General features: G+C 39.2%; 10 protein-coding genes and 2 long non-coding RNA genes across 13 annotated transcripts; 6 read left to right on the top strand and 6 right to left on the bottom strand.

Moving 5' to 3' along the window:
* Nucleotides 1-7,614: 7,614 nt before the first annotated feature.
* On the bottom strand, nt 7,615-11,142 carry LOC122670010. Its single transcript, XM_043866939.1, has 2 exons — nt 10,992-11,142; nt 7,615-8,362 (listed from the first exon to the last, which is right to left on the bottom strand). The coding sequence occupies exons 1-2, from the start codon at nt 11,059-11,061 to the stop codon at nt 7,776-7,778; spliced, it is 657 nt and encodes a 218-aa protein (XP_043722874.1). The 5' UTR covers nt 11,062-11,142; the 3' UTR covers nt 7,615-7,775.
* A 5,124-nt stretch (nt 11,143-16,266) lies between these two features.
* LOC122670067 lies at nt 16,267-29,295 on the top strand. The gene is made up of 3 exons (XR_006334124.1): nt 16,267-16,381; nt 18,212-18,217; nt 29,284-29,295. It is a non-coding gene; the product is annotated as an uncharacterized LOC122670067 (long non-coding RNA).
* Nucleotides 29,296-44,941: 15,646 nt separating this feature from the next.
* Nucleotides 44,942-53,780, top strand: LOC122668882 (O-fucosyltransferase 35). Its single transcript, XM_043865447.1, has 9 exons — nt 44,942-45,546; nt 48,723-48,851; nt 48,951-49,023; nt 49,127-49,197; nt 49,291-49,379; nt 49,959-50,091; nt 50,535-50,767; nt 51,745-52,221; nt 53,140-53,780. The coding sequence occupies exons 1-9, from the start codon at nt 45,067-45,069 to the stop codon at nt 53,342-53,344; spliced, it is 1,890 nt and encodes a 629-aa protein (XP_043721382.1). The 5' UTR covers nt 44,942-45,066; the 3' UTR covers nt 53,345-53,780.
* A 2,708-nt stretch (nt 53,781-56,488) lies between these two features.
* Nucleotides 56,489-71,520, bottom strand: LOC122670054 (MOB kinase activator-like 1A). Its single transcript, XM_043867004.1, has 7 exons — nt 71,365-71,520; nt 62,614-62,662; nt 62,263-62,371; nt 61,770-61,863; nt 60,907-61,040; nt 60,659-60,822; nt 56,489-56,731 (listed from the first exon to the last, which is right to left on the bottom strand). The coding sequence occupies exons 1-7, from the start codon at nt 71,388-71,390 to the stop codon at nt 56,660-56,662; spliced, it is 648 nt and encodes a 215-aa protein (XP_043722939.1). The 5' UTR covers nt 71,391-71,520; the 3' UTR covers nt 56,489-56,659.
* Nucleotides 71,521-80,327: 8,807 nt separating this feature from the next.
* On the top strand, nt 80,328-101,356 carry LOC122667428 (protein WEAK CHLOROPLAST MOVEMENT UNDER BLUE LIGHT 1-like). 2 transcript variants are annotated; one of them, XM_043863695.1, is made up of 5 exons: nt 80,328-80,534; nt 83,602-83,654; nt 97,439-97,935; nt 98,041-98,444; nt 99,097-101,356. In XM_043863695.1, exons 3-5 carry the CDS (start codon nt 97,479-97,481, stop codon nt 100,975-100,977), a joined length of 2,742 nt encoding a protein of 913 aa, XP_043719630.1. In that variant the 5' UTR covers nt 80,328-80,534; nt 83,602-83,654; nt 97,439-97,478; the 3' UTR covers nt 100,978-101,356. The 2 variants fall into 2 exon arrangements, with proteins under 2 accessions (XP_043719630.1, XP_043719631.1); XM_043863696.1 differs by having other exon boundaries at nt 80,331-80,470.
* Nucleotides 101,357-105,380: 4,024 nt separating this feature from the next.
* On the bottom strand, nt 105,381-106,144 carry LOC122667429 (auxin-binding protein ABP19a-like). The gene has a single exon (XM_043863697.1). The coding sequence runs from the start codon at nt 106,074-106,076 to the stop codon at nt 105,438-105,440; it is 639 nt and encodes a 212-aa protein (XP_043719632.1). The 5' UTR covers nt 106,077-106,144; the 3' UTR covers nt 105,381-105,437.
* A 3,596-nt stretch (nt 106,145-109,740) lies between these two features.
* On the bottom strand, nt 109,741-110,665 carry LOC122666758 (auxin-binding protein ABP19a-like). The gene has a single exon (XM_043862822.1). The coding sequence runs from the start codon at nt 110,609-110,611 to the stop codon at nt 109,967-109,969; it is 645 nt and encodes a 214-aa protein (XP_043718757.1). The 5' UTR covers nt 110,612-110,665; the 3' UTR covers nt 109,741-109,966.
* A 3,310-nt stretch (nt 110,666-113,975) lies between these two features.
* Nucleotides 113,976-127,433, bottom strand: LOC122668036 (F-box/LRR-repeat protein 15-like). The gene is made up of 17 exons (XM_043864569.1): nt 126,668-127,433; nt 123,469-123,730; nt 123,245-123,377; nt 122,825-122,924; nt 122,484-122,684; nt 122,135-122,405; nt 121,932-122,030; nt 121,736-121,824; nt 121,514-121,613; nt 121,256-121,426; nt 117,544-117,696; nt 117,068-117,228; nt 116,791-116,989; nt 115,386-115,852; nt 115,211-115,274; nt 114,419-114,505; nt 113,976-114,336 (listed from the first exon to the last, which is right to left on the bottom strand). Exons 1-17 carry the CDS (start codon nt 127,102-127,104, stop codon nt 114,256-114,258), a joined length of 3,075 nt encoding a protein of 1,024 aa, XP_043720504.1. The 5' UTR covers nt 127,105-127,433; the 3' UTR covers nt 113,976-114,255.
* A 4,250-nt stretch (nt 127,434-131,683) lies between these two features.
* LOC122669172 (GPN-loop GTPase 3-like) lies at nt 131,684-157,694 on the top strand. The gene is made up of 9 exons (XM_043865857.1): nt 131,684-131,910; nt 132,146-132,254; nt 132,344-132,425; nt 132,733-132,818; nt 150,076-150,179; nt 150,301-150,431; nt 150,521-150,614; nt 150,892-150,947; nt 157,474-157,694. The coding sequence occupies exons 1-9, from the start codon at nt 131,866-131,868 to the stop codon at nt 157,568-157,570; spliced, it is 804 nt and encodes a 267-aa protein (XP_043721792.1). The 5' UTR covers nt 131,684-131,865; the 3' UTR covers nt 157,571-157,694.
* Nucleotides 157,005-161,923, bottom strand: LOC122669171 (12-oxophytodienoate reductase 3). Its single transcript, XM_043865856.1, has 5 exons — nt 161,821-161,923; nt 161,291-161,431; nt 161,027-161,157; nt 160,014-160,859; nt 157,005-157,019 (listed from the first exon to the last, which is right to left on the bottom strand). The coding sequence occupies exons 1-4, from the start codon at nt 161,895-161,897 to the stop codon at nt 160,015-160,017; spliced, it is 1,194 nt and encodes a 397-aa protein (XP_043721791.1). The 5' UTR covers nt 161,898-161,923; the 3' UTR covers nt 157,005-157,019; nt 160,014.
* A 12,741-nt stretch (nt 161,924-174,664) lies between these two features.
* Nucleotides 174,665-260,851, top strand: LOC122668844. The gene is made up of 19 exons (XM_043865394.1): nt 174,665-174,789; nt 177,971-178,296; nt 178,608-178,796; nt 178,886-178,969; nt 179,856-179,915; nt 180,775-180,819; nt 195,493-195,692; nt 204,398-204,856; nt 205,038-205,164; nt 205,268-205,465; nt 205,625-205,714; nt 224,614-224,676; nt 238,626-238,700; nt 238,851-238,901; nt 241,619-241,696; nt 246,885-247,019; nt 252,109-252,216; nt 259,553-259,618; nt 260,557-260,851. Exons 2-19 carry the CDS (start codon nt 177,991-177,993, stop codon nt 260,623-260,625), a joined length of 2,403 nt encoding a protein of 800 aa, XP_043721329.1. The 5' UTR covers nt 174,665-174,789; nt 177,971-177,990; the 3' UTR covers nt 260,626-260,851.
* Nucleotides 214,962-221,220, top strand: LOC122668845. The gene is made up of 3 exons (XR_006333921.1): nt 214,962-215,044; nt 220,453-220,457; nt 220,986-221,220. It is a non-coding gene; the product is annotated as an uncharacterized LOC122668845 (long non-coding RNA).
* Nucleotides 260,852-262,480: the final 1,629 nt, after the last annotated feature.

Here is a 262,480-nt window from a genome sequence, read left to right as displayed (position 1 = left end):
ATCTCTCTCTCTTCCCCGCAGACGGCAGCCCACTTCCTGTAGTCCCCTTCCCCCTTCCCCCTTCCCCCTTCCCTCTCTCTCTCGTTTCTTATCGGGAACATCCAGGAAGCATTATGACTCTTCGATGACATGAAAAGGAAGCAAATATCTTCTTCTACCTATATCTATAGATTGTTGATTTGTAATTTAAGAGAGTTAGGAAGTTGGACTTGGCACAAACTTCTTCGCATTTGCCAAGTTTCTTAGCTTGAGGGAACCAAGAACAGATTGATTTCATCAGAAATGATGCAAACACAAGACGATTTCTCATGACATCAATCTTTTGTGGCGACCTTCTCGTTGCTACTCCTCCAAAAAAGTGACGTGAGATTTTGAGCTTGTGCTACGAAGCAAAGGTAGGTGGGTGAACTGAAATATGGCTGATTTCAGAGACTACTAGCTCCTATCCGCCCCATCCTGCTAACTTACTGTTAATTTTTTTCCCTTCAACTCCATTAACGTGTGAGATCTTCAAGAAGACAATAAATTAAAACTAGATTATCTTGCTTGAACTTTACGATTGTGAAGTCGAAACCAATTTTCTTGATGGTCATGTAGGGAATTGCTAAGAAAATAGAAATTTCCATTGTTTTAGTAGATTAGTTGTCTCCTACTATCAATCCATTAGTTATCTTTGGTTCGATTGAGAGTACAAAGACATCTTCTCCTTCACCCTTTTTTGAGCGGCCCCAAGGCATACATCTATGAATCACAAACATTAATTTCATCAAATTTGATTGAATTATTAAATTATTTTATTTGAAGGCTCTCTCGGAGCTCATCTGCCTCTTATTAGACCACCCCCTTGTTAATGAGAAAGGCAAATCAATCACTAGCTGTTGCTTTGTTGTCTAGCAAATAGCCATTAACATCTTCCCCTGTTTTCTCCTTTTCATCTATAACAAATCCTTACCCGGCCTGGTTAGAACATTTCACGACATTACCGTGAAATGTTTTGTGTTTCTTTGTTCGGTTTGGTTGTTCGACTTGGTTTCAGGAACTCCGAACTCGTGACGCTACCATCTATTGCAAATCGATCAGTCGCTTGGATTTGCATGAGAGAGATGCAAATAAGTGGGGTGGGAGGGGATGCAGAGGCACAGAGCGGGCAGGGAGGGGGTTTTGCAGGGTTCGTGGTGAAGGTAAGAGAGGGAGATGTAGAGAGTTGGGGCTAGGAATGGGGAGAGACAAAGAGAGAAGGGCGGGAGGAAGATGTAAATAGGTCGGCGGGGAGGGGAAGGATTGCAGAAGCAGAGAGAGAGAGAGGCTCTCACGGTAAGAGCCAAGAGCCGGTCATTGAGTAAACTTCATGAACGATTGAGATCAACTTCATACCTAATCTATGATTACAGTATAAGGACGTAAGAATTAGTTGGCAGAGCGTACGTCTTGCCACCACTCACCCTTTACAAAATTATCTACTCAATCTTTATATTAATAATGACCAAATGTTCTCTATGTCGAGGAGCAGGTTGTGCCGAGACACATGGGATGGAAGAAATGACTATCCTGCCCCCTTAAATGGCAGGCCCATGTGTCTAGGCATAGGCTGTGTTCGGCACATAAAACATCAGCCCATTAATAATTGTTATGGGTAAAAGGTTTGCACAATGCCAGATTAATTTCAAAATTACATGTTGATGACACCCCTTATAAGACTCGGATTACTTTAGCATAGCTCCAATAAAGTGTCTCATATGCCCCTTTATTTTTATTATTTTCTTATAATGCCCCTCTTCCAAGGCATGAAACTGCACATTGTCAGTGTAAGAAACCCTCTCCCATTAATTAAAGTATCCAAATTGAGTTTGGGTATTACAAAACTACCCAAGACAATACTCCTCGCTCACTAAGTCACTACCTACGTTTTCTTAACATTTCACCCCCTCTCCATCTTCCTCAACCTCTTCTTTCTCTACCATGGTTTTAGTAATCGGTATCAACCCTGATCATATAGATTTACCCCTATTTCCTTTGAAAAAATGAAATCTTTTTACATTTTTACCCATCTCCGTACCAATTCACCGATATGGGATTAATCAGAAGACTGATACTGATACAAATCGGCTTATCCGACTGATCAGATACTAATTCCTCAAATCATGTTCTCTCATCTATTTTACATTAATTTTTTGCAGTTACAATAGCATCGTGGCAACAGCAAAACGCTGCAACCTTCACCAATTGTCTTCTACGGCACGAATGTTCACACACACACACAAGTTGTTTCAGGGATGAGAGAGAGAGAGAGAGAAGAGAGATTTGGGTAGTACCTATTGATATACCAAGAATAATTCAGTGTATAGATGACCAACATGTGGCGAAGATAAGGCAATTAGTGATTTACGACCCTCACCCCTTTTTTGTCATCTTCACTCCCAAGCCAATCTCATCATTATAAGGCTATTATCCTAAGTGATACAGACTTACGCCTATAAAATAAAGCCTATGTTAGACCAGCATATGTTTTTATGGCAAATAACTTAGGGCCAAACCACATTGTTCACATCGAATACCGCATCTGTGTCCCATCTATTTGAAGGTAGGACCGAATTGTACGTCTCGATGTGATGACGTACAGCACAAGCCCATACCTGGCTGATTCTGCACCTGCCGAAAGTTGTAGGCACACGACTGACGGGCCATGCCCAACATTTACTGCGGACATCCCCATTGACGGATCTATCTAACATTTAATGTTGATTCGACGGGCCATCCTTGCCTATGTCGGGGCATTTTAGCACCTCCACCGCCATGCCAAGCCAAATCTTTTCTCGAATCCTTCTATAAATAGAGGACAAGGACCTGATAAAGGATCGGATGCTATTTGATCCAAACCACTATCACCCTCTCATTTTCACTTGGTTTCTTACTTTTGACTTGCTTTGAGAACTGGTTTTGGCATCGGAGGTTCTCCCCCCCCCCTCGAAGTCTACTTTGGCTCCCTCTTAAGCCTTTCTTGGTCTGTACAGGTCCATCAATCTGAACGGCCAAGATTTTCTATAGTTTTCACCCGCATTAGTTTGGTGCCCACTGTGTGGCCAGTCTCCATAACCACCTTTTATTACTTTTAAGAGACCTAATAAAATGAGAAAAAAAAACCATGGCCGGAAAGAGGGGACAACACGTTAGCTTCCAGCAAACCAACAACAAACCAGTGGAAGAAACCACCACGCTATCAGCCAAAACACTACCAACATCCAGGAAAACAACAATCACTTCTCGAAAACCTCTAGGAGAGTCAGAGTTCATCATAGAATGAGAAGGTTTGTGGGCTTGCTAGGAGTTGAAGGTTGGATTTTGATGATTCAGTTCTTTAGGGTTTTAAAGAGGGGGGGAATTCTTAGAGATTACCTCTGGAAGCGTCATGAACCAAAACTTAATTGCATGTCAAAATGGCATGGAATGAACGTAGCTATGGACTGTTCAAAAAGAAAACGATGGAAAAATGACGGATGCTTTAGAAGGGGAGCGGCAGAAAGAGATACTGCCCCAAAATATTGTCTCTCTCTCTCTCTCTTTATTATCACTATCAATCACGCAATTTTCACTCTCAGTCAGAAGCACTCTTTAAAAAGGATAATTCCTAACACATGTGGGCTATGCTTTACACTTTCTTGTGCAAAAATGAACGCACCGTAAGGATATTGTAGTGTTAATATAAATCAGCCTTTAGGCTTCTTATTTTATTCTAACGATCAAATCTAGTTCAATCTTGGACATTCGGTTTGGGTGGAGGAAGCCCATAAGAATAATATCTAAAAAAATATCATTACTGAAAATGGTAAGAAATTTTAGTAATTTATACAATCATATTAGATAATGATTACCAAAATTATGGTTTTAGTTACTTCCCTTCAAGAAAGGGAAAGTAAATGGAAATTGGGCAAAAATATGTCAACAAAGGTAAGTGGGTGAGGTAGTAGCAGTATTTTGGGTAGTTTTGTATTACCAATCTATATTTTTGGGTAATTAGTTAAACAAAATATTGGATGGTTATTTTTGGTAAATTGAAACTCAATTTTGAGTAAACTTGTAATTTGTCCTTTAGAAATTGGATTGTATGAGAGGAAATCTTGCAATAACGTCTAGTTCCACCAAAAAACAACTTGGCGAGAATAATTAGGATAAGGCCAAGCTTGATACGTTTCTCAATCAAAGGAGTGCTGATAAAGATACCAGCTGCAGTAGAAATATGGTTTCCTTACATAAATGATAAGTTATGATTGATTGAAGGAATGGATCCTTTAATTAAGGAAACCATATTTCTATTACAGCTAATATCCTTATCAGCACTCCTTTGATTGAGCAACGTATCAAGGTTGGCTTTATCCCAAATCTTCTCGACAAGCTGTTCCTTAGTGGAACTAGCAATTATTGCAAGATTTCCTCTTATGGTAAGCCAACACATCAGAAGTTGATCTTGCCGAACCCATTGAAGATACGCCAGATTGGGAATGGTTGTTGCGGCAGAACCGGTAACATCAGTAGTGGTTGGGCTACTTGTTGTTGGAAGTGGATACAGGGAGGTACCATCGATGATACCATATAGGTCATAGCTCTTCAATAGTGGAACCAGTTGAGATCGCCATAGTAAATAGTTCGAATCTGATAGTTTAATGGAGAGAAAGATATTAAGAGAGGGGGAATTGTTATAATGCTACCACCAGTGGCAGTAGAAGGTAGCAAAGGGGAGGGGATTCCAAGAGTAGCCTGGTTCTCTGATACCATGTAAGAATGTATAGAAGAGAGAAAGAGAAAGAATCCAATGTTTACGTGGTTCAATTGTTCAATTTAACCTATGTCCATGGTGGGATATTCTTCACTATGTTATATTGTAAGAATGCAATCCTTAAATAATGACAATCTATGATTGATTGAAGGAATGAATCCTTTATTTAAGGAAACCGTATTTATACTACAGATAGTATCCTTGTCATCATACCTTTGATTGAGCAACGTATCAAGCTTGACCTTATACCAAATCTTCTCCCCAAGTTGTTCCTTGGTGGAACTAGCCGTTATTGCAAGATTTCCTCTTATAGATCAGAAGGCCATTGATTTCGGGTTTTTAAACATTTTCTTGGTTTAGGAGGGGCCAATGTTTTAAAACAAAGAATCTATATTTGAATCGGGCTCATTTGATCATGATCCAATAATGTTCTAGATCGGTGAGAATTGGTCTAGAATCGATCAGAATCGACTATATTCTATTTGAACCCTAGAATATATGAATCGCCCGCTTCATAATGGCTAGAATGGGGATCAGGCTCCCCTATTCGAATCCACCGATGCGCCTGGTTCAATTTTGACTTTTAAATCCATGCATGGAACTTAAGGGTGTTAATTTGGAACCGAAACCGAATACCAAAACTGAAATCAACTATATAAAACGTACAAAATCATACCAGTACAAATTCAGTACGGGTTCAATATGGGAAAATTGAAGCTCTCAATACGTATTGGTTTATAAGACAAAATCTTTAGGATGTATTGGTAACATACCGAATTCCCTATACCATATCAAATTTGTACTAAACCGAGGCTAATGTGTATTATCAAAGTACCAAACCTGAAAAATCAAAAACCTAAGTTTTCATTCCTAATTTTGTTTCAAAACATGAAAGATATATTTTAAAATTTACATTGAAATTCTTGCTAATCCTTCTCATTTCCTACCTCAACCTACAATTCTTGACATTAGTGACTCTTCTTCTCACTGTTGATATCCTTTAAGAAAAACTTGGTTAAATTAGAACCATAGGACTATGGTGATCATTCTTCTATTGTATCATCTTCTTCATTATCGTAGGTTATGGATGAAAGTGGGATGTTGGAATGGCTCAATCAAATTAAACCCCCCAAGAATTAATGGATTGTTTGATTTGATTAAGATGTGCCAATATTTTTCGATACGGAATAAAAATCGTTTTTGATATCGAATAAAAACTATTTTTAATACCGAATACAAGTCGTATCGAGACCGTACTGAATCGGTTCAATATTGGTATTGGAAACACAATTTGTATTCAATAAGGTATGTTTTCACTATCTTTTTCTATCTTCTCTATTGTACCGGATTCTTGATACTGAACTGTCTGACACCCTTACTGGAACTCCTGTTCCTTCTCACTTAAGAAAAGAATATTTTGCTTTTAAGAACAAAATAATGTGCTCCATGTGGGGATAATATTGTAGATCCACTTCCACACGCGACAATTGGATCAGAGACTAGAGAGGTTCATTTCATCTCTTTCATTGTTGACACCTTTTTTTAATTTTTGTTTACACTTGTTGCGCTCTAAGGAGACTGAGTAGGTTTGATTGAATCTAATTGGCTGCTTATAACCCATCCACACAAAAGAGTGTCAGAGTTTGGTGACTCTGCTCACTGGAAAAAAAATCCTCTACAATGCCTTGCAGTTCGGGCCTGAGAGCTTGGCATGTGGAAGATGCGACATCCAATGGTGCCGAGCTCGAGAAGAAAGAGAAAAAAACTGGGACAATCGAGCTCGCACCGTTGGATGAAGCATCTTCCACGTGTCGAGCACTTAGGCCCAAACTGCAAGACACCGCAAGATGAAGGAATTGTAGAGGATTTTAATCCCCTGGTCACCATAGTCGGTACTCTGTAAGAACATGTACGAAGGAGATACCTTATGCAGTGTGTTAGATTTGGCTAAAAAAAAAAGAGAGAGAGAGAAAGACACTGAATTCATAATTATGAGGGAGGATCGATTCTGCCGATTTTGATTTTGATTGGATTGGAATCAACCAAAATCAGCAAATCGACTAGCGTTGGTTGAAACCCTAGAAATTAAAATCTAGGAGAAGAGATAAAGATTTTCTAAAATCTATGATTTTTTCGGAGTTTTTATTTAACAAGTTTAAGAATCTTGCTATTGAAGTAAAATTCATTGACGTCTGAAACAAAAACAATAACAAAAAAATAAAAGAGAAGTTTTCCTTCACATAAGGGTTCAGCAACCATGTTAGGGCCTAAAACTTCCCCCCTGTTGGAAGAAGTCGATAGCACCCTCCCCCTATTGCGTAATGCCCTCTCTCATCCATCCGAAAGCCGCTGTGAAGGGATTCCCCTTCACCTCGACTTAAGGAAACTTGGTCCAAAAATGAATTGCAGTAACGTCGATTCCAATTCCTAAAACTACGCCTTTATTAGGATTATCCCTCCGTGGATAGAAGAGGAGGAGGAGGAGGCTATGTAAATCATTTGGTTGAATGGAGTGTAAAGCACAATCCAAATACTGGGATTTGTCCCACCACCTACATTTGATACATCTTTGCTCAGAGACTCCTAGATCAAGATACATTTTTTTATCTTTCCACAGCTTACATTTGACAGCTAAAATGTTCATTTGAGATAACTATGCTGGGGTTCGTTTGGATGGTGAGAACTAAGAAATACTCCCACCTCATCTAGTAGATTATTACCCAAAAGCTTACAGCCACATGCCCACAGCTGTACCAGATTACCCACCACTTACAACCACAGCTCCCACTGAAGTACCAGTCTTAATCCAGGCAGAGATAGGGAGCTGAGTTTTTAAAAAAAAATGAGGAAAGGCATCTAAAAGAAGTGGTACAGATACGTACAATTCAGGTAATCTCACACTTAACACAAAAAGAATTACCTAAGAAACAAAAAACCAACTAATACAAAACAGGTGATGCAGCTAGCAATCAAGCCTATGCAACCCAATCGAGCGATCAAGTGATCATAATCCCAATGCGTAAAACAGTGTGATCAACACTCCAATGGCAAGTGACAAGGTAGAGCTATGCCATGCATTAGCGCCACTGCAGTCATCATTGTTGCCACTAAAGCAACCAGGATGCTGTATCTTTGCCACCCCATCCTGCAAAACAAAGCTGCTGTTCGCTGTGCCATTACTGAAGAGCACACACCAGAAATATGGAGCTCCACCATCAGAGCCACTCACGCCAGCCCCCACTTCTGTGTGATTTTTACTGTACACCATATCCAAACTCCTGCTGTTGTTAATCAGGATGTTTGAGAATGCTTCAGAAGGACTGACATATTTGGACTGACAACCAAGTAAACGGCCCGTGATAGGGCCAAGGGTTGAAACTTCAACTCCGCAATTGGGTGCAAATGTCTGTGCAAAGTCGGCATCAGCGGGCTTTTTGGCATTGGCTCCTCCCACTTCATCACAATTGCCCTGATATGCTTTAATATACTGCAATGCAATGCAGCCTAGGCCTAGATTATCAGCAAGTGCAGAGGATTTATGTGCTGTTCTGTTGCTGTTAAGCACTGCCACAAGTTCGTCTGCTGGGTTATCTGTTTTTCATTTCAAGGAAAATAAAAGTGGGATTTTGTCAGAGTTAAAGCATAAATAGGCGAAGATAAGAAAAACTACACAGGATTGAACCCTCAACTCAAATTCCAGAGCTTGACATGCACACAGCATGTATATGAAGACTCTAGGATGGAATTTAGTATGTGGCTAAGGAGCTCTCTCTCTATATATAGAGGGTGTCCCAACTCCCAAGTAATGACTTAAAGTTTTTAGTATCCTAGATAACTTAGTCACTATAATATGCATATGGATGACAAAGTCTATGCTTGGTTTCAGTAATAACAGTTTACTAGTACCCTAAGGCAACTGAGCTCCCTGATAACAAATTCAATACTAAAACCTCATGTGTGGGAAACATGATAAATTCCACCAAATTGCTATCCTTCATCTTATCTTTTCCACCATACCCTCCACCCCCTCCCTAAAAAAAATAATTTGGGGCTGCATTGCTTCTGGTAGTGGTTGATCATTTTGTAGCTCTGTTTACTAACACAATGTGCATATATTGAACAAATAGCTCCAACAATCAAAACTTAGCAAATCAGTCCCTCCTTTCCCCCTATTTAGTAAGTTCTACAAAAAGATTCTGAAAAACAAATAGCAAGTTGCGTCATCGAAATCATATAGGACATGGCAAATGGAAGTATCCACTTAATCATCAACAAAAACATCAGAACACCTATAATCTTGATTTTTTGCAAGAAAATGCTAAAATCTTTTCAAAGTCCATCAAATCTAACTCCTTGAGAACCCTTCATTGCCTGGACATGCTTCTAGCAGCCTTTCAAGGACAATTTGTTAGCATGATGGTCAAACATCAAGAAGGCCAGATGTATGGTGATAGATATCAAGACCTTTTCGTAATTATGATGTAGGTAAGAGTGATGGCATCAACCTTAGCATGACTTGGTTGCATATGTGGAAGATAAAAAGACGGGAAAAAAAGGAAAAACTGATTTAGGATTCCAATCTCTCTGAGCTTAGAGCCTAAGATATTACATTTGGTTGTTTATTGCCCACTTTTACTCATAGTTGTCAAGGTGTCAACTAGGCATCCAAGCGCCTTGGTCGCCTAGGCACCTTGTTGGTGTCACCTTGCATGCAGCCCCCCCCCCCCTCCTCTAAAAGCTTGGGTTGCCTTGCATCCAGACACTGCGACAACTATGCTTTTACTTATCCAAGAGAAGAAATAGATAACCTCTCCAGAGGGCATACCCGTCCACCTCTGGGGTATTGTTAGGAGCCTTTTGCTATCCTTTTTCCTATTAAGGCTTTCCTCATAGTATCCTAGCTGAAGAGGCATAAAATGAAAGAGAACGGAAGTTTTTTTTTTTTAAGATCTTTTGTTGACAAGGAAGCAAAACAATAAAGTGCAGTAAAATTAAGAGAAAATGTGTTGTTTATGGGCTTTTGGTTTGTTGGACTGAAAATTCTTTGGTATAAATGAAACAAGAGAAAGAATTAATAAGACAATGAACAATGAACACTCGATAAGACTATAGGAATGAAAATGGGAGAAAAAGAAGGGTCCTGCTCTTGATATCAGATCAAAGCAGAATGAAAACTACAAAACATAAAAAGAAGCATTCGGATTCTCTGCTCCCTTCCCCTCTTTTTTGTTTCAGTGGTCTACTCCCCCAAGATTTAATTCATTCCAACATGCTTTGATTTTTTAGGTTTTTAATACAGATTATAACGTAGGGGCCATCTGAAGAATTCACTCTTAACAAAGAATTACGGATCCCGTCACATGGCATTGCTAGTTCCCGTTACGAAGCTCTTGATTGGAATACATCGTAAGAAATACTGTTGAGACAGACCCCGAGGTGTGGGAAAATTAAAAAAGAAAGAAAAGAATCTGGAAGAATCGGAATCGAATACCTATCGAAACCACATAAAGGTAAGAAATAACAACTACAATCTCAGGCAGGTACTTCACTAGAACAATGTCCTTAGCAAATCTGCAGAAACGATCGATTAAAAGGAGACAATGTAGGACTCAAAATCGAAGATCTGTGAAGAATGACGTCATCAATGGCCATATTTTGAAGTAATGAAAGGAGAAAACTATTCAGCACGTAAAGCTGTAGTGTTGTTGATAAGATCTACATAAAGAAAGAGTAATAAACCACCATTAAAGGCCACATTTGGAAGTAATCTGCATAAAGATCGATTAAAAGGACAATGCAGGATTCAAATTGAAGATCTACGAAGAATTACGTCATCAACGGCCACATTTTAAAGTAATGGAAGGAGAAATTAATTCAGCAAACAAAGTTGTAGTGTTGTTGAGAAGATCTGCAGAAAGAAACAGTATAAAACCGCCATTAATGGCCACATTCGGAAGTAATCTACAGAAATAATCGATTAAAAGGAGACAATGTAGGACTCAAAATCGAAGATCCATGAAGTATTAACCATATCAACGACCAAATTTGGAAGTAATGAAAGAAGAAATCTATTCAACACCTTAAATTGTAGTTGTTGTTGAGAAGATCTATGGAAAGAAATAGCAGAAAACCACCAGAGATGCGAAAAGATCTTTGTTCTGTTTCAGTTCTTACCGACATTAAAAATATATGGAGGTAAAGATTAAAGTGTTTGACTTACTTTTACTATCGGCTTGAGCAGAAACGAACAGTAATGAGAAGGCAACGAGAATCCACGTAATGGCCGTCATTGCCGCCTCTGGTTCGTCTAGAAGAGAGATCAGCGGCTGAGGAGCTGGTGATTCGCCGGAGGAGTCGGGTTCGGAAACTGTTCTCACTTCTTCCTTATCCAAGTATTTATCGTTTTATTGTAGGGGAAGAAGGCTTGTTCCGACCCCAAAAAATTAGGCGTGTAAACGGATCGGATGTAATCGAATTCGGATATTTTCTGGTCGAATACGGATACCTTTAAACGGATTCGGATGGATTCGAATGCGGATCGAATTTGAATTTTTTACCATCCATTTACACCTCTGCTTTGTGTAACCCGAACCTTCCTCCCCTTAGTGGATACAATTTACTCTCAATCCATAGTTTTAGATCATGATTTTCTTTTCCTCATATTCTAGAACCTGTCGAATCTTCAAAAACCCTCAAGATCGTTATTTACTTAATTTTTTATAATTAAGTATTCGGATTTGGATTTTTATCGGAGTATTTGGATTTTTTTTCGGATATCTCTAATCGAATACGGATGCCCCTAAACGGATACGGATACGGATGCGGATTGAATTCGGATTTTCGGTTATCCATTTACAACCCTACAAAAAATACGGCCTTAGGCTTTTCGGAAATGAGGCTTCTTTTTGTTGAGAATTACGAAAATGCGTCTCAATTTTCCTACACTTTCGTAAATATGTTATTTCAATTAAATTTTGCTTTTTTTCGACTCTGTTTGTTTCTTAGTAAAATAAAGGAAAAATTACATGATTAGCTACTTTTGGGTTTTCATTTACAAAACTGTCCACCTTATGTTTGAGTTAACAAAAATAGACAAAAACAAGTTAAGGTTTACAAAACTGGACAAAATAGTGTCTCTCCCTCCCACACTTACTTTTTTAGACATTTTTACCCCTGTCATTGCCTTCTCGCCCAGGCATCCTTCGTTCCCTGCAACCCTACCCTTGTCCCAGCTACCTCCATTCTCCGCTACCCCAAGTAACAAAAGTAAAAAAGAGAGGTTTTTTCAGGGGGGGAACTACCAAGGAAGGAAGGAGAGTCACTCTTTTGCCTAGTTTTGTTCAACTAAACTTGTTTTTGTCTATTTTTGTTAACTCAAACATAGGGTGGACAGTTTTGTAAATGAAAACCCAAAAGTAGCTAATCATGTAATTTTCCCTAAAATAATTGGAAGAAAAACACAACTTTTATTGTAAAATTATTTTTTTTCATTGTTTCAATCTAGGTTTTCGATTGGACTCACCTCGCTCAAAACGTGGTGACCAGGGAGAGTCAAATCTAGTCAGACGAAGTTGTGTTTATTATTAATTTTTTAATTATGAAAATGCATATGCATATGCCTCTCAAAATAAAACTATATTTCATTATATGGGTAATATAGTAATTAAATTCAATACCCTTGGAGAAGTTCAAATACATTAATGTTGTCTTATTCGACTTACTAGGGGTGCAAGTTTGGCCTTGATGGCTCGAACCTGCCCTGGCCCTCCCTGAGCCCGAACAGGGCCGAGATTGAGATACCTTGATCCTGAGGGTGAGTTAGGGTCAGGAATTTTTGACCCTGAGTCAGGGACAGGCCGGGTTAGGGTTGAGGCCTCGGCTGAGCCCGGCCCAGCCCAACCCAACCCTGTCTTCTATTTTTTGTTTTTGTTCTTGTTCTTTCTTCTTCTTCCCAGCCTGGCAAGCCCATGCATCTTCCTTTCCCAGTCTAACCAGCCCATTTATCTCCCTTTCCCAGCTTGGCCAACCCATACATCTAACTTTTTCAGCTTGGCCAGCCCATGCATCTCCCCCCATGGCTAGGGCCAATCAGGGTCAGCCTGGCCCGACCTTGAGGGCGGGTCAGGGTTGGATTTTTCTAGTCCTGAGTCAGGGCCAGGTCGGGCTTGGGCCCAGCTAAGGGAACTCAGGGTTGGGCTAGGGTTTTAATAGGCCCGGCCCAACTTGACCCTGTTGCAGCCCTACTACTTACACAGATATGACTGTTTCTGGTTTTTGTCCTCTCTCTCCCCATTCCAACTCTTTTTTCTTTTTTTTGGGTGCAATTCAAGGGCCGACCGGCCATGACTCCATTAGGGCCCCACAATGAGGCAAGGAGAGGACCCACAAGGGGTCAAATATGGTACCCAAAGGCTTCACTTCTTGGAAAGCAAATAAATGTGGACTAGGTGTCGCTAAGGAGACTTGAACCACCGATCAAGCTCCTGACACAGATCTCCCAAAGGAGTAGCGAACCACCAGGGCAAGCCCTGGATCGACCCATGTGTAGGGTCCAGAGGCCCAACAACGTTCTCTTGCCCTTCCTAATATTTGTGTAAGTGGAATAAGACAACATTATAGCAACGAGCTCCTCTCTAGGGACCCCAATGCCCAATGAGGCATCTAACAATGCCGTTGGGCTTGCGGGGATGTGATTCTGACAAGCATCTTGAGTTAAATGCCTCCCTGGAGAGGAGCTACATCCAAATATTATACATGTGGAAAGACGCACAAGTGATAGGGCTGCAACAGGGTCAGGTTGGGTTGAGCTTTATAGAACCCTAGTGCAACTCTAAGTCCCCTTAGTTGGGCCCAGGCCTAACCCGATCTTGACTCATGGCCAGAAAAATCCAATCCTGACCCGCCCTTAAGGTTGGGCCAGACTGACTCTGATTGGCCCTGATCATGGGGAGGGGGAAGGAAATGCATGGGCTGGAATGGGCCGGGGAGAAAAGTATCAACTTTACGTAAAATAACACTATAATAAAATGTATTATATCACTTACTGTCTTCATATATAATATATTATACAACAAAATGTGGGTGACGTTTAAAGTTTATAATTTATATATTATATCAATATATATTTTATAGTATAACTTAAAATAGGGTTGGGCCGGGCCGGGGCCAGGCTTAGCCTAAGGCCTCAACCCTAGCCCAACCCGTCCTTGACTCAGGGCCAGAAATTTCCAACCCTGACCCGCCCTCAGGGCCAAATATCTCAGCCAAGACCCTGTTCGAGCTCAAAGCCGGCCAGGGCGGGTTTGGGCCGACAGGGCCAAACTTGCACCCCTCAAGTGATGTGTAAGTGAAATATCTAGACAGGTGAAAAGACATACGAAACTCTAAAAATCATATTAACCTAGAAGCTCAAATTATTAGATACGGTCCTACTTGATATAAATACACGAACCTAACCAAAATTGAGATTATTCCTAACGTTTGTTGCATTCTTTTTTTAAACATTGGAGTATGAAAGTTTCAAAAAACAAAAACCAAAAAAGAATATGAAAGTTGCCACCCTACCTAACCTGATGTATTTTATTGGACAAAGTTGCAGGATAAAAAGGGAAAAGAATTTAAAGCTTCGCCCTAGTTAGGCGGCAAATTATGGAATTGTAAATGAGGCTCTCAAATAGCAGTTATGTTGTCAATTTAATGGGACTTGCGAGCTGTGTCTTGATCTGACGTTTCTTCTTCTTCCAGTAGCTTTGGAGAAAAAAAATTGGGACATTTGTCTTTAAACCCTAGACAGATTACGACCATTCACCCAATAGACAGCACATTGATATGGATATCTCACCCAATCAACTAATCAATCCACCGACTTCTTTCTCAATTTTGTCTAAACCGAATCGGTGGAGCAGCTGATACAATTTGTGAGCGAGCCAAGACATTCCTTGCGACTAGCTGGTAGGATCGTAATAATCTCTCTCTCTCTCTCTCTGTGTTTATGTGAAGTTTGTACTCTGAAGTGATTATCAGGGGGACATGGAAGAGCGGAATTCCGGCTCAGTCGGAGGAGCTCAAGTGAAATTTAGTGCAGGAATGGTGGCGGTAAGACAAAATTGAGAAAGAGGTCTTGTTACCTGGGCGACGACGTGCTCTTAGTACATCCCTTCCCACCAAGTGTCCAGCAAAGCAGACGAACCGTCTCCATCGCTCTCATTTACCTCATCAATGGCTCTGCCTTTCTCCTCCTAAATGTACGTTTCTCTCTTTCTCTTTCTCCATCTTGTTTTCTAATTCAATACACCTTAGGTACTCCTAGTGCGCGTGAATGCGCACCATCAAACTACTAAATTCAGTCTCTAACGGTTAGCTTCGCTTCTTCATTTTGCAGACGCTAACGCTGCCAGATTTTTGGAGAAGTATCTCAAGAGGTCAGTACCTGTTATTGTATCTCTCCTCTACCATCCTTGCTTTCCACATTCCTTCTATTATTCTGAAATACTACTGTCCCTGGAAATAATGATTGAACAACATGGAAATGGTGGGTTTTGTATTTCGCATGGAACCGATACAACCCTCCAAAATTAGATTTTTGAACTTGTACCTTGAAAACTGAAACTTTACTTTATCATTCCATGTGTTTCATCTGTAAATCAGAGTGTTAGGCTAAACCCAGAATGTATTGTGATTTTTGGATCTCTTGACGGTGGTTGCAGCTCAACAGGCTATCCTTGAGAGAAACATAGCTTAGAGAATTCAATCTCATCTCTCCAACAGATCTGCGTGATATGGCAGAGACAATGGACCTTCCTCTGTAACTCGAGGATGAAAAAATCTTTTGGGGAACATGTCAGTTCCCAATATGCTCCCGCGTGGAAGGGGATATTATTGGGGTTCCACCAGAAAGCAATAATTCCACATCGGATGTGAGTAGCCTGATGTGAAGGTTGATAAGGACTTGGACACCCTCTCCTTACCGACTAGTTTTAAGGCTGAGTTCTACTTGAGTCCCATCACTCTCCAATAGGTACACTTAACTAACTCCTTACACTTCACCAAAGATACTAAATATCACCAAGCATAGTTAAGACTAAAGTCTTAACAATCCATATTAGGAGTTAGCTGTCCATACAAATTGAAGCATGGGTGCTATTATGATACATCTTACTTTTTGCTCTTGCTGTTCATCATCTGTTGATAATCCAGTAGCTTTCTGTTAATGACATGAATTCCTTCATTCCATTTGACCTTCTCTTTTGACTCCCTTTCTTTTTTATTCGGAAAACTTCAGGGTTTGTTGAAATCCTCACCCCTGATTTTCAGTAATCATTACTGAAGCCTATTATATCTTCGTTGTTTTTATTTTTTCTTTTCCCTCTTAATGGACGATTTCATCGTCCTTGTTATAGTATATTATTATAATTGTAAGCACCATGTGATTGGAGTCATCAAATTCACACACTTATACCCTTCATACTCCCATCAATTGGCTCCATGGCAGTAGTTATGTAGTTGAGTTCCTATAGGTTTTAAAAATTCTTTGGAATTATATGTGGCACACTATGCATCAGAAGCTGGCAATGGTAAAGCTGCTTTTAATGATGTTGACCAATGCCTCAGGTACTGCTACTATATTCAGAATCAAGTCCTCATCGATGTAGATCAAAGCATGAAGAACAGGACAAAACAGATTTAAAAAACGAAGTTACTGTTCACACGAACAGTACCCAAGGTATTGTTAACGTGAACAGTGTTGTGGGTCCTAGCTTAGATCATGTGTGCTTCTATTCTAGAAGCCTTGGACAGCAGGATATTCCAGGATCGATGGGACAACTTCTGGAAGACTTGAAGACTCTAATTAGTTTCTATTTTTGAAACCTTGACAAAGTTAGAGTTTCTATTTTAGTTGCTTAGCTTTTATTTTAGAAGTTTCAATTTTATGGATTTTATGAATTAGTTTCCTTTTTTAGGACTCTTTAGTTTCTTAATTAGATTGGGATTGAGTTGCTTTGTTATTGGGTTTATTATAAATAGATGTATGTGGTTGAGTAGAAGAGGACAAGGATTGAAGAGAAAAGAGTTATGGTTGAAACTGAGACTTGGCAATGGTGAGAGACCATGGGTGAGAAGATGATGGGCTGAGAGAGCTGATCTTATCCCCCCTTCTATATCCCTTTCTTCTTCTTTCCCTTATCAATGTAAGACTAAATTAGGGCAGATTTAGTCCCAAGTAATCCCACAATAATCAGTTAACAAACCCTAGTAGAAGGGTATGGACCAGCACAAGTTCAGAATTAAGGTCTGTGCTGGAACACAGGTTTCAGCCAGTAGAAGGGGCTGATATTAGGGTCAAATTCAAGTCTGGCCCTGCACAAGTGACTCCCAAAATTTGAGCCAATTCAGATGGCTAGAGACACCCAAAGAGAAAGGTCACCAAAATAGAAAGTAGGGGAGTTGGGTGTAGAAACCAAACCAAGCAGCAGTTTGGATCCACACTTGGATTGAGTGTAGATAATACTGAGCGGATGCTTGACTCCAGATTTGATTCAGTTCTGATGGTCTGATGTGGAGATATCAGTGAAGGTAGTAGTGTGAAACCCCAAAATAGAAGGTTAAGAGAAACCCTCCAAAACAGTGCTGTTCTATGACTCCAGCAGTAGCCGAGTGTTGGACTTGGTGATTGAAGATTGGCCTGCTATTTTGGGTCAATTCTGATGGATAAAAGTGGAGATGGAAGAAAGAGGATTTTGGATGTTTCAGGCTGTGGAATGAGGTGGATGACAATCGAGTGGAGGGATTGGTACGGGAAAACTGAGTTCCAAAAACCCAGTGGGGTTGGTGAAGGTTTGGGGGTGTTATGGAATTAGAAAGTCTCAGCCAGAGGAATTGCAGAGGTGCAGCAGCAGCTACAGTCGATGGTACTCTCAGCAGCGGCAACCACAATGAGAAAAGATGTCTTCAGCCTTGAGAGAGGATCTTCAGCAACAGTAGCAGTCACAGGCAGTAGCAGTTGAAGACTCGCAGCAGCAGTTCAACAGCGATTGAGCAGGGTAATAAAGAGGAGAAGGAGAAGATAGAAGAAGGGGGTAGGGGAATGGCTATCCCAGCCTGTGTCTCTCACCCACAACTATCTCAGCTGTTGAAACAAGGAGGATCTCCCATAATTTGATGGCTAAATTGGACAGAAAATTCTATTCTCAATTCTGATTCAAGTACAACTGATGGGGCCTATTTATAGCTTGGCCTAAGCTTCACAAAATAGAAAGTCTTAAAAATAGAAACCAAACGAAAATAGAAACTAAATCTAACTAAAAGGAAACAAAGGATTGAAATAGAAACTTAACAAAATAGAGATTTCTAAATAAAAGTTAAGCAACGAAAATAGAAACTCTAACTTTGACGAGGCTTAAAAAATAGAAACTATAAAATATTCTCAAAAATAGAAACTAGATCCTTGTCAAAAAAGGAAGCTAACTTGGTCTTCAATCTTTTAGAAGGTGTTCCATCGATCCTGGAGTGTCTTGCTGTCCAAGGCTTCTAGAATAGAAGAAAACTGATCTAAGTCGGGACCCACAACACTGTTCACCTCGGGTAATATTCATGTGAACAATAACTTTGTTTTTGAAATCTGTTTTTGTCCTATTCTTCATGCTTTGATTTGTATCAACTCTCTCCATTTTGAAAGAAAACTCGTCCTCGAGTTTGGTAGAGTTGTCGAATCAGATTTGCACAATCAACCTTCAATAGGAAGAAGGATTCAACAACTATCAACGCCGTCTGCCGTCCTTCAATGGCTCTGATCCCAAATAATGCAAAAGTCGACCTCGAACCAGGGAAAACCAGCGGGGGATCGATTGCAGCCAGGATGAACACGATAAGGAACAAATTAAATAACTAAAACTCTTTGTTTTATTGCTGCTCTTTTCTATTACATAATGGAGAACATAAAGGATAAGAAGAAAGGAGAAGAAGATAAAGGGGGTAGGGGGTGGGCCATCTCAGCCCTGGGTCTCTCACCTACAGCTATCCCAACTGTTGAATAGGGAATATTCTCCCATAACTGATGACACGCATGGCCTCAAAATTCTATTCTCCAATTCTTATACAAGTGCAACTGATGGAGCCTATTTATAGCTTGGCTTGCTTTCCAAGGCTTCTAGAATAGAGGCACACATGATCTAAGCTGGGACCCACAACACTGTTCATACAAACAGTAACTTTGTTTTTGAAATCTGTTTTTGTCCTGTTCTTCATGCTTTGATTTGCATCACTTATCCTTTATGTTCTCTTTCATATGTAAAAAGAAAAATAGTAATAAAAAAAGAGTTTTAGTTATTTAATTTTGTTTCTTTTATTGTATTGATCTTGCTGCAACCGATCTCCCGCTGGTTTCCCTGGTTCAAGGTCGATTTTGCATTAGGATCAAGAACTCCTGGATGCGAAAAAGAGCCACGAGTGTGCTCACGAGCACCACAACCACGACCATAGTTGGTATCGCGAGCTTAACTACAATGACTTTAAGACTATTATGACCACCACGGTAGAAGCCACGACCAGCAGAAAGCGCAGTATTGTTTGAGGTGGTAGATAATAAGGCTGTAATGGAAGTTGAGTCGGTTGGTGGAGTGGAATGAAATTGTTGCAAGTGTTGTTCATGATTAAGCAAATAGGAAAGTAGAGAATTGTAATTGCAAAGATCAAGGAGAGTGGTTAATGAGGTCACAAAGGACTCATAATCAAAGCCTAGACCACCAAGAGCATAAAGAACCAAATCATTGTCAGAGATAGGCTGCTGAATAGTGGCTAAGGCATCACTAAAAGACTTGATTTTATTGAGATAATCAGAAGAAGATAGAGAACCTTTCTTCATAGTTTGAAGTTGAAACTTCAAGTGCATTGTGAGCTCGAGAATTCTGTTTAGAGGTGGTTTTTAATGAAGTCTAGACTTCATGAGCAGTAGAGAGACCAACCACCTGAGTCATAATACTCGGTGATGGTAGCATGGATCCATCTGACAACAAGTTGATCCAAATGCTAGGAGAGGTAAGCAAGATCGATAACCATGGGAGCCATAAGAGAAGCCGAAGAAGATAGGATCGATTCCGGTGTGGGAGAAGACATACCATCAACAAATGAGAGTATAAATCATGAGTGATAAGAATAGTCTCAAGTTGGGATCGCCACATGAGGTAGTTGAGACCGCCTAGACAGATGGTCATAATATCGGTGATGCTTGTGTTGAAGTATGTCGAGCATAGGAGAAGGGAATCTCGATTACCTTCTCCTATGCTCGATATACTTCGATAGCTTGGAATGGAGGGGAGTGAAACAGAGGAAGAACAAAGAGTGGAAACCATTGTAGTTGCAGAGAACGAAATCTTAGAAGAGATGACAACTGAACCAAAGCAACTGATACCTTAAAATAATTAGAAATCCTGTAGATGAGTTCTACTTGAATCATGGGGTGTGAATCGGTATCCGTTATATAGAGAAGATTTTATAGTGTATGATTGTGTTACAAAGTTATATAAAGAAAGAGAATCACAGGTAATCATGGTAATATAGGAAAATAATACTTGTGAAAGTGATTCACTGCTGATTGAAGTGTATCATGTTAATACTTATCTTCAAAAGGGAGATAAAAATTCTAATTTTTTTTCATTCCATAGCTAATCATCATCTTCGTAAACAATTTATATCTTACATTGTTGATCATAATGGTATTACTGTGTTTGTTGTTCCTTTTATGGCTATTGGAGAGGAAGTAAAAGAGGTTGTCTTTGGTGCCTATAAGGTTGCAGGTCATGATGGTAATCCGACAATTTTTATCAAAACTGTTGAGATACTATTAATACTGATGTTCTATGTTGATGAGTAATAGCCTTTATTCTTTGTACAGTAGCTTATAAAATCATTGCAAAATTACTATCTAGTATCCTTAAGCCTTTTCTTAATAGGTTTCTCTCTCCTTTTTCAGGCTGTTTTTGTTAAGGGTAGACAAATTTCTTATAATGTTATAGCTCATGAAATCTTTTATTATTTGATATGTCTAAAGCTTATGATAGATTAAAATGAGAAAATGAGATTATTTACGAGCTATCTTTGAAATTCTAGGTTTTAGTCAAACATTGGTGCGATATGATTAGTTATCTTGTCTCTCTTGTACATATTCTAGAAAACTTGAGGGTAGCTGTTTTGATTTTATTGAACCATTTAAAGGTCTTCGCTAGGGGTGTCCTCTTAGTCCTTATTTATTATTGCTATGGAAGGTTTATCCATGGTTTAAAGTATCGCACTGTATCGTTTTGTCTCGGCCGATACGTATCGGTATCGCAAAGTATCAATATGATACAATGAGATACATCTTTTTTTTGGGGGGGGGGGGGGGAAATGGTACCGATCATTATCGTATTGTATCAGCCGTGGCTGATACAACGTAATACGATACTCTCGATACGATTGATTTAGGGGTTAAAAAAAATTAAAGTATTGGTACGTATCACATCGTGTCAATCGATACGATGCAATACAATACGATACATTGCGATACGCATAGTAAAAGGTACATGGGACTTCAGAATCGTGATTCTAGAAACCAGAAAGCACCAACAACACTTGGACACGTTGTCACCCAAAACTTCAATTTTGTGACATCTTCTTTCAAATTTCATGCTTGAGGCTTTGATTCCTTGCTGAAAAATGAATCAAATCAAGGAACAAACTGCAATATTGCTTATTTATATAGTTTTATTGCTCCAAAAGTGTATTTCTATGTGTATCTTGACCATTTCCATGCGTATCTATAGCTTGCAATACATATCTCTAATATGATACGATATGATACGTCTCTTAAAATCACCCCACCGATACGATACGCGATATCGATACTTTAAATCTTGGGTTTATCTCAATTATTAAATATTTATAGGGACTTGAATCTTTTCTGTGGTCTTAAGATGGGTCGACATGCTCTGGAGATATCACATCTCTTTGCTGTTCACAATTTTATTTTTGTAGAGCTACTAAGAATGATATCTCTACTCTGCATGGTATACTTAGCTATTTTTTAGACCTGTCAAGACAACATATCAATTTTGATAAGAGTAAAGTTCTTTTTAGTACATCACCTTTTGGAGGTTAGAAATATGGTTTACCACAGTCTGGGGGGTTAAGGTCAGCCGTGAAGGAGCTATTTATCTTGGCACACCCATTTTTCTTCAGTGAAATGAATCAAACATCTGGAGTCAGGTTGGTATTAGTGTTAAAGCTAAATCAGGTCAGTGAAAAATTCCTCTTCTCTCTCAAGCTTGGTAGATTAGTATTAATTAGGTTATTCTAAAGTTCATTCCCACATATTAGATGTTTTGCTTTCTTTTCCAGTACCAAAATTTGTAATCTCCTAGATTTCAATAATTTTGCTTTTGGAAGGGAATCGATAATGTGAAGAAAAATTTGTCCTGTGTTTCTTGGCTCTTTATTTGTCAACCCAAATCTTTAGGGGGACTTGGTTTTAGTGGCAACCTTATTTACAATAATACTTTAGTCTTATTACTAACCCCTCTGTTTTATGGATAAAACTTTAAAAAACTCGATATTTCCATCATTTAGAGTTATTTGACGGAACTATATTGATTAAAAAGGGTTATATGGTTTGTAATACTCTTACAAATGTTTTGCCTTTATTGAAGCAAATGGTTTGTTGGACGGTAGGGGATGGGTGTAATATTTCTATTTGGCATGACCCTTGAACTCCATATCTTGAGAATTATTGTATTCCTATGTAATGTCACCCAACACCTTATTCTCTATGATGAGTAAATTGATTCTTAATGTTGAGTGGAATTATAATATTGTGTTCTCTTTTTCCTACTCGTAATGCGAATACTATATTGCAAATCTCTTAATGTAGAAAGTAACATCAAGATTTTTGGATATATCCACTTACAGAAACAGGTTCATTCACTATTAGGGCATCTAACAGTAAGATTTGGAATTTTGTTTGGAGATTTAAGATTCACCCTAAATTTAAATTGTTTTTATGGAAAATTCTAGTAGGTGGCCTTATACTAGGAAGAAACTATTTCATTTCTTACAAGTGAACCCTATGTGTGTGTTTGTCACAAAGAAATGGAATCTGATTGGCATCTTTTTCTTTCTTGTGAGTATACTAAGAGAATTTGGGTTGCAGGGCCATTAGGCTTGCGTATTGAATCTATTAAAGCTTTGTCTATTTTCAATTTAATCGAATCCTTTAATGTCTAAAACTAGTAAGATTGTGACTTTGTCAGTATTTGTCATTACATTCTACTATATATGGTTGTTTCATAACATGTATTTTCCATCATCTTAACCCCAATCCCCTATCTATAGTCCATATTATTTCTAAATAGATATATGAGTTAAGGATTTTAAGCCTTGTTATTCTTGCACCACTATCTCTTGACAATCAATTTTTTAACTTTGGCTGATAACGAAAAGATTATCATCTATGGATCAACATTTTTTTATATCTATGATGACAGCTTTAACCCTCTAACAGGTGAGGCAAGATGATCCTCAGTTTTATTGTTTTGACTCTCAATTTGTTATGTCATATATGGACTATGTTTTTAGGATGTGGTAAAAAACCAGAAGCCAAGGGATTACATTAAGGGTTGTAAGGGTAAAAGAGCAGGGATAGAAAATCATAGAAGTTTGGACTGATTGTCAAGATTTGGTGAAATCGATCCTGTTGGCTGTGGGAGTTGTTCTTGCTCTTATATTATATTTCAATGCTATCTTCATTGTTGTTTTTGTATATTATATTTTGAAGAATAATAGATAGCTTCTTTGGTGCATTGTTTGGCTAATAGGGCTAATTCTTTTAAATTTAATGACAAAATTACTATAGATGTACATTTAGCTTTGTTTCTTAATTGTATTATTTTCTTTCTCATAAAATAAAAAAGAGGTGGGACTTTTTTTTTTTTTTGACGAGAAAAGAAAATATTAACATTAAGAGAACGATATGTGTACATTTATCATTATTTTGCCCTTAAGCTCTTTAAAACCTAGCCTTTTTAGCCAACCTATATGCTACCGAAATTTTTCTTGTAATAATGAAATAACTCCTAAGGCCATCTTTGTATGGTTCCCTTGAGTCAACCAGGTCACCAACTCTTGACAGTCAGTTCATACTTCTATGATTTTCCATCCCTTTTCCTGTGTCATTTGCAATCTCTGTAGAATTCACATCGCTTCTGGATCTTGAGCACATCTTGAAAAACCATAGCTTATATATGCAACAGTAATCTGAGAGTTAAATAACATTATTAAAATCCATCCTGCCTCTTTGTAATATGATCAAAGCTGCCATCACAGATAATAATTGGTTGATCTATAGATGATAGTCTTTGGTAATCATCCAAAGTTAGGAGTTTATCATCTAGAGATGTCAGTTCATGCATAACAAGAGTTAAGATTTTTTATATCATAAATTCGTTTAGAAATGATATGGATAATAGAGAGAGGGTTGTGACTAGTATAATGGAAAACACATTGATTACAAAACAACCAAATATAGTAGAATGTGATAGTCAATACTAAAAAAATCACTTTTCTTTTTCAGATTTTGACATAGATGAGTTGAACAGAAAACAATCCATCAAATTGAAAGAGATGAAGCTTGGAGAGATTGTGTACGTAGCTCTAATGGTTCTGTAGCCCAAATCCTTTTAGAAAAATCACAAGATAGAAATAGATGCCAATCCGATTCTAGTTTCCTGTGACAAAAAACACATATGGATTTAGTTTTAAGAAATGGACCACCCTCTCAGGTATTAAGACCCCCTATTAAAGTTTTCCAAAGAAACATTTAAAATTTTGGGTGAATCTTAAAATTCCACGCAACATTCTAAATCATGCTATTTTTTTTATGCAAAGGGGATGGGGGGGGGGACTAGGTGAGGTATAGGAGGCTCGAAATCGAGACCTCCTAGGAGCCAAGTGCTCTACCACACGAGGCTCATTCTAGCTGCTAATAGCTGTCCTCATTCCAAACCTTGCTATTAGATGATCTATGAACGGCCACTCTTTGAAAATTGATAAAAAAATTTGCTGCCACCCTAGTTGTGAGAGATCCATCTTAGTAAGGAGACAAATCCAAAAATCATGGTAAGGCATTCTACTTGAAGGAATTCTGAAGATATAATTTGCAACATAAGCAAGAAAGAGAAACAATAAGGATGGATAGAATTCCATTCACCATTATTAATCAATTCAATAACTTTAGAAAATAAAGTATTACAAGGAGCCTGCATTGGAACATGGAAATTATCAAAATATTGTATCCATGGGTAATGCCAAATAGATATATTGTTTCCATCACCTATCTTTGAACAAACCATTGTTTCTGTAAAACCAGAAGTTTGACCAGGCTATTCCACACCAAAGATACTTTATTTAGGCTCTCTTTGGTATAATTTAAATTTTTGTTTATCTAGCACATAAACATAAATAGATGTGTTTGATATAATTTATGATCTCTATTTCTCATTAAAATAAATCAATATAAGCATAAATTCATGATTTATCACCATAAACTGTTAACATTTGTGTATGTGGGTACCATTAATGAACATGTGCATAATTGCTACTTAAGTGAGGGTAAATTGGTAAAATTAACGAAAATTAGAACAAAGCGTCTCTTTTGCCCCCTCTCTCTGTCTCTCCAACCCCACCCGCCCCCACCATAATACATAACATATTCTTCAATTAAGCATACCAAATATATTTTTCATTATATAATCTGTTATGTCTAGTAGTAACCAAATGATTATTGTTTATAGCCCATAACCTATTAACATAACTGATTATTCATAAATAGGTCATAAATATAAATATAAACTATGCCAAAGAGAGCCTTAGCAAAGCCTTATTATGATTTATGAACAAGGTTGCTATGAAAGCCAATACCTCCTAAGGATTTAGGACAACAAATTGAAGCCCAATGAACCAAGGGCCTTTTTTTTCTTCTACATTATTAGAACCTTCTAAAAACCAGAATTAATAATCTAGAAGGTTAAAAATTTTAGTAGGAAACAAAAAGAATATCCAATAGGTAGGAATAGAGTTAAGAATAGATTTTATTAATATTGATCGGCCAGCCTGAGAAAGAAGAAGAATAGCATGCATAGTAGATATATCATTCTTAATTGCATTATAGATAATGAAAGTACGATTTGCAAAGAGAATATGAGAAACCTCAGGTGTAGATCTCTATTTTGACCCTCAAAAAAAGATTTTAATCCCTATATACATTTAATAAACGAGATAATCCTTCCATAGCAGTGATAAATAAGTAGGACTAAGAGGGCATTCCTAATGAAGGCTTCTAGTTGGTTTAATGAAGTAAAACAATTACCTTCAATCTTTATAGAGTATATATAAGAGGAAATAAAATAACTAATCATGTCACACAATTGGTGACTAAATCCTAAAAATTCAAATATAGCACATAAATAATCTCATTCTAACTTTTCATGTGCTTTAGACATGTCAAGGCTAACCAACCACATTTACTCTTATGATGCGTTAAGTAATGAAAAGTTTCATGAGCTATATCACAAAATCAATAATTTGTCTATCTTTAACAAAAACTACCTGAATGGAGATATAAATCTATGGAAAAGATTTAAGTCTATTGGCTAATAACTTAGCTATAATTTTATAAGTCATTGTTCAACGACTAATTGGTCGATATCATCCACCAGCAAGGTTTTCTCTTTATTAGGCACTAGAGATAACAAAGTATGGATGGTTCCAAAAAGTAAAGAGTTAGAGGTAAATAAATCATGCACAAAATGAACATCTGTTTTGATAGTGTCCCAAATTTTGATAAAAAAATTGCAGGAATACCATCATGACCTGGAACCTTATAAGCATAGTCCGAAATCTCGCCGAGATTCTTGGTTTTCCAATTTCCCGAGTCGAAATGGCCTACGAAACTTAAAATGTCAATATCTGTCCGAGATCTCGCCAAGATCTCGAGGCGGATCTCGGCGAGATCTCTCGGAGATCTCAGTTTGACATAGGAAAATGCCCATCTAGGTCCTTTATATTAGTGCTAGATCTCGAGATCTTGCTGGAAATTCTTGGTATACAGACACCTATCTATACAAACACCTATCTATGCCAGGAAGCAAGACAGAGAAGACAAACACTTATTTATGCCTAATATCATTTAAGTAAATGCTTTTGTATTTGTTATTTCATTTATTTAAGATATTATTCATAAATAAGCAAATACCCTCCCATTTGAGTCCAATAAAAATAGTTAAAAAATCAAATTCCAAAAGGAAAAAAAGTCAACCCCCCAGTTCAAGAACAAAAACTGGATTTTCGGCGATAGGTGTAATTTTCAACTTTCTAATGTTGGGGTTTTTCTCAAATCTAAAAATTCCATAAATCTTATTATGGTAAAACATTATTAAAAACCAAAAGTGCGGTAAAATAGTCATTTGTTTTGATGTCTAAAAAATTATTTTCATTTAGAGCGATTTTGACAGCATTCGCGCACACCGAATTAAGTTTGACCGTTACATAACTCTTTCAATATAAATCAGATTTTAGCAATCTTGGACTTGTTGGAAAGCTATGTTTTGAAAGCTTTCCAAAAGTCCAAGATTGCTTAAATCGATTTATATTGAAGGAGTTATTTACATCAAACTTATTCGTGTCGCTAATCTCCAAAATCGCTCAATGAAAATATATTTTTGGACATCAAAACAAATGAATATTTTACGCACTTTTGGTTTTTAGCAATGTTTTACCATATTAAGATTTATGGAATTTTAGATTTGAGAAAACCCCAAGATTAGAAAGTTGAAAATTGCACCTATCGAAAATCCATTTTGTTTCTTGAACTGGGGTTGACTTTTTTCCTTTTGGAATTTGATTTTTTAACTATTTTTATTGGATTCAAATAGGGGGGTATTTGCTTATTTATGAATAATATCTTAAGTAAATGAAATAACATTTACTTAAATGATATTTGGCATAAATAAGATTGTTTGTCCTGTGTCTGTCCTGGTTTCTAGAATAAGTAAGTGTCTGTCCTACTTTCTAACTAACTGAAACTCCTATTTGGACTTTGTTTTTGCAAAATCTAATAATGCCATTGTGTTTAAATGGCCTAAAATAGGCTGCATACCGATTTTCAGACCCAAAAGAGGTCTAAAACAACCCGAGATGGGCTTCCGAGTCGGAAAAAAAAAAATGCACGAACTCGTCGAGATCTCGGCCCAACTCGGTTTTTTGCTGGGCCGAGATGGCTCCGAGACCCGAGTTTTCGAACCTTGCTTATAAGCTCCAATCCCAAAAATGATAGCTTTAAGTTCCCCTCCACAGCTTGCAAGGAAACTAAGGCCAAATTTTCTTCTTCTAATATTATAGGATAAAAAAGGCTTTCAATGAAAGAGGGATCCAACAGGTTAGATGTAGTATATATACTTCCTAAATGATTAGCAAATAGCTTAGCTATGGATGGAGAATCAAACACTTTATTACCATTACTATCTAATATCTATAATATATGCTATAGATTGCATACGTAGATAATGATTAGCTATAGAATGGAAAATTTTGGTATCCTTATCTCCTTCTTGAATACAAGTAACTCTAGATTTTTGTAACCGATAAATTTCTTCAGTCTCTAACAACCAATTAAGATTATTAGTCAACTCAAAAAGTTGAGACAAAGTCTGAGGGGTTGGGTCCAGAGATTCCAAATATTGATATTGGTAAAAAAGAAAATGCTTCATTTGATGTAAATCTCAAAGTAAGTTTATAGATCCAAGAAAATCCCATTTGGCCTTGAAAAAAAAAATGGAAGAATTGGGGATGCTTAACCAAGCTGCTTTAAAATGAAAAAAGTTTTTTTATAAGCATGTTCCGTAGGATTAGTATGAAATCATAATTGGGTTATGGACGGACCTAAATGAAGGTAATGAAGTAAGAGTGGCATGGCTCCAAATAGAGAACCACATGGGGTTAGCCATAGCCCCCATCTAACACTTCCTTGACAAGGCAGGGTGGTTTTTTTTTATTGACCATGTAAACCGAGATCTCTTAGGGGAATATCTTTTAAACCAAAACTAGAAATTAAATTAGCCAGTTCCTGGGATATAGGGCCATTAATAGATGGAGCCTTCCCTCCCAAGTCCCAATTTTCAAAAGGAAAAATAATTTGATTAAAATCACCTAGGATAACTACATGAATGATAGCGAAGAAACAAAGACATGGAGCTCTGTCCAAAAAGGAATTTTTTAAACAAAGATGGGGGAGCATAATCAGCATATATTCCAATTAGACAACAATGACTCGGTCTGTGGAGCAACTAAAGTAATAGCAATAAAGCGCAAACCCATATACACTGAAATTTCTTAAATAACAAAACAAGCAAAACACCATATTCCTTCACTGCAACCTTTAGAACCAGTGCTAAGAGGAAACCCTAAAGAAGAGCAAGATAGAAGAGATTAAGGGAGTACCTTAACATTTAGTGTCTGGCACTGAGTTTCAAGAAGAAAAATTATATCAGGTCTAAATTTGATGCAATGACAAGCTCGCTTAGAACATAAAGAGTGGACCCCTTGAATATTCCAACAAAAAACCTTCGTATTAAAAACCAAACAGAATATAGAAGCAACAAGCTAAGAATCAAGTTCAGTAATAGAATATCAAACCCAGAAAAGAAGCAAAATTTTAGATCTACTAACAAAACACAAGAAAAAGGGAGCACAGAGGCAAACTTATACTCACGTAGCAAGGCACGCTGATTCAAGGAGAGAAGCTGGTACGAAACAGCTAAGAAAAATAGTAAAAAAATACCAAGAAAAAATTGTGAACTAAAAAGTGATCAAAGGAAGAGTTGAATTGAGATGTCGATGGAGGAGTTTCCTTGTCCTTCAAAACATGGCCATCCTCTTCACTGGTCCTAACAGTTTTCTTCTTGAGTGAAGAATGATGATACTCCGTTTCTATCATCATTTCACAGACTAGGGCTCGCATTTCTCAGACATGGACTTGGGATTAGAAGAGTGGGTCAATAACTCTATAGAGAACCTCCTAAAAACATCTATCTCAGCTGCAACAGCAGTAGAACCTTCAAAATTTCCGCTTCTTGCTTTCCAACGTATCCTCCATTTGTTATGTACAAGGCTCTGAGCCAGAGCCTAGAGAAGCTGGGCTTTAGGTGAGGTAGACATACCCCTCCTGCTTGGTTCTTAACCACAAAAGGATCTGCTACACACCCAAGGGGATGGGGGGAAACTGTGACGTGAGAGGAAGAGGAGGCCTCATAGAGCCCTTGGGTTAGGGATGATTGTTGGGGTTCCACGTGGAAGGCGGAAAAAATAGTCCCACATCGAATATGAAAGGGGAATGTGGGGGGTTTATAGGTGCTTGGTCACCCTCTCCTTAACGGATTGCTTTTGAGGATGAGTTCTACCCAAGTCCCTAACAATTGTTATCAGAACCAAGGTTGTAGCAGGGCCAAACTTGGGAAGCCAGGGCATGGGAACCCGGTGTGATCTCGGATGCTCCTGTGTGGAGGGGGAGATGGGGAAGATCTCGGTAGTTCCCGCGTGGAGGGGGAGATTGTTGGGGTTCTATGCAGAAGGTGGAAAAAATTGTCCTACATTGGATATGGATGGGGATGTGGGGGGTTTATAGGTATTTGGGCACCCTCTCCTTAACGGCTAGCTTTTGAAGATGAGTTCTACCCAAGTCCCTAACAATGAAAGTAGAAACAAAGCTATGAACAAACGGTAGGGAACCCCAAATGAAGAACTACTGATTACCAATCTGCAAAACACACAGGAACCAAAGAAGAAACCCACAGAAGAAATTACAGAGAAAAGACGAAGGAGGAAGGGAAGAAGGAAAGAGAAGGCCAGCCAAGAAAACCAGAGAAGGGCTCTATTTCCTAGATTCAGAACCTGCTGCAATATCTCCTCCGGTCTTTGCTCATACTCTTTGGGCTTATAGTCATCTCCAACAGCTTCATCAATGGCACTATCGTTTAGGACATCCCTCTTTTCCTATTTTAAACCGCGTGTTTCCTGATTTAATAAAACATTGTCCTCAGGGACACTTTTCTTGTGACGTGTATGAACTTGCCAAATACACCTATTCTTCATATTACCCTAATGATAATAAAAGTATTGTTCCATTTCCAATTATTCACTATGATTTATGGGGCCCTTCTCGTATTGTTGCTAGGGGTGGGTATTGTTGGTTTATCACCTTTATTAATAACTGCACTCACCTTAGGGTTTATCTCCTTCGCACTAAATCTGAAGTTTTTTCTTGTTTTCAATCATTTCATAAGATGGTTCGGACCCAGTTTGGTGCTCAGGTTCGGAGTGATAATGGAACTGAATATCTCGATGGTCCTTTCCTCAAGTATCTTGATGACCATGGTATTCTTTCCCAAACTTCCTATGTTCATTCCCCTGAACAAAATGGTATTCCATAGAGGAAAAACCTCACCTCCTCAATGTTGCCCGGTCTCTTATGTTTACCTCTAATGTTCCCAAATTTTACTGGGGAGATGCTGTTCTTACCGCTGCCTTATTAATAGGGTACCCTCTGTTGTTCTGAACTTTAAAACTCCAGTTAGCCAGCTCCCAACCCTACTTATTGCCGCTCACCTCCCTCCCAGAGTTTTTGGGTGTGCTTGCTTTGCCCACAACTCCTCTCCTCACCGTTCTAAACTGGTTCCTCGAGCTTTTCGGTGTATTTTTCTAGTTTACTCCACCTCTCAGAAGGGGTACCATTGTTATCACCCTCCTACTCGGAAGCTGTTTGTCACAATGGATGTTTCTTTCCATGAGGATGAACCCTTTTATCTGGCATCTCTTCAGGGGGAGAATTATTTTGAGGAAGAAATGGCTCCAGATACAGGTTTTCCAACTCTTATTATTGATACCACTGTTCTTCAGGGACCGTTGACGGGTGGGAAAGAGCTCTTAACTTATTCTCATCTTCAAGAGAAAGCTGCTTCTACCTTACCATGTCCACTAGTGCCTGCTGAACCAGCTCCAGCTCCTGAGCACACAGAAGGTAACAATGCTCCTTCCTCTTCCTCTCATGATGATCGTCCTATTGCTATTAGGAAAGGAACTAGATCTTGGACCCAACACCCCATTTCTAATTTGTTTCCTATAAATCTTTGTCTCCTACCTATTGTGCCTTTGTTTCCTCTTTATTTTCTATGTCTATCCCACAGGGCTGGAAAGAAGCAATAATTGACCCTAAATGGAAGGTTGCTATGATGGAGGAAATGCAACTTGGGAACTAGTTCCTTGTCCTGAAGGAAAGAAACTAGTGGGATACAAGTGGGTGTTCACGGTAAAACATAATGTAGATGAAACCATTTCACGCTATAAGGCAAGGCTGGTTGCCAAAGGTTTTACTCAAACCTATGGCATCGAGTGCCAAGAAACCTTTGCCCCAGTTGTTAAGATGAATTCTGTTCGAGCTTTGTTATCATGTGCAACGAACCTTGGGTGGAACCTTCAGCAGTTAGATATGTAAAGAACACTTTTTTGAATGGTGACCTTGAGGAGGAGGTCTACTTGGATGGTCCTCTTGGCTTTGACTCATCCACCACTACTGGCAAATGGCAAGGTGTGCAGACCCCGGAAATCACTTTGTGGTTTGAAACAGTCTCCTTGTGCCTAGTTTGGCAAGTTTCAGAGAGCTATGCTTAAGTTTGGGTTCAAACAAAGTAATGCAGATTACACCCTATTTGTCAAACATAGGGAAGGCAAGATCACAGTCTTGATTGTCCATGTGGATGATATAGTGATTACCGGTGATGATGAGGTAGAAATCTCTCTCCTAAAAATTCAGTTGGCAAGTGAATTTGAGACTTAAGGATATAGGACACCTAAAATATTTCTTGGGAATTGAAGTGGCCTGATCCAACAAAGGGATCTTCATCTCTCAGAAAAAGTATGTCCTAGACCTTTTAGAAGAAACGTGGATGCTTGGTTGTAAATTGGCTGAATCTCCCATTGAAGTTAACCATCAACTAAGTAGCACTAAGGGTGACTTTGTAGAGAAGGAACGATATCAACATCTTGTAGGGAGACTCGTACCATTTAACACCAGGCCTGATATTGCTTATGCGGTGGGGGTAGTCACTCGTTTCCTTCATGACCTAAGGACTGCTCATCTTGAAGCAGTATACAGAATTCTACGGTACCTACCTAAAATCAGCACCAGGGAAAGGTATCTTGTTCTCAAACAATGGTAGCCTAAAGTTAGAATCTTTTACTGATGTAGACTGGCCTGGTTCCATCGATGATAGGCGTTTTATCTCTGGTTACTGTACTTTTCTTGGGGGGAAACTTGTTACTTGGAGAAGCAAGAAACAACCTGTAGTCTCCAGATCCAGTGCCGAGCCTAAATACATATCCATGGCGCAAGGAGTGTGTGAACTCATTTGGCTAGAAAAGCTTCTCAATGATTTGAAGACTCTTGAGGGACCTATGAGGCTCTATTGCGGCAACAAGGCTGCAGTCAGTATAGCTAATAACCCTGTTCAACATGACAGGACCAAGCATGTTGAAATTGATTGACACTTCATCAAAGAGAAGATCGAAGATGGCCTAATCTGCACTCCTTTCGTTACTATAGATAACTAGCTAGCAAATGTCTTTACCATGGGCTTATGCTAAGACCTTACATCCTATCATTTCCAAGTTGGGTATGTGTGATATCTATGCACTAATTTAAGAGGAAGTGTTGAATAATGGTCCAGTCCGATTCTTTGTAACTAGATACATTGTAGTGTCTAGGTTCATTTTGCACATGTTAATTGTGTTAATTGTGTTGAGTTAATTACTCCATATTTGTAATGATCCCATATTATAAATAAAGTGGTGGCCTCTGTCATCAAGACAAGCCATTCTATTCTATCAACTCTCCTCTTCTTCCCCAAAGCTCTTTGAATCCATAAAACTTCCAAGACTGAATTTGTATGATGAGGAATATCAAGGGAGAGAGGGAGAAGATGGTTAGCAAACCACCACGGAGCAGCTTCCAATACAAAGTCTCAATCATCTATAGTCACAAAATCAATGGTAAACGAGCCACTTTCAATAATAAAAACATTCTTAGCACCCCGAGATTTCTAAGAAGAAACTAAAAATTCTTGCAGTGAATATGAAGGAGGCTTTGGCCAACCCACACAAAAACCATAAAGTTTTGTTGATTTCCCTTTCAGCAACTTAAATCACCACGAGTTGTCGATGGTGCAGGCTTTGAATGCCTTGAATGCGTAAAAGTCCCTTGATTAACCTTCTGATTGCCACTAGATAAGCATTTGTCACTGTTCGATGAAGCTTTTGGTTTGCATTGCACAAAATGCCTTCTAGCACGAGAATAATGAAACCCTAACTTAGGGTTCCGTTGGGTGACTTTCTTGAGTCGGCCGACGGTTATTTTGAAGATTAGATTTCCCTTCAAACGGTGATGGACCAACCTCTGCATCTACACCAACCACAGGATGATTATCTGTAGCTTTGGATGAAGCCATCTTCAAATCAGAGAGTGAGATGAGCATTGCATGTCGCTCAAAGAATGGGAACTTAAACAACTGTTGTGAGCTCTACGAGCTTCAGCTGGAAAACCCCTTTGTGCATTATACAACCATTCTTAAGGAAACCCCTGCCACCGAGAGACAGAGCCCCTAGATTAGGGATGATTGTTGGGGTTCTACGAGGAAGGTGGAAAAAATAGTCCCACATTGGATATGAAAGGGGAATGTGGGGGGGGGGGGTTTATAGGTACTTGGGCACCCTCTCCTTAACGGCTAGCTTTTGATGATGAGTTCTACCCAAGTCCCTAACAATTACAGCAGAACAAAGCTACAAACAAATGTTATCAGAACCAAGGTTGTGGCAGGGCTAGGGTGTGACAGGCCCAAACTTGGGAAGCCAGGGCATGGAAACTTGGTGTGATCTCGGATGCTCCTGTCTGGAGGGGGAGATGGGGAAGATCTCGGTAGTTCCCGCATGGAGGGGGAGATTGTTGGGGTTCCACGCGGAAAGCGGAAAAAATAGTCCCACATCGGATATGAATGGGGATGTAGGGGGGGTTTATAGGTATTTGGGCACCCTCTCCTTAACGGCTAGCTTTTGATGATGAGTTCTACCCAAGTCCCTAACAATTACAGCAGAACAAAGCTACAAACAAAGGATAGGGAACCCCAAATGAAGAGTTACTGATAACCAACATGCAAAACACATAGGAACCAAAGAAGAAACCCACAGGCGAAGGAGGAAGGGAAGAAGGAAAGAGGAGGACAGGCGAGAAAACCAGAGAAGAAAGGCATATTCAAGACGCTTCTATCGCCGAGTAAGAGGATAAAAGAGTATAATGATTATACTCCTTTACAGGTGCTGGTCCCAAGGCGTTTCAAGTGGAGTCTTTTGGTAATCTGAGATCCAGTGTTCAATACATACAGAGAAGCAACCTTTTTCTCTCAAGTTCTTCTTGTGATAACCCAGGTGGGCCTTTTTCTTTTCTTCCTTTCTTATTGTACTATTATGTAATATCTTTTAATGAAATTCAGTCTGTGCATTAAGAATCTTTTTGCCAATATTATATTGGTTTTCCTACTTGAATCCATCTACATTCATGAAACTGGGTTTATCTTAGGTGGATCAATGTTATGAAGGAACACAACTGATAGTCCTACAGGTGGTGTGGAGTGTGTGTGTGTGTGTTGTGATTGATGATGTGATTCGTGTTTTGGTTTTGTCCCATGATTGTCATACTTATCATGCACTGCAATCATGGAAAGGTAAGCATTGCTCTCCAATCGTGGGATGAACTTGAAATGTGGCTGGTGTTTGTTACCCCAAGATAATATCGACACTTAACTACTTATATTGTTATGGGCTTCTCTGTACTACATTCTCTTGATGCTTGATGTATTCATGATTTGAGGAATTGGAATTGGTGTGTTTACTGATTCGTTTTTGATTTTTAGGGCTCAGGACAATTTCAGCCAATTTGGGCCTGTTTGGTAACTTTCTTTTGAAGTATTTCTGTCGTTTTTTTGTTCCTCTGGAACAATCAGAAACATGTTCTGTAACATCAGTTTTTTTTTTTTCGTAATGAACCGGGAAACATGAACACAATTGTTGAGAAACAAATAGAGGTAAGGATATGTTTCTCATTCTCATTCTCTCTCTCTCTTCCTTTGGCCATCTCCCATCTCAATTCCATTTTGCAGAATGAATTTTGGTTGGTTGACTACGTGAATTGGTGTTTGCATTTTAGTAGGGGTAAGTCGTACTCACCTAGTCTCTGTCACTGACTCAGTCTCTCTGTGTGTGCGTGTGTGTTAGAAGTATATAGGTTGCTAGGGTTTGTGGGGATCAATCACTTCCTTGCTTCTTTAATCATTTCTCTGCTTCCTCAAACCCTAATTACCTCTAATTTAATGAACAAAAAATAATAAACAAAACAAGACCGGAGAAAGATAGAACAAGCAGAGAGCTGGAGAATGGGAGCAGGATAGGGGAGAGAGAGGAAAGGGGGGAATTGATGTTTTCGATGGACAAAGAAACAGATTAGAGAACTGAAAAGATATGGAATTATGTTGCAATTGTTCCCCCTTCCCTGTAGGTGTAGGAAAGAATTCCACTACTGAAGGGGATGATCACAGTGAGCAAGACTAAGCTCCAACAGGTCACCTGGCCTCATATAATGACATCATCGGTTTTAACATAGAACTCAAAATCAAAAAATTAAAAAAATCTAGAAGCAGCTTTGAAGAAAAGTATACTGTAAGAGGGAGACTAGATGAGAGTATGAGAGTGAGCTGTGACAAAAGCAAACATTAAGGACAACCAAAGAACAATGTACTTTGCGAAGCTGATCATCAGAGTAAGGATAAAAATAAATGGAAATGCAATTAATTACATGAAATCCACTCAGAGACTACTAATCAACAATATCCCCGCAGCTGAAATCCCAAAACCATGTTTTGGGCACCCCAAAGAATCAATATATCCATTGCCCAGTTCATGAGAGAAAAAAATCCCAGAATTTGATCTCAATGCTCAGTAAACTAGGTCAACGAGCAGATCCAAACATCACCACAGATATTAAAATGGAAACCGGAAAAATTTTCTTATGTCTAATTTTTTTTGAATGTTTACAAGATGAGTGTAAATGATAATTTTCATGTTGGTTTAATATGTACAAACCATAGAACTGAAAAAAGGGACAAAAGTGTCGAAATGACCTCACTTCCCACTTATAGAAAAGATGGACAAAAATTTCTTATTGCCATTATTTGGTTAATGTGTACATTAAAAATGACTATTGCTAAAGGATGGCATATTTGTAATTATTGAATGTTATGAATTTGCCACATGAATAGTGTAATTGGAGTAACAATAATTTTATGATGCACATGGAAATTCTACTTAGATTCCACGTGGGCAGTATAGTTGGTGTAATGTGTACGAGAAAAATGAATGTTGGTGAAGGATGGTAGTTTTATAATTATTTTTTTGATGAAAGGAAGTTCTATAATTATTTAATGTTATGAACTTGTCACATAATTGGTATAGAATACTTGGGGATTCCACATGAACACACACACACACACACACAAAAGAGACATTTTTTAGAATAGAAACATTACCTGAGAGACCTGTTGGTTCTGGCTGAATCGAAATCGGAATCCATGAAGGCTGATTCCGTTGCTGTTTCCGCTTTAGCATCCCACAATTCAGTGTATCATTTTTGTGATGAGAAACATACAATAAATGTTGATTTCAGTTGGTAGATGTTCTTCCATAAAGAAGCTCTGCTTTCCTGTGCAGCCCATCTAGAAATGACATTCTGCCCTGCCCAAATATTTGCCACAGCAGTTTAGTTGGGCACTAAACATGGTTTTAGGTACTGGTATTGGATTGGCTGACACCAATACTGATACTTAACCGATACTAGATCGGTGATATGGTACAGACAAAGGGTAAAATGGTTACATAATGGTACTGTATCAATATCTTTGAGGGGGAAATCTTCCGATACGGTTGATATGGACTTGAATATGGTAGCAGTTTTGACACTGGTTGGTATCAGTTCGGATATACATCCGAGTACCCTATTGACATCAAATTTTCAGCCCAAATAGAGTTCCTCAACTTCTGAAAAATCTGAACAAGGAGAGACTCAGTTACCTTAGCAGGTTTTAACTTTCACAATGATCCATTGATTGTTAGGTAGGTAGTCGTTGACTAGTCCTTTTTATTCCTCATGACACATTTTTGGTAGCAAGTGCCAACCTTGCAAGCTAGTCACTGGCACTCAAGTAAGTGAAATCGGCAGTGGAATTGGCCTTCATGGATTTTGATACTTTTGATAATCAAAATCGGTGAGAAACTGTCTACTTGAGACTGTCCTTGGCCTGTAGGTCTTGATACGAGGTTAGAACTTAGAATTTTAGCTCTTCTAGAGTGGTTTCTCACTGATGGCTCTCCCGGTGGAAGGCGTCGTCAAGAACCCTAAAAAAAAGGTGATTACTTGGATCAGAAATCAGAGGGAATTAAGAATCAGGTTCAGCCGATTCCTATTAATGTACTAACCTTACTTCACTCATTCATTGCAGTGGCTCCACCAAGAGGCATATATATGTTACTCCTCACAAGTATTTAGTTCACGGTATTGGAGCTGCCAATATCAGTATCAATACGTATTGGCTGTCTGAGTCATTAAAAAATCATGTTCGTATAGTATTGGTTGATCCATATAGGTATCAGCCAGGGGTTTCAAAATTGGCCTACACTGGTAGATCCGACCTAAACCAACTGGTTGAAACCTGAGACCAACGTGATCAATTACTAGAAGCGTCGGGCTTAAGCATCGAACGATTAATAATCGGGCGTTCCAAGTGCTTGGTAGTGGCCTGATGATCACCCAACTGAGACTGTCCAAATACTGTGATCAACTGATAACCGATAGTTTAAAGCCTGATAAGCGACCATTTAAGGACCATTTATAACCTGAAACCTGATTAATTAATTAGCCTGATTATAGGCCAATAACCTTGAGTTGAATATGATAACTCGAATAAAAATGTATCCTTCTATCAAAAAAATAAAAAATAAAAATGTATCAATGCCCTGAGTCCCTGACCTACAAGGCCTGATTACCTAAACAGACAAAATGGTGCGAGACTTTAAATTATGGGGGGTCAGTTAGGCCCGATTGAAACCTACCCAGCCCAATCAAATGACCCATTCGAATCGACCAATACCGTTTCTTAAAAGATTGTCTTTTAACTGGGTCAGTTAGGCCCGATTGAAACCTACCCAGCCCAATTAATTGACCCATTCGAATCGACCAATACGGCCGATCCAATACCGTTTCCTAAAAGATTGTCTTTTAACTCTTTACCTATGCCTTTACGCTAGTTGCCGGCAATTGGTGGTGGTGGCGTAGGTCATCATAGCCTCATAGGTGGGGAGACGCAAGAGGCGGTGGAAGAGGGTGGAGGCTCCACAACTCTGGCCCCCACCCAACCGAGACATTCGCTGTACCTGTTTAATACAAAATAAGATAATGGTTGTTGATATTATTGATATGTTGAATATCCAGACAGCCTAGCTGTGTGATAATAAAGTGTTTTAACTAACTGATAGGCTGCTGCCTAGTTTTTCATTCTTACAAGAAAAAGATTCAGATGCCTTCCCTTTCAACTTCCAAGTCAGAGTTGTGTATACGTATACCCCGAGTATCTCGGGGGTGGGATGGTGCCTCCCGGCAGATGCGATATTCAACGGTTCAAGTTCAATTCAGTCAGTTTTTTTTTCTTTTCGGGTTTGGACTGTTGAATATTGCACCTATCAGATTTGCATTTTGGGTCGATTTCATATTCTCAGATGATAAAAATAAATCGTCTAAGAATATATAATCGGTCCAAAATACATACCAGCTACGGCTTTAGAGTATTGTCCAATTCTGATCAATTTTCGATTTGACTAAATCAAAATTGAAATTGAGTAAACCTAATCTGAATCTGATTCCAACTTTACTAAATTTGGACCGGGAGGAAAATTGGAGAGTGGGGACTCTAAGACATCTATCTATACATGTCAGCTGTACGGCATTTCCCACCAACCATAAACAGTGAGTCATCGTATTTTCCATGTGCTCTCAACCTTTAGAAAAATTAAAAAAAAAAAAAGGTCAAGCGGAAACCAAAAAGTGGATGCTCATATGATGAGATCATATCCATGGAAACTCTGTCGGTTTATGAATGGAAATAAAATACTAATACTATCACTTCTTCTGATAATCACATGCACGTGGACTGCTTTAACCCATGACTTGACGAAAATTTTTTTAATTTTGCCTAGCGCAGTTGGTGATCTGTGGTGCGTTTCATGCCCATGCTCTAAGGTCTCGAGCTTGAATCTTCTAACCGGTATCTTTCCTTCTCCCCGGTTCGATTCCCCCTCTATACAAAAATATATATATAAAGTTCCCAATTTCCAAAAAAACATTTTAAATTCTAAAATGATAAGAACTTTATGATAAAATTTAAAAAAGAATCTTTTAATGACACCTTCTTAAGTGTATTTAATATTTATAAATTTTTTTTAAAGAGACAGAGATCGCTATCTGGGCCTCTAGAGCTTGTGTTAATGGGAGAGTTTGCGCAAATATCATCTTGGGTAGAATTTTTGCCTTTTCATGAGGGTTGGGGTTCTAGAGCCTATGTTGATGGGAGAGTGTGCACAAGCATCGTTTTGAACCAATTGACACCCCTAGTTTTAAGTATCGGTATTGCACCTTGTTGATCATGATACTGTATCGATGACACAGTATGAACAAGAGGTAAATCGGTCAATAAACCTATTTTTAAAGGAGGATCATGGGCAAATTTGTTTGACATGATTGATCCTTGTTGATACCATTACAATACCAACCTGTTACCATATCGATTTCCAAATTGACCGATACCATATATACCCGTTATCATACCGTACACTAAAATCGTGTTATCATAACAAACTATCATCCTAAATCCCAATGAAGAAAAGATTGGGATTGAGCTCCTCTCCAGGGAGCCCAGCACACCTAGGGACCATCCAGCCATTGGGCTGTGTTGCACACATCCCTAGGCGTGCACCGAGATATGTGCGACACAACCCAACCCTTGGATGTCCCCTGGGCATGCCCGGAGTGCTGTACTCCGTGGAGACGAACCGGATCCAAAAGATTGGCCAGAACTGACTCAGACTTGGCTGGTCTTGGACAGGAAGAAACAGTGTGACTCCTTTTGTGGGTCAATATAAGTAGGCGTTACGCGTCCACCAATATTCAGAAAAAAAAAAAACAAAGGAATTTATTTCTTTTATACCAACAATAGGAATTCATATTATATTGGTGTCTGTCACGATCGATACCAATATGTATCAATCGATACGACTGATTTAAGATTGATACTTACATAATGGTTCACAATTATGCAATAGGCCGGTTTCAATCGGATCAGTTTTGGTTTGATTTATAATATAGAGCTTATAAATCGAAATTGAATCGAAATTAAGGGTGTTAAACGGTTTGGTTCAGTTCAAATTGTTTAATTAATCGGTCTCCATTTTGAAACCATAATCGAACCATTTATTAAACAGTTCGGTTTGATTTGGTAAATGGTTTATGTTTGATTTTGGCACATTTAAGTGTGTTAAATGGTTTGGTTCAGTTCAAATCATTTAACTAAACAGCTTCACTTTTGAAAGTATAACCAAACCATTTATTAAACGATTTTACGATTTCAATTTAAATGATTCGATTCAGTTTCGATTTGATTTTGACACCCTTAATTGAAATTGAATAATTTTAAAATAAAAATCAAGTTGAATTGGAGATTAAAAACTTTTGAAGATAATGTCACATCAGATGCCTTCCAACTTTTTTTACACTAATGTAGAGAAACCATAATAGGTAATCATACAACTCAACACTGAGTGGCGATTGCAAGTCAGTGAGGCAACCATCTCATTGGTTTGATTTTGATTTTGGAAAATGAAATTTTATTTGTTGGATTTTGGATGTGATTTTAACTTGAAAACCATTTATTGAATTGAATCAAATGGAAAAATGTGTAAACTATATAAATTGAACATATATTATACAAAACCCTAATCCAACATTAATCATGTATCTTTGTTGGCTTGAATGAAATTACCTATTGGCCAAATGTTCTCTGTGCTGCAGTGCAGCCTACGCCTAGACACATGAGCCTGCCATTCAGGGGGAGCAAGGTGGTCATTTTGCCTACCCCCATGTGTCTAGGCGTAGCTTGCGCCCCAGACACAGAGAACATTTGGCCAATAGGTAATTTCATTCAAGCCAACAAAGATACATGATTAATGTTGGATTAGGGTTTTGTATAATATATGTTCAATTTATATAGTTTACACATTTTTCCATTTGATTCAATTCAATAAATGGTTTTCAAGTTAAAATCACATCCAAAATCCAACAAATAAAATTTCATTTTCCAAAATCAAAATCAAACCAATGAGATGGTTGCCTCACTGACTTGCAATCGCCACTCGGTGTTGAGTTGTATGACATTTCTTTCTTTTACACATGAATAATAATTTAGCCCCATTTGTTTGACGAGGACTTGGGCGGGGTGGGAGAATTTATAGAGTTTACACATTATTCCATTTGATTCAATTTAGTAAATGGTTTTTAAGTTAAAATCACATCCAAAATTCAACAAATAAAATTTCATTTTCCAAAATCAAAACCAAACCAATGAGATGGTTGCCTCACTGACCTGCAATCACCTCTCGGTGTTGAGTTGTATGACATTCCTTTCTTTTACACATGAATAATAATTTGGCCCCATTTGTTTGACGAGGACTTAGGCGGGGTGGGAGAATTTATATAGTTTACACATTATTCCATTTGATTCAATTCAATAAATGGTTTTTAAGTTAAAATCACATCCAAAATCCAACAAATAAAATTTTCATTTTCCAAAATCAAAACCAAACCAATGAGATTGTTGCCTCACTGACCTGCAATCACCACTCGGTGTTGAGATGTATGACATTTCTTTCTTTTACACATGAATAATAATTTGGCCCCATTTGTTTGACACAGATTACACGGGGTGGGAGAATTTATGTAGTTTACACATTATTCCATTTGATTCAATTCAATAAATGGTTTTTAAGTTAAAATCACATCCAAAATCCAACAAATAAAATTTTATTTTCCAAAATCAAAATCAAACCAATGAGATGGTTGCCTCACTGACCTGCAATCGCCACTCGGTGTTGAGTTGTATGACATTTCTTTCTTTTACACATGAATAATAATTTGGCCCTATTTGTTTGACGAGAACTTAGGTGGGGTGGGAGAATTGAGGTGGAAAAATGTTGATGCGGCACTTCAAATCCCACCCCAACGTTGATTATTTAATCAGGGGTACATGGTGAACTTACAATAGCTCAAGGAACAATATTAAATGCTTTGTCTGTTGATATGACACTTGAAAATCCCACCTCTATATTATCCAAAGTCTCATAAATAACAAAGGACTTTGGTTACTGATATACGTGTGGCAAACTAACATGAAAGCTCTGATAGTTACGTTGGACCCTGTGGGTCTCATGTCACTTAATGCACTTGAGATATTAAGTCTTTTATTCGCTTCCAATCAGGCGAGTCACACTGACCGACCCAATCCTCAGGGACTGTAACAACTCACTATCCACCCAAGTGGGTTGTAGCACAACCTGACCCGAAGTATAAAAGGAACAGTGATCGACAAGGATAAGTATTCATATTTATTACTCTTACCGTATTTCACTCACTATCTACCCAAGTGGGTTGTAGCACAAACTGACCTGAAGTATAAAAAAAACAGTGATCGACAAGGATAAGTATTCATATTTATTACTCTTACCGTATTTCACTCACTATCCACCCAAGTGGGTTGTAGCACAAATTGACCCGAAGTATAAAAGGAACAGTGATCGACAAGGATAAGTATTCATATTTATTACTCTTACCGTATTTCACTCTTACTTCACTATTGTCCGGTTCTGACATATCATCGAAGATTAACCCATAGTTAACCTTGGGTTCATCCGACCATTGTTTATTCATCTTGCGGGTCATCCACCTCAACTCGGTTGGAATCTAGCGGCAACAGTTACCATTCATGAGAAAAGTAAAAATCTCACCTCTTTTCCAAACCGCTACACTGTGGGACCCATTTCCGCAACAATCTCACCCATCCTCCCCCGTCAAACAAACGGGGATAGAGTCATTGGATGCGTGGAGTGTAGGGATGTAAACGGATCGGATTCGACTCGGTTAGTGTTATATTTGCATCCGTATCCGATTAGCTTTCGGACGGATTCAATTAGTGCTAAACAGAGACGGACACGGATACGGATTGGATATTTTATCCGTTTACATGTAAAAATAGCTTTTCAGATAGCTATAGCCTATCCGTATTTGCATCTGTTTAGCTTTCGGATAGATTCGGATAGTGCCTAACGAATACGGATACGGATACGAAACGAATTTCGGCTATTCATTTACATCCTTAGTACTGGAGTGTTGACCCAGTGGGGCATTAAATCGAGCAGCTCCGATCCAAGATCCTTAAAACTACATTTTTTTTAATGCTGTCTTATGCAAATTGGAAAACGAGTAGACAACCTCTGTTTTAGATCTTGGTCAGACCTGGTTGGGTTATGAGTCATGGATTTATGAACTTTGTTTTTTTTAATCTGGAAAGATGATGGGAAGATGGCATAGTTTGAGCAATTATTAGGTTCTTAAGCACATGTGAAGTAGAAAACAGAGGCTCCGTATATCATAAATTACGGAGAGTTATGATTGCGCAAGCAATAATAGCATTTGACAAGATTACAGCAAGACTTTCACAACAAAATCCCACTTGATCTTAGGATCAGATGAAGACTGGAGCCGAGTCGTACACAGACAATTTGCAGAAAATTGGAAATTGGGTTTACGCGGAAAGGTAATTTCGACGAAGGGTCAATTTTTAACAGTGGAATCTCCCATTTTTCATAGCTTTTGAGTTTTGAAGTTCATAGTTTTGGTTGTTTTTCCTTCTTTCAAAGTTGTTCAGACCAATATAAAAGGCAAAACGCTTGGAAGCGGGTCTGTTCTGGTGACCTCAACAAATCACCTCGTTCGCCATTAACACTCTGTCCGACCTTCTCACGATATGGAATTCCACCAACAACACGGTAACAGCGATGGTGTTTCTCAGAGAATCAACAGCCCAAGATTTGCAGGATCCATGACGCGAAGAGCTCATTCATTCAAGAGAAAGAATAGCAACAGCAGTAGCGGTAACAGCCACAGTAGCCAACACGAGATAGATGTCCAAATCAACTCCCCAAGATCTGAAAACCCAGTTTATCCTGCTTTACATGAAGAGTTGGATTCACCGTCTGGCAGGAAGCAGACCCACAATCAGAATCACCGAGTTCATGCAGGTGTTGCTCCTCTTTTCGGAAAGAATTGTAATCTTCTGAAGAAACCACTTGGATCTGTTATTGCTGATTTGGTATTACGGCAGAGGAGGCGGCTGAGAGGGTGGATGTTCTTTCTCTTCTGCGGCTTCTGCTTGTTCTTGGGTATTCTGAAGATATGCGCCAACGGGTGGTTTGGAGCTTCTGTTGAACCAGCAGGGCCGTATGTGGTTAGTCACTCAACAACAGTCAAAATTCTACTTTCTGCTTATTTCTTCTTCTCCCCCTTCCCCGAAGCCATTGGTTTGCTTCTATTACTTTATCACTACTACTGTTATTATTATTATTATTATTATAGTTGTTGGATGGGTTACTTATAATTAATTGATAAGAAATTGGATTGCTTGGTACTGATTTTGTGATCCTAGTAAAATCAAGAAGTTAGTTGGATATTGATTGCTATTGATTTTATGAACCTACTGAAATCAAGAGGTTAGTTTAATATGAACTGGCAAAATTGAATTTTGTAGGTGGGAGCACCCCATTCAAACTTAATTATTCGATGGTGATCATTAGCAAAAAAGTTTTGAAATACGGAAACATGTTCCTCCTAGAACTTGTAAATAAATAAAAACACATTGATAGGTTTATCTGCATGGTTGTCGAATGTGGGTAACTTCGTAGTTTGATTGACAAAGCGCTGTGTGTGTGTGTATGCAATTCAAACCTTGTTTTTGTTTTTTTAGGGCCAGGGGGAAGTGGTATCCAGTTTCACTTTTTTTTTTCTTCAAATGATAAATATCATTAATCAGGACTGAAGTCCTCAATACAGTCAGAATTGAGCATAAGAGGCCAACATGACCAATCATCTGAGACCGCATTACAAACAGGAAACTATGCTAGTTGATGAGCAGCCTCATTTTTGGATCAAGGAGGAGCATACAGAACATCTGATAGCTCAAAACCTTGAAGAAGCTTACTACAGTTTTCATTGAGATGAAAAATTCTCCAATGAGGGGGATGATAGGAGGAAAGGCAGCTAGTCACCTCTAAAGCATCATCCTTGAACAAAGCATGTTGAATGTGAAGTTCCAGACAAAATAAATTTGCTTCTCGAAGTCACAGGGCTTCTAAAGTTATAAGAATGGATATTGAAATAGCTGGTTTTAGGATAAAGAACATGACAATCATAGCCTCGAATCACAATCCCAATTCATCCACAACCATTGTGCATTGCAGCATCAAAATTTAACTTCACAAATGAGGGTGGAGGCGGAACCCGTCTTGGAATGGAGTAAAAAACTGCTGGAACTGAAACTTTGTCATCAACACGGGAATTGATATTAACATGGTATGCTCGCTGATGAGAATCAGCCAACCTGATAATATTGAATGGGCATTGCTTCCTACTTAACAATTTCTAGTTTCAATTTTTTAATGCTTAGCCCAACAATCATTGCTCTAGGTATCTTATTTCTCTGTCAATGATTAAATAGGTTTCATTTTTATTTTCACCCTTTTACTCTCAGTAGGTTGATTATTCTTTTATCTCCTAAAATTGAGGTTGGGAGGTGGGATGGGTAGGTAGAGGTCTATGAAAATATGTTGTGCATTAGATCGGTTCTATTGAATTATTTCAATTGGAGAAGCCTTCTTTTTGTTCATTGTCCTTGTCCTCTACTTGTAGAAGTTCTGTGAAGCTTGGAAGGTATGGGAAAATGAGTGCTTTCATGTGGCTTTACGCAGAATAATATGCAATAGTTGGGGTTTATTTTCTTCATTTAATAGAAGTTACTGACTTTATTTGGAAACGCATTGTTGAAACCTTCCTGCAACTATGGAGTGGAGACGAGTGGATTAAAATAGTGACTATCTTCTTCCTTTTTTTTGGGGGGGGGGGGGGGATGTTCTTCTCCCTTCTAATCAAATTTTCTTTATTTACCAATTCTCTCACCTCCCAAAACAAAACAAAAAAAAAAAAAAAGGGAAAGGGAGAAAATTTGATGGTTATGACTTATATATACAGAAAAACTGGAACAGTTGAGAGCAACGATTCAGCTGTGCTTCAAGAGTTCCAATCCTCAAATTCTTTCTGAAGAGCTGTCTTGCTTCCATTGCAAAGAGAGTATATATTCAAGCTTCAAACCGAATGTCTTACAAGTCCAGGTCCAGATACAGACTAGATTCCGGTTTGCTCATGTGACACTAAGACCAGTGGCTGCACTGAAGTCTAACAACAACAATAACAACAAACTCAGGCTACTCAGCCTTATCCCAACTTAATGGGGTCGGCTACATGGATCCAAACAAAACGAAGTAGTGAAAATAGAGTTCTAACCAAGAAAGGGAAAAAAAAAGGATAGGATAAGAGGGTTGGGGAAAGAGATGAGAAATGAAAAATAGAAATGACAAATGAAAGATGAGAAATAAATAGACAAATGAAAGATGAAAAATAGTAAGAGGACAGCGTCACAGCCCAGCGCGTCACTGATCGTGGCAATTCTCAAGTCCGCTCTAATACGTTCATTCCGTGCTTTATCCTTCCTTGTTTTTCCACAAATTCATCTTAGTATCCTCATCTTTGCTACACATAGCTTATCAACATGACACTTCCTAACGGCCCAACATTCTGCCCCATACATCATTGCCGGTTGTACAACAGTCCTATAGAACTTTCCTTTAAGCTTTAAAGGAATACGTCTGTCACACAGAACTCTGGACGCACCTCTCCACTTCATCCTTCCCACTTTGACTCTCCGGCTGCACTGAAGTCTAAAAGGACAGAAAATGAAGAACAGGGATCGATATTTTGAGGGAGGACCTGATAGCTTACTTTTGAAAGAAGATAAAGCCCTAGATAGTGGAATCGCAGAACAGTATCTGTGAGGCTGTAGTTGTGATTCTTGGGACTTGGGATTAGTTTACTTTTTATGTGATCTACTTTTGTCTTGTACTCTGCTGTTCTTCTTTATATTTTGATATGCTTGTTGTTATTATTTATTGGGATAGTCATATTTTATTTGTTCCTGTATTTAATTGGATTGATACTCTAAAAACATTGGGCTTGATAATTAATTTTCCAATGATTTGGTTGTATTGTCAAGTTCCAGTGACCAAGGGTGTACCGACGATGAGTTGAGTCAAGCATGTTGGTCCCCATGAGTCAGTTCAGGAAAGCAGTTTCCAAACAATGGCTCTGCCTCTATCTTTATCAGAAAGAAGCATGTTTCTACTTTGTTCTGTTCAATTAAGTATTCATCATGTCTACCTCTATCCTTTCTTTGTGTTCATCTTATCTTCATGCTTTGTTTCATGTTTTTTTTTTTCTCTTTTTTTTTGGGAGGGGGAACTGGGACAAATTATCTTCATCTTTTGCTTTACCTAATTCTTTAAGCTCTATGTTCAGGATTTGTCTGACACCCACATCATTGGTCATACTCAGCAACATGTACATAAGGAGGGTGAAAGTGATATTGAACGACCCCTAATGAAGGTAGCATCAAGAGTAGTTGACAACCAAAACAGAATACTTGAAGTAAGTCTTAGACCTAGATTTTACAACACATTCACTGTTTCACTGGTCATGTGGAAAGTACATCTGTTGCTTGATTCATTAAGTGCCTTCTTCTTTCAGTACTCAGATATTTGGTCCAAGCCCGACAGTGAGAATTTCACTGAGTGCATTGACCAGTCGAAGGGTCACAAAAGTAAGCAACCATAAATTAGATCTTTATTAATCCTTTACGCATCCATTTCAATACGATTCTAAGGTTCTCTGTTTCTCTTCGTTTGCCCTTTTCTTTTTTACAGAGCTGGATGCTAAGACAAACGGTTACCTTCTTGTAAATGCAAATGGAGGCTTGAATCAGATGAGATTTGGGGTCTGTGTTTCTTTATTCTGATGGTTCAGATCGGATACTCTTACAATGTTAATAGCAACTATTTACTGATCAATAAATATTTTTCAAGTGCAGATATGTGATATGGTTGCTGTTGCTAAGATTATGAAGGCAACACTTGTCCTACCTTCACTTGATCACACCTCCTTCTGGGCTGATGAAAGGTGTTCCTTTTTGACTTCTGTTGGGTTTGATTAAGTCATTAAATCTATTTGTGTGAAGAACAGTTTCCTTTTTTTTGATTAAGTTGTTTCAGTCAATATCATCTCCAGCTAATTTAAAATCTTGCCATCATTTAGGAAAATCTAGAGGCATCCGAAACAAAATCTAATCCATGTTTTGTGCAAGTCAATAAATCAAGTTTTAATGACTCATGTTGTTCCATTTTGCATATTGACAGGGTTGGTTTTTTGTAGCTTATTTGGTTTGTGTTAGTAATGATAATTTTTTAGTGGGATGGATTTATTCTGCTGGGTTATGTTTTCATATTAAAGAAAACTATATTTGTATGGTGATCCCCTCCTATAGTTAATTTAAAGAAAATTATATTTGTATGGTGATTCCCTCCTATATTTATTCTGCTGGGATATGTTATTATTGATACACAACTTCACTGAAAGTGGAAGTTTTCCAGGTTCATATTTCTTGTCTTGTGTTTATGCTGATCCTATAGATTGTTGAGACATTACCACCTGATTATGCTGGAATTGAACCTAATAGACTTTTCATTCTTTTATATACAGTGGCTTCAAAGACCTTTTTGACTGGAAGCACTTCATAGAGACTCTGAAAGATGATGTCCACATTGTTGAGACATTACCACCTGACTATGCTGGAATTGAACCTTTCACAAAGACCCCAATATCCTGGTCCAAGGTAAACTCCATTTATTGGAATTTATATTATTAATTTTAAGATTTTCTTTCCCTCTCTGTCTACAATTTCTCGACACAATTAATCAACAGATCAGCACTTTGAGGGGCTTTCCTGAAATTTCTTAAATGACAATCCTATATTTTTCTTTGGGATGGGGGAGGGGAATTCTGTTGGACGCCCAATGAAAGTATGTGCAATATTCTGAAAAAGTTCATTATGCAGATGGTTTTGACCATCTGGTTGATGTGATTCTAGGGTACCACCATGGAGGAGGTTGGCAATCAACCTCAATCCATGATCACATACACTGATGAAACATTTGGTGTAGAGAGGTGATGCATTGACATTCGTTGCATTCGGTGCCACCACTCCATCCTGTATTTTTCATCTTCTTGTTATGTTCTCTGAGAGACAACATAATTAGGTGAGTTGCTTTTGTTCAGGTCAGTTATTATAAATCGGAGATCCTCCCACTTCTGAAGCAGCACAAAGTTTTGTACTTCACGCATACTGATTCCCGACTTGCCAATAATGGACTACCGAATTCCATACAAAAGCTGAGGTGCCGTGTGGACTATAGGGCATTGAAATATTCAGGCCCAATTGAAGAACTTGGGAACACCTTTGTTTCGAGGATGCAAGAGAGTGGAAACCCTTATGTAGCTCTCCATTTAAGGTAAGCTATGATAGGTCACTCCCCTTAGAGCCCTTTGAGGTTATAATACATGTTTACATGTGTAATTTATTAGTCACACGGCCAGTTGGTCCGACTCAAACCTGAATAGGAGTGATCCACCAGACGTTTACTTTATTTTAGGACCTCAGGTTGAGCCGCAGACCTGGTCTGATGTTGAGTTGATTGTCTCAGTTAATACAATCAAATTTTTTTGAATTGTTATTAAGCAGGCATTTGGTTGTGAAGTCAAATTCGTAAGGTTTTCTCCTTTTCTTTTTCTCTTTCCTTTTGCAAATGTCATGTTTAGAACTATTTAATATTTGCAGAATTAGTTAGATAAGACATAACAGACCCAGTGAAATATTGTCAAAAAACACAGGCCCAGTGAAATGTTTTGAAGGGTAAGTTACATCATAGTTACCTGTCACATATAAATACTCCCAGGTTGGTTTTTCATTTAGGAAAACTCCTAAATATTTGAATCAACAATCCAAGATTAAGATTGGCCTTGTGAGTGATGTAGTTCCCCAAGTCAAGAAATCGGTGAAAGTACATGGGAAAAATCATATAAACTAATGAAAATGTTGTGAAGATCGTAACTTTTTGGGAAGAATGTAGAAGTAGCCTGTACCAACCTCTGATCTACTGTTTAAGGATTCAAGGGACAAAAACCTACCAATGATTTGTCAACAAATGGCTCCAAAATCATGGAAGGCCAGTTTCTGATGACTAGTGTTTCTAAAACGTTGATGACTTTATGGAAAATATACATGGATTGAATTGTTTTGCTCTTGACAATGAGTTTTAAATGGAGTCTAGCGCTCCCTAACATTCAATGCATCTCTGCATATGTTCATCATATTCATTAATTACTTGTCTTTCTCTCGGTTTGGACTTGAATATGACCAAAAACTATAATCTTGTAAGATGGAGAAGATCTTATGCTAATCTCTGACCTCTTTGCTTTTCTATTTAAGGTATGAGAAGGATATGCTGGCATTTACTGGCTGCAGTCATAATTTGACAGCAGAGGAAGATGAGGAGCTCCGGAGAATGCGTTATGAAGTTAGTCATTGGAAGGAGAAGGAGATTGATGGGTCTGAGAGAAGGAGGCTTGGGGGTTGCCCAATGACTCCTAGGGAGACTTCCCTTCTGCTCAGAGGTTTGGGTTTCCCATCGAATACCAGGATTTATTTGGTGGCTGGGGAAGCTTATGGGGATGGAAGCATGGAATATCTTACGGATGATTTCCCAAACATCTTCTCCCATTCTACTCTTTCTACGGAAGAAGAGTTGAATCCTTTCAGAAATCACCAGAACATGCTCGCTGGTTTGGACTATGTTGTTGCTCTTCAGAGTGATGTTTTTGTTTACACCTATGATGGGAATATGGCAAAGGCTGTGCAGGGTCATAGACGCTTTGAGGGCTTCAAGAAAACCATCAGCCCAGACAGGTATACTTCTTTTCAACCTTTTCCTTTCCCCTTTATTCTATTCACATTTTTCTTGAATTGAATAACTGTATAATAATGTGATAGTATTCATCTATGATGTTAGAGCTGCAAACATACATCTAATTTGGGATAATTAAAATTTGTATATATCATAGTTGTCAAGGCATCGCCTAGGTGTCCAGGTGCCTTGGTTGCCTTGGACGTAGCTTCTTGCGTCCAGGGTTCCTCCAATGCCTTGGGTCGCCTAGGCGCTGTGACAACTATGATTGAAAATGGTTCAGCCTATTTATAAGCAGATGTTCGCTTTGGAAATAATTATTGTGTCAATGTTTACCAAAAAAGAAATTGAAATTTGTCAAAAATAGTAGCTTAGGTTCATCTATGATTGTTTGCTGAGTTGCAGTGAAATTACCCTTTGGAAACTGGTGGGGAGGTCCTTTTGAGAAATCATTTGTTAACTCAGATGTGCATGAGGCTGAGAGGGAGAAGGGAATTTTAGTTAGCAACTTTTGGTTTGTCATTGGAAAGGTTATTTCAGGATCACAGGGTTTGTGAAGGAAAGATGAGATTTTCAAGATTAAATGCAAATATGCAATAAAGTAGGTGGAGACATTTTTTGTGACAAGTGAGATTTTCGATTCAGGGCTGTGAATCTGCAGCATACCACTTACCGGTATTGTTAAGGTATAGCTAGAAATCGCCACTTAATGAGTGGTTACCATTTTGGAGATCATATATTTATTCTGAGTAATGTTAAGCTGCTATTCAAGAATGAGAGCGTATTAGAAACTAAATTATGTGTATTCACATATATTGTCAATTTTCAAACGAGTACAGTTTGGTTTTTCTTGGTGTTTTTCTCATTTCCTCATTGTCTGGTAGGCTTTTGTACATTGCTAACTTCTGTAACCAATGCAGGCAGAATTTTGTGAAACTTGTTGATGAACTTGATGAAGGAAAGATCTCTTGGAAGAAATTCAGTTCAAAAGTGAAAAAGCTTCACAAAGATCGAATTGGGGGTCCATATCTCAGGGAGCCTGGAGAGTTTCCAAAGCTGGAGGAGAGCTTCTATGCAAACCCTCTTCCAGGATGCATATGTGGAAAATCACCTAACAAGAAGTAAGATTTAATGATTATGGACTGCAGTCTTCTTTCATGACAGGAACCACATCAAAGCCAAGCAAAGGCAGAAGAAGGGTTCCTGGCATGGTTGCGGATATATTTTTTTAGAGAGAGGTGAGCTTAAAAGGCCATCCAGAAGGAAATATCGCCTTGTGTGGGAAATCATCTAAAAGGAAGCTGAATGGAACCAAGAGATGGATGTGTTCATTACTTCCAAGAGGATGAACAGAATACATTTACTAAAGTTGAAGCTCCAGAAACTGCAGATCAACATTGCAGTAATCACATGGAGTAGGGTGCATTGTGTAATCCTGTTAATGTAGCTTGGATAATTTGATTGGGGATACAAAGGGATGGCTGGGCTGTGTTTCATTTTATCTTCATGTAATGAGAAGAAGATAAAGTGGAAAATGATCATTCTTGCGCTGCCTTACAAATGAAGTGCTCTCAGTTTCTTCTGGTTTTATTTTATAAAGAAATATGATCCCAGCACCCAAACATGTGGAGAAATGAAATATAAGAGGTTTAAGTAGTGTGATGAAATAGGTTATGGAGGTCTCTGCTCATTTTGTACTGGAAACTACTTGGAGCTGCCTACACCATACTCCAGAAGCCAATACCTCGCAAGTGCTGAAGCCCGTTGAAGAGATGGGAGGGGGAATGGATTAGTTGAATGTATGTGGTTTTTATATTTAAATAAGGGAGAACGAATCCTCTCTCTCTTCTTCCCATAATTAAAAAGTTTTTTTTTTTTCATTTACAAATTGATTAATGATTTAATTGAATTAGTCTTTTTTTATTCCCTTAATTTAATTAAGGGTCTTAAATGAGTTGTCCTAATTCAATAGTTAGAAAGATGCTTGCGTGGAAAATGCACCCCCTACAAGACCAAGTAGAGTTGTGTCTCCCTAAAGATTATTACCACCCTTGTCCATCGAAACGTCATACATAGAAATTCTGAACAACTAAGGGTTTGTTTGTTAACATTTTTTTGAAATATTTCTGTTGTCCTTCTGTTCATTTGGAATAACAAAAGAATAGAATCTTGTTTAGTAACAACACCAGTTCATTTTTATGTTCAACTTGAACAAAACTGTTGAGAAATAAATAAACAAATTTAAATTTGTTCAACAATTTATAAACAAAAGTGAATGAACAAATTTAATGAACCTACTCTTGAACAAAACTGTTGAGAAATAAATAAACAAATTTAAGTTTGTTCAACAATTTATAAACAAAAGTGAATGAACAAATTTAATGAACCTACTCAACCCTCCACACCCGTAACCTCTCTCTCTCTCTCTTGTATGTGCACGTTCTCTCTTTGATGCTGGTTTTGATTGTTGGGTAATGATTACAACATTTTCTTTATTAGGCTTAAAAATTTTCACTTCCCTTCTTTTCCCTTGAATTCCCCTTGCAACCAAATGGAACCTTAGAGATTTAGATGTAAAGCAAAGTGAAATTTAATAATCAAATATGGGATGATTTGGAGTTAATCACACGGATGATTAACCAGAGACATTCAAGATGAGGTTCCTTGGTGTAAGTTTTTCACTAATGATATTGTTTTGGTGAATGAGACAAAAACATGAATTAATGCCAAGTTGAAGTTATGGAAATCAACCTTGGAATCAAAAGGTTTTAAGGTAAGTAGACTGAAGAGAGAGTATATAGTGTGTGTAACCCAACTTGGCATGAGTTACATAGAGGATGATGAGGTGGTGAAAATTGATGAGAGAGAGAGATTCCGCAGAGCGATTATTTTAAGTATTTGAACTCAGTCATAAATTAAAGAGATAATATAAATGATGATGTTTTATAGAGAATCAAAATAAGATGGATGAAATAGAGAGGTGCGTCTGGAATGTTGTGTGATCAATGTATTCCTTTAAAACCTAAAAGGAAAATCTTTTAGAACAATCATATGACCGACTATGATATATGATACAGAATGTTGGGCTATAAACAAGCATCATATACTCAATGTAGTGGAGATGAAAATATTAAGATGAATGAGTGACAAAACTAAGAAGGATAAAGTAATGAATGATCATATTAGAGTTGATTTGGGAGTAACTCTGAAACATGATAAGCTACAAGAAAGTCGTTTGAGGTGGCATAACAACCAACATAGGTCTTTTTGTTTTCTTTTTATTTTTTTGGTAAAAAGCAACAACGGTCTTTGGATGCTCTAATACAAAAGAATGATTTGATTCATATTGAAAGAACTAAAAGAGCCGAGGGCGGACCTAAAATAACCTTAGGAGAAGTGGCGAGGAAAAACATGTATAGCTTGGGCCTTGTATCAAGTATAGCCTTTAATAGAGCTGATTGGAGGATAAGGATCCATGTAGCAAACTCCATTTAGCTGGGATAAGATTGAGTTGTTATATCAGCCGATGTGATCGATACGATCAATCCAATAAAAAAGTGCGTACCTAGTGCTCAAGGCTCCCACCACTGCGAGGTCTGAGGGTTATAGTGTACGCAACCTCCACTACAGGGTCTGAGGAGAGTCATTATGTACGCAGCCCCCAACTTCATAGAGAGGTTGTTTTCAGATACTTGAACCCATGACCGCTTGGTCACAATGGAACAACCTTACTGTTGCACCAAGGTCCACCATATACCTAAATCCATATGTAAGAAACCCACTTCCATGTGTTTTTTCCTCCCTTTTTGGTTAAACTTTTTTCTTTTGTCAAAAAAGAGTCCCCACCCCCCCCCCTCCCCCTCCCCCTCCCCCTCTAAGTGGTGTTTTTTATTTTTTTGGTAAGACTCTAAGTGGTATTAATGAATGTTTTTATTAATACATTAGTGGTCTAAGCATAGATTTTTAACTAGGGAAAAAAATAGCTGCCTAGTTGCACAACCCCCGCACCCAGACACAGGAGCACATGAAATTACCACTCCAACTCCGGTGAAATAAAAAATCCCATCCATGTTGATGCTCTTGTGTGTGCTTTCGTTGACTTCCGTGCTGGTGCAAGGGCCACGCAACCAGGCAGCAATCTCTTGCCCAATTAAGTAATACACGGTTACGTCGTTTGAAATACCTATCAGCACTTCCTAAATCACTTTTGTACCCAGGTCCCTCCCCCCCAAACCCAGATACACAGAGAGAGAGAGAGAGAGAGAGAGAGAGAGAGAGAGAGATTTTATTACCAATCAATGGCCAAACAAGATGTTCTCAAAAGATTTGTACCCCAAACAACCAAATAAATCAATACAATCACCTGGCACATCAAACACTGCCCAGACATTATTCACATCATCAAGTTCAGCCATCATGATTTCTATCAATAAGAATCTCTCAAAATGAAATGATCGACTCAATCAGATCATAGAGTGGTGCAAGCTCTCCCTTGTCGATCAAACGAAATTCCTGTATCACAATAGAAAACAATCAAAGCTTGAAGCATCAGATTTTTAAATGTTTTTCGGCCAAAAATAAAGCAAAAGGATAAGAGGAAGAGGGGAAAAAAGAGAATATTTTAGGCCAAGGTAGGAAGTGCAGTAAATCAAGACTCAAGGGCCAATAAGATTGCTACAAGCTATTTTATGATTAGATCCATGGGATTCAGGGTTTTTATAGAAGATAAGCTACCATGCTTTGAAGCATAACCATTCCACAAAATGTATCAAAAATTAAAAGACATATATGATTCATCAAGTGAAGAATAAGATTGCTCCATTGTGACCAAGTAGTCATGGGCTCGAGTCTGGAAACAGCCTCTCTGCGAAAGCAGGGGTAAGGCTGCATACATTATGACCCTCCCTAGACCCCGCAATGGAGGGAGCCTCATGCACTGGGTATGCCCTTTTTTTTTATATGATTCATAAAGTGAAGAATAGATAACCGTGTCCACTTCAAAATATCAAACTTTTTTCTTGAGGAAAACAAAACATCACAGTAAGAGAAAAGAAAACTATAAAGGCTGAATATCCTCCAAGGATGATAAAAATCCTACCATACAAAGTCACACTCCCTATCAAAAGCACACATAGCTAAAAGATGGGTAGGATGAACAAGCATTTTGAAAAGCCCACACAGAGAAACTTTGGTAGAGTACAGTTTTCTACACACAAACTTTTATGTTATCAGTTCCTAAAATGTGTACCATATCCTAAAATGCTGAAGCTTGTCATTTACCAAGAAAATGGAGCACATTGCCATCTGTGTTTTTTTTTTTTTTTGAACTTCGCCCATCAATTACCAGGGCTCAATGGTCCTACTTTCTTTTTCTTTTTCACCCCCAAAGCTTTCAGGTTGGACCTTGTAGATGAGATGAGTGGACCATTGATACTGCCCACCACTCGGCTGGAACAGTCTGATGTCCCCCCCATTTTTGACAACACTGATTTACATTCTTTAGCAACCACTAAATTTCAGCACTATGTGAAATTTTGATATATATTATTGCTAAAAAGTAATATGGAAAATGAGAACAAAAAAAAGTATGTCTGCACATTCAAAATTTGTATTATGCTTTATAATCATTCAAAAAATCAAGCAATGTATTGACATACAAACATGTATCAGATTACTACAGTTAAAAAAGGAATTCTTTATTTGTTTACCAATCATTGAGTTAATGTAAATCAACTCAAATAAAATTAACATGGTTCATATCCACATGGAGGATAGTCTTATACCTCCCTACTACAATAGTTCCTATTTGCTAATATATCCATAGAATATTGGAAATGCATGAGTTCGAGATTTGACATTAAAAGTAAGAAATCAATATATAAGTAAATTGGAATTCTAAACTTTTTTTCACCTAATACATCTAAATCGAAACCATACATCTAGTACAAATGCATTGTGGGTTCATGGCCTTCTAAAGTAAATATTAAAAAAAGCAAAAGAAAAAGGAAACAGAAATGCAAAAGTGACCCAAGAGCATAGTTGTCACGGCGTCTAGGCAACCCAAGACGTTGGAGGGCACTTGGACGCAAGACGACACTAGTTGTCAAGGCGCTTGGATGCCAAGGTTGTCACCTAGGTGACGCCTCGACAACTATGACCTATAGTGCAGCCACAGGACAAGCGGAACAAGTCAACACCTGAGGAAGACCGCTCAGATGTGGGACAACAAGTTACAAACAAGGGAGACGATACGGTTATTATGGTTGAGGCAACTGCAGCAATAGATGTTCATATTGAGTTTGTTATCTCCCACATATTTCAAGATACAAATGCAGCATTGAAGCTTCATGTTTTAGATTTCATTCGAGTTACAGCCAAGGAACAACCCCTCCCCCCCCCCCCCCCCGGTTCAAGTATTTTTATTCATGTCTTTCTACAAAACTAGAGGGCGAGTTTTTCTCAACATGGGTGAATTGATGCAGCTAAGATTGTCCAATTGGGTCAGTCGAGCTTCAGAAGGCTTTATTTTGGCCCATAGTTGGGTTCTATGGACCTTGGGCTTCTTATTTTGAGTTTATTGATATAATGAGACTAATTTATAAATAAGGGCGTACCCAGTGCACGAGGCTCCCGCCACTGCGGGGTCTGAGGAGGGTCATAATATATGCAGCCTTACCCCTGCTTTCGCAGAGAGGCTGTTTCCAGACTCGAACCCGTGATCACTTGGTCACAATGGAGCAACTTTACCGTTGCACCAAGGCCCGCACTCTATTGAGACTAATTTATAAGCCCATAAAATGGGGATAGAGTTAGCACATGGGATTAGTAGTTAAATTGAGTGTTTGAGTTAGATTAGGATACTTAATAGCTATAGAGTTTTGTTTTGATTTTATTTACTTTATTGAGTGTATTAGAGTGATTAGGAGTCCTTTTATGAGTCAAATTAGGAATTTTAGAAGGTCTATAAATACATTCCCCATAAATTAGAGATGATTTGAGTAAAGGATATGAGTTTTTTCTAAGAGTTTTGATATCGTTGAGCAGTGCATACAGGATTGGTATCCCAAACCTGATTTCTTTCCTTCTCTTCTGTTCTCTTCTCTCTTTTTCCTCCCAAGAAGATCGATTTCATCTCTCTTCCCTCCCCTTTCATCGATCTTATTTCTTCCCTTAACAACGCAATCGCTTCCTTTATCTCAGATCTGATCATAAATTTTATTATTGGGCCTGCTTGCATAAAGGGCGTACCCAGTGCACGAAGCTCCCGCCACTGCAGGGTCTGGGGAGAGTCATAATGTACGCAGCCTTACCCCTACTTTCACAAAGAGGCTGTTTCCAGACTCAAACCCGTGACCACTTGGTCACAATGAAGCCTGCTTGCATCTGAAATCCAAATCTGGATTTTTCAGATTGCATTACAAGGACTCCCCAATATATAGCCAATTCATAATAGTCAAAAAAGGGCAAAACTATACATTTTTTGACTGTTGGAGTCCCTTCATTATTAAGTAGCTATCTATTAAGCTACTTAATAGATAAAACCTAGCCATTTAGTTATCACACCTCCATTTTTTTACTGTTGGAGTCTTAGCTAAGTAGCCCAAATCTACTTCCAGATAAAACCCACGTTCATGAGTGTCTAGCAATCACCATATTATTACTATGTATATCAGGGGTATTCTACTGAGACTAGGAGTTGGTGTTTCTAGTCAATCTAGGGAATGATATGAACAAGCTTTAATTCTTGAATTAAAAATTAAAAAGAACAAAACTAATTTTTGTGCTGATATGAATCAATATAAAACCCTGAAAAATGCCATTTTTTTTTCATTTAGGGCTGAACTATGCTGAAGTTACCTGGAAGTAAAGAGGGTCATGTGGTTATCAGGCCCGTATGTGCATGTGGGTTTCAAACTTAGGTCTAGCTATCGACATTCACTGATTTTAATACTTAAGCAAAGGACTGATATTGATCACATTAGTTCTCAAGAGTTATGTGATAAAAAAAAAACAAAAAAAAAACTGCTCACATCAAGGGGAAGGGGGAGAAATCAATGCTGCCAACACTTTGTCAGGGTGCTACATCTGCCAAAGAGATTTTGTTCAGCAGTTTTGAGGTACTTAATAGACGGGGAAAAATCATTTGGGCCAAAAAAGACAAGCTTTAGAAGGTCCAACAACTGAAGCTACAAGCAAAATTTTCCAACAGTTTTGAAATGAAATAAAAGGTCAAGGAAACAGCCTCCCAAAAAGACATGTGTGTCAGTACAAGCAATGTGTTTGTGCGCCTGTTTTTGTGTGTGACTGTGTACCATCATAAGTTATAACAGAAAAAGAAATAGACAAGTAACTACCAACATTTTGTTTTAGCTATTGAATGAAAGAAATAGTAGAAGTATCATTTATAATATTTAAAACTTGAAAAAGATAAGATCTTACCCATGTGAATAAAATAAAATGTTTGAAGCAAGTATTCAAATGAGCTTCTTCCTTGAGACTCACGATCTTCTGAAAATGTGAATGATAGATATGGGCATATACCCGGAACAAACGTTTGAAGATAGTTTTAACAACCTCCTGGAAATTGGAAGGAAAGGGTGTCCCTGTTGTAAAGCAAATAAATCATGACTGAAATTCCTTTTCTTTTATTGAAAAAATCTTGGAAAACATAAAACAAGTTAACATACCCAACTTCTGAGGAAATAGTGATTCATCATCAAGCTGAACTTCTATCCAGTCCATCAAATACTCAACATATTTTGGTGCAGAAACCTCTATGGGTTTCTTTATTTGAACTCCATCAGCCCATCTATACTCGTACCTACAAGGATTTTCAGTTGCTTTAGAAGACCCTTTTTTTTTTGGGGGGGGGGGGGGGCATAACTCCCAAATCAGTGCATTAGAACACAGAATTGTGAATACATAAGATGTACAAATACTTGTGGCTGTGAAAGAACATAATTTGCAATTACTTATTCCAATCAAAATCAAATCAACCACGTTTGCAAAGAAAAACCCCTCGGAAATCTTTTCTTATTCTCCTTATGATCCCGAACCTTAACCCCTCCCCCCCCCCCCCACCCCAACCTTATGACCCTCTTTTTGGGCCCTAATCTACCCACAATCTCCATAAGGCTGGTCAGAGAACCACAGAGTGATCCTAGAGCTAGCTGACTGAACCCCATTCACCTAGAGGTTAAGCCTTTAGGTTTCTGATGGTATGTTGGGGGTGAGCAGGAAAAGATGAACACTAAACTGCCAGACCAGATACCTTATAAAACTAGCAGTGCTAGGGACACTGCCTCTCATTCCTGGACTAGCTTTTGACCACCCTGAATTCACAATCAGGGAAACACTTTGTAGACCCTAGAGCTGCCCCAGGATTGGCCTGACTCTATGCATAAGCAGGTTTAAGAGGTGGCAAGAGATGAAGTGATCCACAAAAAATGTCTAATCAAGAACAAAATCTTTGTTATAGAACAACCTGCACCTTATTATATATCATTATAATCAGAAAGAGAATTTAGGCTAGGGACTGATAGAAAGATACTTTGGTCCTGCAGTCATTGTTGGACAGTTGGATGGTGTGCAGAATTCAGTAAGAGTGCCAAACAGAAGGTTCACCTGATTGAAGAAGTCTACAGCTGTAAAAGAGAAATCCAATAGAAATCAAAACATCAATGACGTAATAGATAAATTTGAATGCCACTCATGGAAACAAAGTGCCAAACATAACAAAGGTAGAACACCAGAGAAACTAGCATGCCCCTTCGGTAATATAATGACACTGACAGATGAAACAACACATAAACAGTTGTTTCATGAAAGCATCAAATGTAAGGAGAACATGTACATAATAGTGGTAGTATAAATTATGACGGAAAGCAGTAAAAACAATTGACTAAAGCTGTTCTTCAAACGTGGCACTGTTGTAACTCGTAACAGTCATCAGCTATGATAGTGTCATAGACAGTGTTACCAGATTTTATTAATCAGCAACACAAATGCACTTCAGTTAACAAATAATAAGGCTGAGATCGTACTGTTTACAGCCAGCCACTCATTAGGATCTTCTCCAGGAGGTAGTCGTACCGCTTCCCTCAAGTTCCCACTACCCAAGGTAGCATCAATGTGTCTTTGGAGCTGTGCACCCTGCATGTTTTACATTAACGTAGTGAACAAAATATAATAATGAAACAGAGGATGTTGCACCCACCACTACAGTCCAGATGAGAAAAGAAAGCGGCTCAAAATTCGATCCAAAGTTTAGTATACAAAAAATGTCATTTTTTTTAAAAATCTAACGGAATTTTGTAATTTGTTCATTTTGTACCCACTTTGGAGAGAGTGATATATGTGCAATAAACAATAAATCAGTAAGAAGAATGACCAACCTTACTTCCTGACGGAGTACTCTTTTTGGGACGAAATGTCTTCTGATTCCTGTTTCATTTGATTGAAACATCAAATTTTTTACAATAAACTATGCATTAGGATGAACATAACAACAATGAAAAACTAAAACCTCGATATTCCCACCAGGGGGGATATCTCATCTCCATATAATACATCACTTCATCAATGTGCAACACAAGTGAGTATCATCAACATCAACACCATCTCATTATCTAACAATCTTGGTAATTTCAAAATAACAGTTTCAATACCGGCCATAGAAAGAAGTGTACAGTCCTCTTAGTGATGTAGATCCAAGCCTCCTCGAGTTGAAGAAGCCACCCTAGGCATAGGGTCATAGTAGGAGCCTTAGATTAGTTCTATACTTAGTTTTATTTTTATGTTTTTGATTGAACCGGTTCAAATTGGTTGCATCCAATTGGTTCAATTTAAGTTGGTCTAGTCTAAGTGAAGTGTTCCTATTGGCTAGTAGGATCTTATATCCTATTGGTTAATTAGGAATCTCAGCTATTTAAAATGTTTTAAGTTACCACTTACCACTGAGGATGGAAGGCATCGAAGCACACCCCACTTACCACTGAGGATCGACGAATCCTCGACCTGTTTCCTGAAAACCCTGCCACTCAGGAGGCTCATGTTCTCTCCCCTCCCATCAAGCAAATTGTTGTCCCCACGCCAGTGGCTGTGACCCTGACCTCTACCACACCGGTGCCTACTTCCGAGGAGACTCTACAGGCCTCCAGGACTGTTACCTGTACCACGACTTCTTGCTCTCCCCCAGGGTTACCTATCCCTGGGCCGGACGTTTTCTCTGAATTGCCACCCATAGTACACTCCCTGCCCAATATCTCTGTGGACCCTACTGTACCACGTTGGACACCTGAGATTGGCCACTTGGATGAGGAAACCACCTCATCCGTTGAACCCTTACTTGACTTTGGTTCCCCAACCCCTCTCTCTTCCTTGCTTTTGGACCTGAAGCCTCCTTCACTTGCGGACCTGTTCATATCCAGCCCTCCTGTCTGCACCCAAAACCAACTGTTTGGCACCCACGCCTCCTCCACTCTGCCTTCCCCTCTTCAATCTACACCTGGGCCTTCCCCCTTTATTCATAACTTATATCCAAACAACTCCCCAATCGGCCCTATTGCTCCTTCAAACCCTACCCTGATTTCAAATCCTTTCTCTTTCACAAATCTCCTCTTCCACACCCACGACCATCTCCGAAGTCTGGGGAACCTTGCCTCTTCCTCCTCTAACCCGACTCCAGATCCTACTTCCCCACCTTCTTCTTTTCCTCCCCAGCTTGACACCCCGATCACTACCTCCCCCCCCCCCCCCCTCTCCTTCTTTCCTCTCCCCTCAGCCTATTGTTGTTAAAATATTTAAATGCTGCCACTCATGCTGTAAGAGATACAAAGGAGGCCGTGGTCAGCCCCCCAAGGTAACTGTGGCCTTTAACCACTCATTGAGGAAATTTTCCAAAGTATCCCCTGGATCTGAAGGGGGATCTTCCCCGCTGCATCCCCCCTCTCCGAAAGAACCTGGTCAGCTTACCTCATCTTCCAATATGCCTTCTTCCACCTCCACTTCATCAGGTTCAAGCTGTTCTAAGTATAGGAGGAGCAAATCACAGGGAAAAGATAAAGGGAAGAGGCCTGCCAAGGAGAAACACACAAGTTTTAAGAGAAAAAGGGCTGATGCTGGGCTTGAGGGGCTAGATTCGGAAGACCAGGCAGAATTAAATATCCTGCAGGATTTTTCATCAGATATTATCAAACTTGTGGATTCCCCAGCTGAACTTACTTCGAAGCTGAAGTCATGGCTTTGTGAGTTAAAGTCAGATAAAGAGTTCCATGTGTCGTCACAGAAGAAGAGATCTATTCTTATCTTGGAGAATATTGATGGGCACAAGACGGTACACAGCCAGACCAGTGGAGATCCAGACATTCCATTGACTTCGGTATTGCTCTTTAATCCTTATAAATCTCTTTCCTATTTTTTAAATATTTTTACAACTGTTCTGTTGTGCTGCTGTTTTTTTCTTAATAATTTTGCTTTCAAAACTGCACCTCGATGAAGCTATATAGCTGGAATGTGAGGGGTTTGAAATCTAAATCAACCCGGAATTATCTTAGACATGTTGTGTTGAAATATAAGCCTGATATAGTTTTTCTCTGTGAAACCAAACTTTTGAGTCCTGATGAACTGGTACTCCCGAAAGCCCTACGACATTTTAAATCCATTTCTTTTCAATGTAGTACTGGTTCTCGGGGCTTTGGGGGGGGCCTTTGGGTGCTGGGGCGCCATGATATTATGATTACTCAGGTTCTTGATCTAGACAGAATGGTTGCTATGTTTTTTTCTGATATGTCTAGAGGATGCTCTTGGTGTGTGGTGTGCTTATATGCCCCCCCCCCCACCCCCACCTTCGTACCACCTTTTGGAACAACCTCAACTCCTTCCTGGGATCAATCACATGTCCATTTGCACTTATTGGGGATTTTAATGAAATTCTCACCCCTGAGGATAAATTTGGTGGTCTACCCTTCACCTCTCCATCCCAGTCAGCTGTTATGCTGAATTCTATTCTTTTTTATCATTGTTTTGAGGAAGTAAGACCGATGTCTAAATGGTTCACTTGGCACAATAACCGTAAGCCCCCTAACTGTATCTTGGAGCACCTGGACAGATGCCTCATACATAAAACCTGGACGACCATCTACCCATTCACAACTCTTCATATTTTGCCGGCTTTGGGGTCTGATCATAATCCAATTCTGATAGACACTAACCCCCCTTGTCACTCTTTTAAAAAACTCTTTCACTTTCAGGCAGCATGGATCTCGCACCCTCATTTTTATCAATTTATTTCAAAGACTTGGGATTCCCGTTCTTCCCCCAATTTAATGATCAAACTAAATGCTATGACACACTTTTTGAGAAAATGGAACACGGATGTGTTTGGCCGACTTGAAAACCTGAAATCAGATTTTACTACCAAAATTTCTGTTCTTGAAGCTCTTTCACCTTCTGCTGAGACCTTATAGCAGCTCAATGAAGCTTATTCCAACCTTGCGAGACTCCTCAATGCGGAGGAAGTCTTTTAGTTCCAAAAGTCTAGGGAAAATTATGTGTTACAGGGTGATAGGAATACAAAATTTTTCCATGCTGTGGCAAATCATAATCTTCGTTCTAATCGGATCACTTCTATCATTGACTCTGCCGGCCACACTATTACCAACCCACCAGCCATGGCACGGGTTTTTGCTTCCCATTTCCAATCCATTATGACTACCTCTGACCCCCTTGATCCCTCGTTTGTTGAATGTCTTTTTGCACCACTCCCGCAATCACCTACACTTATTCCCCTAACTGCAATTCCCACACTTGATGAAATAAAGATGGCTGTTTTCAGTATTGGAGCTTTCAAGGCGCCTGGTTTTGATGGCTTATCGGCCGGGTTCTATCATGCCTGTTGGGATATCATTAAGACTGATTTACTTCACTTTGTCCACCGGTTTTTCAGTGAAGGAACCCTTCCACATGGAATTAACCACACTCTCATTGCTTTAATTCCCAAAAGTGGATCCAGTAACAAAGTTGAGGAGTATCGTCCAATTAGTCTCTGCAATGTATCCTACAAGGTTATTACTAAAATACTTGCCACCAGGCTGCGAGCTATTCTTCCACTCTTTATCTCCCCTACCCAATCTGCCTTTGTTAAAGGCCACCAAATCACTGACAATTTTATCATTGCCCAGGAAATATTCCATTTTCTACGGCAGAAACGTACAGGCAAGACTGGGTTTCTAGCTTTAAAGCTTGATATGTCTAAGGCATATGATAGGGTTGAATGGAGTTTTCTTTTGGCACTTTTTTCGATTCTTGGGGTTTGAGCCACATTGGAATCACCTGTTGTCTGCTCTCTTGCATTGTTCCTTTTCTATTAAACTCCATGGTAGCGCCTTTGATTTCTTTGAACCAACGCGTGGACTGCGACAGGGATGCCCGCTTAGCCCCTACCTTTTTATTCTGACCATGGAATGCCTATCACGCTTACTGCATACTTATAGAGACCTAAATCTATTCAAAGGCATCAAAATATCTAGGGGTGGGCCTGAAATCACTCATCTGTTCTTCGCTGATGACACCATGCTTTTCTGTCGGGCAACTTTGTCTGACGTTCATACTACTAAAGCTGTGTTAAATCTCTTTGAATCCCTGTCTGGCCAGGAACTCAACTTAAATAAGAGCAGTGTCATGTTTAGCAAAAACACACACCCTAATCTCAGGAAGAAGATTTGTAAGGCCCTTGATATAAAGGAAATGGGACTGGATTCTAAATACTTGGGCACCTCATTGTTTCCGGGCCGCTCTAAGACAATTGCTCTATCCCCCATTATCACAAGAATCCACAATAAATTATCCACCTGGAAAGGGAAGTTTCTCTCCCAAGCTGGACGGTTAACTCTTATCAAATCAGTGCTCCACTCCATTCCAACCTATCACATGTCATGTTTCCTCTTCCCTAAATCTGTTTGCACCAAGTTGGATTCTTTCAGTTCAAAAATTTTCCATTCTGGGGCTTCTACAGGTAAACCCTTGTCACTCATTTCCTGGAATTCGATTTGTAAACCAAAGGAATCGGGTGGGCTTGGGATCCGAACTCATTGGAACCATAACCAGGCTTTGATTCTTAAGTTGGGATGGCGTCTCTTCACTGAACCACAGTCCTTATGGGCTCGTCTGCTTAAAGGTAAATATTTTGCTAAGGTTTCCCTCCTCGATCCTTTGACACCACTTAAACGTGGTTCTTGGACATGGAACAGCATACGTTCGGTTGTTCCAATCTTACGAGGGTGTGTACGATGGAGGGTTGGTACCGGTTCCTCAATTAACCTCTGGGAGGAACCCTGGATCCCAATTGGGGGCATTAATTCTCAACGATTCACCTCTCTAAACCAATTGATGCCTGTAAACCCATCATTTGGTACAGTGCATGACCTCCTAATTAATAGGGAATGGAATAGACCCTTATTTGCTTCTATTTTTCCACCATCTATATGTGCTTCCATTCTCTCCATTAAACTTTCGGTTAACCCATTTAGGGATCATTTGTTCTCTCCCCTCACAAAATCGGGCTCCTTGACCACCAAAAAAATGGCTGCTATGCTAGCATACCAATCAAACCACACCACACCTAGCTTACCCAAAAAAATTTGGACGAAACTATGGGGGCTAAAGATTCCCCCCAAATTCACTCTATTTGCTTGGAGGGTGATTCACGATGGGATCCCTACTCTGTCCAATTTAGCTTGGAATGATAAACTGCCCAATTGGTGTCCATTCTGCTCTTCTGAATCTGAAACATTGTGGCATCTTTTCTTTTCATGTGCCATTACCAAACGAATCTGGGATGTGGGGCCTCTTGGCTTCCGAACTGAGGGTTTCACTGGTACTACCACAACTGATGCTATACAAAGTTTTTTCAATAACTGTATTGAGTCTTGGCCTCCTGACTCACATATTCTGAGCATCATATGCATTACCCTGTATTTTGTGTGGATCCATAGGAATCAAGTTCATTTCTCTAAGCAACCTCTAAACCCACAACAGGTTCTGCAAAATATATTGCGTTGGACCAATGAGTTGGCTCTTTATCCCTCCCCCCTCCAACAATCCCATTTCCACTCTCCTAATTCGCCACAGGATTCTTCCATCAGTTTCTCACAATCCGATTATCTACATTTGGGTTCGGAGGAGACATGTATTATCATTTCCGATGGCAGCTTTTGTCAGTCAACTGCATATGGGGGATGGGGTTTCTTAATATGTTATAACAACACCTTCTATGCTTCTGCTATGAATTGTGGTAATGTAGGGTCAGGACAGGAGGCGGAGCTGCGAGGACTCCAAGCAGGGCTCCAAAGGTCACTTTCACTGGAATGCAAAGAAGTAGTTGTCTGGACGGATTCACAGGAGATGAAAGACTGGCTGGAGCATTCGACTACATGTGACTGGCCATATCATCTTTTTACTTTGTTGTTTGATATCTCCCACCTTATTTCATCCCTCCGTTCTGTAAGTATTATTAAACAACATAGATCTTTTATCACACCGGTAGATAGACTAGCCAGACATGCGCGTATTACTAAGTCCTCATCAGACGATATAGCTGAGACTGTAAGTTTTATGTTTACTTAAGTTAGTAAAGTTTTTGTTTTTCCACCAAAAAAAAAAAAATTGTTTTAAGTTGTTAGGGTAAATAGGTCTTTTTATTTTAAGTGTTTTATTAGTCTCACACTCCTTCCACGATTTTGGAAGAGAGAAAGAATTTAGTTTGTATTAGGATTTGGCCCTTAGGCCTTTATTAATAGAAAACGTGGGAGGCTCCCCCACAGAATTCAGTTTTAAAAAAATATCGTTTATGCTGCTGCTGTTGGTTATCTCTTTTGAGAGTGAGTCTTGTGAGTCATATCAAGACAACCTTGTGAGTCATATCAAGGTGAAGGGTAGGTGGATCTCCTACGACTCCTTGCATCTGTTCATGATCGGGAGGTCTTATTCAATCAACTTTCAAGCTACTGCTGATCCTCATCCCAGTAAGTTATTTACTGTTTCAGCATTCTCCTTCTTCTTCTTAATCCTCCAACCTAACCCTAATCGATATCCATTAAACCTTAGGTCATCTAGAATCTGCCCAGTCCAATTCCACCAACCAAATTCAATTAGATTCCAACCACAGCCCCTTCTTATCTCCTCCTCCACTCGACCTAGCTTGCAGCCCCATCCTAACACCCAAAACCCTAATTCCCCCTCATCTCTGTAAAACCCCAAAACCCTAGAATTTCATCCAGCCATATCCAACCATCAGAACCCCACCCAACCTTGGCCGAATCTTCTCCTTAACCCTTGGAATACTCAATCCAAAGCCCTGGTCCTAAATCCCCATCTAAACCCTAAAACTCATCACTCTCCTATTTCCCAAAACCCGAAACCCTTTTCTAGGTTTTCTGAATTTTAAATTTTTAGTTAAACATCATTCAAACCTACATATTTAGCTTCCCCCAAACCTGCCTTTTAATACCATATAGGATCCATCTCCAAATTCATAACCTAACCCTAGAATTGCCCTAATTTACATTATTTCTGCCCCATCGAGTTAGCCATTCAGCAGGTCCTGGATACTTGGCTCCTAGTGGATCTATCCTCCATTTAGGACTACATTACTTAGTCATCACCATGCTGATATTTCAAGCTTAATGATTCTAGCTTTGGCTTCAAAATTTAACTATGATAATCCATCATCCATCAAGGCAAGGAATCCGATTGTTGAAATCCACTTGCCTTAATGTACAATCTCAAAATTGTGGGACCCTTCCTTGTTCATTTCAATGTTTACCAAGTCAATTAAGCCAACTAACAGAACTGCAAAGTAACATTCACACCATCATGGTTTAAAACCCCAATCCAGAAAGTAAAAGTCCCAAAGTTAACGGAATCAAATCAATTGTCAAAGTAAGCTGGCAAATAACCTCCACACTTCAAAGTAAAAAATGCCATTTGTCCTTTCAGAACCAGATATCCGATCCATGGATGATTTTACAAATAGATAACTATGTCTCACAGGACACTTCCCTGCCAACCTCCAGCAATAAGGCCATTTCAGAAACTTTACTTGTGGCCTCTACCGCTTCCTCCAAAGTTTTGATCCCAATAGAACCAAAAACATTTAAAAGGCATGTTCATCCCAAAACCAAAGTGCTACATAATCTAGACTTGTCGATACAAACCAAGATCTGGACTCTTTAAAAGAAGAGCAGACAGGTTTAGTCTTCTCACAACATCAGAGCCAGAAATCCTTGTTAGTCCCAATTGAGGCCACAATCTTTAACAGAAAATATCAACAACGAAAACGACTTCTCCTAAGACACCACATCAGCCTTTGCAAAGGGTTTCCTAGAACCACCTTTTTTCAATACAAATCCTACTATCAACTCACTACCTGGCTAAGTACCTAATGCAGAAAGCCAAACCTTGAAATTTTGTATTCGTTATCACCTTGGTGATCAGGAAACCAATACTTTCATTTCAAACAGGAAAAACAAGAAGCGGAGTGCCATACTCCACAGCAAATTGGGGTATGAAAAAATTCCAGACCTTACTCCAACATCAAAAGCTTGAAGAAGATAAAAATAACGAATTGTAATTTTTTTTTGCAGATGAACCAATAGGAATTTTGAATGTTAAATGAAATAAATGTATACAAAATTTATCAAGCAAAAGATTTTGGAAGAAGCATGAATGATCATGAAAATTTTCAACCAGATCAATTAAAATTGTGTGTTTTTTTTTTTAATTATTATTGTTATTTATGGATTGGTATATTCACCTATCAAGCGCTCACCCAAAACTCTAGAATTTCAAACAGACGAAGCACTGGAAAGCCCTCACCTTCCACCGCAATTCATGAAAACGTATGGAAAGGAACAAAGAATATGTAAATTGGAGTTCCAGATCCTCATTAGAAAATAATGTTTCAGGATCAGCGTGAGACAAACAGAACCATCCATTAAAAGGGGAAAAAAAACTCCCCAATCATCAACATGTGAGGAAGGCAAAAAAATTTTAAGGGCGTAAACATAGAAAGAAAGGGAAAACCAATCAAAAAACAAAAAAAAAAAAAAACAAGAAAAGAGAGAAAGAGAGAGAGAGAGCTGTGGTACCTGCTGCCGAGGCCGAATAAGCTCATCTTGCTTCGAGAGTCGAATAGAATGTTTTCTGTTGTTGCTCCCCAGGTTCTGGGGCTTCTGCCACTACTGCTGCTGCACCCTGCAGCTCCTTCTCCTTCTTCGTCTCCTCTCTCTCTCGCTCTCTCCGAGACAACAACGTAGCCGAGAGGAGAAACGAAAGAAACGTATATATCATTTAGGTGGTGAGAGTGGACGTTGGAGGGAAAAAGCCAGGCTGGCATGAGTGAGAGAGAGAGAGAATAGTCTAGGACCCAGACCACAGCCAGATGTTCTCTCTATGACAGCCAGCAAAACTACCAAAGTAGGAGAATTTTTTCTTATTATCTGAATAGGGCAAAAGTTATTCAAAACGGCTTGTTCAATATCTTGTCATCTTCGCACATCAGATGGGATCGAGTTTTGTGAATGTGGTGGATGCAACTTGCCTACAAGTCAAAGTTTTGACTCTTTATTTCATGGGGATAAGGTAGTACTTTTGCGTGCTTCTATGCTTAGGCGCAAGAGCAATGCAATCAGGCACGTGATCAAGTAGTATTCTTTTTTTTCTAAAGTTAAAAAAAAAAGTGAAAAGTTCTTTGTGGAGGGGTGTACCACCCATATCCAAGCATAGATAGGGGTGAAATGACCGTCCAACCCCCCTCCCCAATGAAAGGCAGAAAATTCACCCCATAATGCCAATAGACGTGTTCTCATTGGCCCCCCACATATGCAAGGGCTACACTCCCCGCAAAAAACGTCTACATAATAAAAAATCCAAATAACTTTAAGATAGTGGCTTGGACATATGTGGACCAATAAACGATATAAGAGATATAAGGATACATTCGAAAAAGCTAAAGTTTTCTTTCTACCTTAGAGAAGGAAGAATTCATTTACCATAGCTAAGTGACCTCATGATTAGATTCTTGGATCATCATTACAATCTCACCTCTATCTACAAAGTGGAAACTACCTTTTTTGTGGTCATGTGATAGTATCAATTCCCATGGGGAAGGAATTCCTCCTACGCCATGGGCAGGGTCCAAGGTATTGGTATCAGATCAGTTGTATTGGTCAATATGCATCGATATTGTCGATATTCGATACCGATACGATACCAATATTGTAGTAGCGGTATCAATACAAGGGAGGGTAAAATGGTCCCAAAAAAATCAAGTTATCGGTGTTGTTTTAGGGGTAAAATGGTCCAATCTAGCCCGATAGAACCGATCTACATTGGTATCGTTATCAATATCAACCAAGAATGATATGAGTACCAATAGCTAAAACCTTGGCCATGGGTTAAAGGGAAACTCTGTCCCATACATATATGGGAGAGAATATGATTAAGGGGAAAAGGATCTTTACAACGTCGGAGTGGGAAGGAATCTGTCTAACCTCTCGTATAATGACCCATATGGGACATACAGACATTCTCTCTCCTCAATCAATATATGGATCGCTATAGAACAAATATCATTTGCTTGTCCCCATTGATTAGGTGTCCTTACTGTTTATTAAATATGAGTCTGAAATTTGGTGAAATTTTTTGGTTTATGGGGAATTCGTTACATGTATAACTAATCCAATGGTCAATTGATCAAACCAACTTATCCACATGACTAGAAATGAAGGACTCTCTGTTGAGAAGGTTATCAAGACTAATAGTCTAAAAGAATCTTTGCCCAAATATGATATAAACATTTCTATTAAAAAATTATTACAAAAAAAAAAAAAAAGAAAGAAAAACTTTTCTTGGATGATACAATTAAGAAGCCTTTCAACATGATCCATTTATATGCCATGTGGTAGGTCTAATGCCGCCCCAATTTAAAAATTTTTGTAGGTAGGTAGACCCCAAGGTCCTTTATTCAAATGTTAAATTTCACTTAATTAATTTGATCCAAAAAAAGAAAAGCTCTTGGTTCTTGGATGATACAACTAAGAAGCATTTCATCATGATCTAAATATATGCTATGTGGGAGATCAAATGGGGCCCTGATTTTTTAAATTTTGTGGGCAGGTAGACCCTAAGGTCCTCTATTCAAATGTCAAATTTCAGCCCAAATAGGTTTGTCAAATGGCAAAATTGAGTTTTAAAAAATTCAGGACTACGGGAGAATGCACAAGAATGAGAGGAGTATCATAGATGTGCATAGGAATGCATGTCAATATATATGAGTGTATTTTATTGAATTTGAGCATGAAATTTTTTGCGAGGCTAATCTAGATTATGTCTTCTCTATCAAACAGTCAAAATTGCCACATCATTTGTCTACATAAAAATAAAAATAAAAAAATAGTAAAGTCGTGCAAGGAATCCTTCCTTAGGGGTAGCTTGATTTAAAGTCCTCTATCCTTAAAAAATAGAATCATATGTTATTATAAATAATGACATAAAGAATACATGGGCAATTAGCATGGTGTTAGAAATCGAATCATATGGAATTGGCCAATTCAAACTGAAATCGATCGACCTCTACTCCAATTACGTCCGACTTCCTGCAAGCATCTCTTGAATCAACTAGTGCACTTGGATCTTTATTTTTTGCCATTTTCCCCCTTCTTTGAGTAAGAAAGATAGTATTAAATATATATATATATATACCTCTTTTAGCCAGTAAAATCACACGTCTATGAAAGTCTTTGTTTCTTCTTCCCAATTCCAATTTCTAGGGTTCCAATTGATTCCTATCTAATTTGAATCAAAATCGATGAAAATCAATCCCATGTCCAAAGACTTTAAGAAGGTGCATAGACATACATGGAACCACTAAAAGATATAAGGATACATTGACATATGGGATAAAATTTGATTAATGGGAAAAAGAACCCATGATGTGGAGTGGGAAGGAATCTACACGTCATCTCACCTAATGACCTATGGGATCTACATTAACACTCTTTCTCATCAATCAATATCTGGACTCCTTACTAAACGAATTTTATCTCCTTGCCCTTTTATTGGTGTGGTTTCCACTCTGACGCCATGGGAAACATTTTCCCTTTATTACATATGAGTATGAAATTCGACATATGGCAAATTCATAATATGCACATAGTCATGGAATGTGGCGTACTATTTTAATTTCACAAACTCCTCCAATAGGTTTTATCAAGGTCAACATCGATGGATCGTGTTTGGGATCTCCAGGATTGGTGGGAGTCGGTGGTATTTTTTGTGATCATTTGAGTACCTTCATCTCTAGATTCGTTGAGTTTGTGGGAGTCAAATTTGCTTTTGTAGCTGAAGCTTTAGTAGTAAGTCAAGCACTCAATATTGTTGTGGAGAAAGGTTATCAATATATCAATTTTGAAGGTGATTGTTCCCTAATTATCAATATCAAAAGACACCATTTTCATGAGATCCAATGTGGATCAGACATAATTTTGGATTGTTTTCAGCTGCCCTCTAGAATCCCTATTGTGGAGTTTAGGCACACTTACAAACAAAGAAATCAAACTCGGGCTCTTTAACAGTTAAATTTTGTTGCAAATTGGGCAGTAGGTATTTTCTTGTTGCCCGTACATGGTCCAATCCTAGCTTGTCACGTGTACTGGACAATTTATTGTAACATATGAATACTCACCACGTGTATAGCTCCATTTGTTGCTTTTAGGCATTCATATGTTGCAATAAATTTCCCAATACATGTGGTGGGCTGGGATTGGACCAAGTACGGACGACAAGAAAATTCCTACTACTTGGATTTCAGCAAAATTTTAATCCCTCTTTGGTCTCCTCTAATATTGGACACTGTTTCTTTATCATTTGGGAGTTTATACCTCCTCCTTTTCTATTTACTTATATGGGAAAAAGTTTTCTGTCCAGGAGTGTGGCCTACACCAGTACTCCCATGAGTCTATCTCTCTCCTCCCCCATGTGAAAAGACACCTCTGCCCCCTTGTTTTAAGGAAGAGAGAGATAGACACATGAGAGTGCTGGCGTAGGCCACACTCCCGTACAGAAAATTGTTTCCCTACTTATATATATGTAATGATGTTTAAGGCAGTATTCTACCTCGAACTGATTCTCTTAGCCCTTCTATATCTTCTCTTTATTAATCTCATGCTCCAATTATTTAGCAAAAATAAATAAATAAAAGAAAAGGCTCTCTGAGCCTAGATACACTGCACTCCTCACATGTTGTTATTATTTAGAAAAAAAAAAAAACAATGATTTAAAAACACAATGTGAGGAGGTGTAGTGTACTTTGCTTGCTCAGAGAACCATCTCCCATAAATAAATAAATAAATAAATAAAGGGAGAGTGTTTTTTGTGGGCGAATGCAGGGGCCACATGCGCATGGCAGTTAATGAGAGCACATGTGTTGACATCTCGGGGGCGGGATTTCCGCCTTTCATGGGGGGCGGAGTGGTCACTTCACCCTCCACTATGTCTGGGCGTTGCCTGCGCCCCCACCCCCATTGAAAAACATTTTCACATAAATAAATAAAGAAAAAAAATGTTGTATACACTAGCGTGATATAATGCTATCATACGCCTTAGCATCTTATTTATCATTGGATCCTCTTCTTCGCATCTCAACCCTTTAGCGTTTTCATTGTTGATCCCCCATAAGGATTTACATCATTTCCAACTCCAATCAGGGAAAAAGGTCCAAATCATATATATTCATTTTTCACCAGAGTTTCCAAACATGTGAAAACACTCAATGAGGTCCAAACAATCCTCATCGGTGAATCAAATGGGGCTCAAATATATAACTTGTCCAAGGGTTCAAATATACCCTCAACTGAAATCTCGGCTGAGATATAGAATTAACCCCCAAATGACATCTCAGATGGGATCCAAATCCCATCATCGAACAGATGGGTCCAAATATACCCACAACCGACATCTTGGTTGGGGTCTAGACAAACCCTCACTGATCAGATGAGGTTCAAATCCCATTGCCAAACAAATGGTTCTAAATATACCCACAACTGATGTCTCGGCTGGGGTCCAAATACCCTCATTGATGTCTTAGCGAGCTCTAAATCCCACTGGCCGTATACTCTCAGCTGACGTATGGATTGAAGTTCCAAATAAATCCTCATTGAGCTTTTCCATAATTATACCAATCAAATTCTTGATTCCAAACAATTGCAATGTACATATTCATGATTCCAACAAATACAAAGTACAAATTTGTGATAACACAAACCACAACACAAATCATTCTCTTAATTTTGTTTTCCAAACATATGATCAACCAATTTCCATAATCTCAAAACTTATATTTAACACATAGATTAACCCCTTTTTTTTTGGGGGGGGGGGGGGGAGGGGTAGAACATAGATTAGATTTTGACAAACAACCTTATGGAAAGTGGATTAACTACTCATCGTCATCAGGCAATCTCAAAGTTTCTAATTAGATCTCAACTGCAAATATAATAACAAATCCACTGATAAATCCTTTAAATCAACTTTGGAACTTGTACACACTGAATTCTAAAGAACCAAATCCTAGCTCTTCTTGCTGTTGGGGGACGAAGGAGATCTTTTTCAGTGCTTTGAATGGAGAATAGTAGGGCATAGATTCAGAAGAATCGAGAGGAAATGAAGAAGGAAGAAGAGGAGAATGAGAGTTTTGTTTCTTTCCTTCAGTACGACGCAATGAGATATTTATCCGATATTAGTGCAAAATATCAAAATGGTCTCTTACTTCTCAATAATTCTAGAAGTATCCCTTATCTATGCTAAACATCATTCTTTTTTTCGGTAGAAAATGGATTTATTGATGAGAAAAGCATGAGCCACCCAGTGCTTCACCCTCGCAAAGGATAAGCAACCAGGGAGTGGAAATAGGCCATACTGTCATACATGCTACTGACAGAGCCTTCCTAGCTAAGGTATCAGCTATAGAGTTGATTTGCTTTGGAATACAGATAAAAGAGCTTACATCAAAAGATAAGCAAAGATTCCTAATATCATTTAGGATTGGAACTGCAAGAATAGACATAACTCGACTCTCATCCTGTAGGCATCTGATAATTTCAGAGTTATCCGATTCAACATGAATCCTCCTATAACCGGCTGATATAGCCTGAGATAGACCCATATGAACTCCAATAACTTCACCTAGGAACGGAATATTGAAAAAAACTTTATCACAAGCAGCTAATAAAGGGAAACCCTTTTCATCGCGAATCAGGAAACCAATGCCTCCAAAAGTAGCATCTCCAGAGAGCGATGCATCTGAATTTAATTTGACAAATCTCAGGAGGGCGGTTGTCATGAGGGAAACATTAAATGATGTTAGTTAAATGGGAATGCTTCAGCTTAACATCATTTAAGTATATGATTTCATTTGCTTAAGATATTTTTCTTAAATAAACAAATTACCCCTTATTTTTTTATATTTAAAAATTATTTTCATTCAGAACGATTTGAACAACATTCACATACACCAAATAAAGTTTGATCATAACATAACTCTGTCAGTGTAAATCAGATTTGAGCAATCTTAGAGTTGTTGGAAAGATGGTTTTATGTTCTACCTAATATAAAAATTATCATGTAAGAATACAATCACTTGACCAATCAAACTTATTATATAACAAGTGTGGTTTTTTTTTCTAACTTGAGAGCAGTTTAATTTTCCAAGAACAATATAGATCAATTATGAAACTAAATATAGCAGAACAATGATCATTATTATGCAAATCTTCTAATATAAGTTGGATCACATGTGTTAGGTCCTCTCTCTCTCTCTCTCTCTCTCTCTCTTTCCAACCCTATTGCCGGGCTACTCTACATACAGCCCCCACCTCTCGCTGTCCCGACGAGGGGTGTAAATGGCCGAAATCCGTTTTCCGTATCCGTGTCCGTATCTGTTTAGCACTATCTGAATCTATCCAAAAGCTAAACGGATGCAGATATGGATAGGCTATAGCTATCCGAAAAGCTATATGTACATGTAAATGGATAAAATATCCGATCCGTATCCGTGTCCGTATCCATTTAGTACTATCCGAATCCGTCCGATAGCTAATAGGATGCGGATGCGAATATGGATATAGCACTATCCGAGCCGAATCTGATCCGTTTACAGCCCTATGTCCTGTTCTGTCTTTGTTTCTACACCCCCACCATTATAAAAGACAACATTTCTTCTCTGCTATTAATTCATAAGCAAGAAAAAAATAAAAACACATAAACCTAATGAATAAAATGGAAACAAAAGGAAGGGCTATAATCCATTACTCGTTGGATTCCCTCTTTCGCTTTTAAAAATCTTTCCCTTTTCATGATCAAATCTTAAGCTTTGGATAAAATTGATAAATTTTTAAACTACTATTAGACTGGTTACTTGATTTCTATGATGACTCAACGACTGCTGGGAGAGAGATCTACACATAGATGGTGGTGCTCGATGGCTACTTCATTATTGAGATATTTCTCAAAATTTTCTATGGAAAACTTCTATTTAGCTTCATAAATAGGGTACCTTCTTGCCCATGGAGATTCAAGGGGCGGGGGGTTAGAGAGAGAGAGAGAGGTCATAAATAAATAAGAAAAAAAAAAGATGATACTTTGGTCGCGTTTGGTAACGTTCCTGTTTCTTGTTTTTGATGTTTTTTTTGTGCTACTAGCATTCAAAAAAGGGAATATTGTGTTTGGATTCACCGATCTATTTTTATGTGCCAATGAAACAAAACGAATAAAAAACATATAAAACACGATTTTACGAAACAAGGTTTACCTTGTGTCTTTAATTTTAAAACGTTTCAATTGAAACAAAAGAAAGAGATACATGAGCGGTTAGCATGATTTTAGAATTGGATCGGATGAGAATCGGCCATGCAAATTGGAATTGATCGACCGTGATTCCGATTACGTTTGACTTCCTGCAATCCTCTCTTGAATCGGCTAATGCACTTGAATCTTCATTTTTGTCGATTTTTTCGTCTTTTTTATTCCAACTTCTAGGTTTCAACTGATTCCAATCTGATTTGAATCAGAATCAATAAAGACCGATCCCATATCTAATTATGGGTTGTTAAACCTTGGCAATTATGGATGAGATTTCAGCTGGAATCTACTCTTGATGCCCATCTACTTATCCTATCAAGAAGCACTAACTGGAATTACTCTTTATTCTCATCTGCTTATCCTTTTATGAAGTACTTGAGGAAAGAGATTCTTAAAAATAGAATTGGCATCAAAACACAATGGTACGAAACGTGAGCCACAAGGCAAACAACATGTACTCCTACTCCTCCTTACGTGCTCCCTTTGGCATATTAACTATGGGTTTCAATCCGTTGGTTCGGTCTGATTTTAGTTGAGTTGAACCAATTTTAGATCCAAATACGAGCCAAATCGAAACAAAGCGTTAAACTGAAGTTTGGTTTTGTTTATTTCGGTTTCATCGATTTTTTCTTATTGACCTATTATCTATCAGTTACTGGTTTTAGTTTGACTATGGGTTTCAGTGTGTGGTTTTGGTTTTGGTCAGGCTATTCATTTGTCTTATTTCATCTTTTATGAGTCTCCAAATACCCTAATCGAAAACACCCGATAAGGGTTTGATTTTGGTTCGGTCAGCTGCGATCGATCCAGCCGGTTCGGGTTGGATTTTAACACCCCTATCATAGAACTATAGGAGGAGCGTAGTCTCTACAGCATACACACGTGGATCAGGTTGAGCCCAGTAAATTCACCTGGTCCTCGTGGGCTGGTTTTAACGATCCATACTTCACAAGGGAAGGTGGGAGTGGGCCCATACCCCATAAGACTCACTGCGCTCCTCTCTTCGCTCAACGACTCAAAGTCAAACCTCTCAAACGGTTTTTCTTCCTATTTTTAGAAGAAAAAAAAAAGAAAACTAAAAAGATACCAACACCCAATCCCAGCTGTTCTTATAGGATTTCTAGAATTATTTGGTTCTTTTTTCTTAATTTTCCAGTTTTCAATTTATCGTTCTTCGCTCAAGCCTCTCTCGTTCATTCGTCTTTCCCTCTTCAGACTGGGAGAACGTTCTTACCGTCCATTCCACTTTGGCGTTCACTTCTCCGGTGAATTTTGGATCGGTAACTTCGCCGGAATCTAATCCCCACTCCGGAGAGTGACACGTATTCTTTGTTGAGGTGAGTTCCGGTCGCCATCGTTGTCGGAATCTGCTGTTTCCATCTCGGAGCTCGACCTGTGAAGGTCTGTCTCCATTAGAGCCCGCCCCTAATTTAGTATTCTCTGTTCTTCTTACAAGTCTCATGGTAATTGTTTTGTTCTTTTTGTTTTCATGCTTCATGTATGAGGATTGGGGGTTCTGATGCTTCGTTTTTGGAACATGCGTATCCGTGAACATTGGCTTCTGTATCTAATGAGTCCTTTGAGAATTCTCTTTTGCATCTCTCTGCATGTAATTTTCATGAAATATCTGTGTCTCTTTGTGTTGATTTTGGCTGGGTGTATCGATTTTTGTTTTTGTTGGTTTTCTATGTGCTTTGATTTCAGCTGCTATATGGTTTCATTTATTCTGTATTTACATTCTTTTCACTTTTCTTCCGAATGCTTTTTAATTTGCTAGCTCCAATGCTAATAGTCCGGGTTTGGATTTTTTTTTTTTTTTGAGGGGCGAGGAGGGGGGGGGGGGGGGGCGGAGATAGGCCTTAGTTGACTCAGATCCAGAATTGTTGCTGTTGTTATTGTCTTTCTGCCAAAATTGTTTTATGGATGAAGAAACTTCTGTTGGATTGTAAAAAGTCATCTGTCCATCTGGCGGAAGGCCAAAATATATGATAAAAAAAGCTGCAATGTTGCGGCATATTTCAATTCCCTTTGTCTATTGATAAAGGATTTTTGGTTTTTTGCATCGTGCGCTAAGCTTGTTTTGAGTTCCGGTAACGCTTTTTGGGCATCAATGGCATTCTGTATATAGATTATTATGATTGGAGGAAACAACAATGTTTTGAGATCAGAGTCAAGTAAAAATTGCTAGAACTTCATGTTTATCCAATCCTGCATCCTGATTCGGGATTTTTTTTATTTGCTCAGCAATTTTATCTATAGTATTGAGAAAATTTGTGTCGGTCAGCAATTTTATCTATAGTATTGAGAAAATTTGTGAGTTTCTGGTTGATTCCAACTTTGAGAGTTTGAGTCCTGTTGTATGAGATTTTGATTTTGCTTCATTATATAACGTCAAAGTGGAATTTATTTAGTAATTCTATCTGATGGAATCTTACCACTGAGCTCCTTAGAACCCTGATAATGTTTCTGATGTCCAAAATGAAAAACTAAATATTGGTGGTGTATGCGTCAGGATCCTTGCTGTCCTTGTCGTAGCCCAGAATTTTCAAAAGCATTAGTTTGTCTAGAGCTATTAACCAAGTACATTTAACCTAGGTCATAATACAGGTGGGAATCAGATCAACGCACACAATAGTTGTAACTTGGAAAAAAACACATTGTGAATTTAGTGGATTTATTGTGCAGTATTTGAGACTTCAGATGACAGTGGTAACACATAGTAATTCTGAACTTATAAAACTTTGGAATAGGGATATGATAGAAAAGAATTAGGTTCTAAATAGTAAATCCAGTGTAAAAAACAATGGGCTGCTTTCTCTCTTGGGCATTGACTGGATAAAAATAAGATTCACTAGCTCAGGTGGGGAAAAGGTAAGCGGCGAAACCCCACCCTGAAATATATTAGTTAGCAGATAGATAAGCATGTTTATCCAGAGATATGCACTACCTCTAACGTCCTGTACAAGAATATTGTGCATCTCACTATACAAAGCATCAGGAGTAAGGGCAAAACCTTCAATTGAAGAAATGATGCCAAAAGGCCTTGCCTTTTTACAGCCACACTGTATTGACTGAAGCTCCACATTCCCAAATCCAGACAGCAGGTAATCAATAGAAAGAAGAAGTTTTCAACATTTCCAAGGCTGAGTCTTTCTCTTGCTAATGCATTTCAGTGCATACATATACATAGAGCCATATGCCACCACTGAATTATCCAAGCCAAGCGCATTATCTAGGAGGAGACCATGCTGAATTCCTTGAAGCTCTTGCAGAAGAGTACTGTGAGATGAATCTGTTGCAGCTATTAGCCTATTACCAATTAATCAACTATAGGATATCCACGCCCCCCTCCCCCCCCCTCCCCCCCAAAAAAAAAAGAAAAGAAAAGAAGGGTATGAGATAATACCCCATCCGAATTCAAGACATAGCATCCCCTTCTCAGAGGAACCCACTTACAAGCTTTAGGGATCTTCAACTTGAAATCCACTCTAATATGCTAGCTACTAAAGAAGTCTCTATCTTGAGGATAGCTGATTCCAGCTTCAAGTTGGCATCAGAATACAACAACAACTCAGCCTTATCCCAACTAAATGGATCGGTTACATGGATCCTTACCTTCCAATCAGCTCTATTCAAGGTCATACTTGATATAAGGGCTAAACTATGGATGTCTTTCCTCACCACTTCTCCTAGGTTCATCTTCTCAAGAGGGTTGAAGAAGGTTTCTTAAACATTGGCCATTTTTCTGTGCCACATATGGGAGCAGAAGCTTGGAAGGAAACTTTTCGTTAATAACTGAAGTCTGATAATTTCCTTTCCAATTGTCCAATAACCTTTTGGATTCTGAATTCTCAGACACAAATAAACATTAAATCTTCGACATGCTCAATATGTGCTTTGTGATTCAACTGTGTAGCTCATGCAGAAAAGACATCTGAAACTTTGCTGGATCATTCCAAGCTGAAGCAACCTTTCCTGTGTTTTGAGCATTTCCTTTGGGAAAAAAAGAGCCATGAAAAGAAGCTATCTGAGGGACATAATGAGATTATCTAACCATCAAGCCCGTTGAACTCAATCCTTTGGTGAACCAAGGGCTTTCTTCGTTGCCCCTTAAGAGAAAACTTACCTTTAATAGAAGAGGACCTGAAAAGATTTAAATGCACCAATGCTAAAAACTATATCCAATTTTCCTCCCCAATATAGCTCTGTTCTTTTGGCTGGTTTATCCTATAAATTTTCAATAATAATATCACAAATCATGTGTTTTTGCTTGGGTCGACTGTAGTCGATTCCTTTTTCAGAAAATAGCATTAAGTAGAAACATGAAATGATAATTACAAGCTTTAATATTGAAAGGAATAAAATGAATATACATTAAAATTTATTGGTACTGCCTTTTTTTAAATCACATTTCTCCTTTTCTTTATTTGACAGTTCTTGAGGTCTTATTATTTCTGTGAATTTCAGGCAATAATAAAGACTATTGGATTCAATTGCCTATCTTTTTCTCTGGCAAATCCTGGTAAGTTCTTGATCATTTTTATTCTTCCTTCATTTTCACTTCAGTTTATTTTTAGTTCTCGGTTTTTTTAAATTTGCTACAATCAGCTTATCAAAGAAGAAATATCTTTGAAGATATGCTACTGATAATCTTTAGGTTAGCTGAAAATCTTATTTCCTTTAAATAAAGTTGAATGGTATAAGAGGATTCAAGTAGGTGACCAACCCCATTTGTTGGAAGAAGACTTGGTTGAGTTGAACTGATAATTTTGACTTCCATTTATCTGTGATTCAAAAGCTTGAGATTTGAGATTTCAGAGACCCACAATTTATGGGAAGAGGATGTCATTGTTGTTTTTTGTATGGACTGCAAAAAGATTACTGCGTATCACAAATTCCTAAGTTAATCAAAGATATCAGTTGAGGAGGATTTTGGTTCTGGTTAGATGGTTTTTTGGTATAATCAAATAAGAAATCTAATTTTCACATCTAAATAGGTTACTACGGCTTCCAAATGTTCCCAAAGATTCCATGATATTTTTGTTAATCTGCAGCCATTAAGCATAATTAGCGTTAAGACTTTACTTCACAATGTGCTAACAAGTATGAATTGATAAGTTTGATCTAATCGACTATGTAGAACTTTAATTAAGTAATTTACCATAATGTATTGCTGAACAGAGATAGGACTAGATCACCAATGTGCAGGGAGAAAAACTCAGCATTCAGTTTCATTGTCTAACTCAGGACAGGTTTTGGTCTTTGAAATGACTTTTTTTTTGGGTGAATAAAAAATTCATTACCAAAGAGAGAAAGCTACAACAGCTCCCTTAGGGAGCGAAAGAGGAAACAGAAAAGAAGGGCCAAAACCTCAAACAGAGTCTCTGAAAGTACTTACCTACCAGAATCATGATGATGAGTTAGAAAACTTTCAGTATATGATGATTAAGTGAAAACACATTACACGTAGCTCAGTATTTCTTCCTCAATCTCTTAAAGTATGAGTTGATGTTTTTCTCTTCTGTCTTTTAGATTATTTACGAATTTTATTTTCAATCTACTTACAATTTTTGTGAAGAAGAAACTTTAGAGAGCTTATGGATCTCTTCAGAATCTCCTTTCTAACCCTTTAATTTCGTGTTATTTCCATTAATGTTTGTCACTCTAAAAATTAGACTCAATTGGATAATGAGTAAATGATTACTTGCTTGTTTATTTCTTCCTGCATCCCTTTATTTATTGTTTTGTAAAATATAGAATTTTGACTACTTTTTTTTCCCCTTCCCCTTATGAAGACAAGTGAAAAGGTTCCTCTTTGAAGACCCTTAATGTAGTCCTAGATTGGTAGATGGCCAACTAGGAGCCAGAAAACCAGGATCTGTTATGAACATGTGAATCAGCTAGGTCAAAAATAGGGTTTTGGTGAAATTAGGGTTAGGGTTTGGTGTTAGGGTTATGTCAAGTCAAGGTAGGGGAGTCTAATAGTGATGGTCCTGTGATGTTTTAATGGAGGGAAGTATGCTGATTTGAAATAACAGCAAAATAGGGTTAGGGTTTCGGGTTTTTGAAAAGAGTAAAATAGGGGAATCTAGGGTTTAGAGTGAGAGGATGGGGCTAGGGTTTGGATCGAGTGCTATAGGGGCAGGGATGGAGAGTTTGATCTTAAAAAGGAGGGATTTTGCTGGCTGGTTTGGTTTGGGCAGAATTTAGGTTATGAGAATGTTGTTCAGTGATGGAAGGGATATTAGGGTTTAGTGGTTTAGAGGATTAGAAGAAGAAGGATGGGGATGGGGATGGGGATGCTTCCAACTCACTTGTAGTTGCAGAAAGCTATTGACAGCAGCTTGTTGTTGAAGTAGCTTGAATAAAATTTGGATCTTTGACTAAACTTCAAAGAAAACTTGTAGAAGAACCACCCGGGCTTCACACCGCAAGGTGTCGATTGGATCAGACACCAAACCCACCAGCTTGGGTCACACACAAAGCAATCTTCACAGTAGAAGAGAAGCAGCAGCAGCTAGCTAATGTAGTCCTAGGTGGCAGGGATACCAGCTAGGAGCCAAGCAACAGTATCTGCTATGAACAGGCAGTCCGATTGGGGTAAAATATGGATTTAGGTCAAAATTAGGGTTAGGGTTTGAAGGGTTGGTTTTGATAGGCAGGTGTAGGGGAGTCTATCAGTATTGGTCCATTGATGTTTCGATGGGCGGAAGTGTGAAAAGTAAAAAACAGCAAGTTAGGGTTTTGGGTTTCGGGTTTTTGAAAAGATGAAAGTGAGGGAATCTAGGGTTTAGAGATAGATTTAGGGCAGGGGGTTAAATTCAAGTTCTCCAGGGGTTGGGAGAGTCACTCGGCCAGGGTATGGTAGATTAATGATGGCTGAATGTGGCTGGGTAGGATTTTAGGGTTTTTGGGTTTAATGAAGGTTAAGGGAAATTAGGGTTTTATTAGTGAGATGGGGCAGAGGTTAAGATCGAGTGGAAGGGTCCTTGTAAGGGTGTTGTGGTTAAAATTTGGTTGAATTCTGATGATGGGTTAAGGCTGTGAGTGAATTAGGTTTAGGGAAATTTAGGGTTGAGCTGTAGAGGAAGAAGAAGAATAAGCTGCTGTCCAAGTAGTATACAGTAGTGTTAGTGGTGGATATTTAGTTTTTTTTTATAAGTGCTTTTTATGTTTTTAAATTGAACCGGCCCAAACTGGTTGAACCAGTGGCCCAATTTAAGTGACTTGAGTCACCTTTATTTTATTATGTAATTTTCCGTTTTTTTGGGTCCACACCACACTCCCACGGTTTAGAAAGGAGTGTGGGTTTAGTTAAGTCGGCTAGGGGTCCTTTAGACTCCTAGGCTGAGTAGGAGTAAAGGCTTTTCAGCCTATTTAAATTAATGAAATTCGTGGAGCTTATTCATTCTCCACTTTATGAAATTAAAAACTGTTGTTTGCAAGCTGCTGCTTCTCTTCTCCTTGTGAGACTGCTTTGTGTTTGATCAAGGCAAGGTGGGATTGGCGTGTGATCCAATCAACACCTTGCGGTGTGAAGCCCGGGTGATTCGAACAAGCTTTTTCCCAAGTGTTCTTCTTCAAGACTCTATTTTTCTTCAAGTTTCTGCTGCTGCCATCATCCCCCCTGCATCTCCAAGTAAGTTTGAAGCTCCCAATGTAAGGCTGTAGCTCTGCATCAGCTCTCCCTGGCTTGAAAACATTCGTCTCTGACGAATGGATGAAGGACATATATCGATCATATAACTCTGGGTCGAGCTTTTTGAAGTCATCTGCATGACTTCATGTGTCTTGGCGGGGACGACCTTTCCACTTGACAAGGAAAGCAGGGTAACCGCTGCCATGTCGCGTGATCTTGTGCATGTCGTCCAGGACCTCTTCAATGACGTCTTTTGTAGTTCTGCATCACTAGCAAGAACAATTTAATTTTCAAAAGTGGAGTGTGAGGGTGCTTCACGGTTTCTATTGCTTAAATAATGGCCCAAGGGCCGTACTCCTATTCAGCCTAGAAGTATGAATACTCCTAGCTGGCTACACTATTCCACCTCCTTTTCTAAATTTGTGGGAGGGTGGACCCAAAAGAAAAAAAGAAAAAGAAAAATACATTAAATAAAAGTGGTGACTTAAGTCACGTAATAGTGGTTCAATTTAGAAACATAAAAACACTGTAAAAAAAAACTTTAGTATGGAACTAGTACTACTACTACTACTACTACTACTACTACTACTACTACTACTACTTCTACTTGGGCAGCATCTTATTGTCCCTCTTCTTCTTGCGGATGTAGTGCTTCAGCTCTGCATCAACCTTTACTGTGGTCAGCCTTAAGGAAGACTGTTGTGGTCCATCTTTAGTATTTTGTGTGGAAAGCTTATTCTGGGTAACTGGATTTCAAGTTCAATGATGTCTATCTGTGCAAAAGGAATTTTGCATTTCGAGAAAGGGCCATATTTTATTGGGGAAATTGCTCAGATCTACTAGTTAAGGAAATTAATTACAAGTTTAGTTGGTTTCAAATTTGTTTTACATTCACAAGTTTCAAATTTGAAAAGATTTACTTAATCCCCCAAAGGTAGTTAATTGCTTATGAGTCCTAAGAAAAAATAAAACTGATCTTCTGAAAATACCCCCAACGTCAATTCTCCAACCGTTCCATTATGTCAAAAAAAAAAAAAAAAAAAAAAAAAAAGAGTAAAAAACAAATAAATTTATCTCCATATTTGATTGTTGAGCAGGAGTAAGGAAGTGCAAAGAAGCGGGAAAGTGGGAAGCAGGGTAAGGGCGCACAACTTTCTCCTAAAATAAAGGAGTTTCTTAGGATTTATCTCACTTCTTTTTCTATTGTTTCTTGTGTCCGTTCCATTATGGAAAAAAAAAAAAAAAAAACAAATGAATTTGTTTTAGGAGAAAAAAACGCTAAGAACACTCCTCCCACCCCTCCAACAAAAAAAAAATCTGAAACAAGGGTTTTTTAACCCACGCAATGGAGATTGGAGTATGTGCCTGAACTGAAACCGGGCCACACTGGATTACCATATGTGCCTAAGCCTTCTTCCCACTTTCCCGCTTCTTAGTCCAGCTCAGCAGTCAATAGGAAATAAATTCATTTGTTTTTTTTTTTTTTTTTTCATAATGGAACGGACAAGAAACAATAGAAAAAGAAGTGAGATAAAATCCTAAGAAACTCCTTTATTTTAGGAGAAAGTTGTGCGCCCTTACCCTTCTTCCCACTTTCCCGCTTCTTTGCACTTCCATACTCCAGCTCAACAGTCAAATATGGAGATAAATTCATTTGTTTTTTACTTTTTCTTTTCCATAATGGAACGTTGGGAGAATTGATGTTGGGGGTATTTTCAGAAGATCGGTTTTATTTCTTCTTGGGACTCATAAGCAATAACTACCTTTGGGGGATTAAGTAAATCTTTTCAAATTTGAAACTTGTGAATGTAAAACAAATTTGAAACCAACTAAACTTGTAATTAATTTCCTTAACTAGTAGATCTGAACAATTTCCCCTATTTTATTTGCACTGTTTTACTAGTTTTCTCCTTCTAAAGACACATAGTTTTGGGTTCCGAGAGGGGCATATTTTATTTGCATTGGTTACTAGTTTTGTCCTTCCAAAGACGCATTTTGCTCTTCTTGAAAATTATATGTTGCAAATGGACTCTACTGATTCCCTTTCCTTCCATTAGCTAAAGTTTGGGCTAATGATATCTTAGGGGAGAGGTGCTGCCATAGGACAAGACTGCTTGTTTGGAGGAATGAGGATTTGTGATTAGTGAGAATAAGATTCTTATGTGATGGAGACATGCATGAAGGGGATCTAAATTCCTCAATTTAATAGAAAAAAAAAAAGTCTTCTGAAAGTAAGTATTTCCACAGTTCAAAACAAACATGCATCTGAAGATCCTGAAAAATACAATAAGAGGGATAGAAAGTGATAGAACAGTTTAGAGATTTTGTAAGTTGACTTACTGATAAAAAAATTTAAAGGTAATTGTGGCACATGAAGAACAAAAGACAGAGTCACTTGGGTAGAAGACCCATTAGCAATAATTACAAGTGAAGGATTGTGAATTTTATACAAAGAAGAAAACAAATCTGGCTTATCAGTCATATGAGCGGAAGCACCAGAATCAATTATCCAAGGGGTAGAAGATATGGTTGTAAGAAGGGTTGATATACCTGTGTGTGCAAGAGTAGCTGGGGATGACTCAATATTTTGGAGACATTTAAGTATTTGATAATTTTCCCGAGATATAGATCCTGATGGAAAGGCTCCAGATGAGGTAGCAAGTTTGGTGTCGCTGAACGACACCTCATCAGTATAACCATCTAACACTATTGTATTAGCTAATTGTTGAGCCCATTCTGGTTTACCATGTTTAGCCCAACATGTCCCAATTGTATGATTAGACTTGTCATAGAAAGTACTTTCTGAAAGGCCAGTTTTTCTGCTGTCCACCATGACCACTTGCACCATGGCCATGGCCTCCCTCTGAGCCACAACCTCTCCTAGGAAAACTAGATCCACGGCCACAATCAGAAACAGAAGCAGACTTTCCTTAGAAGAGGAAGATTTGTCAGCTCTGGAGGGAGAAACAATGCTCTGAAGACAAGAGAAGATTTCATTCAGGGAAGGCACCTTCTCCCCAGTAAGCAACTGGCTCTTAACTGTCTGAAAACATAATTTAATCTTGCCAAGAACCTTGCAACCTAAACACATCCTGTTGAATCTTCAACTGCTCAGGATCAATAGTGAGAAGCTGATGAACATTGAGCTCCTCCCACATCCCTTTAAAAGCACTGTAGTATTCATTCAAAAACTTGTCCCCTTGCTTGAAGTCAAAGATATTGTCATAAAGATCATAAATATGAGACAAGTTCTTTTCCTAAGAGAAACTTTCCTTCAACTCATCCCAAACACCCTTGGCAGTGGTGTGGAACATACCATTCGCTGCAATGGCTGGTTCGATACTGTTCCACAACCATATAAGAACAGTGTCGTTCTCACACATCCACTCCTCATAGTCCTTGGAATCAGAAGAAGGCAGGTCTGATTTGAGATACTTCATCTTCCCTTTAGCATTGATATAAACCTTAACTGCCTATGCCCATAACAAGTAATTAGATACTCCATTGAGTTTGATAGATTTTATCTGGACAGTAACATGGTCCATGTGAAGATACAAGCATGAGTTTGAACTCTTGCATACCCATCATGATTGGGCTGCACTTTGTATTTAAATATTTGTGTTTTACATGTTGCTGTTACATGTAGATAACCACAGGTTGTTACATGGAGATAAACCCAAATGGTTGGAAAATATTGTTACAACCAATGATAAGGTATGACCTAGTCAATCAGAGGTTCAAAATTTTGAATTTGAATTTCTGTTCCTTAACAGCCCCCCTCAAGATGAAGAGGGGCTATCGCAGATCTTCAGCTTGGATCTCAATAAATCAAACCGTTGATGTGATCATAGTTGTCATGGCGTCGCCATGGCGTCTTGGCGCTGGAGAAGCCTGCATGGCGACCTACGCCATGGCATCCTTTGATTTCTTCTTCCTATCTCTCTTTCCCTCTTCGATTTCTGCCTTCCCTCGTCGATTTCTTTTTTATTTCTTCTTTCCCTCTTCGATTTCTTCTTTATTTCTTCTTTCCCTCTTTGATTTCTTCTTCTTGTCTCTCTTTCCCTCTTCGATTTCTTCTTCCTGTCTCTCTGTCTCTGTTTTGCAACTAAGAAGTCGCCAGATCTGATTCCAGGAATTAAATACTCCTTGCTTAGTTGATTTCTGTGATGAGCTCTTGCTGGAATTGATAGAACATGATGTGGCGATGCTTTGCTTGAAGGTTTAGACTGGACCGAGAAGAGTTGAAGGAGTTATCTCCTTCATACTTTGCCTTTTTCCGTCCCAGGTTGAAGATAACCATAAATCCGATCGTGGGTTATTACAAACCCTTATTTTTTCCTTTTTCCTGAAGTACCCTTCTCTTCTTTTATTCCCCTTTGTCCATACTTTACACATCCCTCCAAGTTTACCCTTAGTCATTAAATCAAAACCCTTTCCATCCTTAAAACTTGAGAAACAATAGAGAAAAAATAAAACATGGCTTGAGTATACATCTATTAAACCATTAAAAATAGAGAAAATAAAAAATAAAACATGGTCGACATGCTCGCCATGGCAACGACATGCTCGCCATGGCAACGCCATGGCGGGCGACATGTCGATATATCGACGTGACACCCCTCCACCGACTTGGATCGCCATGACGCCGTAACAACTATGGGTGTGATAGCAGCTTGGTAAAAAAATCTGCTAGCTGATCTGTTGTAGATAGGAACCGCACCTCCAGCTTCTTCTGTGCGACCATTTGGCGCACGAAGTGAAAATCCACGTCGATATGCTTTGTTCTAGCATGAAACAATGGATTTGCAGTGAGATATGTAGCACCCAAATTGTCACACCATAGGACTTGTGGGTCTTTAATCATTACTCCCAATTCTTGTAGCAGGGAGTTTAGCCAAATTATCTTTGCGGTTGCATTCGCGATGGCACGATATTTTGACTTGGTGGACGAGCGTGCTATCGTAGTTTGTTTACATGCAGTCCATAATACTAGATTGTCACCAAGAAAAACAGCATATCCTCCCATTGATTTTCGATCATCTGGACACCCCGCCCAATCAGCATCATTGTATGCAATTATGTTGTGATTGGAAGACTTGGAAATGAGAAGGCCATGTGTAACTATCTCTTTAAGATACCGAAGTATTCGTTTTACGGCCTGCCAGTGTGAATCTGTAGGAGCCTTTAAAAATTGACAAACTTTGTTAACAGAGTAGGCAATATCTGGTCTTGTCAGTGTGGCATACTGGAGTGCACCGATTGTCCTTTGGTATAGGGTTGCAATGTTGCATCTGATAGAATGTTACCCGTGTTGAGAGATAGGCGTGTACCAGTGGCCATTGGCATATGAACAGGTTTAAGTGTTTAACACTTTAACGCCATCCATTCCAGTTCGCTTGAGTAGATCCGTAACATACTTTTGTTGACAAAGTAGTAAGCCTTGAGGATGAGACTGGACTTTAGTGTAGGCCTCCTAGATCACAAATTCCAAATTCCTTTTGTAAGGCTTCAATTGTTTGTTGAACTGCAACGGAATTTGATTCAGTGATGATAATATCATCAATGTAGACGAGAATGTAGATACATTGATTCCCCCGTTTTAAAATGAATAATGATGTGTCTGTTTTTTATCCTTCAAAACCCAAAGAGACCAACAAGGTGCTGAGGCGCTGAAACCAAGCACGTGGTGCTTGTTTTAAACCGTATAGAGACTTGTCGAGCTTGCAGACATGAGTTGGGTTTGATGGATCTATGAAACCCGTTGGTTGGGTCATGTAGACTGTCTCGTTGAGCACACCATGTAAAATGCATTATTTACATCAAGTTGACAGAGATCCCATTTGTTAGTCACAGCCAGTGACAAGATGATGCGGATAGTGGTAGGCTTCACTACCGGGCTGAAAGTTTGTGTGTAGTCAATGCCTTCTTGTTGATTGTATCCTTTGATGACCAAGCGTGCCTTGTACCGCTCCATCGTACCATCTACTTTTCGCTTGATGCGGAAAACCCATTTGCATCCTACTACATGCTGGCTTGGTGTAGATGGAACAAGGGACCACGTCCCATTTTTTAATAATGCATTTAATTCCTGTTGCATTGCCTCTCTCCAGTGTGTGTGTTTGTTAGCCTCAATATCACATGTGGGCTCAATTTCTGTCTGGCACTCTGATAAGTGGGCCGAGGGTAATGGGTATCTAGTAGAAGACCTTGGATGTGGCCTGAGCTGCATAGTATGTGTTCTCTGTGGCTGAACCGGTATTGCATTCTCCAACGCAGGCTGAGATTGTGAGTTACTTGATGGTGCAATACCTGCAGGAAACAATAGCAGAGTTATGAGGAGGGGTGACATCACAGCCGCAGGTTTCAAGCTGGTGAAGTGGTTGCAACTGATCGAATAAGAGATGGTGGTGGAGGTTGTTGTTGTTGACCAGATTGGTTTCTTGGCACTTCTTCCATGCCAGGTTGGGATGTACCAGATGTCGATAGCGTTAACCAAGGATCAACGTTTGGTTGCTGTTGTGGTGAGTGGTTAGATAATGCAGCAAAGTGAATTGGGTTTCTATGAAGTTACAGTGCCGTGCTATATAAATGCAGCCTATTTTTGGATCGAAACACCTATAGCTATGATGCATTGGTGAATATTCAAGGAACACACAAGTGGCAGACCTTAAAGCAAATTTGTGAGAATTGTAAGGTCGTAATAGGGGATACACAGCACATCCAAACACCTTGGCAAAAGAGTAATCTGGTTTGGTTTTGAAAAGACGGTGAAATCTGGAGAGGTTTTGTACTAGTGGAGTAGGCGTTCTATTTATGGAGTATACGGCAGTTTCAAAATTATAGGACCAGTATTTTAATGGCAAGGAAGCGTGAGCAAGTAAGGTCAAACCCGTATCAACTATGTGACGGATTTTCCTTTCGGCAGCACCGTTTTGCTCGTGAGTATGTAGGCAGGCCACCCAATGTGTAATCCCATATTTTAGGAGAGACTGATTCAGTTTTTGGTATTCCCCACCCCAGTCCAATTGAAAAGCTTTAATGGGTAATGAAAATTGTTTTTCAACCATTAATTTAAATTGCTCAAAAAAGGCTGGAACTGAAGAACGGTTAGACATTGGATAAAACCATGTAAATTTTGAATAGTCATCAATAAATATTAAAAAATACTAGTGGCCAGTAGTAGAAGACATAGGAGATGGTCCCCATACATCACTGAAGATTAACTGTAAAGGTGAGTCGCTGATGCTGCCTGGTATTGGTAGAGAAATGCATTGTGATTTGCCTAAGAAGCATGAAGGGCATTTATGCACTGTGAATGACTGGCTGGGCAGTGGATGGTTGTGGAACAATGTTCGCATAGTTCTAGGGTGTGGATGTCCTAGGCGGGCATGCCACAGATCTGCAGTAGAAGTAGAGTCGAGTTGGACATTGTTGGCGGTTGGAGGAGTATGGTTGTAGAAGCCCTTCATCTGGTACAGCCCGTCCTTAAGCATGCCTTGGAGCACCGGTAGTTTGGTCACCTGGTCCTTCACAATAAAATGGAAGGAGTGAAATACAAAGAAACAGTTATTTTCCTTTGTGAATTGATGCACAGACAATAAGTTTTTAGTTATATCTGGCACATGCAATATATTGGAGAGTTGGAAAGGAGATTGAGATGGAGAAAGAAATTTGGAAGAACCAATACGGCTGATTTGTAACCCAACACCATTACCAACACGAAGTTTCTCATTACCATTGTAGTTGCTCGACACCTGCAGGTTGGAGACATCAGGTGTTATGTGATGGATTGCGGCAGTGTCTTGGAACCAGTCAACCATCGGTAGGGTTGGAGTTGGAAGGATGCCAGCCATATTTGCAGATGGAGAAGAGGTTGCATTGGCGGAGCTGTTGTATCTGAAACAGCATTTGTTTGTAGTATGGTTGAATTTACTGCAAATCTGGCAGCATTCCCATCTCTTGTTTCCTTGGTTATTGCCTCGTTTGTAGGTGGGTGGGGCAGCAGGGGCTTGATTAGTTGATTGTTGCTGATTCGGTGGTGGTGTAACTGATGATGCAGCAGAGGATGGTAATTGAGTCAAGTTTGCCTCAATCGCTACCTGAGCAGATTTCATCCATAGCTCGTGACTAATTAAAAGTCGATGGAGCTCATGGAATGGAACTGGATCAGCACGAGTGGCAAAGGCAGCCACGATATCATTGAAGTCGTTGCCGAGATTGCGAAAAATGATAGCATTGAGCTGCTCAAGTGCAAGGGGTCGGTTGGCAGCGACCAACTGATCAGATATGTACTTGACTTCTCGGAGATAAGCAGAGATGGACTTGTCCCCTTTTGAGGTATTTTGAAGGTGCATATGAAGTTGTAGCACACTGGTATGAGAAAGGGTGCCAAATGCAGTTTGGAGAGCTTGTCAAACCTCAGAAGCTGTAGTGAGTCCAACCACATAGGGCAAGACATCAGAGGATAGAGATGCAATTATCCAGCTTAACACCAATTGATCTTTCCATATCCGATCGGCATATTCTGGGTTTGGAACAGCGTCTGTAGCACCAGGGGGAATGTATGTTCTAGATGGGCAAGCATGACTACCATCTATAAAACCGATCAGGTCTTGGCTGCGAAGGAGGGGTAGCAGCTGGGTTTTCCTAAGAAGAAAGTTATCGGTGGTCAGTTTAAGGGTGAGATGGTGTTGCACAGTAGAAGAATTTACGGAAGCAGTGGTCATCGTGGAAGGTAGAGTAGAGGAAACAGAGGATGATGAAGTTGACATTAGGATACCCGGATTGTATTACTGTCGAATGATACCATGTGAAGATACAAGAATGAGTTTGAACTCTTGCATACCCATCATGATTGGGCTGCACTTTGTATTTAAATATTTGTGTTTTACACGTTGCTGTTACATGTAGATAACCACAGGCTGTTACATGGAGATAAACACGAACAGTTGGAAAATATTGTTACAACCAATGATAAGGTATGACCTAGTCAATCGGAGGTTCAAAATTTTGAATTTGAATTTCTGTTAACAGTCCACAGTAGGTTTGGGATCAGCCATCATGCACAACGGCAACTCTTCACTGAGAAATCGATAATGCCAGGAAAGAACATCTCTGACCAGCAAGTAATAGTTCGCCAAAAATCAATAGGAGTCAATTCCATGCGTGGAGATATATAGCACGGAAATTGGGGATACAAACCCCACAATTTCACACTTACATGATGAAGGTTCAAAATCTATCAACAAAAGGAGTCAATTCTGAAAACTGAAAACCCAGAATTTGGGTGATTGTTGATAACAGTATATCCAGGTGTCAGATTGACACCAAATCAAGGTCCAAGGACCTTACAAAGAGGGCCGACAATGCCCTAAAATCTTGAGGTAATCTGAAGGTCAGATGCAAATTAAAACTAGAAGTCGATTCTGTCAAAAAACCCAAAACAGAGTATCGCATGAGTGATTTCCTGCAGTGTACATTGTAGTTAATAGGAGAGAGGCTTGGATCAGCCATAAATTTGGATCGAAGAACCTTACCAGTCCCATTAATCCCCTAAAAACTCAGATAAATTAATGGCCAGATAAAAACTCAGATAACTCCATGAAATCTATTTTGCAGTAAATCTCTGTCATGTAGATAGCATAAACAAAGGAAATCCTAGTTTTTCATTGATATAAACTAGGTCTTCATAATAGAAAGTTGCAGTAATAGGTGCCTGCACACCACAAGAGGAAAATCTAAATAGATTCTTTCAGAACAGAGAAAGAATAATGCAAGCAATGATTAAACCTGGCTCTGATACCATGAAACAATATCAGAAACAGGAAACCAGAACTAAGAGTGAAGAAGAGAGAAAAGAGACTGCTGCAAGAGAGAAAGACAGTACATGTCCTGCGGCAGTCCTTTCAACATATTATATCAGGGTAAAAAGGATTACAAGATTGCGAGGAAAATATTTCCCTTCAGTCCTTGCGATAGATAGAAACTGAACAATAAAAACAACTAAAACAGATTACTACTGTGAATAACAAGTATACCCCTGCAGTACTATACGCACATCTTAACAATGTGCTCTCTATATTGTGCATATTTATCTCAATCTAACTTGCTTTGCTCTGTTTGGAGTCACTTCCATCCTTTATTCATTTTTTTGTTGTTTAAAATTCTTAACAAATTCTTTTCTTCATTCAAAGCAGATATGATTGAAATGCCAATGGGAAGAAAAGGAAAATAAAGTAAATGAACCACAATTATGTGAAAAATTATCCTTTGGGAAATGCGGCTATAACTTCTTAAATTTGTTCTAATGTCAACATGTTTTCTGTAAAATCAAACAAAAAGAAATGTAACGAAAATAATTGTCTTTTAATTTTCTCTACGAGAAATCTCCTTAGAATTTCTTTCAAGTCAATGAGCATAATGATATGATAGTTCCCAGTACTATCTTCCATTATTTTTCCCTTTTATTTTCCATTTCTTTTTATTTAACTTCTGATTAGAGATCTATCGCCCTATTAAGTTTCTGTGGTTTTGGTTAAGATGCTTCAATGGATGTTTTCCTCATCTCAAATAAATGCACTAGAATCTTAAACCTGTTGTTTCTGGGGAGATGGGTGGAGAATCCTGTGATCGCTATCTACTAACATAGTTTTGTTTACTTTTAGTAGATTTAAAGTACTCACAGGGGACTACTTAGCACCAAAGTCTATGGAGGAAACAAATACTGTGAGGGAAAATTTTCCTCCTGAATCTTCTACATCACAGCCATTAGCTTCGCAAGACGGTGAACACAGTGAACTGAAAGTTCCGATAACCCAAGTTGCTAATGAACAAGTAGAGCCTGATCATCTGAGCAATGTGGTAGAAGATTCTGAAATAGCAGTTATACAAGATGGGTCTGATTCTCGAGCTCCGAGCCAGGATTCACTTCTTCCAGAAGGGAATCTAGGAACATTAGAGCCTAAAGTTCAGGAAACTGCAGCGGCGACCTCAGAAGCTATTCCATTTTGTTCTTTGTCAGATACCCCCAAAACAGAACCTAACCATCAAAGCACTGAGACAAAAGATTCTGCTATAGCAATGGTGCTGGATGCTTCTGATCACCCAGTACCTTCCCAGGTTTCACTTAGTCCAGAAGAGAATCCACAAACAGAATGCTCAAAAGGTAAGCAAACTGTAACAGGTTGCTTAGAAGCACAGTATAGCCACTAGCTCTCTGTGAAAGAATATTCTAACATGGGATTTCTGCAAAATACTTCTGATTGTTCAGCAACAGGTCCAGAAACGATAGAGTCCAAAGAAGATGAGGTGGTACCTGAACCCTCAGAAGCACAACCTGGTGATGCTTCAAAGCAATCTGCAGACTGCAGTTCTGTTAGCATTGCTGATCAGGATAACAATGTATCAATACCTTATATTTCCTCTGGTGAAGGAAAGGACTCTCAAAATGATCATCATGTTGGGCCATCTCATGAGCTCAGTCGGCCACTGGCAAAGGATGCAAACATTGGTAATAAAGGACCAGAGCATCTTGATGCTTCTCCGCATGTAAAACGGGTTGATGTATACAGAGGCCTTGTTGATACTGCAGCACCTTTTGAATCTGTCAAACAAGCTGTTTCAAAATTCGGAGGAATTGTTGATTGGAAAGCCCATAAAATCCAGACTGTTGAGGTATAAGATCTCTCTTGGATGGGGTTACTTTCTTCTTTTCAGATACCTAATACATTTTAATTTTATCTTCATTAATTTAGATTGGTCTCTAAGAAAGCAAACCATGTAGGTGATCCCAATGGAATTATGATTCATTAAGTGTTTTTTAAATTTATAAAAATATTGGTGGAAATAATACTAGATATTTCACTTTTATCTTAAGAATAAAAAGGGAGAAAAAAAAAAGAAGTATCACCTACTCTTTCCTCTTCTGGACCCAAATTGTATCATGCACCATCAACATAAGACTCTTATGTCATGTTTTGCAGATTCAAATCCAGGCAATCGGACTAGGGATTTGATTTCCTATCCTGTAGCTACTTAATATAGCTTAGACTATATGCTTTCACCTGTTATGATAACTTCAGGACATTGATATGGAAAACTCCCTGCTTTTGATAATGAGGTGACTTTTTCAATGAGAAGACTGATGTGTTACCATAACAATCGTATGAGGGGTACTTCTGATTTTGCATGGTCACTAGCCTTTTAGTTAGGAGTTTGTGCCCAAATTATCAAAACAAAAGTTTCCAAATCAATGCCCACATTTTCAGTGGGTTCCACTATCTCTATTTAATAGAGAGAATCTTAAATTTTATCTTTGGCTTTGCAGAGGCACAAGCATGTAGAAGAAGAACTTGAGAGTGCAAAAGAAGAGATTCCTGAATACAGGAAACAGTCTGAGGCTGCTGAAGATGCAAAAACCCAAGTACTAAAGGAGCTCGATAGCATGAAGAGGCTCATAGAACAACTGAAGCTTAACCTAGAAAGGGCACAAACTGAAGAGCACCAAGCAAAACAGGACTCTGAACTTGCCAGGCTCAGGTTTGAAGAAATGGAGCAAGGAATTGCTGATGACGCGAGTGTTGCTGCCAAGGCACAACTTGAGGTTGCCAAAGAAAGGTATGCAGCTGCAGTTGCAGAGCTGAAATCTGTGAAAGATGAGTTGGAATCATTGAAGGGGGAGTATGCTTCTTTAGTTACTGAGAAGGATGTGGCTGTAAAGAGAGCTGAGGAGGCTGTTTCTGCCTCCAAGGAAGTTGAGAAGACAGTAGAGGATCTGACACTAGATTTGATTGCAGCAAAAGAAGCTTTGGAATCTGCCCATGCTGCACATTTAGAGGCAGAGGAGCACAGAATTGGAGCAGCCATGGCCACAGAGCAAGATTATCTCAATTGGGAGAAGGAACAGAAAGAGGCAGAAGAGGAGCTACGGAGACTGAACCAGCAAATGCTGTCAGCGAAGGATCTCAAATCAAAACTAGATACTGCATCTACCTTGCTGCTCAGTCTAAAAGTTGAATTAGCAGCTTATATGGAAGCCAACTTGAACCAGGAAGCTTGTGAGGAAAAAGGAAATTCGCCAGGTGAGTTAGGAGACTCGATGAAGACAACTCATTCAGATGCAGAATTGGCAGTAGCTTCGGCAAAGAAAGAGCTTGAGGATATGAAGATCAACATTGAAAAAGCAACTGCAGAAGTAAATTGTTTGAGGGTTGCAGCATTGTCTCTCAAGTCAGAACTTGAAAGGGAAAAGTCAGCTCTTGCCGCCATTAAGCAGAGAGAAGGAATGGCATCAATTGCTGTTGCCTCTTTTGAGGCAGAGGTGAATAGAACTCAATCTGAATTGGCTCTTGTTCAAATGAAGGAGAAGGAAGCCAGGGAGAAGATGGTGGAGCTGCCCAAACAGCTACAGCAAGCAGCTCAAGAAGCAGATCAGGCCAAATCTCTCGCTCAATCTGCCCTTGAAGAACTGAGAAAGGCCAAGGAGGAAGCTGAGCTAGCCAAGGCTGGCATAACTACCACAGAGATCAGATTACATGCAGCAAGGAAGGAGATCGAAGCTGCCAGGGCATCAGAGAGGTTGGCACTTGCAGCAGTCAAAGCATTGCAGGAGAGTGAATCAACCAGAAGTAATGACGGTGAAGATGTCAGTGCTGGAGTGACACTTTCTTTAGAGGACTATTATGCCCTTAGCAAGAAGGCGCATGAGGCTGAGGAGCAGGCCAACGTGAGGGTAGCAGCAGCTATTTCCCACATAGAAGTGGCCAAGGAGTCTGAGTTTAGGAGCTTGGAAAAATTGGAAGAAGTGAACAAGGAGATGGCGGTGAGGAAGGAAGCATTGAAAAATGCAACAGAGAGGGCTGAGAAGGCCAAGGAAGGGAAGCTGGGAGTAGAGCAACAGTTGAGGAAGTGGAGAGCTGATCATGAACAGCGGCGTAAAGCTGGTGGCACTGGTGAAGGGGTTGTAAACCCTGCAAGGAGTCCAAGGATGAGCTTTGAGGATTTGAGAGAACAAAAGAGTTTCATCAGAGAGGCAGAGGCTGCTGCGCCTTTGCATCATGTACCAATCCCAAAGGCCTTTGTACCCAGAAATGACTTGGACACTGATTCTACTCAAGAAGTTAAGATTGTGAAGAAGAAGAGGAGATCACTGTTTCCACGGATCATCATGTTTCTGTCCAAGACGAAGCAACGATCATCAAAGTCATAACCTCCTCGTGTCACATGTTGTTGTTGTTGTTGTTGTTGTTGTTGTGTCTAATATTTTTCTGTTTTAAGCCCAAAGTGGGACCCAAACTGCTGGAGTTGATCCACCGGATTTGTCTGTATAGTGTAGGCTGGTGAGGATCCTGTATGATTAGTTGATCTGTTCAGAGATTTGCTTCACACTGGTTTTATGGTTGATGGTTGGGATGGAGATAATAAGTTGTGCAAATTCTTACGTTTTTTTTTGTTAGGAAGGGGGTCTTTAAGCTTGTACTGTAATGTAGTAAGCTTAATAAGTTTGCTGAAAGGAAAATGGATGACTGTACTGGATTTTCTGTTATGTCTTGCTAAATAATAACCCTGATTCTTAATTCTCACCTTAACCCTTTTCAACCCCCCCCCCCCCAACCCCCCTTTTCTTCCCATTGCTTATTATGCATCGATTTCGGTTGTTCCTAGTTTATTTCTATTTAGAGTTCACTCAATGATATATACACTAATTGCATTCTTCTTTGTCATCACAGGACCAGCTTAACCCTGAAGAACAGTTTATGATCCTTTCAGCAACGATATGGCTGGTTGCAATCAGAAACTAACCAGGTTAGATTACAGTGTGAGATGTTAAAATTCAATTAAAATGGTATTATATTTTACAGTACCAACATTATTTAGTTAATATCAGCTGATTGGTTTAGAGCCAAAGTCAATACATTGAAAAACTATAGTTGTTACCAATGCCCAATAGAATGATTCGATATTTTGAATGAAGCAAGGAATGAGAATGGCTGTTATGAGTTTTGGTAAGACGAGTTGGAGAAAGAAAAAGGAGATGATGTGAAAAAAGAAAGATGGATATCCTCCTTTCATTGCAAAGAGTAACTATTTTAATGAACAAATGATTTTAGATTAAAAACAAGTGTAAGGGTTTCTTGGTATGCACAGACTTTCTTCTACATGGCAGGTCAAATGAGGCTGAAGTTTTGTAGATAAAGCGTCAAGGTTCTTTGTTCAAATATCAAATTTCAGCATAGACGGAGTTTACCAAGTGGCAAAATAAAGCATTGAGAAATTCACGATTATGGAGACCTACATGTGGGGATGTAAATGGATTGGATTCGGCTCGGATACGGATCGGATGTGATCGGATCCGGATATTCCCTGGCCGAATCTGGATACCTCTAAATGGATTTGGATGGATTCGGATACTGATTGAATTCGGATTTCCAACCATCTGTTTACATCTCTGCCATGTATAACCTGGACCTTCCTCCCCCTGGTGGATACTATTCACTCTCAATCCATCTCTCTTAGATCATGATTCTCTTCTCCTCATATTCTAGAACTTGTTGAATCTTCAAAAACCCTCAAGATCATTATTTACTTAATTTTTTATTATTAAGTATTTGGATTTTTTTTCAGACGGATTTTTATCGGAGTATTCAGATTTTTTTTCCGGATATCTCTCAACGAATATGGATTTCCCTAAATGGATACAGATTCAGATTTGGATTTTCGGATATCCATTTACATCCCTACCTACATAGATTGATGGACATACATGGAAGGAAGTATAATCGAATTTAAATCTGAAATCTGAGAAATGACCAATAAAGGCAATTGCCTAGATATCCAAATGATTGAAATTTCCAAATTACCCTTCCACATGGCACAATATATTGAAGAGTTCTTTTTTTTTTTTTGTGGAGAATGTTCTCTGTGCCGCAACACAGGCTACGCCCAGGCACATGGGCAGCCTGTGCAAGGGGCAGGGTGGTCACTGCGCCCACCCCATGTGCCTGGGCACAGTCTGCACTGTGGCACAGAGAACAACATCAACAACATCCCTTTTTTTTTTTGAATGAAAACATTGTAGGGTATCCAACAAACTTCCACATATGAAGATTGATGCTCATTCGCTCCTTGCTCATGGAGCGGCGTACTGGAAAAACAAAAAAGGAAGAAGAAGAAGCCCATCCCAAAACTAAACCGATGACTTGTGGTCTTGTGCCTTAGCTTTAGCTTTAGGGGCGTGACTCTTGTCATTAAAGAGTTGAATTACTTAAGAGACTCATTTAAGAAAAAGAGTGTTCCACAGATTTCAATCAATCTTCGGTCTTTCAGTGCTGGCTGTGCTGCTATTGATACGGTAAGCATTGTACAAGATTTTTAATGAAATTTTGTGAAATTAATCGAAATGTTTTGGTTTCACAAGCTGTCGAAATGAAACAGACTACAATACTAAAGAATTACAATGTTTCAACAGAAATTTCGTTATTTCGATGAAATTTTGACCATGTTTTGGATTTTGGTATTGCTTTGGATAAACCCTTTGTATAAAATGCATGGCATTCGAAATTTCACAGTTTCGTTGAAATTTTGACCATGTTTCGAGTTTCAATATCGTTTTGTTTGTTTCGACTCCAAAGAGGAAAACTTCCTGGAAAATCATAGTTTTTGTGATTTTTCATTAAATCTCTTCTATATTTTTATATTGAACCATGAATAACATTTGATAATTATGAAATGGTTTCTAATTTTATGTTTATTCATTCTTAAAGCATATTTTAGTTGATATAATTGAATTATGTGTGTCTCAATACTAAATTTTATGTATACAATATCATACAACGTTTCGCGTACACTACCAACTTAGGGTTCAAAGTCAAACCATCATGTTGTATGTGTGTTTTTTTTTTTTTTTAAATCAATCCAAGGGCTCTATTGTGTTTAAAATGCCTAAAATATGATTTCCTAGAAGTTTTGAGAACTATTAATTATTTGAGCCTCAAAACCACTATTAGCAAAAAAGCGTTTAAAACTCCATTTTAAACACGTTCCCGTTTTTTACCGTTTTAAATACGTTTTGCCATATACTTTCCAAACATACAGGAAAAAAGGTAAACGGCAAGCATTTCCGTTTTAAACATGTTTAAAACACGTTTTCCTTTTTTTTTTTGCCTTTTTTTAATACCTTGGACTTAACTGACCATATCTCTCACTCCCGAACTCTGATTGGCCAGATTCTTTCACCGATGTAAAGATGACTCGAAGGGCTACATTTTTCATGATATCACCTTCAATTAAAAGTCAATGCATGGATACCGAAAATAGAAGCATGTATTTCAAATAAAAATTCCTCAATTTATATGAGAATAGTGCCATTTTCTGGTTTCGTTTTTTTGAAATATAAATGTTTAAAACCCGTACCATCCGTTTTCCATTTTTTTACCGTTCTCCGATTTTTTTTTTGACCGTTTTATTTGATTGTCCATTTGCAGTTTTTTACCATTTAAAACCCGAACCGTAAGATTTCATTTTTTTGCTGTTCGCATTTTTTCTAACTATGCTCGAAACCATCAACCGAAACCTGATGACCGAAATTTTGCAATTTTGTAAAATATTTCAGTTTCGAGCCTGACTCAAAACCTTGAACCTTGACAATAAGGGCCACATCATGATTCATGAGTGACAATCATCTTAACCATTGCATGAATGTAAGCATGGCGTTCAAGAACACCAAAAGCTACTTGCACTATTTGGTTTTAATCAATAGCCATGAGTTTGTGCTCTAGTTTACCACGGTTGGTTTACACTGAACTTGTCACCATACCAAATTTGCTCTTGTGAACAGTCATTTTTGTCCCGTATACAACATAAATAGTAATACAAAAATTCTTGTGCCATACAGAACCGTCGGATTTCATAATGTCTCAGATCTTATATGGTGACATCTCAATGTAACCTAATCAAAATTAAACTTTTGATTCAAAATGTATAATAAACTATTACAAGGATTAGATGGGGATCACCGCGGAGGGCATTTATGTCCATTCCCCTCTCCATTTATTTGACGTATATGCAACATGTGATCCCTATTCTAACCCCATGTAGGGGTCAGACAAAATTTAGAGAACCAACAGTTAAATGCCAAGTGGCTTATTTGTTGTAGTGTAGAAAGCCAAAGACCATAAACCTGTTGATAACATTATCTGTTGTGATATCCCTTTTTATCTTCACCCTTTTCTGTGTCCAATTATTGAAAATTGATTTTGAAGAATTATTGGCTCTTTGACATCAACCACAAGAATCCTTAATTTTCTATCACCAGGATACTTCTTAAGTGGACAATTTTGGTCTTTTATTAATTAAATATTTAGGCTGTGTTTGGTATGCATTTTAGGTCGATTTTGCATTCTCAAATGATAATGCGAAATCGACCTAGAATGCATTCCAATCCAGGAATACATACCAAACGCTGAACAATGAACCATAAATTTAAATGATTTTCTCAATTTAGAGAAGCAAAGGAAGAACTCAATCTAAATTTATTGAGAAGAAGATCAATAACACAAGGATCCTTAGTAGCTTAGCTTTAGCAGAAAGAAAGTAAACTAACAAGAGGAGAAGAAGAAGAAGAAGAATCTGCATTCTCCACAGAGAGAGAGAGAGAGAGAGAGAGATTAATTAGCCAGTACCACCAAGGACAGCCTTGAGCTTCTTCACCTGAGCATCATCAAGGAATGTTGTTTTCTCCACAAGTTCAGAAGGCAAGTCATTGGCAAACAATGCAAAATCCAATATTTGGAGACCAGGGATGGGGCTACTGAAGCTAACAAAAGCAATGGCTGTAAGCCCGCCTGCATTCACCTGGAAATGAAGCAACCCTTTTGGGAAAACCATGATATCACCCACTTTGAGTACCTTCAAGTAAACAGTATTAGCAGAAGAAGAGATGAATCCAGCAAGGATGGAGCCCTGAATCACCACTAGCACCTCTGATCCACCTGGATGAGTATGAAATGGGACAACACCACCAGGTGCAATGTCTAAACGTGCCATGGAAATCCCAAGCCCATTTACTCCTGGGAATTGGGTTGCAAAAGCTGGAGTCACTGCAGCTTTGATGATGTTAGAGGTGTTACCAGCCACGCCGAGGCCGGTAAACACGAAGTCATCGACGGTGACTTTCGCAGGCATCTTGCAGGAATAGCCTGCAGGGCCTTCTGGGGCCATGAAATCTGCTACACAGAAGTCTTGGACTGCACCATGAGAAAGGGAAGAGGTAGAAAAGAAGAAGAGAGCAAGAAGGAAAATGTGAAACATTTTTCACTGAGACTTGCTTGTGTGTTTGTTTGGGGTTGAAGGACTCAGTCTTGTATGGGTCAGGTTCCCCTTATATAGAGACTAAAATAGAATAAGGATGAGACCATCAGCTTGGAAACTACCCTAGATATTCTCACCTTGGTTAATGTTTAGTTCAATTTTGATGTGAGGCAGTGAAGGAGAGTGAATTAGAGTGAGAGAGTAACGATGGAAACTGAGCTGTGAAGCATGTGACAACTGGGAGGCAAATGATCTTTCCCTTTTTCAACCAAAAAAAAAACAAACAGATCTTTCTCTTCTTATAAAACGAGAACTCTCTTTTTGTCCTAGAATGGATATTACTGTTCCTTTTTTGTTTTTGTTTTTGGGATTGGTGTGTGATTTGTGTGATTACACCTTCATAAAAAAAAAAAGAAGGGGTGTGTGGGTATAGTTTTACATCGGGTGTGTAAGTGTGGTGTGTGTTATGTATATCCGCCATTCTACGATCCTAAAAGTCGATTAACCTTTTGGGATTGGTGTGTGGTTTGTGTGATTACACTTTCATCAAAAAAAAAAAAAAGAGAAAGTGTAGGTGTGATGTGTGGTGTGTGGTGTGTATATCCGCCATTCCACGGTCCTAAAAGTCAGTTAACCTTTTGGGATTGGTGTGTAGTTTGTGTGATTATACTTTCATAAAAAAAAAAAGAAGGGGTGTGTGGGTTTAATCCCACACCGGGTGTGCGAGTGTGGTGTGTGTTATATATATCCGCCATTCCACGGTCCTAAAAGTCGATTAACCTTTTGGGATTGGTGTGTGTGGTTTGTGTGATTACACTTTCATCAAAAACAAGAAGGGGTGTGAGAGTATGGTATTTGTTGTGTATATCCTCCATTCCAAGGTCCTAAAAGTCGGTTAACCTTTTGGGATTGATGTGTGGTTTGTGTCATTACACTTTCATTAAAAAAAAAGAAGGGGTGTGTGAGTGTGGTGTGTGTTGTGTATATTCGCAATTCCACGATCCTAAAAGTTGGTTAACTTTTTGGGATTGGTGTGTAGTTTGTGTGATCACAGAACGGGTGTGTAAGTGTGGTGTGTGTTGTGTATATCTACCATTCCACGGTCCTAAAAGTCGGTTAACTTTTTGGGATTGGTGTGTGGTTTGTGTGATTACACTTTCATCAAAAAAAAGAAGGGGTGTGTGAGTATGGTGTGTGTTGTGTATATCCATCATTCCACGGTCCTAAAAGTCGATTAATCTTTTGGGATTGATGTATGGTTTGTGTGATTGCACTTTCGTCAAAAACAAGAAGCGGTGTGTGGGGTTAGTCCCACATCAGGTGTGTGAGTATGGTGTGTGTTGTGTATATTCGTCATTCCATGGTCCTAAAAGTTGGTTAACCTTTTGGGGTTCGTGAGTGGTTTGTGTGATTACACTTTCATTAAAAAAAAAAAAAAAAAAACAATCTACTTCACTGGTTATGGGGAAAAAAATCTCTACTTGGTGGTGTCTTCTATGCCCTCTCACAAAGCACTGTGAGATGACGCCTCTGCCTCTGGGTAGATGCCCAGGCATGCTCACCCATTGGCCCAGATGCTTGTGTAGAGACCATGCGACCAAGTACAGATCTCTTACCCATATATATATATATATGGGAGAATGTTCTTTGTGCCGCAGCGCAGGCTGCGCCCAGGCACATGGGCAGCCTATGCAGGGGGCAAGGTGGTCATTGCGCCCACCCCCATGTGCCTGGGCGCTGCCTGCCTAAAACTGATGTTTTCCTTTTGGGATCTCTTGCTTTCTAGATGGGTTCAAACACTAACCGATTTGGGGAAAAAATTTTCAGTTTCAAACCCTAAACGACTTGGGGAAGATGAGGGCAATTTGGTCATTTTATTCTTTAATTTTAATGGGTTTTTATCAGAGGGGCATTTTGGTCATTAGATTTCCTGAAACTAACGTCTAACATTCTAAATTAACGGACTGGACCAAAGTGCTACAATATTTTGAAAGTAAAGGGAAGTTTACAATTAGAAAAGTTATAGGGAAGCATTTAGACAAATGGGCATTTTCGGGGGGCATTTGTTAAAAACCCTATATATATATATGCACAATAACATGGTCATCACCATAATCAGTGTCATCTAACATTCTTATGTGGCAATTAACTAATTTGCAAAATCTTGATTTTTTTAACCAAATTTTCAAAATCTTGTTAATATTGTAATGAAGCTCCTCCTGAGTTCAAGCCAATAATACTCCCAATTCAATTCACTTTTTGTATTACTGTCTAATATAAAACATTTACTTAGTACTCTTATTTCAGTTGTAGTTACTAAAGTTAGCATGCGGCATGTGGACCTCGCTCATGACTATGCTATATCAGTTAGGAGCCTAGGACTTCTATTGAATATTTTCTTCACAAAAAAAAGAAAGGGTAAATTACATGTCACTCCCTGGTTTTCAAACGAAACTTAGATCATCCCTTGATTTTTGAAAAAACTCAAATCACCCCCTTTACAATAACGGTGTTAGTTTGCTATTAGTTATTGGTGTGAAAGGACTTTTTTACCCTTGTACTAAAACATTAGAATTAAATTTACAATACTACCCTTCTTTCATCTTCAACATTGGTCAAGGGTAGTTTAGGGATTTAAATTTATTTAACTGGTTGACATCATCACTTAACAGCATAAACTAACGGTAGCGACTAATTTGTCATATTGGGGTCTAAACTAGGGGTGATTTGAGTTTTTTCAAAAACCAAGGGGTGATCTAAGTTTCATTTGAAAACTAGGGGGTGAGGTGTAATTTACCCAAAAAGAAAAAGAGACAGATTAGTGAAGTCTTGAGATTGTTGTACCTAGTGAAGTCTTTACTAGAGAGGACTAATTTTATTGTTTTAGATTTGTGTAAAATTGAATTTGCATTATTTGGTGAATCAATTCACTTGAGAGTAATTACCCATTTAAGCCTTATGGTCTATATCAGATAGTGACATCTCAATGCAACCTTACCATAAGAGGCTACTAGCTGTGTGGAGAGGATTAATAAACATTTTCAGGGAGACTTTTGATTAAAAATGTATGTGGAACTCATTTGCTATGGACTCTTACAAGGGTTAGCTGGGGCTCATGGAGGGCATTTATACCCCCACCCCTGAAATCCCAATTCTAACGAATAATTATCACCTCCAATTCCTCTAATAGGGGGGAGTGGACCCCACCTTGGGCAGTGTTTTCACGTAGGGGGTAGGGTGGTCATTTTCAACCCCATGTGAGGAATTGGAGGAAATGAAGGGGACAGCAAATTGGAGGGGATAACGATTCAGTTCTAACCCATGTAGGGGTCAGAAAAAAATTTAGAGAACCAAGTGGCTTATTTTTTAACCTGTAGAAAGCCATAGACCATAAACGAATTGATAACATTATCTGTTTGGGGGGGGGGGGGGGGGGATATTCCCATTTGTCCAATCATTGAAAATTGATTAGAAAAATCATTGTCCCTTTGACGTCAATATTAAGAATCCTTAGAGCTGGACCTTTATCCGCTGCTGTAACTGGAGCGCTGCTGTGCGCCAGTTACAGCAGCGGATAAAAATTCCTTAGAGCTCTCTACAACCAGGAGGAAAAAGGACAGTTCTTATGTGGACAATTCTAGTTTCTGATATATTAGAGATTTATAGAACAATGAACCACAAACTTTAATTGATTTTCTCAATTAGAGAAACAAAGGAAGAACTCAATCTACATTTACAATTGAGCAGAAGATTAATGCTTAGCTCTTACAATATCAATAACAAGGATCCTTAGTAGCTTAGCTTTTGGTAGAAAGAAGGAAACTAAGAAGAAGAAGAAAAGGAAGGATTTGCACTCTCCAGAGAAAGAGAGAGAGAGAGAGAGAGACTAATTAGCCAGTACCACCAAGGACAGCCTTGAGCTTCTTCACTTGGGCATCATCAAGGAATGTTGTCTTCTCCACGAGAGCAGAAGGCAAGTTATTGGCAAACAATGCAAAATCCAGTATCTGGAGACCAGGGCTGGGGCTACTGAAGCTAACAAAAGCGATGGCCGTAATCCCACGTGCATTCACCTGGAAATGAAGCAACCCTTTTGGGAAGACCATGATTTCACCTCTCTTGAGTGTCTTCATGTAAACAGTATTAGCAGAAGAAGAGATGAATCCAGCAAGGATGGAGCCCTGTACCACTACTAGCACCTCTGATCCACCTGGATGAGTGTGCAGTGGAACAACACCACCAGGTGCAAGGTCCAAACGTGCCATGGAAATCCCAAGCCCATTAACCCCTGGGAATTGGGCCGCAAAAGCTGGAGTCACTGCTGCCTTGATGATGTTAGAGGTGTTACCACCCTTGACAAGGCCGGTGAACACAAAGTCATCAACCGTGACATTTGCAGGCATCTTGCAGGAATAGCCTGCAGGGCCTTCTGGGGCCATGAAGTCTGCTACACAGAAGTCTTGGACGGCACCATGAGAAGGAAAAGGGGAGGAGAAGAAGAAGAAGAGGACAGCAAGGATGAAGATTTGGAACATTTTTCACTGAGACTTGCTTGTGTGTTTGTTTGGGGTTCTAGTACTCAAGTCTTGTAGGGGTCAGGTTCTCCTTATATAGAAACTACAAATAGAATAAGGATGAGACCATCAGCTTGGAACCTACCATAGACATTTTCACTTGGTTAATGTGTAATTCAATTTTGAAGTGAGACAGTGAAGGAGAGTGAGTTGGAGTGAAAGAGAAACATTGGAACCTGAGCTGTGAAGCATGTGACAACTTGGGGGCATAGGATCCTTCTCTTCAAAGAAAACAAGAACTCTCTTTTTTGTCCCAGAATGGATATTTGTACTCAGGAAAACAACAAATAGGAAAGAACATTACCTGTCTTTTAGCTTTAACAGAATAAGCATTAATTGAATGATATATTTATGAACATGTAAAAAGGGAGATATGCATCCACAAAAACCAAGGTCATCACCACAATCAATGCCATCTAACATTCTTGTGTGGCAAAAAACTTGTTTTCAAAATCTTATTACTATTATAATGAACAGTTAAGTGTATGAACTGTGAAGCTCCTCCTAATTTCAAGCCAATAATCCAATCCCAAGTCAGTTCATGCACAACTGGCATGTTCATACCTTCATATTGGTAACTTAGTGAATACGTAATTTGTGTCTTTGATTAGTGAAGTCTTTATTGTTTCTACCCCAAAAAACAAAAGGAAGATTAGTGAAGTCCCGGGATTGACGCAGATGATTAGTGAAGTTTTTGCCTCAAGAGGATTAATTTTACTGTTTTAGATTTCTGTAAAATTGGTGAATCAATTCACAAAAGAATCAACAAGTTTTGGTGAATCAGTACCTAAGATACCCAAGATTTTACATTTGCGGTCCATGGACACATGGAAAGACTGAAGAGTGAGCTAGGAGAAGTTCATAAGAAGACATATGACAGCTAAAAGATGCCTCTGCTAAGTCTTCTTCTCGCCATCACTTCAAAAGATGACCACACAAAATCTTGTGGATCATAAAAATTCCTTGCCTGTGGGTCTTTTTAGGAGTCTGGAAACAAAACTACAAATGTTTTACTTGTACCAACAAAGAATATATCTTGTATTGTGTTGTATTAGTATATCCCATATTAATATGGAAAACTATTGATGTAATCCCATGTCTACAGCTCAATTGTCTTGTTTTTCCTGCTGACTTTAGTTGCATAATATGAACGAATACATGAAAGCCTTACAAACATATTAACCTTACTAGGCAGCTTCTTCTGGCACAACCAAACCCAGAATTCTCGGAAGGCTTTTTGGGCACCATCAAGGATTGCCAGTACGAGGGAAAAACACGTAAACAAGTTATACGAACTCTATAAACCACCCCACCCCAGCAATGAAAATCTGTGGAGAAACCTTGTTTTCCAATGATTAACCTTTGGGACACCCATCCCAAGTCTTACTGGAAATTGTTTTCCACAAGGGTGAAACTTGAAACTTGAAAGTAGGCATGGATAGAACTTTCACTTTCATACTAACTTGAAATCCAAGCTAGATGATTTTAGTTGGATAACAGCTTTTCTAGAATCCAATGACTATGCAGAAAATGCTAGTTAAGTCTGCAATTCTTTCAAAATGGCTGGCTCAAGCTCAGCATCGATGGGGCCTTTGAGATTTCATTTCCAACTAAGGGAGGCTATATCGGTTGGATTTTTTCTTGATAAAATGGTAAATGTATGGTGACAGCAGTTGGATATCAATGCACAGAAGAATGGATGCATAACAAATAGTTGTTTAGGTTCAATGCTACAAATTTTATGCCTGGCTATGAAGAACTTGGCTATGGCGCATCCTAATAATAGTAACTCTATGTACTAGGCAGTTTCAGATTGTCTGGAGAAAATGTCATTAGATATGGTCATGAACACACTGAGCTCTTACCTTATGGTAAAACTAGGGCTAGAAATGGGCTTGGCAGAATACCCTGAATGGTGATATCAACTGATCTTGTGTCGCCGGACATGTATAAGAAGCCAATGTACATACCCAAGATCTAGAACCTCTATCCTGTAAAGATTCAAAGCCAATTAGAGGAAGAAAACAAAAAAAAGGTAGAGATGCACCTTGAGGACACCATTATTATCAGCAGCTGAGCTTGGTGGATCCCGGCAAAGTCTGTGAAGAAACAGGGGTAAATAGACCTGGCCAGCCGGTTTTTTCGGAGCGATCCTCCTCCAATCCCGAATTGACGTGACCAAGTTACCCGATCTAATCTCCAATACTTGAAACCATGGTTTCATTGGGTTTACAATTTTATGGAGATTCCATCCCAATACTAACCCTTTTTTGTTGCTAAATTAACACACATATTTGTCAAGGTGTCACCTTAGCAATGTAATCACCCCTTATTGTTTGCACCAAGGAGAATCTCAGCTAAATGGGGGTCTGGCACATGGATCCCTATCCTCCAATAGGCTCTCTCCGAAATCATACTCAATACAAGACCTAGACTATGCATGTCCTTCCCCACAACTTCTCCTATGATCATTTTAGGCCTATCCCTAATTCTTTTAGCTCCTTCAATCGGGATCATATCACTCCTCTTTACTAAGGTGTCACTAGGCCTCCGTTGAACATGACCATACCACTTCATAGGCTCAAACGACTCTCTCAGAGCAACTCCCAAGTAAGCTCTAATACGATCAGTCCTTACTTTATCCTTCCTAGTTTTTCCGCACATCCATCTTAACATCTCCATCTCTACTACACAAAGCTTCTCAATATGACACTTCTTAACTATCCAACATTTGCCCCATACATCATAATGTTGTACTATAAAACTTTCCTTTAAAGTAATCATACATTTAAGCAAAAAAAAAGGTAGAGGGGAGAAAGAGAATCTGAAAGAAGTTCTGCTTAGCCGAGACTTTGGAGCTGGACTGAGGAACCCCTCTATGCTTGGCTGCTTGCCCCAAGATCTGCAACGGCCGAAGTACTATTACTTCTTGAATTCCAATTCTTGGTTTTTTTCTTCTTTTTAACTTCACTGTTCCAACACTTCAGTTTTTTTTTTTTAATATATTTTTCTTCTTGTTCTACTTCCTCTTCTCTTCTGCATGTCTGCTTATTTTGCCTTATTATTCTTCTTTTTTTTCTTTCCTTCTTCCTCAGAGTTGTTCTGCTGCTTTCTTTTTCTTTTATCTTCTTCTCTGTTTTGACACACTCTTTTGAAACGAATGGAGCATACTTACATAGTATGCACTCTCCATGTTAAGGTTGCCTGGCCACCACCTTGGGTCGTCTTGTCGTTGTTAACAACTATGTTAACACGATTAATGGTAGTACAAAAGAAATTCAGCAATCCAAATAAAGTTAAAAACCAGAACATATCTCTAAGAAACAAACAACAATAGGTATTCATAAAACTATATTAATACATGGTTTATTTTATCGTTTACAATGGCCAGGGCAGATCCGTCTCTCAGCAAACACCAACAGTCACCAACCTCCCCCCCCCCCCCCTTCAAAAAAACCAAAACATACAGAACAAGGGAAAATTGGCTATGTACAACAGTCAAGCATTTGATGATAAATTACTAAGCTAACTGGGCAGGCCAGGACTGCGAACATACAGTAGACATTGATAATGGCATACGATTTTAACTGCAATTCGAGGTTGTACTACGGTACACAGAGGCTGCTGAAGATGCGTTTTAGACTGGGACATACCACACGTAACCTTCCCATGTATACTGAGTAGATCTGTTAACCAGAAAAAATAAAACAATAAACAGAGATAAAGATATAAGAAAAATAGACCCAGCGAAGTGATCTAGTAAGTTACCTTTGGACAAAAACGGACATCAAGTGTTTCCAGCACATTACAATGTGATATTGCAGCTTCCACAACTTCTTCAGATACGCTACATGACTACCAAACACAACACCCGATGTTAGCAGCAAAGAATCGAATTAGAAATCAGAGCAAAAAGTAAAAAGGCAAGCGGTCGGTTGTAATCATATATAAACTAAAACAAAAGTGGGTATAAACCCTGTGAAAATATAAAGGGGGAAAATCAGCCATGAACGGCCTCAAAAGGCAATTAGCAGAAACAATTGGCTGAATAAAACTTTCTTTTTAGGGACATTGGTTAGGTAAAACTTGAGATGTGCCTTTCCGGCCTAATAGCACATCCTGACAAGCAAGGTTATAAACACGAATTAGAACACAAGTTAAAAGACAAGAAGCATTGAAGACATGAAGTTGACATTTAGGTCCAACCATAGCATTCTCAATGCAAGTAGAACTTTAAAAGATTTGCATATGCAGATTGTGAATCATTAAGAGAAATCTTACCGGCATCTGAATGAAGTAAACAAATTCGATGCTACGGAGCATCCAATTATTTAGAAATTTTTGCCATGGAAAATCTTACCCATGGCATGTATATCAATTGCCAAGCATCTTGGTATTGAGAAATTTTTCCTTCACAATAAGTATATCATTGGTAAAACCCAGACTCGAGAAAGTCAACCAATAAGAAGAATTTTTCATAATTAAATATTTTATAGCAGAATAAGAACCAGGTTACTAAACGTCATCAATGGATTTGGCTGAGTTTTGAGGAATGCATACCTGAAGGAAGAGGCTAGTCAACTTTGGACAATCAAGCTTCAAAATTTCCAGGGAGTAACAATTGCTGAGAAGATAAAAGCAATGGTGAAAAAATTTAGCAGATGAAATCAATGCATAGAGTATAAACCGAAGTTACCAAAAGACAAGCTTGCCAAGGAGGTTAGTAAAAAAGCACCTCAAATTAAGAAAGCTCAGATTGAAACAAGTGACATCTACTTCCTTCAGATTTGCAGATAAAGAAAGGTTTAACGATGACAGATGGAAACAACGGGCCCTTGGAGGAATGACAACTTTCTTAATGTTTGAACACCCAACACAGTTCAGATTCTGCAGCAAACGGTCAGGGTGCATAATTGGCTCCTGGACGATCTCTAGAGAACAGATTGCATATGAACCATCAATGCTAGACAACTCAGAAAGCTGCCCACCACTATAACTCCAGTTAAGGTCATGCATATTCACACATCCATTCAGGCTCACATGCGTCAGATGTGTACAGCAAGCAAGAAGCTCCTCTATTGCAGACTGGCACAGGCTCCCATAAGACAAGTCTAGCTCACGAAGGGCTGGGAGAGCACCTTCTTTATAAAGAGCCTCCAAAGAAGAATCAGTCAGATACTTGCATGCTTGCAATTTCAATACCTGTCGAAAATGAAAATACACAAACAAGATTATCAATCATTACATACAGTTCAAACCACAAAAGAGACGAAGTATAAAAAGTGGGGGTGTGGGAAATCTTCTACACCTTATATATATCCTATTCATCTGCTCCTATAGGTCCCAAAGTGTCAAGGAAAAGGTGGCAAACCCACTATTAAGCTAGGCCTAGCAAAATGGGCACCTGATTTTGAGATACGAGGAGGGAGGATATGAACATTCTAAACCATTGAACAGCTAAGGTGAACCCTAGAACAAAACATGTAAAATTTGGTGGACAGACTCAACCATATGGCCCACCTTGTATGGGAGTTGTTGTCCTGTAATTTCAGCATTAAACCACCTTGTCCGCTTGTTGACTTTTCAACCATTTTTTGAACCTCAGTTTGCCATGTGGAAAACTACATTCAAAATTAAATTTGACAGGTGGACAGAAGACAAGGCCTAATTGTACACCAAATTTGGGTGTCAGGCAAGCTTCCATGTGGCAATCATAACTGCTGGTTCTGCTACACCTGCCATGACATACAACGGCCATTCTGCCTCCACCATCCCTTTGACTGATAAAAGGAACTCAAAAAACTCATAACTGGGAGTGGCGACAGGTAAAATTTGACTTCACTATCGTTTTGACAGGCTGAATTACTCTTATGAAAATTCAATTCTACCTTCTCACCACATGCAGACAAGGGAAACACGATCACCTATATCTAAGTAGATCATTAAGATTAGTTTCCGATGTTCAAGTTTGGAATCTGCTCTGTGCCAACGGTTTGCCCCCCCCCCCCCCCAAAAAAAAAAAAAAAAAACCCATTCATAAGGCAAAACAGAAGCCCTGAGATTTAGCTAAAAGAGGGGGGAGGGGGGGAAAGCATTCAAAAACTACACAAAAAAAAAGGATAACTTTCTGTTAGTATTACCTTCAACTGCAAACAGGACTCAAAAACTGGCTGTAAGTTCACCAGGAAAGTGTATGATAAATCCAGCAAGGTTAAACAAGAAAGCCGACGCAAAGAAGAGAGCCCATCTGTACCAATGGATGGGCACGACATCAATACTAACAACTCAATGAAAGGGCATGAAGCAGTTGTTGCAGACAAGCAATCATCCTTAAGTTGGCTGTGTAGGGAAAATATGTCAGCAAAAGCAATTAAAGCAAGATATTTGAGAATTACATGACAAAGAACATGTGAACACCTGCAAAAGGAAGCGTCCAGAGAAATTAGGCGAGGGCAGTTGATGGATGCTTCAGATAAAACACCACATCCCTTCAACTCCAAAACAATCATATGTGGAGCTTCAATTCGAAGTACATTCAATTTGGGGCATATACCGAGATTAAGGGACCGAAGTCCAACCTGCAGCAAACATTTTTCTTTCAGGTTTATGTTTTATCAATAGTTTCTACTAGCACCTATCATACACATAAACATGTTAGTAACCCCTTGTTGCTACATGTTCAAGGAATTAAAAGATCTATAGATACGTAACACAGCACAAACAATGCATACAGCAGTAGATTCAGAATTTACAAGCCAAAATTCCATGCAACACAGTGCAGACTGGTTACCATTTTGACAGACTCATCAGCAACAACCACCTTAAGAGTTTATAAAAGCATATCAAACCCACCCCCCCCCCCCCCCCAAAAAAAAAAATTTGCTTCCACTTACAGGACAAAATGATGCTCTCTCAAGATGATCACAATTATCCAGAAAGACTTGCTCAAGATTAGGGCATCTGAGTTCCAAAGTAGTCATGGCACGGCAACCAACAAGGGACAGACTGACTAAGGAGGAACTATTGAATTCCACTGCTGTCAGACTCTGTAAAATTGAAATAGGCACTTTCACTTAAAGAAGGAAAAAAGAGGACTGGGTAAGAAGGATAGAAAAAATCAACATGCTTAAAACGGCATCCAAAAAGCAATCAAATAACAAATCAAATAGCCAATTATTCTAAAATACAGCACCACGAAGATCTGAACACTGCAACCTTTTTAGATTTCTCACCAGATTAAATGGCAGCATAGGGCTCCAAAATTTAAAGAAGCAAATGAACAATACATGTATCCAGCATCAAACTTTTATTTATATAGTTTTTCCAACAAAATTATATTTCAAATAACACCAAGATATTTTCATGCTTCAATTTTTTATCCAACTTCATCAACTCCCCAACTCCAAACCCCTATAGAAATTTACACCTCTGGCCTAAAACTGAAAGTGACCATTGCAGGATTCCACTTCAGAAATACTCTTAAGGCCTGCACTTCTGCCTGATAACATCTAAGGGAGCCAACTAATATGGTGGTGGCACTTCCCACTACAAGCAAATTTCTATGTTGTTTTAGTTAAATCTTTATTGACTCATATCATATTTCTGAAAATAACTCTGTATCAAGAACATGTAATGGCACTGTTATTTCCATTGTACCCAGGCAGACCCAGGCATACTGAACTTAACAAAGATCTAAATGGCTGTGTGTATAAGTTCTGTCTAACTCGGCAAAATTTTCCTTCAAATTTATCTTATAAACTCACCTCAACTGAACTAAGCCTTATCCCATTGAAATGCAGTTAGCTACACAAAATCTGTTTTGCCTTTACATTTATCTCATCAAATCCATAATTCAAAAATATGAAAATTCTATACAGGAAATCATATTTTAAAATCAAAATCAGCTAGATTGGTCCCTAGCAATTGAACGCAAAAGAGCAAAAGAATGTTATTTCCATTCTTGTAATGCTATATGAGAAGAATGAAAAAACTGTTCCAACCATATGGAAGCACAGTTATGAAAGCATCAAGTCTTGAAACATGGAACTGAACTCCAAAACCAATGAAGTCATAATATTAGAGGTTCTCTGAACAAAGCCTGCAGAACAAATGATGCTTTAAACTATCATCTTTCCTCAAATCAAAAGATTTGGCAGCTATCTTCTCTGATTAATTGCACTATTTTTAAGCTAAAAATATTATTAAAAATTTTCCCCATAAAAATCAAGTGTTATTCATCTAACAGTACAGGTGAGATTGGTCCAGCTAAGCTGGCTTTTTTTGAAAACCAAGGCCCAGCCTTAGCTCACTAATCCCCATCCACAGCCCAGCCTGAGAAAACAACTTCAGGTCAGGCTGAGCATGAATTATAAAATGAATCACAAGTACACAAAACACAACAGATTGGCCTTCCCATCACGGACAAGTTTTTCTCAGGTCAAAACTGCAAATGCAGCGCCTTAGCCAACGCTTGACCAAGGCCAGCCTAACACCACCCAAACTATCTTAGCATTCACCCAAATAGCCTCCACAATAATCAACAGGACACCATCCAAACTATCTTAGCATTTACCCAAATAGCCTCCACAATAATCAACAGGATGGGGCTTAAGTACAAGCAACAACACTAAGCTGAGGTTTGCTCGACCTAGCCCACACTGTCACTTCATTGTATCACCACTGAGATACTCGCCAAACGACTAGGGCCACTTGACAAAGCAACTCCAACAACCTATAAAGTCGCTTCCCTGGATCTAAGCATAGACGCTCGTCCAACAACACAGAACTCACGTCGTTGCAATCCTTCACCAGTGCCACATTGCCATAGCCATGCCAAACCAACTCAAAGATACAACTGAGCTGACTACCATGCTTGCACCCAAGGTGCCATTATCGCCCCAACTTGAATGGCCCACAAAGCATGCAGTAGGTTTGCCAGACCTACGGCACACTCGCCCATGTTGGCCATCACCGCCGCACGTTATGTGCTAGTATCGACGCCTACACAGACATGTCTAAGGAACGCCGAACCCAAGCCATGCCTAAGACAGGCACACCAGTACCACAGGACACAAGATAGCCCATTCACCCAAGATCATGTGCCATTGTCACACGTTGCATATTTGGTGCTAGTGTCATCCACAACCCCAAGCTTCCGGTTGCCAGGTGTTGCACCATGCTAACGCCTTCTGCTGAACATGGTCCGTGTCAGTAACCAAACCTAGAAAAGGAAACACCCACAGCGCACTTCGACTAGTGAGTGCCCACCCATGGAATACTTGTGCTCTAATGCATGCGCGGCCAAGCTAACCTCACACACAATGCCTTGCCTGTGACAGCCACGATGCCCACCAAGCCTTGCTTGTGGAATCCCACAATGCCATAGTAGGAGGCTAGGAGCCATGGCACCGAGGGTGAGGCACACTACCCTTCCTCAAGGTAGCTCTTATGACTTTCACATTTTTCCAGAAGTAGACATGGACCCCCTCATTTTGTCATACTATCGTATTATGGAACATCACTAAGTGACTTCACCTCCTTGCACTCCCATGCCCTACCTCCTTAAGCACAAAAGCCATCATCACGCCACCTCAAGTGTCACGGCCTTGCCAAGACTTTGGCTGTGACATTCCCATGGTTCAAGATTTCACGAAATATCGCCGATATATCGGGATATTTCGGAAATCTCGACAGTACCGAGATGAAATGGCAAGGCGAAATGGAAAAAGTTCATATTTCGATGATATTTCGTGATATTTCGGCGATATTTTGAGATATTTCTTCTGAGTCTTGCACTCTTGTGAGTTGTGAACTCGTGACTTTGTGTATTGACTATTGAGTAATGAGTATTGACTATTGAGTATTGAACTATTGACTATTATGGAGTTTATGACTTATGACTTATTTTTGTTTCATTACTTTGTTTAAATTTCTTATGTCTTTTAGTACCTAATCAATGTGTATTTAACTATTTATACATCAGGGTCGACGACCGTATACTGTCAATCAAGGGTGCAAACCCAAAACACCACTTTGAGTTCATTTTTTTTGCAATATGAAGGTTTAATTGTTTAAATGTGTTTATTTAGCTTAAATAAGGGTGTACATGAAGTATTAGGCCTTAATATTGCCAAAAACCCACCGAGATGGAGTGTCAAAATTTGGCAGAAAAAATATCATATTTCGGTGATATTTCGGCCATCTCGACCAGCCTGAGATACTGAGATATCGTGAGATTTTAAACTATGGACATTCCGCCCCAATTTGACAAAAAAAGGAGGGACAGGTTATCTTAAGCAAGAATGATTGTGTACCAAAATTATTTTAGCTCGACGACTCGATACTTCTATTCATGCTAAATTTGGTACATAAACTATAACACACACACACACACACATGTGAAAACAATGCTTCAACCCTAACCTAACCAAGCCTGACCTTGCGTTGGGATTTCCATCCCTACCATGGCTTATGGGCTGAAAATCTCAGCCCAGGCCAGGCCAAAATAGGAGTGGCCCAGCCCAAGATACAGCCATAATGCCAAGCAAAGATGACTTCAACTAACAACATTAGATAGCCAAGCGTACAGACCAGTATATCACAAACCTCACAGTTGTCAAGAACAAGGGATCGAAGCATTGGGCAGCCCCCACCATCGCTAAAAACCTCGCAAATAGAATTTGTCAAAGATTCACATTCAGTGAGGTCCAATTCTTGCAAAGACTGGCACTGCAATGACAAGGTGCTCAAACTTTCCTGCTTCTGCAACATTAGTTTCTGCATTAACAGGAAACACTCTATCAAAACCCAATTTTCCAAAAGCAAACAGTGGGGAAAAAAGAAGGTGACTACTTTGACGCAAACCTGAAGTAAATTTGAGGTGATATTGATACGATGGAGTGCAGGGCAATTAGAAACTGTAATAGATGAAAGCATAGGGCTTCGCAAATTCAAATCGACAAATCTACCAAGAAGCAGCAAAAGGATATATGGTTCAGGACAGACCCCAAAACAAATTAATACCAAAGAAGCAATAAGAGAGAGGGAGGAAGACACAAATAAAAAGATAAGGGCAACAATAAGTACTTGCGGCAATGCACTAGTCTGATATTCTGCAAGCGAGGAATATCCAAGGAGACTGATGTCAATAAGCTGCAATTATCAAGCTCTAGAACCTGGAATAGAATGGATATTTCAACTTAGAGAGTGAAAAGTTGTTAATCAAAACCTGTAACAAAAAAATCAGGAAACATCAATAATTGAGGCAATAGTAAGACCAAACCTCAAGCATATAACTGTGAGATATTGCGGCCATTGATGCAGAAGTTATTCCCTCACAACTACAAAGCTTCAGAACTGCCAACATAGGCAGTCTTACAGACTTCCATCAGCAAAAGCATTACATGATCATGTCAGATAAGGGTAATTCGAACACCACATCACATAATCTGGACAAAATTGAAGTCAAAGACTCAGAAAACTTACCTCAAGTGATATGTTGGGACAGTATGATGCATTGAGAACACGAAGACTAGGACACATAAGTGCTATTTCACGCAATGTTTCATCACTAACACAGGAACAATTTGACATATCCAATGAAGCCAACAAAGGGCACGATGTTGCTGCTGAACGAATTCCAGCATCTGAGAGCTTGTGGCATGAAGCTATATCTAATTCATGTAATTGAGGGCAATTGAGCAAGGCATGAGCCATGTTAGTACGCTTTAAGGAAAGGGTTTCCAGTTGGGGGCACCTGCAGAGTACAATGTACCAGCTTAGAAGTTCCTACAACATGCATTATACACTCATACAGCATCAAAAATATTTTCACCTCACAGAAATGCGAAGCACACGACATTTCGTAATTTGAAGATGACGCAATCTATCATGGAACACTGGTATCTCTTGAACACCATTACCGAGAATTGCATCATTAACATTCAAAGTTCTCAACATAGAACAATCTGCTAGAGCATGGAAAAAGCCATCCTCGAGCTGCCCCTTCCCTCCCACTATCAAAGTCTCGATATACCTGAGAATCAACCTCCAATATAAGCAACATGCACTAGAAGTTAAAAGTAAAAACTATTTGGCGGGGGAGGGGTGGAGTGAGGGGTAAGGGTAAAATATCTAAAATGGGGGGAAACTAAACAAGAAGGCGGCAAATTATACTTTAAGGAGGTGATTGCTTTCATAACAAGTATGTCAATAACAAGAGCACCAAAGATATTCACTTCTGTGATGTTTGGATACCGGCGACACATGTCAGCAACTGCAAATGAATAGATACAATATGAATTAAGGCCCCTCATTTGGTCTCCAAAAGTATAGGGGGGAAAAAAAAGGTTAGACTTAAGGCATTTAAGGAGAGAATACAAACTTCATAAGATGACCACACCTAGTGAAAGCATTGATATTTGGTAATGTCTGATGTAGAAAGTTTTACAAACTCATCAAAAGTTTCAATGTCATATGGCCAATGAAATATGATGTTTTGCCTCTTTCATCTAATCTAACTCATTATGAAAATATGTGAATTTGAGTAGAAATAACTAAAGAGCATTAGTAACACAAGGTGGATAAAAGCCTCACATTGTATTGGAGAGATATTCCGATTTTCGAAATTCAGACGCCTCCAGAAGTCTTCATGAGCAGTAGCGGCACGCCACTGCCTGCAGACTCTAGCAGCTCGGCAGAGATTAATGTGATCCAAGAAAGAGAAAACCTTAAACAAAGTTGAAAATTGTTAGGATACGGTAACTCAAGATTCAAAACAAATATCAACAAAATCTTGCTGTCAGACAGTCCAAGAATACCATATGCAATAAGTCATCTGTAAGATCCATCTTCACTTCCAAATCTTCTATCTTAGAAGTATTGCTCCCACCTCCATCATCATCTCCTCCACCATTAGAATCCATAGGATTTCTATTACCCCCACCATTTGGTGCCAAACTAAGATAAAGGACCATCTCATTGCCAGAAGGAACAGAACCCTGAGATATATTTTGAGCCCCATCAGCTGGTGAAGTGGATGTATCAGGACATGGTGACAGTGCAGTTGCATAATGGAATTCCCTGGTAAAAGATATGCAAGAGAGCAAGGGAGAGAGAGATTAGTCATCAAGTCAAAAAGGATTACCATCAACGTGTTTTTTTCTTTTATTACTTATCTTTTCTTGAAATGCATTTATTTTTTTACTAAGGAGTAAATATACAGATCTTGGGGTGTTATGTTGATAGTTAGTATCAATTGGCATTTGATACCTGTTCCCGATATTGCTACTGTTAAGTTGCTATACACAGCGACTTTTCTACTGCAGCAGGTTATCGATGTATGATATGTGTTTAATATGCAAAATGTTTGCCATATCAATCTATTATTCATCACACGAGACAAATATGTAATCAGTTCTTGGCTTTTTTCAAGATTCAGTACAAAATACAATATATGTTTGCTGATCATATGCCTTAGTCCAGTTTATATTTTATTAGTTTTCACATCTGCTTCCATTCCTTGATTAAATCTGAACATGTGGCACACATTTCTTCAAGTTCCAAGATATACTTCTCAGTCTTCTTCATCAAAGCCTTCTTCATTAATTCTGTTTCAATCTTCCTTATTGCACTGCAACAATTGGTGCATATTCTCCCGTCTTGCTGGCTGATTATCTCTACTGTTGATAAGATGTCTATGCCCTGAAAACAAAACCCTATTTTTGGCTAGGCTCATTAATCCTGGGAATTTCTAGGTCATTTTACCCTTCTGCATCAAGTGTTTAAAGCAGCTATTTCAGAAAAGTGAGAGTACAAAGCATCCAATTATACAAACGTAATATGGACCATGCAGCAACTAGTAAATTTCCAAAGTACAGAACATTAAAGATTGCAGATTTACACAAGATGGTCATACAGCATTCATCAGGGGTTACCAACCATCAGAAAACTAATGCTAATACAATAAAAAGTAAATTTCATGAAGGGCATGCCCTTCACTATTAACTAGACCCTTTGTGGAGTAAGACATAATGATCTCAAAGAACATGCGAGGTAGGAAGGTTTTTCTTGGGCATGAGACTTCTCAAACTCTAAGTTTTGTGTATTCTCATGCAAGTCAAAGATCTTCACCATTCCAACTTCCAAGTTGGCATGTACATGTCACCTTTTGGTCATGCTTGTATTTTATATATCTTCAATTTCTCCCCTTGAATTTATTGCCGTCTTAAAAACCTTTGTATAAGTACTTTGACAGTTTTCGTGTAGATTGGGACAACTGAATCAAAAAATTTCTTATATATTTCTTCTTTCTTCAACAAAATTATTTTCTATCACAATGGCCCAAAAAAAAGGTCCTAACATCTGATGCTCACTTTTTCTTTAAGCAGCATTTTAGTACAGATACAATTAACATTCAAAACAGCATAATACCTTTACCCACAAAACAAAAAGATACTGTGGTACTAAATCCAGAGTTCTGAAATCCAGATCAGCCCAGTAGGATGAACTAGATGACCTGCTACCCAGCCTTCAAAATTGGATGATAATAAATTTTATAAAATCACTCCAATTCAGTTAGTTCTAACTGGTAGAACCAGATGAACCACCGACACAACCTTCAAAATAGGTCAATGGGTGTGTGCTGGGTCTCAAAAGTCAAAACATTGTTTACTTCAATGTGCAGAGTTAGCCGTAACACCTGCATCACTTATATTACATTGTGGTTTTACAGAAAACCAGATTGTTGCTTGGTTGTTTACTTAAAAATCAAATATTGTAATTTGATGCAGTTTGCATAAAAAATAGATAACAATCAGACTCAAATTCTGCAAATGTGCAGTTGCATACTGGAGCAGAAAGAAAGAGAGAGAGAGAGAGGGGGTTTGGGTATAGAAATATATAATAGCACATTAATGTGGTCAGCATCTAATGTTCTTTCCACCAGTTGAATAGTGCCTACAACCCCCTCCTCCAAAATGTTCAGTTGAATAGCACCTACAGCCCTCTCCTCCAAAATGTTCAGTTTCATATCACTATAGCATGAATTGGATCAACCTGAGGCAATGGCGACCATCTTAAATGAGATGAGAATGAGCCCATTATTTTTGAAAAAATTTGGCATATCAAAGTATCAGTCTTAAGAAGTAACTCAACGGATATTCTGAAGATTTTTTGGCATATCAGAGTACCAGTCTTAAGAAGTAATGCAATGAACATTCTTTAACATCATTACGTCATAGAGAAGGTTACAGTCTTAAGAAGTAATGCAATGAACATTCTCTAACATCATTACGTCATGGAGAAGGTTAATATGAGGTCAGAGTTGTCAAAAACACCGCTAGGCAATAAGGTACCGCTCGAGTTCCAAGGCAACCTGTCACTTTATGTGTCCTGGCACCTAGGTTCAAAATGCGATGATCTTGCCCTCCATGCATTATAAATTTAATCAGTTCTCATTTTTATCCTTATATGAGATAACAATCAGTCTTTAAAATAAAACCTTTTAACAGCTTTAAATTTTGTACATCAATAAACATTTGCTGTTGCTGATCAGTTAATTGGATCAAATATCTACACAATATCACTGATATAGCGTTCATTTTATAGTGTTCATTTTGAGGTGAAGGCTCAAAAAAGGACAAAGGGCAAGGCCAGAAACGATAGGGTCCAAAGTGAGAAAAATATTTAAACATTTAGGCTTATAAGGCCCTCAATAACCCGAACAGAGGCATCATTCAAGTAATCACCCAAAAAAGTTGCAACAAGGACTGATAAACGTAGAGATGAAAATATACATGAACTGCATTAAATCACATAAAATGATAAAACGCAAAGCGACTACCCAAAAGCTCATTTTTCCTTCAAATATGTAAGCCTAGGGGAGAGGGGACTAAAGATATCATCCATGAGGAAAATAAGAAAACCGTCATCGTCGGTATAACATATTCAAGTTTCAGCATATATTTTAAAGGGAGAAAGAACGGAAATTGACAAGAGAAAAAGAGAAAAATAACTCACAGAGACTCGGAGAGAACTTTAGCTCGTTTGTACTGGAAATCACGATCGCAATTCCCTCTCCCAAACCCCAAGGAAGTTTCTTCATCGTAGCCCAACTCGTCAATCTCCCTCGGATCCTGACCACGGGCGCTGGCATACCGTTCATAATAACTAGAATTTCCAATCACAAGCTCCCATGGGGTGGAACCATCCCCGGTGATCTCGTTCCCTCTTCGATCCCTGGCAACTTCCATATTCAAAAACAAATCTTCCTCCACGTCGTCCCCAATTGAGAACCCCATTCGAGAAGACCCAGGTTGGTCATTTTCCATAGCCGCAGACGATAATTCTTCAGACTTACCTTCAGCCTCAGTAGAAAGCAACCCTTGTTTCATGTCACCTCTGGTGTTTGCTTCTTCTTTTTCTTCCCAAACGCCAGAACAACACCAAAGCCTCATACACCCGTGGGAGATCAAAGCCAAAACCCTAACTGGAACGCCCTATCCAAATCCAAGGTGTGACCTTCACAAACCCTAGATCAAGATCTCATTTTTCGGCCCCAAAATCCTAACTCGCATAAAGTAGTGAACGCATTTCGACATTTTCGAAGATCCACAAGGCCAGAATGAAATGGGCTCGTTAAAAAATTGAATTTTTCTGGGAGAAAGGGAAAAACAAAAGTTTTTCTGCAACTATTCGATGAATGTGAGACGATGATCAATAATTCAAGAAATCACTGGCTATTACCCATGAAATCGAACCAAGATACGATGATTTACAGAAAATAAGTTAAAGATCTGGGCTGATCCGGCTATCAACTTCGCCTTCTCTCTTGTCTCTCCCCCAAATGCTCGCTCTCAATATAGACCGGCGCATGGTGATCCGTGACAGTATACTTATACGGACAATTTCTGGGCAACACAAAACAAAATAATTAACACTCGCACGGACTGGAAAGTAAATTTCTGAACTATTTTCATTTTTCTCTTCATTTCTCTCTCTTCTCTGTGTCTGTCTCAGCTGTCTGTCTCTGTACAAATATATATAATATCAACAGATATTAGCATGGTCTCTACTGAGGACGCATGATCATGGACGGAGCAGCCATGAATAGATATGCGATATTTTATTAGTTGGAAATCACTTTCAATTTTCAGTTTCAACCCAAAGATTTTAAAATCTAATTGAATATCAAATTGGTCCCAAAAAAATACTTGGAATCAAACCTCTCAAAAATGAAACTCAGCAATCTGGTCCCAAAAACTTAAGACTCCATTTGTTTGACGAAGGGGTGAAAACTTGTGAGGGTGGATCCCACATATTGTAAGTTGGGTTGACAATGATAGAAAATGAAATAATGGAATATGCATTTTGTAGATCGGTATGATTTTCTGCAAGAGAGAGAATAAATGGCCAGGGGGGTGGGATTTCATGGGAAAACAAGGAAATAGAAAAATAAGAGATATAGACTCGAAAGTAACTTTTCCATGACAGTCTTTGGTAGGGTTTTGAAAGTAAAAATGATGAAAAATAGGGGCATTAAATTTCCATGATAGGAATTTAAAAGTGCATAAGGTGACAAAAGAGGGGTGTTAAATTTCCATGAAAGTCTTTGGTAGGACTTTGAAACTGAATGGGGTGTGAAAAGAGGGGAATCACCTTAGTTTGTCAGGAAGTTTTCCACCCCATCTAACTAAACAATTACATTTGTGGTAGTTTACGAAAAATAAGTACACGTTTTCTATCCTTTTTTACCTTCTTCACTTTTCTTCGTAGTCATATTTGTTTGATTGGAACTTACGTGGGATGGGAAAGTACTGATGTGGTACTTTAAAATCCTATCTCAACCTTATTTGTTTAATTTGGGGTGCTTTGTCCGCTGAAGTGGCTCTTGAAAACCCCACTCCTATTTATCCGAAGTCCTACAAAAAACAAAAGACTTTGATTACTGATCTTGGTAAAAGTTAAAAATCTAACCCTTGTTCTCCACCCTACTACAATGTAAGATCCAATCCCACAACATCCCCACTCCATTCTCCTTGTTAAACAAATGGGTTTTAGAATTTATCACTCCAAACAGTTGGATTGGTTGTGGAACCCAAATTAGTTAATCAATTCTAATCCGACCATTCCAATCCTGATTAGTTCAAATTTCAACTTTCAACCTTCATTACAAGATAATTATAAGGGGACAATTCTCGTAAATGGTTGTGCATGGTGCACGATTGTATCTGCAATCGTTGGATGGGGATGAGACGTTGTGAATTATACACGATCATGCTCATCTAACGGTTGAAAGCATGACCGAGCACCATGCATAGTCATGTACGAAACCTTTTGCCTAACTATAATAGCTAAATTGTAATAGTCAGTCCATCTTCTTTTGTCACTGTTTCATATATATGTATATCCAATTTGGATGATTTGGAACACACACTCAAATTCGTTACAAGAATGTTAGACCTTGGACTTGGTTTGGTTCAATTTTGTTCCGTCAATTTGATTTTGATCGGATTTTCTATTTCTTTATATGTTGGTTTATTTTAGTTTAGAATCGATAAGGAGTTCAATTTACAAAATCCCAACTTGAAATTGATAACTATATGTCTGTTATAGGCTTCTTTTGATGATCCCTTATCAATTTGTTATATGGCCGGTTGTGAACAACTGTTAACTTGATTGGCTGGAGGCATTGCCAATTGAGTGCATGCCCTCCACGAGGTCAAGGGATTGACTCTCCTAGATCGCATATTGTGCCAAAAAGGCACCTCCCCCTCCCTTTCCCCCCTCCCTTAATTGTGGATTGTGGGCTTGTCTTAGCCTTCCCCCTTAGCTTGTAGTTGGCTGGCCTATGGGCCTATGGACGCACATATACTTTTGTTAATTTACTGTGATATGATCAATAAGATAAAGATGGTCTATCAAACTTGATGCAATAAAAGTGATTAGTGGTTGGGCCGTTGAGCCAACTTATAGGGATTTTAGTACCGGTTCACATTAACTCATGCCTTGTACGTAGTTTAAAAGTCTATGAAACGGTTTAAGTCGCATGTTCCTACGAATGAATGGATTCATTAACCCTAATTATTATGGGGTACAATCAAAATTAAAAGCAAATATTGGAATAAATAAGAAACATGAATAATGGGTGATTCAAAGGATTCATTAACCCCTTTACCAAAAAAAAGAAAAAGAAAAAGGATTCATTAACCCTAATTATTTGGCCAAAAGTGAATGTGAAAGTGTGAAACATTAATAATGAGTGATTCAAAGGATTGCAGGAATAAATTGGAACTAAGTCGGATCGGCCAATTCCGATTTGAATTGGACAACTCACCCAATATGATTCCAATTACGTAAACCATGGGTCTTAGTAATTGCAACAATTAATGTGATTATCAATGGCTTTGTATTGATTCTTGAGTATTAGTGGGAATATGGGCTCCGAAATGTCCTAGAAAATCCTACAATCTAAACATTAAAATACATTTCAAACTTGATTGATACAAATTTAGAGACTCGCTTGCATAAAATATATGGAACATTGGTTTGTGAGTATTGTTATTTGATACATTTACAGGCTTACATTGATAACTTGAGATTTTGTCTAAAATTTGTGATCCTTTAAGTTCTCTAGAAAAGCTTTTAATATTAAAAAATGGTTAATTTATGAGTAATTCTTCACTTATTAAATTACCGAAAAAAATATCTTCACTTTTTATAATAAGGTTAGTTTGGATCTGTATGGTAACGTTTCTGTTCCAAAATACTGTTTTGAGTCAAAATCTTTTTTTTGTGTGTTTTTGGAGTAATTCTGTATCAACAAATGTTGTATGGTAAAAAATAGAGAAAAAAAAAAGAAAAAGAAACATGTATGGATTGCACAGTAAGAGAAGAATTTCATCTATTTGTGGTGGTGGTGGCGGCGGCGGCGGCAATGGAGGTGCTAGAGCCAATGGTGGAGTTGATGGTGGTGGCGGTGGTGGCAGTGGAGGTGATGGAGGCAATGGCGATGATGATGATTCGTGAATATTGAGTCTATACAGTGCACATTTTGGCTTTTAGTTTGTGTTTCATTTTTTTTTCTGAGCTTCTTTTTGGTGTTTTTCAAAACCGTGCCAAAACTATTTTTATTACCCGATTCATTTAAAAAAAAAACACAAAACTGAACCGAGCAATACTCACAGGATTTGTTTCAATTCTGCCCCCATAAACGTTTTTTTGGAAGGTTATCATACAGACCCTTTGTAACTATATATATTTTTTGGATCGATATTCTCTGTGGGGGAGCGTGGCCCTTGCGTGCACGGGCCAATGAGAACTGATTTTTGCATGGGCTCGGGCTTAGATTTTCAGTCCATGGTTTGGGCTCCCTAATTGGACTTTTGGGCTAGGCTAAACTTACACGGTCTGGCCTAGGAATGAGATTTCTCAATCGTAGTTGGGCCGTTCTTGGACTTCGTCTTGGAATAGTTAATACCCGAAACCAAGCCCAGCCCGACCAAAGCATAAAAGCTTCAGACTATATTACGTTGGAGTTCGAAGCTTCCAAGTTCCCAAGGACAGAAACTCTTTCTTCTAGTCGTTGGACTCTTGCGAAAACCAGAGAGACTCGACATAGCGACGGAAAAGGAGAAGAAGTAGGACTCTTGACAGGTATCCCTTCCCCCTCCCTCTCTCTCTCTCTGTCTCCAAGTGTTACGACTTTCCGTCATGTCTCTTCTGCTAGCACTAGGGTTTTCTGTAATGGTGTGGGAGGTGTCGTCGACAATTTCATTTCGAACACTCTGTATGTCGTACACTTACTGGCAGATTTCCCAGTAATATAGGTTACTTCAAAAGCTTCGAGATTATGGATATGTCGAACAATCTGTTCTACTCGGCTTTGCCCTTATTGATTCCTCGACAGATGTCCTTCGAGATTACCTTCTTCATGGTCATCTTTCCATGGGGAGGAGAAATAGTTTCTACTATTAGGGATTGCTTATATTTCTTAGATTTTGAATGTAACTTAGAATGTTTCTCTGTTTGATTCAGGCACGTCTATTATGTTCATCTCTTACTGATGTACATGGCGTATTCTGCTTTCCTGAAGTTATTGTTTGCAGCTACTGTTTGGTGTATTGCATACGCAGCTGTGGCAGTTGTAGGGTTACTTTGATTTTTCAATTTTGCCCATATTTCTACAGTGAACTATTAAAGCAAATTGGATAGCTACCATGGGTTATGCACAGCTGGTTATTGGTCCTGCGGGCAGTGGAAAGGTGAATTTTCTTGTGTGGAAGTATAATTGTTCTTTATTCTACAGTCTGTATTTTTTTTTATTTGAATCTATTTCGTTACTGTACTCTTACTGCAAATGGTTTTTGACCAGCCCCTTTTCTTTTTGGTTCACAAGCTGGTACTTTCTTAAGAAAAATGTGATATCTATGTATGTTTGTTACATGGCATATTTATGTATTGATGAGATTATTTGTTCCTTTTTATCTTTTCAACCAGTCGACTTACTGTTCTAGCTTATTCAAACATTGTGAAACTGTTGGACGGAGAATCCATGTTGTGAACCTAGATCCAGCAGCAGAAAATTTTGACTATCCTGTGGCCATGGGTAATTGAGCAGTTTGTGTTGTTATTGTTTTTATATCCAAATTGTATTATCCTTTAATTTCATCGTGATGAATTAATATTTTCTTGCAGATGTAAGGGAGCTCATTTCTTTGGACGATGTTATGGAAGAACTTGGTTTAGGTCCAAATGGTGGCCTTATTTACTGCATGGAGTATCCTTTTCTCGTTTGGGTTTATTGTAATTAAATGCAATTTTATTTGGTAGTTTGTTGCCAATTATTGTTGTTTTTCAAGAACAACCTGAGGGATTTTGTAATACCCACATCTAGCTTCATGGATATGTAGGGACTGTTTGCCTGCACAATATCATATATGTGTTGCTGTTTACTCTGACACATGCCTTGGTTAATGTTCTCATGTCAGAGCTACAATGAAACTTAATCTTTTCAGCCATTCCTTGACCTCTATAATATTTCACTCTCTTGTATCAATTTGTTTGCCTTAAACCACTATCTTCAGACACCTTGAAGAAAATTTGGATGACTGGTTTGAAGAAGAATTGGACAATTACACGGATGATGACTATCTGGTTTTTGACTGCCCAGGTATTGTAGTAAGTTGGTAGCTAGTCAAACTATACCCCAACAGAATGGTACTATGGTAGATTATTAGTTTATTATGGACCAAGCTTCTACATATTAAGTAGGATTATTGTGAAATGGAGATTGCTGGGATGGTATCTCTCCATTCTTTGCCACATGCCTTGGTTATTGTAAAGGTTTCGAGCTTGTGGCTGTAAATATGTCTATTTACTTGCTGGTTCCCCTCATGCAAGAACTGTGGATTAAAAATTCGTAGCGGTTTTGAAGTTTTGAACTCTAGAAGTGTCTTAAGCCATAAGTCTTAACTTGTACAAACTGTTAAAGCCAAGTTGGTTTCTGTTTTATGGAACCCGGGTTCCTCCTTTTTGTGTGTAAATGTTGGTGGGTGGATATTGCCTTTGTTCAATGAGCTACAAACATGGACATGGGTGTCATGTCAACATGGGCAAAAGGTGCAAACACAGCAACCTCCTGAAATCAATAAATAGGACATGGCTATAGCGGATGAATCTATGAAAGGTTAGAGTGTGGAAATGAGAAAATAAAAAATAAAATTTTAAAGGCATAACTTAAATATCAATCCATGGTTTAGTAATAAAGCAATATGATAAGTTTAGCTGAAATTTTCAATAAACACTCTATTACGGTCTAACACTTACATGTATTACATGAACGGGGGTGGGGGGGAAGAAAAAGGGCGAAGAGGGATCATAGGAGAGTGAAGGAAACATTTAAAGAACTAGCCATGATTTGCCACATCAACCATGTAGAGAGAAACCATTTTTGTGGGTGATTTATGTTGGAAGGATTAGAGGGATTCTAGGAATGACTCTTGTCAAAGTGGTGCGCTAAGAAATTGCAACCTTCTTTTAACTGCCCCTTGTCTTGCTCCCAAAAGTTATTTATTGTAGGGTAAGAAAGGGTTTTCAAAAGTTAAAACTTATTTAATGCAGTACTATGTGAAATGACTGGATTTACCCTCATTGGAAAAAAATGTGTAAATACTAAAAGGGCAAAAAAAGTACAGTTATGACTTTTTTTTCGCCTACCTTGGTTATAGCAAGATTTTCCCAAAGAAAAAAGAGAACATGGTAAGATATGGGAGGTTGATTTGTTTCTTGATGGAAAAGTTAGTTTCCTTATAATTGTTGTCATTTTTTTTTTATAATTGAAATTGATTATAATATTGGAGAAAGATTAGTTCTTTGATAAGATTAAATTTTTATTTATTTCAAGGAAAAGAACCTCAAACAGTGTTCAAAATCTTCTAGTTTTATTTAAAAAAACCCTAAGAAAAGTGTTCCAAGCACAACACTTGTTCCTTTATTGTATAGTTATAGATTTGGCATATACATGAAAGATTCCAAGTTCATCCTCAAAGGGAAAAGGATCCCTTATTTTGGGACTGTTTGGCTTATTAAATGGAGGAGTACTTGTGCTCTTGCCCATTCGTTGCGATGTATTTTATTATACAATTTCAAAACCAAGTCAATGAGAAAGCAATGCTGAGGGTATTAAAGGGCATACCCAGTGCATGAGACTCCCGCCACTGCGGGGTCTGAAGAGGGTCATGTTAACAAAACAGCTTTGTGGAATAATGCTTGAATGATCAATGAGATCAGTCAAGCTCTCTATTTATAATAATAATAACAGAGATTACAAGGGAAAACACTGTTCACGACACTGTTCACGTGAACAGTGTCACAGCCATAATTACATTTCTACTCTTGCTCATAAATACATAAATAAAAAATAAATAAAACACCCAAAAGACCAGAATACCCTCATGGTATTCTGGTGTACATAATTTAACACTCCCCCTCAAGTTGGTGCAAATATATCAATCATGCCCAACTTAACTAGAATGGGACGGAACAATTTCCCAGATAATCCCTTAGTGAATATATCAGCAACCTGATCAGCAGACTTCACAAAGGGAACACAAATCAACCCTTCTTCCAGCTTTTCCTTGATGAAATGTCTGTCCACTTCAACATGTTTAGTGCGATCATGCTGTACCGGGTTGTGTGCAATGCTAATTGCAGCTTTGTTATCACAGTACAACATAATGGGAAGATGAACAGGAACACCAAGATCGTGTAGCAAGCCTTTCAACCAAAGTAACTCACAAATGCCTTGTGCCATAGCCCGAAACTCGGCTTCAGTACTAGAACGAGCCACCACATTCTGCTTCTTGCTACGCCAAGTGACCAAATTGCCACCTACAAAAGAACAGTACCCAGAGATAGACTTCCGATTTGCAGAACCAGCCCAGTCAGCATCGGTATACGTCTCTACGTGTAGGTTACCATTAGGAGACAGAAGAATGCCTTTTCCAGGAGCTGACTTCAAGTAGTGGAGAATCCGAAGAACAGCCTCCATGTGAGAAGAATAGGGATCATGCATGAACTGACTCACAGTACACACAGCAACAACAATATCTAGACGAGTGTGTGAGAGATAAATCAGCTTTCCCACTAGGCGTTGGTACCGGCCTTTATCAACAGGTTCACCCTCCTTTTCTTTAAGACGAACAGTAGCCTCCATAGGAGTATCTGAAGGGTGACATCCTAACAGACCAGTTTCAGCCAACAAATCTAGGACATACTTCCTTTGGGAGAGAAAGATGCTTTTAGAAGATCTGGCAACCTCAATCCCAAGAAAGTACCGTAGCGGCCCTAGATCTTTAATCTCGAGCTCCTGCCCAAGAAACCTCTTCAACCGGCTGATCTCATCCCCATCATTGCCTGTAACCACAATGTCATCCACATACACTATAAGAATAGTGAGCTTCTCACCAGCCCTCTTTATAAAGAGAGTATGATCAGCATTACTTTGCTTGTAGCCAACAGATGTCATTGCCTTGTGGGACAGACCAAACCATGCTCGAGGTGACTGCTTCAGCCTAAACAATGCTCGCTTCAATTTGCACACCTTGCCTTCATTATTGTCAGAAGAAAAACCTGGTGGAATATCCATGTACACCTCCTCACAAAGTTCCCCATTTAGGAAGGCATTCTTCACATCCGACTGTTGGAGATCCCATCCAAGATTAACTGCACACGATAGTAAAACCCGAACTGTCTTCAATTTTGCAACAGGGGCAAAAGTCTCCTGATAGTCAATCCCATATGTTTGGGTGAAGCCCTTTGCAACCAAACGTGCCTTATACCGATCCACAGACCCATCAATCTTTTGTTTGACCACAAACACCCACTTACATCCCACTAGTTTTTTTCCTGGAGGGAGGGTTACAACTTACAAGATCCTAAGTGTAGTTTTTTTCTAAAGCTCTCATTTCTTCCAACATAGCTGCCTTCCACTTTCCATCTGTATATGCTTCCTGCCAGTTTTTAGGAATAGGAACAGAAGAAAGAGAGGACACAAATGCACGAAAAGATGGAGAAAGAGAACTATAAGAAACAAAACGAGAAATGGGATGCAGGGTGCAAGTCCTAGTACCTTTTCGATGAGCAATAGGTAGATCGGAAGGAGAGGTCTCACCACAAGGAGGAGGAGGATCTGACTCCTGGGTTGGCAATTGGATAGGTATTGGTGCCACAGTGGATTGATGCTGCCCTCTGTTGGAGTGTCTCTTGTAGGTGATGATATTAGAGTTGTCAATTTTCTTCTGAAATTCACCGATGGTTCTCTGGACTGGAGTCAATTCCCCCTGACAATGATCATTACTACCATTATTTCCTACATACTCCCCCTGTAAAGGAGTCCCTACAGATGAAGGGACAGCAACCAAAGGAGGCTGGGAAGCAGCCAAAGAAGGCTGGGTAGCAGCCAAAGGAGGCTGGACAGCAGCGGTAGGAGGCTGGGCAGCAGCTAAAGGAGGAATTTCAAGGGGAGGAAACACAAGCACATCTTCACTGGAACCAGAATTCTCCCCCTGAAGATGTGAAGACTGATAATAGGCAAGACTTGCATGAAAGACCACATCCATACTGACCAAACTACGAGGAGGAGGGTGGTAACACTTATAACCTTTCTGGGTTGGAGAATAACCCAAAAAAATACACCTTAACCCACGAGGATCAAATATGCCATGAGGTTTAGTGTCTCTGGCATAACACACACAACCGAAAACTTTGGGAGGAACCACAAAGGTGGAATTCCCATGTAAAATATCGGCCGGACTGCGGGAGTCAAGAACACGGGAAGGCAACCAATTAATAAGATAAGTTGCAGTAAGAATAGCATCCCCCCAATATTGGGAGGGAACATGGCGCGAAAACATCAACGCCCTGGCCACTTCCAACAAGTGTCGGTTCTTCCTTTCAGCCACACCATTTTGGGCTGGGGTATCAACACAACTTGTCTGATGAACAATCCCATTATCAGCAAGGTATTTCTGAAATTGAGTCTCTGTATACTCAGTCCCATTATCACTTCTCAAGAATTTGAGAGTAGCATTGAACTGAGTGATAGGCCAGTGTCAGTAGTAGGGGCTGCAGAGACAGACTCAGAGTGATTGGCCTTGGTTTTTGGTTTTCGCTTGGCAGCCCGTTTAGCCTCAAAGTCAGCAGGCTTCCAATGAAGTTTCCAACATTTGTCCTTGGTGTGATAAGGCTTATGACAATGCTCACAAGTAATAGTGCCGATAGTAGTACCACCCACAGAGAGAGTGCCAACTGGTGTAGAAGGAGCCGGTACAGTAGTCTGAAGGGCTGATCTGTCAGGGACAGCAGGGTGCAACATAGCAGCTCGGCGATTTTCTTCAGAGGAGACCAAGGCATAAGACTGCTCAAGTTTGGGAAAAGGGGAATGGCCCGACACTTGAACATAGACCCTGATTTTATCCACATGTTTCTTATAGGCAGCTAGATTAGTAGCATTATCAGGTTGGTAATCAGAGAAGTGGTCCAACTGTTGCCAAAGGTTGCGCAGAGTAGTATAATATTTAGAGACTGTTAAGTCCCCTTGAGTAGTATGAAGAACCTTCTTCCTGAGTTCATAGACCTTTGCATTATTACCAAGCTGTCCGTACGTTTCCTTACAGGCTGACCAAACCTGAGAAGCTGTATCAAAAAGGAGGAACCCATGTGCAATGTCCGAAGTCATAGAACCAATCAAATAAGACATGAGAACACCATTGTTGGCAAGCCAGCGAGTCAGGGCAGCACCTGGGGCAGCAGGCATGGGAACAGTGCCGTCAATGTGGCCAGTGAGACCACGGCCAGCAATAGCAAAAGAGGCTGACCGAGACCACAATAGGTAGTTGCTGCCATCAAGTTTGATGGGATTGGGCTGAAAAGTATGATAATCTGATTTTTCATGTCCAGGTTGATTAGAAGTTGCAGTGGAATCAGCAGAGTCACTCATAGTTGCAACAAGGCTGTGGAGAATGAAAAACCAGCAATTACACCAAACCAAGAGCTGAAGTCAAGGTCGAGTGGGCCAATATGAAGGGCAAAACAGCTCCCAAAAAATCAGCAGCAGCAGAGAGATCCCTTCCACAGAGATCAACAATGTCAGGGTTTTGGAAGAGAACCCGAAATTGGAGATCGATGTGGTGATGGGGATCCAAAAAAAATTGACGAAGAAGCTTGATCGAATCTGTCCAGGAACCTGTTGAGGATGTCCGTGATGAAGAGAAGAAGCTCCAATAAAAAAACAGCAGCAAACAGCCCAATTCCCAAAAATCGATAATGATCAGGGTTTTAGAAAACCCTAAAAAAGAGGAATCGATTGGGGAGAAGGGGACAACCAAAAAAGGCTTGAGGGCAGCTGGTCCAGATCGCAGATGAGTGTCCAATATGCAGAAAACCAGCCTTGATCAATGGTAGTGGCTAGGGCTTCAAAATTCTGGAAACTCCAAAAATCGCAGACAGGAACCAGCAGCAATCAAACCAAATAAATTATCTCATAATGGGGAAAAACAGAGGTGGGAATAGGGCAGCGACTAGATCATATGATCACCTCTGTAGTGCTGCCCTTAGGAAGGGAGGAGAAGCAAAGGGGAAAAAAGGAGAGAAAAGAAATCGAGAGAAGGGGAGGAAAGATAAAACGATAGGAAGGGCGTGGGCGTTGAAAACTTAGATCAGAGAAATTTTGGCTCTAATACCATGTTAACAAAACAGGTTTGTGGAATAATGCTTGAATGATCAATGAGATCAGTCAAGCTCTTTATTTATAATAATAATAAAAGAGATTACAAGGGGAAACACTGTTCACGTGAACAGTGTCACAACCCTAATTACATTTCTACCCTTGCTCTTAAATACATAAATAAAAAATAAATAAAACACCCAAAAGACCAGAATACCATGGAGGTATTCTGGTGTACATAATTTAACAGGTCATAATGTACGCAGCCTTATCCCCGCTTCACTGAGGGTATTATGCAACTAAAATATATGTCCTTGTCATGACTAATTGAGTGATTGATGAATGGATGAATTTGTCAATAATATACAATATTACGTTAGTGTTACCTAGCCATTCTCAATATACTTCTGGTCTACCTTTTTGCTTGAGTATATGTTTCTGCCATAGTTGTCGTTGCCTGGGCGCAAGGTGACACCAACAAAGCGCCTAGGCGATCAAGGAGCCTGGATGCCTAGGTGACGCCTTGACAACTATGGTTTCTGCTGCTGAACCTGGCAAACTTCTCTTGCCCTGCTCCAGCTCTCTACAAGCATGGTTAGTTAGTGTATTGGTATGAGATAAATGGAATATGGGAGTAAAAAATTTCATTGCATAAAAGAACTACCATAAGATGAATTTTTAGGTGGAAGTATGGAAGCTCATTAACAACGTGACAAAACCAGAGATACGAATAACGAGTGCCTGTGTGTGTGTGTGTGAGGGATAACTTGTGGTAACTACAAGGACCTGTTGGACATATGTTATTACCTATTGAGTAATGAACATAACCCCTATGGTAGACAATAAGAATAAACATAACAACAATTTCAACACCCCCCCCCCCCAAGCTGGAGCATAAATATCACCCATGCCCAGCTTGGAATAACCTTGAAGAAACACATTCTGGAACAAGGACTTGGTAAACAAGTCACCCAGCTAATCGGTAGAGCCAACAAAAGAAATAGAGACCAACTTCCTCATCACAACATCTTGCATAAGATGGCAGTCAACCTCAATATGCTTAGTCCGTTCAAGAAAAGCTGGATTAGTATTGTAAATAGCAACTTCATTATCACAATGCATATTAATAGGCTTAATAACCGAGAAACCAAGCTCCTGAACAAGATACTTCAACCACAACCAATCTTCAAACTAATGTCTTTCTTGCTACGAACTACCTCAATGCGCAAAAAAACAAACAAACTTGAGAGCCCTTGGATCCTTCATCTGAAAGTGCTGTAGTAAACGAGTGTTAACATTTTCAATACCATATGTCATTACCTCAAATGATGATGTCATCAACATAAATTATCAATACAACCATCGTAGAACTCTGATTACAAACATAGAATGATCTAAATAGAATTGTGAAAATCCAGAACTTGTGACAACCTTGTTAAATTTATCAGACCAAGCTCTCGAGGACTGTTTCAACTCATAGATTTCCTTACGCTACCTACAAACTTTCTCTGAATTCTCCCCCTAAGCAACATACCCCGAAGGTTGCTCCATATACGCTTCCTCATGCAGGTCACCATACAAAGAGGCATTCTTTATGTCAAGCTGAAGCAAGTGCCAATCAAGACTTAAGATTAAAAACCAACGAAATCAAAACTTGAACCACTAACAGGCTCTAAGCTGCTCAACAAAACCATTAGGGTTATATTTAATGGTATACACCATAGTTGTCAAGGCGTCGCCCAGGTGTCCAGGCAACTAGGGCACCTTGGATGCCTTGATTTTTGACCTTCTCCAATGCCTTGGATCGCCTAGACTTATGGTATACACCCAATGACTCTTTACTAGCTTCTTACTTGGGGTTAAATCTACCAAAGTCCATGTCTGGCGACAAAGCAAAGCATCCATTTCCACATCCATAGCCGTTTTCCATCCAGGATTGGTCAATGTTTCTTGATAAGTTTTAGGAACTGAGTGGGCAGATAAAAACAAGGCAAAACTATGAAGAGGGGATGGAATATTTGATATAAAAACATAATTTTCAATAGGATATGCTACTATGGACCATCGAGACGAAGGAGCAGCATCGCCAGTCAAGGAATCAACCTGTGTAGAGGGTTGTAAAGAAGGAGAACCATCAACAGTTGGAGATGGCTTATGATAGACTTGAAGTGGTGCTGGCTGAGAAGTAGTTGGAAGTTCGTAAGAGGAAATAATGCATGGATGGGTGGAGAACTAAAAACTTAAGTTTTCAAGTCATGACCCTGACTTGCTGGGCTGTTCCTCTTTTCTCTTTCACTTTTCTTGTATTTTCCTTTGTTCCTTTGTTCCTTTGTTCATTTTTCATTTTTCACTTCTCATATCATTTTCCCGTTCTTCTCTTTCACTTCGCAGTTTTGACCTACTTTGTTCGATTGGATCCATGTAGCCGACCCCATTAAGTTGGGATAAGACAGAGTGTGTTGTTGTTGTTTTCAAGTCATGACCCTCATAAAAAAATACGGCGTACTCTCAAAGAAGATAACATCAACACTAATAAACTGTTGTTGGGTAACAGGATCATAACAACAATAATCTTTTTGAGTGCGAGAGTACCCCAAAAAATAAAAAACTTCTGTACAAATAATTTATCAAGTTCTAGAGGTAAATCTTGGACAAAACAAGTGCATCCTAAAACTCGATGTGGTAGAGAAAATAGTGGAAAATTAGGATAAACAACATTCATAGGAGAATGATATTAAGGATTGTGAGGGTATTCGATTAGTCAAGTAACAAGCGGTTGAAAATTGAAACAGCATCCCCCCAAAAGCTCTTAGTGACATTCAAAAGAATTAAGAAGAACGAACAATCTCTAACAGATGTCAATTTTTCTGTTCAGCCACACCATTTTGCTGAGGGGTATAGGAGCAACTAATTTGATGGATAATACCATGCTCTGGAACAAAATGAGAAAATCTCTTGTTTAGTACATTCAAGAGCATTATTAAAACCAAATATTTTAGGGGAAACACCAATTTGAGTTTTTATTTCATTAGAAAATTCTTAAAAAACAGATTTAAACTTGAAACAATATTTATCACCAAGTCATTCTGGAATGATCAGAGTGAACTAAAGAAATTAAAGACTGCCTTTTGGAGACATCATGAATAGAGGTACGATGGTGTCTGCTGAGCTCGCATGCTTCACACTTGATAGTAGAGATAGATTTACTCATTTACAATTGGGAACTATTTGTTGAAGCTTAGGAGCAAAAACAAGAGTCCTAACTGATAATGCCAATATAGAGGGGAAGCACTACTAGAAGCAGCAGATGCAGCGGTAGAGGATGAGTCACTATTAAGATAGTTCAGACCACCCTTCTCACTTCTTCCTTGTCTGAAGATCCTAAAATACACAATAGGAAGGATAAAAGGTAATAGAACAGTTTAAAGGCTTGGAAATTTGAGTAACTGATAAAAGATTTATGGGAAATTGAGGTACATGAAGAGACTTGGTGGTGGGATGATGAGGTCCAAGCAGCCATTAAGACTAAAAAAGATTGTTTTAAGACTTGGCAAAGGACTAACGAGGGAGAGGATAAAGTGAGCTATTATTCGGCCAGAAATGAAGCTCGAAAAATTGTGGGGAAAGCAAGAGCAAAGAAATATGATGAACTTTATGAAAAGCTTAATACAAAGGAAGAGAAAAATGAGATCTATCGGATAGCTAAAATAAGAGAAAGGAAGGGCAGAGATTTGGACCATGTTAAGAGCGAGGATGGTAGAGTACTAATACGGGATGCAGACATTATGGAGAGATGGGGTGAGTATTTTTATAATTTGCTAAATGGAGCTACCTCGACTGATGGGGTCACTTTGGAAGTGGAAAGCAATAGGCTTGAAGCCAACACACACCATGGACAGCTCCAACGAGTTGAAGAAGCCGAAGTTAAAGAGTCTCTACGAAAGATGAAGGTAGGCAAAACACCAGGACCGGATGAGATCCCAATTGAAGTGTGGAAGAGCTTAGGAGGAAGGGGGGTATCTTGGCTAACCAAGTTGTCTAACAAGATTCTAAGTACAAAGAAAATGCCAGATGATTGGAGGAGAAGTATTGTAGTTCCGATTTATAAGAACAAAGGTGGCATCCAGAACTGCAATAACTATAGAGGCATTAAGCTAATGAGTCATACCATTAAACTTTGGGAGAAAATCATTGAAGCTCACCTAAGAAGAGATACTGATATATCGGACAACCAATTTGGTTTTATGCCAGGGAGATCCACGACAGAAGCTATTTACCTTCTAAGGAGGCTTATGGAAATCTTTAGAGCTCACAAAAGGAATTTATATATGGTCTTTATCGACCTAGAAAACGCATATGATAGAGTGCCTAGAGAGCTCATTTGGCATGTCGTAGGGAAGAGAAGGAGCTCAATTAACTATGTGGATATAGTTAACGACATGTATGAGGGTGTGGTGACAAGTGTCAAAACTGCAGAGAGACAAAGTAGTGAATTCCCAATTACAATTGGGCTACACCAAGGATCAGCTTTAAGCCCCTATTTGTTTGCACTCATCATGGATGATTTAACTAGACATATTCAAGATGAAGTTCCTTGGTGTATGCTATTCGCTGATAATATTGTTTTGATAGATGAGACAGTGGAAGGGATTAATGCAAAGCTGGAACTATGGAGATCAAACTTGGAATCAAGAGGTTTTAAGTTAAGCAGAACAAAGACAGAATATATGATGTGTAACTTCAGGCAAACCAGGAGAGATGATGAAGTGGTGAAACTTGAGGAGAGAGAGCTACCACAAAGTGAATGTTTTAAATACCTAGGGTCAACCTTTAACAAAGAAGGTGATATGGAAGATGATGTTTCCCATAGAATTAAAGTAGGCTGGTTGAAATGGAGAGGAGCATCAGGAGTTTTATGTGACAAACGTATGCCTATTAAGTTTAAGGGGAAATTCTACAGAACAGTAATAAGACCAACGATGATTTATGGGGCGGAATGTTGGGCAGTTAAGAAGAGTCATATAGATAAGATGAGTGTAGCGGAGATGAGGATGCTAAGGAGGATGTGCGGCAAGATCAGGAGAGATAGAGTAAAGAATGTTTATATTAGAACCGAATTGGGAGTTGCACCAATCCAGAACAAACTTCGGGAGAGCCGCTTGAGATGGTTTGGTCATGTACAAAGGAGACCCACGGATGCACCAGTAAGAAAGAGTGACCAGATTCAATTGGAAGGAACTAAAAGAGGTAAGGGCAGACCTAAAATGACTATTGGAGAAGTGGTAAGAAAGGATATGCATATGGTAGGGCTAGATCCTAGTATGACCGCGGATAGAGTTGTTTGGAGGTCAAGGACCCGTGTAGCCGATCCCGCGTAGGGGGATGTTCCTGGGATGCTGCTTTGACTAATGCTTAAACCCCCTTTTCTTTTTTTTCTTTTTTTGGCCCTTTCGGATCCATGTAGCCGACCCCATTTAGTTGGGATAAGGTTATGGTGGTTGTTGTTGTTGTTGAGGTACATGAAGAACATACAAGAAAGACATGAATCTAGAGAAACTATACCATGACCAACTTGGCTAGAGGATCCATAAGCCAGAATAACTCGAGATGGATGACTAGTGTTATTTAAGGACGACAACACCTTTTACTTACCAGTCATATGATTGGAAGCACTAGAATCAATGACCTAACTTGTAGGAGATGAAAAATCAAGAAGCGCAGTAGTACCTGTATGTGCTAGTGTGTTAGTGGATGAAAAAGTGGAATTCTCAAATGATTAGAGGAGCTTTAGTATTTGGTTATAGTCACCACGAGACACATAACCTAATGGACCAATTCAGATGAAGAAGCAAGATTTGTGTCATTAGATGACACCACGTCAGAACTCCCTTCAGTCACTACTGAATTTGCCAACTAATGTGCCCATGCGGGTTTACCATACTGCACCCAACACTTGCTCAGCAATATGGTTGGATTTGCCACAATGTGTACTCTGTCGGAAAGACTGGTTGGTTGCTCGTCCCGCAAAACCAACACCACGTTCATAGCCACTACTATCAATAACAAATGTAGAACTATCCATGGATGTAGATGATTCAGCTTTGGCAAGATAGGGAGAGACAAAGCACTAAATACGACAGAATGTTTCATTCATGGAGGGTACTTTCTGACCTGCTAGAAGCTGGCTCTTGATAGGCTGCAAACCAGAATCCAGACATGAGAGAAATTTGAAATTTCATTACTTAAAATTCTACACGCTGGGATTTCAACATGTATAGATCAATAGGAAGGGGTTGATAGACATTCAGTTCCTCCCACATGCCCTTAAGAGCACTATAATATTAACTCATAGATTTATCATTCTGTTTGTAAGAGAATTTTTTTTCAAAAAGGTCATAAACAAGGGACATGTTGCTGTCTTAGGAGAAACTCTTCTTAAAGTCATCCCAAACACCCTTAGCAGTAGTGTGAAACATAACATTAGCAGCCACAGATGGTTTCGTATAATTTCATAACTATACTAAGTATCATTCTCATGCATCCATTCTTTATATCCTTTATTATCTGCAGATGGTGGGGATGAAGTAAGATAATCCAATTTACTCTTTGCTGTGCTATAAACTCTTACGGCTTGTGCCCATAGTAGGTAATTGGAAGCACCACTCAACTTAATAGAAGTAATTTGGACATTAACATTGTCTACCAGAGGCTTTGGATCACCCATGATGGAGATCTAATCTTCACAGATGGATAGAATAAAGGAATCTTCTGGAACATCACACAAGGCTGGAAATAATATGGTAAATACTAAAGTAAACAGAGGCTTAAAAAACAGCAGAGTATACAACCCGCAAGATAAAACATTAGTAACTTCCAATGGGTACACTTAGCAATATCTCAAATCAGTAGGTCAAACCAGATATCCAAGTATTAGAAGAGATCAAATCAACTTTCACAGGGCAGCAACAGTTTCTCAGATCAAAGCAGTAAACATCAGCAGCATATAGAGCAGAACATCAAACCACAACTCATATCGCAGGTAGAAATTTCAGAATAAGTAGAAACTCGACATCATACTATAAAGTGATCTGATCTCAATATGGAGGAAATCTGATGAGTTCTACTAAACCAAATAAGATTTAAAGAACAATAACAGCCACAAGACAAAAATCACAATGAAATAGCTTAAGTAGCTAAATGACAGAAAAGAAGGTTCAAAATCTCCCAAACCAGCCAGTCGATGGGGCTAAAATTCTGGTTGAAGGCTGGCACCAACTTGCTGGTTTTGTATCTAAAATATCATAGAGATCCAAATGTTAAATGAGAAGTAATAGAGATGTGATGTAGAACAAAACATGAAGAAGAAGAGGCCAAAACACTATTCACGTTACTGTTCACGTGAACAGTGTCACATACCATATTTTACTTGTATGGGGATATTTTTAGAAGATTTTGTGGGCCCATCAAGTGGAGAAAGATTCTATCCTAATGCTGCCATAGTTAAATTTTATTTTCAGTTTTAGAAAGTATATTAGGTGGTTTCTAATTTCAGTTTGTTATTATTTTTGTTTTGTTCTCTAAAATAGGAATTTCTATTTTGAAATAAGGCAGCTAGATTTTTTAGGAAGTTTCTATTTTGGTTGTAAGCTACTTTTTTTTTTGGGTAAATAAAAAATTTTCATTACCAAAGAGAGAGAAGAAAAAGGTATTGATGAGCAAGGTATTGCTGTCTATATATGTAATGGCTCTTAGTAGCCTCCAAACAATTATGATGAATGAGAATATGCCTTTTGTGCAAAGTTTTATTGTCCTATTGTGTGGATGAAGGGCTGAGAGACCTGGCTGGTGAGAGCCAAAACCCCTAGGGCTGAGAGAGCCGAATCTCCTTATCCCTTTTCCCTTCTTCTCCTATCTTCTCTTCTTATCCTAATCAATTCCCTTGTATTGCTGTTGTATTGTGATTACTGCAACTGCTGTGAAGACTTTCAAAAGCTGCAATCAACCCCAAATGCTCAAAGACTGTTGCTGCTGTTGCTGTTGCTGTTACCCATCGATTGAAGACTGCTGCCACTCCCTGCGATCTGATTTAGTGTTGCAGAGCTTCTGTGTCTCATATCTCCACATCCAGTTATCAGAACAGGCTAAGAATTGGAGGAGTTTTCACTGCTGTTGGGGCTCCACTCAATCCCAATTCCAGCCCCTGCTGTTGGCCGGATTGCTCTGCAGGCCATCACCTTCTAATTCTGAGTCCTACCTTCTATTTTCAAGGCCAAGTCTGATCTCCACTTCTGTCCTTCAGAATAGGACCAAACTTGGAGCAAACATTCACCCCATCAAGACTGAAACTCGATCCCCTTTGGAGCTCATTTTCACTGCTGGCTTGCCTAGTATTTGTTACCTTCTATTTTGGTGTTTACCTTCTAATTCCGATTTTCTTCTATTATTGATGATCTGCTGCAACTATCATTGATCCTACTGCAGAGTGGTTCTTAGTTGAACCCCTTCTACATTAAGATGGACAGAAATTAGAAACTTGGTGAAAACAGAAAATAGAAAGTTATTAAAACATGAAGAACTCCAAACTCCAGATTTGATGGTGCTGCAAATTGGACCATGGTTTGAGGTTTCAGCCAAAACTATGTATTTTTTGTATGGAATTTCGAGGTAGGGTTTCGGGGGGGGGGGCATATCCCCAAGTTAGGTCCTGAAACTTGTACGACAGCCTATTTTAGGCCCTCTAAACATAGTGGAACCCTTAAATTTTTAAAAATCACACCTAAATGGTAGGTTGACTTCAGATCCTACGTTGGTACTATGCTGTATACAATCTCTACCCTTAGGCTATTCCACACAATGAACACATATAATTCAAGTAAAACAACTTAAATAAGAATTAGGAATGAAAGGACATCAAATTATAAACCATTCATAAATCAGGCATCATACATGGTTTGTTAGTAATTTTTACCAAGTGTCACATATATCAGAGTAAACAATCGTACGATACAAGTGGATGACTCACCTTATGCTCATCTTATAGTCTTTGACTCAGGAATGAAAAGACATCAAATTATAAACCATTCATAAGTCGGGCATCATACATGGTTTGTTAGTAATTTTTACCAAGTGTCACATATATCAGAGTAAACAATCGTACAATACAAGTGGATGACTCACCTTATGCTCATCTTATAGTCCTAGACTCCTAGTATTGAAACGAGTACCAGGCCGAATCAGAACCACTAAAATGTTACTGATGCCAAATCAAGTTTTCCTTTGATTGAATGACAAAAGCTGGCCATGTTATAGTATGCTGGAAAAAACGCTCAAAGTCGCCCACAACAACAATAAATTGAATTGTCAACGTAATCGAGTTACCCTAACCTAGGGTATATATCTCCGAACCGTAAGGAACTCAATCAAGAGCCATTGCTACTGGATGGTGCGTGTGGAACCGGAACCGGCACCAGCAGCATGTATGACTGGGGGGCTGGGAACCCAAAGATGCTGTCCACAAAACCTGACCTAGTGCGTGACAGACCCTCATACTCAGAGACAGAGGGTTATGATGATGAAGAGCTAACTTACCCAAACTCACCATACCCAATGATGTAGATAAGTCAATTAGAGGGCTTATTTTAGTGGAAATAAGCCTTGGGTTGGGTTATGTATGTGTTGGGCTTTTGATCCCATGGGTTTACTTTGTAACTGGCGAATTTAATAAGCCTAAAATATGGGTAGAAAGTAGGAAAACGGGATTTACTTCATTAGATTAGTTAGAGTCCTATTTTGAGTCTGTTTTCTTTATTATTTCACTATCCTAGTCAGTTTAGGATACCTTATTAGTTAAGGATTGGGTTAGGCCCTTTTTTTTTTTAATTGTCTAAGTCTATTTTTGTGTCTTCTATATAAGTTTGTAAGGGAGGCCAGCATTGTACACGAATTTGATTAATGAAATATTGGCTTGAGCCTTTGTGAAAATCCTGAGATAGGATAGGTGAGAGACCTAGGGTGAGATGCCCATTCCATTCCTCCATCCCCTTCCATCGGTTCTTGATTCCAAACCCTAGTACACTCAAATCGAGTTCAAGAGTTGCACTGTTTTCGTTCAAAATTTTGGTCATTTCGGCTGTTTGCCCCCTGAAATGGTGAACCGAAACTCACTGCAAAATATACTGTTTCGGCAAAATTTTGGTCCGGCCAAAACGAGACTGAAACCCTAGTTTTCGAACTATGGCTACTTAATATCCTCCAAGCAAGGCAGCAACATGGGGCCCATTAAATCTGTTAAAAATCTCCACCAGTGCTGTAGGTTGTTGGCTACATTATGGGGACAGAATATGGGCTTTAGATGGGTAGGTCAGTAGGTTGATGGCCATATTTTGGATTAAATATGGGCTTAAGTGTAACAAAATAGGTTGAACACTCATCTTAGAGCAGGGATGAATATCCCAAAATCTGACTTAATTCTGATGGAAAGTACTTGCACATCAGATAAGTCAAAAATAAGATAAGAATATGGAAAAATAGAGCAGCCACAGGCTAATAAATCAGCAGGAAATCAGAGATGTAAGAACCCATAATCTGATTATATCATAGCAGCCTTAAGTAGATAAGTAAAAAGATGATTTATCAGCCACAGACCCTCATGGTAGATTCAGATTGAAGCAATCTTCAAACAGCATAAAAGATCATTGTTTTCATATTGTGCTGAACAAGGATTTAGATCCAGTAAAACAAGGAGTAGTAGTGATTGTTGCTAATCAAAAGGAATAAACTTAAGAGACTCTCAAACTAGGGAAGAAATTGCAGTGACTGATTACTCATGCTCTGATACCGTGTGACAAAACCAGATATAGGGAGAACCAGTGCCTCCATATGAGAAAACAAGGAGAAGAAGAGAGAGAGAGAGAGAGAGAGGAGGAGGATACTGGCTACGGTTAGTGAAGGGATCAATCCAAACCGTGAGCCAGCATGTATATTTATAAGAATAACTTCTGGTAATTACAATTAAGGACCTATAACACATAAGTACCTAATAAGTAAAGAACATAGTAATATAACCCCTATGGTAGACAATAACAAATAAACATAACAACAACTTTAACAAATACCTTTTGTAACTGAACTTTTTTTTGGGGGTGGGACCGTGGGATTGGAGTGGTGCAGAATTGAACATATTCTTTCTTTGGGCATTTTGCAGGCCAGATAGAACTCTTTTCGCATGTTCCCATGCTTCGAAACTTTGTGGACCATTTGAGACGAAAGAACTTCAATGTTTGTGCTGTATACTTGCTTGATTCACAGGTTTGTATTATTTTTTGCAGTTGCAGTTTCATCAACTTTTCTTCCCCCTCCCTTAAATCTTCTGAAATATTTTTATCTTTTGTAAATATATGAAGGTTTTGAATTTTCTCATGTATCACAGTTCATGACGGATGTGACCAAATTCATTAGTGGATGCATGGCGTCACTTTCAGCAATGGTTCAGCTAGAATTGCCTCATGTCAATATCCTCACCAAAATGGACCTTGTTACAAAGAAGAAGGATATTGAAGAGTGAGTCATTCTTGCATTCCGACCTTTTGCTTTCTGTATGCGTATGTCTCTGTTGGTATACTAATCATTCTTATTGATACTGCTTGTAGCTACCTAAATCCAGAACCACGAGTTCTACTGTCACAGTTGAATCAACAAATGGCTCCTCAGTTTGAAAAGCTAAATAAGGCTTTGATTGAATTGGTGAGTTTTCAAGGAATACATAGACTGAGTGAGCAAACCACCCCCCCCCCCCCCCAAAAAAAAAAAATTAAAAAAAAAAAAAAATCCATCATTGGAAAAAATGTGGAAGCCATTATTGTTATTTCTAGCTTGCCTTGGTAGCTGATGAGTAGTTCCCAAATTTTAGGGTGAGGGATTGCAGCAAGCTGTACAAGTGCTAATTATTTCAATAACTTTCATAGGACTTGTTTCAAAGCTTGCAAAAAGATTATCTATCGTTTATATTTTGTGTTGTCAGGTTGATGAATATAGCATGGTCAACTTTGTGCCTCTCGACCTGAGAAAGGAAAGCAGGTACCTCTTCTCTGTGTTTTTTATGTTTTCTTATTAATATTTGTATGCTTGGCCAGAAGAATAGCATTTCGTGATACAGGCAAAAGAGATAGGTACCTTTTGGTTGTAGGGAGCAAAAGTTGTCTGATGCAGATCGAGTAGATGGATCTGTATAAAGTTAGCTATGCTGAAGTAACAAACAAAACCTATGAGAAACCAGAATCATAGTGAACCGGAAAACTGAAAATATGGGCAGAAACTAAATAGGATCAGAACTAGCAGACCATATGTCCGATGGAGCTGAAACTAAAATAGAATGGAGGTCTTAATGGGTTGTGTGTGTGGTTAAAATATCAAAGAAAGATGATGGTTAGATTAAGAGAAACAGGCAAGAACAAAAATTAGAAACTTGAAGGAAAACAACTAGAACTCACAAACGGTTGCTTGGATGAATACCAAACTTAGTTCGAATATTGAGGGGCAGGAGTAGAATAACTTACTAAAATTTGGAAGTCATCCAACCAGTGGTCAGGGAGACATGCATGTCTGAAGTTTTGTGTACAGAATGGATAGAACAGAAAATCCTTGATGAAATCCTGCAGAATGTTAAAAGAGAAGCAAGAGCAACAATAGGACTAAGAAATAAGAATAGGAAACAAAATAGAGGTTAGAAATCACCAATATAGGTCAAGGTTTGTTGTAGATGGCTGCTGAAAATCTGCAGAACAGTAAAGGAAGAAGATGAGAAGATAGGGGGGATATGAACAGGGCTTCACCACCAGTCCCAATCCAAAGTTTCACCAATTTGTACAGCAGCACACACTCACATAAAGCATATTTTTTTCAAGCGTCAAAATGGAAAAACTGATTCCTAGGTACAAAAATAGAAACCACTAATGGTCTCATTGACTAAGAATATACTAGTCAAGGATCTTTCCAAAAAGAAGGGTCCTTGCTATTACAAGAAAAGGAACCTTTCTAAAATAAAAAGATTCCTAGATGTAATTACTTAATGAGTAAAGAATATTCTACAAAATAGAAACTAAATAAAATTTAGCATCATAACAAAGTTTCAACACAGCTGTCCATTGAGGGGCCCACACAACTCCTTGTGAACAGTACTTGATGCAGAATTCCAGCAAGAAGAGAAGATGGGTCTGTTCTGGGTTTTTTTTTTTTCCCGAGCGGGTCCAACTGAACCTATGGTTCAAGTCTGGTTTCGATTTGGCTTAATTTAAGTGCCCAATGGGTTGTATAGGCCATGGGCTTCATATTTTTTGGTTTACTATTGTAATGGGCCATTTCGATAAGTCCTATACAGGATTAAGTAGTTAGTTTCTATTTTGTAATGTTCTAGAATAGCTTCTATTTTGAAGTGAGACTTATGTTGTAAGAGATTCCTCCCTACCATACATATGGATTTTCCTATTTTACTTATTTTCATGAAGTTATTAATAAAAGCTGGGCATACCCACTTCCATTGATTTGAGAAACAATTTAGCCTTGAGCTTGTGAGAGATGTAAAATGGTTTTGTGGGTTTTAAAACTGCTGTACTGTGGGATGCAATAGGGAAACCTTGGTGGGTTGCCAAGGCTGGAGTTGGGGTTCCTTCTCGGCAGATAGGTAAGAGGCCTAACATATCCTTCTTTTTCTTCATTGTCTTTCCTATTATTGTTCCATCTTCGCAGGTCAGTTTCTGCACACTTTGGACCCTGTGCATTCTAGTGTTGTTCTGTTCTATTGAGGCTTCAACTATACAAATAATTGCTATTCGGTTCTGTCTTTTATCAGTTGTATATTCTGATATCTGGCCATTGATTTTAGCAATTACTTGCCTATGCATCTTGTCTTGACCTGCGGCTACTAGTTCGACTGAGTTCTACTGCTGGTTATTATTTTTATCAGTTTTTAATTCTGTCCAGCACTGCTTTTTAAATCTGTTTACTTTCTATTTATTTTGTCTCTATTTCTATTTGCCATCAGTTTCTGTTTTCTGAACCTGGTTTCTATAAATCTGAGCAGTTACTATTTTGTGTAGTTTTCATTTTGATTTCACTTGTTATTCTAAACATAAGTTGTTTTCCCCGTGGTTATTAATTCTGAAATCCAGTTTTTAGCAAGTTACTAATTTGGTAATCTCTTGATATACTCAAATCTGACCGTTGGATGGATACTAAATTTTGCTGAAACTTTCATCATCTCTCCTGTGATGTGTGATCGGCATATTCCTTTAAAGCTTAAAGGAAAATTATATAGGACTGCCATACATAGTTGTCACGGCGTCACGGCGATCCAAGTCGGTGGAGGGGTGTCACGTCGATATATCGACATGGCGAGCATGTCGACCATGTTTTATTTTTTATTTTCTCTATTTTTAATGTTTTAATAGATGTATACTCAAGCCATGTTTTATTTTTTCTCTATTGTTTCTCAAGTTTTAAGAAGAAAATTCAGAAATCGAAGAAGAAATCGAAGAGGGAAAGAAGACAGGAAGAAGAAATCGAAGAAGAAATCGAAAGAAATCGAAGAGGGAAAGAAGAAATCGAAGAGGGAAGAAGAAATCGACGACAGGAAGAAGAAATCGAAGAGGGAAAGAGAGACAGGAAGAAGAAATCAAAGAGGGACGCCATGGCGTAGGTCGCCATGCAACCTTCTCCAACGCCAGGACACCATGGCGTAGGTCGCCATGCAACCTTCTCCAGCGCCAGGACGCCATGGCGGCGCCATGTTGGTGACGCCATGACAACTATGCTGCCATATGACCTGCTATGATGTATGGTGCGGAATGTTGAGCAGTTAAGAAGTGTCATATAAATAAACTAAGTTTAGCGGAACTGAGGATGTTGAGATGGATGTGTGACAAAACTAGGAAGGATAAAGTAAGGAATGACCATATAAGAGCCGAATTGGGAGTAGCTCCATGCAAGGAACTAAAACTTGGAACTCGACCACAACTCGACCCTGGGAAAAACCGAGTTGTCTCGAGATATCTTGAGATCTCGTTCGAGTTGGTGCATTTTTTTTTTCAACTCGAAACATGATTTTGGTGGGTTTTAGACCTAGTTTGGTTTTGAAACTTGGTACCCAGCCTATTTTAGGCCATTTAAACACAATGGCATTATCAAATTTTGCAAAAAAAAAAATCCAAATAGGAGTTTCACTTTGGACCTTAAGTTGGTAGGCGACGACGTACTAAAATACCCTACTCTACACATAATTTAGTCATAGAATACAATCAAAACATTCAACTAATGTAAAACAACTTGAATAGGCATTAGAAAGTGATACATCAAATTGTTTAACAATGTAACAACTATCATCACATAAAATGTGATTGAATCACGCATTCAGTCCCCACTAGTGCCACATAGTCTTCCCATGTCATAGTGTTGTCGTACTGTTGTACATAGTTTGCCACAACAATCATATAAGAGTTGTCATCAGCATATGCCAAGTCCCCTATCCTAGGGTATAGAAGAGGCGGTTGCCATGAGGCGTGAGATCTACTACTATTGTCATATTGAGGCATGTATGGGTGGCTGGTTTGGGATTGGGAATATGGGCCCAAAACCTGACCCAGTGCTTTGATTGTCGAACTCAAGTGCTTGCTACCCAAACTGACCATAGCCACTATATTAGGAACCGGTGCTCTCCTGGCCATAATCAGTCATGATGAGGCTAAGATGAATGCCACGATTGATGCTCACTAGTAGTATCTATACTCAGACTTCCAAAACTTGCAAGCATGGTGTTCATACTCATGTCATCATCCTGAGCCTGTGATTGTTTGCGACCCTTCTTTCTCTTATACATAGCGGGGGTGCCATGGTCTTGATCCTGTGTGGCATACATAAACTGAGACTCACCTGTGTAACGCACAGGCCTCGCCCGCGTCCCCTCCTCATACTGGTACTGCTTGCGCATCCCCTCGTGATGATCATTAAAATAACCACCACTCTGCGTTACCACCACCACCAGCAGGGTCATCACCACCACCACCACCAGCAGGGTCACCACCATCACCACCATCATCAACACTTCCTGTTGCAGCCTCAAAAGGTCTCAGTGACTCTGAATGCACACGCCCCTCTTACGACATATATTCCTCAACATTTGTACCGATTGCGGACGCAATGGTGGGGTCGGGCCTACCCCCAGGCTGATCCATATCTGGTGCACCACGATCCCTCACCCACTGGAATAGGGCATCCTCATCATCATCAAAGTCCTCCTGGAAAATGTTTGCTAGCTTGATGGGTTCTTTGTCATTGGTGGCCATTCCTTCACTTATGTGTCTCATCCTTAGTTTCATATTGTAATGCACATACACCAGCTGCTCCAGTCGTTTGTGACCCAATCTGTTCCACCTCTTCAAGTGGATCAATGAGAATGTACTCCAGTTGCGCTCGCATCCGGAGGATGAACAAGTCTCTGAGAACACTCTCACTACTATCTTCTTCAGGTTGGGTGAACTTGTACCATAAAGCACCCACCAGTCGGCTGCATTACAAATATAGAATGTTAGGAATATGTATATTCTAAAGGGATAAAATTATAATTCATAAATGTAATGCCATGCCACCTACCAGGGTCTGACTTTTGTCTACCCTTCACTGTAGATTTTCGACCGAAACTTGTTGTGGCCTCTCTGAAGTATTGGATTTATTTTTATTTCAAATTTTAAACAATGTTAGAGGTATTAGTATTTACTATTTAGTAATTACATTCCTTTACTTACTACCAAAGTACCAAGTCCCATACTCTCACCTCATCATTGCACTCAGCCTGTGTCGATGCATTGGGCTCCAACTTCACAACAACATTTTGAACTGCCTCTAGCAATTCTGTGTTTAGCCCAAGATCATGCGAGTACTGATACTTTGGATTCAGATAATATGCTGGTAAAAGTGGAAACCACAAATATAACTTGTTAGTGACTTAATGCTTTTGAGTTTTGAATATGTAAATGTAAAAACTCATGTAGAGTGTAAAGTATGTTGAAGTGTTGAACTCATCAGCTTTATACAATGGATGACTCATGTGCTTCTCCCATTGATCATCAACGATGTTAGTGTATGACCTTGCACTCCAGGGTATCGCAGCTCTGACCTTTTCCTTCATCTTCTGAAGGGCAGCATAAATGTGGGGCAAGGTAGGCTTCTTCTCCATATCAACCAACCTCAGTACTGCCACCACTGGCTCTCATATGAAAACAACTTTATGCAAGTCCTTCCAGAATTGGTCACTTGCAATGGTCTCCTGTGTGGCCCTCCCTTCTTCTGAATTAGACCCCTGCCAACCAAACTACTGTTCACTTACTAACATAGACCTCAGACCTACTACCTTTGTTTGAAAGCTCTTCAATGCAATGTAATTGGTGGCATATCAAGTGACACCAGGCCTCGTTAAATCGCCATTGCATTTTCCCCTCAACATGGCTAAAGCATAACTGATGCAGGTCCAAGCACTAGGAGGAAGAAGAAGCCTTGACTTTGGCTGCTGTTTTTGTTTTTTCGTTGGAGCCTCTTTTTCCCTTAGTTTTATTTCGAGTGTTTAATTGTCTAGGGGCAAATTAGTCTTTTACCCTTCTAATTGTTTAGTTGTTCTTTAAGTCCCCTTATTTGTTTAAGTTGTTCTTTAAGTCCCCACCCCCTCCACGATTTCTAATAGGAGGGCTGACTTGTTTGTAATCAGATTCAGACTTAGGATTTGATTTGAATCCTAATCTGAGTAGGATTTGGTATTAGCTTTGATTAATAAATACCATTATCGTGGGAGGCTCCTCTACAGTTCATTATTAAAATTTTCTGCTTCTTAGCTTTGCTGCTCTGCTGCTGATTGCTCTCTAAGTGCTTGCATCCTTGTGGATCTCAAGGTGGATAGGGTGGGTGGACTCCTACGACTCCTTGCATCGTTAAGATCAATTGAAATGAAGATTCAATTTCCAAGAAATATATTTTTCCAGTCTCTTTTTTCTTGGTGGCGTTGAAACAAGGTTTGTTCCTACAATCTTGTCTCCTAGATTCATATCTCTAATTCTCTTTCCTTTTTCTAAACACCGTACTCTTGCGTAGTCTCTTTCCCTTATAAAACTCCTAAAGGCCTCGTGTATTCCGTAACTTGTCTTTTTCCTCCCAAAACGTCTGAATTATCCTCTCTTTTTCTCCCAAATCAGACAAAATTACTTAATATGAGAATATGATGACATCAGATGAGGTTACGTATAAATGACTAGATGTAGTATAGTGTGTTTAAACATTAACATTTGCATCATTAAAATGGTGTGTTGTTCTGTTTATCTTGTTTAAATTACCAATTTATGTAAATTGTTTTTAATATCAACTCCATTATTCTGTTGAAATTTTATTTTATTTATTGACCATAAATATTTGAAAGTTTTTGTCAACCATTTTCCTTCCCCTTCATGGCTCTAATTAAATACATATTTTCTATTTTCTTAGTTTCCTTGTCTCACATTACTTTCCTTCTCAGCACCTTGAACAATATATTAATGTACTTGTCTTGTGACTCTTGTCACCTCTACAGTATACAGTATGTATTGTCAGAGATTGACAACTGCATACAGTGGGGAGAAGATGCCGATGTGAAGATCAAGGATTTTGATCCAGATGAGGACGATTGATGTCTTTCTGATACTTAGGTGGCTTGGATGATTTAGCTGCTTAACAAGTGATTAGGCCATCCCAGGAAGATATCCACTACACAATCTAATTTGCGTTTCCTCTCCTTCAATGAATCTTTTTGGCGAAATGTTGAGTTCTGGTTGACCTATTTTTGTTGTTTCAAAGAGTTGCTAGTGAAAATGTGATGAATGTGGTAGTGCCCTAATCTTGTACATGTTTATCCCTTATATAGACTGTTGCATTAGCATCTAATATAAAGAGAGTCCCAATCTGGTTGGTGAAGCCCTTCCCTCCTTATTTCCTACACCCTTGCTCACCTTTCCCTCTTTCCTATGATAGCAGCAGCAGTGATGAGGGTCTTTTTTCTTTCTGTTGATATGTATGCGTCCAGAAATTCTGAAGGGAATGGATCATATTATAATAGGTGCCTTCATTTAAGGGAAAATTTGGGTTGGCAATTTGGCATTGCCTACTCGGACATCTGGGGAAAAAAAAAAGGGGGGGGGGGTTTGGTTTGGGAGGCGGGATCCCATTCTCATACGGAAAACGTACAAGGATAGGTGTGAGCCGCCTAGATGGCATCCACCATCCACCATGAGTGGCTCCCACATGGTGGATGCCACCTGTGCGGCTCAGACCCATTTTTTTGGAGAATGGGATCTTAATTTTTAACACGGGGGGTTGGTGCCTCAGGCTACATTGCAGTTCTTATTGCAGAGTTTTGGGTAAGATCATAACTGGTAGGCCTGGACCTCAGGAAATACCGAAATTCATCGTCATTTTGGGGTTTAACCTAGGCCATGGCTGAAGCAGAAGGAGATGAGAGTTAATTATTAGACTAATGGGTAATATACCAATTGGTTCATTTTAAATTGGCCATTAATTAATATATGTTTTATGGCACTATTTGTAACTCAATAGAAGCATTTGTTGAATTATGTTGATTTGTTTACAGATGGTTTTGAAATATGAGATACTTTTAGAGTAGTGCTAAGAGGACGACAGGTCTTCTAAATGGCTGAACACCTAGCCTAGAATCTACTTATATTGCAAAAAGAAATCGACATCTTTGGGCTGCTACTTTATTATAATTTTGTTTTATGAAAATTTATATATAATGGAATATTATATGCTAGTATCTTATTGATCACACCTCTATGCATCTCAATCATTCAACCCGTCAATTGTTGCAACTCCATTATCTCCACCACCGCTACACTATCTTGCTTCCCGTTGTGACTTATCAGCATCGATGATCTAGTCCTGATCTCTTCCCCTCTCTCCTTGCCCCTAACCCTCCCCTCTATCTCGCAACGCCCCCTCTTGTGATCAACATTTTCCCACCTCTGGCCATCTTTTGCATCATTTCAACCCTCGTTCTTCTCTCCACCCACCCTGCCCCGCATCCCTACAGCCCTATATTCCTTTCATTTGTATGCAATATGATGGTTGTCTCTTGGTATTTCTTCTTAATGATAGTGTTCGAAAGACATGGTGGTATATCCTGTGGGTTATAGGAGCAAAGAAGAGTAGAGAATGCAATGGAAGAAGCTGCGCCTGCCTTTGTGGGGCTAGATTGCGGATGTTGTAACCTAAAGTTCAAGAAAGTGATTTCTTTAAAGGTCAGACCAGAACAGGCCATGCTCTCTTCACAAGGGATCTTGTGGCTTCACCTCCCCAAAATATACCTACCACCGCCAAAGTTGTGGGGGGAGAAGAGAGAAAAGGTGCAGCATCAGTGGAGAGAATGGGTTCCAACAATAAATGGGTTCAGCGGCTGAGATGCATAGAGGGGGATTACATGGTCAAAACATGCCAGCATATAAAATTTTAGAGAAACAGAACAGTCTAGTCTGCTCTGATTGTGTGTGGCCTTTGCATCTAGACATAAGAGCTTATGAAATTATCATCCCATCCCGTGAAACAAAAAATTCCATCTATAATAATACTTTTTTTTTTTTTTTTTTTTTTTTGATAGAAAAAAGCACTCTTATTGACCCTGCAGTAACGTTGGAACCACGACCAGGCAGCGATCTCTAGCTCAAAATTCATTACAAAATAACATATAGATCCATCTACCTACGAAAAAGATTCTCAATAGTTGGGTTGTTGAGCTCACACCTGGAATATATGATCCACGTTGGTACTCCCTCCTTTCTGATCATAGGGGTCTCTTGTGACATAAGAGATTGAGATTCCTCGCCAGTCGCCACATTTACATTTTTGTACATGAATACCCCTAAATATCCTTGCCATTTGACTGGGATAAACAAACATTTAGAAAAGATAATCACAACTGACTCACTAAAGAAACTAACCTTATCTTGATATAGGAAAACGGAAATATATCCGCCCTTTTCAAAGAGAAGAATAAGAAAGGATATTATTTATTTAAATACTCACCAAAATTAAAAAGGGTTACAGAAGATTAAAAATAAGTACATTATAGGCGTGAGCGTGACAAGGGTGATGATTGTTGGTTGAGGAAAGGGTAGTCAGTGTAGCCAACCACAGGATCCTGTGTATAAAAGGTAGCCCTAATGTACCTAGTCAAAGGTGCATTGAACCGGAACCGGTTCACAAGATCCGGGTTAGAAATGAAGAATCGACCATAGGAGACCAGATCGGCATCCCCTTGAACCACTGCTTCCATCCCAAGCTCCTTTGTGTATCCACCACTACACATGAGGGTGCCATCGTAGGCTTTCCTCCAAGTCCTCATCATGATCGCTTCCTCTTCTTGGCTCCCATGTCGCCCTGCTTCTGTCTGCCCGTAAGCCGTATATCGTGGTTGGGTGATGTGCAGGTAAGCAAGCTTTTTGCCCATCTCTCGCTGTAGTCGATTAAGCCTCTCGATCACAGCTAGTCCTAAGCTCAGGGGATCAGAATCCATGGCATCCATGTGGTCGATCGCCGGAGATACTCGAACTCCAACCCGGTCTGCTCCAACGGCTGACACAATGGCTCGGACCACCTGCATTAAGAAATTGCAGCGGTTGGCGGTCGACCCACCGTAGTGATCGGTGCGATCGTTGATACCGTTCTTGAGGAATTGGTCGATGAGGTAGCCATGGGCGCCGTGGATCTCAACTCCATCAAACCCAGCTCGGATGGCGTTAATGGCGGACTGGCGATAATCTGCCACTATCTCTGGGATTTCGGTGGTGGCCAAGGGACGTGGGGTTGGGTACTTTCCATGGCTTCCATCAGGTAATAGAATCCTCCACCTGTCTGAGATGGGTTTGCCTGTCGATGATATTGGAGAAGCGGTCCCCCCTGGTTGATACACTAAGATACAGAAAAATCCCAAATTCATGAATCATGATCGACCACCATTAATTTTAATTTTAGAAAAAAGAATTCGATGTCAGTGCTTCGAAATATCTGAATCATAGCCCCACCACCTCCACTTTTGCAGAAGAGGTGTAGTATGTAGACCAGTAGACTCTAGATACCTTGATGGGATGCTCGGCCGACATGCCAGAGTTGACAGAATATGAGGCAGCCTTCGGCGTGAACGGCATCCACCACCTTCTTCCAGGCTTCGATTTGCTCATCTGTGTAGATCCCTGGAACATGCGGGAACCTGATCATGACAACTCACGTCAGTACTGATATTGATTTCATGATTCATGAATCACTTACTTTATTATTATTAGTTTATCGATTCCTCCCACAATTGTTACTGGAAAAAATAAATTAATTAATCGGTAAAATACCCGGCTGCGGTAGGGGAGATGGCGGTGCCCTCGGTGATGAGGAATCCTCCAGGAGTGGCTCTCTGCTTGTAATATTCAACATTGGCGGCCTGTGGTATCCCATTCAAAGCCCTGCATCGCGTCATCGGTGCAAGCACTATCCTGCTTCCCCAAAACCCCAATAACAAAACCCACCACACCCATTAAAATAAAAATGTATAGAACATAAAAATTACAGCTTGAATACTCCAACTATTCAAATCTTCCTCTACTATCTTCAAATTCTGAAGAGGGAGGGAGGGGGCAAAATTTTCGCTAAAGACCGTGAGATCGGAGTACTTATAAGTTCCAAAAATGGAGCAGCCGGCCACAACTTCTTCAGGATTAGTGAATCTAAGTCGAACGTCAATGTCAACGAAGACCAGAAACCCTAATTAATTGTTTTTTTTTTTTTTGGGGAGGAGTAGAATACTAGAATCGGGATCGGACGGAGAGATCAGAGACTAAATCCGATTTGGGAGAGAAGCGAGAGGTTTCAGTGATTGACTAACCTGTGAGAAAGATTGAATCTTCCCATCTTGTAAGGACTAAAGAGTGTAGTCCCCTGCGGTGTATATGATTCCGTCATTCTCTCCTCTCGTGGTGGCGATTGGGTAGTGGTTAAAGAATCAGGACTCGGGAGCGACGATACAGAGGCAGGTGGAGGAGGAGGAACAGAGAAGATGGAAAGAAATATAATTCTTCACTGGTCAAAAAGTCAACAAAGATTCAAGCTCAGAGGCGAGAGAGAGGAGTTGTCTCATGTTTTTCATGGGGAGAAATGTGTAAAAATTATGCCGCCTTGTTAGTATGTGAGTACACACGGCAGTAGGGACAGGCGGAACTAGAGAAGTCTGAATTGAAAAATTAAAAGACAATAGGGTTGTGGTGGACAGCTTGGAGGGATTTGGGAGTTTCGACAGCGACAACGAAAGAGCAATTTTCTCGTGGTTAAAAACATGAAGAATCAAGTCTCAAGACTCACGGGAAGAACCGGAGGATTGAGTAAGCCGCCAGGAGACTTATTAGAAAGACGAATAAAAGGTTGTCAATTGCAAATAGAAATCGTTTATCAAATTCAAATCGAATCGTTTGTATCGAAGAAAATCCAAAAATCGTTCGGTTTCCTGCATGTAGTTGTCAAGTGAGCAAATATGTACCGCTTGTTTCCCAAAATACTGTTCTCATTCGAAAAATTATCTCCTCCAATGCCATACCCGGCTTAGTTCTCCTAGTGCTTGTAATAAGGAAGTGGATCCCACTAAGGTAGAGTGTTTGGGTAAGGGTAGGATGATCATTGCATCCCCTTATTATATACACTGGGGGATCTAGGCCAAGCAGAGAATTGGAGGGGACAAAGATCCCTCCTTTTAAACGTGGGATATGTATTGATATTAGGGCTGCAATCGGATCGGGTTGGGTTGGACCTTTTAAAACCCCAGTCTAACCATGAGTCCCCTTAGGTCCAATCCAGTTTGACCTTAACTCAGGGTCAGAAAAATCCAACCTTGACCCGCCTCAGTATCGGGCCCTAACCATAGGGGGGAAGGGGAGATGCATGGGTTGGCCAGACTGGGAAGAAGAAGAAGAAGAAAGCAGAGGAAGAGGAAGAAGAATGAAAAGAAAAATGAAGAATTAATATGAAGAAGAAGACAGGGTCGGGTTGGGCTGGACTCAATCCGATGCCTCTACCTAGGCCCGATTCGACCTTGACTAAGGACCAGAAATTCTCAACCCTGATCCACTCTCAGAACAGCATAAGTTCAATATCCATTGTATGAGAAACAATGGATATTGAACTTATAATATAAAAAATAATGAGAGGAACATTCTATACTTTTTCTAAAAAAAATTTATGCATTTTTGTCATTTTTCATGATTATAACAGACGTAAAAATGGAAAACTTACTAATTCCGGGTCTTGAAATTGGATCAAACCATAACACATGCATACTAAACCAATTATTACCAGTAAACTTGGAAAAAAGGCAGAACCAAAAACATGCTCCATAGTTTCAGATTTCACAAGTATCTAAAATGATCACAAGGCCAAATTGTCCAAAATAAAAATATTTGGACCACGGGAAAATCAGTGAACATCAAACACAGTATGGGACATGTTGCGAAAAATTTTAAAGTTGTTCGAAATATAGAAATTATTTTTAGGAATGATTCTACTAAAAATTATCCTATTTTCACTAAGATATATTAAAATAAATATAAAAATAAGCCCAAAATTAGGGAAATTACCCTTAAAGCATAGGAGTGTCCTAGCTCATTGTAGGGACCCTTGGATGACCGGAAATTGTTGTTGAATCCACCGAAAGTCGCTACAAGTGTGGTTGTTCAAAATGGCAAAGCTAGTGAACCAATGGTATTTGGGGAATTTAAAAAAAATATGTGGGAGGGGTATGAGCTTAGTTAGTAAATTCGCGTATCATACACGTATTATATCCGTCCCCATATTTTTAAACGTATAATACTCCCGTCCCTGTATTTTTATAAAAAACGTGTTTTTTACTTGATCGCGTATTATACATTTAAAAAAAAAAAAAAAAATTTACCCAAAAGATTAGAATTTAGGGAAACGATTTCACTTTCCCTTTCGTCCCTTTCGATTTGCGTTGAACATCCAACCGTAGCAGGCAACAGTAGCTGCCCTCCATCTCCAATCATCCTCGCCATCTCCGTTCAACAAAGCGGCACTTAAGTCTTGTACTCTCCTCTTGTTTCTCTGGTCTTTGAACTTTGATGGTGGTAGTGAAGCAAATGAATCTGGTGTGATATTGGCGATAACGGCTCAGTCTCTATTCTATTTTATTCTTGTTTTTCTGTCTCTTGTAGCTAATGTGTACAGTGGAGATCCATATCTGGAACTCTCCCTCTTGTCTTATGTTGGTTAATTAATGGGAACTCATCCCCCTTCACAGGAACACATCTGGTTAAAAATATATGGTTATCTCATTGTAGATAGAAAGAAATGTAATATTGGAAGAATGATTTAATGATACGGTAATCAACTTGCTCATGTCATTTTCAGACAATCTACATTCATTTCTTGTAGATTATTGATATTTTGGTATGTTAAATGATAATCTTAGAGATGTTATATAACATATTATATTATTGTGTTTATTTTAGTTAATAAAATCATGATATTATTTTGTTTATTAGGTGGTGAATGCATGTTATATAATGAATATATGTCTATTTTTTTTAAAGTATTATTGCCGTCTATGCCATATTATACCTATATTAAACGCGTACCGTATTATTATCGTATGCGTTTTATGAAGTCGGATTTTTGAAAAATATTATTACCGTCTAGTCCGTTTAATTGCTGTACGTATCCGTTCCCGTTCAATTACCGTTCCTGAACTTACTAACTAAGGGTATGAGAGTGCACTTGAAAGAGGGGAGTGAGAGATTCACTCTGGAATTTTTTTTTTAATGATTTTACTCCTCTTCAAGGTCTCCAAATGGGGGGCTATTTATAGCTCAACATGTGTTCGACGAAAGGTCTCACAAGCCCCTCTGGGTTAGAGGGGGGTAGGGCCATAGGCCTGGCCATGCGCAGGGATGATTCGAGTTGGCAGCCTTAGGGCGTGCACGGTATGTAGGCCCTGCATGGGCTGGCACGCACGCAAGCCCTAGTAGGGTTGTGTGCACTAATGCCAGCAAGGGCATGGGCGTGGTAGGCCGCCCAGGTCGATGCTGGAGCAGGTTGGCTCGGGTCAAGTTAGATCGGGTTGACCCATAAATAATTTTTAAGATTCCATTTTAGGGGCTAGAAATTAAAATATTAATTTCTCCCAATCGGTGCAATCCATTTTGGCACGCCACATATCATTGTGAAGCTCTTGATGCATACTTTCCATTCGTATAACGGTCATTATCAGTTTTTGCCACACAAAAAATGACATGAAAATCGAGGGATTTGTGGAAATGATTTTTTGCAATGATCGAGGTCCGAATGATATCAAAATTTCACAAAATTTTATGTACAAGCTTAATATGAACACATGAGGTCATTTGAAGGCGTTTCAAGCTACATTGGGAGGTCTGGATATCGAGAAAGATGCTAGGTAAAATGGTCATTTTCTAGTCAATGAAGTACCAAATGACATCGAATTTGAATGAAATTTTATGTGCATATTGAAATGGCCATATGAGACTAAATAAAAAGTTTTGGCTCAAATCGAGATAGTTTAGATATCGAAAAAGTACTAGGGATAAAATAATCATTTTCACAAATGATGTTGGTTTTGGGTGAAATTTCATGCAATAACTTAAAATGGTTAAATGAGACTACCGTAGGAGTCCTCTATTTGGGACAGTTTGGGTACAAAAAAAAAGACTAGAGATAAAGTTGGTAATTTCTATCATTCGGTCACAATGGGAACTAGCTAGACCTAAATCATCATCATTGGGACAATCTCTCAAGATATCAAAATGCAATGTCTACACCCAGTTCCATATTTTGTCTCACAAATTTACTTTGAAAATGGGATCATGGACTTGGAACATCTCCCACATTTTACCCACACTAAGGAAACTTGCATGTTGTAAAATTGGTTTCGAAGATGCTGTCAATATTTGGAAGGGCCCATTGATCCCTCGTTTTTAAAACATTTACTTCGATCTCGATGTGCCAAACCACACCCAACTTGTTGAAAAGGTCTCGGATCCGATCAATGGAATATGTTGGAATATCTCTTTTATAAATTCTTTATTTCCTCAGAAGGTAACCTCACTAATTTTAAAAATCTCTTTAGCTGCTAATAGGCATGGTGACCAGTAGGTTACTTTGATGTGCACAAAGGATTGCGACAAGGAGATCCTTTGTTCCCTATTTTACTTATTCTGATAGAAGAGGTATTTGCAGAGGATTAAATCATCTTCTTTCACAGAAGAATTCTACCTGGACCAAGGGGGCGTTCATTCCCTCCAATCTTCTTTTTGCGGATGATGTTTTTGTTTTTATACATGGTGAATCTAGGTACATCACTCACTTCATGTTAAAATTAATTAACAAAACTGTATATGTTAATGGAACAAATAGTTTGTTTATCATGTAAGAGTGGAGAAGGTAATAAAAAAAACAAAAAAAAAAAGAACGGGTGAAGATGAGATATATATTTTTTTATTACATAGGTAGGGATGTCGGATGAGTAAGAGAGATCAGGAGAGAATGGAAAACACGAGAATATATAAGGTTTGAAAAACTGAGGTTGTCTTCATTACCATTTCTCAAAACCAACACTTTAAACCGCATGTAAACTGATTGTAAATCGGATAACGAAAACGAAATAGAAATCGATAAAACCAAATCGTATGCAAAATGATTCTGATTTTGATTGTGATTCCTATCTGATTCGATTTTGATTTCACCTTGTCAAAATGCAAACTGCATTGCAACCGGACTGAATAACTAGAATCGCACCGATTGACATCCCTAAATTATTAATACCTATCCAATCTTATATCAATGGAAGAATTTAATTAAGGGTACATTAGTTCAAAAAATAAAATTTTAATCAAAATTAAAGACAAAATGGTCTCATTCGGTCATATCCATTATCGATTCCGATTTCCGATACTGTTTTTTAATACCATTGTGTCTTTGTAATTGTTTTGGTAGCATAGGTTTTCTTTACATTTCCAGGGGTCTCAACAAGAAAGCTCACATCGTTGCAAAAGGTGCGTTTCTTTGGTGTTTGTCTAGAGTCTGGTGGGGTTAAGCCCCTATGTTCCTTGTAAACCCTCCTCTTTTATCTGGGATAAGCTCTTGCTTTTCGTACTTTCATTAATAAAATTCTCGTTTGTTCGATTGCTCAAACAAACAAAATAAAAGATTATGGAATCATGAAGAACTTGATCAATATGTCACTTGTTAAAAAAATATATTTTTACTTTGTGACCGTTGATCTTAAAAAAAAAAAAAAACTTTGTGACTGTTGGCTCCCGAATTTATGCACAAATTGGGCGAAAGACTCGATAACAAGCCAAAAAAATTAGGGTTATTTTCAAATGCCCCTTAAAAATGATTAAACTTATAGTTGCCCACTTGAATTTTTATTAATTTTATATACACCCCTGCTTTTCAAACTAAGTACCACTATAGTCCCTGTCGTTAGACAGAGACGTTATGTTATAATGGATCCCAATTTTTGAACTTCAATAGACTATTCTGCCCCTAGATAGGGTAAAATGACCAAAATGACTTTATCTGGAAAAAAAAAAAAACATGCAACTCATCTTCCCCAAATCGTTTAGGGTTTGTGGAAAATGAATTCTTGAACAAGCAAATAAAAAACATTAGTCCCTCCCTTACCACTGATTACCTCAACCGATCCGACGCCTTCTTCACTGTCTCCTCTGGTCATTAGTCCCTCCCTTACCACTGATTACCTCAACCAAGACTACTTAATCAAAGAATTCTGTATCAACATAGAAGGCCACACATTGGACATCACATTTACTTCATCTCATGGCTATGGTTTTGTTAGTGGAATCGAGATTGTCTCAATGCCTCCCAATCTCTACATTCGCGACGAATTACTCCCCTTCGTGGGTCAGCTGAATTGGTTCGAATTCGATAATTACACAGCTTTAGAGACAGTTTACCGATTAAATGTCGATGGGAATGAAATTCCACCGGAAAATGATACCGGCATCTTTCGTGCCTGGTTTCAAGACAGTCATTACATACTTGGTGGTTCATATGGTGAAACAAGTAAGAAAACAGAGGTGGGTATTCATTACCCATCAACTGGAGGTTCATGAGTCTAGATTCTGAAATCAATACTCACAAGCAGCTCACCTGGTCGTTTAGTTTGGATACTGGATTATTTTATCTTTTTAGGTTTCATTTCTGTGAGACCAGTGATCAGATAACGAAGCCGATTAGATAGTGTTTTATATCTCAATCGGTAATGAGACTTCAGGAGATCGAATGGATGTTATAAAGTGGAGCGGCGACAATGGAGTACCAGTGTATTGCAGAGGGAAGCTACAGAGGAAAACAGGATCTCTGGATCTCCCTATATCGTTTAGGGTTTGCCGAAATGTTTTGAACGATTCTCTTTGACTATATGTCTGGGAATTGGACCATTCAAAAACTCATCTTCCCCAAACCCTAAACGATTTGGGGAAGATGAGTTGCAGGTTTTTTTTTTTTTTTTTTTTCTTTTTCTTTCAGGTAAGGTCATTTTGGTCATTTTACCCTATCTAGGGGCAGAATGGTCCATCGAAGTTCAAAAACTGGGATCCGTTATGACATAACATCTCTGTCTAGCGGCAGGGACTATAGTGGTACTTAGTTTGGAAAGCAGGGATACACATGAAATTAATAAAAATTCAGGGAGACAACTATAATTTTGGCCATTTTCCGGGGGACATTTAAAAATAACCCAAAAAATTAAGATGCACATAGAAAAATGTGCTGCCCCAAAAGAATTTGTTTTGATAGAAAAGATAGCAAGTTCACGATCAGATAAGTATGATTTTTGTATATCATAAGGATACTGTTAACTTGTTATTTGAAGTTTATTTATATTTTCTTAGGCCAGCTGTTCTCTCTGTGCCGGAGGCGCAGAGTACGCCCAGACAATAACACATGAGGGTGGGTGAAATGACTACCTCGCTTCCTAAATGACCGTTCCATGTACTTGGGCGCAGTCTGCGCTCCTCGACAAAGAACAATTGCCCATTTTTTATTACCAAAAAAAAAAAAAAAAAAAAAAAACCCACCCTATCCCCCTCGTCAAGTTAGGTGGAACCAAATCTTATTAGTATATTTCCTATTAATGTGAGAGTCTGGCATTCTGTTATGATTAAAAAAAAAAGTGAAAAGAACAATTTAATTTAAATATTTTAAGAGGTGAAAAATGTAATTTACGTAGACCATATGATTGAATCAAATCTCAAATACGAGAGCCGACTTATACATGGTATCCTTTCACATTCATTGGTTTGGATTTATCCAATTGGTATTCCGCGTGGCAAAACAAAGGATGTATGAGTTGCACTCCCACCTCCTTTGACTTAAATAAATTTAGGGTCGACGTTCTTTGTGAGGGAGCATGCCCCCTATGTGTGCACCGGAGCAATAGAGTGCACACATTGGCATCATGGGGGGCAAAATTTCTATCTTTCATGAGGGGTGGGATGGTCATTCGCCCCTTCTATTTCTAGGTGTGGACGGTACACTCCTCACGGAGAATTTTCTCCATAAATTTAACATAGAGCCTTTAAATTTAAACACCAATGTCGTCTACACCTAACATAAGGAAAATGTTATTTTCAACTATGCTTAATCAAATGAAATTCAAGTCAAAGTTCTCCAACCATAACCAAATGGTCAACCATATTTATGTGGGTTTGGCTTTAGATTTTCTTTTTTCTTGTTGCTACTACTATTTTGGCATTATGAGGAATGTGCCTCCACCCTTAACCTACTCCATGTGAAGGCATGATTTGATCATAAGACATGGCACCTTATGGGTTTGGTTTTAGATTGTTACCATCAATAATGTGAAATTATCTTTACGGGCATATTATGTTAAATGTAAAGATGTAAACAGATCGAATTCGGTACGGATAAGCCACTATTCGCATGCGAATTCGATAATTCTAATTGTTATTCGAATTCAGTTCGATATCCACCAGAGATGTAAAAATAATTTCTGAATTTAAATTTGTTTCTATCCGTTTCGAAATGTGAGTTGCAGAGAAAAGGGGGATGAAGTTGCTGGATGTCTCTGTTGGCTTTCTTATTTTTGGTAAACTCTACTAGCCATCTCCGAGAGAGAGAGAGATTGTAATGGTATTTCCCAAGTCAAGCCAATGGGTGCACTATAGGGTGGATGCCTCACAATTCGTATACAATTAGCCCATATGATCAAGTTTTTTTTGGACTTATCCATCGATTGTATTATTTTCATACGTGTTGGTATCTTTGATGTAGTCAATCTTGAGACTTAGACATTAGGACCAAGTTTCCCTCCATACTCGGAAACCCAACGACCATATTCTTCTCTATTATGAATTTTGCTCAAGTTTCAAATGAATTCTAGTACACATTCAAATAAATTTTGACCATCGGACAGAATGGCTTGTGGATTCCGAACTAACTATAATGGTTGAACCCAGTAAGAGAGCAAACTGAAAAATGAATCTTTTCGCCAACCCCCTTGTTGGCTATTGAATGAGACTTTGGGAATAATGAAGGACATTTCAAGCCCTTGTCTAGTAAGGGGTGAATTAATTAGAAGAAAGTATTCTCACACGGAGAAGGAAACACTGTCGAATTTAAGATCATCATTACTCCCTTATATTTGTTGGAAGTCCGAAATACCCTTCACTATTCCCTGACTTTCATCCTACCATGATTATGACTATCAGTGAAGGAGAATTCCTTCACCTCACCAAGGCTTGAGGAAAATCCAGTCCAAGTAATTTTGACCCTCCTTCCCATGGTGGAGGAAAGCTTTCACCAATGTATTGTTCGACTTTTTATAAATAAAAGCTCCTACTTATATGGTCTATCAAATAAAGAGAGAGAGAGAGAGAGAGAGATGATGATGGTCAAAAATTCATCATATCTCCTACTTATCTATGGAAGAGATTGATTATTAGTCATTATTGATACTATTTAGGAAAGTGTAAGGGAATCGAATTTGAAAGGCATTAAATTGAATCCTTGTGGATGGTTGATGGTTGCGATTTCAAATTCTCTTTATCCTTCTCTGTGCCTTTCGGTGGTTTTTAGCATCAAAGTGGTCAATCCATCTGGTTCACACACTATAAAATTTCAGATTAATTTTAAAGCACACGAAATAAATTGTGCTGGATAATCTGAAAGCTCAAAGCAAATTTAGGCAACTCATTGACTCTTTGACTCTTTCGTGTAGTATAGTGAAACTTTTCTTTCTTTGTTTTTTTAAATATGAAAATGCAATCACACAAATCACACACAAATTCTAAAAGGTTAATCGATTTTAAGGACTGTGAAATGACGGATATACACAACATACATCCGATGGGACTTGGCTCTCCGGCCAAGATGCCTAGCGCATGCAAAGACGGACACAATGAGGCGTGAAAAAGACCGCCTCACCCCTTACCTAAGCGGGGTGAGGCGCCTTTTCACGCCATCGTGTCCGTAACGCACATGCCTGGACAGATGTTGACAAGATCCTTTTCACATCCAATGTGGGATTAAACTCACGCACCCAAGGCACATAGCACTGCTATAGTGAAGCCTTTCTTATCTTAGGTTCCTTAATGTATTTTATGATCCTAACTAAGAAAGAAAATAAAATGAAAATCTGTTTCTTGAACAATGGCCCGCAAGAAGATACATATAATTCATCAAAAGGGGGGGCGGGGTGGGGTAACCAGAGCCAAGAGGTGGGCTTAGGGATTTTATAACTAGATTTTGATTGAGTGAGTTGGGATCAGTCGAGCCCGATCCTGATTCTTATCTTTTGGAGCGGGTGATCCAATCAAGGTTTCTAGGGTTCAAGTGAAATTTGTCCGATTCTGGTTGATTCCAACTTATTTGAAACAGAATCGTATTGGAATCAATTGGAGTCGATTTAGTTCCCAATTCCTTGTTCTTGAGGGATTAAAATTCTCTACAGTACCGATGGGGTGACAGTGCATATCCAGCGGCACAACAGAGGTCATGTGTGCCATGTTTGCCACCTGGCATCTATTGTGCTGTCGGATGTGCACTGCCGCTCCGCCGGTACTGTAGAGGATTCTGGTCCGTTCCTGAGTCTACTATATTCATAATCAAGCTCTCTTAATCAAACTTACGTGGAGGGTGTTTGACCGATCTGAATTTTAAAACCCCAAATAGGATCGGTGAGTCAATGCGACCCAAACCATGTAATATTAATACTGTGTTGAGTTGGTGGGATTGATGATCCATTTTCTCTCCGTTGCTATCTGTTTCTTTCTCGTGGTCCCACCCTGGTGCCTAGTCCTACTTGTTGGGTTGGTAGGAATCGATGATCGGTTTTCTCTCCCTTTGCCATCTGCTTCTTTCTTGTGGGCCTCTCTTTAGTCTCTACCCTTTTTAAGTCATTGATAGTTGATAGTTGATGGTTGATGGTTGATAGTTGATACACCTTCCTGTCTTCGCATCGGAGTTTGTTATCATTTTATCGATAAAATATCGCTGCCCAGCTTGTGAACAAGCATGAGAACACAAGAGGTATTAACATGGATGAGATTTTTTATTTTATGGGGGTAGAATAGTAAATTTGTGCACTCCAATGTTTTGGTGATAAAAAATACAAAGAAATCAGAATACAGCAGCAGCGCAGGCCTATGTATGCACTGAATGCAAGGTAGACACCTCTAGTATCAAGCTTCATCAAAGTTAATTGTGATGCTGCACTTCGTCAAGGAACTTCAGGAGGTGGTTTGGGCTTCATTTTAAGAGATCATTTGGGAGAATAAGTTAAGGCCATCTCGGTTCTTCACTATCTAAGCTTAGCAACTCAAGGAGAGGCGTTTGCCATCCGATTTGCTCTATCTCAGGCATTGGCTTTAGGCTTTCTACATCTTCAATGAGAGTTTGATAGCGTGAAGTTTATTGCTTTACTTTAAGACTATGATTGAATACTATCCCTGGAGATAGCCGCAATGGTGAACGACAGTAGAGTTTAGAGTTATTCGTTGTATTCCATTCCATTTTCTTGTATTCCAAGGGTTCTGTGTAGTGTTGCAGGTGCCCTAGCAAAAAAGACCTTGTCGTTTTGACATCAAAAACAACAAAAACTAAAGCAATAATAGCGGATTCGGAATCTCTCATGTGTCTGACAAATCGTTTACATTCCATTCATTGGCTTATTAGGATTTGTGAGCCCGAGGCTAATGGTTGTACACATGCTTAATACCATCAATAAATCTATTATTCACCAAAAAAGGGAAAAAAAATACACGAGAGAGAGAGAGAGAGAGAATCAATCCCAACCCTAATGGTATTAAATTTCAACCCAAATCTGTTTCGAAGTTGAATCTAACCATCTTAATTAGAATCGAAAAATTAATTATTATTTGGTTCGATTTTGATTTTACATATATTGTATAAAAAGTAAAAAATAAAAAGTAATTGGTTCGATTTCTAGTTAAAACCATTTAAAACTAATACACCGAATAAGACGACTAAGGAACCAAAAAAAAATCTAAGCAAGGAAACGGACTGTAGATTAAATTAAACTGATTATGAATCGAATAAAACAGATTAAAAGAACCTATTAAAGATTACATATCGTATAACCAAAAAAAAGAACTGAAAATAAACCATATAACGGATTAAATAGATTACAAACCGCTCAACAGAAAATAACAACAATCAATAATAAACCATATAAGTGAATCAAACCATTGTTTACCAACAAAAAAATAAAAAAAAAAAGAATCAATTTGTGCTCTTAATTGGGGATCCGACTCCTCTCAAAGGAGCTCAGTGCCTAGGGAGCATCCAAGGGCTGAATCATATCCGCACACATCTTGGTGCATGCCTAAGAATGTGTGTAACACAGCCCAATGGCTGGATCGATGCACTCTAAGCATGTTCGGCTCCAGGGAAGGAGGAACTCAATCCCTCAATTGGAAGATATTTCGTACAATCGTACGTGAAATTATATATAGAATCAGATTGGCTGGCTGTATCGGTATCAATCAATACTGATACCTGGCCGATTCCATATAAATGGAAGGTTTCTTAATAACGGTAAATCTGTCCTGAAAAACAAAATTTTTTATTTTTTATTTTTTAAAATTGAACGAAAAATCGATAGTATCCATACCGATATTGATAAAACTAGGATTCCGTATTATTCGATAATACCAAAACATACCTCATGTGCGAATCATAATTGTCGACCCTACTCCGAACACGTGGCAAGAAAGCATCATTAGATACTGGGTTGGTAAAAAGCCCAATTCAATAATATTACCCTTGGAAGCCCATGAAAAAATAAAGTTGAGTCTTCTCTCTGGTCAGGTCAGGTGACCCCCCAATAAACTGTAACAGCGAACGCATGACGGCGATGCGAACGGAGAGATGGAGAAAGAAAAGAACATGTAACGGCCTCGGATTCTCTTTCTTTCACAGATGAGAAAGAACAAGAAGACGAGACGGTTACTCTCATCTTCTGTGTTAAAAAAAATTATCTCCGTTTTCACAGAAGAAAGAAAGAGGGGAATAAGAGGAGAATCCCCAAATTAAAAAAAAAAAAAAATTTGTTAGGCGTGAGTTCTTACATGGTAAACGACTCCGTCATGCCTTTTTCAGTTCAAGTCTAAGATTTCCTTATCTTCTCTCTCTCTCTCTGTTATTGGGTTCTTCACTTGCAGAACAAACGCTTCGCCCGCCATGACCTTCTTGACCGTCTAAGCTTGATTTTCTCTTGTTGCTCTCTTCGTCTTTGGCTCTAACTCTGTTTATTGGTTTCACAGAGGTAAGTGCTTTTCTGAATTTCAGTTTTACTTTTAGTTTTTCTCTCTTGTGTCATCTTTCTGCTGGTAGTAGTAGTAGTAGGCGTTCTTGTTGTTTATTTCTCCTTAAATGACCTTTGTGGAGTTAAATTTAAGTAATACCAACAAGTTTTGTAGTTTCTTGTTATGTAACGCTCGGATTTTCTTATCCGAAGATGGCTTTGTACTGGAGTTTTTGTGTTCTGAGGTTGTTTCTCACGGCTGAAAGCTTGAGAAGTGGATGAAACTTTGGTTTTGGGTGGTTTGATGATTGGATTTTGTTACAAGACAGGGTAAAATTGAACATATATCTCAGTACTGATTTTTGGGAGTCGGTCGATCTTTCTAATAAACTCCCATGAATCGATTTGATTGAAGTTTTGTCTGTAATATTTGCTTATGAAGTAATTCAAAACAATTCAGTTGTACATACGAGTGAAAAGTGCAGAGTGAAGGGAGAAAGGAAATTTCTCTTTAAGTGAAGATGAAGAAATGATATGGGATTGCAGGCCTTTTGTTTCATCCCTTTTATATGGAGCTTGAAGATTGTCAAGACTGTGTACAATTGAGTTAGGTTATGCAGTATTGGAGTTTGATGGAGCATTGTAGGCCTAATAAATGGAGAATATGTACCATCCTTGTAATGCTTGGATGACATGGTCATTGTCTTGACTGTACTGTGAAGTTTGTGCTGTCAATAGGAGCCAGGACCAACGATTTGTTAGAGTTTTTTTGACTTTCGTACTTGGAATTTGTTGTCATAGATATCTATACCTAGGCTTTGTCCTTGTAAGATTCACCGGACAAACACGTGCATGCTGGTCTGGAAGGTTCAATAATTTTTTTTAAAAAAAAATTTTGATAAGTGAAAGTTCAATAAATTTATTAATCTTTCCTTTGACTGTTCCTATTTCAACCCCCCCATTTCTGGGTGTTATAGGGTCGCAGGATAGAACCACTTGATTACAGGCCACTATCTCATTGGGTTGAGAAATATCTCAATGTGTGAATGTCTTACTGTCAGCCACTTCCAATTTACTTGAGGGATTCCTTTTTAAGTCTCTAATACTGGTTAGATAGTGTCAGATGTTTTAGACCATGGTTTCTTTTTTCATTCTAAAGGGGAAGTTGTTTCAGATTATATTGTTTTATTTAGAATCTTGTTGCTTAGAAGCTGATCTGAGGGGTTAAGCTTACGCTCCTTCATGAGAGCCTTGGTGTTACTCTTTTTTTGCCATCTCACGTGAACTATGAACTATTGGGAGAATGTACTTATGCTGGACCAGGGTATTAGCAGATATGGTTGAAATCGATCCACAAGTTATAGGACATGGGTTAAGTTTCATTTTTACCTTCCTTCTGAGGTTATTTGGGTGTCCAGTTGTATGATGAAGGATGAAAAGTCAGATGCTATTCTATCTTGTGACAACATTTGTATGCTTTAATCTCTTTGGTTATTTCGTCCAATGCTTTCTGAAGTTGAATATGCCAAGCAAATTAATGTATGAGTGTTAGATTTTTATCCTGAGTCTTATCACTTATTTCATTTTGTGTTGGTTATTGTGTCGGATGCTGAAGAACAAATATAAAGTTGAAATTTAATTCATGATATTGTGAGAAACTGTTGTCATTTGACCATTCTTAGGTGCATATGATCCCTTATTGTTTCATACTATTGTCTACAAAATAAAGCCTATGATAGGATAAGGGTGTGGGTGTTGGACAAGGTGGAACCTTTAATAGGATTCAGGGACTTGTTCAGTATACCGCATTCGTTTTAATTTTTAAATATATTAAAGTTTTCTCTCCCTATGTCTAACCTTTTATCGGGCATGTACTAGACACTTGGCTTGGTGCCATGTTGGGATAGTTGTCAAGTACCATATTGCAGGGCACATTTGCCAGATTCCAGGTATTATTCCATATCCCTGGTATGTTTTCCACATTTCAGGCTTATTGCCTTCATCATCTACGTATGGGCATGAAAGCATGCTTTGCCGACTATGCATATGCCAGTGTCCAGAAGGTTATAATAGGATTCAGGGACTTGTTCAATACACGGCATTTATTTTAATTTTTAAATATATTAAAGTTTTCTCTCTCTATGTTTAACCTTTTATCGGGCATGTGCTAGACACTTGGCTTGGTGCCATGTTGGCATAGTTGTCAAGTACCATATTGCAGCGCACATTTGCCAGATTCCAGGTATTATTCCATATCCCTGGTATGTTTTCCACATTACAGGCTTATTGCCTTCATCATCTACGTATGGGCATCTAGCCATGGGCATGAAAGCATGCCTTGTCACCTAGGCGTTGCTTTGTCGACTATGCATATGCCAGTGTCCAGAAGGTTATAATTTCATTCTATTTTGAAGTATCCAGTTATCATAGTGTTTTAGGCTTTACCACTTTAGCAAGCATCAGAAAGTAATTTTGGTTTTGAAACATGAAAATTTGTATTGCTTGAACCACCTTTCTAGTGCATAACTGAGCTTCCAGTTCTACTGAATTCTGAAATTAGATTTCAATTGTAAAATATGATTTGTGGAGATACTGTTCTTTATATGTTACATAGTTGTTTATTGTGTACTATTTGTTGAACCTATCAAAGTGCTTCCATGTAGGTTACGAATAGGCTTGTATTGTGCTTTTTTTTATTTTGTTGAAAGCATTTGTTATCAAACATGACTTAATTTTTTCCCTGTTTCATTGTGAATGTTAGTAGATGTTCGTGAAATTGTTTTTTTCTTGTTCGTGAATGTTGGTAGATGGTCCACATGCTTGCCAAAGGTTTTAGTCTTCTCTTTGAGATTCAACTTTGAGGCCCCTCTTTGTGCTAGTATGCAGTAAGAGATACTTATCTTGCCTGGGACTCATTGAGAAATGAAATGATGTCGTCGTTTCTTTTACAGATGATAACTTCTTGAGCTTTGTTTATGTGTTGTTTTGTGACCTGTTGAATTATCTGGCCTAATTGTCTCCTACTCAGTATAAATTTGTTTTTGTGAGTGCTACCTGTGCTACCTGTTGATTTCCTATGAAGGAGTATTAGGTTAGATTGCTATTGGGTTGTTGTAATCCAATGGAAAAATCTTTTCTGTGACAGTTTGTGTATAACAAACTCCAATTTGTTGTTAAATTGTGTCAATGCTTGATTTTGCAGCAACAGGCATTTTATTCATTATGAGTAACACCGAAACTTCCGGTAGCCCTGGATGGAGTGCTTCCTTTTTCACGCAGACAACTGAGGATGTTGCTAGAGCTGTTGCGGCTGCAGCTGCTGCTGCCACTACTGTCCATTCACCACGCCCATCTGTAATATTTTCATCGAAAGATGATAGCAATAGCCAACTTAGAAAACTGCAGCGGCAAGTTGTAAGAGTCTTGAAAGGCTTCTCATCTCCTCCGGAAGTTAAAAAAAGAAATTACAATCCAGAAATTCTAACTAGTCAAAAGCGTCAATGGGCAAGCTTTCAATTGCAATTGTTGGTATGCTTTCCATTCATTTTATTCATTTAATCTTAAACTCTAATATAGGTAGGATGGATTGTTTGTTGTCACAGTTCCCACTTTTCTTATCTATTTTTATAAATTTTTTGCCTTTGTTACTCTAATTCCATTTTCTTCTAGATTATTGAATTTGTTTATAATCGATACATTGAATTATGGTTCTGTCATAAGTTGCCCCTGTTGTGTCATTTGGACCATTGCTAGTATCACAAAAAAGTGGCCTGAATGAAATGAAATATGAAGCTTTTTCATTGTAGATTCACTGTTAATGTCAAATTAATATATTGTAGGATCAAAGATCTGTGAAACAGCCATCCAGGCTTTTTGAGAGCATGGTTGTTGTTGGTCTTCATCCTAACTCCGATATTCAGGCACTACAACGGCAGATTTTTGCCAGAAAGTCTGAAAGTTCCGGCAAATTGAGAGGTTCGCTGAGTGGCCAGAATCTAGCTCGTGTAGAACCTAACCTTGAACCTCAGGTTCTCTTCCATGCACATGATACTTCTTTACATTTATTAATTTAAATTTGAATGAGACATGAAGTGTTCATCTTTTTTGTACTTTTCAGGTTTTATTTGTATACCCTCCAGAAAAACAACTACCACTAAAATATAAGGATCTTCTGTCATTCTGCTTTCCTGGAGGCACGGAGGTACAATGTAAATTTTAAAATATTGAGCCCTATCTTAGCAAATTCATTGATGTTTGTTTAGAAACTTAGGCACCTCTTCATATGATTTCAGTCCTGTGTTATGGCTTTGTCTATCGCTGTGTGACGATAAATTAATAAAATTCATTTTGTGATCTCAAGTGATAAGAACATTAATCATCAAGAGTTAAATATTGCCTTGATGAATATGCTTCTTGTTATTTTAAAAGAACTTGCTCTTGCCCTTTCAATCCCTGGATTGGATCTACCATGTTTGCATGGACTGCTGAGCTGGGCAACTGGACTGCCAACTATTAGAAACTGATGACCCTGTTCTAGGTCATAGCTGTTCAAGGCCAAAAACATTTGACTGTCACCGGACTGTCCAGTCTAACAATCAGAACATTCGGAACTAATTGGATGGTAGATTTTCATGTAGTCTCACTTTAAAATTTGCTTATAGAATTATTAATTCCTTGCCTGTTAGACTACTGGATTGAAATGGTTGAGGCTCCAGTCCTTGTTTACTAATATAATTATTAATTCCTTACGTACTTTGTTCCCTATAAATCTGCTAAACTAATATTCTTACCAAAAAAAAAAAAAAAATCTGCTAAACTAATGATGAATCACATTAATACTAGTGAGCAACACACCAAATCATAAGTAAGAAATAGAGAATTAAAACTAATAGCCCCACCTACACAGTACTATATTCTGCCGTAATTGGATAATTGGATCTACAATTATAGTCCAATTGGAACCTAGGAACGGAAATCTCTGACACTGCTTTGTTCTCATCATATCCTCGTCTATTTTACATCACTTTAGTTTTTCACGATTTTCTAAATGCACTATTTTTCTTCATTTCATTAACTTGATTGGTTAGGTTCATGCTGTTGAAAGAACTCCTTCAATGAGCGAGTTGAATGAGATACTAATTGGGCAGGTAAATACTATACCATTCATTCTCCAAAATTTAGAAGTTGACCTTTTTACTGCTGTAACCTTTTTGGTGCAACAGTTTTGCTGTTTACATCTATAACATTTATCATTTCAAAAAGTTCTGGTTCTTAAATGGGAGAAGAATTTTTTTTTTCTTACTGTAATGTGGGCCTTCACAATTTCACAACTCTTTGGAGGACTTCCATATTTAGATCGGTAATGTTGAATCATTACATCTGTTTGCAAATTAACTGTCCAATGAACCAAATTATTTAAAATACTCTATTTGAGGAAGGCTTGTGCACATGATCCCGTGTTCAGTGGCCTCTCAACATGGCCCAAGTATCTGCCACATAGCAGCTCCTTTGACATTCAAATTTTTTGAACATGCTGTCCACATCTTCATCATCTCAATCTGGAAAGTTTCAACCCAATCAACTTCTTCCACATGGGGATGTGAATGTATGGGAATAGGTTGACATTTCAACTTAGCTGCTTTAGGGTAACTTCATCTGGACTGTTGAAAATACAAGGATATAAGTCCTAACATTGTGGACCATATAAAGAGATGGAACCTGGAACTTGACTGGTAGCTAATCCAAGAGGGTCCCTTCTCATCCAGTGGGCAGTTTGACGAAAGATGCCCTCTATGTGGCTTAAAAAGCCCAGACTGTGTTGAGTGGCCTCTCAACACGGATTATGCATGAAAGATTTTCATCTTTTTTTTTTTGGGTGAATAGAAATTTCATTACCAAAAGAGAAGAGAAAAAAGAAACTTATGGCAATGTTTTTATCTTATTTTGCTTCATTTCTGTAATTTAACTTGAAGAAACTTATGGCAATGTTCATTGCTTAATTTGCAGGAACACCTTAAACAAAGTGATCTGTCCTTCGTATTTCGTTTACAGGTATTATTTCAATAGGCAGTAGACCTTGCTTCATATATTTATTCTTCTGTCCTTTTTTTTCTGTGAACTATGTTGTTGATTTTCGTATGTCTGTTCAACGGTTCAATATAAATATACAATGCTTGTAGTTATGTAGTGTTCATATGCCTATTGGAAGGGATTTCCTTTCTTGATTGGCTTTGGTAATATGGGTATACTAGAGCCTATTCAGCTAAAAGGTAGAGGCTGTTTACAGCCCTAGATGTGCAGGGTTAAGAAACAATACTCGCGATTAGCTCCTGTGTGCAGCCACAAATGAATAGAGATATGGGAACCTCAGTGGAGTGATAACTTTGGAAGAGAGGACTGGTACAACACAACCCCACCCCTCCCAAAAAAAAAAAAAAAAAAAGAAAGAAAGAAAGAAGAAAAGTAAAAGAAATGAAAATTTAAGAAGAGGTGCATGACAGAAGTGGAGATCTGTTGGCTGTCAAGGGGGTTGTCTTGAGAGATGTGGTGCAGGAGCAGCCTACCTGTAGCTTTAGTTAGGGAGTTTTGTTTTATTTTTGTGATCAGTTAAACTTGTCAATCCATGAAGGTCTTCTATTCAGTTAGGTTTCTTTATTTCCATTCAAGTCAATGTAAGTTTGGAATGTTAGGTTTTAGAGTAGATGAAGAAAGGAGAAAGAAGCTCCAAGAGAGCCAAGAGTTCAAACACGATTTGGGGGTAATGTGTTATGTCTCTAAACTAGAGACTAACATGCTTATATTGACAAGAATATATAATTACACACAGGCCCCTAGCTTTATACAAATGATACAAAGAATACATAAAAGAGGGGTTATGTACATATATACCCCTGATACAACTATTCTTAACATGGAAAAGGAACCTCATTGATGTGGATATTTTGTATGTCATTTTTCTATTCTTCTTAGCCCCTGGATATTTTGTATGTCATTTTTCTACTCTTCTTGGCCGCATTTATTAGTAAGTCATAGTCTAAGTAAGGTATTCATTGAGTTTTGGAAAGGAATTGATTAAATCTGTCCTGGCTTTTGCGTATGCAATGGTCCTTTTCATGGTTCATGGTTAGTGATGGTCTATTGCTTACATGTGGGTTAATGGTTAAGCTTCTAGGGTTTTTAATTCAATCAATTGTCGATTATTCTGATGCTTCATTTCTTTAATTCTCTCAATTTATCAGAGATAAGGTCTACTGATCCTTATTTTCATCAGCTAGTTACTTCCTGATTTCAAGGAAATCGATAAGGGTTGGTTGTTGTTTCCGGTTTCGTAGAATTCATTCAATTCTTGATTTTTGAAATCAGGTAATGTTATTTACTTAGAAATAGGTCTCTGGTTTCTGGTTAACCATTGATTAATGATTCAGATTTGGGCTTACTCTCGATCTTCTGAAAGTTCTCCAAGAATTCGAACTGAATCTTGGTTTTAGAACTCTGTTACAGATTTTTATGGCTTTGGGGCTTACTTTCAGTCTTGTGAAAGTTCTCAAAGAATTCGAACTGAATCTTGGTTTTAGAACTCTGTTACAGATTTTTAAAAGAGCCTGGATAGGCTTGGGATAAGTAACTTTGGGGAATAGGGGTATTTGCTTTTGTTACCAAGGCCAAGACAAGACTTGTTTCAGCACTTGTTTTTACAAACTCCCGGCATGGTAAGGCTAGAAGCTTAACACCACCAGAGTTACCTTTCTACAGCTTCTTATGGAACTTTTGGATTGGTGCATTGCTGGCTGGCTGGCTCTGTGACTTCAGATTTTGCAGGTTCATTGGATTGAAGATTATCTTCTTTCCTTTGAAAATGAAAGAACAAAGGTTCTTCTTGACGCCAAGTGCTACATCATTATCGTAAATCCATGGCCTACCAAGTAGGATATTGGTCATACCCATAGGGATGACATCACACCAGATTTCTTCTTCATAGGAACCCAACTTAAGGGGAACCGAACATCTTTGATTAACCATTATAGTGTTCCCATTGAGTAGGGATACCTTATATGGTTGAAGATGTTTCTCAGCTTGGAGGTTGACCTTTACAATAAAAGTTTGTGAGACAGCATTAACACAGCTACCGTTGTCCACAATAACTTGGGCTACTTTGGGTCCATAGGCCATTCTATTATAGAATATACATTGTCTTCGCCAATCCTCACCTTGTGTTTTAGCCAATAGGATACGATGTACAACATATACATCATGAGACTCCATCATGAGACTCCAGCTCCTTTTCTTGGCTTTCAAAAGCTTGTTCATCTTCATCATCAAGGGGTAAGCCAGTGTTGATTTCAACACCATCATCAGGTTCAAGTTCAGCTACAACAAGATTAGCACGTCGTGCTTTCTGTAGACAGAACTTAGCAAAATGGCCAGGTTTGTTGCAATGATAACAAGTTTGGCTTTTTTTACTCTCTTGCATAGGGGACTTTCTTTTATCAACAGTTTTAGGGACAACACTGGAGTGAAAAGGGGACTTATTGTTGGTTGGTCGGTTGAAAGAGTTGAGATTTAGGTAATGGATGTAAGGTAAGAAAGAAGAAGAAAATAGAAGAAGAAGATGAAGAAATGGAGAGAAAGAGAATTCGGTGGGAAAGTTGTGTGTTAGAGAGAATGTCTCTCACACACCTATATTACTTCACTAATGAGAATAGAACAAATTACATACTCCTCCCTAGGGAGGCAAAAGGGAAAAAGGAGAATTACAACATAAGGCAACTAGTAAACTAACTAGTCCCTAAAATACCCTTACAACATATAAACTCTAACACTCCCCCTCAAGCTGGAGAATAAATATCATGCATTCCCAGCTTGCATAATAGGTACCAAACTGGAGAGAAGAAAGTCCTTTGGTAAAGATGTCCGCCAATTGATCACCTGTCTTCACAAAAGGAGTGCAAATACAGCCGGAGTCTATTTTCTCCTTGATGAAATGCCGGTCCACTTCGATGTGCTTAGTTCTATCGTGTTGTACCGGATTGTGAGCAATGTTTATAGCTGCCTTGTTGTCACAATAGAGCCGCATATGATCATTTGCAGCAAACCCTAACTTTTGAACTAATCGCTTTAGCCATATAAGTTCACAAACTCCATGTGCCATTGCCCTAAATTCTACCTTTGCACTGGATCTAGCTACAATAGGTTATTTCTTGCTTCTCCATGTAACCAAATTACCACGAACAAATGTGCAATAACCAGAAGTAGATCTTCTGTCTGAGATGGATGCAGCCCAATCAGCATCTGTAAAGCCCTCTATCCTTCGGTGATCATGCCTGGCATACAATAGTCCATTACCTGGGGAGGACTTCAAGTATCTAAGTATACGGTATACAGCATCCAAGTGCCCACTCTTGGGGGCATGCATAAACTGACTCACAACTCCCACTGCATAAGAAATATCTGGGCGAGTCATAGATAGGTAGATGAGTTTTCCCACTAATCTCTGGTACTTCCCTGCATCAACAAGAGGGGGACCACAATCTTCTCCTAGTTTGTGATTTTGCTCAATAGGAGAGCTTGCTGGTTTGCAGCCCAACATCCTTGTCTCTTTTAACAAGTCAAGAACAAATTTCCTTTGACATATGTTGATGCCTTTCTTGGACCGTGACACTTCAATTCCCAAAAAATACCCCAAGGGACCCAAATCTTTAATCTCAAACTGTTGAGCCAAGTAGGACTTCAGTCTAGCTAACTCAACACTGTCATTACCAGTCATAATAATGTCATCAACATAGACTATAAGGGCTGTAATGGTACCATTACCACTCCGAGTAAATAAGGTATGGTCAACTTGACTTTGAGAGTATCCATTCTTCAAAATAGCCTACCTGAACCTCTCAAACCATGCTTTTGGAGATTGTTTGAGACCATATAAAGCCTTCTTGAGGAGACACACTTTGCCTTCAGCTAAAGGGAACTTGAAGCCAGGAGGAGGCTGCATGTATACTTCTTCCTCTAAGTCACCATGGAGGGCATTCTTCACATCCAACTGGAATAGGGGCCAATCCCTATTGGCTGCCAATGATAAAAGAACCTGAATAGAATTGTGTTTAGCTACAGGAGCAAATGTCTCCTGATAATCAATCCCATACACTTGACTATAACCTTTGGCTACAAATCTTGCTTTGTACCTCTCAACTGCACCATCAGACCTATACTTGATTGTATAGACCCACCTGCATCCGACTAGGACTCTTCCCCTAGGAAGATCTACTAATTTCCAAGTACCATTCTTCTCAAGAGCCATCATTTCCTCAGACATGGTTTGCTTCCACTTTGGGTCAGACATAGCTTCAGTGAGATTTCTGGGAATGGAATCAGAAGAAAGAGCAACAGTGAAAGCAAGACTTGTGGGAGAGAGAGCATCATAGGAAACAAACTGGAAAATAGGGTTAGTACAAGCTCTCTTTCCTTTTCTAACAGCAATCGGAAGGTCTAAATCAGAGGGAGGAGAAGGTATATCACCTGAATGAGGTCGGTGGAGCTCAGGATGAGGATCCAAAGAGGGCTCTTGGCAGGTCTTCTGTCCTGTATTATGCAAGCCTTCACCTCTTTTGTATGTAATGTGGTAATCTTTCTGATTACCAAAACCATTTTCAACAACAACAGCCCCTTCTGTTTCATTGCTAGCATCATCACCTGAATGAGTATTAGTATCAACAACAACAACCCCTTCTTTGTGTTTCGCAATATCAAACAGAAACGGAGAAGTAGGCAAAGGTGGATAGAAAGGGATAGAAGCAGCCTCTTCATTTCCACTATTCTCCCCCTGAAGAGGATGATGAGAAGAAGTAAAGAAAGGAATAGATTCAAAGAAGGTAACATCTTTGGAGAGAAATGTCCTTCTGGAAGAAGGATGGTAGCACTTATACCCCTTGGTTGAGGAGGAGTATCCAAGAAAAATACATTTGAGTGCTTTGGAGTCTAGCTTGGTCCGAGCACATTTATTGACATGGACATAGCAAACACACCCAAACACCTTAGGAGGAAGAGAGAAAGCAGAAGTCTGAAGAGACAACAAGTCTATAGGGGATTTGGAGCCAAGAAGTTTAGAGGGCATGCGATTAATTAAAAAGGCAGCAGTAAGAAGGGCTGCAGACCAAAAAGTCTTAGGAACATGCATGCCAAACAGGAGACTCCTAGTGATTTCCAACAAATGACGATTTTTCCTTTCTGCCACCCCATTCTGTTGAGGGGTGTCAACACAGGCAACTTGATGGATGATGCCATGATCAGTAAAAAACTGTTGAAGCCCCCCATACATATACTCCCCCCCTTTATCAGAACGAACAATTTGAATGCGAGTATGAAACTGGGTACAAATGAGTTGATAAAATTTTTTTAAAGCATCATAAACATCACTTTTTTGTTTCGTCAAGTAGGTCCAAGTGGACCTGGAATAGTCGTCAACAAAGGAAACAAAATAACGGTAGCCAGATAGAGAAGTAGTGGGAGATGGTCCCCAAACATCAGAGTGCACAATATGGAAAGGAACATTAGATCTATGACCATGATAAGGATAAGGAGAACGACAATGTTTGGCAAATAAACAGGGTTCACACTTAAACACATGGGAAGAAGGAATAAAAGAAAACAGGTGGGGTAATTTTGCCCTCATAATACCAAAAGAAGGGTGACCCAAACGCTGATGCCACAACATAACAGAGTCAACATTACTATTGTCATTACGCGCACATACATATGACTGAGCAGTCGTAAGAGAAGATGGACCTGTATCAAGAAGGTAGAGCCCCTTTTCCTCACGGCCTCTGCCAATTACCCTCTTTGTTACCAAATCCTGAAAAACACAATGAGATGGAAAGAATGTAATAAGCAATTCAAGGATTTGGTTAGATGGCTCACAGATAGGAGATTAGTATGAAACTGAGGAACATGTAGAACGGAGTCAAGAGAGAGAGAGATGAAGTAACACAGACACTACCTTTACCAGAAATGGAAGAATAGGAACCATCAGCAACTCTAACCTTTTCCTGACCATAATAGGTAGAGTAAGAGTCATAACACTGAGATATGCCGGTCATATGATCAGTGGCTCCAGAGTCAATGACCCACATAGAGGTAGTAGAAGAGCCAAATGTAGAGGCCTGTAAAGTGGAAGCTGGCAGTACACCAGTGCCTGTCTGTAGTCCATATGGAGCTCGCATAGGTGTATCCTCAGTCAACAAGGTGCATGCTCTGGCTCCCCCTCTTTTGTTGCCTGGTATACCAGGGAGATAACCATGAAGTGTCCAACATCTCACTCGCGTATGTCCAAACTTCCCACAGTGGACACAGCGGAACCTATCTCTGTCATTTTCTTGGGTTAGGCCCTGACCTTTTCCACCAAGAGCTGACATAATGTAGGAATGACCAAAGAAAAGGAAATGATACTCAAATCCAATGGGGAGTATATTCTCAACCCAAAAAGAAATTTTCAAATACTGGTAATTGCAGTCCGGGTAGCAAACCAAGCTAAGACTTCAACAATATCCAATTCAACCATATGCTTCAAAGTGTAATGGCATCATACAACAACACGAGAGACTCAAACAAAACACCTCACCAACACCAAACAGCTGAAAGTATCACATACCATCTAGGTTGGTAGCTCCCTTCTTCACCAATAGCACCTTCTATCCATTATAAAACAAACCATAATCTTGAAACAATATAACTCAGCAAGTAAAACCCATCAAATAGGTTCAATACAGTAGTATATCACAAAACAGTCATTATTTCAACAACTGGCAGCATTATAGAGCACCACAGTTTGGAGTAGCAGAGAAAGAGGGCTAGATATCACCAGCTGAGCCTATATAGGCTTGAAAGTAGACTCCAAGGCGACTCCACAGGACCTGATTTCATCTCCAACTGACCTTGGATGAAGGAGAAACAAGAAAAACTTCCCAGAACAGGCAGAGTTACTGTAGCAGCAGCATAAAAAGTGAGTTGCAGACCTTGGGCTTTCTTCCTTTGCAACCAATGTTTTGGGGGCTTGAAAGGGGACCCTAGGGCGACTCCAATGGGCCAGGTCCAAGCTTCAACAAAGCCAAGATGAGGGAGAACAAGGTTACTGTTCACAGAACAGTATTCTGGGTTATCTTTCATTGATTTGGGCTTCAAACAGCCAAGTCTTCACATGAAGACCTATCTTAGTGCTTCCATAGGCTTCATCAAGAGAAATGGCATAATTTCTTCAAAGTTTTCACATATCAGCCTCTTCCTTGGAACCCCTTTGTAACCTAGGGTTCCAAAGAGAGGGAAAGGAGGTAGAGAGCTTGTAGGACGACTCTCAAACCAGAAATGGAATGTGCTTTGATACCAAATTGAGATTTAGGTAATGGATGTAAGGTAAGAAAGAAGAAGAAAATAGAAGAAGAGAAGAAGAAGATGAAGAAATGGAGAGAAAGAGAATTCGGTGGGAAAGTTGTGTGTTAGAGAGAATGTCTCTCACACACCTATATTACTTCACTAATGAGAATAGAACAAATTACATACTCCTCCTTAGGGAGGCAAAAGGGAAAAAGGAGGATTACAACATAAGGCAACTAGTAAACTAACTAGTCCCTAAAATACCCTTACAACATATAAACTCTAACAGAAAGTAGTCCTTCTAGCATCTCTAGTGGAAGTGTTAAAAGACCTAGATGGTAATTTTAACAAATCCTTTGCTTCCAAGGCCTTTTGATAACAATCCTTGATATCATAGCTACTAGTAGTTCCCATCGCTCTGCGAACCTCAAGTTTCAGACCAAGCTTGAACTTGGACATGAGTTGAGCATCACTGGCCTGAATACCAGTTCAAGAAAGTAATGAATTGAACCGTTCCGTGTATTCAGCCACAGATAAAGTTCCTTGACGGAGAGTATTATATTGATCATGAATTCGATCAATGAAAGAAGGGGGAAGATAGTTATCTTTTAAATCATCTTTCATTTCCTCCCAAGATATGATGGGAGTGCCCTTGGTAGCCATCCTATTTTCATGCATCTTCCACCATTCCCGAGCAGGATACGTTAATTTGGTCTTTACATGTTTAATTTTTCTCAACTCGGGCATCTCATACCAATCGAAATAATCATCAACAGAATTTAGCCAATCGATAAATACCTAATGATCGAGCTTTCTATTGGACTATTTCAGCTCCATTTTGACCTTGTGAGTATCGTCTTGCCTTCGGGGATGTTGGCCAGGAATTTGCTCAAAGTAAGTTCGCATGTAGTTCTCAAAAGTTGGTGGTTGATGTGGTGGTGGTGGTGCATGTATATTGGTTCTTAGAGAAACCCTGCTGGTGGATGATGTTCACTTCCTGCCTCCATGTTGTTGATTGGAGGATGGGAAGTAGAGGGCTGTCGCTGCTCTATTGATAATATACGAGCTGACATCTCTTGCATGGAGTTAAGCATCTGCCTCATAGTAGCAGAAATTTCTTCAATAGAGTGGGAGTTAGTCTCTTCACCAGTCATAGCTCTGATACCAATTTGGTGCAGACCTAAAAGGACTACAAGCCAAGATCGATTCTGGTTTTTGAGGTTAAAGAGAGAGGGCTAATGATGAGGGTTTTCTGGATAGAAAAGGGGATGTAAATGAAAGGAGGGATGCAGGGGTAGATTAGGGATAGCTTGAATGACTTACTTGAAGATGATTTGCTATAATGACTGATGGATGCTTGAGGATGAAGACGATAAATAAGAAAAGATAAAATAGACAACTAGAGTCTCACTAGTGTCCCACCATAGGAGTCCTACCTAGGCCACTTGATAAACTCACAAGCAAAGTTCTCATAAGAGAGGAGACAGTCTTTTGTTAAAATAATTCTGGAATGCTTCTACAGCCTCCACAATTTTGGTATTTATAAGGGGGGGAGGAGGTGAAAGTGAAAGTGTGAAACTACCTCTTGGATACATGCATTAAACATTAAATGGACTGTTGGAATTCCAAAGCTGAGTGGGATTCCAACACCTAGAAACTAACCCCAATACATAGAAAGTAACCCCAAGAAAATAGTAACTTGTTCCAAGACTTTGGAACTACAAACAAGACCAAAATAAAAGATAGCAATAAATCTGCCTAGGAATATGAAAAGGCACAAATAAAGCCAGCCTCTGTGGGGCCAGTTTGACAGCTCCAAGGAGTCCATATTTTGGGCTGGCTGGGTCCAAAGTGAGACTTAATTCTTGCTGCGCCCAATGGGGAACTTGGGCTGGAATTTCTTGTTGGTTTGGGCCTTTGGCTGCTGCTGGGCTGTGGGCTTAGACTGGGCCTTTAGTTGATTATACTTGTTAGCAAAAAATTGGTCTGGTCTTCTTGGTCCTGGTGGATCAGAAGGATGCACTGCATCAGTTCCTTCACCAGAAATGAGGCCACCTTAAATAAAGCCCTTATCATCAAAAGTGGTTTTGGCACGGTTCTAAGTATCGTTATTGAATCGGCTTGTGCCAATTCCGTGTTTTGATTGAAACGGGATTGGTGAAACAATGCGTATCAAGGGCAAAATGGTCCAATAATGTTTTTTATTCAAAATCGAGGGCAAAACCATCCATTGGTATCGACATCGTCTGATACTTACCAATACATTGATTTAAAACCTTGGATTGTGATTAGTCCTATTTTGTTTGACTTCCATAAATACCCTTTAGTCCTTTACTTATTCCAATCCTTCCCTTTCTATTGTGACTTTCCAGGATTACCCTTCCCCATTTTACTTGTTCATTCCATTAATTCCCTTACTTGTTTCTTGGTCTAAAGTTTCAGTTAATTACAATACTGCCACTGACCATCGTATTTGAGTTTTTTTGCTTGGTTGGGCCCATAGTGACACAAATTTGGGGCTTTCGAGCCCTGGGATTTTATTAGTTGGTATTAGAGCCGAACATCCTCCTCCATCGCCTAAATCATTCTGGTCAACAATGAAGTTATTTAGCAACTCAACTCCCACAAGGACGAAAAACCCGAGTCGACATCACTTGTCTCACAGACCAAGTTGATAAACTCACTACTAGTGTTGAAGGCCTCAATTCCACAATCACTTCCCTTCAGTCTGTGATGGCGTTACTACAAGCTTCTATTGACAGCTTCGGATAAGGAAAAGAGTCCATTCAATAAGCGGACTATTCGAACTCCGTACCATAGGGTCCATTTCATGTTGCCCCACCAACCCCCTCACATTTTACACCACCACCGCCACTGCCATATGTAGCTGGTCGATATGATGATCCTCTTTACGAAGCGGTAAGTGGAGCAAAGCTGGACGTCCTCGTTTTCTTCCGGAATAATAACCTAGAACAATATCTTGATTGGGTTCATAGTCTGGAGATAATCTTCATACGGTACGGGCTGGCTGAGGTCAGGAAGGTTCTATTTCTGAGGCCAAACTGAAGGGCACGATTCGAGTCTAGAGGATCATACTACACCAACAACAAAATTGGACTTGAGGCATTGGGATAGCACTACTTGGGCTGAGATGCGAGAGGCTATGGATAGCAGATTCTTGCCTACCGACTACAAGCAGTGAGTGCACCTTAAGTTCTCATAGCTGAGACATGACAATATGGTTGTTGAGGAGAATGTGGCCTGATTTTATTACTTAGCCACTTGATCTAATTTCGAGTGGGATGAAGAGGTACTGGTGGCACAATTTTGCAATGGTTTGCCTCAAATTAGTGCATAGTTGTCAAGGCGGCAAAGCGACCCAAGGCGTTGGAGGGGGGGGTCTAAGAGCTTAGGCGACAAGGCGCCCGCCTAGGCGACCAAGGTGCCCCTAAGTGTTATTTTTTACTTCCCACTTTTCTAACATTATTTAGTATGCTACAATGTTTTAGTATGCTACTATATATACCTTAGATCATAAAAAATCAACATTAAGCCTTCTCAAGTCATCAAAAATCAACATTAAGCCACATTAAGTCACATCAAGTCATCAAAAATCAATATTAAGCCACATCGTCATCAAAAATCAACATAGAACTAGAAGACAACAGATTGAAGAAGCAAGCTATTGGAAGTTTGAAACAATCAAACATACATTTGGTTTATACTAGTCTCACATTTGGTTTATACTATTCTTAGAAAATATGATTTTATTTATAAGTAATTAAATTGTTCTCAATTTAGAGAAATGTTCTTGTTCTCTAAGAAGTTTGACTAGTTAGATGATTTTATTTTTACATGAGACTTTTAGTATTAGGTAGAGCACAAAACCAACTTTCCAACAAATCCAAATTGCTTAAATCTGATTTATATTGAAGAAGTTATGTTCCGATCAAACCTTATTTGGTATGCGTGAATGCTGTCAAAATCGCGCTGAATGAAAATATTTTTTTAGATATCAAAACAAATGAATATTTTACCGTACTTTTGGTTTTTAGCAAAGTTTTACCATATTAAGATTTATAGAATTTTTTAGATTTGAGAAAAACCCCAGCATTAGAAAGTTGAAAATTTTATCTACCGTCGAAAATCCAGTTTTTGTTTTTGAACTGGGGGGTTGACTTTTTATCCTTTTGGAATTTTATTTTTTAATTATTTTTATTGGATTCAAATAGGGTGTATTTGGTTATTTATGAATAATTTCTTAAGTAAATGAAATACCAAATATGAAATGCATAAATAAGGGCCAATACCGGGTTCGATATCAATAAAAACCAGTGCAAGGTGCCTTGCAATAAGGCGGAGGTCACCTAGGCCCAAACAAAACTGCCTGGACATCTAGGCAGCGCCTTGGCGACGCCTTGACAATTATGAATTAGGGCTGCAGTAGCATCCTTTTGACTGCCTACGATGGAGGGCGCTGTACAGGTGGCATATCAAGTAGAAGAAAGTCTGAAGTGGCCATACACTCGATAGACTTTTGCAGATACTTTTCGTACGGATGATACTTTTCCTATGGGTGATAGTTCTAGTCAGCAGCAGTCTTCTCCTTAGGGAAAATCATTCAGCAAACCACACTGCCACAGGCTAATGATTCATATGTGGCATCTTTTTGGCCAAACTGCCCCTATCTTCCACCTCGAGGTCATAGTTCTGACAAACCTTCTGTGATGATGAAAGCCGCTACTCAGTGTTTCATGTGCAAGGGGTACAGACATGTTTCTTCCATATTGATAAAGATTCGTTTATACCTCTAGCTCCGGAAGAGCAATGGAGTCTCGAGACAATTTTATTGGGGGTAGAATGTGGGCCTGATTAAGTCCACGGTGATGACAGTGATGGGAAGCAACATTCTTGTTATGTTTTTCATCATGATTTGACCATTCACAAGGTCTTTGAAGATGAAGATTAGTGCCACAACAATATTTTCCAGACCTGAGAAAGTGCAACAACCAATTATGTAGCATGGTGATTGACAGAGGCAATTGAACTAAAGTCTGTCTTCGAGGTTGTTGTACGCAAGTTGGGATTGAAGACATAGTCACACCCCATTCCATACAAGGTAGCATGGGTGAACAACACCAATCTTAAAATTACTGATAGGTGCTTGCTCACATACTCTATTGGTGGGTTCATGGACATGGTACAACATGACATCCTTCCTTTGAAGGTGTGTCACATTCTTCTTGGACTACCGTGGTTGTTTGATAAAAGGTACAACATTTTGGGTATGTGAATACCTACTCTTTCAATCACAGTGGCAAAGAAATGAAGCGTCTTCCCTCCAAGGACCTCCCCAAGATCAAGCTCAAGAAAGTGGCAATTTCTTTTCTCCTCCAATGAGTTGACTCAAATGGTATCCTTGGTCCTCATTTAAACTAGATGGAATCGAGTTCTTTACAAAGAAGGAGAGTTGATGCAGTAGTGTCGACCGGGTTGGACCGACACTACCTGCTGTGGAAGCCCAAGCCTAGACGGAACCGACCCAACCCAACTTTTTGGTCCAAGGGGGCTTGGTAGATATTTATTGGGATAATAACATGTATTTTTATTTATTATTAGGTAGATTAATTTGATATAGCTACGTAGGATTTAGTTTCCTAAATGTTTTGAGTTTCCAAAATAGAATAGGTTTCTTTTTGGGTTTCTTATTTTATATATGCATGTAATGTTGATGGGGGAGATTAGCGTTTAATGAATTGAAGATTGGCAGAGTTACTGAATCGTGTTGTGTGAGCCTGTTGTTGGCGTACTTCCTCTCACTCATGTCTTCCTCCTTTTTCTCTCATGTACGATATCCCTTCTCTTCCTTGCTGTTCTATATTCGTTCCTTCCCTCTCTTCTTCTCCCACATTTCCTTCTTAATTCCCTTCCCAGCTTCTTCCCTATTTTTATCCTTTCTCATTCTTCTTCCTTCCTTCGATTTTTTTTTATTATTTTCTGTCACTGATTTAAAGAGTAATATCTTAGATCTCAGTTAAACCTTCTCGGTTTGGACTGAGGTTTGGGGGCTTGCTTCCTTGCCTTTAGGTGACCTAAGAACCACAGTTTGGTTGCCTAATTAATCTGTCTGTTTTGAGAATCAAATCTGAAACCTTCTCTGATTTTACTCTTCCACCGGATCCTATTGCAGTATTTTTTTTTTATTAATTGTTGTGCTGTAAAATCAAGTGGTTGCTGGTTGGAGTTCATAGAGTTATGGATTAGCATTGTCGACCTGAAGTTTCACCTTGAAAGAGCTTATACAAGGGAGTTGCTTTACCTGAAATGAGACCAACTTAGTGCTGGGTTTTTCTCTACCGATCGATAATAAGAAGAAGGGTACTGTTCATTGAAATTACAAACAAAGCCCTTATTCAGCAAAAATGATTCTGGTTAGGTCCTATTTTGTTTAACTTACATAAATACCCTTTAGTCCCTTATTTATTTCAGTCCTTCCCATTCTATTGTGACTTTCCAGGAATACCCTTCCCCATTTACTTGTTCATTCCATTGATCCCATAACTTGTTTCTTGGCCTAAAGTTTCAGTTAATTACATTACTGTGACTGACCATCCTATTTGAGTTTCCTTTCTTGGGTGGGCCCATAGTGACCCAAAGTTTGTGCTTTCAAGCCGCAGGATCGCATTATCCGGACTAAACTTCAAATACCACAGTTTTGCTGTGAGGGTGAGCTGGTCCAGCTGGATACTTTTATTAATTGTGTCGAACAACTGGAGAATGTCTTTTCTCACTTTGAGATGTTCGAAGACAACACGGTGAAACTCATACCTGTCAAGTTGCACCGATATGCGTCAACATGGTGGTCGCAAGTCATGTATCCAGGGTAGTCTTGAGGCCTGGATCCTAACCATTGATAAGTTCTGTTCCTATCTGGCACAAAATCAATATCCTTTACATTGATAAATCCAATTCCTATCCTACAGTCAATGTCAACCACAAACCTTTGACCAACCGGCATTGACTTTGGTGACAATCTGGTTTGGCTGTAGCATTATTAAATTCAGCTGATGGAGCAAATCATATAGAAACAATGTCTTGGTCACTCCCCTCTCCCCCCCACCCCCTCCCAAATGGTAATTTTTGTTCCACGACATATTGGCTTTATGTTGCTCAAGGGATTAATTGGAAACTCCAGGATCTACTGAACTTTGTAATTACAATGTATATAATGTTTATCCACAGAGTTAGTATTTGAATCCAATTGTCTACATACCAATGTTAGTTTCACCGACTTTTGGATAGCCTTCACACTGCTGATTTTGTATATGATAAAGAACTAATATTTAAACATGTCTTTCCCTCCAGGTGGCAGATGATTCAACATTATATGGATGCTGTGTATTAGTTGAAGAAGCTGTACAACAACCTTCAGGACTGATTTCCATGATATCAGACAAGCAGACATTCTCAAAATCTTTAAGCCGTCACATCTTAACCACTCCCCGGTGCTATTGCATCCTCTCAAGGCTTCCATTCTTTGAGTTGCATTTTGCTGTATTGAATAGGTGTGCTTGTTGTTTCCTAAGAAATTTAGCTGATATTAGCTTCCAATACCAATTGATCATTTTAGTTTTTAGATTTGTCTGATATCTTATTGTCCTGTCTTTTTGGTTCAGTAAAAATAAGTTTGATGGCAAATTGTACAAATTTTCTTCATCAAAATTATTCAAGTCTGGACATATTATGGACATTTTTGTATATGAATTAATTGATAGTCTCTTTGTATGGATAACTGTTGGAAAATCCTCTATTCCTTGAGCGTTGGCTTTGCAGAGGCTGATGTCATCTTTTGTACTGATACTTTGAATAACATATGAAATTACTTCACATTGCATCGAGAACCCCTGAGTGTCTGGGTTGCTTGAAAAGGTCATGACATCCAATATTTGTTGCTTAATATGGACAGGAGAAACTATGGTGACTGTTACTAGGGTAAGAAGTTACATGATTTTAATGAAGGCTAGGTATGGAACATCCTAACCCCAGACGGTTCACAAATACAACCAAATATAGGTACTGATTTCAGATTTCAGACATGTAACAGTATACAAGCTTGATTCAATCAGTAGATAACACACTGATATCAGCCCCTTAGACTTCCCACAACACCCAACATATAAAGGGTACTACTCCAACTAATAGGAACACAAGGCTGCAGTCTTTATCCTCTATCGCAGACTCAAACAGTGCATAAATTTGAGAACTGGGTTTATAATTCAATAATACAGCAATCAGCCAAGGATTAGGGGAGTTGTTACCAAGGAATGGAAGAGGAGTTGGTGTGGTCCAGACCTCCAAAAATCAGCCTCAGTTGATGGCAGGAACTGTATTTGCAGAACTTTCCTAATTTAGCACATAATAGGTGAACTCCAATATCAGCCACGGCAGTGATACGAAGACCACCCAAGTCAGGTTGAGTGAAGTTCTTGGTGTTGTGAATCAGTGCTCCAAAAATTACTCCATTCCAGCAGTGGGTTGCTGAGATATATAAGCTTGAAGTTGCAGCAGAGAAACAAGGAGAAAACCCAAACCGCAGGGTCTGGAAATTCCTTCTCTGGTCAGCAGCCAAGGCAGCAGTAGGTTGGCTTTTTAAGTGGATCTTCAGTGACCAATACCAGCAGTTCTAATGTGTTCGATTGGTCTTGTTTGTAACCAGAAATAAAATTCGGAAGAAGGGTAGAAAGAGGTATTGGTTGGGAGGCGAAAGGAAGAAGGGGGATAGAATGGGTTGAGCCTCTCACTCTTCCCTGGGCCTCTCATAGGTCTCTCACCTCACTGCATCTGACAGCCAAAGTTTGCAACAAAAGTGTTACTCCAATTTCCAATTCGTGGCCTTCTGTCCATCTTTTTCTCTTTATTTATATTGATGCATGGATTACAAAAATAGAAAGTATCTAGAAAGTCTCTTACAAGAAAATAATTGAGACTTGATCCCTAAGTATCAAAATCCTAACTTATTCTTGACCAACTAAAAGGAAACAAAGGACTGAAATAAATATAGAAACTTCTGATCAGCCAAGGTACAAAAATATTAACTTAAGAAAATAGATACTAAATCTAACTATGGCTATTGCATGAATAAGGAAAGACAAAAATAGAAGCTAATAAAAAATAGAAAGTAGACTATTCCTTCTGCATGCAAACTGCCTTGGGTCCCACAGGATCTTCTAGAAGCATTCCCCACACAAGGCAAATAGGGGCTATGACACTGTTCACGTGAACAGTACCGTGAACAGCGTTTTGGTCTTCAATGCAATCTCCCCCAACTGTCTTGGGCCCCACTCCAGATCTGAAAATACCCTTTCAGCTGCTGGCTCGATGTGGCAGAGTATGGACCACGATATGGCAGAATTTGAATGGGAATTAATGGACAGAATTCAACCCAGGATATGGGCCAAATATTGGCCTACTTGATAGCCCAGTTGATGGACTTGAACTGTATCAGATTTGCAAGTGGTTGTGGCCTTGTTGGTAAGGTTTCAAGCAACATAAATATCGGCTGTTTTGTTTGGTGTTGGGATTTCGTAGGTGAGGTTTCTGATTGTGTGTATTTGACTTCAACTTGGTTCTGTTTGGTGTTGGGATTTAGTAGGTGAGGTTTCTGATTGTGTGTATTTGACTTAACTTGGTTCGTGTAAAATTTGATGGAGAAACAGAATTACTGCTGAATCCTCAGCTTCTTGTTAATATTTCTCCATTTAATGAGGGAATCTTCCCCCCCCCCCCCTTCTTATTTGATAGACAAAGAGAAATTTTGTTGAAGAAAAAGAAACAGGAATAGTTACAGCCGTTTTTCCAATGTGAATGCTTTACAAAAAAAGACTGTTCAAAGCAACAAGGAAGGACTTTATCTCTCAGAAGGTCATGCTTGGAATATTGTTCAGCCTTAGGAAAGCCTTCGATTTAATGTTCCTACGATTCCTTTAGATGGTCTTAGTTAAGATTTATGAATAGGTAAATACAAGAAGTAGGGTAAGAGAAAGGTGAAGAAGAAGAGGAAGAGAGAATAAGAGAAGAAAGTTTGGAGAGAATACAATTGTGTGTTGAGAGATATCTCAACACACATATTAACTTCATTAGTAACTTTTGGAATTACACTGACCTCCCTAGGGAGGTAAATGGAAATAAGGAAATAAAAAGGAAAAATACAACTTAAGTCATGTCTCATAACAAGACAGTGACAGAACTATCCTTATACAAAAAATACTAACAACTCTAACACTCCCCCTCAAGCTGGAGAATAAATGTCATACATTCTCAGCTTGCTCAATAGGCTACTGAATAGACTAGCAACAAGACCCTTGGTAAAAACATCTGCTATTTGATCACCTATCTTCACAAAAGGAGTACAAATGCAACCAGAATCCAGGTTCTCTTTGATGAAGTGTCGATCAACCTCAATATGTTTGATTCGATCATGTTGAACAGGATTATGGGCAATATTTATAGCAACCTTGTCACAATAAAGTCTCATTGGGTCTTTAGTGTCAAAGCCCAAGTCTTGAAGTAGTTTCTTCAGCCATATAAGTTCACATACTCCATGAGCCATGGCTCTAAACTCTGCCTCCGCACTGGATCTAGCTACAACTGGTTGCTTCTTACTCCTCCAGGTAACAAAGTTACCACCCACAAAAGTGCAGTACCCAGAAGTAGATCTCCTATCAGAGACTGAACCAGCCCAATCAGCATCTGTATAACCCTCAATCTGCAAATGGTCATGCTTGGCAAATAGAAGACCCTTTCCTGGACAGGATTCCAAGTACCTAATGATACGATACACTGCATCCAGATGTCCGCTCCTAGGAGCATGCATGAATTAACTCACTACCCCAACTGGCAACTGCATAAGTGATGTCTGGTCGAGTCAAGGAGAGATAGATTAGTTTCCCAACTAATCTTTGATACTTTCTTACATCTATGAGAGTAGTGCCACATTCATCCCCAAGCTTATGATTCGGATCAATGGGGGAAGTTGCTGGCTTGCACCCCATCATGCCTGTCTCTTTCAGAAGGTCCAAGACAAATTTCCTCTGATAGATATTGATTCCTTTCCTTGATCTAGCAACTTCAATTCCCAAGAAGTATTTCAGGAGTCCAAGGTCTTTGTTCTCAAACTGTTTAGCCAAATAAGACTTCAATCTGTTTATCTAAACCACATCATTCCCAATTACCACAATGTCACCAACATAAACAATGAGAGTTGTAACTGTATCATTACCTCTCCTGATAAATAAGGTGTGGTCAGCTTGACTCTGATAATACCCATTCTTCAGGATGGCTTATCTAAATCTCTCAAACCAGGCCTTAGGAGACTGTTTGAGGCCATAGAGAGATTTCTTCAAGAGACACACTTTTCCTTCAGCCGAGGAACAATTGAAACCAGGTGGAGGTTGCATGTATACTTTTTCTGCTAAATCCCCATGAAGAAATGCATTTTTCACATCTAATTGGTACATTGGTCAATCTCTGTTGGCAGCTACTAAAAGAAGAACCCTGATTGAGTTATGCTTGGCTACAGGGGCAAAAGTTTCCTGGTAGTCAATACCATACACCTGACTATACCCTTTTGCAACCAGCCTAGCATTGTATCTTTCCACTGTACCATCGGATCTATATTTGATTGTATAAACCCATCTGCATCCCACTGGAGTTCTTCCCCTGGGAAGATCAACAAGTGTCCAAGTATTGTTTTTTTCCAGAGCCACCATTTCTTCAGACATTGTTTGCATCCATTTTGGATCGGATAGGGCCTCTGTGACATTTTTGGGAATAGAAGAAGACTCAAGGGCAGTAGAAAAGGCAATACCTGTAGGAGAAATAGAGTCATTGGAAACAAACTGGGCTATGGGGTTAGTACATGCTCTCTTCCCCTTTCTCATAGCAATGGGAAGGTCTAATTCAGAAGGAGAAGTATTACCTGACTGGGGAGGATAAGACTGAGGATGTGGATCCAAAGAGGGATTTTGGCAGGGTTCCGTTCCCTTCATCACATACCATGGTTGCTTTCCTCTTTTCTTCAACAAGCATTCACCTCTTATGAATACATGATCTTTGAATCTTGTTCCCTTGTATTCTTTTTCCATGCTAGCATCACCATCACTACTAGCGTCAATATCAACAACAACATCCTCCACTTCTTTGTACTTTCTAATATCAAATAGGAATGGGGAAGTAGAGGTAGGTAAGGCCGTAAGGGAGATAGAAAAGGAATAACATCAGCATCATGTTCACTGCTAGCATTCTCCCCCTGAACAGGATGTTGAATAGAAGAAAAGTAAGGAATAGACTCAAAGAAGGTGACATCTTTGGAGAGAAGTTGCCTTCGGGAAGGGGGATGATAGCACTTATAGCCTTTGGTTGAATCAGAGTAACCCAAGAAGATGCACTTAAGAGCTTTGGGATCAAGCTGGGTGCGGGCTGATTTGTTGACATGAACATAACAAACACAACTAAAGACTTTTGCAGGCAAGGAGAAGACTGAGGATTGAGGAGAAAGAAGAGCCAGGGGAGATTTGGAACCAAGGAGTGGAGATGGCATCCGATTAATGAGAAAGGCAGCGGTTAGAAGTGCATCAGACCAAAAAGTCTTAGGCACATGCATACCAAAGAGGAGACCCCTAGTTATTTCTAACAAGTGGCAGTTTTTTCTCTCAGCCACCCCATTTTGTTGAGGGGTGTCCACACACGCCAGTTGATGGATGATACCGTTATCAGTAAAGAACTGTTGGAGCCCCCCATACATGTACTCACCTCCTTTATCAGACCGAACGATTTGGATCCGAGTACCAAATTGAGTACTGATAAGTTGATAAAAGTCTTTAAAAGCAGCACAAACATCATTCTTTTGTTTCAACTAAACAGTCCAAGTAGACCTAGAATAGTCATCCACGAATGAAACAAAGTTACGAAAACCAGACACAGAAGTAGTAGGGGAAGGGCCCCAAACATCAGAATGAACAATAGAAAAAGGAACAATGGATCTATTACCATGATAAGGATAAGATGTTCGATAATGTTTATCAAAAATGCATGATTCACATTGAAAAACATAAGAAGAAGTGGAAAAGCAGTAAATAAATGAGGTAACTGTCTCCTCATAACATCAAAAGATGGATGACCCAAGCGTTGGTGCCAAAGCATTACAGACTCCAAAGTACTACAGTCACTCCGACCACAAACATAAGCTGCAGCAGTAGATGGTTTTGGTAACCGTGGTTCAAGATGATATAGTCCTCCTTTCTCAGTCCCACTGCCAATAACCCTCTTTGTCTCCTAATCCTGGAAAAGACAATAGGAAGGGAAGAAGGTGACACAACAATTTAAGGATTTGGTTTGGTGACTCACAGATAATAGGTTAGTAGCAAAATCAGGGACATGAAGGACAGACTCAAGGGAAATAGACGGGGTAACTCTCACATTACCCTTACCAGAGACAGAGGAAAGGGAACCATCAACAACCCTTACCTTGTCCCGGCCTGAGCAAATGGAATAGGAGTCATAATACTGTTACATACCAGTCATGTGGTCAGAGGCGCCCGAGTCAATAATCCAAGTGAAAGTAGAGGACGGGGCAGACGAGACCTATAAAGCTGAGGCAGAAGAAGCTGACCCTCCAGAGGCAGTACCAGTGGGAGACCCTCCAAAGTGAGACATAAGCCGGCGGAGGGCTGCAATGTCATCCTGTGAAAGGGAATCAGAACTAGGCTGGGAGACAGATGTTGCAGGCTCCAATGTGACAGAGTGTGCTCTAGCTCCCCCTCGCTTGCCACCACGGGCACCAGAAGAACCACCACGCATACCAGGGGGCTGTCCGTGAAGATCCCAACACCTGCCCTTGGTGTGTCCCAGTTTTCCACGGTGATCACATTTAAATCTCTCACGGTAATGTCCACGAGTTGGCCCTTGGCCTTTTCCCCCCACTTTTCCAGTCTTTGTGGGAACTAGAAACAAGAGCAGATCTCTTAGTAAATGGCACAGTGTCCATAGTTGTTCTCCTGGTTTCTTCACTTTGCAAGTAACTGCAAACTTCATCCAAGGATGGAAAAGGAAGCCTCCCTAAAATCTGTAGACGAATGGGCTCATACTCTGGATTGAGATCACCAAGAAGAGAAAAAATCCGCTCAGTTTCATGATTCTTGTAAACTTTGGCTTCATCTTCAGAGTTTGACAACCGAAGATACCTGTAGTGATCATATTCTTGCCACAAGCCAATAACAGTGTTGTAGTAGTCAGATATGCTCCTATCACCCTGCTTCATATTGATGACCTTTTGGTGAATTTGGTACACTTTTGCATAGTCACCAACTCGATCAAAGGTCCTGGCAACACTATCCCACATCTCCTTGGCAGTATCCTTGTCCATAAATCTCCTACTGATCTCAGGTCTCATGGAGAAAGCCAACCAAGTCATAACTGTGGAGTTCTCAGTCTCCCACTTCATATATCCTGGATCAGTAGTGGCAAGCTCCGTTACAGAGCCAGTGATATACCCCAACATTCCCCTACTTCTAAGGGACATCTTCACAGAACGAGACCAGTCCAAGTAGTTGGTATTGTCCAACTTTACAACAGAGATTTGGGTGTTGGGGTGATCGAAAGAAACCATAGTTGGAGAAGCACTACTTGGCTTGCTAGTAGGTTGGTCCAGTGACCTCAGAATCATTCCTAGTCATGGTGGGTGTGGTTCCAAACAAATGCTCAACACAGCAGAATGGTGATTTGCACAACTAACAAATGGGGAGAAAAAAACTCTACCCAATCACAAGGAAACAGCCAAGTAAATAGTCCAACTCAAAGAAACAGGTTGCATAGTAGTTCAACCAACAACCGAAGGGAAATCCACACTCATAAAGCAATTCGGTTCCACTCCATAATAGTCAAATGCACTGAAATAGGTAATACTACCAAGCAACAAGAGTCATCTATGCTATTTCTGCCAAAAAACAACTCACAGGTATAAAAAACAGATTCTACCGATAACTGAGAATCAGCAAAGGATCGAGCTATGCTCCTCAATCAAGGACTTTTGACAACAGGGCTATTGGGGGTTTGAAAGAGGACCCCTAGGCGATCCAAAAGCTGCAGTTCACATGCCAAATGATAAGAGAGTTGAGGAGGAGATGAGCAGAACACTCTACAGCTGGTGGAAATGCTTTGTCCAGCTTCTAGGGCCTCAAATCCATTCCACGAGCAAGAGAACTCCCTCCATTACTGTTGGGTTGAAAGAAGCAACTCCAAAGAATGCTGTATAGTTGGTATCACATAAAACAACCTCTAATGGAACCCTCTACTTTTCTAGGGTTCCAAGAAGAGGTAAAAGAAGACCAACCAAGCCTTAGTCGACTCTTAAACCAGTGAAGGACTGCTCTGATACCAAGTTAAGATTTATGAATAGGTAAATACAAGAAGTAGGGTAAGAGAAAGGTGAAGAAGAAGAGGAAGAGAGAATAAGAGAAGAAAGTTTGGAGAGAATACGATTGTTATCTCTCAACACACATATTAACTTCATTAGTAACTTCTGGAATTACATTGACCTCCCTAGGGAGGTAAATGGAAATAAGGAAAGAAAAAGGAAAAATACAACTTAAGTCATGTCTTATAACAAGACAGTGACAGAACTACCTTTATACAAAAAATACTAACAACTCTAACAGTCTTTTCCTTTTTATTAATCGGAACCAAGAGTCCAATGCTGCCTTTGGTTAAAATTTTGGCATGTGATGCTTGTATGACCTACATTTAGATGTTTGAGCAGACAAACTTCAAATTGAAGCACTTCTGAGGATGATGATGGCCTTTTATCATCTTTGTGTCTACATGGAGAGGAACAGTGAAGGTGCTAACAGCTGCCTACTTGACTCTGTTTTCTTAATCTCTGTTTTGCAATGTCTTCAATTTTGTGGTGCTTCTCTTTTCATTCTTTAAGGTGTCTAAAGCTGCAGTAAAAATCATGTCTTCATTCTTTTCTTCTCAAATACTTGCCACAAAAGTTGAGAAAAGGGATGTTTGTAGGCAGTTGTATCTAAATATTTGGGAGATTGTCGCTCTTTTCCTTGAATGGTGTCTTTTATGCCGCATGTGTTGTTTGAATGATGATTGACTCTAATATTTTCTGTTCACTCTACTTATTGTTTGTGTTCTTACTTGCTGATTACTGTTATATTGTCATATTTACTTATTTTGGCATTCTGTTTTTATTGGGTTTCGTTAGCATTTTTACTGAAGAAAGATTGGAGCGGTTGACAAAAGGCATGGGTATGTTGGATTTGGATATGCTGGAGGGACATAACAATGAAGAAGAATTACATGAAAAATCTAAAGATATTTTGGCAGAGGATGGTCTAAATGGATCCATGGAAACTTCTGAAATAAGTACAGAAGGTTCTACACCGAGAAAAATTGCAGAGGATGCAAGTCAGGTGGAGGAGCATCAAATGCTTGAGGGGGACTTTGATTTGTTAAGGGAAGGAATCCATAACAGTGTGGTTTCTTCAATTAATTCTGAAACCGGGATGCTTACTCCTAAAGGGGAAACACGGATCTCTGATGTACAGGAAATCTCTGTTGATGAACTTGCAACAAACAAACAAACAATTGAAAGACGCTTACCAGAGGCTGTTCTGCCACTTCTGCGATATTTTCAATATGAAAGCTCGGAATCTTCTATCAGGTATATCATCACTGTTCTCTGTTATCATGGAATCAGGGAGTGCTCACATACAAGTCATGTATTCCAATGCCAGGGACAATTCTAGTATAATGGAAGAGTGATGATTGGGACTACTCCATTGTTGGTTATATTATTTTTCAATAGAACCTGTAACATTTGCAACTACATTTGTTTTGTGCAGTTTCCAAGGTTCACCATGTGAAGACAGGAATTTTAGGAGTGATGGGGATGAAGCTGAAATGGAAGAGGCCTCTTCTTCAGGCCAGGAAGATCCCAGTGATCACAATGACATTCTTGAATGGGCTAAGGTTCTAAGGTTACTTGTATTTATAGTTCCAATGCATTTTAATTCTGCTTGGCCCGATAGTCTCGAACTCTTGTCGATCACGCTTTAATTAATTTGTTTTTCAGGCAAACAATTATGGCTCCTTACAAATAATTTGTGAATATTACCGGTTACGCTGCCCTGCCAGAGGTACAACTGTTACATTTCAACCTTTGGAGCACTTGCCTTCTGTGGAGTTTCACAGGACTGGGGAAACAGTCCTCCATATTGCCAGCTCAACCATTGATATAAGATCATGCAGTAGAAGTCTAGAATTAGCAGAGGTAGATTGCAGTGATAGCTTTGTGGGATTAAATGAGCTACTCTCATATGTATTATTGATATTTACTTATTTAGAATTTTTATCACATTTTATTTACTTTTGTTTGCATTCTGGCAAACATTGTATCTCATTTGTATCTTACAACTGCTGGATTTGCCAGGCACACAATTCATTCTTGGCTGAGGAGGAAGCAACTGCTCTATCAGTATGGACTGTTGCTTGCATATGTGGCTCCTTCCGACTTGAAAATGTATGAATGTTACTGTGCTTCAGATTTAAAGATATGCTGAGAAAGTTATAAACTGTTGCTACAATGATAGTACAATTGATACAACAACAACAACTCAGCCTTCTCCCAACTAAATGGGGTCGGCTACATGGATCCTTCCTCTCCAATCAGCTCTATTCGAGGTCATACTTGATTCAAGGCCTAAGTTATGCTTATGGATGTCTTTCCTCACCACATATCCTAAGGTCATTTTAGGTCTGCCCCTGTCTTTTTTAGTTCGTTCAATCTGAATCAAATCACTCCTCCGTATTAGAGCATTCAAAGGCCTCTGTTGCATATGGCCATGCCACCTCAAACGATTTTCTTATAGCTTTTCATGTATCAAAGGTACTCCCATATTTGCTCTAATGTGATCATTCCTTACTTTATCCTTCCTAGTTTTGCCATCCCAACATCCTCATCTCCGTTACACTGCGTTTATCTATATGATGCTTCTTAACTGCCCAACATTCCGCCCCATACATCATAGTTGGTCGTATGACTGTCCTATAAAAGTTTCCTTTTAAGTTTTAAAGGAATAAGCCGATCACGCAACACTCCGGACGCACCTCTCCACTTCATCCATCCTATTTTAATTCTCTGTGAAATATCATCCTCTATAGTATAACTGATAATTAGTAAATGCAAAGTCGAGATTCTTTTTAATATATGCATACATAGACTTTTTGGACTGGTTACAATGAAGATAAGAACACTAGTCTGAAAGATTGCTGCCATGGGTAAAATGAAGTCCATTCCTTGAGTGTGTCTCTGCAGTATGTATGGCATTTTTTCTTTTTTCTTATTACTTGTGAGTTGTGACACTGGTATATTTAATTTGTTTCTCTTTTTCTTATTACAGCAATAAAATGTAAACTTCTTACTTATTTTGTTTCTTTATTTTGTTCTTTTATACCCCACTCAGTAGCCCTGAACATTGTATTAAATCTCGTTTCGGAAGGCCATTTTGGCCAGACTGAAATTTCCGAGATACCGAAATTTCGCCGAAATATTTTATTTTTTTCACTGAATTTTGCTTGGCCATTTCTGGGTGTATAATGCCAAAATAACAAAACGAAATGACCGAAATAACCAAAATTTCGACGAAATGGTGCATTTTGTAGACCGAAATTACCGAAATATTGCATTTTTTCATTTCGACATAGCATCTTGTTTCAGCCTGGCCAAAATTTCTGATATTTCGGCGGGATTTTAAACTATGGCTTTGAAAGGCCTAGTCTTGTCAAGCCGCAAAGTGCAAGAAAAACCGAAAGGCATTTAATCTCCTGAGTCATGAGGTATGAACTTGATGTAGGATCTGGACACACAGAATGCATCTCTCTCTAGATATGTGTTTGCATGTGGATGCATGCATGTGTGTGTGTGTGTGAGAAATTATGTAAAAAAAATATTGAAACCAGTAGGGGTATCAAATTAACCTGCAATTGAGGTGCCAAGAAGGTTTATGCTCTCTTGAAGTGGTATCACTTGTGTGATACTAAAAGATCCAATGTTAAACATCTCACCCCAAAAAGGCTTGTGATGCAAGGTAGTTTATTTGAAGTGAAAAGGGGGTGTTTTTACTTGCTTGGAATTTATAAGGTTTTGACATGAGAGTTTATACTCAACCATAGTTCAAGGTTTTGTCGAATTTTCTTGAAATATTTCGGTTTTGACAGATGTCGAAATGAAACCTTGAACGTATGGAGGATTGCAGTTTTTTGGTCAAAATTTCTTTGTTTCGGTGAAATTTTGATGAAATGTATCATTTTGATCAAAACAATACATTCCTTCAACATAAAATGCCAGGTTTTGAACAAAATGGGTTGAAATTTTGATCCATTTTGTTCAAATTTTTTTGTATCGGTGAAATTTTGACGAAATGTATCATTTCGACCGAAACAATACATTTCTTCAACATAAAATGCCAGGTTTCGAACAAAATGGGTTAAAATTTTGATCCATTTCGTTCACTTCACTGGTTTCGACAGAAAGGGTTGTGGCAACCTTATTTTTTGTGATTTTTGGCCAAATCACTCCCATGCTAGTGTGGAACAAGTTGTTGGGTTGTAGTGGAACGCATCAAAAGCGAAGATTTGGTGCATTTGTGGAAAATTTGTGCACGATTCAAAGTTGAAGGTATATATATCACTTCCCCAAAAAATAAATTTTCATAAAAAATAGGGTAAATACTTGGTGGTTGGTACAGTCAAACTACCATTTTGGGTGTGTTTTTTAAAATTTTAGGGTTCTACTATGTTTTGAGGACCTAAAATAAGGTTTCCTAGAAGTTTCGTGACCTAATTTGATTATTTGGGCCTCAAAACCAACCATTGGAACCTTCTAGTTTTCGACTGAAATTTTGCGGTTTCACGAAATAGTTCGGTTTCGAGCGTGGTTGAAACCAGGCTCAAAACCTGGAAATTGAAACTATGTACTCAACTTAACTCAACTCAACCTTATCCCAACTAAATGGGGTCGGCTACATGTATCTCTTTTCTCCATTCAGCTTTATTCAAAGCCCATACTTGTTACTAGTCCTAAGCTATGCATGTCTTTCCTCACCACTTCGAGGCCCATCCCTAGCTCTTTTAGCTCCTTCATTCTAAATCAAATCACCCCTCTATACTGGAGCATTCAAAGGCCTTTGTTGCAGATGTCCATGCCACTTCAAAGTACTTTCTTGCAATTTATCATGTCTCGGAGCTGCCCTAAATCAGCTCTAATTGAAACTAACTAAGGAGTTTTTATAATTAGGTAAAATGTTTCCTTGCATGGACAATGTGGGAAGCGTCCTAGATGGATGGCTTATTATGCTATATAGACAAGGTGATTTGGTCATTATAACCATTGGATAAATGGAGAATTCCCTGGATAGGCGACTTCATAGTTGTCAAGGTGTCGCCTAGGTGTCTAGGCGCCTTGGTCACCTTGTTGGTGTCGCCCTGCGTCTAGGCCTCCTCCAATGGACCAACGCTTTGGGTTGCCTAGACGCCATGACAACTGTGGGTGACATGTTAAATTTTGGTGGCTTATCTCAATTATATGGTCCATCATGCATGGTTTCAAATGTATGAACCACCATGTATGGTGAGACATATGGTGAAATGTGAAATCATTGGTTCACGCAGTGGCAGTGTGTTCGGAGCTGATTTCGGAAGGCTTAGTGGCAGAATTGGGAAAAATTATTAATATAAGACTAGAACCAGAATAGGTCTAATCCCAGTCGGGATCAAATAGAAAACCTACAATGAATAAAAAGAGAACAATAGGATCTCAAATTGGTTGGAAGAGAATGATGAGATCTCAAATTGTTAACCACCAAAGGAAGAGAACAATGAGAACTCAAATGAAGGAACAATAACCTGCTGAAGTAGCAAATGGGTTGAATACTCTTCTTGAAAGTAGGATGAAACCCAAATAGAAGACACGATCAGAACAGAGATCGAACAGCCTTAGGGTTTTGAAACCCTAGTTTCTTTTGGATCGATGGTGGGGTTGTTCCCTGCTGTACCGGCTGATGATGTTGGATCTTGGCAGCAATGGTATGATGATGAGACTCCAAGATATCGATGAGAACAATCTGCAGAAGAAAAATCCCAGCAACTTGAAGAGTTCTTGAGATCGATTGGACAGTTTTAAGGTTTGAAACCTAAACCCAATGGAAGGTGATGGGGGAAGGGAATGGGTATCTCACCCTAGATCTCTGACCTATCCTATCTCAAAATTTTCACAAAGTCTCGAGCCAATATTCATTAATCCAATTCGTGTACAATCCTTGCCTCCCTTGCCAACTTATATAGAAGACTCAAAAATAGACTTAGATACTAAAACAGAAAGGCCTAACCCTATCCTTAACTAATAAGGTAACCTACTTAACTAAGAAAGTGAAATAATAAAGGAAATAGACTCAAAACAGGAGTCTAACTAAACTAATGGAGTGAATCCCGTTTTCCTATTTTCTAACCATATTTTAGGCTCATTAAATTGGCCAATTACAAAGTAAACCCATGGGATCAAAAGCCCAACGCCTACATAACCCAACCCAAAGCTTATTTTCAATAAAATAAGCCCTCTAAGTGACTTATCTGCATCAGTTATCTACATGAAAAATGTAGTTCGTTGATTCGTGGTTCTAATGCAATTAGTCGTTCCAATGTCGGACGAAGGAGTTATGATGATTTTCGTATCGTTATGCAGAATTTTTGGAATTCCTATTTTGCTCTAAACGTCACTTTAAGGGCATTTCTGGGTTTCTTAATGGCATATTCTGGAGTATCTTAAAACATGATAGATGTAGCTCTTTGAGTCTTCTTTCAAATGGCACAAGTTTCAAATCATTCCAATGGGATGAGACAGATACAACTGTTTTCCCGACGATGCACAGAAGATGGCCAAACCAGGTGGTTCAACCAAGGACGAATTTTGAACTCAGGTTTCTTACTATTTAATGAGTCATTAAGGCTTTAGTCCTTAACTCTCAGATTTGCGAAAAGAGAGACGTGAGGAGAGAGCGACCTCAAGGAGACAAGAGAGTGAAAGAGGAGGAAGAAGACCATTGTTTGATTGATTCATGCACATGATTCATTGAGAAGCTTGGAAATCAAGGAGATTCTTCATTCTTGCAGTCAAGAGAGGAGATTGAAAGGAAGAACTTCATTATTGGTTCTTCTAGAGCGGGATTACACAGGCTGAGGTAATCTGCACCGCAAATCCATATTTTTATTGTTCTAGGATTATGTTTAATGTTGAAAGACCTAGACCATTGATGTAAGTTGGGGATTTGTTATTTACTGATTCTATAGTGTAGACCTAGCAAGTTGGGGCTTGTTTAGAGTTTGGGGATTGTAGTCCTTGCCTTTGTGTTGTCAAGGATTGAAGTAGGAGAGGATGCTATTGAGTTGTTGTTGCAGCTAGAACTCACCATCGGGGTTGTAACCCTTGGCTTTTGTGTAGGCAAGAGTTGAAGCAGGATAGGTTGTTCCTAAGCCATTGCTGCAGTAAAAAATCACTAGTAATTAGGTAAATGCTGAGGTTAGTTTGACCATTACTCCGTGGATGTAGGCACACTGCCGAACCACATAAACTCCTGTGTCATTGTGGTTGTTTATCTTTATTTCTAGATGTGGTTATGCACCTCCTGGTTGGCCTGACCAATTGTGATTGGGAGGCAGGAGGGTATACAAAATTGTAGACTGGTAAAATTGGGGTGACCCAACCAGTTGGTGTTTGTACCAGTGCGTATCAGTGTTTGTGGTTGTGCATCTATGTGTGCGAGCCAATAGCGAGACTAGGACGTCAGTGTGATTAGCAATGAGATTGTGTTGCGAGTGCCTTGTTGTGATAGTTGATATTCAGACAGTGCCATCAGTGTTGGGAATAGCAAGGGTGTTCCATAGGTGGTTTGGGAATTAATTCGGAAATTTTTTTTGACCCTGATTCATCCCTTCTCAGTGTCAACCTGAGAATATCACATTAAGTAATTGTTATTTCCTCGGTTGCTTAGGATCTTTGTTAGTAAATATGCGTATCCGAACGTTTAAATCAAAAAACATTTTATGCTGCACTTTACCGTATTTTTATTTAAAAACGCGTTTTTTATACATTAGAGTATTAAACACGTTTAAATACGTATTAAACAGATTTAATACTTTTTAAAACCTAATGTTAAAAAAAAAAAAAAAAAAAAACTAAAACTAAACTAAAACTAAACAAAATCCTCAACGAACGAACATCGTTTCCCATTCTCTTCGAACGAACCCTAGTAGCCGCTGCCCAGCCAGCCCCCCAATCCCCAATCATCTTCTCCATCTCCGTTCAACGGCTGCGGCGAATCTTCCTACAAGGATCAAATCCTCAACGGCGACGGCGACGGCGACTGCTTCTCTTCTCAATCTTCAAGGCCGATCTGTTCCTCTTCTTCTCCGTCCATCTCGTTGTAACTTGTAAGTCTTTTCTGAAATCTCAGGCCATTAGATCTGCGGCAGAAAATAAAATTTCAGCCCATCAAATTTCTGCCATTGATCGTCACTTCTGAAATTGTACTCCATTGGAAGATCAGATTTGATTTTCTATTTCAGATTATGTTTCTTATATCAAAAGGAAACTGAGTGGGAATAGAAAGACAAGACATCATTTTACAGAAAAGGAATAAAAAGATGAAAAAAAAAATGAAAAACTCTCAATTAGAATCTGAAAGACATAACATCCCCTCACCATGAACATGAGCCCGGTTCTATTGCAAATATAAGAATGGATTGATTAATTGATGGAAATAATCTGATATATTACCCCCCCCTCTGATGTAGCCTAGGTGAAATAAATCTCACTTAGGACCAGGTTCTGTTTTAGGGTTGGCCAAATGGGCAGTTTAGGGTAACTAGGGCAAAATTAGGGTTAGGAATGGGAGATTGAGTTAGGGTTTTATTGGGTAATGGTCTGCAGAATTTTAGGAGTCTATTAGAATAGGTTTTAATGAGGTTTGAATAAGAAATAGAAATTCAGAAATATTAGGGTTACGGTTTTGGGTTTTCAGATTTAGGATCTAAGCTGAAACTAGGGTTTAGGAGCAGATTTAGGGGCTGGGCTTTAGGTCGAGTTTTCCTAGCAGGGAGGGGGTGGTTCGGCTGGACTTTGGTGGGGTTTTGATGGCTGGTTAGGTCTAGGCAGATCTTAGGGTTTCTGGGTTTTTATGTTGAGGGAGGGATTTAGGGTTTGTAGTGGATAGGTGAGGCTGCAACTGAGATCGAGTGGGAGGGTTACTGTGATGGACCTGTGGTTAGGTTTTGAGTGTAATCTGATGAGGGAATAGGGCTGTGATGAATGTAGATGAAGCTAGGGTTTGGGGAAGTCGATTAGGTTAGATGGAAGTAAGAAGAAGAGATGATAAAGTTGCAGGAACTTGTAACTCTTACTGGAATTGCAGAATTTCAGCAGCAGCAACCTTGAAGAACTTGAAGGAAGAAGAAGACGAACCTCCCGATCTGCAAGATGCAAGGAGTCGCCGGATTACTCCAGCCCTAGCCCTTGATATTACTCACAAGGGGTCTTGATATGACACACAAGACAGGGAAACAGCAGCAGTCATGGCGGCAGCAGCAAGAAGAAACAAAATTTCAAACATAATAGGTGGGGGAGCCTCCCACGATTCCACTATTTATAATAATAAAGGGGGGCCTAAAGGCCTTACAAATAATCAATCTAAAGCAATCCTAATCAGATTAGGAGTTGGGATTCCTAATCTGAATCCTAATTATAAAACATAGAATAGACTTATACTCTAAATAGGAGTATAAGTGTAAACAACTAAAACAAATAAAATAAAATACTAATCCCTCTAAAATCGTGGAGGGGAACTAAGAAGATAAACCATGAAAAAGACTGTTTTAACCCTAGGCTAAAAGAACAAACAAATAAAAAGGCTCCAACGAAAAATCAAAGAACAGCCAAATTAATCATGGTTTCGGCTTCTGCATCACCCTCCCCCTCCCCCTCCCCCTCCAACTTGCAACAATTCTGTACGTACCTTCTTATTATTCTGCCCAAATGAGTTTAGGTAACCCAAAGTAGGGAGACTACTTCCTTCTATGAATTTACATTGGATTGGGGAGTCATTAGCACATGTAATGTAGTCCTAGATAGGTTGGAGACCTACTAGGAGCCAGATAACAGAATAAATAGCAAAAAGGGGCTGCTGGTTCACCTGGACAGCCTAGGTTTTAGGTTAATTCTAGGGTTTAGGATGGGAATTTGGGAATGGGTCTTATATGGTTTTAATATGCAGGTTTAGGGGATTATTTTGGTATAAAGAAAATAGGATTTGGTTAGGTTTTAAAATTCTGCAGATTTAGGGTTAGGGTTTTGGGTTTTAGGGTTAAGGGAAACTACCAAAACTAGGGTTTCTAGTGGGCTGTGAGGGCTGGGCTTGGGATCGAATGTAGGGGACTGTGAGAGGAGGATTCGACCAGGATATGGTCCAATTCTGATGGTCAGAATGGCCTGTGGGAAATTTAGGGCTTAGGGGGCTCTTATGAAGAAGAAGGATTTAGGGTTTTGGGTGATGAATATGGGCAGCAGCTGGGATTGAGTGTAAACCATGGTGAGGGGAGGCTATGGCTTAAATTTGAGAGGATTCTAATGGAGAAACAGATCTGGACAGAATTGAGATCCTCCTAGGGTTTATGAAAATAAAACGGAAAATTAAAATTCAAACTCACACTGGAATCCACTGGCAGTAGCTTGAATGTTTGAAGGATGAAACCACCTTCGAAGAGAGATCCTCCCAGCCGTCACGGCGTAAAGAGTCGCAGGAATCCATCCACCCTTCCACCTTGAAGTCCACAATGATGCACACTCACATAGGGGAGCAAGGAACAGCAGCAATGGCAGCCACGAAATCTGTTTTTTTTAAATTCAAATAATCTGTGGGGGAGCCCTCCACGATCTACTTTATTTATAATAAAGGCCTAAGCCAAATCCTAGTACAACTTAATGTCTCTTCCTTCTAAAATCGTGGAAGGGAGAGTTATGATCTAACTTAATTAAATTAAAACAGTAAATGTCCTAACTACCCCTACTAACTTAAAATAAAAGAATCTAACTTAAAAACAACTAATTTAAAGTAGATTCCATATTAGCCAATAGGATATAAGAACCTATTAATCAATAGGAACACTTCACTTAAATTAGCCCCATTGAACCAATTGGATGCAACCAATTCTAAACCGGTTCAATCTAAAAACAAGAAAATAAACTAAGTATGGAAAATAATAAATCCTAATCTATGGCTCCCTATTCAAACCCTAAGTTCAGGGCCTCTTCTTCTTCTTCCTTCTTGGAGCTGCATCAACATGTTATAGGAACCTGGTTGCTAGTGAAGTGTCCACTGTTCTCTGGATTTTCATAACCAGCCAATATAGCTTCCGCATAGAAATCGACATATATGTAACTGAAACTCAATTAAGAATACATGAATAACAAGGATAATTTAGTTGATAAAATATGCTATTATTTTGTTTATTAGGTGGTGAATGTCTGTTACATAGTGAATATATACCCGTATTTTGCTTATAGAGTAGCCGTATTAAACACATATTAAACGCGTATTGTATTATTGGCATATGTGTTTTATTACGCCAGATTTTTGAAAGTATTATTGCCATCTAGTCCATTTAATTGCCGTACGTATCCATTCCCGTTCAATTGCCGTTCCTGAACTTACTAACTAAGCTTAGGATAGGATAGAGTTTTGTATGAATAGAACTCCTATTCCTACTTTGGATAGAGTTTTAATCATGTGGGGCACCTATTCTAGTTGAGATTTAGGTTAGGAAAGCAAGTAGAAAAGAGGGGAAGAAGTTGAGGAGGAAGAAGGAGGAGACAAGAGAGAGGAGAAGAGAATATTTCGGTTGTAATAGTTGTGTTGGAGAGACTTCTCCACACTGCTCTATATTACGTGAATAGAACTAATAGACTTATTACATACATCTCCCTAGGGAGGTAAACGGTAAAATGAGACAAATAAGATAAAATACATAATAAGGCAACTAATCCATAGTCTAGTTCCCAAACTACCCCTGTTACATATCTACTAACAACTCTAATACTCTCCCTCAAGTTGGAGAATATATATCATGCATTCCCAGCTTGCTTAGGAGAGAACTGAACTGAGGAGAGGCAAGGGCCTTGGTGAGGATGTCTGCCAGCTGATCATCGGTCTGCACAAAAGGAGTACAAATGCAGTCAGAGTCTATCTTCTCCTTGATGAAGTGTCTATCAACCTCAATATGCTTAGTTCGGTCATGCTGAACAGGGTTGTGGGCAATACTGATGGCAGCCTTGTTGTCACAATAGAGTCTCATAGGGCCTTCAGTGTCAAATCCCTGTTCCTGAACAAGTCTTTTCAACCATATGAGTTCACACACTCTATGAGCCATAGCTCTAAATTATGCTTCTGCACTAGATCTAGCTACAACATGCTGTTTTTTGCTCCATGTTACCTCCCATAAAGGTACAATAGCCGGTAGTAGATCTCCTGTCTGTAATAGAGCTAGCCCAATCGGCATCAGTGAAACCTTCCACTCTCAAGTGATTGTGTCTGGCATACAACAGTCCTTTACCTGGGGAAGACTTCAAATACCTAAGAATGCGATACACGGCATCCAAATGGCCACTCTTGGGAGCATGCATGAATTGGCTCCCCACTCCCACTGCATAGGAGATATCTAGGCGTGTAATAGCGAGATAGATAAGCTTCCCAACCAGCCTTTGGTACTTTCCCGCATCAACAAGAGAAGGACCATAATCTTCTCCTAGTTTGTGATTCTGCTCAATTGGAGAATTTGCTGGTTTGCAGCCCAACATCCCTGTCTCTGTCAATAAATCAAGAACAAACTTCCGTTGATATATGTTGATTCCTTTCTTGGTCCTTGATACTTTAATTCCTAAGAAGTACTTCAAGGGGCCCAGATCTTTGATCTCAAACTGTTGTGCCAAGTATCTTTTCAGTGTACCTATCTCAGTTATATCATCACCGGTGACCACAAAATCATCAACATAGACAATGAGGGCTGTGATGGTACCACTGCCCCGCTTGGTAAAGAGAGTGTAATCAGCTTGGCTTTGGGAATATCCATTCTTCGGAATAGCTTGTCGGAAGCGTTCAAACCATGCCTTTGGTGACTGTTTGAGACCATATAGTGCCTTCTTGAGGAGGCACCCTTTCCCTTCAGCTGAAGGCATTTTGAAGCCTGGTGGGGGTTGCATGTATACTTCCTCTTCAAAGTCACCATGGAGAAAGGCATTCTTTACATCTAATTGATATAATGGCCAATCTTTGTTGGCAGCCAGTGATAAAAGAACTCCTATAGAGTTATGCTTAGCCACAAGAGCGAATGTCTCCTGATAGTCAATCCCATAGACTTGACTATACCCCTTGGCAACCAACCTTGCTTTGTATCTCTCAACAGTACCATCAGATTTATACTTGATTGTATAGACCCATCTACATCCAACTGGAACACGTCCCTTGGGAAGATCCACCAGTTGCCAAGTATCATTTTTCTCAAGAGCCATCATCTCTTCAGACATAGCTTGTCTCCACTTTGGATCAGACATAGCATCATTAACATTCTTGGGAATAGAAGCTGTAGAAAGAGCAGTAATAAAGGCAATACTTGTAGGAGAAAAAGCATCATAAGAAACAAACTGGGCTATAGGATTAGTACAAGCTCTTTTCCCTTTTCTAACAGCAATAGGAAGGTCTAAATCACATGCAGGAGAAGGGATGTCACCTGGCTGAGAGTGATGAATCTCAAGATGTGGATCTAGATCCAAAGAGGACTCTTGGTAGGTCTGCTTTCCTTGGTTATGTATGCCTTCTCCCTTTTTGTATCTAATGTGGTAATCCTTCTCCTTACTCGGACCACTTTCAACCACCAATTCTGTATTCACACTTGATTGATCACCAGTATTAACCACATCCACTGTTTTGTGTGTACCAATGCCAAACATAAAAGGAGAGATAGGGAGAGGAGAATGAAGGAAATCAGCAGCCTGTTTAGTTCCACACTTCTCCCCCTGAAGAGGATGCTGAGAAGGGGCAAAGAAAGGAATAGATTCAAGGAAGGTGACATCCTTGGAGATAAGACACCGACGAGAAGGGTGGTAGCACTTGTAACCCTTGGTAGTAGAAGAATACCCAAGGAAGAGACACTTGAGGGCTTTGGGATCTAGTTTAGTGCGTGCAGATTTGTTTATATGCACATAACAAACGCAACCAAAGACTTTAGGAGGAAGAGAGAAAGCAGAAACCTTGGGGAGATAAGATGTCCAAGGGAGACTTGATATCAAGAAGTTTAGTAGGCATGCGATTGATGAGAAAAGAGGCAATGAGAAGAGCAGCAGACCAAAAGGTCTTGGAGACATGCATACCAAACAAGAGACTACGGGTGACCTCCAATAAATGGCGATTCTTCCTCTCAGCAACCCCATTTTGTTGGGGTGTGTCAATACACGCTAGCTGATGGAGAATGCCATTATCAGTAAAGAAGGTTTGGAGGCCACCAAACATGTATTCTCCCCTTTTATCAGATCGAACAACTTTGATCCGAGTGTCAAACTGAGTAAGAATCATCTGATAAAAGGTTTTAAATGCATCACAAACATCACTTTTATGTTTCATAAGAACAGTCCAAGTAGCACAAAAAAAATCATCAACAAAGGACACAGAGTAACGATAGCCAAACAAAGAGGTAGTAGGGGAAGGTCCCCAAACATCAGTATGCACAATATGGAAAGGAGCGGCAATTCTATTACCATGATATGGATAAGAGGAACGAAAATGTTTGGCAAACATACATGGTTCACAGTGAAAAACATGAGAAGAAGCAACAGAAGAAAATAAGTGAGGCAACTGTTTCCTCATTACAACAAAAGATGGATGGCCAAGACGACAATGCCATGACATAATAGACTCCAAAGAGCTACTATCATTACGTCCACACACATAGGACTGAGCTGTGGGCAAAAAAGGTTAAAAAAGATAAAGGCCTTGCTCCTCACGTCTACTACCAATAATCCTCTTCGACACCAAATCCTGAAAAAGACAATGAGAAGGAAAAAATGTGACACAACAGTTCAAAGAATTAGTCAAATGACTCACAGATAGAAGATTAAAAGTAAGGTTAGGGACATGAAGAACAGAAGTAAGAGAAATAGATGATGTAACAGGGATACAACCCTTATCAGAGATGGAGGAAAGGGAACCATCAGCTACCCTAACCTTATCCTTGCCAGAGAAAATGGTATAGGAATCATAATAATGGGACGTACCAGTCATGTGGTCAGTGGCACCAGAGTTAATGACCCAAGACTGGGCTGCAGTAGAAGCTGAGGTGGAAACTTGCAAAGCTGAGGATGAAGAAGAGCTGGCCACTATGGGTGTGGGAGATGTGCTCAGCTGTGACATGACTCGGCGAAACACTGCATCTGCCAAAGTGGAGTCATCATGTGGAGCATCTGCCTCAGTCATCATAGAGTGTGCTCTAGCTCCCCCTCTTCGGCCACCACGACCACGTGTGCCAGGACGACGACCATGAAGTGACCAACACCTATCCTTGGTGTGCCCAGTCCGCCCACAATGATCACATTTAAACCTGTCCCTACCAACTCCATTGGCACCAACTGTCTCCACTGCACTGGCTACCTCACGGTTAGGCCCCTGGCCTCTACCACCTCCACGGGTATCTTTGGAAGAGCTAGAATTGAGGGCTGACCTCTCAAGAGAAGATACTGGAGCTGGTTATATAGCAACACGCCGAGTCTCCTCACTCTGTAAGTAACTACAAACCTCACTAAGAGATGGAAGGGGAGACCGACCTAAAATTTGGAGCCTGATTGGCTCATAGTCAGGGTTCAGATCACCAAGTAAAGTGAAGACACGCTCCTTTTCAAGAGTCCTATATACCTTTGCTTCATCCTCTGGGTTGGTCAAATGAAGATCCCTGTAGTGGTCATACTCCTCCAAAAGACTAAGAAAAGCATTGTAGTATGCAGAAATGGTCTTGTCACCCTGCCTCATTGAGTTAATTTTTTGGTGAAGTTGATAGACCTTGGCAGAGTCACCCACTCTATCAAAAGTCTGGGAGACACTGTCCTAGATTGCCTTGGCAGTTTCTTTTCTTATAGACCTTCTCCCAATCTCGGGTGTCATGGAGAAAATTAACCATGTCATGACTGTAGAGTTTTCGGTCTCCCATTTGTCATAGGTAGGTGAACCAGGCTCTGGAGCTTTGATAGTACCAGTAATGTACCCAAGTTTCCCTTTGCTCTTAAGGGAAAGCTTCACAGAGTGTGACCAGTCCAAGTAGTTAGTGCCATCAAGCTTCACAAAGGAAATCTGTGTATGCGTGCTCTCATAAACCAACTGAGGGGCAGCTAGAGTGGGCTGTGAATCAGCAGTACCAAGCACAGATGTATCCGAATCAGGCATATTGGCAGGGAAACGACACTTGACCATAAACAAGAACACCAAAGACAAGTGGGGAGTACACACTCAACCCAAATAGACAGATTGGTGTCTTGCACAACTGGGGAGTAACCTCTACCCACACACAAGCAAGAAATCCAACAAACAAAGATAGGATAACACACTGCCTAAGCAGTTCCAGCAGCAAATCCTTAAGCAGGACTTAAATCAAGCACCTCTAGTGCATCTCAACATCATTCCAGCAGGCAGCCACTTCATAATCAGTAAAAAGAAACAGCAAAAGAGCTCCAACTAGTAAGCTTCAAATGTAACAACATGTAAACAATGCAAACCTTCCATTCTCAGCAGCTCATAACACAGAAAAAAGAAATTCCAGCAAGGACAAGTTGGACCAGCCTTCACCCAAACACTTTCCAAGCAGCAAAAAACACTTAACAATGTTCCAAAATTTCAAACAAGATGTCCATAATCATTTCTCAACTAAGAGAGGAGCCTACTGTACTCCAAATGCAAGAATAGGGACCAAATATCAGTTTCAGCTTTACCTGGGCAGAAATAAAGGCCACACGAAAATGAGCTATGCTCAAACCAGATCCACATCCATCAAGAGCAAACACCTGATGCATAAATAGGGCCCTTGTACGATCTTAAGGAGCTACTCCATGATCTAAACACAGCCTGAGATGAGAAGAGACAGGGCCTGCAACATAACCTGGCGGAAACCCTAGTTGAGGCTTGGTGAGCTCCAAAACTTCATGAGGGCTTCAATGTAGCTCAAGGGACAGCTTCAATCACTTGAATAGGTTGTAAAGAACCTATTTCAGACTCCTTCAATAAGCAGTTTACATAAGAGCCTCCTCCTTGGAATCCTTTATGTTCTTGGATTCCAAAGAGGGAGAAAAATGGGAACATGAAGGATGGAGACGACTCTCAAACTCTAAGCTCTGATACCAAGTTGAGATTTAGGTTAGGAAAGCAAGTAGAAGAGAGGGAAGAAGTTGAAGGAGGAAGAAGAAGAAGAAGGAGGAGACAAGAGAGAGGAGAAGAGAATATTTCGGTTGTAATAGTTGTGTTGGAGAGACTTCTCCACACTGCTCTATATTACTTGAATAGAACTAATAGACTTATTACATACATCTCCCTAGGGAGGTCAAAGGTAAAAAGAGACAAACAAGATAAAATACATAATAAGGCAACTAGTCCACAGTCTAGTTCCCAAACTACCCCTGTTACATATCTACTAACAACTCTAACAATTCTACCTAGTTAAGATAATAGTTTTAGTTAAAAGGGACATCTATTCCTATTATGGATAGAGTTTCCTATTTCAATTACACTTTCCTTTCCTATTGTAAGTACACTTTTAGTTTCTATATATTGATATAAGCGCCATCTCTATATGATTTTGATGAATAAAGAGATGGCTTTTGCTGTTTGTGGTCTGTGTGATTCAGATTCTGGTTGTGTGACCCAACTACCCTATTGGTGAGATTCCAATACTTCTGGTGGGACTCCACTAAGGCTTGGTGAGAATTTTGGTCATATCCTCCTCTCTAAACTTCTTCTTCATTGATTAATTCCTGCAACAGGTCATTTCTTTACCTAAGTTCATGTGCATGCTATAAATCTGAAACCTTCATTTTCTTACTTCTTGTTATTGATACTTCAATTGTGATTTCATATTGTTCAATCTTATTGATGCAGTATTGCTTCTGTGGACCGATCTGAACCCGATTGGAGACCTAGACTGAGAATCGGGTTCAAATTTGGTTTTTGGCTTGTAGGATATTTAGGATTTTATTTATTTCTTTATTGGGATAGATAACATGTAATTTTTTATTCTATTGGGTAGATTAAATAGGAGATAGCTATGCAAGATCAAGTTTCCTAAAGCTTTCTTAGTTTCCGACATAGAATAGATTTCTTTTTCAGTTGGGTTTCTTCTTTTATATAAGCATGTAACTGATGATGGAGATGATAGAGAATGAATTGAGTTTGTTTTTGGTTGAAGCCTGCGTGGCCTTCGAGGTATAGCCGGGTGGCTGTGGAGTGTTTTTCTTCTCCCCCTCCTCTTCTCCTTCTTCTTCTTCTCCCTTCCCTTACCTGCGATTCCCTGTTCTGGGTGACCAAACATTCACTCATGTTTGGGGCCTGATCTTACCTATTCTTCTTTCACCCTTATCCTTATCGAATTTTGTTCTGTGACTTCTTCACCTGTTCTGTTCTGTATTAGCGCCTTAGCGGTAAAGTGGTCATAGAATATTTCATTGGAACTCCTTCGATATAGCTCTGATTACCAGAGACTTTGGTCGAAGGCAGTCCTTCCATATGCGACGTGAACCATAGAACCTCATACCTGAAAGTCTCCTAAGCTATATGAGTTGCAAACCAGCAATTATAGCTGGTTGCTACAGTACCGCTACATCCAATTTCAGATGTTTTCTATTAATTACTTAGAGATTTTCTTTAGTTGGATTCAATAGGGCTTTGAGTTAGAAACCTAACCACAGAGTTTCAGCTTGTTTGAGCCCCATACGAGTCAGAATATCCAATTGAAGTTAGAAAGGGTTTACCACTTGTTGCAGCTCCTGTCATGAGGTTGAAGAAAGGGATTGATTTCTGTATTTACCAATAAGCTCTTCGTTTGTTTAATAAGTCCTCTTATTCTTATTTTCCTGTCTTATCCCCCATCTTTGCCTAAATTCCAGGCACATCCCTCTCTCTCAAATTTAATACCTTATTCAGTCCTAGCCTTTATGTGCTTTATCAAAACAGGTCTTGAGGTTACTCTAAAATTATGATACTGCTACTATTGCTATTATTTGAGTTTATATCATTCAGAGTGGGCCCATAGCGATCCAAAACAGGGATTCTTACCCTGGGATTGCATTACGGATCCTACCATGAACCTATCTGTGGTTTTAAATTTTGAATCTGATCTCAGATCATTAGATTCCTATTGTCACTAGGATTACTAGTTTGCTCAGATTTATTCTTTGATTTCCAGTTTCTAGTAGTGGATTTTGCTTTGCATCATTTCTTAAAATATTGTTCAGTCTCTATTCTAAAGTCCATCAACTGTTGTTACTTATCTGAGTAAGTCTACTGCTGACCTGAAATCAGAAATCACCCAGTACTGATATCAATTCTTGTTTTAGAAGTCCCATCTCAAGTAAGAGTTTTCTGTTACTTTGAATTTGACCATTGGATCAAGTTCAATTTTTGAGAGTCTGTTCCTATATCTGAATGTATTAATCCATTGGAATTTGATTGAAATCTTAGATCCAGATTACTGATTATCACTTATCCTTTAATTCTGCTCTGTATTTATTCACTGTGATTTTGTTTTAATCTGGGTTTCTGAAACCTAACCCTTTAAGCTTCTAGAAACCCATCAGTCTCCCTTATCAATATTTCAACAAAAAAAAATATACATTACCCAGATATGGCAAAGGATACACATTGGTCGTGCCAAAGATTTCATTTCCTGCATTTTGATTGGCTTACAAGGAGTATCAGATACGGGCTCGATTCATAATGATAAATGTCTGGTAAAAAAGCTTATAATTTGGCTGTGGTTAAGGAAAGAGGAATTAGTTTCCCAGGATCAAATTTTAGCTTTTAAAAATATTAGGATTCTTCTTTTTTTTTGTGTGTGTTTTGGGGGGGGGGGGGGGGGGGAGTGTTTGGAAATGGGTTTGTTGCATTGGACAGAGAGGGTTAAGATTATTGGAGAAGTTGTTGCAGGTGATTAGGGTCACAGGTTTAAGGGAACTTGGGGATTGGTTGTATGGTGTGATTATGAATTGAGGAAATACGACAAATATTGATGAAGGGACAGAAGGATTGCTTATGAGAGGTTATATGGTGGTTGATCAGTTAAAGATTAGGTTTTTTTTTAATGTTCTTGATATTTTCTTGGTGATCAGTTGGTAGTACAAAGGTTTCTTGGAAACTCCACAATAAATGGCAGTGATACTGAAGATTGAAGAATGGAAAAGATAAAAGATTCTTACCTTGGGTCCTCTTGGGATTCTGATAAAAATCAATATAGCCCATGGCGTGCAGCTAATTGTCGTACCAGTGGTGCTGGTTATCAGCCTTAACTAAGCCTTGTGCCAACTAAGCGGTTGGCTTAAAAAATTATCCTGTTTTGCCATTCCATATTATCTAAAGTTCTAAACTGGAAAATAGCATTGTGGTGACAGTACACAGGCCTTGCAAGAGCTGGTGGAACATGCTATCCTGAGTTTAGACTGTCCATACTCTAGCTTTTTATTTTTTATATTTTGCAAAGCTCTGACTTTTTGCCTATATTAATAAAATTTTTCTTTTTCACTGCCAGTCCAAAAAGGGGGGGGGGGGAAGAGGGAGAATGTCACAGCTATTTCTCCTTTGGGTGGTTCAGTCAATTGAAGTACATAGGTAACACTTTTAGGCTAGCATTTCTGTAGGATTGCAATTTCTCCTCTTAACTAGTGAGAATGGCATATAAGGTCCATAGTTGGATTGATAGAAATAATCTGACTATGGACGAAATAATCTTACTATGGACAATGTCTGCATTGGGTGGTTCTGTCATTTGGAGGAGGTAATACTTTTAGGCTTTAGGCTAGCATTTCTGTGGGATTACAATTTCTCCTCTTGACTAGTGAAAATGGAATATAAGGTCCATAGTTGGATTGATAGAAATAATCTCATAAAATTTCCGGTTTTGACTAGGTGGAAAAGGAACACGATTGTTTCCTCAGGTACCTTGTTTTGAAAATATAAAAAGTCCCATTTTTTCCTTTTATATAGTCAAATCTTTTGCATTTTTCTAAATTGAATATTTGAAATATTCATGTCAAGATTTAGCCATCTATGATGTATTGATTCCATATGCACATTTCAGGTGTTAACAATTTTCGCAGGGGCGCTTCTGGAAAAGCAAATCGTGATTGTCTGCTCTAATTTGGTATGATGATATTACACAAAATCTAATGTTTTGCTTATTAATATTAAGCCTTGTTTTAAAGTCAATAAGATCCTTGCTCTGTGTAGTTCTCTACCTTACCTTTTATTGTTATCAACTGCTATCTTTTTTAGAACATGAAAGTAATTCCCTTTGGTTTTTGTTGGGCATATAAAAGTACTCATATTTTCTTTGATTTAGGTTTAGTACTTGGCCTTCCATAAGAATGGGAACATTTGTGATGCTAATCAAATGGATGATTAGGAAATAGTTTCCTGATGCTCCAGAAACGTGGTCCATTTCTTTTGGTCATTAGATCTCATACTTTGGATGCAATTATCCTTAGCTTCTTTCACCATTTTTACATGCACACACACAAAAAAAAAGCGCTACCATGCCGTGACAGGCATCGTTTGTTCATTCAGATATTAGATCCTCTCAATCTTATTTCCATAGTATGATAACTTGGAATGTCTGGAATTTTTTTTCACCCCTTCGCATAATAATAGACATATCCATGATAATAGGAACCTTTACCCCTTGTTCGTGTTAATGTATCACATAGAGTGCAGAATTTTAGGTGTAATTTTGTGAGAGAAACCACGGAGTTAGACCTAATTTGTGGGTTTCTTATGCTGACAGGCAAAATTAATACAACTTTACATTGAGCTGTTAAGGTTCTCTTTTTAACCTTTTTTTCTAATAAGGGGATCAAAGATATATAAGAACATGTATTCATAAAATAAAAAGAAATGAAGATGCTGTGCTACGCCATGAAATTTGATCAGTTTGTGTGAATGTTTCAAGCAATTTTGAAAGCATATTGCCAGGATGCTTCTTCCTTTGGTATTTCTCTGCACTAATCGAAATAATGCAATGGTATCATCTAGCTACTTAATGCTGTCATGAAAACAGTAGGGTCTGGATCTTATTCTTTCATTTGTAGTTTCAATGAGTGAAACAGCCATCACAGAATAAGATCATATTATACATGCATCATTTAAATGAATATGAATATTTGAACATCTTATTTTTATTTTTGGGCTCAGTTCCTACTGAGTGACTTAAATGGAACTGAATCTGGCCCTCTTAAATGCCTTAACCATCTCATTCTCCGTAGAGACTTGCTCATAACTCACTAAACCAACTTTCAGATACTTTCTGATATTGTGATCCATATACTACAACTGAAAATTTAGCAGCACCTTAGATTGCTCCACAAGTCGATAAAATCATAAAACCGAACCTAAACTAGAATTTCATATTTATTTGTTTCTCTAAAAGGATTCCTGCCACAGCCTGTCAGCCTGATACCCATTCAATAATGTTAAAGTCTCCAGATTAAGAAATCAGCACATAAACAATAAAGAAAGAGGAGAGAAATCGTGAGAATGAGAAATGAGAAGTCACAGGTTGTTGGAATGCCTAGCCAAGACCTACAATAAGATATATGCAACTATTATAATTTTGTTGGAATGCCAAGCCGGGACCTACAATAAGATATATGTAACTATTATAATGAAAATTTACAAGAAAGAACATAACCAAACCTAAACAATACTGAACTACCCTTAGCTAAATACAAAAAAACCCAAAATACCCATAAAGTGGTGGTAACACTCTTGGAGAAAAACACACCGAAACAAGGCTGTGGTGAACATATCACGAAGCTGATCAGTAGACCTGACAAAGGGAGTAGAAATCAACTTCCGCATCGTGTCATCCCGCACAAAGTGACATTCAACTTCAATATGTTTAGTATGCTTATGGAAGACTGGATTACTATCAATATATTTGGTTGTTTGATCGTCACAATACATATCCATAGGCACAATTACTGGAAACCTGGAGTAGAGATTTCAGCCACATCAACTCAGCTGCTGTGTGAGTCATCACCTTATATTCCGCCTCAGCACTAGATCAGGCCACTATAGTTTGTTTCTTACTTCGCCATGTAACAAGATTGTCTCCAACAAACATGCAGTATCCAGTTGTAGAATGCCGATCACCATCAGAACTGGCCGAGTCAGCATTTGAATAACTAACAATAATAGCATGTCCATAGTGCTTGTAAATAAGTCCTTTTCTTGGAGAGTCCTTGAGATACCTGAGAATATGACATGCCTGTTTCCCGATGACTCTGATAATGTTTCCTCATAAACTGACTAATGACGCCAACAACAAAAGAAAGATCCGGTCTGGTCATAGTAAGATATATCAGCTTACCCACCAAACATCGGTATTGATACTTATCAACAAATTTCTTGTCATCCCAAGTTCCAAATTTTTTTTTATGAGGATCCATAGGAGTATCCACTGGCTTACAACCTAACATTCCAGTCTCAGTCAAAAGGTCTATAACATTTTTGTCTGGGATAGAACATAAACTAACCGCTTTGTTACTATGAAGAACTTCAATACCCAGAAAATACCAAAGAGTTACCAAATCTTTCATTTGATAATGTTGATGAAAATAGTCCTTTACATCCTTTATACCAGCCAGATCATTGCCAAAAACATTGTTATCATCAACATGGACAACCAATATACCTAAGAACCAGTTCAATGAACGAAGACAAAGTGGTCAGAGCAGCACTGCAGAAAGCCACATCCTGAAATAACTTTACTGAACTTATCGAACCAGGCCCGTGGAGACTGTTTCAAACCATAGATGGATTTATGAAGACGACAAATTTTGTGTTATTCTCCCCCTGAGCTATATACCCAAGAGGTTGCTCCATAAGTCCATATACATTTCTTCTAATAAATCACCATAAAGAAAGGCATTTTTTATATTAAGTTGAAAAAGAGGCCAATCATGATTAACAACCAAAGAAATAATAACCCAAATAGAATTAAGTCAGGCACTTGGAGAGAAGGTTTCAAAATAATCAACCCTTTAGTTTGAGTATACCCTTTGAGCATTAAACGGGCTTTCAGCCGTTCAAAAGAACCATTCAGATTATATTTAATTGTATGCATCTACCTACACTTCAAGATCCTTATCACTTTATCAGGAGGTAAATTAGTCAGTGTCCAAGTCTGGCAACTAACCAATGCATCCATTTCAATATCCATAGCAGATTTCCAACCAGAATTAGAGAGCACCTTATGCTAAGATTTAGGAATGGTGTGAGTAGACAAAGACAAAGAAAAGGTTCGAAAAGAAGATGGAAGATGTGAAACAAAAACATATTTAGCAATGGGACAAGTAACAAAAGACTTTTGAGTACAGAAGTGGGTACCTTTGCAAAGTGCAACTTGAAGATTAGCAGTAGGAGAATAAGGATCGACAGACTTAGGGTCTGATGGTGGGGAGGGAGGTAGTGGAGAAGTGACTAATTGTGGAAGGCTGCTTCAGACGGCACTTGTACGCCTGTAATCGCACAATTGAAGATGAAGATGGTGAAATATCTAAAGGAAGCAATGCTGGAATGGGAGGCAACAAAGGAAATTCAGTGGCCAAGTCATGTCCCTGAAGAGAGAAATATGGTGTGTTTTTAAAGAATGTAACATCAACATTAGTAAAATGCTGATGAGTAGAAGGATCATAACAACGATATCCTTTTTGGATATGTGAATATCCAAAAAAACACATCTAGTAACCCGTGGAGACAATTTATCAAGACTGGGACATAGCTGGTAAACAAAACTAGTACAACCAAACACTTTGGGTGGTAATCCAAACAAGGCAGAACCAGGGAATAAAATAGAAAAGGGGGAAGAATTATTAAGCACATTGGAAGGCATACGGTTAATTAAATTGCAAGCATTTAAAACGGCATTCCCCCAGACCCAATAATAATTGGGAACATACGTATGAAACATTAAGGATAATGCAACTTCTAATATGGAGGTTTTTCTGTTCGGCAACACCATTCTGTTGTGGTGTATACAAACAACTAGTCTGATGAATCATGCCATTCGCAAAACAACATGAATATATTTTCCATTGAGTATTCTCTAGAGCAATATCTGAACGAAAAACTTTCAAGCAAATACCAAATTGTGTTTTTATTTCAATGTAAACTGCTTAAAAATAGACATAAATTCAGAATGATCCTTTAACAAATGTAATCATGTGCAAAATAGGAAAATCCAGACCGACTTTTAACTCGACATGGACCCCAAACATCAGAGTGAATGAAAGTAAAAAGAGATTGACTCCTAGACTCATTACGAGAAGGAAAATATGTGCAGTGTTACTTTCCAAGTTCACATGCCTCACTCTTGTTGCGAGAGAGATTTGCAACTGGGGACCATGTGTTGAAGCTTGTTAAGCAATAGGTGACCTAAGAGAGAATGCCATTGAAGGGGGGAAACGGAGAAGCACCACGAACAGAGGTAGAAGTAACAATATAGGAAGCGCTGTCTTAATAGTACAGCCCCTCCTCATGACCTCCACCAATCATCTCATTGGTCTTGAGATCCTGAGAAATACAATAATGGTAGAAGGTGACAGAACAGTGATTTAGTAATATGACTGACTGAAAGAAGATTTAATTGTAACTTGGGAACATGAAGTACAGAGGATAAAGATTTAGAGGCGAAAAAGAAACAACACCAAGTCCAGACACCTAAGTGGAAGAGCTATCTACGAGAATGACTCGGGATGGATGACAAGTTGTCTGAAATGAGGAAAATACATCTGACGTACCGGTCATATGAGATGAGGCACCGGAGTTAACAACTCAAGAGTTATGTGAAGAGGAAGCAAGGAATGCAACAGTACCTGAATGAGCTATGGCAGCAGTTGACGAGGAGGCAGTGGATGATTCAAGATGCTGAACACGTTTCAGCCATTGACTCACAAGGTCATTGCGAGGCAAAGAGGTTGTGTGATTACCTCCAGATGAAGAAACAAAAGTGGCATTGGTAGATGGCACACCATCAGAAGTGTCATCAATCACAGAAGTATTAACAAACTGCTGTTGAGCTCACATTGAGGTTTGCCATGCTTACTCCAGCATTTATCTATGGTATGATTAGCTTTACCACAATATGAACACTGTTGTAAGGATTGTTCAATTTTCTGTCCACTACGATGTTGGCCATGAGCTTCATAATTACCACGACCACGTCCTCCCCCTGAGCCACGACCTCAGCCAGTGAAGGTATTACCACGGCCACGACATCACTCGACAAATGCAAAATAGTCTTTGGAGGAGGATGATATATCTGATTTAGAAAAATGATGGTGATACAAAATGCTGGATACGGCAGTAGGCCTCATTCATCGAAGGAACTTTATCACTGGCCAGCAACTAACTCTTAACAGGTTGTGGATCAGCAATCAAACCAGATAGGACTTTTGTAAACCTGAAATTCTGCACGATGATTCTTCAATAAGTTCAAATCATTAGTGAGAGGCTGATATACGTTGAATTCCTCCCACATGTCTTTAAGGGTTCTCCGATGGATTTGTCACCCTGCTTGAAGGAAAATATCTTTTCATACAGATAATATATTTGGGATAAATTTTGTCTTGGGAGAAACTTTCTTTCAAGTCATCCCACACAGCTTTGGCAGTAGAGCGATACTTTACATTGGCTTCAATAGACGGTTCCTTTCAGTTCCATAGCCATATCAGTAGGGTGTCATTTTCACGCATCCACTCCTCAAATTCTTTAGAGTCAGCAGGGGGAGGCGCATATAACAAATATTTCAATTTCCTTTTCGCATTGATATACACTTTAATGGCTTGGGCCCATGAAAGGTAGTTGGATGCTCCAATAAGCTTAATAGCAGTTATTTGGACATTAGCTGAGTCCATGGCAGGCTTAGGGTCACCTATTAGTTCACGCAGAATGACATTCCAGCAACACAAAAGACGGGGTTATATTGAAAACCCCAAATCACAGCAGCCACAAATGATTCAAAAATAAAAAAACCCACGATTAAGGAAGAATCTTGGCAACTACAGATATCAATGTAACGTAATATACGATCACTTGGGTTAAACAATTCCAGCAGGAAGAGTCAAATAACCAAGCCACAGGGAAACTCCTCCAAGCTCCAGAATTTGTGTGGAAATTTCCGCCGAGGAAACCGCTCCAAGCTCCATTCTGATTATAGATGATCAGGGTCTTTCCTTTTACCAGAAGCTCACCTATGAATGGCTGCTGTCTCAATGTCTGAGCTACAAGGTGTTTGGTCACGACACTGGCAAGTGCAACGTTCCTTCATCTACTAAAAGTTCAACCCCTTCCATCCTTCTTGTGCCTTCTCCTTCTCCGTCTCCTTTGCAGCAGGGTCTAACTCCTTCGCATCTCCCCCGTCATCCCAGTCAGGGCCGTGCTTGGCTTCGAAGTTGACATCGCCGCCGTGGATACCGGACTCTCCCCTCTGTTGATTCTCCGAAAGGTAGGTCCCTGGAACCTAGCAACCTCCCGTCTGTTCTTTCCAGTCTTCTGACCGCTGGTCCAAGCCTCTGCGCTCTGCTACAGGCCTCTAGCAATGGTACTCTGGCACCTGTGACACCTCTTTCTGACCCCCTTTGCCCTTCCGCTACTCCCTTCTGTCCCCCTTCTTCCTTGAACCCTTCAACCTTTCCTCTTCCAGTTTCTTCCTCCCTGGCTTCCCTGACAGACCCTTTGTTGAACTCCGCCATATCCTCTTCTGGCTTTGCGAAGCCTAGATTTCTGACCCCCTGCCCTCCACTTTAACCTCTCACTCCTCTCTTGTGGGTCCCATTATCCCTTTAACCCCCACTTCATTAAACGCTTCTAATCTCCCTTCCCTTTTCGGTCCTGGGCCTACCCTTCTTATTGGGTCTGGGCTTCACCCTGGGTTTAACTCAATTAAAACCCCTCTGGGCTCGGGTTCCTCTCTTTACCTGATCCATTTCTCTCCTTCTTCCTCACCCCTCTGTCGAAGCTTGCTGCTTCTCGCCTCTGGCGATATTCCTACTCCAGGCATCACAATTCCTCCAGACCAAAACCTGCGTTCCATCGTTTCCTCTCTCACAGTCCCTCTAGGGCCTTGTTGCAACTCCCCTCTCCTTCCAATGATTAAAGGCTTTCTCTGGAACTCCCGTGGGCTGAATTCGTCGGCCAGACTCTGAAGTTAAATCCCTCATCAAGTCTCAAAAAGCTTCTTTCTGCTGGCTCATTGAAACCAGAGTTGCCCAACTCTCTCCGTATTGCCTCCTCAGCCCCCTCCTGGTCCATTTTTACCAACTACTTTCATTATGTCAATGGTCGCCTCTGGTTCCTTTGGAATCCTGCCAATTTCCATGCTGATCTCCTTGCCTCCTCCTCTCAATACCTCCATCTCAGACTCTCTGGCCTTCTTGGCAACCAAATCTGTTTTTTCACAGCCATTTATGCCTCTAACTGCACCTCTGAGCGCATTGTTCTCTGGAATGACCTTCGGCTCCTTGCGAATCTGGTGGGCTCCAATCCTTGGGGCATTGGGGGAGACTTTCATGTTGTCCGCTCCAGTCTTGAAAAACAAGGGGGGAATGAGGTTGATAATTCTTCAGTTGATGCTTTCAATGATTGCTTGGAAGACATCTGTGTGGCTGATCTTCAATGGTCTGGGCTGACTTACACTTGGCACAATAGGAGAAGTGGGACAGCTGGGATCACTTGCTAGTTGGATAGATTCTTGATTAATGAAGCCTGGCTCTCTGCCTTCCCTGCTTCGCTTGCCATCTTCCAAACCCAAGGTATCTCCGACCACAGTTCCTTTTCGGTTACTATTCAACCTCACCCATCTTTTGGTCCCAAACCCTTCAAATTTTTTGGCATGTGGATCTCCCACACCTCTTTCCTCCCCCTTGTCCAATCTGCTTGGGACAAACCAGTCTACTCTTTCTCCTCCCCCCTCCTAGCCTCTGCTAAAAAGCTAAGGAATGTCAAAGAGGCTCTTAAAGCCTGGAATAAAGTCTCCTTTGGCAATTTTTCCTCTATGGTTTTGGATTGCAGGTCTAAGCTCTCGGACATCCCAATCAGGCTTCAATCAGATCCTCTCAATATTGTCCTGGCCGAAGAAGAGAAGTAATCAGCCATTCTCCTCTCCTCCTTGATAGCCCAAGAAGAAAGCTTCCTTAGGCAAAAAGTTCGAGAAAAATGGTTGAACCTTGGAGATTCCAACACTGCATTCTTCCACTGATCCCTAAAAGCTAGAAACAATGCTAATGCTATTATGCAGATCCAATCTCCTGATGGCACTTCCATTATTTCAGTTGAAGGCATTAAATTTGAGGCAGTCAGATTCTTCAAACAACAATTTCGGCCCTAGTCCCTTGCTCCTGATGTCCCCATCCCTAATGGTCTCCTCATCAAATTTATTGATTCCTCTTGCATTGATGCTCTCTGCAAGATTCCATTAGAAGAAGAGATTTTGGCTGCTGTCCCCGCTCCCACAAGGAAAACAAAGCCCCGGGTCCTGATGGCTTCAGCATGGGTTTCTTCAACTCTTGTTGGGAAATTATCAAAGATGATCTTGTTAAAGCTGTCCAAAGCTTCTTCTTCAATCCATCTCAAGTCAAAGGCATCAACCAGACCTTTCTTTGCCTCATTCCTAAGAAAGAAGGGGCTGCCTCCATGTCAGATTTTAGGCCCATTGCCTTGTCCAACTTGCTCTACAAATTTATTGCTAAGGTCCTTGCTAACAGGATAAAAAAGGACATTGATTCTCTTGTCAGCTCCAACCAATCAGCTTTTATTGCCGGTAGAAGCATCTCGGACAATATCCTTCTTTGCAATGAGCTTGTCCGTTGTTTTGATAGAAAGAATCACTCCTCTGCTGCCCTTATGAAGATTGACCTGCATAAAGCCTTTGACTTTCTAAATTGGGATTTTATTATCAAGGTTATGAATATGATGGGATTTCCTCCAATGCTTGTTAATTGGATCTACCACTGTATCTCCACTCCTCAGTTCTCGGTGTTGGTCAATGACTCAATGGCAGCCCGGCAGGTTTCTTCTCTTCCTCGGTTGGAATCAGACAAGGCTGTCCACTGTCCCCATTTATTTTCACTCTTGCTTTGGAAGTCCTTTCAAGAGAGATTCAATGAAAAACTGATCAACATCTCATTCTCCCTATGTGCAATTGCAAGCGGCTCAAGATATCTCACCTTGCCTTTGCCCATGATCTCATGATTTTCTCCAAGGCAGATCTGGGTTCGATTGAGACCATTATGGGCTGCCTATCAGATTCAATGCAAAACTGATCAACATCTCCTTCTCCCTATGTCCAATTGCAAGCGGCTCAAGATATCTCACCTTGCCTTCGCCGATGATCTCATGATTTTCTCCAAGGCAGATCTGGGTTCGATTGAGACCATTATGGGCTGCCTATCCCATTTTGAAAACTTGTCGGGCCTCAAGATTAACCCTCTAAAATCCATGCTGTTTGTGGCTGGAATTAATGATCAGCTAAAACTCCTTTTGCAAGAAAAAACTGGGTTTCCTCTTGGCCAGCTTCCTGTGAAATACTTGGGTCTCCCCCTTATTCTTGCCAGGCTCTCGGCCCATTACTGCACTCCTATCCTTGAGCTTCTTCAGAAAAAGCTCCAGCTTTGGAAAGGAAAGCTTCTCTCCTATGCTGTTCGCCTCGAACTGGTCAGATCAGTCATGCAAGCATCTTACATCTATTGGTCCGATATTTTTGTTCTCCCCCAATCCATCATTAAAGCTATTGAAGTTCTCATGTGTGGCTATCTCTAAAAAGGCATCGAATTTTCTAGATTTCTCCACCCTATCAGTTGGTCCTCTGTTTGTCTGCCTAAGAAAGAAGGGGGTCTTGGATTAATAAGAATTAAAGAGGTCAACAAGGCTGGAATTCTTAAGCTCATTTGGAAGCTTGCAGCCAAGTACAACAGTATTTGGGTGGATTGGATCTATTCAGGGTTCCTTCAAAGTGATTCTATCTGGACTGTCAGCAGCTCTTCGGATGCTTCTTGGGTTTGGAGAAACATTCTCAAATGGAGAAACTTAGCCCTTGGGGCTATTACTACCAAGATTGCAACTGGCTCCAAACAAGACTTTGGCTTGATCATTGGCATCCCTTGGGCATTCTTCTTCCCTTAGTGAGCTCCAGGAACATTTACAAGGCTGGTCTCCACAGACTTTCAACAGTTGCAAACATAATCTCCTCCGGAACTTGCCCCCCCCCTTCCCCGCAGCTTGCTTTTATTTGGAACTCTCTCCCTTCTCTGATCGGAAGGAATTCAAATTCTAGAGATCTGATTTTTTGGACTCCTTCAGCCTTAGGTATCTTCAGTTCCAAATCGGCTTGGAATCACTTAAGACCTATAGGCCCCTCTATTGATTGGTACAAGGTTGCTTGGTTCAAAGGCCATATCCCAAGACACAACTTTTGTGTTTGGTGCATGCTTTCAAACTGTCTTCCAACTCAGGCTTTCCTCATTTGGCGGCATCTTAGTGTCTCTCCTGCTTGCTGCCTCTGTTGGAACGGTTCCGAATCGGTTGATCATCTGTTCTTTGACTGCCCTTTTTCGGCTTCTATTTGGTCCGGAATCCTCATCAATTGCTGGCCTAGGATAAGAAGGATTCTGCCCCTTCGGAGGGAGTGGAAGTGGATCATCCAAACTTTTGGAGGCAACTCGATTTGTGATAAAATTGGCTTGTTGGCTTTTGGGGCTACAATCTCACATATTTGGATGGAGAGCAATATTAGGAGATGGACTTCCAACTCTAGGTCTTTCAGGCATAGTTGTCATGGCGTCGCCATGGCGACATCGCTGGAATAATGGGCATATCGACCAACGACATGGGATATGTAAGAATATCGACCGATATGGCCTCCATGGCTTCGCCATGGCGCTGAAATGGACGCCATACGATGATATATGGCCATATCGGCCGATATTCATGTTCAAGTGTATAAAACTTAAGTTTTTAATAATTATTAATTTTTTTTGACCTTTTAAAAGATAATGCTTTTATCTTAATGTGGATTGGAGGTTTTGACTTTTTAAGTTACACCTGCAATACACATTAACATAAAAAAAGTTTAAAAAACTTAAAACAATACACTATAACCTAACTCTAGTCTCTTGGGAGAAATAGAAATCGAAAAAAGAGAACAGAGGAGAGAGTCGTGAGATCGAGAGACGCAGTTCTTCACTTCTTCGAACGGCTGTTGGCCTCCTTCCTCGGCTCTGATGAGTGCTCCCAGCTCTGGCAACCTCTTCAAGCAGGTAAGTAATTACTGTAATTGTTTTTTTTATTATTTGGTTTTCTTCTTCTTCTCCTTCCAGTCCTCCGGCAACTCTCTCCTACAGCTCTTCTTCTTCTTCTCACTCATTCACATACAGTCGCGACTCCAGCAAGACTGTGAGAGACAGAGAGGGGGTTTTCTAACTCCTTCAGTTCAGTTCTTCTTCCTCTTCAGTTCTTCTTCTCCTCCCATTGCTTTTTCAGTTCTTCTTCTTACTTATTCGTCTTCTTCAGTTCCGGCGACTCCTCTTCTCCTTTTTTTTTAATAGATAATATTCAGTCACAGAGGGGTTTTTTTCTTGTGACAGTGACACAGCCAAAGACACTCGGCTGTTGTATTTTTTTTTTGTTTGATAAAGCACTAAAGCAATACCAAGTCACCAACAACAGTTTTTTTTTCTTCTTTCTTTCTTCTTCCCTTGCACACAGCCACACACACAGAGACAGAGGGAGAGTGTCGAGAGACAGAGAGGGGGGGGTATTGATAATTTTTTCATGTTACACTTTCATGAATTAAACCATAGTAGATTAGTAGTACACTTTCCTGTTGATTTTTGATGTTATAGGGTATATATTATAAGCATACTAAATGACATTAAAAATAGAGAAAATAAAATATAAAACATGGTCGACATGTCGATATATCAATTAGATACCCCTCCACCGACTTGGATCGCCGTGACGACGTGACAACTATGCTTTCAGGCAGATTTGGGATTCCATCTTCTTCGATGTCAGCTCCAAATCCTCCTCTCCTTCCCCTTCTTCCTCTTGTGTTAATTCCCCAAGGAACAGGCTCATTGTTGCTTCCTGGGGTCTCCCTTCTCCTCTCCCCTTCCACCTAGGGGGTTGGTTAGTCCTATGTATTGTAGGATGTTCTCTTCTCCCCCCTTCTCCTCCTGAATTCTGGGGGCTCCTTATTTTCTTTCTCTTTGGTAATGAAGTTTTATTCACCGAAAAAAAAAAAAAAACCAAGCCACAGGGAGGGAAAATAACACTTGCACAGAGAAAAATTTCCCTTGAAACCGCAGGGAGTAGGAAGGATCTGATGGAGCTGAATTTGGTGGATGGCTTTAGCAGTATTGTGGGAACTTTTCTGCTAAAGATCAACTCAATCCAACAAGAGGAAGGTAACTTCTTGAAAAACACCCTCTTGAATTAAGGTTTTCGAGAAACAGCAGAAAACTAGGTCTGAGATTCAAAACACCATAAACCAGTCTTCAATATAGAAGATTATCACCATTCATAGGTTAAACAGCTATATCCAGCAGAACCAGACATATCCACATCACAATTCTGAACCGCAGGGAAGAACAGAAAAATCTAAAATGGCCAATGGAAAAAACTGCCGGTAGCTTCATAAATCTGAATCCTTTTATTAATGATCTTCACTTCATGACAGCCTTAACAGCATCAACATCAGAAACCTTCACAAATCACTGACAGCCAATGAAAAAAAACCGCAGGTAGCTTCACAAATCTGAATTCTTTTGTTAATGATCTTCACTCCATGACAGCTTGAACAGCATCAACATCAAAAACCCTAGTTTTCACGTTTAACAACTAGGGTTTCATTACGCATAGGGCAGCATAGGTTGCTGCAGACCACCACAAAGAAGAAAACTCTAATTCTCAAAATAGATCGCTAGGATCACTGTGCTGGTTTTTAATGCTCTGATACCATGTAACAGTATCCAGGTTAAACAATGAAGAAATAGAAGAAAAAGAAGAGAACAATAGAGGACAAAGGTAGAGAGGAGAGAAATCATGAGAATGAGAAAAGAGAAGTCATAGCTTGTTGGAATGTCTAGCCGAGACCTACAATAAGATATGCATAAATATTATAATGTACAATTACAAGAAAGGACATAACCAAACCTAAACATTACTGAACTAAGCTTAACTAAATACAGAAAACCCAAAATACCCCTAAAGTGGTGGCGACAACTTTAACATATAACATGTCCATAACTTTCCCAAAACAGCTCCAATTTGCAAGATTTTGGTCTTGTTGGAAAGCAAACTCGAGACAGCACCTAAATCATGTCAATCAGACAGGTTTTCACCCTCCAAAAACTGACCCAAATATAGGTGAAGAGAACAGACCCAGATAATGTTTCAACATCTTTTGAAGCTTGAGATGCTCCAGCATCTGGTAATGGGTGACGATAAATGTTTTGGATGCCCTTCTATATCTGCATGCGGATCTTGGATCTTATATCATGCACTTTCAGAGCCTCATGCATTTTCCTTTTTAATATACAGTTGGCTTGTATTCAAAGGTCATCCAAGATTTATTAGCTTGAGGTGCCATTGCTGGGGATAAGTCATATGACTCCTGATGCCAGTATGATTTGTCTATCCTAGCTTCAGGATATCCTACCATCAATCTTGTGGTGTATTTGTGTTAGTTTTCGGCTATCACATTCTTCACATTATTGCTGGTAAGAGTTCATTAATGCTGAGCTGCCTTACTTAGACCCTCCTCGTGATTTCTCAACTAGTTAGGACTGTAGTTTCCTCTATTCATAGGTCATAGAACTCCAAGGTTTCCTAGCCATGTTTATCTTCTCCTAAACCTTCTCTCCATCTCAATGTTTATCTCCTGTAATGAGTAGAGTTCTTATCTATGTTTCAACTTATGTGCACTTCTGAGCAGCATTGTTATGAATATTTATTTTAAAGCAATTCTTCTCTCAGTCTCCTTCATATTGGCTACGTTCTGTACAAAATTCACTGCCATATAATGCATTTGCTTTACAGGGAATCCTGTCTGCACTAGTTTTGTCAATTATTCCATTAATCCGGCCTTACCACTGGCAGAGCCTTCTAATGCCGGTATGAATCCCATCTACTCTAGATATACAAAGCTTTTATACTGAGCAATTATTCTTCCAGGTTCTTTTTTTGTTTTGCTTTTCAATGTCTTTGATAGTGTCATGAAATCTTTATATTCGTTAACTTTGTGCCTATTGCCTAAACTTCCAGGTTTTACCAAATGATATGCTTGACTTTTTGGATGCACCAGTCCCATATGTAGTAAGTTTCACTAATGCCTTTTGTATTTTTTGCTGTCTATAATGATACCTATGTGGCTATGCCAAATGGATTGGAAGTTCTTCCAAATAATACTCGAAATTGTGCAGGCTAATATGATGCTGGATTGGGAGTAATTCCTCATTTTTTTTTTAATTTTGCTATTTTTCAGTGTAAGCACCGGTTAAGCCTGATTCAACCTGAACCCGCCAACAAATTAAGTCTCTGAAGTTTTGAGTTTGGCTAACATTTTAGACCTTGGTTGGGCCTAGCGTTGGATATCACATCCCAACCTAGGTTGTGTCAGGCTTATGCTATGCCTTCTGGCTTTCTATCGCAAACTAAGTTTTACAATTTATATCTTGTGTTATATTATTGAAGTGCTTTATTTAGTGGCATTGCAATTAGTTTTTGGATGAAAATACTTTATGATTCAGATGTTTAGTCTCAATAAGTGATATTCAAGTACTCTCTAGAGTAATCAATACTAGATTTAAGCTAAAAATGACCTTCAGCTTTAGTAGGCTCAAGCTTATCTTTGAGAACCAGAATGTACTACCTCATTGCACAACCGACTCTCAACATTTTGGTTGGAAACACTTAATTCTGGTTAAAACCTGTTGGAACCTTGAGAATTTTTTTTAAATAATATCTGTGGTCCAACGAGAACAAACCAGTGTTCAAAAAGGTCCATGCATCATGCGGCCCTTCTCTCTTGGTCAATGTGTGGTTTATGTTGTGGGTGTTAGGTGCATGGATCAAGGAATTGGAATCAATGATCTGACTAGTCCCGATTGATCTTTTGTGGCCAGTTTCTATTGGTAGAGGCCGATACTGATCCCCATCTGGCCATGGATTTAAAGATTGGTGTTGGAGGATGGATCATTCTGGACCGGTCCTGATCCTGATAATTTTTACCATACATTGGATCATTTCCAATCATTCTTATCCAATACTGATTCAGATTAAGCAATCCAATTAATTCAGTACCAAATGGTAAAATTATGGATACACAACTCTTCATTAAATCCTAGGTAAAACATGTATGTCAGGCTCTTGTTGGGTTGCATCTAGAAATGCTCAGCCTTCCCTTATTTGTTGCCTTTGTTGGTCGTCTTGGTCCTTAACCTGGTTAAACCTACTTGAGCTGCACCTAATTTACTGGAACTATGACATATTAAGATCCTATAAAAAATAGGATTTGTTATTTGTCTGCTTTTTATGTGATGTGCAAGTGAAGAGGATGTGAGTCGCCAACCTCATTGGAAGGAAAATTATATTACATTGTATAAACATACAAACACAAACAAACAGGTGCACCCAGGGACACAGACATGCATGGCCACAGAGACAATGTAGTTTTGTGTATATCTTTAAGAATATAGAAGGTGGTAGTGGCTTCACATTTCACGAAATATGCCTCTCCTTGTACCCTGCACTGGAAAACCATGTGTAATGCATCCAGTAGATAGTATAGATTACGGTTTACAATTACCTTTAAAAAACAAGAATATTTAAGTAAATACCATTAGGTGTATTTAGCTAGAGAGCATAAATTCAAGTGCAGATGCCAACGTATGTGTCTCACAGCATGTGTCACCCTTTGAGGCATATGGTCAAGAGCTCAAATGGTTTCCAAAACACTGGGAGAAAATATCACCAAGAAGCCAGGATTGCATACTTGGCAGGCCTTAGATGGGATAGAGTTTGGAAATTGCCATAACATGATCGGAGCAAGGATCTGGGAATTTTATTTTTTTTTGTTGAATTCAAGAATTTATTGGTCAGTTTAAGGCTGATGTTCTGGATCTCATCCATTCCTTTTAGGTTTCCATGTGGAGACGGGTACGTTGGTTACTTGGTTAATTAAATAAAGGTCTTTACAAGAGTATCTTCCGCCATTATAAGTTCTAGTGCTTCAAGATATTACCAATCACACTGGGGCTTCCATCTGTCTCAACACACCTACAATCTGTCAGAGCTTCAAGTCCACCTTTTGCTTTGATCAAACTTTCTCTGATTATCAATTGATATAACTGGTTTTAAAAAAGTGGTAATGGATCGGTCTGATCATCCAATCTATGTCAGTATCAGATGAAACTGCTCTTATCGATCATACATAGTGGATCTTGATTGGCATTAATGCATTATAAGGCTCTTGTGACTGGATTTGCAGATCCTTTGTTTGTATCATATAATCCAGAATGATCTGGATTGTTGGTGAGGAATAATCAGATCTCCAATACTGATCTTTGAATCCTTGATACAATATTTATGATCTCTACGGTATAAAGGGTGCTGTCAAGTAGGGCTTTAATTTGCAACATACAATAATAAAGGAATATATTTCTCACTAAGCCCCACTTATTGTCAGGACTTTCTGGTTACATTGTAGTGTGTCCTAAAAATCTTTTTGAAGGAAACTATTCATCAGTAGTAATAATTTAAAATACTGTAGGTTTCCAAGTAAACCAGAACTAATTTACAGAACACCTAAATTAGGTGAATGCATGAAGGTCCAAATTAAGGGCCATGTATTAGAAACATTTAATCCAGTATTGGTGTTTATCTTCCTCACTTTTTTAACCATTCCAAAGGAGCTTCGTTTTTATTTATTTATTTATTTTTTTTTTTTTGGGGGGGGGGGGGGTTAAGTGTGGGGATTTAATAGTATTCATTTCCAATTGGTTTACTCAATCAGATTTACTTTTCTTTTGTAGGTTGGTGTTAAGAACAAAACTACTGAAGTACAGTTGAAGTTGGCTAATATCATTCTAGTTGATGCCAATAAGAATCAGGTACTCATGTTTTTCTGCTACTGATGCTCTGTCTTCATTACTAACATAACTAAAATCCGTCAATCTGCATACCACCACCTATTATTTCCTTGATCCTCCTTTGTATATATGCCTAGGGCAATTATGATGTTTAATGTTGCAAACCGAAGGATGAATCCAATTTAAATGAGGTCAAAATTGTTTCTGGTGGAATCTCAAGGTAGCAGGAATTTGTGGTGGTGGAATGGTTTGGTATAGTGAAATTTGGGAGGAAATGATGGAAAATGTTCACTCTTAACCTGACTGGAGTTAGAATGGCTTTTTATATATCAACTGAACCCATAACATGAGCCAGTGAGGTGATTCTTAGCCATAATATCCATTCGTAATTTGGGAGAAAAGAAATGAAAAATATAAATGTCGCGAACGTTTGTCCATTGCCATCAATTTCATGAGGTTACAGTTTCTTGCCAAGTGGGATCATGTGATAGAAGATCTCACACACAATCTTATTGGTGAAGTTACAGCCCTATACTGAGGTCTAACATGGGGAAAAACATGGTTCAAAATATGAAAATATGCGGGAACCTCCAATATGTTAATGCAACAATAGTGGTTAGTATCAGTTTTTGTAATCTTCCAAAATTTTGGATGAAACTTTGGATTCATAAAGCATATGCTCAATTGCTCATCTTGGTTGGAGTTTGATCCGTGAGAATGAATTTGGGGCCCTCTATCACATGGAACCACCTATGCTTGCTGATATGGCATTTGTGACAATGAGGGTTTAATTATTCTTTTCTTTTTCTGATGAGGAATTTTATTGGAGCGAAAAAGGAGAGAAAAGGGGCAATAGAGCCCCATAGTACCTAGAAGCCAATAACCAGGATCTGTTCTTGAATGGGTAATTCGGCTAGGTCAAATATGTGAAAATTGTAAAATTAGGGTTAGGGTTTGATGGGACCTACCGTTAGATGTTAGGGTTAAGTTAGGAGAGTGTGGATTATATGGGAGAGAAGAGATGCTGAAAGTTATAGTTAAATCAGATGACTAAATCTGAAGTTATTGAGGAATCCTAGTAGAAATAGGATTGAAGGATAAAAGGGTAATTTCAGACAATCCGCTGGGTGGGTGTTAATGAAATTTGGATCAAGTATCTCTTAGGGTTTGAGGAAGATTAGATCAAAATTTCAGCAGGTTCTAACGGTTAGATTTGGCTGGACAGAATTCTCGCGAAAATCACTTTGCATGTGACCTTCTAGAAGGCAAGAAGAATAGTTGTAGAATTTCAATTTCAGACTTGTTTGAAAATATTTTGAACGTTGCAGAGAATTTCCAGCAACTGAATATGTTTCTTCAAGAGATCAGCTAGGGCAGAAGTAGAACTGGAGCTTGAATGGAACTTGAATGGAGATCGATGGAATGGGGTTGGGGAAGGGAATGGCTATCTTAGCCTGGGCATCTCACCCAACCTATCTCAGGATTTTCACAAAGGCTAAAACCAATATTTCATTAATCAAATTTGTGTTCAATGCTGACATCCTTTACTAAAAAGGAAAGAACTAACCCTGTCCTTAACTAATAAAGTAACCTAAATTGACTAGGAAAGTGAAATAATAAAGAAACAGACTCAAAGTAGGACTCTAACTAAACTAAGGAAGTAAATCCCGTTTTCCTATTTTCTACCCATATTTTAGGCCCATAAAATTGGCCAATTACAAAATAAACCAATGGAATCGAAAGCCCAACACATATATAACCCAACCCAAAGCTTATTTCCACTAAAATAAGCCCCAAGTGACTTATCTACATCAACACGGTTTTTTGGGCATATTTGTCTAAGCTTCTTGAGCCTGGCTTATGTGCAAGGAGCAGAAGCCTAGACGGTAGGAGGGGGCACTTCATAGGCTTTGTGGCTTTTGGTGGAAAGGTTCCAAGTGTCAACTTCTTGTTGGATCCACTTTTTTGAGCTTCTTATCTAGAGAAGTTGGCTTCTCAAAAATTGGGAAGCTCCCCAATGTAGGGTTGGTATGAAGTTGGCAACCTAGGGGGGGTTGAATTGGGTAATGATAGACCTTTGAGAACTTTTACAACTAACGGAAAAAGTGAAAATAATACAAACTCATAATGGAAGACACTAGAATTTATAGTGGTTCGGTCTTCTAACCTACATTCACTCTCTGAGAATTCGTCACTCTTAGCTCGCCACTAAATGATTGGTCTTCCGATGCTGCCAATCAAACCTTACAAGTTGTTTCCACGGGCTTACGACAAACCCAATCCTTTCACGGTGGATCAAACCCCTCCACTCTCACAATAGTGTTCCTGAGTTTTGCAACTCAATTACAGTGCCTCTTGGTAAGTTAATCTTCAGTTGAAGGACATATAAAACCCTCAATCTAGTGTAGATTCTCAAATCAAAGCACTATTAAAAATAATCTCTTACCAAAGCCCAAGGGGGGGGGGAGAAAGAAATAAGCCCCGAACCCAACTAAGAGGGGGCATGGGGCCGTAAAAGAGCACTATCTAAACCCCAAGAATCAACAATATGCCTGTACCTTGGGGAGTCCAAAAAGGCCTTGTGAGGGAGGAAACTCAACTTTGAGGAGACATCCGAAGAGATGGCTTTCCAAATCAAATCGAAAGACCGAGAATTTGAGGTCCATCTCCTAAGGTTCCACTCCATCCATATGTGATAAAGGGCAGCGCCAAACACAAGCTTGCCAATAGTGTCATAGATAGAGCATCCAGAGAAAGTCATGACCAGCCAGAGCCACTCTCTAGCGAAGGGGAGGGGTCTCCTGCTACAAGGCTAAATAAACGATAGGGCTTTTTTCCGGATGCTAGAGGTAAAGGGGCAAGCAAAGAATAGGTGGTGAATGTCTTCGGCACCACTCCAACAAAAGATACAAGAAGGGGGGACAGGGATTCTTCGGTGGAGGAAGGCTTGGGTCTGAAGGCAAAGGTTAAGGGCTCTCCAGGCTAAGAAGTTATGGCGAGGGATGTTGCCTTTAAACCAGACTAGCTTGTGCCAAAGGACAATAGGGCTTGGGTCCAAACAAAGTTCCAGGCGTATCTAAAGTTAAAAAGGCTGTTTGAGGAGTGGAGCCAAATAACCTTGTCCGCATGAGATGGGGGGGAGGAGGGGAGGGAGGGGGGGAAGGGAATACCAGATCTGGGAGAGGATGAGAGGAAGAGGGGTGGGGGGGGGACCAAGATCCATGGGAGATAGTGGAGGAGAGGGGGGCAAACTTGGGAATGCCGGAGGAGTAAATTGATCTAGTCCCCAAAAAATTATAGAGGAGCCCATTAGGGTGCCAGGGGTCAAGGCAAAGGGAGATGGAAGAACCATCAACAATAGTAGAGGAAGTGGCTCTAGGCGCCAAGGGGCGGAGGAGGATCTTGCTTCAGACCCAGGAAGAATCCGAAGGGATGGGGATAGTCTAGATGGAGTCATGTTTGGAGGAGATTTTCCAAATAAGCTTCAGAATACTCGTAGTATTGGAGTTGCGGATACGGCGAATGCCAAGGCCTCCTTCTGATTTGGGAAGATAGATGGATTTCCAGCTGACTGGGTGGAGGAATTTGGAGGTTTCCTTCCCTTTCCAAAGGAAAGCACAAAAGAGGGTTTCCATGGCTTTAATGGTAGCTTTAGGAAGGCCAAAGATGCCACACCAGTATATGTAAGAAGATTGGAGAACCGATCTAATGCACTCATGCCTACCAGCGTAGGAGAGAAGTTTGCCTTTCCAGAGTTGGAGACGTTTGCGGATATTGTCAAGTATGGGGGTGTAATGATGGCTGGAGAGCCTTGCAGGGATAAGGGGGAGGCCCAGGTATTTCACTGGAAGGGAGCCCAAGGAAAAGCCCGTAAGGTGCAGGAGGGTGTCTCCAGCAAGGAAAAACCCATAGCCCTTAAGGTTATTGTTGGATAATGGCAAGGAACTACCCAATATATAGCCAGTTCATAATAGCCAAAAATGGCATAAATAGTCATTTTTTGATTGTTGTAGTCCCTCCATTTGACCGCTTATGTTGCCATTGGATTCCAATGGCTATTTTATAGCCAAAAAATACTAAGGTGGCTGAGCCCGAAAACTAGCAGTTGACCCTGGTGGTTGACCTTGAAATTGGTTGATCGACTGCTACCCTTCAGAAGCCCAGACCCTTAGCCTCAGGGATTTTCGTCCGCAAGCTGGGTGGTTTACCCCAAAAATTAGCGGCCAACTCCAAGGTCATCCGTAAGCCTGATTTTGACTCCGTTTTTGGCATTCTTTCAAGCGGGTGACTTGGCCTTTCTGTCTTGTGCTTTCCTCGGCTCTTTTGGCCATGTGATTTGTCCGTATAATAATTCTAAACCATTCTTGGTCAAGTCAAGTCAAGTCCAACACTGGGAGGGCTTCAACCATTTGTCCTACTTAGACATGTTTACATTTTAGTATCTTGGGTCTTCTAGGATATGGGAATCTTACAACTTAGGATTTCAAAAGAATACAACATAGTAAAATAAATCCCAAGTCTAGAAACCTAAGTGTAGCGACTCTTCAATTTGCTTGAATCCAATTCTTGCTTCATTGAGTGCTTGACACTTGAGCTTGTGAACTAATCTCCAAATGATGTATGATGTGAGCTTCCATTCAATTTTGTTGGAGATTTGCCATTGATGCTTTGCTCAGTGACTCATTTCGACTTGCTTGGCTTGAATTACTTGATGCTTGGGAAGATACAACCGGAAAGATGATCATTTGAAGTGTATCCAGCATATTGTTACACAATTATGCACAAGTTGTTTCATCAACATACACATGTTAGTAATCACCCAAACATAATATTCCAACACCCAAGACATGCACTTAGTGAGTTGAATTATATTGTGAAGTTGCTCTAATTTTTTATTTTCTTTTTCATCTTTGCAGCATAATCTATCTTCTTTGTGTTTTTTCATTTTCTGGGTTTAGCTGTGTTAACAGTAATCTGTTGTCGGGGAAATTTTTATTTCTTTTTGATTTTCATTCCTCATGTAAGCACTTCGTATGATTCTTGATTTATTTTGTCCCTTTGCTACCTTATTTTTGTGATACATGGTACCATGAAGTTTTTTTTGTCTTGTTGGTCTTAATATATAGTATGTTTATCTTTCTTTGTATGCATCTGATGTTTAGTTTACTCTAGGGAATTGTTTTGACTGGGTTTTAATGCATAATTATAGGTGCGATCACCAAGTTTACCACAACTGCCCCAGCATAAGGAGTTATTTTCATCTTTAAGTCCATATCATGCCAAACTTGTGGGAGAAAGTTATTTAGCAAGAAAAAGACCAGTCTATGAGTGCACGGAAGTCCAGGTAAGCTCTTGACCAATGCTTGGAGGTCACTTACAGTCCTTTTTGCTCACATGTACTATACAGTAAACTTAATAATTGATTTTAGGGGGAGGGTTTTAAATGACACCAGGATGCAGTTTTGCACCAATGAGGGGGGAGGGTTATGAATCATCCAATAGGGTAGGCATTTAATGAGGAGAGAGGGTGTGGGGTCCACGGGTGGGATGTGAGAGGGCGTGCGAAGGAATCCACGTACTGGCATCATGCGGTTTCTTTTCCCTTGATTTTAATCATAGTTATTGTTAGAATAAGTAGTTCTACCCAATAGGGGTAGTTTTGTTCTCTTTTATATTTGTTCTTCCTTAGCCTATTCTTATTTGGGTATTCCTAATATGAATAGGCAAGGGTAGCTTTCCTAATTCTAGTATGATTATTCTAACTCTTTGATTATAAATAAAGGAGCTTGGTGATCCATATTGATCACTCAAGCATTCAGTTCTACAGGGCTTCTAACATGGTATCAGAGCTAAATCTGATCTAGGAAGGAGTTCTCAAAGTTTTTTCTGTTTTTATTCTTCCCCCCTCCCACGGTTTCTGATTTCACCCTTCTCCACCACTCTCGGCTCCTCTCTTTCACTCAGGGCAGCACCTATGAGGTGATCTAATGGAGATTTAGATGCTGCCCTCAGCTTCACCTCATTGGGGACTGAAGATTACTGGTGTGACCTACTGCTGGCAGATTCCCTCCACCAATGGAGATCGTGTTCTTCCCTCAAAAGCTGAAGAGCGATTTCTGTTTTTCCCTGGAGATTGGTTCCTGCTATTCCTAGTACACACCCCTTCCTGTTTGAAGACTGCAGCATTGGATCAAGTCAAAGACAGATTCAGCCCTGCGATTTCTCTCCAAACAGTTTTTTGGCCCAATTTGCTGAAATTAGGGCTTCTTATTGGCTCATCAGAATCAGCTCATATTTTGAGGACTTGTTCTCTAATACAAGAGGGAAACTCGACCTCAGTTTCAACCTAGTCTGATGACTGGAATTTCTGAAAATTCAAAACCCAGTTCTCTGCTTGATTCTGACAACTGCCCAGCTAGGGTTTTTTATTTTCTCATCAGAAGTGGCTGATTTTTTGCAGACTTGTTCACGACCAGAGGGGATTTTGATCCAAATTTGAGCCTTTTCTAACGGCTAAATTTTTGGGAATTTCAAAACCCGTCTGTTATACACTCTAGACATTATGTCTGATCTGACTTCTGCTGACTCAAATGGATCTGCTCGACCTAAGTACCTTCCTTTTGCTTCTCCCACTAAATTAGATGAGACTAATTACTTGATGTGGTCAAGGTCTACTTACCTTACTATTGTTGGCCGTGGCTACACAGGACACCTTACAGGTAGCCTTCCCAAACCTGTTGAAGAAGGACCTGCCTAGGCTCGATAGTTATCTCAAGACTCTATGGTAATGTCATACCTGAACATTCAATGCATTCTTCCATTGCACCGGGATATCTTCTCCTAGACACTGCTGCCTAGATATGGAAGGCTGCAAAGGATACCTATTCCCAGGTTGGGAATGATGCTCAGGTATATGAACTACGAAAAAAAATTCATGATACCAAACAGAATGAATTGACAGTCTCTCAATACTGCTGAACTCCGAAAGTGCTAGCAAGAACTTGACCATTACTCTGACTATCAGCCCACTACTGATATTGATATTGCTTCGTATAGGAAGCATGTCGATAAAATTAGGGTTTATGACTTTTTGGCTGGCCTTAATGTTGAATACGATCCAATTAGGGTTCAGATTCTCAACAAGGATCCCTTCCCTACACTGGAACAGTCCTATGCATTGGTTCATATTGAAGATCGACGACGTGCAGCTATGCTTAATATTACACCTTCGGATCGATCAGCTCTACACACTAGGACTGGTTCTACTCCTCCTATTGCTGGAAATTCTAAGTCTGAAAAGGCAGCAGTCAAATGTGATCATTGTGGTAAGTTGTGGCACACTAAGGCCACATGTTGGAAGATACATGGAAAACCAGCCGACTTCGAAGCTAAGTGTGCTGCTCAGAAATCGGAAAACAAAGCTAATCATACTGAGGCTGCCACTGCTACTCCTCCTACTGACACTGGACTATCCAAGGATGAACTTCAAGCTTTCCGTTGTATGTTACAGGCTTCCGCTACTTCTACTACATCGACTCCTGCTAGTTCTTCCAACCCTCTAGGTTCAAATTTAGTCCACTCAGGTATTTCTTTTGCTGGTCATTGTGCATCGGTAGTCTCTTCTCCCTGGATCATAGACTCCGGTGCCACTAATTATATGACTGGATCCTCCAGCCTATTTTATCGTTATTCTCCCACTTCTGGTAAAGATTGATGGTTCTCTCTTTTCTGTCTCTGGGAAAGGATCTATCATTTGCTCTCCTTCTCTAACTTTATCATCTGTTTTACATATCCCTAAGTTTACCACTAATCTTCTATCCATCAGTAGTCTTACCCGTGATTTAAATTGCAAAGGAAATTTTTTCCCTTCACACTGTGTTTTTTAGGATCTGGCAACGGGGGCGACGATTGGATGTGGTAAGATGCATGGTGGATTGTACCTGCTTGATAATGGGAGTCCTACTTCACCACCACTACTTCCTTCTCCTATTCATCAAAGCTCATTAGTCTCTTCTGAACTTCAACAATGGCATAAAAGACTAGGTCATCCCCCTTTAGGCACTGTCTTTTTTATTTCTGGCATTAGTTAAAGAGTGTAATAAGGACAAATTTATTTCCAACATTAGTTTCTCTGAGCACGATGCCCACGGGAGCATGACCTCTACCCCTACCTCTACCACGACCATTTCCTAGGACGGGAACTTCTATTCTGCCATCAACCTCAGAGTTTGTATCATCATGTTCATTGTTTGGCTGCCTGTCGGTGCGTGGGATTGATGTTTCCACAACAGCAAGCCTCTCGGTAAGGGTTTGGAGGTTTTGGTAGAGGGTACGGAGGTTATTGGCTTGCGCTTCTCGAGCCTCTCTGCTCGCACGCAACTTGGCTTGAGTTTCCCTAATTAGTGCTTCAAAGTTGAGGGGTGGATCCATAGCTTGATATGACCTACCACTACGAGTGGTCATGCACGAGTAGACAACTGGGAGATCCTAGGACACGTTGTCCCCAAAATGAAATAAAAGAAAGCTAGACTTCTTGACCATGCTTTGATACCAGGTTAATGCAGGACAAACCCTAGAAACTAAGGAATCTCACAATAGGACAGGACCACAAGTTGTAACACCCTAAAATGGATTTGAAACAAGGGCTGGAATTTGCACAACATTACATTCAGCATTAAAAATAAATAACAGAATTTTCCAATAGCAAGATATCACCGTAAATCAAATGAATAAACACCTTAAGCTTTAGGAAACAATTCTAGCAACAAGTATGATTAGTTCCACAAAGCTAGGTGAGAAGATTCAGGGCATTGCATTCAAAGAATCATTAAGCATGCATGACAGTCCACAAAGATTAATAAACCACTAATTTGAAGCACTAGGAATATATTTAATGTCATGACAATGCAACCAAGTCAAAATAGGTACTGTTTCGGGCTGAAAAGGGTGGGAAACCATGCAAACATAAATAAAAAAATTATGTTTCAAGGTTAAGAAGAAGTGATAGGCTGTAGGGGTTGAGTTAGGGTTAGAGTTTTCAAGAAAAACCAGGGAATGGGGCTGGGATGGCTAGTGATAGGGTTAGGATGGGGAAGAAGGGGTTTCGGTTGGGAGAGATGGAGGGGGAATAGCGATAATAGGAGCTGGGGAGTTTCGGCCACAAGGGATAAGAGGGGAAGGGGTTTCGGCAGCAGGGAGGGAAAGAAATAAGAGAAAGGAGAGCCGAGGGGGGAGGGGAAGAGAAAGAAAGAGAGATAAGAGAGAGAGTCGTACCTTGAGAGGGAGAGTGAGAATCGTAAAAGGGGGGAGGGAGACAGCTTTACGCAGCAGCTCTTTTCTCCATTCTTGATTCATTAATCAATAAAGTGGTTCATTACAACTTATATAAAAGACAATAAATGGATATCCCTAAAATACCCTTAACCTAATTAAAACAAAAGAACTAACAAAGTGCTCTCACTTAAGTTATAAGAGCTGAAATGGAACTGCAGAATTAAATAAATAAAAGTACTAAATGCCCTTCACTTATTTAACATGAATACTAAAATGAAAATGACGAAAATAACCCTAGGTGTCTAAACAGCCTCGTGTTGGCCTGTAGCCTCTGAAATCATCATCGAACCATAGCAACTGGCTCCGTGGAAGTAGTCTCCTGCGTGTCTCGTAATGGTGCACAAAGGGGGACATGATGACTCTATCACATATGGCTCTGCATTTGACACCATGTGGCACCAAGGGGGCACAACAACTCAACAAATCCCTCGTACTTACCAGGGATCGAACATCCGACCTCCTGGCTGTGATACCATGTTTCAAACGCTTATCCCAAAAGCTCGAGCTGTTAGGTAAAGGCCACAACAATGTATATCAACACACAACAACAATGTGTATTTTTTTATTTTGCTTGCTCTTGTACCACATTTATTGTATGCTAAGATAAATGGTATGGTTGCTAAACATGGCTTGGTGTAATGCTCATTGTGTATGCTTGATATATAATTCATCCAAAAAATGTGTTATATAGGATTTTGCCTTTATGCTAAGTATTTGTTTTTTTGATCATATCATTCATGATTATTGTGTGTCTATCCCTCATGACCTCGTTGACCAGAATTCTGTTATTGCTCTTCTTGTTTTGGGTATTCCGTCTTGATCTCTTGGTAACTTTTTTCATATCTATGAATAGTAAACTAATTTTTTTCTAATTGCTTGCTTTTATCTTATTTTAATCTTTTAATTTCCCTGTCTCATATAAGTGATGCTGGAATTTAGAGTTGCTTATTCCATAGATTTCTTAAAATAAAGGACGATTGAGTTTGCAAGCATATACAAATGTTATTTGGTTGTTACTGATTAAATTAGTTTCCCCTCTATTTCTATTTTTTTTCTCTTTTTTATTTCTTTCTTGGTAACATCTTGATCTTAATTAACAGATTGAAGCTGCCAAAGGATTCTTAGCAGTGCTTAGATCTTACTTGGACTCACTCTGCTCAAACCTGCGTTCTCATACAATTACAAATGTGCAGTCCAATGACGATAAGGTTGGTTTTAGGAATGCAGAGTTACATGACTGCGCCCCTCCCCCCCACCCCCCCTCCTTTTTGTTTGGGGGGGGGTTGTAGTCATGGTTTTAGCTTTGATATGATATTTAGTTATTTATTTTCCTAAAGTGTACTTACCCAGCTATTAATCTGAGGATGAGTTTACACTCAAAACTAATTTTTTATTTTAATGGGAAAAACCAACAAATTTTTTTATCTTTATCCATTTAACATGAGAGTTGATTCAAATACTCTTAGTTGGGAACATACAGATGGACACCAGCTTTAATCTTGATGTTCAGCTAGGTGTTCTGGCTTTCTTAGACTCTGAATTGGTAGGTTAAGCCCCTAGATCTTAATTATCTGATGTGAAGTTGAATTACTTGGTTTGTCTACCTGGGATTCAAGAAGGAAAGGAAAAGAAATGAAAGGCACTTTTCATTTCTTTTTTTTTTTGGGGGGGGTGGGGATGGTGGAGGGCCTGTTAGAGGAAAAGGGAAATCTGAGAAGAAACTCAAGAGTTACAGGGAGAGAAGGAGCATACAACCACAATTCAATTTCTATTCAATTCTCTCTCTCTCTCTCTCTCATTGGGTTACAATGCTTAAATAAACAAAAATTGAAAGAATCCTAATTGCAATGTAAAACTCTCTCCTAATCCAACTCTAAATAGAGTTCCAAATACTAGTCTATTCCTATGTATCCTACTTTGCAAATAAAAGACAAAAAATAAATAAACTATTTCCAACCCTTAGTGGACCTAAAAACTGGGTTGGACTAGGTCTGTTTGGGTTTGGATTTCCAAACTCGGTCATGCTGGTCCAGCCAGTCAAGTGCTACTGCATCAAGGGGTTCACTAGAAGCTTCTTCGTTTTCTTTATCAGGTTGAAGTAACTACTCTGTTTAGGAAGAGTCCGGATCCTCTGCCGTACTGCAGGGTGTGTGATGCACATCCTGTGGCACCGCAGAGGCCTATGTGCCATACTGGCACACTTCATCTCTGCTGTGCCGCAGAATGTGCACCGCACGCCCTGCAGTACAGCAGAGGATTTTTATTGGTTTAGGAAAAATATGATGTGAGATACAGGAAAAAAATAACATGACAATTTTGCCCTTGCTTATACAAAACAACCCATAATATGATAAGTTTATACTGTCCAAGAAGTTATATTGTTATCTTTATTTACATATTACAGTGATGCAGATTGATCAAGATGGATCTGCAGGTGATGGGCCATTCTCCAAGATTCTGTTTCAAGGGCTGAGATTTATCTACTAATGATTTAATGGCTAAGATTGCTCGGATCTGGTCTTAGATCTACTGGCCAGATTTAATGAGGAGTAATACCAGATTTGTATATCTGGAATTCAGATTCAAATTAAGAAATATCCAACCAGTAATTAAGAAATCGATAGAGTGGATTGATTAGAGAGTCGAGTGATTGATGGGTAAGTTTTGGAGAGATAAAGTAGCGATGTAAAATTCTAAGATTCAGGATCCTTGATGAAAACGACGAGAGAGAAATCTGTTGTGCTTATGATGCAGTTAAGTTAGACATTAATCCCGTATGGAGGCCTATCCGCAAGGTTGGGAGTCTCATTGATGCTTATGGCAGTCCAAGGGGATGAAATTGACCTTTGGGTAGTAATATTATAAGTTTGGCCTTCTTTGGGGATTTCATTGTAATGGGCCTAATTTATAAGCCCATAAAGTGGAGATAAAGTTAGTACACAGGATTAGTAGTTAAGTGCTTGAGATAGATTAGAATACTTAATAGCTTGATAAAGTTCTATTTTGAAGTTGTGGAGAGATAAAGTAGGGATGTAAATTCTAAGATTCAGGGTCCTTGATGAAAAGGAGGAGAGAGAAAATTGTTGTGCTTGTGATACAATTATGTTAGCCATTAATTCCGTATGGAGGCCTATGCGCAAGTTTGGGAGGCTCATAAGGTGCTTATGACAGTCCAAAGGGCTGAAATTAACCTTTGGGTAGTAATATTGTAGGTTTGGCCTTTTTTTTTGGGGGGGGGGTTTCATCGTATTAGGTCTAAATATATAGATTTGGCCTTTTTGGGGGGTTCATTGTAGGGCCCATTACAATGAAACCCCCAAAAAAGGTCAATTGATAGCAAGAAGGATCTCCATATGGTCTTCATTGACTTGGAAAAAGCCTATGACCGAGTCCCTAGAGATTTAATCCAGCATGTTCTGGTGAAGAGAGGGGTGTCGAGTAAATATGTGGATGTTATTAAAGATATGTATGAGGGCATAGTGACTAGTGTGAGATCTGTGGGAGGGCAAGGCAAGGAATTCCCAATTACAACTGGGTTACATTAGGGATCAGCCTTAAGCCCTTATCTATTTGCGCTTATCATGGATGACCTGACCAGGAGTATTCAAGATGACGTCCCATGGTGTATGCTCTTCACTGATGATATCGTTTTGGTGGATGAGATTAAAGTCGGGATTAATGCTAAGCTAGAGCTTTGGAGATCGACCCTTGGAAACAAGAGGCTTTAAGATTAGTAGAATGAAGACAGAGTATATGATGTGTAGTTTTAGCCATACTATGATGGATACTGACATGGTGCGAATTGAGGAAAGAGAGATACTGTAAACTAACTGTTTTAGATATCTGGGGTCAATCATAAATAAAGAAGGTGACATAGAGGACGACGTTTCACAGAGAATTAAAGTGGGATAGATGAAGTGGAGAGGTGCGTTCGGAGTGTTGTCTGACCGACGTATTCCTTTAAAGCTTAAAGGAAAGTTCTATAGGACTGTTGTACGACCGGCTATGATCTATGGGGCAGAAAGTTGGGCAGTTAAGAAGTGTCATATTGAGAAGCTATATGTAGCAGAGATGAGGATGTTAAGAGGGATTTGTGGAAAAACTAGGAAGGATAAAGTAAGGAAATATCGTATTAGAGCTGACTCGGGAGTTGCCCCGATCAATGACAAGCTCCGAGAGAGTTGTTTGAGGTGGTATGGTCATGTGCAACGGAGATAGTAACGTAGGCCTAGGTTTGAATAGTCAAACTAGGAGCCAAATAACCAGGATCTGATCTGAACAGTAGTTCGGGTAGGTCAAAATTTGGTGATTTTGGTCAAATTAGGGTTATGGTTTAGTGGAAGTTAGTGTTTGATGGTAGGGTTAGGTCAAGTTGATGTAGGGGAGTCTTCCAGTGAAGTTTACATTAAGTTTTAATGGAGGGAAGTGTGCTGGAATGAATCAGCAGCAAGGTTAAGGTTAGGGTTTGGGTTTTTGAAAAGAGGAGAAGATGGATTTCTAGGGTTTAGGATGGTCAGATGAAGGAGCAGCAGCTTGGATCAAGTTTCCTTTTGAGTGGGAAGAATATTTGATCCAAATTTGGGGGTGTTTTGATGGCTGGAATGGTCTGTAGTGATTTTAGGGTGTTGGGAAAATAAGAAACAATGGGGGAATTCTAGGGTTTGGGCTGTGAGAGGATTCGAAGAAGAATGGTTGGGGTTGGGGATGATTCTAACTCACTATTGTTGAAGAAATTCTTGGATACAGCTTGGTTGAATGAAGATCCTTGAATAAAAATCAAAACTTGAACTAGAATTTAAATGTAACAGCAATGGAGAACATAGAGAGCTTGAACGAACCACCCGAGCTTCACACCGCAAGGTGTCGATTGGATCAAACACCAATCCCACCAACCTTGATCAAACACAAGACAAAAATCTTCAATGGAGAAGAAGAGCAGCGAAAAGGTTTTCATTGATAAAAATTCCTGTCCCATACTTGCCCCCCGTACAACCTTATATAAAAGACTCAAAAATGGACTCCTACACTAAAAAGGAAAGGGTGTAACCTAATCCTTAACCTATTGGGTAACCTAAACTGACTCATGACCACTTAACCAAGTCACATGATCACATGACCGCTAATTACATAAATAAAACTAAGGAAGGAATTAAAATAGTTAATCCCGTATGCGACCCTATTACCCATACTTTAAGTCTATAAAAGTGACCTATTACATTGGAAACACCTAGGATCAAAGGCCCAACATGTATATAATCCAACCTTAGACTTATTCTCATTAAAATAAGCCTCTTTTGGTGATGTATCTGCATCACCAAGGAACGCCCCAGTAAGGAAGAGTGATATGATTGCGATTGAAGGAGCTAAAAGATCTTGGGGCAGACCTAAAACGATTATAGGAGAAGATGTGAGGAAGGGTATGCATAGTCTAGGTCTTGTACCTATTATGACCTCACATAGAGCCTTTTGGAGGGCAAGGATCCATGTAGCAGACCCCATTTAGCTGAGATTCTCCGAACTTGCTGGGCTGTGCCTCTCTCCTCTTACTTTCATCTTTCACCCTTCATTTTTCTTTTATTTTCCATCGTGCATTTGTCACTTTTCTTCTGTCCTTTTCTCATCTCATTTTTCCCCCCTACTTTGTTTTGTCTGGATCCATGTAGCCGACCCCATTAGGTTGGGATAAGGTTGAGTTGTTGTTGTTGTTGTTGTTGTTGTAATAGGCCTAATTTATAAGCTCATAAAGTGGAAATAAAGTTAGTACACAGGATTAGTAGTTTAGTCTGTGTTTTGGTTGGATAGAAATGGATAGAAAAGAAAGTATTTTTTCCACTTGTTTGGTTAGAATGGAAAAGGAAAAAAAAATAGAATAAAAAACTGCTAATGCATAGCTAGGCATCAGAGAAGTGTGAAGTGCTGTGCAGTTGTGGTGTTCTGTTTTTATGGATAAACTAAAAAACTGCATTATTTGGCAAAAGATTGAGATTTCTTGACTTTGGGACAAGATTTTTATTTTGACGGCAAGAGACAATTGCGCATTTTTCAGTGCCAATTTCAAATTTTGAGGGAAGAATCTTCCGTCGCGTAATAAACAACCAAACGCAAAGCGAGAAAATTGTACAGAAACTGTATGGATTTCTTTTCTTGACAACCAAACACAGTCTAAGTGCTTGAGTTGGATTATAATACTTAATAGCTAGATAAAGTTCTATTTTGAGTTTATTTACTTTATTGAGTGTGTGCGTGTGATTAGGAGTCCTTTTATGAGTCAAATTAGGAATTTAAGAAGGTCTTTCTTTGTATATTAATACACACCCATCAATTAGAGATGCTTTGAGTACAGAATATGAGGTTTTTTGTTTTTTTATGAGTTGTGGTTCTGTTGTTGAGCAATGCATACGGGATTGGTATCCCAAACCTGATTCCTTCTCTTCTCTTTTGTTCTTTTCTCCTCTCTTCTTTAGGAATTTAAGGTCTTTGTATATTAATACACCCCTATCAATTAGAGATTCTCTGAGTAAAGAATATGAGTTTTTTTTTTTTTTTTTAAGAGTTTTGGTGCTGTTGTTGAGCAATGCATAAGGGATTGGTATCCCAAACCTGATTCCTCCTCTTCTCTTTTGTGTTTTTTTTCCTCTCTTCGTCCACATGTTTTCTCTTTCTTCCTCTCAAGATGATCGATCTCATCTCTCTTCCCTCCCCTTCCATCAATCTGATTTCTTCCCTTAACACCTCAGTTACTCTCTTTCTTCTCGAATCTGATCACAGATTTGATTATTGGGCCTGCTTGCATCTGAGATCCATGATTTGAATTTTTTTTCAGATTGCATTATTTGGTATCAGAGCAAACCTGACTGATGGATCCAACCCTTTTGTTGGCTATCCATCAACAACTTCAATTTATGCAAGAGAATCTTTGAGAGACTCAACAACAATGCAAGGAATTCAAGAACTAATTGCTGGTCACATCTGATTGTATGGACTCTTCCTACGACAAACTGATCTCAGTCGTTGAGCGAAGGGTGGAAGAGCCAAAAGACAAGCCACCGATGATGGGGGAAGAGATGACCCCGCTGATTGTTGAATATCAACTTGTGGGAGAGAATAAATAGGTTGATCTCTTGAGTGAGCCAGTTTATTTTGTATTTCCAAGTTGCTACCTCAACAACGATCTTGGTGTCACAGATTCCGTACCCATTCGATCGTGGTCTGATCAATGATTTCATACAGTCAAGGATGGATGCTGACCATCATATTTTCCAAGGTTTGGTGTTGTTAAGCCGTGCATATGGGATTGGTATCTCAAACCTGATTACTTCTCGTCTCTTTTCTTCTTTTCTCCTCTCTTCTTCCACATGTTTTTTCTTTTCTTCCTCCCTAGAAAATTGATCTCACCTCTTTTCCCTCTCCTTCCATTGATCTGATTTCTTCCCTTGACAACACAGTTATTCCCTTTATTTTCAGATTGCTTTAGCTTGTCCTAAGAAGAATGAAAAGAAATATGAGGAAAAGAAGGGAAGAGAGGATAACAAGGGAAAGAAAGAGAAAATCTGCAGCTATTGCGGAGGGGAGAGAGGAAGGCAGAGGGACCAAGTGCCTTGGTGCAACAGTTAAGGTTGCTCTATTGTGACCAAGTGGTCACGGGTTCGAGTCTGGAAACAGCCTCTCTGCGAAAGCAGGGGTAAGGCTGTGTACATTATGACCCTCCCCAGACCCTGCAGTGGTGGGTGCCTCGTGCATTGGGTATGCCCTTTTTTTAAGAGAGAAGGCAGAGGGAAAATTTTCTTACCTGATAAAGAACAGAGAGAGAAGAGACAGCTGAGCCATTACTAAATTAAACAAGATTAATCCATTAACACAATCATAGGGGGCTGGTTGCATCAAATTGTAGAAAAAAATCCAAAATTTTTTTTCTAAATCTCGGTCTCTTGGACATCTCTTATGTCAATGTCAACTAAGGGATATTAAATGAATGGAATTGGGATATTGATAGAATATAATGAAATAATGCCTCTTTGAGGTTTCTTATGAAATAAGGCATGGAACGGAGCGACTATGAAGAAGTTCTGGGAGTTACTAAGGAAGCTTCAGGTTCATATTGGTCGTGGGTTGAGGATGGGAATTGAACTCTATGAGATCTAATCACCTGTTGTTCCTCGGTAACTCAGTGGTAGAGCGGTCACCTTTTTTTTGTTTTTAAAATCCAGTTATTTCATCTATTCAATCATCTCAGATGGAGTATTAGAATGGAAAGATCCATAATGCACATGTTCCAACTTGGGAATGTGCATTCTCTCTCTCTCTGGGTAGGTGGGTGGGTGGGTGGGTGGGTTATACACTCCCATGCTGATAAAGAAAGTCAAAAATTAAATAAATTTTGTTACAGTAGTTGGTATATAACTGGTAATTTATAAAATATAATATATTTATTTTATAATAGATTGGGGAAACAGGACTTACAGTTTCTCATGTCATTTTATAGATTATTGCCATCTGTATGGTTCTGCTAGGAATCTGACTGTAGCTCTTGCTTTGCGTCATTAGGTCTCTTTACTTCTAAAAGAGAGCTTCATTGATTCATTCTCAAGCCGTGACCGGTCATTTATGAAGGTATGCTCTTTGAGGGGTTTTCAATTTTGATTTTTGTCATTATTCTTGCCATGTGGAATTGGAAATATTCTGTAGACATATGTCAAGATATGCGGAAATGCTATAAAATTATGAAAATTAATAGTGAAATTCTGGAAATGATAGATGCATAGAAACTATTGTAACACAACCATCCATTATAGTTCAGACTACTTATTGACTTGTGGAAAGGAGTGGGGCAGTGAGGTTTACTCTGAATAGGAATAATAACAATAACATAATATTTTCCTGTTTGAAGAAAATACTGCATAATAAAGCAATAAATAGGTTCATTGATGATTTTCTGTTTTTTCAGTACCTCCGGTCCTCCTGTTGAAATTATATAGAAATCTTGAAAAAATGCTCCACTTGTTCCATCATTCCTTTCTTTCCATTCCAGCCAACAAATGTAAAAGGATGGCAAGTTCCATATTGTCCTTGCCTTTTCACTAACAAGGATTCTGAGATTGCCTTGAGTGGCTTGCATCATACAAAATCTGCTCAAGTATGTCTAAATTCTTGAAGATGACCAGCAGTAAATGAGTAATTGTCTATTACCGTCTTCATTCTGTGTAGAATGGACAAACATGATTGGATGAGGTGCACTCTGAAGACAAGATGGTTAACTGTGGATCTTGTTTCTGTGAAATAAAAGCTTGCTAGCCATTCAAATTGTTGAAATATGCTGCCATTTATTGATGTGAAGTGCATAAATGAAATAGGATCATAGTCATCATATTTGAGGCATCATACATGTAATTTTGCTTTCGTACCTTTTTCCTGTCTGTCTAGTATTATGTTGGGAAGCCCCTCATTACATACTCTAAATGCTATTTAATATTTGTTGTGTTTTACTGATTTGGTGTTGGCTGATAACAGTACTGATCTATTAGTTCACACATGCTCTTTTTATGGTGCAGCTTTTTGTGGACACGCAACTTTTCTCTGTACATACAGATCTTGTTCTCTCCTTTTTCCAGAAGGAATAGTATGGCCCTGTAGTTGCACTGAAGTGGTACAATGAGATAATTCTCAAAGAAAGTTGTAATTTATAGTCTTCTGTTTTTTAACATTATTTTTTATTTATAAATATCTTTTCTCCAATAGCGTGATAAAGAGCTTCCTTTCAAAGTCCTTCAGCACTCCTGTTTTCTTAGCATAAGTAAATTATTCTCTGTTACGTAGTGTCATCATATAAATAAATGGTGAAGATGCAAAAGGGGGGGGGGGGGGACTTGAGAAAGATCAGTTGAAAGAGAGAGTATCATTTCATCTATGTCATCAGCTCTCCAATGGTTGGCCCACAGAATGGTCAAAGATAGAAGAATTAAATTTGCACCATATTATTGATGTATTTGTCTTCTATGGACATGGTCTTCTTGTATAGATGGTATAGATGTATTTGTATAACACATGCACTCTTAATTCTGGGCATCAAGTATACAAGCACAGAACATTTTTCAAGGAAATACAAAATACTATTTTCATGTCTGTTGTAAGTGGTTGCAACTTGCTTGCTTGTTTGTTGCCTTGACATGATAGATCAAGGTGCACTCTTCAGATTTCATTGGTATTATGAACTATGCATGTAGTTTTAGCTGTAGATGAGTGATGAGTTGAATTATTGAATATGTTGATGTATCATCTTACTCTGTGCAGAGGGGGTAAGGTAATTGTATCTTTGTTCCCTGATGAAACAAGTATTTTCTGAATTGCCAGACGCTTCTTGAAGTTTTGAATGTTACGCTGTTGAAATAGAAATCAAAATTTCAATTGTTCTGCGGCAGGAATCATATAACTGGAAGGTATGACCTATGGTCAGCTTCAGAGCATGTGAAGCAATATTGTTGGATGTGAAACAATTTGTGGTCTTTAGCCTGAATGGTGAGACCCTCAGTTTCAAAGTTGCGGTCTTGGATCCATGGGTAAAAGTACCAAGGGCTAGTTGCTCACAAGGTTATCGGTATCGGTATCGGTATCGGTATTGGTGTTTGTATGGTCTCGGCTGGTACCACTACTAGACCGATACAGATTGGCTGGAATTGGGCCATATCAGTATTGGGAGTAATTTCATAAATCAAATCACTTTTTGCCTGATTCATGTACTTGATCTGTATCAGTATTGTATCAGGATTGGTCTCAACGGATTCTGCTTTGGTTCAGTTGATACGACCTATCCGATACTTGATTATTGGAACCATGGTTCATGAATAATGCTCTAGTTGTTTTCCTTGGTCGACTCAAACAAATAATGGTACCTGGTGTATTGAAGTGTAAGTTAAAAGATTTGCAGAACGGCAACTAAAATATGCAGTAAACAAACGTGTGTTCCATAGTAAGGGCGTGCAACTGTACGTACTTGGTCGGTGGACTTAGTGTTAAAAACAATTGATTCACAATAATCCAAGATATTCTCGAGTCAATTGTCTCAATTCTCTACTCCCGCCCTTTTGCTTATTCTTTCCTATCTTCATACATAGAAGTGAACAAGATACGAAAGAGATAGACACGGTTCTTCGAGTGAGCCAAACTCTCAAGTTTTAAGTAAATGCATGATTATTTAATTCATAGTTATCGGTTACAAATTGAAAGCATTTAAATAGCAAAATAGCATAAAATGGACGTCTACTGACACTCGTATCTTCCCTCAACTACTTCTTAACTAACTAAATGGATAAACTGCCATCTCACCTCATATTCATGCCCAACTACTCAAGACTTGGATGATACTCATTCTCTCCAAGGAATTAAGAGTCTCAATACTCATAACCATTTAACATTATTCAAACCCTATAACCGTCTCACTACCACTACTCTTAATAAATTATTAATGATCTAATATTA

This window comes from Telopea speciosissima, chromosome 7, assembly GCF_018873765.1.
Source record: "Telopea speciosissima isolate NSW1024214 ecotype Mountain lineage chromosome 7, Tspe_v1, whole genome shotgun sequence".
In the NCBI taxonomy this organism is placed as follows: Eukaryota; Viridiplantae; Streptophyta; class Magnoliopsida; order Proteales; family Proteaceae; genus Telopea; species Telopea speciosissima.
The sequence above is the reverse complement of the archived record's forward strand: the minus strand, read 5'-3'. Positions and strand labels throughout refer to the sequence as shown.

Bases quoted from the DNA above. Each gene is read 5' to 3' on its own strand.
- LOC122670010 (XM_043866939.1), bottom strand. From the start codon at position 11,061: ATGACGGCCATTACGTGGATTCTCGTTGCCTTCTCATTACTGTTCGTT. The intron at 8,363-10,991 runs GTAAGTCAAACA...AATGAAAAACAG, and splicing joins TGCTCAAGCCGATAGTAAAA to ATAACCCAGCAGACGAACTT.
- LOC122668882 (XM_043865447.1), top strand. From the start codon at position 45,067: ATGGAATTCCACCAACAACACGGTAACAGCGATGGTGTTTCTCAGAGA. The intron at 48,852-48,950 runs GTAAGTCTTAGA...TTCTTCTTTCAG, and splicing joins ACCAAAACAGAATACTTGAA to TACTCAGATATTTGGTCCAA. The intron at 49,380-49,958 runs GTGTTCCTTTTT...TTTTATATACAG, and splicing joins TCCTTCTGGGCTGATGAAAG to TGGCTTCAAAGACCTTTTTG.
- LOC122670054 (XM_043867004.1), bottom strand. From the start codon at position 71,390: ATGAGCTTATTCGGCCTCGGCAGCAG. The intron at 61,864-62,262 runs GTACGATCTCAG...TCTCTTTTACAG, and splicing joins TGAGTGGCTGGCTGTAAACA to CTGTAGACTTCTTCAATCAG. The intron at 60,823-60,906 runs GTATGTTAACTT...GCTTTACAACAG, and splicing joins ACTATTTCCTCAGAAGTTGG to GGACACCCTTTCCTTCCAAT.
- LOC122667428 (XM_043863695.1), top strand. From the start codon at position 97,479: ATGGAGGAAACAAATACTGTGAGGGAAAATTTTCCTCCTGAATCTTCT. The intron at 97,936-98,040 runs GTAAGCAAACTG...CTGATTGTTCAG, and splicing joins ACAAACAGAATGCTCAAAAG to CAACAGGTCCAGAAACGATA. The intron at 98,445-99,096 runs GTATAAGATCTC...TTGGCTTTGCAG, and splicing joins ATAAAATCCAGACTGTTGAG to AGGCACAAGCATGTAGAAGA.
- LOC122667429 (XM_043863697.1), bottom strand. From the start codon at position 106,076: ATGTTTCACATTTTCCTTCTTGCTCTCTTCTTCTTTTCTACCTCTTCC.
- LOC122666758 (XM_043862822.1), bottom strand. From the start codon at position 110,611: ATGTTCCAAATCTTCATCCTTGCTGTCCTCTTCTTCTTCTTCTCCTCC.
- LOC122668036 (XM_043864569.1), bottom strand. From the start codon at position 127,104: ATGAGGCTTTGGTGTTGTTCTGGCGTTTGGGAAGAAAAAGAAGAAGCA. The intron at 122,685-122,824 runs GTATAATTTGCC...GTTGATTCTCAG, and splicing joins AAAGCAATCACCTCCTTAAA to GTATATCGAGACTTTGATAG. The intron at 117,697-121,255 runs GTTTGTGATATA...TCAATTTTACAG, and splicing joins TTGTTCTTGACAACTGTGAG to AGTCTGACAGCAGTGGAATT.
- LOC122669172 (XM_043865857.1), top strand. From the start codon at position 131,866: ATGGGTTATGCACAGCTGGTTATTGGTCCTGCGGGCAGTGGAAAG. The intron at 132,255-132,343 runs GTAATTGAGCAG...ATTTTCTTGCAG, and splicing joins TGACTATCCTGTGGCCATGG to ATGTAAGGGAGCTCATTTCT. The intron at 150,948-157,473 runs GTACCTCTTCTC...TCACCTCTACAG, and splicing joins GACCTGAGAAAGGAAAGCAG to TATACAGTATGTATTGTCAG.
- LOC122669171 (XM_043865856.1), bottom strand. From the start codon at position 161,897: ATGACGGAATCATATACACCGCAGGGGACTACACTCTTTAGTCCTTAC. The intron at 161,158-161,290 runs GTATTTTACCGA...TGTCATGATCAG, and splicing joins ATCTCCCCTACCGCAGCCGG to GTTCCCGCATGTTCCAGGGA. The intron at 160,860-161,026 runs GTATCTAGAGTC...TCTGTATCTTAG, and splicing joins CGGCCGAGCATCCCATCAAG to TGTATCAACCAGGGGGGACC.
- LOC122668844 (XM_043865394.1), top strand. From the start codon at position 177,991: ATGAGTAACACCGAAACTTCCGGTAGCCCTGGATGGAGTGCTTCCTTT. The intron at 238,902-241,618 runs GTAAGTTTCACT...TTTCTTTTGTAG, and splicing joins ATGCACCAGTCCCATATGTA to GTTGGTGTTAAGAACAAAAC. The intron at 241,697-246,884 runs GTACTCATGTTT...GCATAATTATAG, and splicing joins TTGATGCCAATAAGAATCAG to GTGCGATCACCAAGTTTACC.